The sequence below is a fragment of the Pristis pectinata genome, chromosome 16 (genome assembly GCF_009764475.1).
Source record: "Pristis pectinata isolate sPriPec2 chromosome 16, sPriPec2.1.pri, whole genome shotgun sequence".
NCBI classification, from domain to species: domain Eukaryota; kingdom Metazoa; phylum Chordata; class Chondrichthyes; order Rhinopristiformes; family Pristidae; genus Pristis; species Pristis pectinata.
Window position 1 is genome coordinate 33,841,953 of NC_067420.1, and position 288,358 is coordinate 34,130,310.

At 39.4% G+C, this 288,358-nt stretch overlaps 5 protein-coding genes and 1 long non-coding RNA gene across 18 annotated transcripts; 2 read left to right on the top strand and 4 right to left on the bottom strand.

Annotated features, from left to right (window-relative positions):
• Positions 1–15,199: 15,199 nt before the first annotated feature.
• LOC127579078 (uncharacterized) lies at positions 15,200–17,012 on the bottom strand. Its single transcript, XR_007957635.1, has 3 exons — positions 16,709–17,012; positions 16,465–16,533; positions 15,200–16,218 (listed from the first exon to the last, which is right to left on the bottom strand). It is a non-coding gene; the product is annotated as an uncharacterized LOC127579078 (long non-coding RNA).
• Positions 17,013–17,146: 134 nt separating this feature from the next.
• On the top strand, positions 17,147–83,307 carry taf4a (TAF4A RNA polymerase II, TATA box binding protein (TBP)-associated factor). Its single transcript, XM_052031224.1, has 15 exons — positions 17,147–18,596; positions 48,025–48,179; positions 52,290–52,406; positions 53,284–53,433; positions 62,878–63,000; positions 64,058–64,147; positions 65,673–65,906; positions 66,281–66,419; positions 71,519–71,645; positions 72,421–72,590; positions 73,253–73,383; positions 74,606–74,731; positions 76,007–76,063; positions 76,469–76,594; positions 81,714–83,307. Exons 1-15 carry the CDS (start codon positions 17,180–17,182, stop codon positions 81,876–81,878), a joined length of 3,327 nt encoding a protein of 1,108 aa, XP_051887184.1. The 5' UTR covers positions 17,147–17,179; the 3' UTR covers positions 81,879–83,307.
• A 4,748-nt stretch (positions 83,308–88,055) lies between these two features.
• Positions 88,056–118,900, bottom strand: mybl2b (v-myb avian myeloblastosis viral oncogene homolog-like 2b). Of its 3 annotated transcripts, XM_052031628.1 has the most exons (15): positions 118,669–118,900; positions 116,592–116,688; positions 113,226–113,297; positions 111,298–111,390; positions 107,698–107,918; positions 105,099–105,255; positions 104,110–104,178; positions 102,865–103,095; positions 101,177–101,536; positions 98,843–98,985; positions 97,060–97,162; positions 96,864–96,959; positions 94,781–94,894; positions 93,622–93,762; positions 88,056–93,022 (listed from the first exon to the last, which is right to left on the bottom strand). In XM_052031628.1, exons 1-15 carry the CDS (start codon positions 118,692–118,694, stop codon positions 92,897–92,899), a joined length of 2,049 nt encoding a protein of 682 aa, XP_051887588.1. In that variant the 5' UTR covers positions 118,695–118,900; the 3' UTR covers positions 88,056–92,896. The 3 variants fall into 3 exon arrangements, with proteins under 3 accessions (XP_051887588.1, XP_051887590.1, XP_051887589.1); XM_052031630.1 differs by lacking the exon at positions 113,226–113,297; XM_052031629.1 differs by lacking the exon at positions 104,110–104,178.
• Positions 118,901–137,293: 18,393 nt separating this feature from the next.
• Positions 137,294–160,586, bottom strand: ift52 (intraflagellar transport 52 homolog (Chlamydomonas)). Of its 3 annotated transcripts, XM_052031643.1 has the most exons (15): positions 160,469–160,473; positions 155,308–155,420; positions 154,044–154,168; positions 150,661–150,748; positions 150,295–150,424; positions 150,127–150,202; positions 149,259–149,330; positions 148,119–148,245; positions 146,147–146,233; positions 145,119–145,187; positions 140,842–140,996; positions 140,170–140,257; positions 139,176–139,284; positions 138,475–138,614; positions 137,294–138,311 (listed from the first exon to the last, which is right to left on the bottom strand). In XM_052031643.1, exons 2-15 carry the CDS (start codon positions 155,368–155,370, stop codon positions 138,258–138,260), a joined length of 1,383 nt encoding a protein of 460 aa, XP_051887603.1. In that variant the 5' UTR covers positions 155,371–155,420; positions 160,469–160,473; the 3' UTR covers positions 137,294–138,257. The 3 variants fall into 3 exon arrangements, with proteins under 3 accessions (XP_051887603.1, XP_051887604.1, XP_051887605.1); XM_052031644.1 differs by lacking the exon at positions 155,308–155,420 and having other exon boundaries at positions 160,469–160,586; XM_052031645.1 differs by lacking the exons at positions 155,308–155,420; positions 160,469–160,473 and adding an exon at positions 160,206–160,259.
• Positions 160,587–163,243: 2,657 nt separating this feature from the next.
• Positions 163,244–192,752, bottom strand: LOC127579012 (serine/threonine-protein kinase Sgk2-like). The gene is made up of 17 exons (XM_052031646.1): positions 192,650–192,752; positions 190,490–190,630; positions 187,503–187,606; positions 182,935–183,037; positions 182,797–182,845; positions 176,885–176,954; positions 176,734–176,783; positions 176,598–176,655; positions 175,229–175,312; positions 172,858–172,989; positions 171,295–171,407; positions 171,170–171,206; positions 170,999–171,085; positions 170,355–170,450; positions 169,383–169,538; positions 167,217–167,306; positions 163,244–165,932 (listed from the first exon to the last, which is right to left on the bottom strand). The coding sequence occupies exons 6-17, from the start codon at positions 176,915–176,917 to the stop codon at positions 165,771–165,773; spliced, it is 1,098 nt and encodes a 365-aa protein (XP_051887606.1). The 5' UTR covers positions 176,918–176,954; positions 182,797–182,845; positions 182,935–183,037; positions 187,503–187,606; positions 190,490–190,630; positions 192,650–192,752; the 3' UTR covers positions 163,244–165,770.
• On the top strand, positions 192,128–215,036 carry slc2a10 (solute carrier family 2 member 10). 9 transcript variants are annotated; one of them, XM_052031640.1, is made up of 7 exons: positions 192,128–192,250; positions 192,809–192,869; positions 196,789–196,932; positions 202,011–203,435; positions 205,384–205,506; positions 207,144–207,279; positions 210,318–215,036. In XM_052031640.1, exons 3-7 carry the CDS (start codon positions 196,902–196,904, stop codon positions 210,406–210,408), a joined length of 1,806 nt encoding a protein of 601 aa, XP_051887600.1. In that variant the 5' UTR covers positions 192,128–192,250; positions 192,809–192,869; positions 196,789–196,901; the 3' UTR covers positions 210,409–215,036. The 9 variants fall into 9 exon arrangements, with proteins under 9 accessions (XP_051887600.1, XP_051887591.1, XP_051887598.1 ...); XM_052031632.1 differs by having other exon boundaries at positions 192,206–192,250; positions 196,740–196,932; XM_052031637.1 differs by having other exon boundaries at positions 192,206–192,244; positions 196,740–196,932.
• The last annotated feature ends 73,322 nt before the right edge of the window (positions 215,037–288,358 follow it).

Here is a 288,358-nt window from a genome sequence, read left to right on the forward strand (position 1 = left end):
CTTCAAGCTAAGTGGCATTATTGGTGGATCCCTCTTAAATGTGATTCTGTTATCTCTCCAAGTCCTGTTGGATGTATACCTCCAATGTTCTGTGGCCTTGCAATCCATGAACCAAAATGCAGCTTGTGATATCTTTCCTCACACTCACATTGAGGAATATGGTCTCTACCCCCCTACCCACCATGCATCAATGTTCACCATCTTCTATTTAGAATGTTAGATGGAGAAAAAGGGAATGAATCTGTAGAGAACCTGGATGGCAAGAATTTCAGAATATTGAAGGCATTAGGATGTAAAGTACAGAAATATTAACCATGATTTTTGCAAATAAATACTTGAACACAGGTTAAGGAGACAGTTAAATCTAGAGTCTGTGGATACTAGAATCATACTTTTAAACTGGGGATGTTGGGTTCAAGGAGGTCTCAATGAATTCAAAGGGCCAGAACTCAGCAGCTTAGAAATCTGTTGAGTGGAGTGTAATTTTTCTTAACATATTGGATCAAGGTGCATAATTGTTCACAAAACTGGCACATTTACATTGCATAATGAAATGCTTCTGTACCTATTCATGAATGTAGCAATGAACTTAATCAGCATTCAATGTGCATTTGATGCAATTGCTGCAACATCTTCTGTGACTGGAAAATCTGGCTGACAGCAGGAAACATGCTGATCCAGGGCTCCTTAAGGAGACCAACAATACAAGTCTACAATGGACCAGATTTCTCCAGTTTTCAAGGCAGGCATTTTTTTTTTGATTGGTCCCAAATGATCCAAACCATTCTAGAATGGCACTAAACTACTTTTGAACTAATGGACAGATTAAATATTAACTGAAGTCCCAACAAAACTATTTCTATTATTTTATCTGAAAAATTCTTGGAGTGGGTAAAAAGTTTCAGTACCAGTTATAGGGGAAGTCCTCACTGTCAAGATACTGAACTAAATGCATCAGTTAACACCTAACTAAACTATTAATCATTTATATAACATTCAACCATAAGCTTAGTACAGGTATATTGCTGTAAATACTATCAAGGTATTTAGTGTTGAATGATATTTGCAATTATTCAGCCATGTTAATAAAATCTAGTAATTTTTATAGCACATTTCCTATCTTACATGTACAATTTTATACAATTACTTTTGAAATTTATACCACTCTTTGGATCTTCCTACGTACTGTATAAATGTGCAGTGAATTTTCTGTGATAGTGCCTTAGAGGAATGTTGGCCAAAAATCCTTGCTCTTCACCAGTACTTCTGCAGGTATTTAATACAGTATGTATTTGAACCACAAACTAGTGAGACTTTTATTTCTTAAGTATAGCACTTGGCAGTGTACAACACCCAAGTCAATACATGACACCAGTATAGCATGCATCAACCTATATTTTTTATGAATTTGGTGGATTCAACCTACTGACTCAAGAGATGAGAATGCTCCCAAATGAACCAAGTTGACAAGATTTCACAAGTGGATGCTTGTGAAAATCTAAATAGCTGTTTGCAAACACAAACGCATTGCAATTACAATAATCCAAACAGCATATCATCCTGTTGCTTGCATGCAGTAGTTAAAATTGTTTCTCTAAAAAGGTGATGAAGTACTGTTCATAAAACCAATAGACCTCAATTATATTGCAGCTCAGAATTGTTTTATTTCTGTTTGGCATTGAGGCTCATTTGCTGTACAAAAATCAATGGTCAAACTGGTATTTGAATGGTCTGGCGATATATATTTTTTAAAAATGTTGTATACTGTCATATGAATGAACATTTGAATCCCCATGTATGCAACAATGCATACAGACTGCAATATACTAAATGTTTTGTACTCATGATAAAACTCATTACTTCAGGTATTCCATGCCAGTTATGGTTAATTGTGTCTTCATTGCCAAGATAATTTTTGTTTTATTTTAAATCAGCTAAACTATGATTAGATGAAAATGAGAGATAGAGATTCTCAAATTCATGTCTTAGAAAGTGTCACATCCACTTCTCCCAAAAGCAAAAGAAATGAATTTTAGAATAAAGGAAGAGGGAGAGTTTAGTTTTAGGTAACAATTTAAATTAACCTAGCACCTAAGTCTACAAGTAGCTTTGGGTCTACATTTAAACAAAGATCTGTATATAGCTTACAAATCCAGTAAAAAAAAATCAACTAGTTAGTAGTGATTGCTGTCATCCTTTGCACTTCTGCACTATCTCAAAGTATTGAGATACCACCAATATGGTATTTCCAAAATACTCTACATTGAGTGGAAGGCTAACAAACCAACATCTTTTCCCAGGTCCTAATTACACTCAGTTATGCTAAATGCTAGGCAGACATTTTTCAGATGCTCAACACTAGACTCCTGAAACATTTACTCTATCAGGCTCTGTCATTGCAAACAATTAGTATATAGACAGGAAAGGTTTTGAGAACATTCTCAAAGTCAGCTTGAACCAATTGCATCATCCCCACCAACTCCTGTGAATCCTTGGCCCATGACCATTCAAAGTGGAGCAGCAGCATTTGGGTTGGCACCCAGAATAGAGTCATGCATTGGGGCACACAGAAGGCCAGCATAAACTGTGGAAGCATAGCACCTTAAACCGTACATCTGTGTCCCACAAGGCACCTTCTCAATCACCTCAGAATGAGTATAAGGAAATCAATCCCAAGGAAGTGCCCAAGAACAATTAAATAAGTAAATTCCATTTGGCAAGAATCAAAAGGAAAACTTACTAGTTTAGGTCATATGCAGCTTTAAAAATGGTTATGGTTATTGGAAATCAGTCCTCAGCCAGAGCAGAAGTTGCTTCAAGCATTACAAGCATCTATATCAGTGATCCTACTACATGACAAGGTCAAAAGCAGAAATGTTTACTATGATTGAATCATGTTCAGTCACATTTGTAACTCCAATAGTGGCAAAACAGCAAGTACCTACATTCATTCAGGACCTGGACAAGACAAACACAAGTGAGCAATGATCTACCATGCCTTGGCATTTGGTATTTCTATCCTCCTAGGTTGCGCCAGTGACCAGATATTTAACTTGGTCAGCTTGAATGATTGGCACCCCATCTACCAGTTTAAACATTCATTTCCTCCATAAATGCACCACAACTGCAGTGTGCTCCATCCACAAGATGCATTGCAGCACCTGGCCAAGGCTCCTCAACATGGTCTCAAACTGGCATCATCTACCACCTAGAAGGAAAAAGGACCAACAGATGCATGGAAACAAACCTTGAAGTTGCTTTCCATGTCATGCAACATCTTGACTTGGACATGTACCATAAAAATTCTAACTGCTTGCCCAACAGGATAATGGATGCATCTTCAATCACTGGACTTTAGTTCAAGATGACAGCTCAGTAACTGAGGTCAATTAGAAACAGGCAATAAATATTGGCCTGCCAGCATCTCCCACATCAGACATTAAACAAAGTACATGTGAACAAGTTTTACATTACATTTTCATGTTTGGATAAAGAATCACAAGCAATGGCAGAAAATGTATAGAGCAAAAAATTTGAAAATGGGGATAATTTCCCAATTTAACATGAATACATTTGATTCTTCTGTAATAATTCTAATTTATCCCACTGATGTGAATGCAATTCATCACTTCAGCTCTAAACTCAGATGTTTCAATGTGTGACACCATTATTTGGTGTGTTCACTCTGATTTCTGATCTAGAAGGACAGCACAAATACACATTTTTTCTAACTTTAGAACAAGTGTGCATAGGTGTTCCTTTACCTATATATTTTTATTTCCTTCAATATTTTATCCTGCACAGATGATCCAAACTGTTTCTAGATAACACTTCACACAAAACAATCTGTAACAAGATACAGCACAGGTACTTATCCAATGAAAATGCTCCCATAAGAAATAGACTGCATCAGATCCTAAAGGGACCCTAAATAGGAAAGATGTAATGGTGCTAGAGGTGCAGAGGAGATTCACCAAGATGTTACAGCCAAAAAACAAACTGCTGGAGTAACTCAAAAGGTGAAGCGACATTTATTGGGGGGAGGGAGTAGGCAGTGGCAATATAGAAACATCAATTTCTCTTCCCACCCCCCCCCCCCCCCCCCCCCACTGACACTGCTTGACCTGCTGAGCTCAAGTAATTTGTTACAGATACAGGGCAAGAGATTTAGAGGGGATCTGAGACAGACTATTTTCACTCAGTGGTGAGCACCTGGAATGCACTGCAGGAAGCAGAGTCGACCGCATGTGTCCAGATGAGCACCAAGATCACCTAGGCATAGAAGGCTACAGGAACAGTGCTGGAAGATGGGATTAATACAGATTGTTGCCCACTGAATGGCCCATTTCCATGCTTACATGGTAGAATAGTGATTGCATTACCCAATTAAGAATTCAGAGATCTAGAGTAGTGACTTAGAGACAGTTTGAATCCCAACATGCCATCTGGGGGAATTTAAATTCAGGTAATGGATTAAAATCTAACTGGAAACTACCAGACTGTCAAAAATTGTCCCTTAGGAAAGGAATTCTGCCATTATTAGTATAAAACCATGCAGCTTGCTAATGTTCTTTGGGGGAGGGCATTTCAGACCCAAAATGGTTGAACCCTAATTATCTTCTGCTCCGAATTCAAGGGATAGGCAATAAATTGCTGGCCAACAAAACTACATCTTGTAAACAAATTTTCAAAATTCTTAATTGGTCACAAGATTCAAATTTGATTTTAAACATTAAACACTGAAGCTATAAACAGCAAATGGCTTCAAGAGTTAGAAACACTGAATATATGCAGAATACACAACTCAATATCTGCAATTTCATATGTTTTGCTAGTCCTTCCTCCTGAACTATAATGCATGCTGGTTTGCTGACAATAAACTTGGGTAGGAAAGACAAAAAGATGTCCAAGAAATATGATAGATTAACCAAGTGGTAAAGAAAGTGGCAATTGACTAATGTGGAAAAATGTAATCTTCCCTGGACAGAAGAAAGTTTAAAGATGAACAAGTTAAATGTTAGTGTAGACTGGGATCTACAATATATGCTACTTGACAAATTAAATTTAACATGCACATATAACAGCAATTAAAGACCAACATTCTCCCTGCATACAAACAGAAGCTGAAACAGGAGGATCAGTACAGAAAGTCATACAGTGCTGGCCTGAGGAAATAGATCACAAGATCACAAGATAAGGGAGCAGAAGCAGGCCATTCGGCCCATCGAGTCTGCTCCAAGGAAAAGGGAAAAAGAAATGGGGTGGGAAAAAAAGAGAGAGAAAAAAAAAAATCCCATTTGCCAGCCTTATCCCCATATCCCTTGATACCTTGACTATTTAGATATCTGTCTATCTCCTCCTTGAATACCCCCACTGATCTGGCCTCCACTGCTGTGCGTGGCAAGGAGTTCCACAATTTCACCACCCTCTGGGTAAAGAAACTTCTCCTCATCTCTGTCTTGAAACTGTACCCTCTAATTCTAAGATTGTGCCCTCTGGTCCTGGACACGCCCACCAAGGGAAACAGCCTAGCCACATCTACTCTATCCTTACCTGTCAACATTTTAACTGTCGCTACGAGGTCCCCTCTCATCCTTCTGTACTCCAGCGAGTACAGTCCAAGAGCCGACAAACGCTCATCATACTTAAGCCCTTTCATTCCTGGAATCATTCTCGTAAATCTCCTCTGAACCCTCTCCAACGTCAGTACATCCTTCCTAAGATGCGGGGCCCAAAACTGCGCACAGTATTCCAAATGAGGCCTCACTAGCGCCCCGTAGAGCCTACATGACTGCTTTGAGTCAGTGGAGAGGTCCATGTTCAAAGACTCACCTGCCAGCCTAGATATCCACCATCACAACTTTATCAGCAAGTGTTGAGAACTGTGTACCAAAGAGACAATCAGGGTATTCCCAAACCAGAAACCATGGATGAACTGGGAGATCCACTCCCTGCCAAAGTCCAGGACTGCAGCATTCATATCAGGTGACCTGACCTTTTAGAATAAATCAAGATATGACCTCTAAAGCTATTAGAGGTCAAGAGACAATACCAGTCCAAAATAGACTCCCAGACCAGCCATCAGTTGTGGCAGGGTTTGCATGCTATAAACAGGCTACAAAACCAACTTGGCCAGCATTGTCAACAAAGCACATCTCTTCCTGATAAGCTTAACACATTCTATGCATGTTTTGAACAGGAGGGGACTGGTATGTCACCACCCACCCTGACAGCCTCCAATGAACTTAAACCCATGGTCAGAGAATAAGATCAGTCTTACAGACAGTGAACCTGTGGAAAGCATCTGGCCCAGATGGTGTCCCTTGACATGTCCTCAGATCCTGTGCCAATCAGCTGGCAGGGGTATTGCAGACATTAACCTCTCCCTGTTTCAATGAGGTTCCCACCTGCTTTAAGACCACTATCATCCCAGTACCCAAGAAAAACAGTAATGTTTTAATGACTACTGCCCAGTGGCTTTGACATCCACCATCACGATGTGCTTTGAGAAGCTGATCGTGGCACGCATCAACTCCAGCCTCCCGGAAAACCTCAACCCATTGCAATTTGCCTACTGTCAAAACAGGTCTACAGTGGCCACTGTCTCCCTGGCCCTACACATCTCTGGAGCACCTAGACAGTAAAGACACCTACATTAGACTATTGTTTGACTACAGCTCTGCCTTCAATACTATAATTTCAAGCAAACTCATCACCACCCTTCGAGACCTGGGACTCACCTCCCCCTGCAACTGGATCCTTGACTTCCTGACCAACAGACTAATCAGGTAGTTATCCCTCTAAGCAGAGATTGATTAAGGCCATATTTAGTGGTGCATAATTTTATTTTTGCAAGGACTGACAGATTTACAATCCCACCCACTTGAGTGCCACTAAAGAATTGTTTTAGACTATACATACCATATACTGATTTTTTTTTTGTCAAAGGCACAAATGCTGAAGTTCTCACCACACCACCTGCTCCATTCATTGACCCTGCTGGTCCAGTCACCACAGCTCTGGTGCTCTTTTCACTTGCTAGGAGTCTCCAGACTCCAGTGCCTCATTATTATACAATGGCAGACCTGCACACCAATATAGTGACAGATCTATGCTTAATAGTACAGTATGACTAGGTCTAGAGCTGGACTCCAGTACAGGTCAAATCGGAGCTGACATGGTCCTGGACCTCGATGCTAGAGGCCTAGTATTAAGTGGACACCTCAAGATCAAGGTCGGAAGACTGGCAAGCAAGAGCTGGATGTGGCACACAGGATGAATGTTGTGCAGTATAAAAGGGAATTGCCCAAATTAGATAAAGATTGACTGGATTGATGTTCTTGTAGGTGGAGAATCTAAAACTAGAGCAAGATGTCAGTCATTTAGGACAACAATGAGGAAAAACTTGGACTCTGCTCTCTAGCCTATGGATGCTCAGTTATTAATGTTCAAGATGGAGATTGGATACTGGGAGAAAAATAAAAGGGGATTCAAGGCAAGACGACTTGAGCTGTGATCTTATTGAATGGAGCAGGAATTGGAACTGCTTAAATGAAGCATGAAGTTTGACAATGATAATTGACAGATCAAGTAATAACGTCAAGAAGTTGAATTTTCAAATTTTATTCTCCTTCATAAATTTATCAAGGTAACCATATCACTGTGGTAAAGCATGGCAATTTAAATGGGAAAACAAACAAATCAAGCATGCAGCTGTTAAATCCTTCAGAGATCATTTAATCTCCTTGGAGACTAAATTTTTCTTATTAGTTGATCAAGTGGGATTTGGAATGCCTTGTTTACATTATCCTTCATTTCTGTGCATCAGCATTCAGAAACATCACAATATCCAACAAAACAATTTTACTTGGAAAGAACTAAATTATGAAATTGATGCAAATTGGCAAAACAATAGAATTAGTGGAGAGTTGGGTACCATCAAGGACAAATATCAACATTGAAATTACACTAGGCATTAGTTCAGTATACCAAGGGAAAAAACTTATTGGACATTATGGATAAACTGATTATCGACAAGAAATTTACAAACCAAACTAATACAGCAAAACACCCCAATATGGTGGCTGGATCTGGATATATATTGCTAGCCAGAACCAGAGTTGAAATGCCTCAACTCATTCTATACAGGTCCAATTGAATCCATATTCAATTGGACTTGTATAGAATGAGTTGAGGCATTTCGTGCTCATCTCCAAGCTGCTTGGAGAGGAAAAGCCATATTCAATGAATGAAATCTCATTTAACCAATCTTGACTAACTCAAGTTCTCAGGCATAAATTGTGACCTGTTCTATATAACCACTGCTTTCAATTATTCTGGTAGTTGTTTAACATTAACAAGCAAGGATGCTGGAAGCAAAACTGAAGCTTGAGGGTCTCTGGTCTTGAACCACAAGTAATCTTCCCAGATTGACATTAGTGACATAATTGAGCTGTGCATTACATAGGAGTTCCCAAATCACAATACTGGTGCTTATTGAAAGTTACTGGCTCAGGAATGTTAGTTAATAAATGGAATCACTGCATGAAATACTCCAAAATTAGAACAAAGTTAGATAAATACCTGTAGAACTTGCATTGAAGAATAAATAGAATTAGGTTAAAAGATTAGAACTGCTGCTGAGGAGGAAGATGCTGCTCTTTTGCAGGTCTTAGAACAAGTTTTTTTTAAAATAGTTAATTGTACAGAATGATATGTGCTTCATCACTTAGTGTGAAATCAAGTTAATTACTACTCAACTCACTGCTAATGTAACATCTCTTTCGACTTAGTCCAAATGAAATAGATACTGGAGGATTTGACTTCAATCTTACAGACTCACATCTCAGATGATTAGGAATGATCACACTTCCATTAGGCTGTCAAATGTTCCTGTTTCCTTAGCCTTGAACTTGTAGTTACAACAGTGAAACAGATAGTGTGATTGAATAAAAAGTTCACTCAATTATGAAATCAAAATAGCAGGAACACCCTGCAGGTTAGGCAGAACCTGTGGAGAAAGACAGTAACTTTTCAGGTCAAAGATCTTTGATCAGAACTTCGTGGAAAAAAGTCCAATTAACTTTACTTTCCAGTTCAGATGAAGGGTCTATTTCTCTTCCTATTGATGCTGCCCAGCCTGCTGAGTACATTTCCAGCACCTGCAGTTTGATTTTTCAATTGGGAAATACTGGCGCACCAGAATGTCGTGACAGCAGTCTTTGCAGATGGAATCCAAGTAGTGATTGGTCATGGACTTCATTTTCACTTAGAGAAAAATGATCAGTTTTTAAAACGTGTGATTTAACTTGATCAAATTAGTAAAGGACCTTCAACATGATTGTTTGTAAAATTTATTATTTGGCATGTTAAAGTTATGATTCCAGTTTCTAGAATCCAATATCTTAAATTTGGATCACTAGTAATTTATGCTTTAGTTTTGCTTGGCAAACAATTGTTTGAATGGCATATAGCTTCATTGACAATGGATGCACAATGCTTCTTGGTGCTACATTTGGAAATTATGGTGAGGGTAGGCAAGTGGATCACATTCCCAAGTAAATAATTTGCTAGGACTGTGCAAACTGCTGATAAATGCATAGTTATGAAATGTAAAATATGGAAGTGTACTTTTGATTTTGGCATAGTATTAGAGACCACTTTGCTGTAGAGGTACTGCTATTAGATCTTCCAGCAACTAAAAATTGAAATTATGTTAGAGATTACTGATGGTTTAGCCAGTTCAATATTAAAGTTTATTTAAAAATAGAGTGCAATAAAATTCAAAAATTGTTTTATCAAATACTAGCAGCCCTGCATGTTCGCCCCCAAATTACTTGAGACCAGGTCCAGAAACAGACAGCTATAAACATGCTCACTGCTGGACTTTGTTAGGCTTTATTTTAGATGCTGTTAGAGAATTAGAACAAATTTTAGTTCAAACACCATCAAATATGCATACATCAAAAAAGCAACTGGTTTATTAATGCAATGGAAAGAACACAATTGCATATATAAGCAGACAAACAATTCCACATTATTGACTCCTACTAGCCTCAGGGTAAAGCCAGTATTATTATAGAAAAAAGATTTCTGTAATGAGCAAAGTTTGTTAAAAATTGCTACATGGGTAAAAGGGGTCAGAAATTCATGTGGCATTGTTAAAAAGTCTCATTGATCATGGATACAATTTGAGAAGTTCCTGCATACCACCAATTGATAAAGTTAGTTAAGACAGTGATTAGTTAGTTAACTTATGGATACTATTTCACTGCAAATGTCTTACTTCGTATCACAACTCACTTTGCCCAGGTAACTATGTAAATTTCAGATAAATAGTAAAGAAAAATAGACTATGCTGAACTGGCTTAATTTAGTTATCTAACATTGGAATTAATCTAAGATGGTCACTGGAAGATTTAATGACAGCACTGCCACAGCAAAATAGCCTCAGAATATTGCAGAGGTCAAACTGGAGGACGAAGATTAGTTATTTTGTAAAAGGATGCATTAAAGGAAATAATCAAGTTATTAACACAATTATAAAATTAATAAGCCTTAAATAACAGGTTAGTTCATTCAGCTATCTGTTCCATCAGAACTAGGCTTCCCCCATGAAACAGGAATTCATAGAACCTGCAACAGATGTATGATAAAGCCACAAAAGTTCAATACATTCAAGATGTATATTTGTTTCTGCCACAGGTTGTAAGGCTGATGTTCAATATTCAAGGATTAGAGGTGTCTCAAAGCAGAATTGAATTTGCAGTGATGAAAATTCATTGATGTTTTAAATACAACCTTTAAAGAGGCAAGGCTGCAACCTTAACCTAATTTAAATGCTAATATTCCATAGTTTACCAATTCCTAGATAAGATTTGAACATCAGTGCTCAAAGATCAATACATAAAAGATTCAAGGTTTACTTAAATGAGCTTTTGTTTACAGAAAGAGTGCAAAAAGAAACTAAAAACTGATTGGGTCATGAGGGAAAATCTTTTAATTTTCCCTCAAATACTGAAAGCAAGCTCAAGATGGGTTTTTTTTTGGGGGGGGGAGGGAGGGGTAATGAAGCACAAGAAAAAAATGGAAGCAGAAGGCAGTCAATGCCATATCGTAAAAGGATGAACCGTTATTCCATTTCCCACTAAGTTTTAAGCAGCATACTACACAAGGAACAGATTTAAGATGTGTATCAATTAAAAAGATAGCTTACTTCAATTATGGATTGAAAATTTATTGAAGCAGTTTTTCAGATATGCATTGCAGTTTCCTTAACAATGGAGAAGCTTTAAAGTACTGTGTTAGGAGTGGACAAGTCAATTTTCTAATTAATTCCTTAGTTGGTTTAGCACTTTAATCTCCAATAACTGCACCATTTTCCTGCTCATAGCACAGATTTTTTTCCTGCATTTCAAATGAGACAGTGAACATTACCTGTGCAAAGCAATGTTATTAGATAATTCACTTCAATTAACCCCATACATGTGCCAAAAAGCTGAGGCTTCAGCATCCCCTTAAACATTCTGCTACAAACCTCTCATTGAGCCTAGAGGCAAACGAGACTTGCATTAACTCCATACAGGCCACCTTACTTAGATTAACCAATATCTATGAACATGGCATTTGCTAAACTGCCAAATCTTGAGGAAAATTTAACATTAATCCTTGTTTAACCTGTATATTTATGGGTCCCTAGAAAAATAAATGACAACTTGAAGTAATTAGTTTCTTCTGCTCTAAACATCAAGCTGAAGTGATGAGCAACTTAAGAATCAGTGCTTGTTTCCTTCCCCACCCCACCAGAGTTTAGTATTGTAATTATTAAAAACCCAAGTTGAATTTCAAACCAGTGTTAAATGTAACTTTCACACATATGGGATAAGAAGGGATGATTATTTTATTGTCATATACACCAGGGTGCAATGAAATTCCTTATTTGCATGAATCTCAGTAAACAGTATACATGGTTATAATAAATAGAACAAGTGCAAAACAGTAGAATGGTGCAAAGATTGTAGTGCAATCTGTAGTAGTGCAAAAAGAAATGAAGTGACAATAACAATAACCTAGAGAGGTAGAATCAAGAATACAAGAATGTGGCAGCATCACCAAGAGGTGATTGGTTCAGAAGTCTGATAGCAAATGGGGATGATGTCAAGTCTGAAGGTTAGGAAATAAATTGCAAACTATCCTCCATTAAAGTAAAGACATTAAGAACCAGGTAGATTTTCCTGCACAAATTAAACTGGATTAAAAGAGCGACAGTGGCCTACACTGTTCATACCAGATCTCATTCAACAACTCCTGCATGCTGGCAAGTCATAAGCAAATTTGGGTACTCAGTGCAATCCCTGCAGCACAGCTGTCCCTAATTAATACTAATTTTAGAAGTTAATGGTAAAAAATGTGACACTGCACCCACTAGTTTGGCATCAATGACACAAGCAGACAGACATTTATACAACAGCTAAATGTGCTATATTAGGCCCAAGCAGTGCTGGACAATAGCAGGGTAGGATTAGTTAGGAAGTAGCAAACAAAACAAGAATGCTCACCATTTGGTACAGTGCAAAGTTAGTGTCTATGTTGATGAATATAATGGAAATCAAGAACCAATACCTTTGAAAAAGAATCCTAGATCCAAATTTGCCAATATCAAGTTAGGCAATGTGACAAGTAGCAGGAAATGCAAGAGAGACATTGATGGATTTGAGTGAACAAAACTGGGGCTGATAGGTCAAAGTAGGAATGTAGAAATCACCCACATGGACTTGAGAAAAATCCACAAAGCAAAGCTATAAGATGTTCCAAAAATAAATCTGAATAAAAAGAATGTTAACCTATTTCTCACATGATCAGAAATAGTATTACCTGAAATTTTGCTTCAAACAGTTGTTTGATCAGCCTTTGAGTACTCTTCTGCACATCATCAAGAAAGATGTACTGGCTTTAATATTAGAATGACAATGTTTAAAAGTTGAATTAAAATGAAGATAACTAAAGGATTTCTATTCATCTGACATGCAGGTATATGTTCAGAATTAATAGAAATGGCCATCACTAGATACCAGATGCAAAAATCAAGTAGTGGAACTTGGAGGTATAGATATTGTAGTCCCTTTCAATACTAATTTTGACATTGTGATTAAAGGTACAGTAACTTAAAAGCTTTTGCCTCTACAAGCTGCCACGTCAGGTGTCCATTACTCACTTCAGTTCACTCGAATGGAATTTGGACGGTCATGGATGGATGCAGTGAGAATTACTACGGAGTAGCCTGTATTCTGCATGCAAAAAACTACTTCACACTGCATATAAAACATACAGTCATATTTCCCCAGCTGTTCACATGAAATTGAAATAGAAAAACTTGATGCTTCATCTGAAGATGTACCAAGTCATTTTTTTGCAGGAAAAGTACTTTTTGGAAGTGTAGCTCCTAGTGTAACACAGCAAAAACAAATGCATCAAACTGATAGCAATTGCAAAACCAAATATTATGTGGTCCCCTCTACCACCATTTCAGTCCAACATCTGGGACCTTAAAGGAATCTTACTCCAATTTTGAGAATATAATCATTTCTTTTTTAGAAAACTGTAGAAGGGAACAAGTCTACTAAAAGACCAAAATAAATTTACAGTAACAGCTTTGAAATATTACTTCAATTGTACTATTCAAGATGCTCTTTGCAGCTTTTGATAGGCATAACCAGGTTTAGTCACCTAGCAAAACTTAACATGCTTGACATAGTCATTAAAACCCAGACCATTAGTCAGCAACCTGCTAGAAAGTAGACACAAGGAGAGATTAGTGCATTTCAACCCCACAGCTGAACAGCATGCAACTTTTCAATTCAAGTCCTTCATGTGACTTTTTGAACATGCCTGTGAAACAATGCTTTTCAGCTACAACAGGGAGGCAATGAAAATAAATGTTTTTGTTAAAAACAGTGTTGCTTTAAAGATTTTTGAAAAATGCCATTTCTGAATTTAGATTGATATGCAAGAGGCATTTTATTTCTCATTGCACCTAGCTCCAACCATATGGAAAATTAATTGTTTACTTGCAAGGATTGTGACAAAGTTTTAAAGAGTTCCACAGATAACCAAGTCAAGGGTTTGTTCTGTACAATTTAGAATAGAAAGTACTTTGTTTCTTTCAAATCCAACAGCACCAATTTAATGGATTGACAATTTAAAATATCCTTATGACATTTTTTACAAATGAATGCAAGTCTTTTATTCCTTTTGCCTAATAAAGCACATTTATTCTGGGCAAGATTAAAAATGAACTGGAGGCATTAACAGGAAATTTAAATCTTTAAGGTTATTAAGAACATTTGCATAGTGATTTTATTAAAGGTGCTCCAATTCAAAAAGTACATAGTAAAATATACCCAAGATTACATTAAGCTGAAAGCTACAAGATATTCAACTTTGATTGGTCCATCACAAGACTCTTCCAAATTTACATAGTCAACTGTTATAACTAGTCAAAGATTGTTAGTTGCGTAAACAAAGCATGGTTTACTTTGATAATGAACTTGACATTTAAATGATAGTTCACTTTTCACATGAAGATCTTTCCCACATTTATGAATTGTGCTTAAAGCAAATGTCTGTTCCATGCAGGTTACCATTTTTTGTTACAGAATTTTAACTATGCTAGACTTTTGTGCTTTAAGTGTTCATACAAGTTATAAATTCATCTAAATAGGACCTGCATTTACTTTTGAGTGCCATTTGAGATTACTTTAAACTACATTATAACAGACTCATTCTACAAATACAGATCTACAAAAAAATCTTAACTGAAGTTGTTGACTTTCTCACAAAACAATCTGCACATCAGTATTACCTCCACTGCAGAATACAAATCCAGTTGCTACAAGCTGGTTAAATATACTTCCACAGAAAATATTGTTGTTTGTGCAGGACCAGGCTCAGCACCTGCAATCCTTGCATTTACCTAGGCTAGGTATGGGCACCCATCTCACTGGCCTATCACAGTAGAGTTGTGTGGCTAGGTCTTAATAGCAATTGACCATGGGCAACATTGTTTTAGACCCCATTGCAGCATGTCCCAAATAGAAGGCCAATTCCACCCCCAGTTTTGACTTCTGCCACAGCCATGTTTGAATTTAAAGTTTTAAGTCATTTGGTATTTAAAAGTAAAACAGTGAAGACTATTTACTAACATGCCATGAAAAGCATAGCATAGATTTGTCAAATTCCAAGTTCACTGTGTTACTTCATATACCATAAACATTGTCTCAGCCTTCTTAAAAGAAATACTTCAGTATCATTAACCTCTTACATTTGATAAAAATGCATAGTTTAGAGAAAAGTCTAAAAACCACTTGTTACTAATAATGGATTATCCAGCTTATTTGAAGTGTTGAAAAAGGAAATTGTCTAGGAATAAAACACTAGTTTACTGCTCCTGATAAGTACAGGAATTGGCCAGCAAGTTACTGCACCTGTCAGAAGCTTCAGCCTTCTCCATTCAAGAGGACTAGCAGAAAGGTTACTTGACAAGTCTGTACAGATTATATGCATAATACAAGCAGGCCTCCCACTCAATTTACATGGCACGTAAACATGCAATTTCAGCATATCTAGCATAAGCCAACAGTAGCAGGATGATCAAATCACTGAATTCAACTAGTTTTCCTGAAAGCCTTTACAAGAATCCAATAGGGATACTTTGAAAAAGATACAAACCCACAGTTCAAAAGCAGAGCTCTGCATTAAGGAAGCAACTATCAAGTGATCACCAGCAATAATATGCCATATCATGTGGATTATCTTATTGAAAGGGCAACTTGTTGCCGTTTTAGAAGATCACAACAGGGATAACATCAGTTCCTACATTTCATCAAACTAGCATTCATACTAATCAAAGCACACATTACCATGCACAACATTGTGAAGTGATGCTTTGTTACAACCAATGGTTTGTTGCTTGCAGTACATTAAAATTCAGATATGTATTGAAGCAAATGATCACTAAGAGTGGTAACATACAATATTAGCTTTTGAAATTAAATCAGAGAAGGCAAGTGTCAAATAATTAATTTCACTTTCATTAATGAGCTGGAAAGTTGAAAACAATTAAGATAACTTAGTTTCAACTCAAAATTATAAAGAACATCTAGATTATCCCCAAGATCAATGCAATTGAAGTTGTTTGAAAGGTTAACGGCCTTCAGACAGCTAGAGAGAAAAAAAAACAAGATTACTTATCTTTTATGGATTATAGTGACATACAAACTTCAGGACATTGTCAGGTGCCCAAAAGTTCAATGTTTAGTACAAATAAGCTTGAGAACAGAATTTCCTCCTCTGTGGGGTCCAATTTTTCCCCACCAACAAATACACCTGCTTTCTTTCCCACCCACCCCCATGCAACATCACCCGTACCAGACTTTAAACAAAAAAAGGAATAGTTAACTTATTTACACAGATTCCACAGGAAATCAGAGACTCCACAAATCGTTAGTGTGGCTTTCCAGGAAACCTGGGGTTCTTCTGCAAAAGAAGGATTTGTTAGAGAAAACTTAATCCAAATTACATCCTGAAATAAAGCAATTCAACAACTCTAAAAATTAAAATCAGGTTTACTTTTTTTTTAAAAAAATTATGGTGATAACTAGTTCTCACTTCAGTTACGTACACATCCCCAAAAGAGTTAGGAAATAGAAACCTCAAAGAGTAGATTTAATTTGCCCGCTGAGATAGAGCTGTCAGGATGTGAGACAAGTTGATGTTTCCACACACACACATACACCAGGTGTGGCGCCCTTCAGCATCTGAAGCCAGGGAGCCATCTTGCACACAATAATGTACAAAGATAAATTCGGAAAATCCGTAGAAAACAGTCGCATTTAACGCGATTCTCGTCGAAACCGTTGAGATAATCGGAAACGTGAATCTCCCAGACAAGAAAGTGCGGGATTAAACCATTTCCTTTCGTGTTGTTCCTCCCCAGCGCGTCTCCAGCCCGCTCAGCACAGTCATTCCACAGCCTAATAACGCGCTCCTTCATTCGCCGGCGCTTTAAACCGCGGGCGGACCAATCGCGAAGGGCCGCCGCGCACCCTGTTCTGACGTAACTCCCAACAACACGACTCGGTGCGCATGCGCGCTCCGAGTCAAACAAGAGTTCTGCCTTAAGATGGCGGCGGGGGCTTCAGATCTGTTGGACGATGTGTTCTTCTCAGACGTGGACGAGAAAGTGGTGAGCGACTTAGTGGGGTCCCTGGAGTCCCAGTTGGCGGCTACGGGCCACAACGCGGCGGAACAGGCCGGAATAAGGGCGCAGGTGGTGAATAATCACGTGGAAAACACACCCGGGATGGTGAGCAATAATGTTGAGCTGCAAACAGCAGAGAACAAAATGGGACTGGCAGGAGCAGAGCTTTCCACCGCAGCCAAAATCAAAGTGGAGGAGAGCTCCGAAGGGAAAAACGTACAGATTAATTCTCAGAATGCATTCGGCGGCGGGGTTTTGCCCTGCACGACGGCGGGGAGTGGGGCACAGCAAAGTGCTGTTATCAATAATGCAAGGTCCCAGGCTCCAGGAGTGGAACAAGAGCAGAGTACAGCGGCGGCAACAGTGACAGGATCATCAGCAGAAACATCAGCTTCAGGCAACATCGGTCAAGGGAAATCCGTAGTAATAAGTGCAGTGGCAACCCCAGTGTCCAACCATGTGAAAACTGTCACCTCCAATGTACAAACTCTTAATGGGAATAATGGAATGGTGATAAACTCTCACAATGCAGGAAATGCCACCACTTTCACTTATTCAGCGGCAGCAACTACCTTACCAGCCGTCACGATGGTCAATAATGGACCTGGATCTGTTGTTAAAAACACGATTAATACAGGGTCGCCAGCGGCATCCATGCCGGCCTCTAGTTCTGCTTACACTGTTATCCAGACGTCTTTTGTCAGTACGCAGAATGTTCCTTCAACTGTCGTTTCCTCACAGGCAGCAGGACCCACGGTGACATTGGTGAGACCGCCACCTCACAGTGGCCCAGCTCTGTCAGTTGCATCGACACCGAACGGTAGCAGTACTATTTTGAACTCAACGGTTAGTGTAACTAACTTGCCGGCTCCTGCTGCTACTGGGGCTCCCCATCAGACTTCACTTCTGACTTTAAATAGTCAACCTTCTAGTTTGTCAAGCAACGTTTCTTTGACTGCTGGTGGACAGGTTATCAAATCCGATTTACAGCCCAAAACTATTATACAGCCACCACAGCAGACTCTCACTTCGGGAATATTGACATCAACAACTGGTAGTGCTGCGTCCAGTGTAAACAATCAGTCAAATACAAGTACTATGGTAATAGGTCAGACTATACAAAGTGGGCTTCAGAATGTGGCATCCAATCCTGGTGGAATTTCCACTCAGTCAGCTGGAATGGGCAAAGGAACCATTAATACAGTTGCCCAAACTCTAACAAGGACAGCAGCAGTGAGCACTGGCCCAAGGACAACTATAACACCACAAGTTATAGCTCCCCGGCTCCCTCAGCCCCCACAGCATCAGCCAAACATTCAAAATATTCAAATTCCCCCAGGTGAGAACCAAATTATTTTGGTAATACTTTTGGAAAATTGCTTATTTAGTTTTACAACCAGTGCCATGATGTCAAGGTGTAATTTGCAATGTTGTGATTAAGCCAAAGTAGGAAAACTTGTGCATTGGACTTTCAGTAAGTGGAGTATAGCATTATATTGTTAAGAATGAATGTTTAGTTTTGAATTTTATTGCAGTAGGATCTGATATGATTTTATAAATTAAAAGTTCTGGTTTGCAAATTACATAAGGCTTATGTCATAGAACTACAAAGTTTATAGCATTAGTTATTTACACTAGTTAACTATAAAACAGTTAACTCGAGTAATGTTGTTGCACTTTGCAGTTAAAATAATCCTGATTTCAAGTGAGTTGCACAAATCATTTGCATATCCAGTGTTCTTTCTATTTAAAACATTGATTTTAGGGGTTGACTATAATGGAAACTTGCTCGGTATTTTAAATGGATTGGAACAATTGGTAAAGTTAGAATACTCTTAGAAGGCCAGGTCGTTTTTGTGTAATTTTAAACAATAAGTTTAACTCAAGTTAATATGTAAATATTCATTGGCACCTTCACCTACCCCAGATGTGAATCAAAAGGCACATAAAGTTACTTCATAATAATCCATCCACAAATAATTAAGAAATACATAATAAAGTATAAGTACACTTGCATTTACAAACCATCCTTTACAGCCTCAGTGCTCTAAAGTGGATTATTGCTGGTGAAGCATTTTGTGTTAATATTTTAACATAGTCATAACAACTGCTGTGATAATGACTACAATTTTTATTTAATGATGCTAATTGAGAGAGATGCATATTACATATAGACCAGGAGACTGGAAATAATCCATCCCCACTGGCTCTTCTTTGAAATAGTCATATGGTACTATTGGATCTTTTGCCTTCAATGGCATGACTGGTGGAGCCTCAGTTTAATGGTTCATCCAAAGGACATCACCTCTGCCAGTGCAGCATTCCTTCGTACTGCACAGGAGTGCCGGTGTAGACTTTTATACTCAAACCTCTGGAGTGGATCTTGAATCCATAACATTCCAACTCAGGCAAGTGTGTTAACCCTCATTTGAATGGTATATTATCTGTTAATATATTAAATATTTTACCGATTATAGATGGAGTAAAACACTGATCAGAGCCCATATGCAGTAATGAAACCAGTTGTTAAAATGACTTGTACTTCTGGTATTCTTCTTTCCCTCCTTTAAATCAGAATAGCTGGATATGTAGGCATTTAACCTTAAATATTATTAGCATTCTCCTCAAGTCAAGAGGTGAATGTCTCAACTTTGTACAGAGTAAAGAATTGAAGACCATGAACAATACATAATCAAATTCAACACTTTCAGAGAAAATGACTAACAAATGATCACCCTGTGAAATTGTATCATTTCCTGATTTCAAAAGCACTTATAGCCAGGGCTTTTGGAGGTGCACACTAGTGCAATCCTAACCTTTTTAAGCCTGATGTGTGATGATGTGGACACACATGTACACTAGATATATTTTTGGATGACTTTACAGAAGGTCCATGCCCTTGCTTTTCTCCCCCTCCTCCTGCACAGGCCTTTGGATATGATCAAAAAGATGGTAATGTGTAATTGCTTGAAGAATTAACTTTATGACTATAAAAGATATAAATTGTAATTACTGTGTCATATACCTTCAGTCTCTAAAGTGTGATGGTAGACTCATGAAATTTTCTTCCTATGTCCATTGGAATGGAAGACATCAACCAGGGAAATGTGGTCTAAATTTAGCTGTTCTGAACATTGGGCTAGATTTGGAGTATTTTGAATTACAATGTTGGTTAAATATGTTACAACAAATTTATTAGAAACAATGTAAAATTATGAATTATTTTGTATGAAAATCTCATTAACACAGATAACATTAAAAGGTTGCTGCTGTAAAGGGAAGGAAAAGATTTCTGCATTTTAAGAAAATAAAACATTTTTCATTTAGTTAAAAAGAATTTCTTTTGTATTAGTAAGGAAACCCTTTGGTCAGAATTCCCTCGTTGCTGAACCACTCCAGTGGCACCTCCAGTATGGAACATCCCCATGCATTCCACAAAAAAAAGTAGCAAACTCTCTACATAAACCAAGCTACCTGTAAATGATGCAGAGTAGCATAGATAATAAGTGAGATCTCTGAATATACACTTTGATTAAAGTCACTGCCTGTACCATGCTAGGATAAATGGAAAGGAAAAATCTAAATTATGAAGGATGGAGAGAAGGCAACAAAAATAATTCCAAATGACAGTGTATCTCTAGTCTTAACATTTTTTAAATGAACTAAATTAAGGTTTTATGTTCTCAGCATATGGTGTAACCATTGATTAACATTTAGAATTTTGCATTCTTATGAGTTATCATTTTCTACAGAGTAAACCAATATACTTTTCCAACTTTTTTTCAACAGAGGTATCCAAATGTGATAAATTTTCCTCAGTAGAAAGAAAGAATGAAAGGGATAACATTTACAGGAAAATGTTAGTTTCTTAAATGCAAAATATCAAACACAGTATACACTCTTGCACTTACATTTTTTTGCATTGCAATTTTGTATCCAGAAATTATTTCGCAACATTTGAGATCAAACTTTTCTTAAACCAAACAAAATGTTCCCTTTGTTAGGCAGAGAGCAGTTAATCATTGCATTTGAGGGATTGTTAGCAATCTGAAAACTTCATACATAATGTCAAAATGTATGCAAGTTTTTTTTAATGTTATTTCTGTTTTTTTAAAATGTTAATGTATTGTCAGTTAATATTTCACATTGCTGTCAAATAAACTATGGACACAACTCCTGGATTCACATTTATTACACTTTCAGTACACAGTTTAGACTGAATTAATAACCTACCAAAGCAAGGTTTGTAATGTTCCATGCATGAAATCTGTTTAATTTCTAACAGTTCTGTTAGAATGGTTACACTAATGCTAGTTTTCATTTGGTATGTGTATCTTTAAACATGGTTTCAGAGCTTAAGCATTTGATATAAACAAACTGAAAAGTTGAGGAATTTGAAGGCAGAAATTTAAGTTGAAAAATTAGAGACAAACTTACAATTTTACAGTTGAGTTTAGGACTTGAGTAGAATGGTAATATGTCTAAACTTTGTGGCTGGTTTATGTTGGTAGGCAGTATAAATAGAAAAAAGTGAGTTCTCTGTAACTTAATTAGTAAATTTTCTGTTGTAGTTTCTTCGGTTCTGAAGGTGGGAAAGAGAAAATAAGTGAAGCTGGTCTTGCTACTTCTGCGGTGATTTCTGTTTAAAGAATGTGTTTTTGCACGTGCTGTAATGACAGGATCAAAATCAGTTCCTGTGGCTGAATAAAGTGATGTCAGACTTTGATATAGTAATGGCCAGTTGGGAAAGGTAGTTGAGTGTGACCAGTGACAGTGGAGCTGTGTTGTGTAAAAGAGGACGACAATGAGAGAAGTTGATAAGATTTTAGTTTCAGTTTACGAAAGGTTCAAGTAGAGACTGGGGGTAAAATGATTCTTTGGTTTTTCAGTTGATGCTTTCTCTTCTTAGACATGCCCAAGGATGACATGATTCCACTCCTGTGGGTTTTGAAATTGCTGCTAAGGCTATTGTGGGATCTGTAAACTCTGCCACAGGTGGGACAGGGAGTATTTTGACAGGGTAGGCAGGCAGGCAATTTGAGAAGTGATGCATTCCTACTGTTTAGGCTGAGCTTCTTTGTGCTTCTGATTAATGGACGAGGTTCTCAATGTCATCCTGCATATTCCTCCTGCATTACACACACTCGTGGGCCAGGGATTCCTACAAGTCAACTAGGACGGTGCGCTTCTTCAAGGAGCCTTTGAGAATATCTTTGAATTTTTTCCTCTATTCACCTGGTATTGGTATTTGTTTATTATTGTTACTCGTACCGAGGTACTGTTTAAAAACTTGTCTTGCATACCGATCGTACAGGTCAATTCATTACACAGTGCAGTTACATTGAGTTAATACAGAGTGCATTGTGATATGGCTTGGAATAATACATCTCTTTCAGGCATGCAAATGACATGGTCTGCTAATTGGAGTTGACTGGGTGTAATTTAGAGCCTTGATGTTGCCTGCAAGAGGACATGGGTTCATTTATCTCACTATTAGATTGGGAAGATTTTGCAATCACAACATTGGTAGCTTTGAGATGCTTGCTGTAGTTAGTCAATGGCTGAAATGCATACAGGAGGTCAGATCATTGCTGCCCAGAAGACCATGAGCTTTTGGCTGGGCATGAGGTCTTGATCATGCTTTAACTTAGATGGTCAAAAGCTATGCTAGTGCATTGATGGTAATGGTGAATTATTGTTTGTGCTTTCATTGAAAAGTACCCCCAAGGTTAGGGAAGTGGTTTATCTTTTCAGCATGGTGGACCTCTCTTACAATAAGAGTGTTGTAGAGCAGGGCTAGATTGGCAGAGGTCCTTTACATGTGTAGCCCATTCTTTCCTGAGCCTCAGTGATCAAGCCGATGATGACCTTGAACATGGACATACACGAGTTGTCTGTGTACTGCAGCTCAGTCATTGACGTTGGAGTGTTCTTGGTTCTGGAGTGGGTACAATGGAAGTTGAACAATTTCCCAATCCTATAAATTTAGCTCCACACCAGTGAGAAGATTGGATGTGAAATGCAGAAACTGAGAAAAATATTGAGCTTTGTTTAGCAACTGTCTGCCCTTGGATTTGGTCTCTTGTGGATCTATTGGTTAACTTTACTTGTAAAACAGACACAAATTGGAGAATAACTTCTACAGCAGCTAAATTTAAGAAGGTTGTTTCACAGACCCCCTCAATTGAAGGAGTCAAAGACTTTAAGGTAAAAATAATTACTGCATTTCTGTTAGCGTTAATGCACGGTGAAGATCAAATTGTGATGCAGGGAGCAGATTTTTGTTGACACAATTTGCTTGAAAATCACAGGATCTTTTCAAATTTTCAGTTCCTACTAATCCTGGTTATGGTGAAAATATCATATCAGAGTTAGATGCAGGGAGGTTTGCACTAAGTTTCAGTATTCATGATATTCAGTTCAGATATTCATGGATAAAACAATGCATTTAATAATGACGAATATAGCTGTGTAGCTAAAACTTGTAATCTTGCATAAATTTGCAAAATCCATAACATTTTGTTTGAATGTGAGAATTTCCTTTTCCCATATTAAATTTCACCATAGAATTTGAATTGTCCCTCACAAATTTATTTCTGCTGCAATAATCCAACAAAAGGGCTGCAAGAATGTGAAAAGTGTATAAGCCAAGTTCATACTTTAGTGAATAAATAATTATGTGTGGTAGTTAAGATATCAACTTGTTTTTGTGGGGTTAAGGATTTTGATTTACTTTGTCAATTTTCTTTTAAATTTATTTTGTTCAAGGATCTGTTTTAAATCATGATGATGGTAATGCACGAACAGAGAATGCCATTTTTATTCCCTAGTTTAATGGAAATCGATATAGTCGCTATTGTTGTGGTTTTGTGTATATGTAGAGGAAGTTGTGCTGAATGAAATCCATATTTTGGTTGAAATAATGCAAGGTTTTTAAAAATAACTAAATATGAAATGATTGTTACATCACTAATCCCTGATACCCTACCTTAAAAGTAACTTGAACAATTTAGTTACTTCTCTCCAACCCAAATTATTAATTGTAAATGAGCAGGTCCTAACAAAGCATTTGGCTATAGAGCAGGTAACTTCCAAATTTCACATGTCGCCATAACAAAAATAATATTTAATTTGGGTGTACAATAAACTGTACAACATTTAAGCCATTATTTATCTGGAAATGCCATTCTGCAACTGGGAAATCCTTTGGAAAAAGTTAATAGGTGAACAAAAAATTTTAAATCAATTCAAGAATTAATTATTTCAACTAAAAGCTATTTGTTTATAAAAACAAATGAAGCTGCTTTGAATAAATGTGCATCTTGAATCTCATTATTAAACTGCGGATGCTCTTTTTGTAGTCTTCACTGTAGAATGTAAACCTACATAAATTTAAGTATGAACTACTAGTTCTGATCCTAGTGTTACCTGTTCTTAGAAATGGACCCGAGATTATTCTGTAAATATTCATGTGACAAAACCCAACTGGCCCTTTTTGGTTAATATCTGTTGCTAGTTCAAAGCAATTAACCACTGAAGATTTTTTAAAAAGACATATGTAAGACAACTAACCACATTAAAACTTTATCTCTGTATGAGGGTGTCAGGAATTAAATACTTTATATTCAGAAATTGTATTGTATTATATTTATATTCAGAAATTGTATTGTTCTCATAGTGTGAGTGAACTGTTGAGATAGTGGAGAGAGGGTGAATGAATGTACAGTTAAGAAAATCAATATTGAATGACATGATAGTTTCAAAGTTAATTAAATCAAAATCTGGTAGTTTTTTCCTTTCAAATGCAGAACTTAACATTTAAAAAAAACAATCAATTTATGCACAATGGAAAAGCAGGAACTGATCAGAGATGGTCAGCATGACTTTGTGCAGGGGAAATCCTGTCTTTTGTGAGGAGGTAACTAAGAAGGTTGATGAAGGCAGGAAGGTATATGTGGTATAAATGGACGTTATTAAGGCATTTCTCACTATCCTGCATGGTAGGCTGGTCCAGAGGCTAAGGCACATGGGATCCAAGGCAAGCTGACTAAGTGAATCCAAAATTGCCCTGGTGATAGGAGGCAGAGGGTAATGGTGGAAGGGTGCTTTTCTGATTGGAAGTCTGTGACCGCAGAGATTGGTGCTGGGACTTTGGTTCTTTGTGAGGTATATTAACAACTTGGGAGGTGAATGTCAGAGGTATGTTCAGTAAGTTTGTGGATGACATGAAAATTGATGGTGTTATGGATAGTAAGGAAGGTTGTCTTAAGGCTACAGCAGAATATAGAACAGATGGAAAGGTGGGTGGGGAGCCCCAGATGGGATTTAATCCCAATAAATGCAAGGTAATGCACTTTGGGAAGTCAAATAGGGGCAGGACATATACATTGAATGGTAGGGTACTAAGGCATGTTGATGAACAGAGAGACCTTAGGGTTCAAGCCCATAGTTCCTTGGAAGTGGCGACTCAGATAGGGTGGTGAAGAAGGCATATGGCATGCTTACCTTCATGGATCAGGACATAGAATATAAAAGTTGGGACATTATGTTTCAACTTTACAGATTGCTAGTTAAGCTGCATTTGGAGTATTGTGTTCAGTTTTGGTCTCCACACTACAGGAAAAGTATGGAGGCTTTGGAGAGGGTGCAGAAAGAGGTTCTCTAGGATGCTGCCTGGATTAGAGAGCATTAGCTACAAGGAGAGGTTGAACAAACTTGGATTATTTTTTCTGGACCATTGAAGACTGAAGGGTGACCTGATAGAAGTATATCAAATTATGAGAGAGACAGATAGGGTAGATGGTCTTTTTTTTTCCCCTGGCGGTGATATCAAAAACAAGAGGGCATAGGTTTAAGGTGAGAAGGAGTTTTAAAGGTGATCAGAGGGGGACAGGTTTTTTTTTACACAGAAAGTGGTTGATATCTAGAACTCGCTGCTAGACGAGTGGTGGAATCAAATACAATCACTATGTTTAAGAGGCATTTAGACAGGCACTTGAGTAGGCAGGGCATTGAAGATTACAGTTCTAATGCAGGCAAATGAGATTAGTTTAGATGAGCAAAATGGTCATTATGGACGTGGTGAGCTGAAGAGCCCATTTCTGTAGTGTATGACTATGATTCCATATAAGCAATGCCCAAGTTTTAAGAGCTGGTCATCATTGGTCAGAAACTTAATTAAGGTCCTGTTGTTTATAAATAATGGACATTTGGTGGAGGAGTATAGAGACTAGATTTTGTTGACTAAGAAATTTTAGGATTTTGCAGTGATGGATGGAATCACCAAGGCAACCTATTTTGCTCTAAGCTGTCCAAGTCAGCTGATAAGAACTGTCAAATCGTGTCCTGCTTCCTAGTTCTAGTACCATGACTATGTATGTTTATAAAACAGTAATTGTTCTTCTAAGTAGTTCTTAAAATGTGCTGAGGGCTTCTGATTCTATCACGATTTCAGACAATAAATTTCACTATTTCTGCAATTCCCATCCTTCTAATCTTCCAACCAACTACCTTAAATCTATCCTCCTTTCCCCACTACCACCTCTCTTCCTAGACAGCTAGTGGCCTCTGCTAAGGTCCTATTCACCTTTTATACACCTCCAGGCATTTGCTTTTCCAAAGAAAATAACCACGGCCTAGCCAATCTTTCACAATAACTAAAACTTCTCTTGATTTTATAACATCCTCATAAATCTCCTATTCTCCCCAGTGCTATCATATCCTTGAAGTAATGACTAGAACTGTATGGGGTACTCAAGTTAGCATTTTCTACCGTTCTAGATGACCTTGTGGTTCTCGTATTTTACACCTTGGCAAATATGATATTCTATATGTCACCTTACACGCCTTATCTATCCTATCTGCAAGGATTTATGGACATCACAAAGATCCCCTTCTGCCTCAACACTTCAGTACCCTACACTTATTTGCCTTGTTTGTCCTCCCCAAATAAATTGCCTCACATTTCTGTGGACCAAAATACATTTGTCACTTTTCTGCTCACCTTGAAAAGTTGATTGATATTTTGCTGTAGGCTTTCCTCTTCAGGAAACCAATTTTCGTATCTAAAATGCAAAAGACCGCAGATTCTTGAAGTTGAAAAGAAAAACGTAAAATGCTTAATGCTCCACGTGTCCTGTAAGTTCTGTGGAAGAAGCATTAAAGCACTTGAAATATTAAGTTTTCGTTTTTAATGCTAGACCTGCTAATATTTCCAAGATTTTGTTTTTAATGCCAATTTTAATTTAAGAGCTAATAATAACCAAGTTACTGATATTAACCATAACTAACAAGAATCCAGCACTTGACCTGCAGAACTCCACTACCAGCCCTCCAGACACAAACACCTGTTAACGTTGTCTTTTGCTTCTTGCCACTGAGCCCATTTTGGTTTCAACTTTGGGTTTGGTCCCATGGGCATTGACTTTTCCAATCAGTCTGCTATGTGGTCTTTTGTCAATAGCCTAGCTGAAGTCTACGCAGATCTCGAGAAAGGCGATGCTCCTGTTTGACTCTTCTCACTATCTGCTCAAGCAAAAATGTTTATAATGTGACTGTTAAGTTATTAAAGATCAATATTTGGAAAATTGACATTATTTTACAGTACATATATGAAGGGATTGAACTATTTACCTTTCTGTATCGCTTAAAGAAGTTTTACTCAGTCACTTCATCTCAAAGTAAAGTTTGAGAACTGGGTAACTTTAGGTATTACTATTGTTCAATTTGAAACATCACAGCACTTCTAGAAATCTGATATTTATTCCTCAATTTGTATTTGTAATCATGTGCAAGAAGAGAGAATGTTATTCCTCTTCTCAAATAACCCAGAATTTTGAGCAGCTAAGTGATTTGCTCTTGGGACTGTTGAACAATATTTCTTTTAGGCTGGCCACTAGGATGTTTGCAAATAGCATGGAATGATATCCCTCTGCACACAGTATGGAAAATACTTTCTTTACTATGGTTTCAATAGCATAGCATTTCATTATTGACTTTTGTTTAAGAACATCCTCTTTGCACTGCTTTGGAGCGTTGTAACATTTGCTTAGAATAGTTAAATGTAATTTTCCTTTACATCTGTGACGGTTTAACGGTCTATAAAGCAATCTTGCTCTCCTAAAAGGTGCTGTTTTGTATTCCAATTCAAAATGTGCATCTTGAGAATCTTAATCCTATTTTCAAATCAAAGATTAATCATTTGCACAATGTAAGTGATAGATAACTGAAACTGTTTTTTCAAAGTTTATGAAATTGAGGGGGTTCTTTGAAATATGTCAGAGTATTTTGGATTCATGGGATTTCCCTAATTTTTAAGATAAGATCTTTATTAGTCACATGTACGTCGAAACACACAGTGAAATACATCTTTTGGGTAGTGATTTTGGGGGGCAGCCCGCAAGTGTTGCCACGCTTCTGGCACCAACATAGCATGCCCATAACTTCCTAACCTGTACGTCTTTGGAATGTGGGAGGAAACCAGAGCACCCGGAGGAAACCCACACAGACACGGGGAGAACGTACAAACTCCTTACAGACAGTGGCCGGATTTGAACCTGGGTCACTGGCGCTGTAACTTTTTTGGCGATGTAAAATTTCTGTGCAATTTCAGTTTTTACGCAGTAAATACTACCTTACTAATTAAACTGAGTAATGGAATTTGGCAGTTGTAGATGGATGTTGTCATTTCACTATAACTTTGGAAAACTACTATGGTAAATGGTAGGGTGAGGATTGATGAAAATGAAAAAAGCGCTACACTTAAAATACTAAATGTTCATGTCTATACTTAATGTGAACTCCTGCATTTCTTCCAGCATGAGCAACACACTTTTGCAAATGCCATTTGCTGGATTTTTTTTCTGCCAGTACTTGTATGTATGAACACATTTATTTAGTTTTTTTATTATTGGGGAATATTTTGGAGAAGACTCTGAAGTAGCTCAGAAAAAGAAGAAACTTATTCTTGCAGGTAAGCTTTCCAAGTCAGTAAAAGTACATGTGATTATGCTAGGCTTGAATGCAGACTTGGCACTACAATAGGCAACTCCCAATTATTTTCAAAATGAGTACACATTGAAAATATTTTTATTGACTAAGTTTCTACATGGATTATTTTATCCTCCCTTATTCTGTAGGTCTTGATACTTTGATTAATCCAATGAAATTATATAAATGCATAAAAAGGCAATTTCATAATTAAATTTTATTGAAACTTGTGCCCTTTGGTTTCATACCTGAGAGTTGTGAATCATCAGGCATTAAAAACAAAATAGCAGTATATTTAATTTGAGCTGTTTCTCAAAGATCTAGTGAATGTAGCATTTAGACCTTACTTATTTCGATCAATTATTTACTGTACATTCCCTAATAGTCCCCTGAAGCACCTTGATAGCCCATTACAAAGGGCAGTTAAGGACCAACCATATTCAATTGGTTGAAATCGCATGTAAGCCAAACCAAGTAAGTACAGCATTTTTTTTCTTCCATGAAGGCTATTTGTGAACCAGTTGGATTTTATGATGATTCAGTAGTTTCGTGGTCATGATTTCTGAAACTATCTTTTTTAATTCCACACTTATTAAACAACTTCAGTTTAAATTCCCCACTTGGAAAGCTTGCCTATGAGAATGAGTTTCATTTCTCTCTAAAGTACTTTAGAATCCTCTCCAAGATATTCTCCAGTATTTAGAAATACTAAACAAATGAATACATACAAGTATTGGCATGCTGCAAGCTATTTTAAACTGACATTTGCAACAAATGCTGGTATATGCTCCAAAGTTTTAATAATAAAGGAAAAGAAGTCGTTTTTTTTAACTGGGAGCAAAATCTTTTTTCTATGAGAACACACAAAATAGCAGCAGGAGTGGGCCAGTCAGCCCCTCAAGCCTGTTTCACCATTCAATAAGATCGTATCTGATCTTCTACCTCAACAGTTTCCTGCCTTATCCTCATATCCCTCGATTCTTCCAATATCCAATGAATTTTATCAATCTCAGTTTTAAATAAAATCACTAACCTAAGACTTCATAGACCTCCAGGGTGGAGGATTCAAAAGATATATTACCCTTTGAATGGAAAAAAAAATCTCCTCTTCATTCCTAAGTTGTCTAACCTTTTGCAATTGTGACCCCTGATGCCAGACTCCTTGTACCTCAAATGGTCTGCCAAGCCCTCCAAGAGAGTCAATTGGAAGAACCAAATTAAAAGGACAAAAGAAATGAGGACAAGGTTAGACTGGAGAAAATGTTATTGTACCATAAAGGCAGTGTGCAAGCTGATGATGGAAGAGAAGATTCATAAAAATATGTCCCATTCTCAAATAACTTTGTCAGACAAACTTGCCAGTAGTGTACTGCTGCTGGAAGAAATCTTGGCACCAGAGGAATTTTTTTTAATGTTTCCTCTTCATGCTAGTTTCAGCAAGTAATGTCTAAATTTTTGTGTGAATTTGCATTTTTGTCAAAGGCTTAAAGGGGATCATTTGTGCTGTTATTAGAAATTGACATGGGATTTTTTTCACTTGTTTAATTTACAATTAGGGTAGGTATGATGCAGTATCAGTTAACTTTCCAATTTTGCACAGTACAATTCCTACACAACAAGCATGTGATTTTGAGAGTCTGTTCATAGGATGTAACGACAGCACTAACATTACCTAAGAAGAGGAAGAGAAAATTTTAATGGCCTGGCTATTTGGCTAGAGATAATTTTTCACTTTAAAATTCCCTTCCAGGTGATTCCCTGTAGGCCATAAGTATCCCATTAAAAGGAAAGGAAAATTATGGGTTACTACCCCCAGCCTTTTTCTGCCACTCCAATCATAGGATCTTTTACAGGGCATACGGAAGTCATACTGCCCATTGAGCCCTTGCTGGCTTTATAGTCAGAAATGATCCAGGAACATGTTACTGACAAATAATCTGAGAGGAGGAGAGCTTGCAGAAAAAAATAGTTCAATACTTAATTAGACGTTGTAATATTATAGTTAAACACATGAAATTTGTAATATAGTAATATGTTAGAGCATATAAAGAAAGTCAGATTGGTATATCCCTCGGAGTTTCTAGTTATCAATGAGGTACCTTTGAAGTGTAATTACTATTGTGCCACCAGAAAAATAGCAGGCAGTTTGCATATCCAAGCTGATATGGGCTGGGTCATTTTTTTTATATGCTAACTAAGTGATAAATATTGGCCAGGACACAGGGATAACACCTCTCAAGTTTGAAATGGTGCATTGGGACCTTTGGAGAGAAGATGGGATCTCAGATTAAATTTCATCTGAAAAGTGCCACTACATTTATATTAGATGCCATTGAATTTTTTTTACAATACCCATTATATTTTCATTTTTTTTAAACTTACTTTGCAAGCACCTCAAGAACTGTTTAATCAGAATACACAGTTAAGCAGCTGTGCATTGCAGATTTTTGTGTGGATTTTACAGTGTAATGTGTAAATTGGTTTATTATTGTCACATGTACCAAGGTACAGTGAAAAACTTTGTGCATGCCATCCATATAGATTATTTCATCACATCAGTGCATTGAGGTAGCGCAAGGGAAAACGATAACGGAATGCAGAGTGAAGTGTTACACTGTAACAGTTATAGACTATATTTTGTTTGTGTGGAAAACTATTCCAATTAGTCTACTAAATTTAAACTTTCAAGTTCACAATTTGAAAGAACCTATATTGAAATTAAAGCCATGTGTGGGACTTTAAACCTCAAATGACAGAACCTTGATAAATGGGGCCACCAAAGACCCGAGTTGAGTTCAATCCTATTCACATGGGATCATTTTAAGAGGCTTGATTCCTGAGTTAGAGATTGTGCTACAGGTTTACCATGGCCTTTCAGACTTGTTTTGCTTCATCACTGACCACTGATGTCTACTTCACTGTTGCCTATTACACTTAAAAGTAGCTAGTTTAATTTTTATGCTTGGCAATGTATAGAGATCTGTAATGTGAGCAATTCCCCTTCACTATCAATTCTAATCATGGTAGAATAAATACCATCTATTCTTCCAATTTTACAGTTTCACTACTTTTTAATGTTGTTGAGCAATGCTCGAGGGTCATCTTAATACATTCTATAAAAGTCCCATAAAGGCAAAAAATCTTCAGTTCATAAAATAGTTTTGTCTGATTTCCTATGCAATACCATGCGTACACTATTGATCTGTTTGCAAGTTCTTACAGCTGCCGGCATTTAGCTTCGCAGCTGGAATCTTGAGAGCTAGCTTTTAAAAGGATATTCCACAATAATCTTCCACTTATGGGACGTAAGATAAGATATCTTTATTAGTCACATGTACATTGAAACACACAGTGAAATGCATCTTTTTGCGTAGTGTTCTGGAGGCAGCCCGCAAGTGTCACCGCGCTTTCAGCACCAACGTAGTATGCCCACAACTTCCTAACCCATACATCTTTTGGAATGTGGGAGGAAACCGGAGCACCCGGAGGAAACCCACGTAGACACGGAGAATGTACAAACTCCTTACAGATAGTGGCCGGAATCGAACCTGGGTCGCTAGGGCTGTAAAGTGTTACGCTAACCACTACACTACCGTACTTGCTATTACATAATGAATGAATGCTGAAATAGAGCAAGGTGGGAGAGTGCTCTCAGGGTCAGAGGGACCAAGACAACCTGGTGGAAAAAAAAAGTACCTGCATGACTCGTGTTCCTTGTGTAAAAGATGTCACGGAGATTCTCCATGGTTATTGCTAGGCACTCCAGGAGGCTGATTGTGATGGGTCTTTGTAAGGAGGAATGCTGCATGGGTGTAATCTATGAAAGCCTGCACTTTGGGGAAACTCGCAAAGCAGGCAAATCACTATGACTGCTCTCCCTCTGTCCCTGGGTTGAATGAAAAGTAGATGGAGCCTTCTCTCATTTGGAGTTTGGGTGACCTTGCTTAAGCAGCAGTGAGCTGCAGACTGAGATGTGGCAGGGATTGGCCGCAGCAGAAATGATCTTGAGGCTGGGAAGCTGAAGTGGTTCTGACCTCCACCTCAGCTTTCAAAGGCAAAGCAGTCTGAAGTCATGTGAGGCTGTATTTGAGTTTGAGGACAAAGTATGCAGTTTGAATGTTGGTCCTTTAAATAGCGTGACTTCAGAGGCAGGATTAATAGATGCTGGTTATTCTATGAGTAAATAATGGCTTTAATTTTTCAGTTTAAGTCAGGTTGAAAATCACAATAGAGATAAATTTTGGTCATTGAAGTACCATTGATAGCATTTTTACACTGGAGACAAGGTCTAAAAATCCTGCCAAAAACTTCAGGAGTCTAATTTCCCAGCCAATAGCTAGACCACCCAGAAATGGGCACAGTACTGCTTTGCTCCAGGTTTAGCCAATTTTCAACTGCACAACACTTTTTGCTTAGGGGTTGTATGAAGAAATTTCCAGGCTAAGGTTTTTGAGGAATTCGGGCTGGGAGACCAGTGGCAATTGTGGTATTGGATAGTTTTACAAGTTTTAATTACCATTTGTTGAAGAAGGTTTTGGGGGAATAAAGTTTATTTGTTGTAAATTTTCAAACTACGAGTTTGTCATCGCAGATGATGTTTAAGGTTCTAATGCAAATTGAGTAACAGTGATACTGCTTTCAGTGGAGTATTTGAAGTCAATACACCAACTTTTCAACCTAAAATCGAAAGGAATTTATTAGAATGAACTGACAGATGGTCCTCATTTCCACAGCTATTTGGAAGCCCCAGAAACCACAAATTATACAAATCTGACAAATTTTTGGTTTCAATATAGTGTACATTCCAGGTGTGCATCCCATAGTACAAACATCGGGCCAGATTGAGCAGCAAGAGAATTAACTTTCACTTTAAATTTTAAGAATAATGAGCAAATAATTTCAAAGCATTTCTTAATTAGAATGGGAAAAATAGATGCATGTTAATGTTTTCAGAGATTATTTTTTTACCTGCATTAAGACAAAAGAAAGTTTCTGGAATACTTGCTGTACTGTTAATTCAGAATGAGAAATTAGGGGCAAGAACCAAGTCAGATTGAAAGGAAGAGAAATATCTGGTCACTAAATCACGAATCTGCATAATCTTCAAATCATGGTCTTTCCATTGAGAAAGTCATAGTCAATCGGTATGCTTTATTTTTATGAAAGGTTAAGATATCTGATTATAACATGTGCATTGGGGATTCCAATTGAATCATGCCTCTACCAAATGAGTTTATATGAACTGAGTCAGTCTGTCTCAATACAGTCTCCCATATCAAATCTGCTAGAGAGGCTTAAGGATTGTTGGCATGGGAAACAGAAACATTCAAATTGTGGCTGTGGCAGGTGTTGCAATGTTGAAATCAGTTTATTGTGGGGGGGGGGGGGGGGGGGCAGTAAAGAATGCAAGTTCCAGTTTACACTTGACTTGGAATGGCTTAAAGGTAACTTGTTGCAAATAAGTCTTTTTCTCTCTCTCTGACAACTTTACACTGAGTTGCACCAACATATGAAATTGCAAAAATGGAAACAAGTGGGATCATAGGGATGTTGCTGGTCAGAGTAAGTAAAAGAAGAAAGGAAAGGTTACTGGAGGAATATGGAAACCTCAACAATGCATGCTGTTGTTTATTTTGCGATGCAGTGAATGTTACTGGGATAAATGTAATTTGAAGGTGTGAAATTGAGCAGATAGTTAAAAATACAAGATAATATATGTAATGATGAAGGATAATTACATGCAAGCTCTTGCAAGTCTTCAGAAAAGTCCCCTTGACCCTTTGGTGACCTCCTTGGACTCTGTCTTTACCTCTAGTTGTCTTGGTGAAGCAGCCAGCATAATCAAAGACCCCACTCACCCAGGACATCTTCTCTTCCATCGGGTAGAAGATACAGGAGCCTGAGGGCACGTACCACCAGACTTAAGGACAGCTTCTACCCCACTGTGATAAGACTATTGAATGGTTCCCTTATACAATGAGATGGACTATGACCTCATGATCTACCTTGTTGTGACCTTGCACCTTATTGCACTGCACTTTCTTTGTAGCTGTGACACTTTACTGTTATTGTTTTTACCCGTACTACATCAGTGCACTCTGTACTAACTCAATGTAACTGTACTGTGTAATGAATTGACCTGTACGATCGGTTTGTAAGACAAGCTTTTCACTGTACCTCGGTACAAGTGACAATAATAAACCAATACCAAGAAAATAGGGGCAAAATTGACAAAATGCACTTCTTTGTTTACATTTTTGAACATTATTCACTTCTTTGTTCTTATTTTTGAGCATCTGTTGGCTGTGAACATCTATGGCAATACCCAATCAACATTTGTGGCAGCAAGGCAATATATGTAGTTATGTAAACAGATTGGTCTAGTAGGATGGAATGAAGTGGTTGAAGAGCTGCAAGGACACTAAAGAGAAGAGGACTTAAGCACAGCAAGCAAATAGTATGGGGACTTAGAGTCAAGAATTTTGTGGAGTGTTCAGAAAAAAGTTTGGAAATGCGTAGCATGTCTGTCAACATCCAAGAAGTGAAAAGACCAAGTTAATATTTTGAGTAGAGGTATTTTGTCAGAAGAGTTTACCTTTTTTGTTAATTCTCACAATATATTAATGTATTTTTTCTTCAGTAAACTATTTTGCTTTTTCTGATTTACATTTCCAGTCTTTTCAGTTTTCCCCTATTTTCTCTTTACTATAATGAAAGTGATTGATTGGTGCTTGTATTTATTTACTGACTGCTGTTATGAATGAGATTTCTGAGTAGGTTAGCTCTCTGAATCATTTGATAGTTTTCTGTTTAATTTATCCAAGCACAGACAGTAAGAAATCCAATGAAGTTGCAAGAGGAACATACAAAAGTAACAATTCTTCTAGGGTTGTATTCATTGATGACACATGGGTAAATGGGTAATTGAGTATTACCAGCAGCAGAAGAAAATGTATTGATAGTTGGAGAAGCTGATTTGGAAAATGCAAATTATGTCCAAGGTGCAAAATTGTCGGTGCTGATGTCTTGTAACAGGAGTATTTAAATGAGGAGACTGAACAGTGAAAATAACAAATGACGTAATGCAATTGAGAAATCTAATAAATATGATGTATAATTGGTAATCATTGTATATTATAAATTGTTTTTGTACAGTGAGAAATAGTTTCATTTTTAAAGATGCTTTCACTTCCTTGGGACATCCAAGTTTTATAGCTAACAGTTAAGTAGTGCTCATTATTCAGTCTGTGTAGTCTGTTTGCTCACTAAAACAGACAAACAGCAATGAAATAAATGGTGTTCATCTATTTTGTTGATGTTAACTGAGAGAAACATTGGTGAGAACTTGCCTTTTTTTTGAATAGTGCTTTGGGATTTTTTGCATTTAGTGAAATACATGGATGCAGCCATATTTAATGTCTTTACAGTTGCTAAGCACTTTTGAAGTACTGTGCTGAAAAGTTAGCCTAGATTATTTGTTAAGTTTGTAGGGAAGAGCTTCGAGGTGATGTACATAATAAGGAAAGCAAAAATTAATCAACTGGCAATTTTTTTGTTTTTTTGGATGGAATTTTAATGGAAATTGGGAACATCCTTTGCCAGGACAGAGGATGATCCAATAATGTTCTTAAGTTGGATATATTCCCATCACTAGAAATGGTTATAGTAGTATTATAAGCAGCTTACTATGGAACTGATTGAACACTAGATAGTGAATAATAACAAAAAATGGATGATAACAATGTGCAATTTTAACTTTCCCTCATTTGCTTAACTCCAAATAAAAGTGAAGAATATCTTTTGCCCTACAAATATGGGCAGAGGTTGAGTGCAGAAAGAGTCACCAATGGTGCCCAATCCTAAGCAATTTTCATGCTGCATTTATGTAGTGTTTTAATGTGATGTGAATTCTTTGCTCTCCCTTCTTGGAACCAATCCTACATTGTTTTTTTAACAGCCCTTTTATTTTCTGTGTGTAATCGGATTTTATGTTCTACAATTAAATATAGATTGGTAAAATCAAATGGCTCTATTAAAAGCTTAATAAAAAAGCAACATATTTATATGGTTAGTATCCATTTGCCATGTATCCCAATGCTGACATTGGTTTCTGCATTCTGTTTGTTTGTCTCAGCATTGTCAATCATACCCACTTTCAAAATTTGGAGGTTTCATGGTTTTAAATGACTATTTAAAGTGACTGGATTGTCTAATAACTCTTTTTACCACACACTTATCAAAAACAATTGCTAGGTCCCATTAAAACTTTATTTGAATGACCATTTACTTTGTTCAATGCACCTTAAAAGTATGGTCTCAACAAAAGCGAAATTTAGCATCAAAACTTACGAATTTGAACAAAAATTTGACAGACATTTCCCTCACACCAGTATTTAAACTAATTATAATGTGTTGTATCAGTGCCTTTTGAACTATGATTTATAAACATATAATCGCTCCTGAAATATTGCCTTTTCCCCCCAAAAATAATGGATTAATAGACTGGATCCTATTGCTAAAAGCAAATTGAGAGTCCTTGACATTTGACACGTAGTGGTTTGGAAGTTTCCAACCTGCTGGAAATAGAAGTTTCTGGGACTTTCCACATTTTACACCTGCTTTTATTTTGCATCTACTTGGTTGTTAATTAGTGCTGGTTTTCTGTAACAGGAGTCTAATTGGGTGTTGATTATTCTTTGTGAGGAAAATAAAAACTCTCTGATATTAGTCTTTTTTATAAATTTGAACCTGTTACCATGGTTTTTCCCTGACAATTAGCAAAATTTTCCAGATATCAGACAGCAATTGTTAATGCAGGTTTGGTTATAATCTAATCTGCAGCTAACTGCTAATTTTTTTTGTTAACTTTGTTTAAGTATGTTTCTTTAGCCAACCAAGGTAGACTCAAACACTTCAGAATGCCTGAAATTTGGTAAAGTCCGAAATTTTGCTGTTCATTCACAAAGAAACACCAACTTTGTCAAACTAATGATTGAGGAGTGCTAACTTTCCATTGTCAACTAACAGCAGAAATTAATAATATCAGTTTTTTGTATTGAGTTATAGAATGTCGTCAAGCCTGTTTTAAAGATCAGTACACCCAAGAACTGTGAGCACTTTGCAAGCTTTTATACTTTTTAAAAAAAAATTATGCTGATTTTGGGGAAAAGTAAGGTCCATAAACAGTTTGAATGTCATTGAGGAAAATAAAATAGTTTTAGACCATAAGATACAGGAGCAGAACTAGGTTCTTCAGCCCATCGAGTCTGCTCTGCCATTCGATCATGGCTGAGTTATTTTTCCCTCTCAACCCTATTCTCCTGCCTTCTCCCCATAACCTTTTACGCTCTTACTAATCAAGAACCTGTCAAGCTCTGCTTTAAATACACCCAATGACTTGGCCTCCACAGCCGTCTGTGGCAGTGAATTCCACAGATTCACCACCCTCTGGCTAAAGAAATTCCTCCTCATCTCTGTTCTAAGGGGCTGCCCTTCTATTCTGAGGCTGTGCCCTCTGGTCCTAGACTCTCTCACTATTAGAAACATCCTCTTCATGTCCACTCTATCCAGGCCTTTCAGTATTCGGTAGGTGTCAATGAGATCCCTCCCCCTGCCCCCCCCCCCCCCCCCCCCCCCCCCCCCCATCCTTGTATACTCCAGTGAGTACAGGCCCAGAGCCATCAAACGCTCCTCATATGTTAATCCTTTCATTTCCAGGATCATTCTTATAAACCTCCTCTACCCTCTCCAAAGCCAGCACATCCTACCGTAGATATGGGGCCCAAAACTGCTCATAGTACTCCAAATGTGTTCTGACCAACACCTTATACAGCCTCAGCATTACATCCTTGCTTTTATATTCTAGTCCTCTCAAAATGAATGCTACCATTACATTTGCCTTCCTTACTACTGACTCAACCTGCAAGTTAACCTTTAGGGAATCCTGCGCTAGGACTCCCAAGTCCCTTTGCGCCTCCAATTTCTGAATTTGGTCCCAGTTTAGAAAATAATCTTGGCCTTTATTCCTTCTACCAAAGTGCATGACCATACATTTCCCTACACTGTATTCCATCTGCCACTTCTTTGCCCATTCTCCCAACCTGTCCAAGTCCTTCTGCAGACTCCCTGCTTCCTCAAAACTACCTGCCCCTCCACTTATCTTTGTATCATCCACAAACTTGGTACAAAGCCATCAATTCCGTCATCCAGATCATTGACCTATAATGTGAAAAGTAGCAGACCCAACACCGACCCTGCGGAATACCACTAACCACCGGCAGCCAACCAGAAAAGGCGCCCTTTATTTCCACTCTTTGCCTTCTGCCAGTCAGCCAATCTTCTATCCATGCTAGTACCTTTCCTGTAATACCATGGGCTCCTATCTTGTTTAGCAGCCTCTTGTGCGGCACCTTGTCAAAGGCCTTCTGAAAACCCAAGTAAACAACATCCACTGATTCTCCTTTGTCTATCCTGCCTGTCACTTCCTCAAAGAATTCTAATAGATTTGTCAGGCAAGATTTCCCCTTCAGCCTATTTTATCATGTGCTTCCAAGTACCCTGAAACCTCATCCTTAATAACGGACATCTTACGAACCACTGAAGTCATGCTAACTGGCCTATAATTTCCTGTCTTTTGCTTCCCTCCCTTCTTAGAGTGGAGTGACATTTGTGATTTTCCAGTCCTCTGGAACCATTTCCTGAATCTAGTGATTCTTGAAAGATCACTACTAATGCCTCCACGATCTCTCCAGTTACCTCTTTCAGAACCGTGGGGTGTAGTCCATCCAGTCCAGGTGACTTATCTACCTTCAGACCTTTCAGCTTCTCAAGCACCTTCTGCTTAGTAATAGCAACTACACTCCTGCCCCCTGACTCTAGAATTTCTGGCATGTTGGTGGTGTCTTCCACAGTCTGATGTCCACTCTTGCCTCTGTTTTACTCTTTATATATCTGAAAAAGCTTTTGATATTCTCTTTTATATTATTGGCTAGCTTGCCTTATTGCTTTTGTAGTTGCCTTCTGTTAGTCTTCAAAAGCTTCCCAATCCTCCAGTTTCCCACTAATCTTTACAATATTGTATGCCCTCTTTTGCTTTTATGCTGTCTTTGACTTCCCTCGTCAGCCACAGTTGCCTCATTCTCCATTTAGAATGCTGTTTCTCCTTTGGGAAGCATTCCACCTTCCGAATTACTCCCAGAAACTCCTGCCATTGTTGCTGTACCGTCATCCCTGCTAGGGTCCCCTTCCAATCAACTTTGGCCACCTCCACTCTCATGCTTCTGTAGTTACCTTTACTCAACGGTAATACTGATACATCTGATTTTAGCTTCTCCTTCTCAAGGTGCAGGATGAATTCTATCATGTCATGATCACTACCTCCTAAGGGTTCCTTTACCTTAAGCTCCCTATTCAAATCTGGTTCATTGCACAACACCAAATCCAGAATTGCCTCTTCTCTAGTGCGCTCGACCACAAGCTGCTCTAAAAAGCCATCTCCTAGGCATTCTACAAATTCCCTCTCTTGAGATCCAGTACCAACCTGATTTTCCCAATCTACCTGCAAATCGAAATCCCCCATGACCACCGTAACATTGCCCTTTTCATATGCCTTTGCTATCTCCTGTTGTAATTTGTACCCCACATTCTGGCTACTAATTGGAGGCTTGTGTATAACTCCCATCAGGGTCTTTTTATCCTTGCAGTTTCTTAACACAAGGATTCTACATCTTCTGATCCTATGTCATTTCTTGCTAAGGATTTGATTTAATTTTTTACCAACAGAACCATCCTGCCCCTTCTGCCCACCTGCCTGTCTTTTTGATAGGATGTGTATCCTTGGATGTTTAGCTCCGAGCTGTGATCTTCTTTCAACCACGACTCTGTGATGCCCACTACGTCATTCTTGCCAATTTCTAGCTGCGCTATAAGCTCATCTACATTATTTCGTATATTACATGCATTCAAATATAACACCTTCAATCTTGTATTCATCACCCTTCTTCTCAAATTTGTCTCCATGTTGCCTGAAGTTAAATTCTTATCCCTTTCTAAAGTTTTTGTCTTTTTTTTATTCTGGAGACTGCAGTAACATCTCCTGCATTTTCCTTCCCTTTTACTTTATTCATACTTTTCCAATCTGTTGAACACCCCCCTACTACTTAGTTTAAAGCCCTATCCACAGCCTTATTTATGTGATTTGCCAGGACCCCTGTCCCAGCATGGTTCAGGTGGAACCTGTCCCATCGGAACAGCTCTCTCCTTCCCCAATACTGGTGCCAATGTCCCACGAATTCAAACCTACTTCCCCCACACCAATCTTTGAGCCACACACTCTGATAACTCTCTGATATTATTGATACTGTGCCAATTTGCATGTGGGTCAGGTAGCAATCCCGAGATTTTTACCTTTTTGGTTCTGCTTTTTAATTTAGTCCCTAGCTGCTCAAATTCCCTCAGCAGAACCTCTTTCCTTGTTCTGCCTACATCATTGGTACCCACATGGGCCACAACAACTGGATCTTTCCCCTCCCATTCCAAATTCCTCTGCGGGTCAGATGAGATGTCCTGAACCCGGGCACCAGGCAGGCAACACAGCCTTTGGATCTCTCGATCCTTGCGACAGAGAATTATGTCTATTCCCCTGACTATACTATCCCCAATTACAACTACATTTCTCTTTTCTACCCCCTCTTGAATGGCTTCCTGAACCACAGTACCACAGTTTGGTTTTAATCCATTGTGAGATTGAAAGAAGGCATATTTAAAGTTATTGGATTGGTGAATATCGTGTTGAAGCTAACAAAAAAATTTTAAAAGATAAGCAAAATTAAATCAATCAGCAATAAGTACAATAATCAATGAAAATTCTCCTTGGATAGTTATTTTTACCCTATTCTGAGATTAACAGTGCTAATTGAGCACAGGCTGTCATTCATTTGAGAACTTTGACAAAAGTGCCTCCATTGGTAGAGCCTTTGGAAAGCCCTTAAGGCAGTAGAATTTGAACTCGTCTGAATAAAGAGTTTAAAGGTAAGATACTGATTTTCATATAATACTTTTTAGATTTATTATGTTCAAGAGAGGTGATATAATTCAAAGGACTAACTAAAACATTGATTTAAATTTAATGGACAAATATAATGCACATAAAGACAAATTGGATTAAAGTGTCAACAGAATACAAATTTTAAAGACGTGTACATATAAGGTATGAGGTGATGCCTTTTTGAAGAATCAGGTGGCCTCATACTATCAGGATGATAAAAGTTGAAGGCCTACTAAAGTGCTCCTTTGATGCATTTTGTTTGTGACACTGGCACTTGGAAATCCAATTGCACCTGAGGTCCAGGTCAGAGCAGAGCATGCAAAGAGAATCAGCTACTACTGAGATGAGATCTGACCCTAAAGAGGAAGAGTGGATAGGCAGGAGATGTTGTTTGGGGCAAGGGAGAAGAGTCAGTTGATCAGCACATTGGGTGGAGAGGGATAAAGGCATTTTGAGAGTGAGAGGTGTGCAAAGCAGAGGCTGAAAATAAGTAACAAGGGAGCTCCTAATATCATCCTAAGATCTGCTTGGGGAGGACCCATAGGTCATGCAGAATCAGGCTTCAGGGGTACATTGAAAGCTTACTTTCTTACGAGTGATCTGCAGATACCATGGACCACTGCAGTGTAAAAAAAAAATACCAGAAATGACACCAAGATGTGCATTCTTTCCATTAGATACCATTTGTGTATATTCTCCATGCATTACAGTTTAGATCCCTAGCAAAACCCAAATGAAAATTAAGGACTTAATGATCCATGAGGAAAGCCCCCTATTCTTGTTCACCTTTTATTTTCAAAGATGTTGACACAAAATGAAGTATTACACGATCTATGTTCTAGTCGTAAATAGGATAGAGAAAAAAAGGCATCTGGGGTACAGGCACAAATGATTAATGTTGCAGGTTTATAAAGGCCACAAAAAGAAGAAACCCAGAACTGGCATGCTTTTGTAGAGGATTAGAAGTTAAAAGTAGAGAAACCTAATTAGGTTTGTGCAGGGCCTGGATTAAACCACATTCTAAATTCATTCTATTAAAAAAATATTGGGGCATTGAAGGTGCAAAAATAAAAATTGCCAGAACTGAGAGGTTCTCTGCAACTAAACATTGAACAGATTGGGGTTCTTTTCTCTAAAGAGGCTGAGCAATGTCTTGATATTAGAATTTTAGTAAAGTAATAAAATACTTTGATCAGGCAGAAATTGAGAACTATTATCTATGTGGTAAGAGATTGCAGAAGGCTGAGGTGCTGAGGGATCTGATTGTCCTAGTGCTTGATTCACGAAAGTCTAGTACTGTATGTAAACAGAGCAAATAATTAGAAAAGCTAAAGGTGCTAATGTTTATTATTAGGGGAATTGAATACAAAAATAGGGAGTTGTGCTTCAGCTAGTAATAGCATTGGTGAAACTACATCTCTGTACAGTGTTGGTCGTCTTGTTTAAGGAAGGAGAATGGTTAATTTGTTGGAAGCATTTCAGAAAAGGTTTAGGTGGATGGACTGTTTGTCTTATGAGGAAAGGTTGGACAAGCTAGGATGTGATTGGTGGAATTTAAAGAGTGAGAGGCGATTTGGTTGAAATTTAGAAGAACCTTAGAGATCTTAACAGGGAGGATGTGAAGAAGATGTTTACTCTTGCAGGAGAATCTAGAACTAGGGGTCACTGTTTAAAAATGAGGAGTCACCCATTTAAGAGAGGGAGGGCAAGATTTTCTGAGTTGCAAGTCAGATTTGTACAGCACAGAAACAGGCCTTTTGCTACCACATCTGTGCCAGTATTTTGCCTAAAATAATCCCATTTGCTCGCATTGCATTGTCCTTCTATGCCAATTCAAGTGCCTGTTTAAATGCCTCTTAAACCTAATGATTGTATCTGATTCCAGCACTTCCTCTGGCAGCACATTCCAAACATCAGTCACTCTCTGTATATTTTTTTAATTTCTCTTCAGATCCTCTTTAAACTCCTCCTTCTCACCTTAAACCAATGTCCTCTTGTTTTTAATACTCCATGGGAAAAAGATTCTATCTACCCTATCTAAGCCTATAATAATTTTATACAGGCTGCCCCGGGTTATGAAATGGTTCCATTCCTGAGAACTGTCCATAAGCTATAATTTCATTTCATTGACTAATCACCCTAACACTATCCATAATTAAACTAATGGAATATATATAGTATCCAATCATCAATGAATACCATGAAACATATTATTATTATCACCAGCTGTAATGTATGGGAGAATTTTTATAAAGTCAGATTTTCATAAGTCAGATCATTCAACCCCTGTACACCTCAATAAGATTACTGCTTAGCCACTTCCACTCCAGGGAAAACAAATCCAGGCTATCTAATCTCCCCTCATAACTAAAACCCTCCAATGTGAATGTGCCCTGCACAGTCTCCAGCACAACCACTTCCTTCATCAAAGGATGGTGGAAGCACAATCCTTGGATGTGTTTAAGGCAGGGCTACCTGGGTTCTTGATTAGCAAGATGAAAGGTTACCATAGGTAAGAAGGCAGAGTTGAGGTTACGATCAGATTGTTCCTGATCTTTTTGAATGAAGGAGCAGGCTCACATGGCTTTTTTCTGCACCCTATTTGTATATCTCATATGTTCTTAGTTAATTTATTAAGCATACAGCTAAGTATTTTTAACTTAACATCAACTTTAAAAAATCGTATTAAACTATTTACTGCAGAACCACACTTCTTAGAGACAGTTTCAGTTTCACAAAACTATTTGAAGCATTGAAAAAGGAGATTTGCTGACTCCCTTCTAATCCTTTAGTGACTCCTTTCTACAACTCTGCCTGCCAACCAAAGCAACTCTAGTTCTGCAAGCTGCATGAGAATCAGAATCAGGTTTATTATCACTGACTTGTATGACAATGAAATTTGTTGTTTTGCAGTAGTGGTACAGTGCAAAGACATGAAAATTACTATAAATTACAAAATAAATAGTGCAAAATAAAGGAATAACAAGGTAGTGTTCATGGACTGTTCAAAAATCTGATCGCAGAAAGGAAGAAGCTGTTCCTAAAACATTGAGTGTGGGTCTTCAGGCTTCTATGCCTCGTCCCTGATGGTAGTAACTAGAAGAGTGCATGTCTCGGATGGTGAGGGTCATTGGAGATGGATGCTGCCTTCTTGAGGCACTGCCTCGATTTTGGGGGGGGGGGGGGGGGAGGGTGGTGGGGGGAGCGGTGATTGTACCTGAGATGGAGCTGACTGAGTCTACAACCCTCTGCAGCCTCTTGTGATCCTGTGCATTGGAGCCTCCATACCAGGCTGTGATGCAACCAGTCAGAATGCTCTCCACCATAAATCTATGGAAATTTGCAAGAGTCTTTGGTGACATACCAAATCTCAAATTCCTCTGTACCTTCTTCGTGATTGCATCACTGTGTTGGGCCCGTGATAGATCCTCCAAGATGTTGACGCCCAGGAACTTGAAGCTGCTCACCCTTTCCACTGCTGACCCCTCAATGAGGACTGGTGTGTGTTTTCCCAACTTCCACTTCCTGAAGTCCACAATCAATTCCTTGGTCTTGCTGACGTTGATTGCGAGGCTGTTGTTGAGACACCACCTGACCAGCTGAACTTTCTCACTCCTGTATGCCTCCTTGTCACCATCTGAGATTTTACCAAAAGCAGTGGTGTCAAGTGAAGATGTAGCCCATCCATTCAAACCGGTTGTGTGTTTTTTCTATCAGGAAATGGTTGTAGCCAGGTGATGACCTGGAATCTGTAATGAGAATGTTGGTGAGGCCATCAGCGCTATTAGAAAAACATTAGACTTTGCAGAACACAATTTTAAAATTTGTATACATGATTAAATATTGATTTCTTTTTCCCCTCACCCTCCTGGATGAGAAAATATTTCCATTGATAATGATCAAAATGGAGATAAGGATTTAAATCAGACGAATCTTTTAAAACCTAGCAGACAGTCGGGATCTCAGAAACATGCAGCATCCTTGCTCTCGGAGAGCTGGGCCTTGATAAACTCCTCTGCTTGCTCCACGCGGGTGGCATTGACACTATGCAGAAAGAGTCTTGGGTAGCTCTTAAAGGCAGCCTGGCCAATGAGCCCCAAACAGGACCAAGACTGTCTCCTCCTCTTGTGCTCAGGGTGTGTGACTTGGAAGCAGCTCAAACTGTGTAGTGCAACTTTCCATGCAGTCCTCAAACATTTGCTTGCGAAACTATTACGAGGTACATCTATGATGCACACTGTTGTCACAGAGCACCACTGCCACAAGCAGTCATTTTGAACTGGTTTATTTCTTCTAAAACGAATAGATTAGGTATGATTTATTGATCTGAACTTAACTTGCTTGTATTTTGATGTGATTACAGGCTTTTCATGGTGTATATCTGTCATTGATAGATTCTGTGCCTCCACACCCCTAATTTTGTGCAAGTCTGAAAATTCAGGTCACTTAAAAATAAAAGCGCTTAAAAATTGAGTTTTAATTGAAATTGTTTAATAAAATCTACCATATCTAATAATGGAGAAAACTTGGCAACTACCTCTGAAACTCTCACTACATAGTTAGATGGAGAAATCTAGAGTTGATTTCAAAAGTAACTTGCTCTTCTATAGAGTGCACACTTGTTCTTTCTGATAGATTCTGAATTGAAATAACTGTTGGAGCATGAACTCTATATTTGCCCATTAATTCTGCACTATAAACAGCTGGGGAAATAAAAAGGGCTGGTTAGTTCAGAAATTGCTGTAACTGATCTCGGTGCATTGGCAAGCTGCTTCAATGATGTAGACTGGGGTTCAAAAGTTTCAAATTACTCCTGATGATACCTAGTTGTGCAGGACTTTAGATCTACTCAGGCTTGTTGGTGACTGGAGAAGGGAGACTTTGTCACCAGTATTCGGTGGGAAAAGTCTGATTGGAAAAGGAGGAATCAGAGGCTCACTACCATTGTTGGGGAGGATCCGAGACCCGCAACGTTGTTATTCAAGGCGATTCGGACCAATGGGGAAGTTGCTGCTAGTGACACAGTTAATTGGGAGAGGCGGTGGGTTCTGATAGGATGAGTGCTCAGGCTTTATGTATGTCTCAGGAGTGCTTGACAACAAACAACTGTAGGACAATGTGTACCCCTGCAATGCTCCAAAAGGAATATTGCTCAGGAGATTAAGTTATTTCGCACATGACAAGAAGTTCTGTCAGTCTGAATTATGCAAGATGAACCAGAAATTGTCATTATTATGGAAATAAAACTCCATTTTCAATTGCGTATTGCAGCATTATCCAAGTGAATTTCCTGTGTGTCTACTCGGGTGGATGTAAAAGATCCCACAGGATTTTCTCAAAGAACAATAGGGGATTTGCCCATTAACTTTTGCCAGCTGGTTATTTATCTCATTTGCTATTTGTGAACTTCATATTGTGCAAATTGGTGTCATATTTTTCTATAGTAATTTATGTTTAAGTAATTAACTATCTGTGAAGTACTTGGGAATATCCTAAGAATGTGAAATGGTTGCTTAAATACAAGTTAGACACATTTCAAATACTCTATGAAGGTATTACTTCTAAGTTCCTTTCTTGGGAGTGGTGGAGGGAGGTTTTGATTAATGTCATCTTAAATGAAACTGTACCAGTTCTTCCTTATCAAGATTTGTACGAGGATAGAAAATGGAGGAAAATATCCTTTACCGGAAGCTTAGTGAATTGGAATCCTAAATTAATTTCTTTCTGTGTTCAGGAATGGTCCTTGTGCGTAGCGAGAGCGGGCAGTTGATGCTGATTCCTCAGCAAGCTCTGCAGCAGATGCAGTCACAAGCTCAGTCTCAAGGGGCACTCACTTCCCGATCTGCCACACCTACTAGTGCTCCTCCAGTTCAGATTTCAACTGTACAGGTAAGATGAAGGCACCTCAGCAGTATGCTCAGAAACTGGATTTGCCTAGTTATTTCAAAACAGCTAAGCCTGCTTGGCTTTTGCCATTACATTTTGTTCACTTCTTAATTAAATCCAATTTAAAGCTTGTTTTAGTACAATTTTATCTAAATAATGGAAATTTGTCTGGATTTGAAAAAATATTTTTATTGTCCAGAACATTAAGGTGGTCCAACTCTCAGAATATTCTATAGACCTGCATGGCTAGATGTGATGTACACACAACTGTTAGTATCAGAGCAAAATGTAAGTTGCTTTTAATTATCAAATTTTTTTCCTATCTTACATTATGGATTGAGAGCAGGAAAACTATTTAGAGGTACTATATTACACTTTTTTTTATTACAACCCAGCAACAGACGCCCTTTAGCAAATAAATTCAGTATTGTGAAAGAGTCTAGCCATAAAACTAAATTTTCAAATATTTGCTTTCAAAGTAGTTTTAAACAAGCATCAGATGATAAGTAATTTAGGCACTCAACATTAACTGCAAGAAAATGGAGTTTCCTCACAGTAATTTAGGCACTCAACATTAACTGCAAGAAAATGGAGTTTCCTCACAAAGGATCTTGGTGATTAAATTGTTGTACGAATTGACTTTTTAATAAACTGGAAATTGTTGCTTTTCTCCTCCTCTCTAATTTTCTCTATGTACTTGATGAGAGCATTGCAAATAGAACATGGCAGTGTTGGTAGGCTGCAAAGGAAGATTTGCAGAGATGTATTGCTATAAAGTTAGCAATTTAACCAACCACTTGCATACAGTCTTTCTGATTTTAAGAGCTTTACAGCTTCAGGGGTCCAAGCTCAATCCCAAACTTGGGTAGTGCTAGTGCGGAATTTGCACATTGTCTAAATGACTATGTGGTTTCTTCTGGATGCTCTGGTTTCCTACCACGTTCCAAAAATGTGTTGGTAAGTTATTCCTTCGTGTGAACTAATGACAGTATGAATCAAAGAAGTTAATGAGCATGTGTAAAACAATAGAGTGTGGACTACAAAAGAGAAGGGAATGAGATTAATGGGATTGCACCCTGGGAGCCGGCGTGAACCCAGTGGACCGAATAGCTTCCTTCTATGTTGTTATAAGTACAAGAAAAATCTGCAAAAAGTTTACATAATAGGAAAATAAGAAGTCTGCATCTTGGCATGTGATTCTGGAATAGTATTTTGTGTTAGGAAATGCCAGGAGCTCAAAGTTAGTGCCAGAATGGTAAATAATATTTTCATAATGCAGAACTTTTTAGAAAAATCATCTGATAAGATTTTAGAAACAACTGATTTTTATGATCCTAATTGTCAACCTGCTTGACAGGGCACCTCTCTGAATGGTACATTGCTGTTTGAACAATATCATAAATAATTACAGAAAGCCTTCAGCAGGTCCGGCAAAATCAGTGGAAAGAGACATGGGTCAAAAACATTAACTCTGCTTCTCTTTCCATGGATGTTGCCTGTCCTGCTAAGCCTTTGCAACATTTTCTGTTTTTATTTCCAACATCTGCAGTCTTTGATTTTTGCTGAAAATTTGCAAGTTGTTTAAAATGTGGAGAATGTAAAACACATGCACAGGGTTTCTTTAACACTTTTTTTAAAAAAAATCACAATCTCAGGGTCTCTCTTGCATATTGGTTTCCCAACTTAATCACTGTTGTATCACAATGTTAAAAATAGGCCTCCGTTATCTTCACAAATTCATTTCTTCTCTGAAAAAGGGCTCTTTCTTTGTTCCACTGACATCTCTTTCCCCAGTGTCTTTTATTTGTTTGGATAATTCCATGTCAAATTTTCTTCTGGGCCCTGCAGGATTGTTACAATTTCAAGCTATTATCTTGACATTATCAGTAATACCCAGTGTATTTGATAATTTCCCCAAGTGATCTGCAAATTGACAATATGAATGTCAAGAGGAAAGACTGCAATTTGTGGGATGCTAACTCTGAAGGTTTGGCACTATAATGGAATGGAGTAAAAATGACTAATTTACTGAAGTTATTTTGTAAAGGGATTAGTCATATTTTCAAAACACAGGCTGGGTTCATCATGTCTGTTGTTTTCTGCACCTGCTTATAATGTAATAACTGGTTTAAAATGTCTAGGTTACCAAATTGAAGTGAATTCTTACCAATTTTACATGCCACAGAAGGCTCTCTGATTCTGAAAAAAATGCTTTTAATGACTTGAAAAGCAACCATGCAACTATCTGAAATAATTTTAGCATATTCTAAGAAAGGTACACTGGCTAGTTTTATATATCAATCCTATTGTAACTATACTCACTGTCAGTTAGATATGATCATTACTGCAGGTGTGTGTAATAGGTTTCACTTAAGGCTAATTCTGATAGGGCATATGCTAAACTTGTTCTTTTTCAGGACTGTAGATATAGAAGTTTGTAACATTTCAGTTTACTCATACAAACCTAAACTTAGTGCTTCCATTTAGTTTTTAACCTTGGTAGTGTGATCAGCTGTGTCTCTTCGAGACTTCTCAACAAATAATAAAACCTCTGATAAGGATATATCAAAGTTCATGGCCAGTAATGTCTAAAAGTTCAGAGGTAGCTTTATGGCCCACAATTATATTGCTATAAACATCCTTGAATATAAAAAGGTACAAAAAGCAAGTGATCCCAGTATAGTGGAATCATTTGAAAATTGTGCGGCCATGAGTGGACCCATTAAGCATAATTGCTAAAAGTCTTATTTTCAAGTCTTTTAGTTCTTTTAAAATTTAGTCTTCAAAATTTGTGGCATTAGATTCCCATGTAAATATTATCATATAGATACCACACTTGAACAATTGGATCAGTTGACATAATTCAGTTTTTTGCTGAGATGTCTAACCAGGCAGGTCTGAACCAAAATGTAGAAATGTTTTGAGTTCTGACTTTAGAGCCAGATGTGTTAGGGGGCTCACCCCTGAGAGCTTGTTCAGTTTTTCACTTTGTATTTATCATTAATATTTTATACATTTAGAAACTGATCCTTTCTTTTAAATAAATATTAGTAACTGAATATTAAAAAGTTATTGAAAGTTTATATTCTAGAACATACAACTTTGCAAAATAAGTCTGGCTTTAAAACTAGGAGAAGAGCATCACTTTTGGCAAGTGTTCTTTTTGTTTATATCCCCGTCATCTCAGAAGGGAATGGAAACTATAGTATAGGGACCAGGGGCAAATAAAGGAACAATGCCAGGTCATTTGCTGTTGAAGAAGCAGATATTCAGAAACATAATTACTTGCGTTGTTTTCTTGGCTGATATCATTGTTTACTGTGTGGACTGGAGTTACTTATCCGAGGTCAGGTTGACTTTTGTGCGGACGTTTTGTCAAATCTGTTACTGGCATTAAAATAAAGTTAAAATAGCTCTAGAGAAAACAGTTCTCTCTTGATAGATCTATTTCAATTTTGCTTGTTAACACACCTGTACTCATTAGTACTTCCACAAATATATCCACTCACTTTGTGCATCCAACTTTGGCAGCTATAAAGGAGTTCCCTTGATAATTTTTCCATACTCCTTTTGGTTTTCAAAACAAATCCACCTAGTTCGAATGGAAGCAAATAAATAGAGCCATTTCAGCCGATTGGGAATTTCTCTAATCCAACTTTTTGATCATTTAATATTGACGTGATGTCTGTAGATGAATCTAATGTGAGGTTGTAATACTCAGCAGCTCAGGTGTCATGAATTCAAATTTCACCATTGCAAGGCATAAAATAGAATTCAATAATTTTGTAGGTTAGTGCCCAAAGAAAAGATGACCATCAATGGCCATGAAAACCTAATGTCCTTTAGGAAGGATAACCTACCGCTTATTTTCTCACATCTGTTCACTCTCCGAGGTGCTGAAAGTTAACACTAAATAGTTCCAAACTATCATATATGCATTTCTATTAAGACCCATTTCTTTAAACAATGGATGTTTATTTACTGTTCTGGGTATTTCAATGTTGATTGTAAGAGCAGTTACATTTAAAATCATTCCAGTTTTTATAAAAGTTGGATTCTCGGTGAATGACTGACCTTGATATTTTTTTTTTGCTTTTCCATGATCATCTCTAGGCACCAGGAACACAAATAATTGCACGGCAAGTAACACCTACAATCATCAAACCAGTTTCTCAGACACAGACAGCAGTACAAGTGACAACAGCACTTCAGCGACCTCCAACTGTACAGGTATTGTTCTGAATCAGATTACTCAATTCATACAATAAATTCAATTTCAGTTGAAGGGGGGAAAACAGGCAGCAGTATGCAGGCTTAGACACCACTGGCTGTGGGGAGAGAAGGAACAAAGCAGTAAAACGAACCAAATTAAAACTACATTTTGTTATTGTATTGCACACTATGTTTGGCCAATTGTACCTATAGTTCCAATTCTATAACCCAGGACCAGCTTGTAGTTCGATACTGGTTTGCATAATAAACTGATGCTGATGGGAAGACCACCAACTGCAACTCATTTTGCTCTCCAGGTTATACAAGGAGACAGAGCAAGTGCAGGTGGATGGAGTTAAGATACAGATCCACATGGTCTTGTTGAATGATGAAACAAGCTGGAGGAGCTGAATGACCTACTTCCTTCTCTTGTGTTACTGTCCCAGAACTTGACAGTATATTTTAATTAAATGAAAATACTAATTTTTAACCACTAGAATCAATTTATTAAATTATGCCATGTAAATCTTAATACATCTTAATTAAATAATATACTTTAATTTTTCCATCTATTATTTCTTTCTCTGATCGGTCGTACCACTGAGGTGTAAGATTGTGGTTTTGATCCCTGTTTCAGAGGCACACCTGTAATCTAGGTTGCCACTACAGTGCAGTTCTAAGAGAATACATGCTATCAGATATGCTCTTGATGAGGTCCCTCTCCCCTTTTAGGGTGAACATAAAGAATTTATGGCATCATTCAAGGAAGATAAGTGCCATGCAATATATATTTATCATCCAGGTGTTTTAGTAATTACCTTCCTGTCACTGCATGCAAATTAGCTACCACATTTCACTGCATCACAAAAAATAATCGTATTTTAATTTTTCTTAGTCTCAGATTGTAATAAGTGGAGCAACATCTGCAGCCTCTATAGGGACAGCAACAACAGTCCAACCAGGAACACCACAGAGAACTGTGCAGACATTGACAGCAGCCACAGGTGCTCCGACATCACAGATATTGCAACCCACTGCTTCAGCGGTAAGAATCAATTATTGGTAACCTGTGTAGAAGCAGCCCAGTAAAAATGCGCTTTTCAAAGCTCCATCTGCAAGGATAGAACTTTTTTGAATATGTAAAAAATGAAGTTTTCATAAAACCTTGGTTGAATGCTGAATAAGACATAATACTCAATAGAACATATTAAAAAAGATAGAGGAGCAAAAATAAGAAATTTTCACTTCGGTACTACACTTCAGAAAGTAATTTCAATCCAACAAAACTTCATCTCTCTATAGTTATGCAATAGAACAAACATACATTGTAGCATTTGATATCTTTGCAGTAGTAATAGCTTACTGTAAGATTTTAAGATAATGATTTTTGAAGATTGTGCAGTCATGAATGGTTTGATGATGGATAATATTCAAAGAATGTATATGTTGTAGCATGTATTTTATCAAATAATTGAAAACAATGTGAATTACAAGAACTATTCATTCATTCTTGTCTGGCAAAAAAAAATCAGGGAAGAGAACTCAACCAAGGCTTACGAAGGAAATTGGTGTAGAAATAGATCTAAAAGGGAGGCAAATAAAATTGGAGTGGACCTGAGGATTGGGAGCAATTTAGATTTCGGTAAAGAGGGACAAAAAGATTAAGAGAAGGGAGGTGGAGTTTGAGAATAAGCTCAGGGAACATAAAAGGCAATTGTGAAAATGTTCTATAAATATGTGAAGGGAAAAGTCATGCAAACAAAGTAGGATACAGATATCCTCAGAGATATATTAGGGAAACAAAGTTGTAAAGAGAGGGAGGAATTGAAGGGAATCGTTATTAATAAAGTAATGGTGTGAAGAAAATTAATGCCAACAAATTCCCAGGGGCTGATGGTCTACATCCAGAGTACTAAAGGAAGTGGCTTTGGAAATGGTGGATGCATTGATGGTCATATTCCAAACTTCATTTGACTCTGGACCAATGCCAAATGTAACCCCACCATTTTTTAAAAAAGAAAGGAAAAAATACAGGGAATTACAGACCAATCAGCCCGACATCAGTGGGGAAAATGATAGATCTATATTTTCGAAGATACAATAACAGAACATTTGGAAAGCAATAAAGGGACAGGACAAAGCTAGTATTGGTTCATGAAATGGAAATCGTGCTGAACAAATGTACTGGAAGTAACTATCAGAATACATATGGGAAAACCAGTGTCTGTTGTATTTTGACTTTCAGAAGGTTTTGACAAAGTCACACAATAGAGGCTAGTGTGCAAAACTGAAGCACGTGGGATTGGGGGTAATATATTGGCATGAGTTGAAAATTGGTTTATTGACAGAAAACTAAGTAAGAATAAATGCTATTTTTCCAGATGGCAGGAAGTAATTAGTAGGATGCCACATGGATCAGTGCCTATGCCCTAGATATTCACAAGATGTATTTGGATAATATAACTAAATGTAGCACATCCAAGTTGGCAAATGCCTGCCAGATGCAGTTTAACATAGACAAATGTGAGGTTCCAGAAACAGAAAGACCGACTGTTGGAATGGGGAAAAGGGAAGATGCAGTGAGATCTGAATGTCCTTGAACACCAGTCACTGAAAGCAAGTGTTAAGGTGAAGCAAGCAGTTGGGTGGGCAGATGATATATTTGCCTTCATTGCATGAGGAGTTGAGTATATCTTGCTGCATCTGTACAGCGCCTTGATGAGACCTCGTCTGGAGTTTTGTGTGCAGTTTTGGTCTTGTCTGAGGATGGATGTTCTTAGTGAAAGTCATAGAGCTATACAGCATGGTAACTCATTCACGCCGACCAAATTACTTAACTGAGCTAGTCTCATTTGCCTACATTTGGCCCATATCCCTCAAAACCTTTCATATCCATGTACCTGTCCAAATGTCTTTTAAGCGTAATTGTACCCACCTCTACCACTTCCTTTGGCAACTCATACCATATACCCACCACCCTCTGTGTGGGAAAAATTTGTCCCTTGGGTCCCTGTTAAATCTTTCCCCTCTCACTTTAAACCTATAACCTCTAGTTTTGGATCCCTCTACCTTGGAAAAAGGCTGTGACCATTCACCTTATCTATGCCCCTCATGATTGTATAAACCTCCATGATGTCACCCCTCAGCCTCCTATGCTCCAGGGAGAAAAGTTCTAGCCTCTCCTTATAACTCAAACCCTCCAGTCCTGGTAACATAGTCGTAAATCTTTTTTGTACCCTTTCCAGTTTAGTGACATCAAGGTCATTGAAAGTACAACACCGTTTACTAGACTGATTACAGGGATGGCGGGAATAAAGTATAAAGAGAGATAAGGCAAGTAGAAGTTTGCAGAAGAGAATCACAATAACCTTTTCTATTTACAGCTCATTAACAGAGATGCTAACCCTCTACAAGCTAGGGACTCAAGAAGCCCACACTTCACCATGCATCATTTTATGCTCCTGTAGTACGTTAACTTCCATTTCAAATTGTTTCAACTTTATCACTCTGTCCCATCAAAAAATATTTAATGCTGTGTTTGGATGAGAAACTAAGACCCCATTTGCTCCCCCTGCTGGACACAAGATCCCATGTTACTATTTTGGAGAGCAAATTATTCTATGTTCCACGCAATGCTAAAAACGCAACCAAATCACTGAAGTGTATCAGATAATGATTTCATTACTGTTTGTGGGAATTTTATGCATGTATTTTCCTGTATAACAATCACTATACATCAAAGCAACTAAAATGCTTAGGATATCCCAATGTCATAAAAGGCAGTATGTAATTGCTAGTATTCATTTTTCTTTCTAAAGTTGATTCTGTGTATAAAATATTGGACTGTGTCAGATTGCTGAGTGATGCATTAATTACAAAATCTGGACTATATTTAAAGAAATGCCCATGTTGATAGGAAGGTTTTTAAAACTCTTGCATCCTTCAGGTGTAATTAACAATTTAAGAGATATTGTGGAGGTGGTGGCATGTAATTACTGTAGTCTCTAAATCAATTAATTTTGTAATTAAAGATAAAGTAGTTTTTTATTTACTTCTTGTATTAAAACATTTTGTTGCTCCTTCTACTCAAGCAGTTCCTTTCATAACAAATTCTCGACAAATTGAATAGTAATTTTCAAGTCTACAAGAGAGTTGTTACATATCTGTAAAATTCTATGCTTAAATGGTAGAGTTACGTAGTTAAGGGTACTCTTTCACAATTAATGTAGGTCAGTATGTCAGCCAAGTACTTTCAGCATTGGAAACCTAAAACTGATTTATGGCCAATGAGCTGAAGACATATAGCCATCTGCTGGCAGGCGTTCAAATTGCACGAACAAAAAAAATCTAAAGTTGGATCAGTGGCAATTAAGTACAAGTTGGTCAATTATAAACTCATTCCATTTGCGGAAAAGTTGTTGTACTGAATTTTAGTGGTAGTAGTTAGATAAGGAATACAGTTATGCAAGCCAAACACTTTGAACATTAATACTAACATCTGTGATAGCTGTATAAAGAAGACATACAAATTCACAAGCATGTTAAAATTGGAAGTCTTCCTTGAGATTCTCATTCTGCTGATGCTGACAAGCCACCCATATATTTGATTTAGGGAGTTCTATCCACTAATGGATAACTTGCCATCGGCAGCAGTTTCCTTGTACTTATGGCATCACGTTGCCCTTGGATTGAAATAAACAAATATTTTTGATACAACCTGGTACTATCTTTTTTTCTTTCATTCTCCACCATGGGATTACTTATGAGAGTTGCCTTCCATGCAATGATTTGTTTCCTAGCTACAACTTGAGGAAATGTAGTCTGGTGATTCTGAAGATGTAAGAAGTAGGCTGGTGAAATGAAGTCAAAAGCTGCAAGTCTTCACAGTTAAATCAAAATAGTTCTAGGATTAAATTTTTTACTTTGGTTTGAGAAAACATTTATCTCATTTTTGTAATTTTCCTTAATTTATTGGAAGTCTGATTCTTATTGTGATTTCTGGATGGATTGTCATTAAAAATGGGTAATTAAATTTTCCCAATTTAAAATAAACAAGTGGGTACTACAATTTAGCCAGGTAGTTTTCCTCACATTTGTTTGGATTAAACTCTGTCTTCCATTTTTCAGCCCACATCACCAAAACATTGATACTCCCTGCAGCCTAAGACTACCTTGCACACTACCCATCAGCCTTTCCAACCTTGCCGGTCTCTGTGTCATCTCCAAACTTGCTGATCATGCCTCCCAGATCCACATCCAAGTTGTTCATGTATATTACAAAACAGCAAGGGTCCCAGCACCAATGCTTGTGAGGCACCATTAGTCACGGGCATCCAATTGCAAAAACAGCCCTCTACCGTCACCCTCTGTCCCTGTTTCCTCAGCTAATGAATCACTGTTCATCCATGTTGGACAATCTTTGAAAGTAGCATGGGTTCAGAATGTACTTCTTTGTCCATCACCACTGATCAAGGTGGCTGAGTCTTTGTCTTTCTTGCTTATTGTATGACTGTCACTTCTACCAATCCTGTCATGGTTGGATGCATTTACAACAGGAGACTTGAATACCTGTCGCTACTTATCTATTGTCTTGCCCTCTAATCTATGTGCCCAGTCCACTATAGCCAAGTCTTTACAAATTCCTTTGTAATTCCCCTTATTTAAGTTTACACAGTTGTTTCAGATCCAAACTTTTCACTGTTAAGCTGAATACTGAATTCTTTCATGTTGTGATCACTACTTCCAAGGTGATCATTTATTAAACCTTTTTTTTACACATTACCAGATACAAGTAACCAATACTTCCTGGTTGGCTCCATAATGAATTGCTCTGGGAAACTTTCCTGAATACACTCTATAAATCCATTTTCATGGTTACCATTTCCAATTTAGTTAACCCAATGTACGTGAAGATTAAAGTCACCCATAATTAATGCTCCACTCTTTCTACATGCCCATGTTAATATCTTGATTTATACTCTTCTACCACAGTCTTTATCTTGCTATTTTTACTTCCACACAAATGGATGTGACATCTTCTGAATCTTGATCATCTCTCAAAACTATACTTGCTTCATCTCTTATTTAACAGAGCTTCCCCTTTTTCTTTTACTTTTCATCTGTCCTCCCTGAATATTGAGTTCCCAGTCTTGATATCCTTGAAATCGTGTCTCAGTATCACTATCAGATCATGCTCATTCATCTCCATTGATTTTGTTTTGGATACTGGATGCATTTAGATATAGAGCTCTTAATATGGTTATATTACCACTTTGTCTTTAACCCCATTGGTTGTGTCTATTGTGGTTCTAGCACTAGCAAGCACCCCTGCACAGAAAGTAATCCTGGTCCTGCCTAGGTGTAATGTGCCCATCTCTACAAGTCCCATCTTCCCCAGAACCACTCCCAATACCTTGGGAATCTAAATCCCACTCTCCTACACCAACTCTGTGGTCACATCATATCTGTCCTTCAGGTTCTGCTCCTGCTAGCTTGAGACCATAACATACAAGTCCTGAAGGACATTGTTGCTAGTCTGGGTCTTTGGAAGGTAGTGACTGAACCAACATGAGAGATAACTTGATCTTGTCCTTTCCAATCTTCCTGTTGTAGATGCATCCATGATTGGTAGAAGTGACCATCATGCAGTCCTTGTGGAGACAAAGTCCAGTGTTCATGGCCATTCTCCATCATATTGAATTGCAACATTATTGTGCTGAATGGGAAGGAGCAGTTCCTGCAGCTTCAACTTGGCATCCATGAGGCACTATGGACCATCAGTAACAGCAGAAATATTAACCATCACAACCTTCAGCCTCATAGCCTGGCATATTCCTCATTTTGTCATTATAATCCAACCAGGGGATCAACCCTGAATCAATAGGGAACGCAGAAGGGCATGGCAGGAGCAGGACCAGGCATACTAAAAAATGAGGTGCCAACCTGGCAAAGCTGTATTAGCAGGAAAACCAACAGGCAATGGACAGAGAGCTAAATGATCCCATAACTAAAAGATCAGAACAAAGCTCCACAGTCCTGCAGCACATAGGCACAAATGGTGGTGGAGAATTAAACAGCTGGAAGAGCCGCTCCAAGAATATCCCCTTTCTCAACGATGGCAGGGCCCAGCATGTGAGTGCTGAAGTCAATGCAGAACCATTCATAACTACGTTCAGCCACAAGTACCAAGTGGATGATCCATTTTGGCTTTTTCCTGGGCCCTGCACCAGCTTTAGCCAGTCTTCAGCCAATTTGATTTACTTCAAGTGATGTTGTGAAATGGGTTGAGAGCACCAGATACAGCAAAGGCTATAGGACCAGAGAATGTCCCATCTGTTATACCATTGTACTCCAGTGCTAGCTGTGCCTGTAGCCAAACTGTTCCAATATAGTTACAGCACTGGCATCCAGCTGGCAGTGTAGAAGATTGTCCAGGTATGTTGTGTTTATGAAGAGGAGTACAAATCTAATTTGGCCAAATACCACTGAATCATTAAAGGAAAGTGGTGTTAGTTCTACCGAGTGGCATTTACACTTCAGTGACCTGCTTGCTGATTCCCACTTTGGGTTTTGGCAGGAGTAGTCTGCTTCAGACCTCGGCATAGCCTGGATATAAACGTGGGCCAGTGGGCCAGTGAGCCAGGTTCCAGAGATCAGGTGAGAGTGGCTGCCCTTGACAACTGAGTGTAGCATCAAAAAGCCTAGGTGAAGCTGAAGTCGGTGGGTATCAAACGGAAAAACACTCCGGGGGTCAGAGTCATACTTCACACAGAGGAAGATGGTGACGGCTGTTGGAAGTTAAATTCCTCAAGGCAGTGTCCGAGGCCCAACCATCTTCAGCTGCTGCATCATAGACCATGTTTCCATTGTAAGGTCAGAAACGGGGATGTTCAAGTATTCCTAGCAAAACCTAAATTAGGCATCGATGAGTGGATTAATGAAGAAGACTTGCTTAAAGCTACCATCGATGCCACCTTCCATAACTTTGATTGAAAACAGACTAATTGGGCAGTAACTAGATAACCTAGAAAGCAGTAACCTGCTTTTCATGAGCACAACGTAGCTGGGCATAGCTGAAAACAGACTAATTGAGCAGTAACTAGATAACTAGAAAGCAGTAATCTGCTTTTCATGAGCACAACATAGCTGGGCAATGTTCCACATTGTAAGGTGGGACAACGTTCCATTCCATTCCATTTGCAATTCCTCAGGAAATGAAACGTCCCATGCCTGCATGCTGCAGTGTTCAGGCATAAGCTAATAAGTGGCAAATAGCATGCATGTCACAAAAGTACGAGGTAGTGTGGCATTCCTAAAAAGAGAGTGTCTAACCACCTATCTTTGATGTTCAATTGCATTGCCATTGTCGAGTCCCACACCATCAATGTCTTTAGGGTCAGCACAGACCAGAACACAACTGGACCAATCATATAAATGCTGGATGTCCATTGCTGAGTGACTCACCATTCACTTTGGAAGGCCCTGAACAATTTTACCGTCCATAGCTTTTTCACCATTTATAAGGCACAAATCTGGAGTGTGAAGAAGTGCTCTCCATTTACCTGAATCAGTGCAGCTCCATCATCACGTGTATAGCATGAATATACAGCAGTTAGAGCTGCAATCTTGTGCCTCCAGGGAACCAGGCTCAATCCTGACAATGGGTGCTGTCTGTGCGGAGTTGGCATGTTCTCCCTTTAACTGCATACATTTCTACCAAGTCCTCCAGTTGCCTCCCAGAACTCAAAGATGTGCTGTTAGGTTTTTTGCTTCTGTAAATTACGTCATTTAGTAGATTAATGGCAAAAGAATCAAAGTGGAATTAATAGGCATATGAGGGAGAATAGGTTGCTTGCTCCAGGAAAATAAAGGGGGGTAATAGGACTGTTGGAAGCTGCCCTGGACCCTGTTGGCCATTATTGAAATAAGTAAACACTCAAAAAAACACTTCACCATCCAGGACAGCAGCCTATTTGATTGGCACCCTGTCAACCGCCCTAAACATTTGTTCTTACCGCCTGTCATGTATACCATGCACAAAATGCACTGCAATTACTTCCTCAGGCTACTCTACAAACAAAGAAGGACCAGGCCAGTTAGTACTTGGGACGCTGCCTCCTCCAAGTCACACACCATCTCAATTGGAAATATAACACCATTTCTTTGTAGTTGCTGGGTTCAAAACTTGAAGGCATTCAAAACTCAATTCTTTGAATCCAAATGTACACCATTTCCATTACTCAGTACTGACTGATCTTTATGGGTTCCTGGACAATCAATACCTCAGATTTATTTTCTGAGGTATTGCAAGGGCATCCTCCCTGACCTACATTTCCTTCTCTCTGTATTTAGTTCTAACCTCACAATTACTCCCACCTCAGCCTCCCCCTCACCAACCCCTCCCCCCCCCCCATCTCTGTGAACTCACCGATTCTCACCTGGTGTGCATTTGTCCTTAAACCCACAATTGGGGCTGTTCTTTCAGTTGTCTGAGTATAAAGTTTGGAATTTCATCCCTAAAGCTCCCCCGTTTCTTTCAACTATAAAAATATACTTCTTTCACTAAACATTTAGCTGCATCTTTTAAACAAAATTGTCAATACTTGAAATAAACAGAAAAGAAATTATCAGCAGGTCAGGAAGCATCTGTGGAAAGAGAACCAGAATTACCATTTCAGGATGAAGACCCTTTATCAGGACCCATCTGGGTGTTTCCAGTATTTTCTGTTTTTATTTCAGATTTCCAGCATATGCTTATATGACTACATCTTTGTGGAGAATCTTGGGGTATTTTCCTATGTTAATGCTATGATATTTGTTTAAAACTTGGTGTGGAATAGAAAATTAGACAAGGTACTAAATGACTGCCATCAACTGTACATTTACCTGTATGAATCATTGCTTTCAAAAAAAGAAAATCAGAAAGGATTGATTTGCCCAACAAATTAAAAATGTTTTGATTTTGAAGTAAAATATAAAATATTACATTACACGGTAGTGTAGCGGTTAGCGTAATGCTTTACAGCGCCAGTGACCTGGGTTCAATTCCGGCCGCTGTCTGTAAGGAGTTTGTACATTCTCCCCGTGTCTGCGTGGGTTTCCACCGGGTGCTCCGGTTTCCTCCCACGTTCCAAAGACATACGGGTTAGGAAGTTGTGGGCGTGCTATGTTGGCGTCGGAAGCGTGGTGACACTTGCGGGCTGCCCGCAGAACACTCTATGCAAAAGATGTATTTCACTGTGTGTTTCGATGTACATGTGACTAATAAAGATATCTTATGTGAAAAATATTACTTCATACTGGAGTTTAAGCTTCTTCTTCCCAGAATTGTTTTATAGCAAGACTGACTCGTGTGTGTGTGTGTGTGTGTGTGTGTGTGTGTGTGTGTGTGTGTGTGTGTGTGTGTATAAAATAAACTTGCTTTAGAAAAGGCTTTTTAACTGTATGGTACTGTACCTTTACCACAATTAAATGCTTAAATGTTCCACAGGAAACAATGGAAAATGTGAAGAAATGCAAGAACTTTCTGTCTACATTGATCAAATTAGCTTCAAGCGGGAAACAGTCAACTGAAACAGCTGCCAATGTCAAAGAACTGGTGCAAAATTTATTGGTAAGAAAGCATGTTGCAAATGTTTCTACATTAATTTAATTGAAAACCTAAACTGTATGCATCTTGGAATTAGAGAGTGAGTGGGAAAGAGGAAAATATCTTTTTCATAGAGAATGGAATGTTTTATCATAGTGAGGATTTGAGCAGAGATTCAAGGGAAGGGTAGATTCATTCCCCTGAAACAAAAGGTGATAAAGGACAATGGGAAAAGGACAGAGCATAAGGAATAGTTTAGTTTATTGCTCCAGAGAAGAACAGTGCCAACGTTGTAGGACAGATAAGTTTTTATGCAGTGTGTAAATATTTATGCTTTGTGTTTGAGATGATATACTTGTGAAATATGTTAGGTAAACTAATGCATCATACCCAAGCCATAGATATACCAAACAGTTTACCAAATATTTGAGTGAGGCATTGAAACACTCAAAGCCTGGTTTTGCCTGAAATCCAAAAGCTTCCTCAGCCTTTAAAACCTTTTGAATCCACTTTTAAGCGCTACACAGACAAGTTGTCTGTAATGTGGGCAGAATAAATTTCAGTTTAGAAATGTTTCCAATAGAGAAATAATATAACAGGTCAAAAAAAAACATGCTCAGCAGTGCAGAAAAACTAAATTAATCAAACTTGCAGTTCATATTTATTATTATATGCTCACTGTCCAATTTAGAGAAGGCATTTTGAGTTTCTGATTAAAATCTGACAAAGTTTACTATTTGTCTAACTTGAAAAAAAATGTGATATTATTTTAGATGCCAAAAGCCATTTTTCAGACTGAGGTTTTACAAAAGATTTATGTATTATTTGTGCAAGTGCATACACTGCAGTTAGGTGTGAAGCTGTATTAGCCTTGGAAGAATCAAATGTGCAGAATAGCCAACCAAGGAGGTTCTTACCTTTTATTAAAATACAATAGTTGGTACTTAATGAATACTAAATAAGAACAAATAATTGTGTTCTTGAAGTCTTTTCCCTATAGAGCACCAAATTGTCGGTTGAAATTGGAAAAGTCCTCAACATGTTGAAACCAATTCCAGTTTTACTTTCTTCCTTTTTATAGGATGGGAAAATTGATGCAGAAGACTTTACTAGTCGGTTATATAGAGAGCTCAATTCATCACCTCAACCATATCTTGTGCCTTTCCTGAAGGTAATCTATAGTTTGTCTGATAATGATCCATTGAAATTTTTTATATTTGGAAGAGGTAGTTTTTTGTCTTGCCTGGTAAATTCATTTATGTTTGGGAACAAAATCAGGATTAGCAGTATTTGGAAAGTAGATAAACTTCCAGAATGTTTGGTGATATCAGGCTTACTTAGTGGAGATTCTATTTATTACTGAGAACAAAATCTCTTCTCCTCCCACCCCACCACATCCATTCTCCTGTAGAAAGAGTATGTGCAGTGTATTATATTTATTTTACTTTTTGTTTCGAGTTGGATTTCTTTCAGTAATTTTCAATAAAACCGCTCTGCTAATTTCACTGGGGGAAAAAAAATAGATTTTGCATTGACCGAAGTGCACAGTAAGAAGTAGAAGTAGAAAGAGGCCACAGGTATCTTATAACCTGCTCTTTCATTCATTATTATGGGTAATTTAATGGATGTTCAAATATCATACTTGTACTGTATATATGGCAGAAGGTTTCCTCTAAAAGTTTCCTTCTTGTCCCACCTTCTACAAGGTGTACTTTGTTAAACTAGCACATGAGAAATTGGTTTTAGCCAGTCCTGTTTTTGGAGTATCCAGAGCCCAATGTGAACAGTTAAAAAGCCAAAGAACTTCAGATGCTGAAAATCAGAAATAAAAATTGTAAATGCTGCAAACATTAAGTGGATCAGGTACCACCTGCGGAAGAGAAAGAGAGTTAACATTTCAGGTTGATGGCCCTTTATTGGTGAATAGCTGAATTACTCTGAATTATTCAGAAATTGGTAATGTTTTCAATTTTAAAAAAAATCCAATTAGTGCAAAGAAGAACCAAAGAATAGGAGTAGGAATAGGCTATATGGCCACTGGAACCTGCTACACATTCAGTTAGATCATGTTTGATCCGATCTTGGTCTCTGCTGCAGTTTCCTGCCTGTTTCCTGAAATCCCACAGATCAAAAGTCTGTCCACTTTGGCTTTGAATATATTCAATGATTCAGCCTCCACAGTTCTCTTCAATAGACAATTCTAGAGATTCACAACCCATCTAAGAAATTTTGAGAATGCTATGGTTTGAAATCATGTACCTAGTTCTATATTTCTCCACAAGAGGAAACATTCTTTTCAACTTCTTCCTTGCCAAACCCTTCAGAATCTCTCATATCTTAATAAGATATAAACTTCAATGATTTGGATCTCATCTGCTTAATCTTTCCACTTAAGTCAACTCCTCCATCCCAGAAATCAACTAGTGAACCTTTTCTAAAGAGCCTACATTGCAAATATATCCCTCTCTAAATAAGGAGACCAAAACTGTATGTATTACTTTAAGTGTAGTCTCACCAATATCCTGCACAATTGTAGCAAGACTTACCTACTTTTATACTCCATTCTCTTTTCAATGAAAGACAGCATACTGATAGCCTTCTGAACTACGGGCTGTATCTTGCACATAATGAAAATATTTTTGTTTTAAATTCTACTAGGATTTGTTCAAATGTTTAACCCTTCTGTGCCTTTCTAGCGGAGTTTGCCAGCCTTGCGCCAACTCACTCAAGACTCGCAGGCTTTTATTCAGCAAAGTCAACAACAGTCCTCAACTCAGACCACAACAGCATTGACAGCAGTGGTACTAGGAAACACTGTTCAGCAGCGACCTGTAGTACGGACAACTACTTCTACAGCTACAGTAACTAGCACCCTCCAACATCCGGTGTTAAGTCTAGCACAACCTGGACAGTCAGTGCAAGCTGGCAAGGTAAGTCAAAGGAACACAACCAGTCCATAAAGACAATCTGTGCACTTAGGGTGCCTCAGGCATCCTTACTTCCATATTTTGTTTAGGCCTCTTGACCAGAGGCAGCCTCAGATAGATTTTCTACATAAATTCTCATCTGCTTAAAGTTGAAGTTGAGCAGTCAGATGAACGGTATTGTCAGCAGAAATCAAAAAAGTATTTTGTAACATAGTTTGGAATAAAAGGTGATTGAACAATGCCAGTTACGTAGCATTTCAGATTCTGTTTTATTTAGCTTTGGAACCCAGCAAGATTATGAGCTAAGAAGTTATAAAAATGCTGATCTTGGATGCTAGTTTCATGCTTATATATTTTATATTTGTGTGCCTCTTCAGGTTTTCCAACAGCAGCAAGGAACACTGGCCAGACCACAGGTGACTCTGACACAAACACCCATGGTTACACTTAGACAACCTCAGAATCGCATCATGTTAACTGCACCTTCACAGGTGCAGTTGAAGCAACTTCAGACAGGTAAACCCAAATATTATTAAACCTCCTAAAATAGAAGGTTAAATGTACAAAATAATTACTTGTACAAAATAATTAAATTTGGATTCTGTTGCTCAATACTGTTTTTTGCTGAAGGAAACTCCTTCTGAAGTCAATAATTGAATAAATCTTGTTCTTCAAAGAAACCCTTTCAAATTGGTAAATTCAGTTGTGAAAAGCACTTGCAGACGGATAACTGGTGCAATGTCAAAAAAAAAAATCAATTTGTTTAATGAGTTTCATGTGGAATCAAACTATTGTGTACTCTTCAGGAGAAAGGCTAGCATAAGTTGGACCAAGGCTCCCAGATGTACTTCATTCCCCATTTTAAAATATTGCATTTTGTCGTAAACAAAGAAGAATTTTAGCCAATGTGGGAAGCAGTGAAGTAGAGTTGGTTTCAACATGGAAGTTTCTTTGCAGTATGTGGAGAGGAGATGGGAACTGGTGCCCTACATCAAAAATGTCAGTCTGTTGTAATTATAGTGCAGCCAGTTTGCAGAACCGGTATCTCTTAAAAAATACTGATTTACAGTGAAAACGTATGATACAGGAAGTACCTGCTCTTATAAAGCCTCCAAAATTAATCACTTTAAACTAAGGCCAACACAAGCTGCATGTTGATAGTGCCCAGTCCAACTGTCATTAGGAAAGAAACCTCTCAAACACTTAAGAATACATTAGAAATAAGAGCATGGAGTAGAAAGTTCAGCTCCTTGAGCCTGTTCCCAGCATTCAGTGAAATTGTGGCTCATCTTCAACCTCGATTCCACAATGCTCTTTCTCCCTCAATTCTCTCAAATGTTCAAATATCTGTTCATTTTAGTTTTGAATGTACTTAGAAGTCTGAGCACAACAGCTCTCCAGGTAGAGAGTTTCAGTGATTCACAAACCTAACCTGGCAGAATTACTTAAAAAGGAACAGTTAATTTAGGTAGCTATATTGAACTTGGTAACAAGCAAACTCCTTTTTAGCAAGTCCAGCCCCGGCCTTCAATGATGTCCCCCAGCGTGGGGGAAGATGATTCCTTGCACACTGTAGATGCAACAGTCTTGATTTTACTGAACCCAGAGAATAATTTGATCTTAATAGTAATTTATGTTGCATCCATTTTAAAAAATCTTTTTGGAGGTCGTCAGAAGTCCTCATTGGACAGAAATCAAATACTACAGGAGTTAGAAATCTAAAATGAAAAGACAAATTGCTGGAAAACTCAGCAGGTCATCTAGCATCTTTGTAAAGAGAAACCAGTTTAACATTTCAGGTAGATAATTGACATGAATTGATGACCTGAAAAACATTAGATCTCTCGAGATTCTGCCTGACGAGAGACCAGCAATTTTCCCTTCATAAGATAAATGGTATAATAATCCTGATTTTATTCAATCAAGCCTCAAAGGTTGTTGGCCTTAAAACAATAGTGGTTTCATTAACATAAGACTAGCCTAGATCTTCCAAAATAAAATGACAGAAGCTTCAAAATTACCAAGTAAAAGGAAATCATTCTGATGAATGAAATTGAATTAAAAGATGGTGTTTTCACGTTGTTAATCTCTCTCTCTCTCTCTCTCTCTCTCTCTCTCTCTCTCCCTCTCCCTCTCCCTCTCCCTCTCCCTCTCCCTCTCTCTCTCTCTCTCTCTCTCTCTCTCTCCCTCCCTCTCTCTCTCTCTGAATTCGGGAGTAGTACATAAAAAAGAAATTTGATGTAAATAAAAGTGTGTATAAAGGGACAGTGTCATTTGAAAATTTATCCCAATTTTTGCACAGTATTAACATGTATTCAACGAAAAGTAAAAAAGACGAAGTCAGGAAATACTAAAGATAAAAGACTAATTATACCTCTTTACCTAAACCTGACGGTAGTGTACATAAAAACACAGGAGTAGACCATTCAGCCCCTCGTACCTGCTTTGCCATTTAACAAGATTATGACTGATTTTCTTACCTCAAGCCTTTGTCCTGACCTGTCTCCATATCCCTCGATTCTCGTAAAATCCAAAAATCAGTCCATCTCTATTTTGAATGAAATCATTCATCAAGCCCCCACAGCCCTGCAGGATAGAGAATTCCAAAGATTCACCACCTTTTGAGTAAAGAAACTTCTTCAAATTCCCATACTGAGTGGGCTGCTCTTTATTTTCAAATTGTAACTCCAACTTCTAGACTCCTCAGTGAGGCGGAACATACTCTCTGTATCACTCTGAACCTTCTGAGAATTTCACACAATTCAGAGGTTATCTCTCGTTCTTCTAAGCTCTAAAGGATAGAGGCCTCACCTTCTCACTATCTCCTCATAGACAGACCTGCTATCCCATGAACCAATCTGTGAGTCTTTATTATTTAACAAGGATATCCTTTTTTTAAGGTAAGACCACCATAATTGCACACAGTACCTCAGGTCCAGTCTCACAAAGGCCCTATATAAATTGTAGTAAGACACTTTTTTTTATCCTTGTACTGAAATCCTCTTGCAACAAAGGCCAACTCCCCTATTGCATTCATAACTCTCTGTTGCACCTACATACTTTCAGTGACTTGTGCATAGGTTACCATTTTAAAAATACTTAGCATTTCTGTTTCTGTTACTGAAATGGATAAACTCACATTTTTTTCACACTGTGTGTAGAATGCCATGTGGCTTATCCATATCCTTTTGCAACCTTATCATTTCTCATATTCCACTTAATTAGTGTCATCGGCAACCCAGCAAATGTTACATTCAGTTCACTTGGCCAAATCATTGATGTAGATTACAAAAAGTTGGGACCCAAAGCACCAATCCCTGTGGTCCACCACTGCTCATAGCCTGCCAACAGGAGAAGGACCAATTTATTCCTTTTTACTGTTTAGTAACATAGAAATTATTTTAGCATGATGCTTAGATCATACGTTCTCTACTGAATAAAGTGCCTTATCCACTTCCTTCTGCATTGTCTAATTTTACTTGAAGCAGTTTGTTCCCACACACAATCAACTCACCAAATCCAAGGGTGAGGATCCATCTTTGGCCCTCTCCTCTTCCTCATTTACATGCTGGCCAGTAGTGATTAGAAATGGGATCAGTGCCTATTATCAACCTGGACAACTAGCCTTGGAAAGACCACATAGTTTTCTCCAGCTAAACACTGAGAGGAAATAATGAACAGACGCAAGTGATACTACCCTCCTGACCACCTCAGTCATTTGTTGAACTGCACTGTTGATGGTCTATTCAACGTCATACCTTGTTCATCATAACCAACACTTAGTTCCAAGGCTGTTACATAATAACCTGCCTCCACTGTTCACTAGGTCTCTATACTCTAGATTTCAGAAAAGTGAGAGGTGACGTCATTGAAATGCACAAGGTCCTTGGAGAGCTCACCAAGGCAGATACAGGAAGGATGTTATCTAAGATGAGTGGTCTAGAGCTTGGGGTCGCATTCTCAAAACGAGAAGAAATTTCTTCACATGGAGTGGTCGATCTTTGGAAATCCTACCCTGGAGTTCTATAGAGGGCTATTCATTGTCTGCATTCAAAACAGGGATTAATAGTTTTTTCTGGATATAAGAGGAATTGAGAGATATGGGGGATAGGGGAGGAAATTGTTATTGAAGTAGGTCAGCAAGGATTTGTTGAATGGCAGAGTAGACTCAAGGGGCTGAATGGTCTGTTCCTGCTCTGGTTTATAATGTTTATTTGTTCACAAGCCGTATGTCATGGAACTCATTCACATCATGTTGAGAGTCATTTATTGTAATATTCTTGTCCAGCCTTTCATTTACAATTTTTATCCCATTCCCATGTTGTTCTGCTCTTATTTTACCCTGCTATCCCAGAGTGTGGTACCATTGTGATTAAATTGCAGGACCAGTAATCCATCCTGTTCCAGCATTAAATAATTCAAATGTGATCGTTTACCTCCTTTACTAACCCCACATCACTTGATTTCCTTAACATCTTAAAATCTGAGACTGGATAATCTGAAATGAAAAGCCAGTATCAGAAATGGCGGTTGTGAAAGTAATGAATTAAAACTCATTTCGCCTACTTGAGAAGGAAAACTGTCATTGGTGCTCAGAATGGCCCGTGAGCCTGACCCACAGCAATGTAATGTACTCTTAATTAGCACCTGAAATGGTCTAGCAAGTCACATGGTTCAAAAATAATAAGAAACATCGGCCTTGAAGCAATACCAGAACCTGCAAAATTTAAAAAAAAAAATTTCATCACTGACCCTTGCCCCTAATTCCACATTATCTCAGATTTAAATTTTTGTATGTCACTTCTCCATGGTTTCTCCAAACTCTGACTCCGGCTTCTTGTGATTCACCCTACCTCGTCTTATCCCTCTACCCCACAATTCACAGCCATGATTTCCCCACTGTGGAATTCCCTCCCTAAACCCTTCTGTCTCATCAAGTCTCTATCTTTGAGAATACTTTAAAATCCATCTCCTTGATTGAGATTTTAGTTACTTTTGATATATCAGTGATATTTATTTTGAGATATGGCCCTGTAAACCCTTTTAGCACATATTATTTTACATTAAAGATAATGGAGTGGAAATCACTGTTTTATTGTGTCCTTTAAACATGCACTGCAGGATGTCAGGGGAACTGAATTTCAGATGTGGAGTTGAATGCACTAAATATTACCACACCATATGATACAGAACAGATCTTGACCTCACTAATACAAGTTATTAATTTTGATTGCCAAAGTGACCCTAAGTCATTTTGCACAATCATTCCCCTATTATACAACTGTACATTGCAATGCCTAAATAGGTTCTTTTATAACTGAAGTAATGCTTTGGCATATTGAGGAACTTCTTTTATAAATGCAAGATAATATTTCGAAAATGTACCCAGTTTAATATTGGGTTGAATGATAGAAATGTCCTTTGCTGCCACAATAATGTTGTAGTATTCGTCCTCAAACATCTTACGCATGATAGTTAGTTGAACAAAGTGGTGTGTGCATTTGAATCTATGAATTAGACATACAGCAATTTTTAGCCTATTTAAGTATGTGACCATTGGGGATGTAAAAAGTTGATTAATGAAGTATTTAACTAAGTTCTCCATAATTTTACAGTTCCTGTTATGAAACAGACAGTGGTGCCAGGAAGTAAAGCCGGTTTGACTTATTCTGTCCAGACTTCAGTTGTACAAAAAAACAAGCTTAAAGAAGCAGCAGCAGCAGCGGCAGGTGGTTCTTTCAGGTGAGATGTTTGAGCATAAGCTCACAAAGACAATGATGGTTAAGGATGGAAAACAGTGATACCAAAATCTCTATGTTTATTTTTAAATTAGGCTTGATATGGACACTTAACCAGCTCCAGGTAAATATTTATCAAGACAACAATAATGACAATGTTCCTTTAAAACCAACCTCTGTTCTTTGACATGATTTATTTTAACAAAGTTCTTCTTACTTCAGAATCCTGGACATTCATCAAGTTACCTAATTGGAACTTGAGAGCGCATTGAAACATTGTACCCATTTGCTCAACTTAGGTTGGACTTTGTGGCGGGATAATAGATCATAAATAATGGTCTCTGTTTAACTCTCCTGGGAAGAACTGGGAACACCTTGCACTGAGCACATTGTGAGGCGTTTCCCAATATGAAGAGCAAACAGGCTTCTTCTTTGTTTGTAAGTTGTTGCAATGCTGGCAAGGCCAAATTCATTGCCCCATCCCTAATTGCCTTGAAAAAGCATGTTGGGCCTTTTTGAACTCCTGCAGAGTCTGATGATGGTGCTGGGTAGAGAATTACCTACATGTGCCTTTCACTGACAGTAGACTGATTTTTGTGAACAGGTTGCTTGTGCTATTGACCAAGGACAGTCCAAATAGGCATTTTTTCCTTCTATTCGTAACTATATTTTTGACAAATCTATTTGTCTTGATCCAGTTTTAAATTAGCATTTGAGATTTTGAAAACTGCAGGCTACCTCTAATAATGACATTTATGTATACTTTTGAAATGTTCTAGGGATGATGATGATATTAATGATGTGGCATCCATGGCTGGAGTTAATCTCTCTGAAGAAAGTGCACGAATTTTGGCAACAAATTCAGAATTGGTGGGCACTCTGACAAGATCATGTAAAGATGAAGCATTCCTGTTTGCTGCTCCATTGCACAGAAGAATGTTAGAAATAGGTAAAGAAATACCTAATCATTTTTTTTAGGATGGATGCGTTCTAATGCAAACTTTGAAAGAACCAAATGAACTAGAGAATCTTAAAACATAAGCGCCTGTAAAACTTCTAGAAGTATCTGTAAGCAAAATGCTTGACATGGCATTTAAAAACAAGTGGAAAAATAAAAATACTACTGCCCAGAATTGGAATTGCAGCTGAAGTTGCATCTTTATCAGCTACCGGTGTTGTCCAGTAAGAGTTGCTAACTAAGCACAGGGGTAACTACAGCAACACCATTTTAACCACATACACTAATAGTAGAGAGAATGTCTTGGATACAATCGAAATGAAGGTAGATGTATTTCACATATATATTTACATAACAAACATCTATCATGTTTTAAAGAAAATAAAATATTCAGCCATCTAAAAGTACTGCCTATCATCTTGCATGAACATAAAAGTCTAAAGTATATACATGTGTAGACATAAATATAGCATTGTGATCACATTCCTAATATCATCCATTGCATTTTTTAAAAAAATATACTAATCAGAAATGTAATTAACCATATTTGGACCCAGTTATCTACATGGAACTAGAGATTAATACATTGGACAATACTGATATTAAGAAGATTAACTTTTCTAAAATATCACTTCAATTTTTTTTGGAAACAGGCAAGAAACATGGAATTACCGACGTTCATCCTGATGTAGTAAATTTTGTGTCACATGCCACCCAACAGAGATTACAAACACTTGTAGAAAAGATATCGGAAGTTGCACAACAAAGAAACATCACATATAAGGTGAGTGTAGAATTACTTATGGTTTTGCTTGACCCAGCCTCATTTTTTAAAAAAATGCGAGTCCACTTTTATCAATTCTTACAACTAAAGGTAAATGCACTCGTTCCCTTTTTCACGTTACACCAATGGTAAACAATCTTTTGTTAAAAGAATCCTTACATTGAGCCCTCTGCCTTTTCTGATAATATCAGTAGATGTCAGTAATATTCTGAAACCTCACAAAAGTGGGAAATGAGATAATCAGTGGTGGCAGGAAATTTCACAAAGGAAGTACAGCAAGCCAGATCCTCACTTCACCTAATACCAAAGATGCACATTTTAGCAACCATTACATCCTTGGAGTGAGTAGCAGAAAGTCTAGCTAATCATTTCCACTCCCAACCTCAGACAAAGTGAAGCCACTTTTAGCACTTGACAGTCTATTCAGTACAAATGGAAAACTAAAATTTGTGTGATTGTATTGCAAGTCAATACATTTTGAAAGATTTATTTGGTGGAATGTTCAAACTTTCATTCAAGTTTTTAAGATAAAGTGGTAGGTTGCACTAAACCTAAATGACAAATAATACTATATTTTTAAAAAACGATATGAAAAATGCTAGAAATGCTCTGCAGACCAGGCAACATCTGCTGGGAGAGAAGCAGAAGCGGTGGTTTCAGGTCATTGGCCTTTGATCAGAAGGTTTATCAGCCCAAAATATTACCACTGTCCCTCTCACTTTTGCTGCCTGGCCACATGAGTATTTCCAACAGCTAATTACAAAACTACACAGTCACAAAATGCAAAATATTTTACTTTTGTATAAACCTAGGTTCAATCCACTTAACAAAATGAGGCTGAGAATGAGAAACCAATTAAATATTTGAAGGATTTTGTTGTTAGTAGTCATCATTAATGTGTAAAATACTTTTTTGTGTATTTGGATTAAGTACCGAGTTTATAGCAGTTTTGTTACTTCATTTATTATTAACGAGGAGAGTATTAGTTACTGGGGTAGGAAGGTGATGAACCGAACATTTTACCCCTCACCCAGCACCGCTGGACAAGTTACCTGTAGTTTTGATATGTTAAGTGGTTTAGAATATTGCCGTTCACAAATTTGCATAAAGAAAGAAACTCTCGATGGGACAGACTCTTTTATTTATCAAGGTTTATATGTAGAAGTTTTCTTTTCACCACTACTGCAAACAACAAATAATTTTGATTACCTTTTGACTTCAGGAGGATGACAGGTACGAACAGTTAAGTGATGTAAGGTCACAGCTCAAGTTCTTTGAACAACTGGATCAAATAGAAAAACAGAGAAAAGATGAACAAGAAAGGGAAATTCTAATGCGAGCAGCAAAGGTAGGCCGCAGGTTGTATATTTTAAATTGGTAGTATAGAGTAACGCTATTATAGCGCCAGCAAACCAGGTTCAATTTCACCGCTGTCTGTAAGGAGTTTGTACATTCTCCCTGTGTCTGTGTGGGTTTCCTCCCACATTCCAAAGACGTACAGGTTAGGAGCTGTGGGTTTGCTATGTTGGCGCTGGAAGAGTGACGACACTTGCACATTCTCAGTAACGCAAAAAGGCACATTTCACTGTGTTTCGATGTACATGTGACTAATAGGTATCTTAGAATGTGCTGTAAGTGCAATATAAGTAATATCAAACATCTTATAAATTAAATTAAATTCATGACTAGACGTTTGTTGTTCACGTGTTATAAATGTTCAATATAGTAGCAATCACTTGTACTTTTCAGTTAAACTGAATTTCAGAAGCAATCAATGGAATCATATTTTGGAACTGGTGTGCAATTATACTTTTATTTGGACATTTAGCATGTGCAACAGAGGACAAAATTTTATCCTCCAGCTCCATGAGAAACAGGAATGTGCATTTCTAATATCCAGACTTCTCATTCAATGCTAGAGCAAAGTCACTGCTGATTAAACATCAAATGCATATGCTCACTATAGGACCCATGAGTATTCGTCCACTATATACAATTGTTCTTATTCAATGAGGCTAAACAATTCTGTCACACCCCATCTAAAATTGCAGTTATGGTAAGTGTGCTTTTCAGATGAAATGCACTGCAGCCATGTTGAATTCGTATGGAGCAAGTGAATGTTAAGTGTGGAGGAATGAGTGCCATTCAAGCTGGTTGATTCTTCCTGGGTTAGATCAAGTTTCATAAATTTGATTGACACATTATCATCAACCATCGGTTATACCTCAAGAATGTTTGGGTTCTGGTTCCCTCCATCTCTGTACTGATCAATTATAGAACTGATTCTTATTACTTTTAAACCTTTATTTTTGGTGGATTACTTTGAATTATACATATGGGAAAGAAGTTGAAACCGAACAAAGCAATTCAATATGGTATTAAATAATCACTATAAGTGTCACATCCTTTGAGTCAAATCCACTTTTCAGTAAGTTGTTGCAGCTTAGACTTTAGAGTACAAAATCATTAATGTGAAGGTTGCTTTAAAAGATACAAAAGAATGTTGATTAATTGGACAGTGGTTTTAGAGGAGTTTGTAACATTATCAATCTAAACTCCAGTCTGCCTAGAACCAAATGCTATGTTCCTTTACGTTTATCATCTCCTTCCATTTCATCATCAGTCTCGCTCCAGACAAGAGGACCCTGAACAACTTAGGCTAAAACAAAAGGCCAAAGAGGTAAGAATATTATATTAGAGTAAATGTTGGTGGAGCAGTTCTTTTTATCAGCATTCACCTAAAAAAGAAATTTAAAACCCTGTGGAATATGATTTCAAAAGTGAAGTTTGCATTTCTAGCATTTGACTTAAACAGCCATAACATTACTACCAAGTGACAGTGGTGTGTTCTGATGATAGATCAAAGACATTATTGGTAAAAGTAGTGTTAATATTTGTACAATAAACTTTTTGTTTCGTAACAAATGTGAACAATTTCTAGAAGTTAAATTTCAAACTCAGTAAGACTGTTTGGGCATCTGACAAATTGTTATGATGCATGGAAACTAAGGAAGACCATTGTAATGTGGGGGACTGGAACAGCTGCACTCTTTGGTCTAAATAATTGAATCTTCTTGAATCCTAGATGCAACAACAGGAACTGGCTCAAATGAGACAGAGAGAAGCAAATTTAACTGCTTTAGCTGCCATTGGTCCCAGAAAGAAACGGAAGGTTGATTCACCAGTACCGGGGATTGGCGCTGGGGCAGAGGTATCTGCTATTTATTTATAGAAGTATAATTTGCATTTTAATGCCATTCAAAATTTTAGAATCACGTGAATTTCTCCATTGCAAGTTATGAGGGGAAAGCCTCCTCATTTTTTACAGTCAAGGATTTCGAAAGAACACAAGAAATTAAGAAATGGGAGTAGGTCATATTGAACTGCTTCAACATTCGATCAGATCCTGGCCGATCTTTTCTATAGCACTGCTTTCCTGTACTTTCCTCACCTTGAGGGAATCAAGCAATATCTAATGATGTAAGATAAGATACCCCTATTCGAACTCTCTTGAAATATAATGAATACCTGAGGGATCTTGGGGTCCAAGTTCATAGCTCCCTGAAAGTGGCTACACAGGTTGATAGGGCGGTAAATAATGCATATGGCATGCTTGCCTTCATTAGTCGAGGCACTGACTTCAAGAGTCAGGAAGTTATGCTGCAGCTTTATAAAACTTTATAGTTAGGCCACATCTGGAGTATTGCATTCAGTTCTGGTCGCCCCATTATAGGAAGGATGTCGAGGCTTTGGAGAGGGTGCAGAAGAGGTTTACCAAGAAGCTGCCTGTTTTAGAGGGCATGTGCTTGAGGATAGGTTGGACAAACTTGGGTTGTTCCCTCTGGAGTGGCAGAGGCTGAGGGGAGATCTGATAGAGGTTGATAAGATTATGAGAGGCATAGGTAGAGTAGACAGCAGTATCTTTTTCCCAGGGTTGAAATGTCTAATACCAGAAGGCATGCATTTAAGGTGATAAGGGGCAAGTTCAAAGGAGATGTGCGGGGCAAGTTGTTTTACACAGATAGTGGTGAGTGCCCAGAATGCGCTGCCTGGGGTGGTGGTGGAGGCAAATACAATAGGAGCACTCAAGAATCTCTTAGATAGGCACATGAATGTGAGGGAAATGGTAGGATGTGGACATTGTGTAGGCAGAAGGGATTAGTTGGGCATTTTATTACTAATGTAATTTGTTCGGCACAACATTGTGGGCCGAAGGGCCTGTTCCTGTGCTGTAAAATAAGATCATGGCTGATCTGGTCGTGGACTCAGATCCACCTACCTGCCTTTTCCCCATGACCCTTATTTCCCCTACTATGCAAAAATCTATCTAACTGTGTCTTAAATATACTTAATGAGGTAGTCTCTACTGCTTCCCTGGGCAGAGAATTCCACAAATTCAGTACTCTCTGCAAAAAGCAGTTTCTCCTCATCTCTGTCATAAATCTGTTCCCCCAAATCTTGAGGCTATGTCCCCTAGTTCTCATCTCACCTACCAGTGGAAACAACCTTCCTGCCTCTATCTTATCTGTCCCTTTCATCATTTTATCTGTTTCTATAAGATCCCCTCTCATTCTTCTGAATTCCAGCGACTCAATCTCTCCTCATAGGTTAACCCCCTAGTCTCCAGAATCAACCTGGTGAACCTCCTCTGCACGGCCTCCAAAGCCAGTACACCTTTCCTCAAGTAAGGAGACCAGAACCGCACACAGTACTCCAGGTGTGGTCTCACCAGTACCCTGTACAGTTGCAGCATAACCTCCCTGCTCTTAAATTCAATCCCTCTAGCAATGAAGGCCAACATTTCATTTGCCTCCTTGATAACCTGTTGCGCCTGCAAACCATCCTTTTGCAATTCATGCACAAGCACTCCCAAGTCCCTCTGCACAACAGCATGCTGCAATCTTTCACCATCTAAATAATAATCTGATCTATTTTTCCTTCCAAAGTGGATGACCTCACATTTACCAACATTGTACTCCAGCAGCCAGACCCTTGCCCACTCACTTAACCTATCTATATCTCTCTGCAGACTCTCCACATCTTACGCACAATTTGCTTTTCCACTCAATTTAGTGTCATCAGCAAACTTAGATACCCTACACTTTGTCCCCTCTTCCAAATCGTTAATGTATATCGTGAACATTTGCGTGCCCAGCACCGACCCCCGCGGCACCTCGCTCACCACTGATTGTCAACCAGAGAATCACCCATTTATCCCAACTCTCTGCCTTCTATTGGTTAACCAATCCTCTATCTGTGCTAATACATTACCCCCAACTCCATGCATCCTTATCTTATGGATAAGTCTTTTATGCAGCACCTTATCGAATGCCTTCTGGAAATCCAAGTATGCAACATCCACCTGTTCTCCTTTATCCACTGCGCTCATTATATCCTCAAAGAATTCCAGTAATTTTGTCAAACAGCATCTGCCCTTCCTGAATCCATGCTGTGTCTGCCTGATGGAACCACTTCTATCCAGATGTCTCACTACTTCTTCCTTAATGATGGCTTCAGGCATTTTCCCAAGTACAGACATTAAGCTAACTGGCCTATAGTTACCTGCCTTTTGCCTACATCCTTTTTTGAACAGTGGCGTGACATTTGCTGTCTTCCAGTCTGCCGGGACCTTCCCAGAGTCCAGAGAATTTTGATAGATTATCACAAACGCCTCCACTATAACTTTCGCCATTTCATTCAGTGCCCTGAGATGCATCCAATCAGGACCAGGGGACTTGTCTACCTTTAGACCCACTAGTTTGTTCATCACTACCTCTTTAGTGACAGCATTTGTATCGAGGTCCTCACCTCCCATCGCATCCGTAACATATCTCTTTGGCATGTTAAACGTGTCCTCCACTGAGAAGACCGACTGGAGTATTGCATTCAATCTGGGTGCCCCAATATAGGAAGGACAAGCAGGCTTTGGAGAGGGTGGAGAAGAGGTTTACCAGGATCCTGCCTGGATTAGAGGGCATGTGCTATAAGGAGAGGTTGGAATGCTTTCTATAGAGAGGCGAAGGCTAAGGGTAGACCTGCTGGAAGTTTATAAGATTGCTAAGCATTGAGGGAGAAGACAGCCAGTATCTTTTTCCTGGGGTCGAAATATCTAATACTAGAGGGCATGCATTTAGGGTGAAAGGGAGTAAGTTCAAAGGAGATGTGCGGGGCAAGTTTTTTTTACACAGAGAGTATGTGGAATGTGCTGCCCTGGGATGGCAGTAGAGGCAAATATGAAAAAGGTGTTTAAGAGGCTCTTAGCTGCGCACATGAATATGCAGAGAATGGAGGGATATGGACTTGTGTAGGCAGAAGGGACTATTTTGGTCAGGTGTTAATTCAGCTCAACATTGTGGGCCTAAGGGCCTGTTCCTGTGCTGTACTGTTCTATGTTCCAGCACCCTGAGTAGAGAACTCCAAAGCTTCACTACTCTCTCAATGAAGAAATAACTTGTTGTCTTGGTTCTGAGTGGCCAACCCCTTAGAGACTGTAACACACTGGACAGGGGAAACATCATCCCTACATCTTTCTTGTTGAGCCCCATAAAAAATCTTGTATGCCACAATCAAATCACCTCATGTTCTTCTAAACTCAATAGTATAGGTCTGTTCTTAATCTTTCCCCAAAGGACAATCCCTTCCCCTCGCCCCAGCATCAATCTAGTGAACCTTTGTTGCACTCCTTCCATCACAAGTATATCCTTCCTTGGATATGGAAACCAGATCAATACTAGTATTTCAGGTGCAGTGTCACCAGTGTCACCTCAGAGGTCCATACTCTTGCAGTTAACTCTTACAGTAAAAGCCAGTATTTTGTTTTTCCTCCTAATTGCTTGCTGTATCTGCCTGTTAGCTTTCAGTCATTCAACACTTGGTGACGTTCTTGTTGTACAGTAATGTTTAAGATGACGCTTAAAGTGTTTGTTAGACAGTTTTCCATAAAGGTAGTACCTCTAACCTTCTAAACGTGAACACACATTGATTACGTACAATACATCCAAACTCCAGTTTTGATAGGATTTCAGAATCATGGATAGAACTTCAGAAGCGTGTAAAGCTCAAATTCAATACAAGCTGATTGTAATGGGGAAAACTTCTACTACATAAGAAACAAATCAAATAGCATGATGTACCATGGTCATTTCATGCCTGAAACTCATTTCTAACTCAAATTCCTTACATTGGAAGAAGATGAATATTCTTGTATTTTATATGAATTATTTACTTCTATTAAATGAACCACCAGGTTAGTTAATATGAAGGCATTTACCTATCATGATTTTTCCATTTGTGTTATATAAGCTTTGCTATTTTCAGTGGGTGATTCAGTGCTAATCCTTGGAAGTCATAAGTATAAATCACAGTTAAATTAAAATCCTATAAAGTGAAACAGATATAAAGTTGGTCTTCTATATAAAGACCGTAAAAGAGGGTATTTTTACCTGTGAGATCTGGTTTACAATCCATCTTGTACAATTGCTTTAATGCCTCTTGTTTCATGGTTTCAAATGAGTTTGAGTGGTAGAAATCGTGAAACAACAACTAAATATGATCTTCCATTAATTGATAAATAGTGGCAGAGCAAGTAATGTGTGACCTGGAACCAACAGTTCAAACCAAAAAACAATCTCAGTTCATTTCATGTGGCATTTGAAGTTTCTCTTTTTCCTAATGCTTCACTAGTGTTTGGTACAACACTCTGGAAATCTGCAGGTCATTGAATATCAATGAAGTGCAGGAACATTTTATGATATTTCCCAATCTGGGACTTTTGACTTCCTAGCTGAGACCAACATACCGCATGGCTTAACTTTTCTATTATTGCGCTAATGGGCAAACTTGATTGGAACTTTTGGTAGTGAAGAATATATAATAAAACTCTGATAATACAGCACCCTCAGGACTTTGGTTCTGGACTGGCAGATTTTCTGGACTGTTGGATGTTATTCCTATTAGTACATCGACACACTTAGAATTCACTTTTTTAAAGGTGTTCCAAGTAGCATTGTAAATTTTCCAGTGAAACAAGTGAATTTCAGAGAGCACAGGAAGCAGGGGAGCGCGGGAACAGGGGCCCCAGTGGGTTTCAAGGGAGCGCGGGAACAGGGGCCCAGTGAGCCATGGGGAAATTTGAACCATCAGATCATCAGAATGTTACTGTATCAGCAAAATGAAGCAAAGAAATTGCAATACAAATTTATCATCAGTTCTGAGGGAAGGAAGTTGCTGGATTTTTAATTGTTGCATTTCAGTCCTTGGTATTACTTGCTAACCTTATCAATTCTTTATTTACTATGGAACACAAGACATTATCTTTTCCTTTGCTTCAGGGACCTGGTACGGGCGGGACACCAGGTGGCTCTGGAGTTGGAACAACCAGACAGTTCACACGACAACGAATAACAAGAGTCAACCTCAGGGACCTCATCTTCTGCTTGGAGAATGAGCGTGAGACAAGCCATTCACTAATGCTATACCGTGCATTCCTTAAATAAACATCCTTGGTTGATTAGTTTTTTTGACCGAGACAACCTTCTGCCATTTCTTTTTCTTTGCATTTTTCTGGGAAAGGAGGGGAGGGGGGAAGAGGAAGAGTTGAAGACCAGCTGGAATTCTGCAAGCAGGAGAATGTTTGGAAGTTCAGCTTTACATTATCTCGTATGTTTTTAAAGTTTTGAATCTTATTTAGAAGAAAAGAATACAGTGAGACCTGTGGATACTTTATTTATAAAATAAAAAAATCTTATCACTTCTCGTCTCCTGACTGAGTGGCCTTCTTGCCAAACAAGCCATATTTAAAAACTGATTCTGATTTCACCAGTGTATAATTTGCCACCTTCTTGGCAGATTCGTAGCAACTTGAAACATTTAAGTATTCTGTTTTCGAATCATTTGACTTAGAAGACTTTGAATGATATCAGTCTGAAGCTAATGACCTTGCATTGTTTTACCTTCAAGGGCATGGAGCAAAAAATCATTTTCATATTTTTCTGATTTTCATCATTTGTTCCTTTTGCTGTATTTTTTCCCCTCACATTAGCCTTTGTAAATGTATGGTTTGTGAAGAGTTAGGAGCGTTTGTTCAGTGATAACTCTACAGTTCTCACCATGTGATTTGCATGTCAGAGGGTTTTCTTCAAAGCCTTCAAGAAGGATTTTTTTGTGAATGTTGTTGGGCATTTGTAAAAAGAAAAATGCTTTTTTTATTTGACACAATACATGATGCCGTAAAGGATTTAAAAAATAACTTTTCTGCATAAATATACACTTGCACTGTGTTGGCTATCTAGCTAATGTAAAACTTTAGTTTAAAGAAATTTAAGAAATGGTGAATTGTGAAAAGGATTGTTACCTGGTATGAATCACGTGTAGAAAACAATTTGCTGGTGTCTATCAGTGAGCTAATAATTTGTACATAATTTTGGCACATAACAAATTGCTATGTAAACCGTAATTATTTTGGTAAAAAGACTGTATGCAAGCAATGGGCCTACTTAATGGTAACCAGAGCAATGTCCCTTCTTTGTATCTATTTTTTTATAAAAAAAATACTAAATTTTTCTTTATATTTTCAGAGGTTATTGTATTAAATGATTGTCTATCAATAGGACATTATGATTGTAAATACTTTTGCTTTCTTTGTGTGTAATTTTATGTTGTTAAAAGAAACATTTAAGATGCTATTAAGCTGATGAGTTGTGTGTGTAAACTGAAAACTAATCAGTATTTTTACCAATGCCTGAAAACTGTTACGCCCTTGGTCTTTTACAAATCCCGTCTTTCCATTTTTCATGTAAATTTTGCACAGTTACTTGTTAATATGTAAATATTTTACTTTCAAAAAAAGGAAGTTTTTAATTACTATTGTTTTATATAGGATTGAAAGAGAATTAACTCCTTTATTAAAACAATGAATTTATCTGTATTTTGCTTACTGTCTTTCCTTAACCTTTTAAAATTGGGAGGCATGAAGAAAAAATATGCCAGAAGCTGAAATCTTTTGCCTCAGTTTAAAAAGAGTGAAAACAGGATAGGGGTTCAGCCTTAGCATCTCGCATCATTTAAGGGATTTTCTGTGGCCTTGCCAAGTAAGTAAAGGCCATTTCTTTGTGGATTTTGTACGTACTTAGTCTTAAATTAGGAAAAAAAGATCAGCAGCCCAGTACTTTTTTCTCATATTTAGCCCAAAGCCAGTATTGAAAAGGGGACAAAAGGAATTTGGTCATTAATCTTTCTAACAAACTCTCACTGTGTGGATAGGCCAGTACATAATTAGACTATCTCATTATATTAGAACTGCAGCAAAATTACATTGTTATTTCACTTGGAGGGAATTTTATACAGCCAGTAATTATGTCTTGGTGATTCCAATTTTCTGTACAGTTTATCCAACCAACAATCTGATCTTTGTTTTAGACAGCCAGGTTTTCTTCACAGAATCTAAAGCAAATTGGAACAATCCAAACCCAAAATAAGGCATTTTTACCAAAAACTAAGTATTCAAGTAAAATCCAGTTTCAAAAATGGATTGTAAACTCCATGGACAAATAAAGATGCAGCCGAGTAAATTCTGAATATTTATAACAAAGCATCTTGAGGCAAATTATGTAGTTTGAGCTATTTTTAATGACAAAATTGGAAACACCATTTCTGTACTTGGATTGTTTTTCACCTTCAATCTCAATACAGCCATTCTATAGCAATAACAGTTTATAGCTTTAAGACATGTTCCTATCTTTGACAGCTAGCCAGCTATTTGCCTCCCTAATATGTATCATCTGCACTGAATCATGGTGATTAATTGCAAGATCAGTGGGATTTAGAGCATTTAGTGAGCCGGATTTTTAAAATACCTGGATTTAATTATCTAGTTTGGAAATTCCACATCTCATGATTTAAACTGTTGATCTGGAGATGCACGTTGAAATTCCACCAAGGAATTTAAATTTGGTTAATTAAATATTGGGGGTGGGGAAGAAGAAAATAAGAATTTCAGTAATGGTGACCTTGCAGCTATCAGGCTTCTGCCAAAACCTATCCATTGGCCATGAGGGAAGGGACTTTGCCTCCTTGTTTTTAAGGAAGAACAGATCCACAGCATGACCGTTCTGCTGACCAAACTGTAGCAAATGGCTCTCACCACCACTATGTTCTCACTGCAATTAAGGATGGTGACACCCACCCTGTGTGAATGAACCTTTAAAATACTCTTAGGTTGCCTTCAAGAACCTCAGTGTTCTCTTGTGCCAAACCCTCCTTTCCCCTTAACTTGCAGCTCTAATATTCCAAGATTGTTCCAGACTTCAGTACTGCACGTATACTGCCAGCAGTAAGTCCAGGACGGACTGAGCAATGGGCACCGGCACTCCAGTCACCCCAGCATTGGACCCTGAATTTGCTGGGACTCTACACTCCAACGCCAGCCAAACCTGCTACAGAATTGGAGTTCCCCAGTCACCTGAATGGAGATCCTTCACCAGCAGATTAGGAAGGGTAAGTTATTTATTAAATTTTGCTTTTAATTAATTCCTACTGTTTTCATTCACTTTTAATCATTTTTAAAATTATTTAATTAATTCCATTGGATCAGCAATGTATGTGTGAAAGCCTTTGCAGCCTGGATTTCTGGGGGGGGGGGGGGGGGGGGGGGTCAGGAATCCACCAGCTAAGACCAAGGCACAATTGAGGTCTCTGTAAACCTTGCCACCCAACTCTCAGAACTGGAAATCAGTGCACCCAGCCCAGGGAAGTGCAAGCAGGTAGTGGCTTGCAGTAGCAAGCTGAATCCAAGTCAATTTGGCCAAATGCTTATTGTTCAAACCATCAAATAAAACATTATAAAGAACAGTTTCAGTAATATTAGTCCTTGATATGCCCATTAGTGAGAGTTTGGCTATAGGCCCCATCTGGAATCTTTCTAATAAATTTATCTATAAATGTGAATACATCAAACCATTGTCTATATTGTTACGGACTCAGTGAAAGTCCCTTTAAGATAGAGAGTGTGTGTGTATGTGTGTGTGGGGCGTGCTTACGTCAATAGAAGATAAAGGACGTAATGACGTTGTTGGAGAAGAAGGCAGAAGAAAAAAGAGAGAGAGAGAGAAGGGAGAGAGACACCAGCCTGCTTGTTTTTCTCTATCGATGGATGAGAAACAATAACTGTGTTTGCCACTGAAATCCATGTATGGAAGTTGGAAGTAATCCGGTGGAGTTCACTTTGTTGCTGACCTGTAGAAGGAAACAGGTATTTGTGTGTGGACGACCACGGTTCGGATGCTTTTCGGGGTGAGGAAGTCACTACCGAGTAAACACTGAAGTGTCGTTTGGGTTCCATCGTGGAACATTTGGATTTCGTATGTACTCTCTCTATGTTTTTCTACATCTACATCTTATCTTCAGACAACGGTGGTTGTTGAAGAAGCCCTTGCTCATGTTTCACCTTATGGCTTGCGGAACTGAACTTTAAGAACCATTCCGGAACTGGGAGTTTTGGACTTTGTCACACACACACATGAAGAGTTTAGTTTTGGGGTTAACGTTCGAGGTTTAACATTCTTGAATTCTAACATACTAACATTTTTACTTTTATTTTACGTATTATCAATAGTAGTGATTTATAAAATAGTTTTTAACACTGAATCATGCTCAGTGTGTTTCTTTTGTTGCTGGTTCATGACAATATAAATACTGTGATCAATTTCTAGACAATGTGTCAAGTGGCTCTGTTTGCATTGATGTAATGGAGAACAGCCAAAGTCGAGCTTATTGTCACATGCACAAGGACGTTATGCACAGGAGCAATGAAAAGCTTACCTGCAGCAGCATCACAGACATGTAGCATCATACAAACAGCATTCACAAGAAAAGTATAAATTATACACAATTTTCACAAGAAAAAAAACAATTAGAACAAAGAAGAAAAAAAAAGTCCATTTTAGTGCAAAGTAATCAGAGTACTCAGTGTTGCTAAAGTGTAGTGGTGATTGGAGTTTGGCCAGTTGGTTCAAGAACTGAATGGTTGACGGGAAATAGCTGTTCCTGAACCGAGTGATGTGGGACTTCAGGCTTCTGTACCTCCTGCCCGATGGTAGCTGTGAAAAGATGGCATGATCCGAATCTTTGATGATAGATATTGCCGTCTTGAGGCAGCACCTCCTGTAGATACTACCGATGGTGGGGAGGAGGGATGTGCCCGTGATGTATTGGGCTGAGTCCACTGCTCCCCGCAGTCCTAGTTTACACAGCTGCACCTTGTGATTTCAAATGCTATAATTGCTTGCTCGCTTCAATGGAAATAGTTTGTTAGTTAATATAATTTCCTTTAAGGTATTTAAATGTTTTGGCATGTTTATTGTGTTATAATGTTTTAAGAACTTTAAGGCATATTTATGTTTACTTGGGAGTTGCACTGGGTAGAAAGGAGAGAGCAGCCCGTTCTTTTGTTAACTGCCGGAAGTCATGCCCCATCTTTCACCAATAATGAAGTTAAGGTATTTGAAAAAGGAGAAAATTGCATGGCTTTGGGAATTAATGGGAAAGCAGAGTTAAATGTAGGGCCCCAGTAGACTGACTTTTTTTTTAAATGCTGCATTACTCACACTTGGAAATTTTTTTGCTCCGTTTTTGTTCCCAACAGATTTCAAAATGGGGCAGAGGGGAATAACCAGGTTGATAACAAAAACATGGGGACAGATTATTTATAGAACAGATTTTCACCAGGCATGATTGAGGTTCTTAAAATGATGAGGGATTCAGTTCTGTTATTTGGAAACTGAGTAGAAATCTGAATTGCTAGCAAGAAATACTGAGCCATGCAGGTATCCATGGAGAGAGATGAACTTAAATTCCAATCCATTACTCTCAGAATCATACAGCACAGAAGAGGGGCCCTTTCAGCCCACCTCATCCACAATTCCTGTCTACACTAAGCCCATTTGCTTGTATTAGGCCCATCCAATGTGTAAGTCTCCAACTTGATAGATTATTAAAGTCCAATGGTAATAAATTCTGCCTAATTCTTGCCAATGCAAGTTTCACAGAGGCAGAGTATTAATTGAACCTAGTATGTTTGCTGAGGTATGCATATTTCTAGTCTTCCAATCACTCTTAAAATTCATCTTTACACTTTTACAGAGCTGATCCCTTAAGAGCAACATTTCAGTCTATATGTTGCCACAATAGATAGATTTTCGTGAAAGGTGTAAATGATTACCCTGTAGATCATACACTAGGTGATTAAAATGAATGGTAATATGTTAGTTGAAGCAAAATCTGTGATGCACTGTGTATAATATTTTTGAACATATGAAAATAGGTGACTCAAAAATACCCTGCTCTATTTGAATTTCATTTAAAAGTATCACAGACCAATTTGGCTAATGCAGCTTGCATTCCACATACTATTTAAATAGCTTACAGTGTTCCTTGTGATGATCGAAGCCCAAGCTCTTAAATCAACCAGACTCTTCCAATGTGTTATAAAATACAGCAAACTCTGCTTTCCTTGTATATTCAAGAGTGAATCTCACCACTTTGTCTCCCAAAAACTTAGCACCATTATGAAATGTTAAAGAGAAAATTATACATTACACACCATTTCATAACATTAGTGACTGCTGTAAGCAGTTGTATTTTTAATGTTAAGTCAATTGATTTTCTTCTGTCATGTCTTTACTGCAATTATTAAAGTTCCCACTATATTTTAGCTTGCACAAAAGAAAAGCAAATATCTTTATAAAATTAACTTATTGCAGAATGAAAATAATTATTTTACAATTTACAACAAAAAAATGCTGCAAGTTCAAAACAATAACACATGATGCTGGAAGCACTCAGCAGGTAAAGCAGAGTAGGGAGAGAAACACTGTCAAAACCCCTTCCTCAGAACTGGGAAAGTGAGAAGACAAGTGTTCTAGGTTGCAGAAAGATGGAGAGAACAGAAGAAATGCTTGTGATAGGATGCAGACCAATTACTTAAAAAAAAGTGGGATACTTTTTTAAACCGATGAGTTTGTACCATTGTTATATTCTGTCAATGGGAGTATGTTACAAGTATGGTGTTACAGTTCTGAGTTTCAAAGAAGTCATGGATGTACAACATGGAAACAAGCCTTTGGTTCACCACATCCACACCATCAAGCACCCAGTTTTACCCAACTCATTTTCCATAAATGGACTACCATGTTTATCAGTACTAAGTTTTTATTTAGGATACAAGTTTGCTATTTCTACAAGATCACAATGTAGTCAAGTTCTTACCATAGAACAGTAGAGCTCAAGAATAGGCCCTTCGGCCCACAGTGTCTGAGCTGATCATGATGCCAGTTTAAACTAATTTGCCCTTCATGTTCATGTGCCTGTCTAAATGGTTCTTAAATGTTGTTATCATATCTGCTTTCACCACCTCCCTGGTAGTGTTCCAGCCACCCAAAATACCTACCTCACAAATCTACTTTAGAATTTCCCGCTCCCCTCTCACCTTACATCTATGCCCTCTAGTGTTTGACATTTCCACCCTGTGGAAAAAGACCATCTACCCTATCTAGGACTCTCATTATTTTATAATCTTCTATCAGGTCATCCCTCAGCCTCCAACATCCCACAGAAAACAACCCAAGTTTGTCCAATCTCTCCTTATAGCTCTCTAATCCAGGCAACGTCTTAGTGAACTTCCTCTGCACCCTCTCCAAAGTCTCCACACCCTTCCTGTGATGCAGTGACCAGAACTGCACACAATACTCCAAATGCGGCGGCCTAACCAAAGTTTTACACAGCTGCCAACATGACTTCCTGACATTGATACCCATCACCCTGACCAATTAAGGCAAGTATGCTGTATGCCACCTTTACCATCCTATCTAATTGTGTTGTCACCTTCAGGGAGCTATGGACTTGCACCCCAAAATCCCTCTGTACATCACTGCTGCCATTTACTGCATTATTATACATGCATACATTCCTCGTACATTTTGACCTCCCAAAATGCAACGCCTCACATTGATCCAGATTATACTCTGTTATTTCCAACTGATCTATATCCTCCTATATCCTTTGACCAATTTTCATCTGGCAAACTTACTAATCAGCCCACCTACATCTTGTATTGCAGAATGGCACCAACAGAAGTCCCTGCATTGGTCCCTGCAAAACACCACTGGTCACAGATCTCCAGTCAGAATAACACCCCTCCATCACTACCCTCTGGTTTTTATGGCCAACCCAATCAACCAAGTCTCCATGGATCCTATATGCCTTAATCTTCAGCCTAACATTAGTAAAGCTTTTGACAAAGTCCCTCATGTCCACGTAGACAACATCCACTGCCCTACCCTCATTAAACATCTTCATCACCTCCTCAAAAGAACTCAAGACATGATCTCCCCTGCACAAAGCCATGCTGACTATCCTCAATGAATTTCCAGATGCAAATAAGAATCCCTAAGAATTTTCTCCAATAATTTCCCTGCTACTGATGCAAGGCTCACAAGCTTTTAGTTTCTTGGTTTGTCCCCACCGCTATTCTTAAACAAAGGAACAATAATTGGCTGTTTTCCAGTCCTCTGGAACCTCACCAGTCGGTAAAAAGGATATAAAGATCTCTGTCAAGGCCTCAGCAATCTGCTTTCCTGCCTCTCAATAACCTGGGATAGATCCCATCAGGCCCCGGGGACTTATCCACCTTAAATGTCCTTCAAAAGGCCCAACACCCCCTCCTCAGTATCAACAGGCACCTCACTATTGTCCACGTCCTTCTCCTCACTGAATACCGATGCAAAGTACTCATTTAGTATCTCGCCTACTTCTACTTGCTCCAGGCATAAACTCCCTCCTTTGTCCTCGAGTGGCCCTACCCTCTCCTTAGCTAACCTCTTGTTTATAATACAGGTATAAAATGCCTTGGGATTCTCCTTAATCCAACTCGCCACGGACATTTCATGGCCCCTTTTAGCCCTCTTGATTCCTCATTTAAATTCTTTCAACAAATGATTCCATTTGTTCAATGTATTTAACAATTACTTGTAAAGGATTTTCTTTTAAAATAAATTTGCATTGAGTCAAATTCACAGCACAAAAAAATTAAATATTTTTAACTGTGAGTCACTATTGCGATTGGTTGTGTAGCATTTTGAGACCTCAATATAAAATAAGACACTAATAAAAACATGTTCTTTAAATCACATTTATAAACTTGTTGTAACCACAGATTGTAAAACAATATTCCTGTGTCAATGACTGATATCCATATCTAGCTGCATAATCATATTTTAGATAGAATATTCAATGGGAAGTGCCTTCCCTTACTATTCAAGTGCTTGTAACATTTAATTCCCGAGTTCAGAATCATTACAAGATGTTACTCTGGAGCTGGAACAGCTTGTATGATTTTGGTCTGTGTAAATAGTTAATAATAAAAAATTCCAGTCTTAAGATACCCAAGCCATTAGGTAAACACACAAAGGATTCAACTTAAAGATGGAAGCTCTGTCTGCATAAGGGAAATAATGTGATATGAAATACATTGCTCAAATCACAGTTCATTCAGTCTTTGTTCTGGAATCTAAACTCTGACAATTTAGTAGTTGCAGCATCACCTATGTACACAGCCAGAAAATCTGCTTCCTGCAAAAGTCTTGTGATATAACTTACTGAAAGAGATAATCTACAAAAGGTATTGTAGTCTCTTGTGGCCAGATATTATTTTTAGCATGCTGATTTAGTAACTACTAGGTGCATCATTTGCCTGAGTATTAGTTGGTCTTCATTTTAAAAACATATCTTTAGCCTCTTCTTTGTCTGGCAGATGTTATTTCTCATGTTCCACAAATACTAGGAGAGCATGGTAGGCAATGCACGTCAGATCCAATGACTACAGTGAAACTAGAAGCCACTTACACAAAAAAAGTCCAGCCATGCCAGCAAAGACAACACACAAAGGCACAAATTTTAGGTGAAATCACACTGAGAATTCTTATAGAAATCACCCTTAAGCCAGGGTCATTGTAAAAAGCCCAGACTTTAATGATGCTTTTAACTTCATACTCTGTCCATTATCTTCAACTATTCAAATCTAAACAATCAGGGCAATTCTTTCAGAGTGGTGGGCGTGTGGAATGCACTGCTGGCAGAGGTTGTAGGGGCAGATCCATTAGGAACATTTAAGAGACTCTTAGATAGACACATGAATGATAAAGAAATGGAGGGCTATGTGGGAGGGGTCATGTAGATATTAGAGCAGGATAAAATATTGACACAACATCATGGGCTGAAGGGCCTGTACTGTGCTGTAATGTTCTATGTTCCTTGTAAAGTTGTGATATCAATCAAGCAAAAAAAAAGCCATGTTCCAAGGTGGCTATAAAACCACCGCTCAAGATGCAGAATCAAAAACAGTTCCACTCCGCCCTCACCACGTGGAGCACAAACACCACCATGGAGGAGTTGAGGAAAACAGAACAAAACTTTTACACAAAAGGGCACTGCATGGCTACTGGAAATAAAGAAAATTAAAACAGATGGACTCTTAAATCCCATTGGGATGTTGGCATATTTATGGTTAAGTAAAGCAATGAATATGGGGAGCGTCTGTATGAATCCTGAATTGATTTTAATGGCTGTTGCTCTGTATTAATTTCTTATTTATAAATCATAAAACACTATACACAGTTAATTCTGGAACGGTTCCTGGAACAGAACCTTTCAGAAAGATTCTGTTAGTTGTAAAAACTGCTTTGTTAACATTAAAAAAGCAACAAATGGAAGTTGATAGATATCTACATCTTTGTTATTTGAAAAATCATCACGCATAACAAACCTGGAAGGGTAGGTCAGTGACAATAAAAGCTACACTTTGTAAAAGGACAATTAAGATAATTTGTAAAAAGATTTAGAACTCAAGTGCGAGTTTATATAAGCATAGTACAACTTCTATGCTTTAACACTGCAATGACGAAAAAAATCAGCTATAAAGATGCACACCTTAGCATGAAGGGTTCTGAAATAAGAAATATTATGGAGGGATAACTTCTCAATTCACATTACTATCAGAGAGATGTTCAGCATTTTTAAGTTTGTTCTGATGATAAAATCTTCTGTAAGCAGTCAAGACAATGCACCCTGGAAACAAAGCTGCAACGACCAGCATTAAACCCATCTCAGTCACAACACCACACACACATTATCCTGCACAGTGATTGCTCAGTACTGAAGTCTTCTGGTGAAAGGAGAGTTTGAAGCTAACATTAAATTGTTAATGCAAGATTCTTTTGTTGAAAAGAAGTGTATAAATTTCAAATCATGCTCTTATATTCTGGAACTTACAAACTGATGATATGGAATAGTTGTTTTATGAAATCATCAGTCATTGGAACAATCTCTTTCCTCTACAGGAATAACAAACCACCACTGGAACTTAATGTTTCATGGATGCATTTAAAACATTTTGATAGCTAGCATTCCACCAGATAATCCTTTTGACTAGAATTGTTAGTGCATTAGAGTATTCCGTACAGCATTATAAAATCAAAGTCCTGGAGGTGTGTGTGGATTTGAAGGCATTTAAATACTTCCTGGCTTTCTCAGTCATTATTAGTTGATCCTTTGTTCTTCCACAGGCCACTGCTTCCCAAGCACTAGTCATCTGCAAACATTAAGAGGGCAAACAGATTAGAGATTGCAAATAAGTTTTGTTATTCTAAAGATCCAATATAGTTACACCTCCTGCTAAAAATTAGCCAGAGTTAAATTTTGAACAATGAACTCTGGTGAATAGGCAGACTACAATATTTGGATTTGGTCAATAAAATCTTTCATTTGTTTCATGTACATGTATAAAGTTGCAAATCTGATTAATCTTGATTGCTATAATTTGAGGACAATTCCTTGTGACTGAAATTTCAGAAAAGACAACAGTACTGGCACAGGAGTTGGAGCTGGCTAAAAAACAAATCATATTGAATGCTGCTCATAATAATCACGAGTCCACTTAAAGTAGAATGCTTCAGTCATCTGGTTAAACCAGCAAATTTAGGATGAAACAAAATATGCTACATAAAAAAAGGCAAAAAAAAAATCAAAGGTGCTTATGGGGATTAAAACCCATGGAGAAAAACAGCAAGTCAAAAGGATCCTGTTAAATTACCCACACCACACTTTATAATAATGGAAATTTAGCTGTCAGTTTCTGCCACTTCTAAAAACACAACTAAAGACATACTTCCAATTAATAAAACCACTTACCCATTTTGGTGTTTCTAGATTATAACGTTTGGAAGAAAAACTAGTCTCCTTATTGGGTATAATAAAACCTCTGTCCAGAGTATCATCCTTTTTACTAGAAGAGTTGTTCAAAGTTCTTGATAAGAAGTCTTCTGTTTGCTTCTATGAGAAACAAGTGCATCATAAATCTGGTGTTGGAAAATGTTTTCAATTTGGAAACTCTAATTTAGCTACCAAAATTCAACTGAGACCCAGAAATCATTCTATTACAATGGTTAAGCACTAAGTGTGCGAAAATCAAAACAAAAAGGACTGCACAATTTGAACCTCCAAGCCTACTGCACCATTCAATAAAATCATGACCAACTTTCTGCCGTAACTCCATCTTTGCAAGTTATGGGGGTCGAGGGATACAAGGATGATGTCCAAAAATCCATCAGTTCTGTCTCATCAATGATTCAGCTGAAAACAAGTCTAGTCGTTTTCAAAAGAATCTCCCTAAATGAGGAATCATTTGAAAAGTTTCTCCATCCCCCTTTTATTTTTAAAAGCCCATCTACAACCCTAATTATTTGGTCTTTCAAGACACTGGTCCCAGCCAGTCCCTTCAGAAAAGTTCTCTTTTCTTCCTGGCGCTTGTCCCATAGAAGTGAAACCTGTACTTCCTACACGTGGCTGGGGGGGGGAAAAAAATCAAGGCTTGCTTAAAATCTCTGATTAGGCCAAGAATTGATATGTAGAGAAAAGCTTGCAAGAGGTTCCATGATGAATACTGGAGCTCGGAGTTGAAGATTTTCATTTCATTGTTTCTCCCACCCACCAGAGAAAGGAATAACCATCCACCTATTTTTATTCTGACAATAGTATTAAGTCACTTAGTGGTCTGAATAATTGATCAATTGAGTGCTAACTGGCCAAACATCAAATCTCAAGAGCAAACTTCCTTTGTCCCCCATTCTCAAATCTGTTGTGCAACTGCTTAGAAGAGGACTAAAATAGTACAAGCAACACTATTACTTTAACCAGTTACTGGAGAAAAAACACTGGTTCTGGACGATTACTTCAAACAGATAATTTTAGCAGTCAAAATATTTTTCCAAGTTCAAACTGTCACAAGCTGAAGTTAATAAGATTCTTACTGCCGAGCTCACATCTTGTACGCCTTATGCGTGCAAGTTACCTGTGTGCGCATGCTGACAGTGCTTGGTGTTGCCTTATTTGCACTGCCCCCATCCTTTTCCAAGATGTCCAAAGCAAGCGACTTCCGCACTTTCTTCATAAGTGGCCTGTGTAGCTAGATGATGAATATTGAGCTCTAGTGAGGTTTCATGAACATGTTTCCTTACAGAATTTTAAACCAATCACACAACATTGCACATATTAAACTGAGGCCCTGTTACCCTAAATTGTTCCACTTAAAAAGCAATTTATATATTGTGCTACGAGACAAAGGGCCTTTAACCTGAAACATTAAGTTTGTTTCTCTTTCCACGGATGCTGCCTGACCTAACTTGGATGAGGGGGTGGAAGGGTGGGTTGGCAAGTTTGCAGATAACACGAAGGTCAGTAGTGTTGTGGATAGTGTGGAGGGCTGTCGATGCTTGCAGAGGGATATTGATAGGATGCAGAGCTGGGCTGAGAAGTGGCAGATGGAGTTCAATCCAGAGAAGTGTGAGGTAGTACACTTTGGAAGGACAAACTCCAAGGCGGAGTACAAGGTAAATGGCAGGATTCAGGGGAGTGTGGAGGAGCAGAGGGATCTGGGGGTTCACATCCACAGATCACTGAAAGTTGCCACACAGGTGGATAGGGTAGTTAAGAAAACTTATGGGATGTTAGCCTTCATAAGTCATGGGATCGAGTTTAAGAGTCGCGAAGTAACGATGCAGCTCTGCAAAACTCTGGTTGGACCACACTTAGAGTACTGTGTCCAATTCTGGTCACCTCATTATAGGAAGGATGTGGAAGTGTTAGAAAGGATGCAGAGGAGATTTACCAGGATGCTGCCTGGAATGGAGAGTATGGATTATGAGGAGACACTAAGGGAGCTAGGGCATTACTAATTGGAGAGGAGGAGGATGAGGGGAGACATGATAGAGGTATACAAAATATTACGAGGAATAGGTAGAGTAGACAGCCAGCGCCTCTTTCCCAGGGCACCAATGCTCAATACAAGAGGGCATGGCTTTAAGGTAATGGGTGGAGGGCATAGCTTTAAGGTAATGGGTGGGTGGGGGTGGGGGTGGGGGGGGGGGCAGTTCAAGGGAGATATCAGAGGGAGGTTTATCACCCAGAGAGTGGTTGGTGCATGGAATGCGCTGCCTGGGGTGGTGGCGGGAGGCTGATACGTTGGTCAAGTTCAAGAAATTGTTGGATAAGCATATGGAGGAATTTAAAATAGAGGGATATGTGGGAGGAAGGGGTTAGTCAGTCAGTCTTAGGCATGGTTTAAAGATCGGCACAACATGGTGGGCCGAAGGGCCTGTATTGTGCTGTATTGTTCTATGGTTCCATGGTATTTCCAATATTTTCTGTTTTTAAGGCAAAGGCTAAAACCACTGAGCCAATCCTTTCAAACTTTTCAGAGAAAACCCACAGAAAGGCTTCATACATCCTACAGGACAATTCATCAATTCCATTGTTTTTTTTCTTCTACTCATAAAATAGGAAAAATAAGATGCATGGATAGGTTCATGAAGAGGAAAGGTTTGAGGGACATGGGAATAACTCAGGTAGGCACCTTGGTCGGCATGAACAAGTTGGGCAGAAGGGCCTGTTCTGTGCTTTCTAACGCTATGGCTCTAAGATATCATAATGACTTTCAGAAGACAGGTTAAATTTAAGATAAATAATTTTTTGATGCATCACCACAAGTGTATGCTTACTTAAGCCATAAAGTTTTCAAAAATAGGATATTTTGTTCATCTCACTTATTTACTCATTTGATAACTTTATAGCAAAATAAAAGTGTTTCCTTAACAGTCACTCCTCATCAGTGTTCTAAGGCACAAGCAGGATGATCTTCTGATATTAGTGCCATTTATCAAAAGGGAGCTTTATAAAGAAATTTATTGTTATATTGAATAATTTAAGCTCTTAATACAAGCTACTCTATAAGTAATGGGCAATAAAAAATAGATGTATAACAGCTAAATGTTAACATGTCTTTGAGATTCCAATTAAAATGTGGATTGATGAACAGCACAATTAAATCTAAATAAAATGGGGTGAGCATTATTTGATGACTAAATGCAAGTACTAACCCCATGTTGCTTCCGTTTTACTAACTGGGCTTCATCTTCCTGCAAAATGCTCTTCAAACTCTCTTTTAGATCCTCTTCAAACTGAGGTGCTGGATGCTTAATTAATACCAGGAAAGAGATGGGTAAACGATTAAAACATATGTCATGAACATATAGGCAAATAGAGGCATATTTCCCCAAAATAAACCATACATACATGAGGCTTCACAGCTCCACATTTGTCCAGTCCATTTTTGAACGGTGTGGGTGTTCTCGGTGTACTGTCCAAAAGAGATCTGTGACTTCTGGGTGTTCGAAATCTATAAAAACCAGTAACAGAAATGATACACAGCACTTTTCATATTCCCTCAACTACCAGGATTGAAATCCATTACATGGTTGGAGCATGTCGGAAAACATTTGACGACCAGTATCTCCTCCTTATTGAGGCTAATGAAATTAAACAGCTGGAGCATTTGTTTCCAGAGAAGCTTGATAAAAACCTTTAAATATTGCTTTAAAATTTTGTCATGTTGCACTTAAAAATCTAATATTTCATATGAGAAATATCATTTCCAACAACCTACACTTACAGAAAGTCAGTGCACGAAAATTCGGGAATGGTGCCAAAGAACCAAATATCAAATTTTTTTTAAAATTCTAGAGGCTCTGCACAGGCAGGTTATAAGAACTTTTAATTCACAAGTATAAGCCATTCAACGTGTGTTGAGGTAAACAAGCTTATACTCGTGAACTAAACACTGGTCTACATCTTGCTTAGATATGTGAATTCTAAAGTTGTTTTTATTCAATTATTACTAAATGCAAACAAACATTTTATTGGAACCTTTTATCTATTAAGATGATGTTTTTTGTTATAATAGTATAAAGACCAACAAACTGAAATTGTTTACTGATGATACAGGATAACCAAAGTGTGGACATGACACAGAGAAGGGCCCCTGTGAATGAATCCTCTGTGATTTTTTTTGTTGGGGGTGGGGGGCGGGGGGTAGTTGTCTGCAGATTATGACTTGGTTTATTTAGTTTTATGAAGATCATTACCTGCATTGACCACTTGGAAAGCCCTAAACCACCTCCAATGTCTGCGGGTAGCATCATGTTGGAGGGGCTGGAAATTGCTGAACGTGAAGGCTGGCAAGGTGAAAATGAGGAAAAGGGGGAATTGTATCCTCGAGGGGTGAGAGCAGAAGTGCAGGAAATGGAATGGACATATTAAAGGCCCTGTCAACTACAGTGAGGGAAACCAAGGCAGAAGAAAAAAATTCTGGGATTGTCAGAACAGATGAAAATGAGATGGGGAAACCATGATTATGGAACAGTCCTTACAGGATGCAAGAGGGGAAGTGCAGTCAGCTAAGCCGTGGGAGTTGCCGAATTTAAGTGAATGGTTTTTAAACCTAATTCCAAAAATGGAAGAGAAAAGTTAAGGATAAAAAAATGGACCATGTGAAAGCAAGAGCAGGGTGGAAACTAACAAAGATAATGACATCTTCTATTTCTGGATGAGAGCAGGACGTGACATCAATTTTCTTTAAAAGGAGGTTGGTTTGGAAGTTTAGAAACCAACAGGTAGAGGACAAAGAAAACAAAAAGCTGTAAATCTTCTTCTACAGCCATGAAGAGATAAATTAGTTTATTAAGTCTTAAGTTTTCAGAATCATAAGAAAATTAAATAATGCTCTAACCAAGATTCAGTAAAGTCCTGTGATATAGCATTAGTTGCATATGCAGACATTTTTCACAAAAAGGGAACCTTTAGCAGTCCCAAAAGGGTTTTTCTCAATCAAAGGTTGACTGAGTAAGCAAACAGTTAGTTTCCAACAAGAGTTGATCTTTGTTGGAAGAGAAAATGAAATAAGGCAATTAATGGGATTGTATGTTACATGAGCTGTATACTCCAGAGTAAATAATGAATTAGTTAATTTATTTCATTGCATTATATGTAGAAGAATTTGACAATTAGCTTGGTTACTTACACAGAGTTCTCTTTCTGAACTTTGGGTGTGTAGTCTCGTTGAAGTGGGGCTGTAACGATGATTTTCTGGCTACACACTGGCGTAGAGGTAAGAGATGGGTTCTCTATATCAAGACTGTCTTGTTTGGTCCAGAAATTCAAAAACTACAAAATAAATATTTTGTTTTATTCAACCCAATACTCGTGCCTGAACTTTGAGCTACCTGCACAAGACATCTGTTGATATTAAAGGCATACTTATTCAAAGTAATTGAACTAAGAATAAGAATGCAAAAAATCAAAATTTAGAACAACTTCTTCCTCTAACCATCATGGTCAAACTGATCAGCACCTCTAACTGCTCATCAGTGAGAGACTCCATTGAAGCACAGTACCACAAAAATCAAAACTAAACACAGCAAGTCTAATTGGAGGTGGAACAAATGGCTAGTTTCAGTTTGCTCCATCTTTAAAAGGAACCTATTGTTATTGAACAGGAAGTTTGTACAAATTCTAATAAGGTACGTATTCAAATAATAGACAGTATCAGAACTAATGTGAACCTGCCTTCCAAAACACCAATGAAAAGCCTCCCTGCAGTGACTGTAAATATTCCTTTTGCTTGTATTTAAACCCAAGCTGCCAAAGAAACAAATGTAACAGAGATAAAGTCAGCAAAAATAATGAAGTGCTTAAAGGATTTAAGAGTTTGAACTACACATTTGGGAAATGCAAAGGATCAGAAACAAGTGAGCAACAACTAGTCTGAATGGAAATTGTAAGCAAAACTCCTTAAATTCGCCAAGCATTCTTGTCTGCAATAATCAACGAAATTGGGAGAAGGCATCAAGTTTCTGATCTCAACCTAAGTGCCACAAGGAGGCAATGAATGCAGGAAAAGTGCTTCCCCGAAATTATAAAAAAATGCACAAGCTCTAGTCCTGAGCTGCTGGAATTCTGGCAGAGACCTGGCAGCAGATAATTCTCTCAGCTGCTGGAAAAGTGTAAAAAATCCAAAACAAAAAAATCAAAATTATCGTGTAAGTGTGGCTGTGTCATATTTTTAGTGAATAAGACCACAGGCCACAGAAAGCAGAAATCTTCATTTTGGAGTCTAGTACTAGATTTACTAATTGGTTTGACCACATGGATAGTACTTTTCTGATCATTCACATTACAGACCAGATTACGTTCAATCCTTGTTATCAGTTGAGTACTCATGAGGTTGGCCACAGTTCCATCTCTTATTTTTTCTAACAAACATATGCATAGACATTGAGGAACTAATCACAGTTAGTATAAATATGATAAGTTTTCAGACTATTTGTATCAATGGCTCCTGGCTGTGCACTGTTCAAATAGGGCAGTCTTTGTTTAAACAGCTGCACCTTGTGATTTCAAAATGATCACTGTTTGTAAGTTTCAATGCATTCAGTGCAAGTAGTTTGTCAGCTAATATCATGTCATCTTGGGCATTTAAAATGTTTTAATTTGTTGATTAATGTGTGTTAATTTTATGTTTATTCAGGGATTGTATTGGGTACAAAGGAGAAGGTCTTGGTAATACATGCATTCTTTTTATATATTTGCAGCAAGTCTGTGTCCCTACCCCTCACAGGTAACAAGGACTTAGTGTACACTGGACCCTCCCTATGACATGTGGCCTCTGTCCCCCTGCTCATCCTGCAGCCACTCTAACCTATTGTACCTGCAATGGCCCTCAGTGGTTTTGTAGCAGAGAGAACCATGAGCAGTGACTAGACCTCAGGCAGAGCATGAGAAGGCCTTTTAGCTCCTTCCAAAGGCCCACTGTCAGAGACCTCTATTAATAGCTTTTAACATTTTTCATTCACTTAAGCAAGGTTTTAATACTTTAATTAACTGAAATAAAGGAACACCTTTTTAGTGAACTTTTAACAAATGGGATTAATATGGTTGGCACAAACCATAGGGGTCAAATATGAAGTACATATGGCCTCTCAATTCAGTCATTATGGAATGCCCTCGGGTTCAACGGCAAATCCAGGAGGTCAGCCAAATTCACATCACCAGCACAAAATAAAATGCTGGAAGAACTCAGCGGGTCGAGCAGCATCTGTCGAGGCAAAGGGAAGGTCGACATTTCGGGTTGAGTCCTTGCACTGGGACTGAGCGCGTAGAGGGAAGATGCTACTCGACCCACTGAGTTCTTCCAGCAGGTTATTTTTTGCTCCAGATTCCAGCACCTGCAATCTCTTGTGTCTCATCTTCAGCATATCCCTGCACATTCCAGCTAGCCAGCAGCTCTCAATGGACCCATCAGCAGGATATAGGCCATTCTTATTTTCCTTTGTCAACCATACAATTGCAATATTACCTGCGATGGCGAGAAAGGTAAGGTCTTCACTGGGGTACTTTTCGGAGTCATGCTACTGCTGGTGCTGCTTTCAATGATTGTAAAACTATTATTAGAATTGCCTTCAGTAACCGGTGACAGTGTAATTTTTGTTTTTCTCTTGCGCCGCAGGATTGTTGGAGGAGTACTAAAACTTCCTGCAACTGGGGAGGTGATCATGGGAATGAGTTCACCCTTCTTTGCACTTTTGCTCAGGTCAGAGATGGTATTTGCATCAATGCGATATTCTGTCAAAGTCTGCTGCAAGGTCTCAACTGGTGTCTGCTTGACAAGATCTTCCGGTAAATCAAAGCAAGGTAGATCGGACCACGCATCTTGATCCTTTGATATGGAGAACAGACAAAATTAATGTTTTAATAACAATTAGAGATTTTCTCTGATGTGCTTAAAAATTAGAAGTTGAATAAACCAAATACAAGTCCCTCCCAGCTTACAAATGCCCGATTTGTGTACAGTTTGGGAGACCAGCTGGATGAATTTAGTGGCTATTGTGGGGCGGCAGGCATCTTCTGCCATGTGGGAACTCAGTTCACAGCCGCATTTCCAACTTGTGAACTGTTTGGTTTACAAACAGTTCACATGAACTGAACCCTACTGTAACCTGGGGTCAAACTGTCTTGCCATCAAAATCATTCCTTCACCCATCTACTATTGGAAGCATAATTGTGCATGACCGAGGAGAAAAGCCAACACGCACTTCACAATGCAATTGTGAAGAAGGGAAGGTGAGAAAGTCTCCACTTAATTCAGTGGTGTGTCAACATTTGGGAATTAAACCATCTTCAATCAACTATGCTTATTACTCAAAATTAGATGGAGGGGAAGACATTTCATATTGTCCTGCCTCCTCCTTCCATGCTGCAGATGTCAAATGATGTTTAAACATGTCTAAGTAAGTTAATGGAGTATCTAAGCATTTGATGATTGGCAGATTACATGTTTCAAGTTCAAAATTATGAGTCATTATGAAAACCTTGAACACAAAAGCATGAAATATATTGGGGAGATGATTAGTTATATGCCCAAAATAAAACAACTATAAACATTTTGTAGATAGCCTCTTTAGCTACAAGGCAAAATTGGGTTTGAGATTGTTGAGTTAATTAGTCCATTTTAATGGAATTTTAAGCATATCATTGTGGCACGGTAGTGTAGCAGTTAGCGTAACAGTATTACAGCGCCAGCGACCCGGGTTCAATTCCCGCTGCTGTCTGTAAAGAGTTTCTACGTCCTCCCCTTCGTGGGTTTCCTCCGGGTGCTCCTTTCTCCTCCCACATTCTAAAGGAGCTGTGGACATGCGATATTGGTGCCGGAAGAGTGGCGACACTTGTGGGCTGCCCCCAGTACATTCTCAGTAACGCAAAAAGACGCATTTCACTGTGTGTTTCGATGTACATGTGATTAATAAAGATATCTTAATAATTGGTTGTGTAACTAATAAATAAATATCATATCTAATCGACTTCAGACAATTCATGCAAATAATAGAATTCAGTTCATTATCTAGAAGCCAATGTCATTTGAACAGGTGCTGCAAAAATTAAGAGATTCTGGCAATGATTAGAAGCTTCCTTGTAGTTATAAAGTGAAAAAAATACTAAATAGGCAGAAATGTTTTCAACTTGAAAAGCAACATCCAAAGCACTTACACACTTGATTAGCTCCAAAGGTTCAGAAAATTCAGGGATCGTCTGTGTTGAAAATATTCCCTCACATTCCACAATCACAAATGTACTAGCAGAATCCTCTTCTGTGGAGTGGTTAGGCTCCTGGGATTGATCTGAAGTGGACTGTTCTTGCTGAGTTTCAGAAGTAGCTGATAGTCCATGATCACAATGTAAGGAGTTATCCGTAAGAAGACTGCCCGACCAACTGTCCTCCTGTCATCAATGGGGTCGGCGGTGGGGGGAGGAGAAAACTGCTTTTAGCTAAACTTGAAATAATGTGCAAGTCAACAACTGATTTTGTGGCAAGTGCACAATGAACTTCAAATACAAAAGGATTTTACAGCCAAACAATAAGTAATTTAAACAAGGACTGCTTTGAAAACGTTATGCAAAGTGTATTTCAACTATTTTTCCCCGCATTAAAAACTATCTGTTCATCACAGTTTTTAACATTTTTATTCTCTCTCTCCATTGTTTTCATTCATCTCCTTTCATTTACAACTTCTCCAGACAGATCAACAATTAACATCTCCTCTCAACTGGTCCATCTCCGGCCTGCCAAAGACGTTCCACTCTTCCTCCTCCTCTGCAACTTAAAACGTGCTTGGTTCTGATAAATGGCCATCAACCTGAAACATCGTTAACACAGATACTGCTCCCAAGTATGTCCCAGCACTTTTTTTTATTACTTTAGAACAATGAGTTTTCCTGATTACTTCCAAAAACATAATTACATACAACAGCAACTAAAGCTGAAATTCCGAAAGCTTCAGATAGCCTGCTGGAGCTCCAGAGAATTAAAGAGAACTTTGATTGGAATTTTCAGCTTTATTAAAAAAAACACACATTCTCCTTTTTCCCCTCCCCCTCTACCACTAAAACTTAGTTGCTGGAGAACAGTAATACCAAAGTGATGCAAGCACAAAACTGTTGCTGCTATTATTACCCCAGATCTCGATTAAATCCAGACAACAGGAGACTGTTGCCTATGCATCATTGCACATGGACCCAAGTTTCTATCATTCTCTCCAGTAGGACCTGCTGTCAGATGTAACGCTGTTGTTAATTCAAATTAAGCAAATGGAACATTTGTGTTCAAAGTAGTTACAAAAATGTAGCTGCTAATCTTCCTTAGGAATACAAACAAATCCCTTAGAAAAATAAACTTACATTTAATTGAAACTCTAGTAACTCTTTACATTCCCTACCACCAAAAGATTATCTAACCTGCTTTATTGTAACAGAGGTCGGTTGCGAAATAGCTTCCACGGTGACAGGTTCTTGTTTTAAAGGTGGCTGAAACGGGGGAAAAAAGAACTTTTCAATGTAAGCAAATTATTTCCTACGCCTTAACAACATTCCTCTCAACCAGGAGGTCTGCACCCTATTTCAGACAGAAACTGGAAGGAGATTGGAGGTGAACTGCACAAATTGTACTGTGGGTGTTCAGTCATTCAGCCAGGAAGACAGGCGAAGGAAATCAAATCCATTCTTACTGGAAAAACCATTTGACAGGACATTGCAAATGGAGAAAAAAAATCTCAACTTGCTTCTCCCACACCCCACCCCAAAACAGTATAGAAATCATTGACATTTTGTGCAATAAAAATATAACTAAGGACAGAATGAAAATATAAATTTACTGAAGTATAGAACAGGAAAAAGTAATTTAACACAAAAGAAAAATCAAAACTTTGTTCAATTCCCTCTCAGGAATCGATTGCCACCAAAGAAGCTTTAGCACAGAAGAATCTCAACAATCTAGTGCATTAGTAACACAACAGCAATGTTTTAGTTGAGACCTATAATCACCTTCCCTCTCAAGTGAATACAAAAAGGCATAGCATCATTCATTGGACAAGGAAGTTCTCCCCATTATTTATCCCTCAACCAACATTGTTCAGGCAATAAAACTACCAAGTCCTTTGGGACATTCTATGTTTGTAATAGGGGCTACGTAAAATAAACCTGATACATTGAGTTTCACAATATTTTATAATAATAAAAGGGAAATTTGGGGGGAAAATTATGAAAAAATAGTAAAAGTAATTTTGGTACTTGCCTTCAATTCTGATTTCCTAACATCTAATAAAGAACAATTTTAAAGCTTCCCCATGAAGAAGACTGTCTTAATATCACAGTTAGTAACACTAACAAAAGATAATAAAGCTCGAATCTTGCAAGAATTCCTCACTGAACATTTGAAGAATACAAACCTGTGTCATTGTGGTTCTGAAGCATTGGATTTCACCATCTTCCAAATGAGTAAATAAAAACATAGGCATATTCTGGTTACCATCTTGCAAATAACCTTCCATCTCCACCTTCCTCTTCATTGTAGAGTTCCAATGGTTTTTTACGGCATTGTCTGTCCTATCATTAAAAATATTAATGTCAGTATTCAAGAGTTTGGCTGTATTAAATGGGAAAAGTTAACTAGGATTGCTTCACATTTGATTATACTTGAATGTTTTTGTTTCAAAGTGCTATCCAAGAATTCCCCACAGCATGCTGCTGTCATTTTCTTTTCCAAACACTCTGATGATGTAACTTTGTTTTTGTCCATTTCTGTGCCAACAGAACCATTTATACAAACAAATGCCAACACACAAGGGATTGTGGAAAACAGAAAAGGCTAGTCTCAGTAACAACAGCTATAAAACTACTGGATTGTCATGAAAACCAATCTAGTTTAAAGAGGTCCTTCGGGGAAGAAAATCTGCTATCCTTACCTTGTCTGGTCTCTATCTGACCCCAAATCCACAAACGTGGTTGATTCTTTACAATAGTTTTGATGAACTATTAAGGATTGTTCCTAATTTACCTCGAAGCATAATGTTGTTCATTACTGGCTAGATGACAAGTCACAAGTACTTTGGACAAGAAAGTTTTTGTTTTAAAGCACTGAGCAGCAATTTACAGATGGGTGCACAAACAGAAAAACACCTAATCCAAAGTTTACAAGACTAAGGAGAAGCTAACTAAAGACAGCAAAAACACACCTCACAAATCTGGAAAATAAACTAGTTTGGAACTAAATTAAAACTTTACAACCTCAAAAACAAATTTAACCAAGCATTTCACTTCATGCAGATCCTAAACCCTACATGATCACTAAGAACATAGTAGCACAAAATTTCCCACAGCTTTTGAACGCAAAACAGGGATGCAAGTTACAAGATACGAGGTTGCAGTTTTGGACAGTACTCAGCTTCCCCAAGTCTCTGATCCCTTTTCCAGTCTGTAAAACTTCAGCAGGTGGGTGTGGCATTTATCTCCCACAGCCTCTTCTGGCCATTTAAGACACAAATGTCAAATGTACCAGTTATGTTTTGTTGTACCTGACTAAAAGTATAAATTTCACTAAAAGGTGCACTTAGTGCAAGAATGTGGAAAGTGAATCCCAGTGCTAATTTCTATGGCTATTAAGGTGTTGAACTGCAACCAGAAAGTGTCATTGGAAATATTGCAGCTATTTCTTTTATAAGCCTCATCATAGCTGCCTGCCCTCCATTAATAGCAGACTGCTGCTCCAGTTTTTCTGGATCCCACAGGACAAACACCCAGGCAATGCTATAAATGGTGTGGACATCTGACCCTTTACACTCAGGCCTAGTCTCAACTCCTAGGATAAGCTTGATTCTAAAATTCCTTGTCTGATGCATTTTCAATGGATATTTCCCAAAATAGCAAATTTGCCATCAAGTTTCACAAGCAAAATTCACATTTGTACCTATTCAAATTGAATGAGTATTACATTCCTTACTTTGAAAGTCACACCATCATGTGCTGCAGTTTCAGCTGCTGAAGCCCTAAGCTCTGGAATTCTCCTCCTAAATCAATCACCCTGTGCGCCATCACACTTCCCCCCCCCTCGTTAACATACTCCTTAAAACCTCCCAACCTGATCAGACTTTAGCTACCTGTTCTATTATCTCTCATGTGGTTTAACTATTATATTTTGTTTGATAAAATGCTCCTGTGAAACCTCCTGTGCTGTTAAGGTTCTAAATAAATGCAAGCTGCTACAGTTTTATATAACCGATTTAGCTTTAAATTCAGGATTGATACATTTCCCTCACCTAATGGCTAACAGTGATACAGAGTTAGGTCACAGATTAGCCATGACGTCATTCAACTACAAATCAGTCTTGAAGGCTGAATGGCCTTTTCCTGCTTCTATGATGTCTTTTTATTTTAAATTTTAACAATTTATAGTCCAAAATGTAATTCTTACAGCACCAATGAGATGCAATATTTGTACCTTTGAATAATAATGCTTGCTTCTTTGATCAGTAAGCAATAATACAACTGTATTACTCATTTACACTTCCTTCCCAAATACATGTTTGTGGACAAGTATTTTCCTGTGGAGACACAAGAGACTGCAGATGCTGGAATATGGAGCAATACACAAACTGCTGGAGGAACTCAGGGGGTCAGGTAGCATCAAAAGCATTTTTATTTTCCTACGGTCATTTATGTTCCTTTTCCTTACTCAATGTTTCCTAATGCGCTGCTTTCTTCTGGCCTCCACCATTTTATGATTTTAGGAAGGCTAACAGCCATTCTTCCAAAAGTATTCATCAAATGTTTGTATCAGTGCAACAGTGGCAGCACAACATGTGGGCTAGGCAGTGACATCATACAAATATATCAGAAGTCACATCTGGAAATGTCAAAGAACAGCCCTTGCAGACAATGTGGATCTTTCCGCTCCTGCTAAATTCAAATCCCAACAGAAAACAAACAAAACATAAAGGACCATTGCTAGCACATTACTACAATTTCATGGAGAAGAAATGGAACGCTTGCCTTCCTGGTAGTAGTTTCGCAATCTCTGCCCATCGGTTGCCAAGGACCTTGTGTGCTTCATAAATAACCTTGTCCTCCTCTTCTGTCCAAGATGATTTCTTAACCTCAGGATTGAGGTGATTATGCCAACGCTCACGGCACTGCTTGCCAAGTCTACCTTTTAAATGCCTAGCAATCAACGACCAACGTTTTGGCCCATATTTCTGAACTAATTCAATTACCTAAATAAAACAAAAGGAGTCAACGATCAGTTCATTCATCCTGCTGCTCTTTGCATAAATATTCTACTTAACTCTAACAGATGGACATTTATTTCAGACTTCCCAATACCACATGCTAAAACAAAAACCACAACTACCAAGTCAGCAGCTTGAATCAAGCCCTCCAACAACATTACTGTAGTTAAGTGCACTGATGGTAAAGAATAGTCAGGAGCTGTGCTCTCCAACACTTATGGTCCTCAATCCTAGAGCAAGACATTAGAAATTGGAGCAGGAGTAGATAATTTGGCCTGTTCTGCCATTAGGATCATAACTCATCTTCTAACACAACATCACTGTACCCCTCAATTCTGTTTGCATTCTAAAATATGTCTATCTTGGATATACTGACTGAACATATATTCTCCAGAGGGCTGTGGGTTGCAAAGATTTACAGTTCCGTGAAGAAATTTCTTATCAGTCTGAAATGACCCACTCCTTATTTTGTGACTGTGCCTCCTAATTCTAACTTCTCTCAATGTCTGTTGCTTCAAATCCTGTAAGATCAGCTCTCTTTTTTTTTAATTTCTAGGAATAGAAGCCAAGTATTATCAACCAATTCCTTCAGCCAAGAAACCAGTCTTGTGATCATTCATTACAAACTAAACTCTGTACTTTGGATGAGGTCTCATGAATCCCAAGATCTTTTATGTTTATACAGTCCTTTTTTTTAAGAATGAACACTGACATGTCATTTGGTCTTCTATTTGCTTTCTGTACCTGCATCTATATAAACTACATAAAAAGAACAAAGATCCCGTTCACTCTCTCTGAATTCTGTTACTTCCAGGTTTCTCACTATTTTTAAGATATTCTGCTTGTCCATCTTTTCTACCAAAGTGAATAGCTTCAGATATGGCCATACTCAGACCCTACCAACACATTCTTGCCCAGTCACATAATTGGTTTATATCCCCTTACAACCTTATTGGACTCTCTTCGTGGTTTACTTGCCTACACAGTTTTGTACTGTCAGCAAACACAGATCCATTACAATCAACCCTCTATTCCAAATGATCAATAGAGATTGTAAATCACAAAGACTCAAGCAATGATCCTCCCAGTACTTACAGTATGACAACTCAAAACAGACCCATTTATTCAGTCACTTGTCTGTTAACCAATTCCATTCATTTTGCAGGCAAGGTCAGCATTTATTGCTCTTCCCCAGCAGCTCTCAACAAGGTTGCAGTGAGCCACCTCCTTGAACTCTTCTAGCACATAGGATTTTAACCCAGTGATGATTCAGGAACAGCAATACATTTCAGGGTAAGGATGCTGAGAGACTTAAAGGGCACATTGCAGGCACTAATATATCCACAGCCCTGCTGCCCTTGTCCTTATTGGTACAAGTCATGGGCTTGTTGAGTGCTGTTAGATACCTCATCTCAAGATCAAATATTACCCCTAATCACATTAACCCTAACCTTGTAGGATAACTGAGGCACAATATTGAACGATTTTTGAAAAAAAATAACTTTTTTCACTGGCTTACTTTACCTACCATACTTGTCACAACCTCAATAAACAGATTTTGTTAAACACGATTTTGCTTTCTTAAATCCATGCTGGCTCTTCCCAATCAACCATAATGTTACCACATCCCTGTGGTAAGATGAAAAGTTGCAACAGCTACCAATGGCTGGATTAAAGGGTTAAAAGCATATTTCTCTGTTAGGACTATTTGCTTTTCCCAGGAGTTACTGAAACCATGTGAAACAGCAAGACATCAATGTGGAAAGCAGCCCTAATTGGATGCAGTTAAACCGGCAGCTTTGCAAACAATCAGGGTATGCTTCAGCCAAGCGAGACAATGGGGAGTGTTAATTTGTCCCATCAGACAAGATCCCAGGGCTTTCTTTGAGTTCGGCACAAACCTTTCTCGGCTACACACTCATGGAGCCACCCGCCCTCTGGAAGATCGGAATTTTTATCTGTTCATTAACAGTGGAATTTTTCTGCACTAATGACTGATGAGACTCTCGAAAACAACGAGAAGGTTTAGCAAAGGTGTGGAATCCTTTGTTATGCTAAGACCAAGTGGGGCACAAAGCCCTCCTTGACTATAAAGACGCGCCCACAAGAGAGTCCTTTGGAGCTTCTCCGCGGGTTGATTCGCGGCCAACTCCTGGCAACTGTCAAGCCCTTTCACGTCTTGCTGAAGTACCCCAGGACTCCCCTTCGGTGATAGACTGAGTGGCAGAGAACGCAACGTTGCTAAATACTGGATGCCGATAAATATCACTGAGAACTGCATGCAAATGTGAGCTCGATTATACCAGGGAAGTGTTAAGTGAGAGAGTTTGGGTTTTTGGTTTTACGTCTGTTAATTTGGATTAGATTAGATTTATGGTTAAAGCCATAGTTTCCTTTGTGTTTAGTTGTTTTTAGTGGTGTTAAAATAAAGTTACTCAAACTTTTCATGAAATTGTGGTGTCTTTCATTACTGATTCTGTTGTTCGAAAGGAACCCAAAAGAACCCGAGTCTTATTTTAATACAATCCCCAATGATATAAAATTCTGTCTATCACTCATATCAAGTGAACTGGTCTATGGTTCTATTACTGCCTTTTTAAAATAAATACAATGTACATTTGCTACCTTTCAATTTTCTGGGAGTATTCTAAAACCCAGGGAATTCTAGAATATCAAATATGATGATTCCACTATCTCTGTAAGCACCCGTTTTAAATCTATTTGATTCAGGGAATTTGTTAGTTCCTGATGCTCCAGTTCCTCCACTTACTAGTACTAATTTCTTTATGTTAATCATTTTCACTAGAAACTTGGTTCTTCAATGTTTTTGGAATCTTTATACACCTCTCTTCATGGTTAAAAAAGGTATTTGTTTAATATCTCATTATTTCCCTTTATATTTCTCCCATGTACGCCGTAAGGAATCCACACTTAGACAATTTCATTTTATATTTCTTGATATAGTAAATAGAATGTGATGGGGAACTATACATTTCTTGGTAATTCTTTGCTGAAACCCAAAATCCTCCTTAAATTCAGGCTTACTGCCCTTTTTGTTAATATTATAATCCTTCTACTTCAATCTTTCACTATCTTTGTAGTTAGAGTTACAATGCTTAATTTTTACTTAGCACCTTCCACCAATCACTGAAGGCAGAATGGAGAATACCATCACGTTGGGATTCACTGTTATAAATCCGAGCCCAATGGCACTACTGGATTTATTACCTAGAACTATTTTAACCATTATTTGATATTTTAATTATGCTACAGAAATAAATAACTTTATAGTTATGGAATTACAAAATTTTTGATTTCCAACTCATTATAAGCTTTATAATTTAATGCATTTGCACACCATTACCTTCTGGTCTTCTTCCTTCGTCCATGGACCTTTCACAAGCTCTGGATTCAGAACCTTCAGCCACCGATGTTGGCACTGAGTATCTGTTCGGTTCTGTAAAAAAAAACATGTATAATTAACTTGATCGAAAAGAATAAATTGCAAAAGGGATGAAACAGGTAATTTGGCTTTATTTAATTTCATCTTAACCTCTTGCCATTCTCCATAGACACCACAGGTATGGCAGTCTCTTTCTAACCAGATGTTGATTCAACATCATTAGATAATGTGGGATCAGCCTCCACATGTACTCTGCCTCTTTGCTGATCATTCCCGATTCCATGATCACTAATTCCCTTCTCTAATATCACATTATTCTTGCCTTCGCCTTCCAATGCACCATAGAATACAGCACAGGAACAGGCCCTTAGGCTTACAATGTTGTGCTGAACTACTTAAGCTAATGATGCCTTAAATTAGACTTTGCAACTGACAAATAATCCCAGAAATAGCCATACTAATCCCTCTACTTTCCCAAGATGTGGGTGTAGGATTGTTTCCCTCTTAATACCATTGTTCACCTTTCTATTGATTCTGTTCTAGACAGTCTAGACTACTTCAAGTAAAGGTACCATAATAATGATTTGTATTTCCTCCAATTCAGTACATTGTTTTCCATATTTGCTATCTGTTCATCTAGTCAGAGACCAAAATGACATTAGGTGATCACTTTGCAAACATCTCTATTCTATTTAGAGATATGGTGCTGGTTTTGTTGTGGTTATGTATTTCAAATTCTCCTCCCAATCCAACCTGTTTCCAGTTCTAATGAACTTCAATACATAGTATAGGAATGGTATCTTGCCTCAAGATTTTCTCACATTCAGTCTGAACATCTGACTTTTCTGAACTTCGTAATCTCTTTACTCCTTCCTACCCTCATCTCTTACCTACTTTCCATCCATTTACCTGGTTTAAACTGATGACAGTCAATACCCAAAACTCTCACATATTGACTGGCCTGCAGTAGATGTCTAACATTATTCAGCAGAAAACCTTACTAATAAAATAAACAGGTTAGTAGGGAGCAAGATGTAATTGTGTTTACGAGAACTTGAAAAATTCTAAATGACTTTGAAAAGTATTATAAATGCATTGAGCACTGTTCAGAGAGTAAGCTAAGAAACACGTAATTAGTACAGAAGATTGCTACAAGTTTTCAGATAATAAGCAATGAAGCAATTGGCACTTATTTTTTTTTACAGCTGGGAGTACCATGTGAACATCTGGCATATCAATACTGTATCCAAAAGCTCAGAACAGTATACTTGCATCACCAAAGCTGCACCCACTGTTTCTTGCACCAGCCATTCCTAGAGCCAAAGATCAAGATTGCAAAAGCTCTACAGAACTGTAGATGCCTTCCAAGCAGTAAAGCAAGGCCAACTGAAAATTATCTCAAGACCAAACAAGCTCATTCCGAAGAAAGAAAATTTGCATTTCACCAAATTGGGAAATGAATGAAGACCAAGTTCCAGAGGCAAACACATCTTCCGATGAACCGCATCACTTGACTTAAAGGAAGCTATTCTTCAACAATTGTAGAATTTTGTACTTCATTGTTAGAAAGTGCAGTGCAAAGCAAATCAAAATTGTGCAATCTGTAAAAAGAAAGTTTGGTCCCTGCCTAACGAACAACAGGTCAGACAATTTCTGGAAAACAGCAAAGATTTGATTTTTTTTAAACCTTTCAAACCTCCAGCCTCATCACTGTTTGCTTCAGAGTACTCATACATGTAATTCCAGATAAGTGCAATTAATAAATAAATGTAGTTTTCTGAGATCTACACATATACTAATGGGAGGGTGGTGTGTGAGACCAGTTTTTCTCATGAAGAACTAGGACAAGAGTGACTACCTTTAAAAGTCACAACTACAAAGATACTTACTGAGAAATTACTTGCTATAAGTTTCCAGTCATTTTTGCCAAATTGCTTTATCAGCTTCTTCAACCTTTCATCCTATACAAAAGTAAAAAGTTTAACTTAAACCCCTATAACATGGTAATCATTAATATTCTGTTGGAGACACAGTTAGGTGCCTCTTAAAACCACTAAGATAATATATATGGAACAGGATCCATTAATAGAGCTCTGCAACAAAGATATAAGATGTTCAAGCCCAGAAAAATGGTGGAACCGGCAGAGAAGTGCAATGGGTTCAATTTGGATATACATGGGAAAATGTGGTATTAAACTAGAACTTTGCAATATGTCTGATAAGTAATTTTAAAATGGCAATGCCCTTATTAAAATGTGTACTGTAAACACATTTACAATTGTTTTTACTACAATATTGCATTATTGTACACTATATTATTCAGTCCAGTGGTGTTATTTACAGATCTTTAAAACAAAAAGGGCTAACTTTTAAAATTAACCTTATGGCAAAATTAACCTTACAACTAGGTAAGGATGCCACTAAATCCATTGTCAGCATATTAGAAACAGAATGCTGATAAACATGTGAACTTGTAGCATTCTTAAGCAGATAATACAACAGTGTTGAAAATAATGGCACCAGAGTCCCTATCCTAGCTTTTTTTTAGAAAAAGGAAATAGGCAAGAACAATTCTGAGCCTTAATTATAATTCAGTGTTCGTCTAATTTCAGAACTGGTTCTTTACATTGTGAAATTGTGCAAGTCTCTTGTTTACTTAAGAAAGATGAGGGGAAGAAACAAAGAAATCTGTTTCCAAGAACTTACTGGAGTCTGTAATTAAGGATAAAGTGACTGAAAACCTTTGAAAATGTTTGGTTGATCAGTGAAAGCTAATGTGGATCTGTAAAGTACAACTTATATCCAATGATTTTTCTTTGAGGAGATACTTAAGTAGTGGGCAGGGGAATGTCTATGACGTCACTTAACTGAAGTAACCATTCATAAAATCGCTTGTAAGAAACTGAAAACTGAGGTTGCCCGTGGAACTGAAGGCAATTTATTGGGCTGGCTGGGAAAGTCTAAGCAATTCTATGATTATGTGAAAGGAGACAAGAATAGAGATGATAGAGATACTCAAATTGACAGCACCTGACCTAATAGGATCCCAAAAGGTTCTGTGTTGGGATTGCAATTATTTAACTCATGGGATAGAAATATACTTTTCTAAGTGTATTGAAAGAGAGCACTGTACCAGTGCAGCTGAAAGCATTAAAAAGATTTTATTAAAATGGACAAATGTGCCAAATAATTTTAATGTAGATGGCTGTAAAGTCATCTACTTTGGACCCAAAAAGTACAAATCAAAATATTCCCAATATGGCACAAAGCTAGAAGCAATAAAAATACTACTACATAGGCCATTAAGGTATCATATACAGAAAAAAAGTGCTGAGCTATATATCTCCAGGATAGAAGTTATGCTTCTATCTAAACAAAGCCTTGGTCAGATCACATTGGGACGATTATGAGTACTTGCTGGCAGGAATATATCGAAGAAAGTGCAGTATAGATTTGTGAAAATGATACCCAAAATCTATATGAGAATGCAAACATTAATGGTCACCACACTACAGAAAGGATGTGGTCGCAACAGAGAGAGTGCAGAAGAGATTCATCAAGATGTTGCCTGGAATGGGGGGATGTAATTATAAGGAGAAATTGGATAGGCTGGATTTATTGTCACTGGAACACTAGAGGCTGAGGGTGACCTTATGAAGGTTTACGAAATGATGAGGGGCACAGATAAGATGGTCAGAACTTTTTTCCCTAGGGCAGGGGAGTCTAGAACTACAGGACACAGATTTAAGGTGAGAGAGGAGAAAGGCAGGTTTTTCCCCCACAGAGAGTGGTGAATATCTGGAACAAGCTGCCAGGAGATGATGGTGGCAGATAGTTACAATGTTTAAAAGACATTTGGACAGATACTTGGAAAAGAAAGTTGTAGAGGGATGCAGGCCCCACACGCAGATGGGATTAATGTAGTTATGCTTCATGGTCAGCATGGATAAGGTGGGCTAAATGGGTCTGTTTCTGTGCTAGGACTAAAGTCTCAGGAATTTAAAAAGAGGTGACTTGATTGACATTTTCAAGATGTTGAAAAGAACTGAGATAAAGAGAACCCATTTACACTGGTTAGGCAAGGTCTAGAACCAGAGGTATTCTCTAAAAATGAGTGCCTGCCTCTCAGGAGTGAAGTTGGAAAACACACAGAGCAGGTAGAAATTTGAAGCTCTCTTCCGCATACAGTAATTGACGCTAGGTCAATTGTTAATTTTAAATCCGAGACTGACAGAGTTTTGATAATCAAGGTATTAAATGAAATGGAGAAAAGGCACATATATGGAATAAAAATCACAGATCAGCCAGGATATCAAAGTGCTGAAAGGGTCAAGGGGATAGATGGCTTAATCTTGTGCCAATGTTCTGAGAACAGTAGATGGTATCACAAACCACATAATAACCAAGGACAAAATGCTCTTGTCACACTGCAGCTCTGCACTAATAATATTCAGAACAAACAGGTAAGCAGCTGCAATGGTTAGATTCACTGAACTTTGGTTAATGTGTCAATCTTTGGCAGATCTATGGACTTCACAATCCCTTGAAATTAACAAGGTCACTTCAACCTACTTGATTGGTTGCACAAGGCAGTGACTAAGTCAGTACAATATCTCGTCTGAAAAATAATTGAAGTTCAGCACACATCCAGCTCACCCCTGCCACATCTGCAGAACTTATTATATGGATTCTGTGTCATTACTGTGCACACATTTGATGTCCACATTTTGAAATCCACTGTAAGTGGATTTTTGTCACTGCTTCACCCACTGAAGACAATCCAACCTGGATTTTGTTCCTACAAAAAAAAATGTCCATGTTCTTATAACAAACTAGCATTTAATTTTGACAGCAAAGAAATGTTTCAGGAATATTCCAGTGAGAACTAGAGTGACATGAAGCAACAAGAACTGAAAAGAAAAAGAGGTTTAACCTTCTATTAGAGCATCCCCTTCTGTCCCAGGCAGCATGAACAAAAGTTTGTAGAACAAAATAAGAAATATTTTTTAATTGATTTAATGCTGATCAGATAGCATACAAGTGAAATTTATTTCATAAGCAGGAAGGCTACCAACAAAAAAGTGCTTTCAAGTTCTGCACAACCACTGGATTTCACATACAAATGCCAAATCCTCTTCAAACTATCACAATAATGCTAACACCATTCTGCACGATACCAGACATTAAAATCTTATCCATTTTGCAAACTTAAGTGTATATATTTTAAGCAAACGAACTGGTTTCAGAGCAGATACCTCTTCTGAAGTCCATTTGACTTTGTACAGTTTACTTGCATCTTTGTGGTCTGGAACATCACAATCCAAATCCTGTGAGAGCTCATCCAATTCCTCACTATATTTCACACAAAAAAAAAGAATAGCTCATAATGTAATAGATAACATAGGTCAGCAAGCTTCGTGTTTCTTCTAGGCCACGGCATAGAAGGCTGCAGGCAGAGTGCTAGAAAATAGGATTTGAACAGACAAGACACTTGATGGCTGACAAATAAACCATGGGCAAATGGACTATTTCCATTCTGTATGACTCTACATCTTTCATTTACCAACCCCTTTTCAATCACTGACAAGCTGCCTTGTATCACCATTAGCAAGCAAATGCACTGGGTGAATGTAATTTGCATGAATCTGCGACAAAAGATGCCCATGAAACACTATACATAAATCTCATAACTAAAACCCCGTCGTATTGAAGGCAATAAGAATTTAAAAGTATTTAAACAGAATTAAGCAATGGTAATTTTGTAAACTAGTAATAAATTCTCATCTAAATTTTGGATATTGTATACAATTTTACTTTTTTTTAAATTCAGTGATCAGTCTCCATTCCTGAGAATGCACTTCGTCTTCCATCCTCAGATCTTTCTGCCTTGAAATCTGTCTTTCTGTTACAAAAGTATGAATTAGGAGCAGGTCGCTCAGCCTATCAAGCCTGCTCCACCATTAAATAAGATCATGGGTGATTAGTTTATACTGTTCTCTTCCAGGCACTTTTTTTGTTGTCCTTCTCACACAATTTCCTTTGATTTTTTTTACTTCACCAATTTGGGCATTGTTGGCAAGGTTAGGATTTATTGTCCATCGCTAACCTGTTCTTGGGAAGGTGGTGAGCAAGCTCTCAGATATTGGTATTGGTTCATTATTGTCACTTGTACCGAGGTACAGCGAAAAGCTTGTCTTACAAACTGATCGCATAGGTCAATTCATTACACAGTGCAGTTACATTGAGTTAGTACAGAGTGCATTGATGTAGTACAGGTAAAAACAATAACAGTAGAGTAAAATGTCACAGATAAAAGGTACTCTCACAGTGCCGTTGGATCGGGAGTTCCAGGATTTAAACCCTGCAATGATCAAGCACTTTATTTCAAGTCAACTTGGTGGGCAACTTGAAGGGGAATCTGCAGGAAGTAATAGTCCATGTACCTGCTAGCCCTATACTTGTTGACGCAAATTACAGGTTGGGAGATGCTGTCAGATTAATGTGAGCAAGTAACTGCATTGCATTTTGTAGAAGGTACACACAGCTGCCGTCGGGTTGAATGAATTTTCAGGGTGGTTGATAGGGTGTCCATCAAACAAACTGCTTTGTTCCAACAGAGTCAAGAGCCTTGAGTTGCTGGACTTGAACTCCGGCAGGTCGAGAGTGCAGCTCCAACTACTCTCAAGGATCTACATAGGACCCATTCCTCACTGCTTGTATCAGATTTGTGTGTTGAGATTATGCATTGCTGTTCCAGTAAGATGGTTCCCTTAAACGATGAGATGGACTCTGACCTCACGATCTACCTCGTTGTGACCTTGCACCTTATCACACTGCACTTTCTCTGTAGCTGTGACACTTTACTGTTATTGTTTTTACCAGTACTACTTCAATGCACTCTATACTACCTCAATGTAATTGCACTGTGTAATTAATTGACCTGTACGATAAGTATGCAAGACAAGTTTTTCTACTGTTCCTCGGTACAAGTGACAATAATAAACCAATACCAATGGAGCCAAGAGAGACCCAAATCCCACTGAACTCACTGCTTGGAAATAGTGCCATTCCCAATCCGTTTCCGGCTCCCATCAGGTTGCGAGACAAAAAATGCAAATGTACCAGTTTAGAGGGAGTGTTTTTTTTAAAAAGTTCTCGGACAACCCAAGGATATGATCCAAAGAGCGGTGGGTAGGGATGAGGCCGGGGCAGCTCTTTGGGCTAGCATGAGCACGAAGGGCCGAATAGTAAATTCCTATCAACCGGGCATTCGATGCAGAGACAGAATCAGCCAGTAAAACGAGCGAGGTTTCGGTGTGGCCGCTCACTTACCAGAGGGTCTGCTGCGCCATGGTCATCAACCGGGGGCGAGCTGGCCCGGACTCCTTCAGCCTGCCGCCCCGGCCTCCAGGATAATTAAATAACAATGTAAAAAGCCCGACACCGGTTCTCCCGCTGCTCTTGTGTCCGACGCAGAGCCCCCTTTTTTTTCTCGCTATCTCGGAGCTGGTCTGACTGACTCCCGTCTCTTCCGCCCCGACTCCACTTTCCTAAAACCCGCCAAATCCGCCGCTCGGCGCTGGCTGAAGGGCGCCACCGCCGCGCCTGCGCAGTCGGCACGCCTCCGGCTGCCGTTCCACCCGCCTTGTTAACACAAGCCTGCTTCTGTTTCTTTGTGTTTATTTTTTTCCGTAGGCTGTGATAAAGTATTGCAAATAAAAATGTCAATGGTGCTATGCACAGAAAAAAAGTGCTAACGCTACTATGCAACACTGAATGTATTGACCAAACGACACTAACAATGTAAAGAGCTTTGCACTGTATTCTGTTTTATTATGAATAAATTTTATTTTTTTGAAATAAAACAACGAATACCTCTGCCGTTACTTATTGCAAACTCGACTTTTTGCTGCTACCGCTCTTGGTGCCGCCTACCCCTCCCCCAACAGTTCTTGCTTGTATTATTTCATTGAGAATTTGGAAGTACTCAAAAGTGGCCCCTTGCTTTTTAAGTAGTTGCATTCTACTTTGCTATTTTCATTCTTTCAAAAGGTGGGGTGGATCACCAGGCATGATAGGAGTTATTTGGAGAAGTGCTGGCTAAGTCTACATATCATTCCATTCCCACATTGACAATGCTCATCAGATCCTCCTTAGGCTCCCTCCAGTACATTGACAGCTACTTCTAGCCCTGGTACAGAACTAAGTGATTTTTTTCACTTTTACTCCCAACTTCCACCCTGCGTCACTTCAACATGGTTCCCCCTCCAACTTTCCTTTCTCCACTTCTCTATTTCAGGGGGTAGGTTAGCAAACAGTATGCAGGACCCCACAGAGACTCATGGCTGCCTTGACTACATGTTGTCACGAACCAGCAACAAAAGAAACACACTGAGCATGATTCAGTGTTAAAAACTATTTTATTAATCACTACTTATGATAATACGTAAAATAAAAGTAAAGATGTTAGTATGTTAGAATTCAAAAATGTTAAACCTTGAACGTTAACCCCTGAAACTAAACTCTTTGTGTGTGTGTGTGACAAAGTCCAAAACTCCCAGTTCAGGAATGGTTCTTAAAGTTCAGTTCCGCAAGCCATAAGGTGAAACATGAGCAAGGGCTTCTTCAACAACCACCGTTGTCAGAAGATAAGACGTAGATGTAGGGAAACATAGAGAGTAAATACGAAATCCAAATGTTCCATGATGGAACCCAAACGACACTCCAGTGTTTACTCGGCCGTGACTTCCTCACCCCGAAAAGCATCCGAATCGTGGTCGTCCACACATAAATACCTGTTTCCTTCTACAGGTCAGCAATAAAGTGAACTCCACCGGATTACTTCCAACTTCCATACATGGATTTCAGTGGCAGACACAGTTATAGTTTCTCATCCATCGATAGAGAAAACAAGCAGGCTGGTGTCTCTCTCCCTTCTCTCTCTCTCTCTTCTTCTTCTTTTGACTTCTCCAACAACGTCATTACGCCCTTTATCTTGTATTGACGTAAGCACGCCCCACACACACATACACACACACTCTCTATCTTAAAGGGACTTTCACTGAGTCCGTAACAATGTCCTCCCTGTAAAGACTCCATTCCCAATCTCCCAGTTTCTCCATCTCCTCTAATCTGATGCCAACACCAGTACTTCCAATATGTCTTCCTTTTCCCTCAATCCTGATTTCCCCCCCCACCACTGTTGACAGCATCCTCAACCAGGCCTGTTCCACTTCCTTCACTGATGATCTCATGCTCCCTATCCTCCTATTCCAGAAACAAGGGTTCTCCTTGCCTCACTTCCCACCCCACCCACCTCTACACTATAGGAACATAAGGAAAAGAATCAGGACTAGCCCACACGGCCTCTTGTGCCTGCTTCATCATTGAATTAGACCATGACTGATCTTTTACCTCAGTGTCATTTTCTTACACTGACTCCATCCCTTGATTTCCCTAATTGCCAAGAATCTGTTGTTCTCTGTGCTGAATACAGTGACTGAGTGTCCACAGCCCTCTAGGGTAGAAAATTCCAAAGATTCACTACCTGAATGAAGAAATTTCTTCTCAACTCAGTCCCAAATGGTCAACCCCTTATTCTGAGACCCCTGCTCTGGACACCCTAGCCAGGGAAAATATCATCGCTGTTTTTATCCTGTCAGGTACTGTGAGAATTTTGTATTTCACCTTTCATTCTTCTAAACTCTGGAGTGTATAGGCCCATTCTGTTTAATCTCTCCTCATAGAATAATTCCCCCATTGCAGGAACTAATTTGATGAACCTTCAATGCACCATTGCTAGAATATCTTTCCTTGAGTATGGGGACTGGATCTATAAACCATAGTTCAAAACACTAAACAGATGAAACTTTGGTAATCATTTTTATTTTGCTTTTTAATGATACAATACGACAATACTTATTTTTTGCTCTTTAGGAGGACCTGCCCAATCACCATTGTGCTTTCTGCTGTGCAGTGTTTCCTGTGTGTTGTTTTTCTCGTATGAAGCAATCTTTTGTAAGATCTGATAGTTTTTCTGCAGTTTTTCATGGTTGTCAAAGTTTGCCTGCACAAAGTGAAGAGCCTCCATTGTAGAAACACTGAGATGTGACTTTTCAGGTAACTGGTTATTATTGAACAGGCTCATTCAATAGGGGCAGTGCTGGCAGGAAGACACAATGAGAACTCAATTACCTTTGCTACATCTTTGACAATTGCATTTCTATCCATGACCTGAAAAACATTGCAACACCTTTCAGAAACTGGTCCTTTCTGTGTGTTCCAGTCTGATGTCATTCAGGAGACTATTGATTTAGCTTTTGTCACTAGACAATTCTCATCTATTAAACTTAGGATGGTAATCCTTGTTTAGTAGGTGGCAAGTCTATTTTGTATGTGATTCCACTCTGGCATGTTCCTCAACAATATGCGCTCAAGCTTCCCTGTCCAATCAAAAACTAGTCTCCACGGATCTGGATGAGTCAGCACTGTTGAGAGAAAAAATTCTTGACTGCATTGAAGAATTCAGCTTTACTAATTTCCCCATCCACAACTCTTTTGGTTTATTATTGGTTTATTATTATCACTTGTACCGAGGTACAGTGAAAAACTTGTCTTCCATACCATTCACACAGATCAATTCATTACACAGTGCACTGAGGTAGTACAGGGTAAAGCAATAACAAAATGCAGAGTACAGCTACAGAGAAAGTGCAGCGCAGGTAGGCAATAAGGTGCAAGGTCATAACAAGGGAGATAATGAGGTCAGAAGTCCATCTTATCGTACTAGGGAACCGTTCAATAGTCTTATGACAGCGGATAGAAGCTGTCCTTGAGCTTGGTGGTACGTGCTTTCAGGCTTTTGTATCTTCTGTCTGATGGGAGAAGGGAGAAGAGAGAGTGTTCCAGGTGGGTGGGATCTTTGATTATGCTGGCTGCTTTACCGAGGCAGTGAGAAGTACAGACAGAGCATCTTTGCGTCCAAAGTGACAAATCATACTGAACCTTTCTGTAAATATTCTTGAAGGGAACAGATATACAATGCAACTTCAGTTACCAACAATTCATTTTTTCTCAACAGCCTCTGCCAACTTCTGAAAGGTGGCCATTGTTTACTAATGAAAGCAAGCCACAGTTTAGTGCAAGGATAATTAACGATATTTTTCAACAAAGTTGGCCACTTCTCTTGTGATAGAAAATATATCTTCAGTCCCTCAGCAATAGTGTGAGCATTAGTTCAATAGAGCAACCATATGCTGCCATGTTCTGGCACTTTACAATACAAAAGTCTTGCAAATCAGTCGAAGTTTTTCAGTTCTTCTACACAGTGTAAATTTGAAAATATTTCTAAACTTCCATTGCAAAGCAATTCAAGACAATTGGAAGACAATTGTGCACCACAACCAGGACCAAATAATTCTTTCCCCAGAATGATTTGCAATTTTGCCCATAACATGATTTTTTTCCAACTCATTTTGCACCACAGAAATTTGTCATGGTATTGTCTGTACAGTCCAACAAGCTTATCAATCGATTGATGAAGGAATTCACGTTGCAAGTCAGATGTTTTGCCTGATAGTGCTGAAAATTACACACCAGAACTGGGAACAACTCATAGCAACACACACAATGCTGGAGGAATTCAGCAGGTCAGGGTCAGGCAGCATCTACAGCGGCAAATGAACAGTCGATGTTTCAGGCCAAGACCCTTCACCTGCACTGGGAAGAAAGAGGGCAGAAGGCAGAATAAAAAGGTGGGGGGAGGGGGAGGAGCACAAGCTGGCAGGTGATAGGTGAATCCAGGTGAGAGGGGGAAGATAGGTAGGTGGGGTGGGGTAAGTGGGAATGATGTGAGAAGCTGGCAGGTGATAGGTGGAAGAGGCAAAGGGCTAAAGAAGATGGAATCTGATAGGAGAAGACAGTAGACCATGGAATAAAGGGAGGGAGGTAGAGAACCAGAGGGAGGAAGGTGTGGGTGATGGGCAGGTCATGAGGGTGGGGGAAGGGAAAAGAGAAGGGGTAGAGGGATAAGGGAAAAGAAAGGGAGGGGGGAACAGAGGGGAGTGGTTACTGGAAGTTAGAGAAATTGATGTTGATGCTGTCAGGTTGGAGACTACCAAGATGGAATATGAGGTGCTGTTCCTCTAATCTGCATCTATCCTCAACTTGGCAGTAGAGGAGGCTGTGGACAGACATGTCAGTGTGGGAATGGGAAGTGGAATTAAAATGCTGGCCACTGGGGAATTCTGGCTTTTACTGCAGATGGAGCAAAGGTGCTCGACAAATCGATCCCCCAATCTGTGTCGGGTCTCACCGATGTAAAGGAGGCAGCACCAGGAGCACCAGATGCAATAAATGACACCGATGGATTCACATGTGAAGTGCTGCCTCACCTGGAAGGACTGTTTAGGGCCCTGAATAGTGGTGAGGGAGGAGGCATAGGGGCAGGTGTAACACATAGCACAGTTGCAGGGATAAGTGCCGGGAGGGAGATCGGTGGGGAGGGACAAGCGGACAAGGGAGTTGCAGAGAGAGCGATCCCTGCGGAAAGCAGAGGGGGAGGGAAGGGGAAGATGTGCCTGGTGGTGGGATCCTGTTGGAGATGGCAGAAGTTACCTGTTATTTTTATAAATTTTAAGTAGGATAAAACTAGATAGGGAAAGAATTAGTTCAGATGGAGGAGATGGTGGTGTGCTGCAGCTGATTGATGTGGGAGCTAGTGGACCCTGCTGGGGGTGCACGGTGACCACTTCTGCAGTAAGTGCTGGAGGATGATGGAACCTCAGCTCAGAATTGATGAGCTGGAGTCACAGCTTCAAACACTGTGAAGCATCAGGGAGGGAGAGAGTTATGTAGATACTGTGAATCAGGAGACAGTCACTCCCCTTAGAGCAGGTACTTCTAGGGTCCAGGAGGCAGATAGAAGGGTGATTGTCAGGGGAGAGGAAAGGGAACAGGCAGATAGAGCAGAGGACCCCAGAGGCTGTTCCCCTCAGTAATAGGTTTTCCGCTTTGGAAGCTGTTGAGGGGGATGACCTGCAGGGATCAAGCAGCAGTAGCCAGGTCTCTGGCACTGGGAATGGTCCTGCTGCTCAAGAGGGAAGGGAGGAGAAGAGGAGTGCAGTAGTGATAGGGGACTCGATAGTCAGGGAAACAGATTGGAGGTTCTGTGGAGGTGAGCATGAATCCCGGATGGTATGTTGTTTCCCAGGTGCCAGGGTCCAGGATGTCTCTGATCGGGTCCACAGTATTCTTGAGTGGGAGAGAGAACAGCCAGAAGTCATGGTACATGTTGGTACCAATGACATAGGTAAGAAGAGGGATGAGGTCCTGAAAAGTGAGTTTAGGGAGCTAGGCAGAAGGCTGAAGAACAGGACCTCAAGGGTAGCAATCTCGGGATTGCTGCCAGTGCCATGCGATAGTGAAGGTGGGAATAGGAGGAGATGGCAGATGAATGTGTGGCTGAGGAGTTGGTGCAAGAAGGAAGGTTTTAGATTTTTGGATCATTGGGATCTCTTCAGGGGAAGATGGGACCTGTACAGAGAGGACGGGGCCAATATCCTTGCAGCCAGGTTTGGTAGGGTGGTTCAGGAGGGTTTAAACTAGTTTGTGAGGGGGATGGGAACCAGAGGTGTAGGTCAGAGGAAGAAGTGGATGTGGAAAAGTCAGACCTAACATGTAGAGAGGCTTTGAGGAAGGAGAAGCAGAGTACAGAGTATAAAAGTAGAAAGGTGGATGAGCTAAAGTGCATTTACTTAAATGCAAGAAGCATCAGGAATAGGGGTGATGAACTGAGAGCTTGGATAAGTACATGGGACTATGATATTGTGGATCTTGCAGAGACTTGGCTGTCACCAGGGCAGGAATGGATATTGAATATTCCTGGATTTCAATGTTTTAAAAGGGATGGAGGGTGGGGGGAGAAGAGGAGGAGGGGTGGCATTACTGGTCAGGGATACTATTACAGCTGCAGAAAGGGTGGATAATGTAGAAGGATCCTCTCTGGAGTCAGTATGGGTGGAAATTAGGAACAAGAAAGGAGCAGTTACTTTACTGGGAGTATTCTATAGGCCCCCTGGTAGCAGCAGGGATACTGAGGAGCAGATTGGGAGGCAGATTTTGGAAAGGTGCAAGAAAAACAGGGTTGTTATCATTGGCACCTGCTTAGTGCCAAAGATTTAGATGGGGCAGAGTTTATTAAGTGTGTCCAGGACGGATTCCTGTCACAGTATGTTGACAGGCCTACTAGAGGGAATGCTATATTAGATCTAGTATTAAGTAATGAACCGGGTCAGGTGACAGATCTCTTGGTGGGTGAGCATTTGGAGGACAGTGACCACTGCTCCCTAACCTTTAGCATTATCATGGACAAGGATAGGAGCAAAGAGGACAGGAAGGTATTTAATTGGGGAAGGGCAAATTATGAGGCTTTAAGACTAGAACTTGAGAGTGTAAATTGGGATGACATTTTTGAAGGGAAGTGTACTATCGAGATGTGGTCGTTGTTCGGGGATCTCTTGCAGGATGTTAGGGATAAATTTGTCCCGGTGATGCAGAGAAGGAATGGCAGGGTGAAGGAACCATGGGTGACAAGAGAGGTGGGACAACTAGTTAGGAAGAAGAAGGCAGCATACATAAGGTGTAAGCAACAAGGATCAGATAGGGCTCATGAGAAATATAGAGCAGCAAGGAAGGAACTTAAGAAGGGGCTGAGGAGAGCAAGAAGGGGACATGAAAAGGCTTTGGCGAGTAGGGTTAAGGAGAATCCCAAGGCATTTTTCACGTACATGAAGAGCAGAAGGATGTTAAGGTAGGAGTTAAGGTAGGACCGATTAGGTGGGAAGATGTGCCTGGAAGCTGTGGAAGTGGGTGAGGTTCTCAATGAATACTTCTCTTCAGTATTCACCAAAGATGGGGGCCTTGATGACACTGAGGACAGTGTTGGTAAGGTTAATGTTCTAGAGCATGTAGATATCAAGAGAGAGGATGTGTTAGAGCTGTTAGAAAATATTAGGACAGGTAAGTCACCGGGGCCTGGCGGAATATTCTCCAGGCTGCTCTGCGAGGCGAAGGAGGAGATTGCTGAACCTTTGGCTAGGATCTTTGAGTCCTTGTTGTCCACGGGAATGATACTGGAGGATTGGAGGGTGGCAAGTGTTGTCCCCTTATTCAAAAAAAGGTAGTAGGGATAGTCCAGCGAATTACAGACCACTGAACCTTACATCTGTGGTGGGCAAGCTGTTAGAAAGGATTCTAAGAGATAGGATCTATAAGCATTTAGAGAATCTTAGACTGATTAGGGACAGCCAGCATGTCTCACAAGCCTGCTAGGGTTCTTTGAGGAGGTGACCAGACAGATTGATGAGGGTAGTGCAATAGATGTGGGCTACATGGATTTTAGTAAGGCGTTTGACAAGGTTCCACATGGTAGGCTTCTTCAGAAGGTCAGAGGGCATGGGATGCAGGGAAGCTTGGCCGTGTGGATTCAGAATTGGCTTGCCTGTAGAAAGCAGAGGGTTTTGAAGGAGAGAATGCATTCAGATTGGAGGGCTGTGACTAGTGGTGTCCCACAAGGATTGGTTCTGGGACCTCTACTTTTTGTGATATTTATTAATGACTTGGATGAGGGGGTAGAAGGGTGGGTTAGCAAGTTTGCAGATGACACAAAGGTTGGTGGTGGTGTGGATAGTGTGGAGAACTGTCAAAGCTTGCAGAGGGATATTGATAGGATGCAGAGCTGGGCTGAGAAGTGGTAGATAGAGTTCAATCTGGAGAAGTGTGAGGTGGTATGCTTTGGAAGGACAAACTCCAAGGCGGATTCTGGGTAGTGTGGAGGAGCAGAAGGATCTGGGGGTTCATATACACAGATCACTGAAAGTTGCCTCACAAGTGGACAGGGTAGTTAAGGAAGCTTATGGGATGTTAGCTTTCATAAGTTGTGGGAACGAGTTTAAGCGCCGCGAGGTAATGATGCAGCTCTATAAAACCCTGGTTAGACCACACTTGGAGTACTGTGTCCAATTCTGGTCACCTCATTATAGGAAGGATGTGGAAGCATCGGAAAGGGTGCAGAGGAGATTTACCAGGATGCTGCCTGGATTGGAGAGGATGGATTATGTGGAGAGACTAAGGGAGCTAGGGCTTTACTCTTTGGAGAGAAGGAGGATGAGGGGAGACATGATAGAGGTATACAAAATATTAAGAGGAATAGATAGAGTAGACAGCCAGTGCCTCTTTCCTAGAGCACCAATGCTCAATACAAGAGGCCATGGCTTTGAAGTAATGGGTGTGAAGTTCAAGGGAGATATCAGAGGGAGGTTTTTCACCCAGAGAGTGGTTGGTGCATGGAATGCACTACCTGGGGTAGTGGTGGAAGCAGATATGTTGGTCAAGTTCAAGAGATTGTTAGATTAGCATATGGAGGAATTTAAAATAGAGGGATATGTGGGAGGAAGGGGTTAGATAGTATTAGGCATGGTTTAAAGGTCGGCACAACATGGTGGGCCGAAGGGCCTGTATTGTGCTGTATTGTTCTATGGTTCTAAGGAAGTTGTGCAGTTGGTCTTTTTTGTTTGATACATCCAACCTAACCGAGATAAACAAGCACCACTTTAAATCACAAATCATCGGTTGACAATAATGCTAATATGTCACAAATGATCACCTCAGATTTTGTCCATGTGGACTTAAATTTCAGTTGGTAAAGTTAATCAATTATAATGTTCCATCACTATATCTGAAACTGTGTCCACGGAGCATAGAATGATAAGCAAACATACCCTTCATCGAATAAATGAGATCTTTTGTTGTTTTCTTTAAAAAACAAGCAAAAAAGTTTGGGCAGGTCAGACAAACTACATTGTTGTCAGCAACTGAAGTATTTTTCAAAATCTTAAATTCCTTTTGAAGTTCCTCATTAAAAGAACAGAAATGCTTCTGTGACATAGTGCAATCCACAGTGTGGAAGTTGCCTGTGTGTGATTCCTTTTAAAGAAGCATAGTTGTTATATGCCAGCAACCATTTGGACTTGACAGAGCAAGATCTTCATCCAATGGCAAGGGGATCAAGATAACTGGAGAACAGACTCTACTACGTGGATATTCATGGTGCGATTGGTGTAGGTACCACTTGGCAAGTATGCATTTTGTCTTTCATGCATGCAAGGATTCTGGCACAGATGCCCTTGCCCATTGCCTCCCTCCTTCTCACTCATTCTCCCCATGACTCATCATATCCTTAGTGCTCCCTGATCCTGGATCCCTTCACTTTCTCCCTGCTGTTTGGTCTAATGCCCTCACACAGTCCCCTTCCCTTCAGCCCTTACACCCTTCTCCCTCTTTGGGTGTGGATTCCTAGCCACATTCTAGCCTTGGCTCCCAGCTGCACACCCAACTCTGTCCCTGGCTGCATGTTATTCAGTGAAACAAGATTTTATGAGGCAAATTTTGTTTCAGCAACACAGCCTTTGGCAAAATCAAATTATGTTTTATTGTAAAATGCAATGACATTGAGAGTCAGAAAATATAGACAACTTGCCACTTAAGAAAACGTCAGAATTCCCACGTTATGGCTTAAGTTTGTGATTGTCCTCAATATACAGAATTGTAAGAGTATCTTGGATACAAGCAGAACATACGGTCATTTAGTGTGTGGCCTGCTCCACACTGAGGAAACAAAATACAGGTTGGTGACCTCTTTCAATACATTCGAAACACAAGAATCACTCTAAGCTTCCAGTTGTCTGTCACTTTAACTTTCCATCTTACTTTGGCCTCTGTCATTGGCATGCTACACAGTTCCAATAAAACTCAATGCAAGTTTGAGGAATAGCACCTCACCTTCCAAATTGGCACATTGCAGTCTTCTGGATTCCACATTGAATTCAGAAGTTTCAAATAACTAGCCAGCATTCAGTACTCTTCTTGCCATTAATTTCAGAATTAATTTGTCTCCTCTCATTTACACTTCCCCCATTAATACCTTCTTGTAGCCAGCACCAGCACCATTTCATCATTCACTTGCTCCTGGTCTCCACCTGACCACAGATCTTTCCTTTTGTTCCTTCCGTACAACACCCTTTTCTCAACAACTTAAAAAAATCTAACTTTCCCCAGTTTTGATGGAAAGATCATTGACCTGAAACAACTTGATTTCCCGCTCCACAACTGCAACCTGACTTGCTGACTATCTCCAGCATTTTCTATTTTTATATCTTAAGTTTCTCCACTCAGTTGCAAACGTAAAACCTCATAACTTCCCTTGAGTAGAGTTTGAATATGTGGCCGGGTAATTGCATGTAGGATATTCAATGCTCAAATGTTAACACAAAAAAAGTTTCAAAAATTGCATTGCACTTCTTGCTTCTTTAAAAAAATTCCCTCCGGCCACATTACATCGGTCCCTTCTGCCTGTCACTTCAAGCTGTTCCTTAAATATTTGTTTTAAATTAGCTCCCATTGTCTTCCTGATTTGTCAAGACAGGTCATGCTGTGTACTACTAACAGCTACCACCAATCTTATCCATTTCTGTCTCTGCATCTTTCCCTGCACATTTCCCATGATTTTGCCACACCTTCACCCCAATCATAAAACCTCAGTCTCATCTTTGCCATAATCCTGGATCTTGTGGCAACTTTAGTGGCTCCCATTGAAATATCATCTGCTTGTCCTAACCTTGTCTGTTTTCAGTAACAACCAAGGAAGTGGCTTTTCAGCAGATAGCAAGATTATGAAAACAATTTCACCAACGCTCAAGGCCTGTGCTACTTAAATAAGTTTATTATTGTAGATTCCATCTTAAGTAGCTCAGATTTGCCTGGTTCGCTGATAGAAAACTCTACTTCAACATACAAGGCTCCCCAATGCTCCTTGCCCTTTTCTCATCATCCATCCAATAAATCCGCCCACAGAGGCAGCAGAGTGGTGTAGCTAGCAGAGCTGCTGCCTCACAACTCTAGAAACCAAGGTTTAATCCTGGTCTCCAGTACTATCTGTTTGCACATTCTCTGTGATCACACGGGTTTCCTCCCACATCTCAAAGATGCGTGGGTTTATTGATTAATTGGCCACCATAAATGGCCCATTGCCTGCAGGTGCATTTTAGAATATGGGGGAAGTTGCTGGGAATGAAGAATTAAAATATGATTACTGCAAGATTAATGTAAATGGATGCTTGATGGTTGGTGTAGACATGATGGTCCAAGGGACCTGCTTCCGTGCTCTGTGGCTCATTAAACTTTCCCTCAAGACACTGATAACAAATTACTTTCCCCACCATTCTATAAGCAAATTAGGTTGTTTAAACTCGCACATCTTCCTCATTATTTCTGGGGAAATAAAGACTGGAGACATACGTTTGTTATAGCCTCTTTCATATCCTTGAAAAACATTTCATGTAGATTTACTTTTATTGATTTGCTGTTTGGCTTGCTTTGGGCTTTACCCTTCCAATGTATTGTTTTAGTGTTGTTGTTCTATATATGGATAAATCTATAACTATGGCACTGAGGTCAGTTGGTATAACTAGAAAAATATACTCAAATTAATTGAACATAGATTTTAGTATTCTAAATGATCCCCTGTAAGGTATTGTGACCATAAACACAAAGGATTTCCATGACAAATTATTGTTTGGTAATGAGGACATGAGGAAGATAGCAGGAGGGTCACATGGTGGCCTTATCATTTATGTTCTACTTATAGCTCTGAATAAATGCTGTAAGATAATAACATATGATGGCCAAGGCTAGATGATGGGTATACACCAAGTACCATAGTAATTCAACCATTCTACACCATGGATAACAAGAGAAAAACTTTACTTTATAAAGCCCGTCAGCAAATTGGTCTGTGAGTGTGCACAAAATGCAAAGTAAAAGCTTTGGGGAAAATATATTAATTTCCTTAAAAACCAGCAGTTAGCGATAGAAGAAAAAAATATTAAATGATTCAGTGGCTCCCCAGTGCAGGGGTATAAAACCTATTAAAGAAGTTGTCTAGATGTGTGTACTGTAATCACTCAAAGCAAAATTCTGCTGATATTGAAAATCTGAAATAACAAAAGAAATGACAATACAGAAATTCTCAGCAGGATCCACGGAGCAAGAAGCAGAATTATACAAGACCCTTATCAATGAAACCACTTTTCTCCATGATCACTGACTCAACTCCCAAAGTGAATTCTTGCTCCCTAAACATGATTATGTCCTACCACCTTAAAGCATTATTCATCTTTTATCTTACAGGTGAAACTCTTCTAAATTCAGCAAATCAAGCAGCAAGAATGAGGAGATAAACAGTTACTATCAAGAGGTCAAGAACTCTTCATCAGAGCTGTAAAAATGAGAAGACAAATATGTTTCAGAGGAAGAGGAGTGTGGAAAGAATAGGGAATGTCTGTGAAAGGATGCAGAGACATTCCTTAAAAAATAGAAGATAGAAGAAAAAATAAATTGAAACAGAAAGATACAGGCACATTTGTCGAGAGAAAAATAACAGATGCTTACATTAAATTGTTAAATTCATTATTGAACCCCAAGGTCTGCAATGTGCCCTGGTTGAAGATGAGGTGCTCTTCTTTGAGCTTACATTGAGAATCATTGGTGCAATGTTGGAGGCTGATGGTAGAGAGATCAGAGTAGGAATCCAAAGTCAAAGTTGAGTTTATTGTCATATGCAGAAGTACATGTATGCACAGGTGCAGTGAAAAACTTACTATATTGCAGCAGCATCAAAGGCACACAGCATAAGAGACACAACAGTCACAAGAAAAACATAAATTAAACAAAATTATACAAGAAAGAACACAATTAGCACAAAAAAAGTGTCAGTTTTAGTGCAAAGTGGTCATAATGTTGGCATACTGAGGTACTGATTAGGGTTGTGCATGTTGGTGCAAGAACCAAATGGTTGGAAGAAAGTAGCTGTTCTTGAACCTGGTGGTGTGGGACTTCAGGACGTCCTGCCCAATGGTAGCTTTGAAAAAATGGCATGGCCTGGATGGTGGGGATCTTTAATGATAGATGTGTGGGGAAGGATGTGTCCGTGATGTATTGGGCTGAGTCAATGGAGAAAGAAGACTCAGTAGAGAAAGAGAAGGTAGACTCTGGGGGATGATTAGGTTGAGGAAGAGAATGGGGCAGAAATGTTAAAGGAACAAAGAGTGGAACAAAATACTAGGGAAACAAAATACAAATAGAGGAACAAAATGCAATCTGCTAGAGGAACTCAGCAGGTTGGGCAGCATCTGTGGAGGGAAAGGAATTGCTGACGTTTTGGGTGGAGACCCTGCATCAGGACTCAAGTGGTCTGAGAAGGACGCACGACCACAGCAGTAAATACCAGAACATTGCTCCATAACTAAACAATCTCAGGCAAAATGAGGGATGGCATAGAAGTAGAAGTAACACAAAAGCCAAGAACTGGAGAAATTCTTGGGTTGGATTATGTATGAACTAGAAGAAATGGAAGGAAGGTGAGTATTGAGAGCTGCAGTCAGGGATTGTGAGAAACAGGTGAGAGGACAATTAATGTTACCGGCAACTGGAAGTTTAGGGTGGATAGTCCTTGTGCACCAGCTCTGTTCTCACCACCCACCCCCTCTGCAACTTATAACATGCATGTTTTCTCACTTTTCCAATGTGATGAAGAATCCTTGACCTTAAATATTGACTGTTTCTCTCCCAATTGATGTGGAGCGCGTCCAGTGTTTTCCTCTTTTGTTTTAGACTTCCAGCATCTGTGGTCTTCTGCTCCAAACTTTTGGCCATCACTCTTGGTATCTCTTTTCTAAAAAGATTTGTTTTGCTGGCAAAATGACTTGCTATGTTTTTCTGTTTGAAATCTGTTATACAAGTACTCGCTGTCTTTCTATTTCTTGCATTGATGGGATTTAGTATTTTCGATCTCATTTATTATTTTCTCTCCTCCATATTCCACCATGCTCTCTCTTTCACTTGTCTGTGTTGACTTTCTCTTAACATTTTAAAGTGCTATTCAGAATTGATCCAAGGTGGTCGAGATCCAGGGTCACTAGCAACATCTTTGCAAACAGAACTAAATCTACCCACGAAGGACTGAAACCTCTTCCCTCAAGAACTGATGGGGCGACGCTTGTTGCCTACTGTAATACACCAACCGGTACCGCTGCACTAGAACCAATTAGACGTTGATTGACCTTAATGGTTTGCACTGAAGTTCGATCTCAGGCAACCATAGAAGTACGTGGGTTTCCAATTAATTGGCCGGGATCACAATGGTATAAAACACCAAGGAGCTGCTTTGGGTTTAATTCCGATAAGTATGAATTCGACTTTGAACCAAGGGTTCGTGAACGATAGTTCTGGGGTTGTTGCTTTATCTTCATACGCTCCTGACCAGCGAGCCATTACGGATGAGAGTGCATTTGCAAATACGAAGGTAAATCCTTCAAAGTCTGAGTATGGAGATACCACTAACGATGGTAGTTACCCGGAACCTGAGGAGAACTTTGCTAAACCCAAGGCCTTAACTACACCTTTACATAAAGGGCGCTCCTCACTTGGACCTTGTGATTCCAGTTCAGATTCAGTCTTGCTGTGCCGATCGCCTGTTGCTTCTCTTCCGACCACTGATCTCAGCATCCTAGCTCAAGAACCGCCTCACTGTCCTTCTCCGTCGGCATCCGACGCCTTTTCTATGGATTTACTGGGCACTGCGTCTTCCACTCCGGTCTGGAATGCAAACACTACCGCCGAGAGTTTCCATCAGAGTGCAGACATCCCCAGCGACCTTTCCAGCATTCTTGAGATCGCTGCGACTTCGGAGGAGGTGTGTGGCTCTGTGGTAATGGACAACCTCGAACCCTCCGGCAGGTGAAATCCTCGGTCTCCAGTCACTTTTCAGTTGTACCATGGTCCAGACCCCCGCAAACTATAGACCCCAACCCACCGTAAACGCCCGTGTAACGTGGAATTATCGGGCACAAGGAGTAATTGTACCTTGTGTCGTGTAATTGTCGCTAAGGATATTTGGGTAAATAAAAGTTGAGTTATTCCTGAGTTATCAAAATTGCTGTACGTGAATACGCTCCTTTATTTCCCTTCCTTAAAAAGGAGACGAAGTCTTGCATTTTCTTTAACATTTTTTCTTACCTGTAAGTACCTTTTTTAATTCGACGTTGGTCCCTTAAAGAGCAGCGTGTTAAATTCGAACAGGTGCAGGTACTTTTCTTGAACTTTTCAATTAAGTCCTGGAGGCGCGTACCACTTCTACATGCATGCCACTGTGGGTGGGATAACTAGACGGTTCCCACCTGTATCCTTCACCCAAGTGAAACATTGAACGCTTCCATCTCCACAGATGTTACCCCCACCTGTGTATGTCCAGCGTCATGCTTTCATAATGTTCTGCAAATTTAAGTACAAGAAACTTTGAATGTCAAATTCAGGCCACATTTTCTACAACTATGAAGGGTGAAAAGTTGATTGTTTTCCTTTGCCTTTAAAAACTAGGGCGGCAGGGTACCTTTTAAAGTGAAACAACTGAGTAATTGCTCCACTAGATACTTCCATTTGATATTGGCTGTTGTAAAATTAATACTTCTCTTCCTGGCACCACAAACTTAATTTTCCTTCATTCTCCAATTAACAAACTAACTTCTGAGATTTCTTTTGCCACTGGCTGCCCCAAATACAGTAGCATAACTAATATCAGTGCAGATGACAGTCTCAATGGGGAGGAGGTCATCACGCCTTAGCACCATCTGATTAGCTCTACTGCTTTGCTCATTTGATAATGGCAATTTCCTTTTCAAACATCCAATTTCTTTTTGGAAATTACTGTGAAACTTGCAGTACAATATAAATCATAGGTGGCAGTATAAAACATTTACTGATTTTACTTGTCAAAAAAGCTCTCCTTGTCTAAGAAAAGTATAGTCATTTCAATTAGGTAAGCCTGGGAAGGGAAAATGGGCAAATTGAATTGTGCTCCAGTTTGAATCAAATGAGAACATTGAATTTAATGGATGGTATTTCTAATTGAGTAACCATGTAACAAATTCCACAGTATGAACCTTGCCTTCAATCTAGCTGTGGCAGATTCATCTGTCCAAAAAAGCTTGGTAGAAGTGACCACTACACAGGTCCTGTGTAGACAGTCCCATCTTCACACGTGGGATGCTCTTCACTGTGGTGAGGCTACAACACTTGTGCTAAGTGGGATAGATTCAGAACAGACCTAGCAGCTAAAAATTCATTTCTTAGCACCTTGTGTAACCTCAGTCTAGCATATCCCTCATTTTCCCATTATTATCAAGCCCATGTGATCATCCCTGGTTTGAGTGAAGAATGGATGCTAGGAGCAGCACGGGCACATCTAAATGAGATGTCAGCCAAGTGAAGCTGTACCACAGTACTACCTTCATGATAAATAGCCAGAGATAAACAATCTCACAGTCAATTGATCTAATTGAAACTTAGCAGAGTTTCCACATCTAATTTGGAACAGTGGTAGATCACTGAAAGCTGATGAGAGGAAGTGATTCCAAGAATATCTCCATTCTCAAAGGTGGTAGGGCTCAGCATGTGAGCTAGAGGCATAGCTAAAGTTTTCACAAGTCTTCAGCCAGACGTAGAAAATTATCCTTCTGTGGTAAGATGAAAAAAATCAATGGCTGGATGTAACTAAAGGGTTAGAAGAAATATCTTTCTCTGTTGGGACTATTTGTTTTTCCCAGGAATTACTGAAATAGTGTGAAACAGCAATACATGTGGAAGGAAGTATTAATGGGGTGCAGTTAAATGGGCAGTTTTGCAAAACAATCAGGGTATGCTTCAGCCAAGTGAGACAATGGGGAGTGTTAATTTGTCCCATCAGACAAGATCCCAGGGCTTTGAGTTCGGCACAAACCTTTCTTGGCTGCACGCTAATGGAGCCACCTGCCCTCTGGAAGATTGGAATTTTTATCTGTTCATTAACAGTGGAATTTTTCTGTACTCCTGACTGATGAAATTCTCAAACAACAGGAAGGTTTAGCAAAGGTGTGGAATCCTTTATGCTAGGACCAAATGGGGTACAAAGCCCCCCTACTATAAAGATGCGCCCTGCAAGAGAGTCCTTCAGAGCTTCTCAGCAGGTTGGTTTGCGGCCAACTCCTGGCGATCGTCAAGCCCCTTCATGTCTTGAAGTACCCTAGGACTCCCCTTTGGCAATAGACTGAGTGGCAGAGATGCAACGTTGCTAAGTACTGGATGCCAATAAGTATTACTGAGAACTGCAAGCAAATGTGAGCTTGATTTTTCCAGGGAGGTGTTAAGTAAGAGAGTCTTGTTTTTGGTCTTGTTTCTTTTAATTTGGATTAGATTAGATTTGTGGTTACAGCTGCAGTTTCTGGTCTTGTTTCTTTTAATTTGGATTAGATTAGATTTGTGGTTACAGCTGCAGTTTCCTTTGTGTTTTTGTGTTAAATAAAGTTACTCAAACTTTCCTTGAAATTGTGGTGTCTTTCATTACTGATTTTGTCATTCCAAAGGAACCCAAAAGAACCTGAGTCCTGTTTTAATACACCTTCTCAGCTTCCTCCTGAGAAATCCTGGAACATTATCCAAAAGCACCAGGGGAGAAACTTCACCACAAGGCTGGAAGTGTCTCACCACTACTACCACCACCACCTTCTCAAAGGCAAATAGCAAAGGGCAACAAATGCTGGTCTCATCAGTAACACTCAAATTCAGAAAAGTGAATAAATAATAAAAAGTCATGTACTGATACTTTCAAGAGAAAGTTGGCAAGGAAACAAAATATAAGCTGCTATTTTACATAGTTTGTGGCATTATTTAGTATTTCATTTTACATAATTGTAGAAGTTGGCAGAACCCATGCATTATTGCCCTGCTATTGATGATGCTATTTAAAGCAAGATAAACCTTGCATAATTATAATAAAAATTTATTTACAAATCAAAATACAAACTGGAAACAAGTAGATAAACAGCAATGCTTAAGTACAAGAAAGTAAAGGCCACAGAGAATGTGAGTTGGAACATCATGTTGCGGCTGTGCACGGTGTTGGTAAGACAGCACTTGGAGTAACGTGAGCAATTCAGGTCACCCAGCTGTAGGAAGGGTGCAAACAAGGATGATACCAGGACTGGAAGGCTTGAATTTTAAGGAGAGATGGGATAGGCTGGAAGTTTTTTTTCCCTGGAGCGTAGGAGGTTGAGGGGTGACTTTATTAAGGTTTATGAACTCATGAGGGGCAGAGATAAGGTGGATTGTCACAGTCATTTTGCCAGGGTGGGGGAATGTAAAACTAGAGGGCACAGGTTTAAGGTGAGAGGGGAAAGATTTAATGGGCAGGTTTTTCCACACAGAGTGGTGGGTCTGTGGAACGAGCTGCCAGAGGAGGTAGTGGGATGGACACAATGACAACATTTAAAGGACCCTTGGACAGGTTCATGAAGGGGGAAAGGTTCAGAACGATATGGGCCAAATGCAGGCAAATCCGACAAGCTCAAGTAGGCAATGGATCAGCATGGACAAGTTGGGCCAAAGGGCCTGTTTCTGTACTGTATAACCCCATGACTCAATATAACCCCAAATGTAATATGAAAATAATTCAAAGAACAAGTTACATTCTAAACCAAGACCAATGTTAAGGTGGGCTTTAATCTGAGTCTAAAGCCGAGTACGATTTGATAAATGGAGATATTTACATGTATGGAATTGCTTTAGAGGATATATTGACCATAATCTTAAATGTAAAAGTAGTGTATGAAATATCTTGAAGTTGTAGACAGCCAAAATGATCAACTCTTTCAATACAAAAATATATATTTTGAGTAAGGAATCTAACAATTTGCAAGTTACATGTTGTAAAAGGACCAAGTGCTGCTGAAATCTCCAAGATCCTGCTGAATCAGCTGTAGCACAGCTACTCAGTTTCAGTTATTCTGCAAGGAAATTATTCCAGCTTCATTTGTGTCTATGTCATGATCCTGTAAAGAAACAGAATGTAATTACTAGGGGACTTGAATCAATTAGTTAGGATTCAATAAAACTTATTTTCTTGTATCAGTTTACAATTTTAAAAGGGGATTGATATGTTTTTTTTGTTTATAGCTTCTTTGCTGCACATTTAATGATGCCTTTAAATTTTACCTGATTCAGTTTCTTAAATTCCACCACTTGGAAAAAGATGTGTTCTAAAATTTCTTTTGCATCTTTGTTTTCTTGTCTGTTTGATACACCAAGAATGTCACCACACTTACGAATGTAGAATTCCAGATCATCATCACTACCTGAAAACAAATCAATATAGGTACAATGCCAATTTGTTTTGTCAAATGTATAGTAGGCTCTCGTGAACCCTTCCATTATATAACAACTTGCTAATAAACCAAGCAAGAGTAAGGAATAATAATGTAACAGTTTTCTTAGGTGATGTTAAGCAAAGTCAAGAACTGTGGCTGCTAGTGATAGGTTATCTTTCTGCCAGCCTTGGTAATTGAATGCCTGATTGAAGCTACTCTGACATAGCTCATTCACCATTTAGTCTGGCTCTGAGAGTTTCCCACTAGACTGCAGCTGATCTAAAAAATAAATAAGAAAAGTGCGGGGTTTTCTTGGATTACGTTGGCACATCTGTTGTCAGAATCAATGACGTCGAGCTCAAGAATGTGCCTCCACTGACCTTCCAATTCAGCAAACGTCATTGCAGTCAGTCCTTCACCAAACTGAAATTTATACAATCTGAAAAAGGTTGAAGCCACATAAACTGGCAAATGTTCAAAGAAAAGCAGGTAGTTGAAACAAGGGATGGAAATAAGATAAAGACAGTTTTAAAAAAATTATTTGCTCACATTTGTTAGTCAGCTGAGCAAGTCTCACTTTCTCAGATGAAAATGTTTCATCAAGATCAAAGAGATCCAATGCTGGCGCTGGCAACTCTCGAAAGGAGGGAGGAAAGACCTGATGAACAACAACAAATGCACAATATTCATGCCTCATGCCACTGTGAATGCTCACCTGGGACTATACTTGCCGGAATTCAGAAGAATGAGAGGGGATCTTATAGAAACATATAACATTATGAAAGGATAAGATAGAGGCAGGAAAGTTGTTTCCACTGGTAGGTGAGACTAGAACTAGGGGACATAGCCTCAAGATTCGGGGGAGTAGATTTAGGATGGAGATGAGGAAGAACTGCTTTTCCCCAGAGATTAGTGAATCTGTGGAACTATCTGCCCGGGGAAGCAGTGGAGGCTACCTCATTAAATATAGTTAAGACACAGTTAGATTTTTGCATAATAGGGGAATTAAGGGTTATAGGGAAAAGGCAGGTAAGGTGGAACTGAGTCCATGACCAGATCAGCCGTGATCTTATTGAATGGTGGAGCAGGCTCGATGGGCCAGATGGCCTACTCCTGGTTGTATTTCTTATGTTCACACTGAAAATTTGAATGCATAACTTTGTAACTGGCAATATTTTGTAATTTTGATGGATAAAGCAGTCTTTCCATTCTCAATGTATTGAACTTAACATTACACTCACCACACTATCACCTATTATGGCCTGACTGACAATCAAAGTGCAAATGTCACCAGGACTTATGCAAGATTGCAATTCTCATGAGCCTTATCACTCCAACATTTTCAACATCACTTTGATGATAATAAGATAACATGTAAAGATTTTCTTATCATGCTGATTTAAAAATAAAACAACTGAGAGTTATCATTAAATTACTATAAGAAGAGCATAACGAACATAAAGGTCTTCTGATTTCATTTGTCTTTAATATAGTCATGGCTGGTTTTAATACACTATCTAATAGCTTGCAGATTTGCACTTACGGCTGGCTGCAGTGTAGGGAGTGGGGTTTCAAACTGAGGTTGGATCAGTTGGAGAGATTCATGTTTCACATTCAGTTGTTCATACGCCCTAGAAACACATGAAACAATGAGATCTTGTAAGACTGCAACATTGGCTCAAGCACTGCAGACATAACATGACTCAGCTTTCAACACAGTGTTTAATTATTTACACTTTACTAGGTCCTATTTTCCTCTGATTTGAAAAATTATTCTGTTTTCATCATTAACTTCAATTACCAAAGTGGGTAAAATACTCCATGAGTCATGGTATTTTTTGGCACAGATAATGGGTAGGCAACCATTCAAAGTCTTTGAGAAAGAGTGCTAACCGGGCACCTTGGAAGTTGGACAGAACATAGCTCAGCAATTTGATGTGAGATTCAACCTCTCTCCCCACGTGGGGAATTATGGCCATGTCAAACCTTAATGACTCCATTCTGCAATGTAGCATGCAAATGGTAGACTATCACTCAATCAGTTCAATACAGCTACCAACCTAGAACAAAGTTGTTTCCCTTCTCTCTGTGAGAGAATAATACATGGTTTGAACAAAGATAAAATAGTCATTATTGTTATTTTAAATCCTAGTTTCTTTCGCACTTAAAATCCACCTCTCAGATAAAAAGTAGACTGTTTTGATCTAATACTGACGTGATAACTTTTGGGAGAGCCATTGTGTCCAGTTTAAAGACCGACATGTCAAATAGCGTAGTAAAATCCCGTGGATTTTCATCCCCTTCTTGCAAGCACACCCTCAGTCTGTCAGACAGTTTAGCTGTATCTGGAAGCATGGTATAATCTGAAATCTTAAAATTGAATTTTTCCATTAATAATACAAAAATAATTTTTTTTCTTTTAATTAACCAACTGAGAATTTATATAGTACATTTAATATTGTAAAACAACCCAAAGCACTTCTTAAGAGCATTATCAAGCAAAATTTGATGCCACGTTATATTAAATCGATATGGAGTCAAATCGTGGAGAATTTGGTAATATGAGCAGATTTTAATAGGGAGAAGGAAGGGTGGCGATATTAAGGGAGGGAATTCCAGAGCTTTGGGCATTGACAGTTGAAGGGATAGCTACCAAAAGTAAAGCAATTCAAATCAGGCATGCTAGTACTGAGCATGTACCTCAGAGGCATTTGAAGAATTACAGAGATAGGGTCAAAGCAATGGAGACATTTAAAATGAGGGTTTTGAACCAGATGCATTGCTTAATTGGGAGCCAATGCTGGTGCAAGAAAGGACATAGGAGCAGAATTTTGGTGACCTCAAAGCTATGGAAGGTGGGACATCTGATGCTGGCTAAAGGCTGGAATTGTTAACTCAAGAGCTAACAAAGGTATGGATGAGGGCTTCAAGTGAGCCCAGCAGGAAGAGCAGATGGAAACATGAAAAGGCAAAAAGGTTAAACTGCAGTTAATGCAAGGAGCCTGACGGGTAAGATTGATGAACTTCGAACATTAATCAGCACTTGGAAATATGGTATTATTCAAACACAGAAATAGTTGGAAGGGCGTGATTGGCTGCTCAATGTTTCGAAGTAGAGGTATGATAGGCTGGGAGGTAAAAGAGTACATGACTGCAGTACTCAGGAAGGATGTCATGGAAGCCTCTTTCAATGAGGCAATATAGTAGAACTTAGAAAGAAGAAAGGGATGACCACTTTGCTGGGGTTATATTACAAGCCCAGCTCCCCAAACAGTCAATAGGAGATAGAGGTGCAGATATATTGGTATTGGTTTATTATTGTCACTTGTACTGAGGTACAGTGAAAAACTTGTCTTGCATACCGATCGTACAGGTCAATTCATTACACAGTGCAGTTACATTGGGTTAGTATAGGTAAATTGCAGCAAGGTGCAAGAGCAACATGGTTATAATTGTGGGGGATTTTAGGTCCCAATATTGACTAGGAGTGCCTTAGTACAAGGGGCTTAGATGGGGAGGAATTTGTGAATCAGAGTCAGATTCATTATCGCTGACATATGTCATGAAGTTTCAAACTGAATCAAGGAAAGCTTTTTGAGCCAACACATAGATTGTCCTACAGGAGAAGGGGCTCTCCTGAATTTAATTTTGGGAAATGAAGCAAGGCAAGTGGTGAAAGTGCCGTTGGTGAGCATTTTGGGAACAGTGATCATAATTCTTTAAGTTTCAAGTTACGGAGAGGGATAAGAATGGTCTGCAAGTTAGCGTCCTAAATTGGGAGGGGGCTGATTTTAATAACATAAGGTAGGACCTGAAGAGAGTAGATTTGGAGCAGCCGCTTTTGGGTACAATAACATCCAATAAGTAGGAGACTTTTAAAAGGAAGATAGTGGGAATTCAAGGCCAACATGTTCCTGTGAAGGTGAAAGGTAAGATTAGCAAGATTAGGGCACCCTAGATAATGAGGAATGCTGAGGTGTTAATGAAGGAAAAAATGGAAGGAAATGACACATACAGGCAACTGAAAACAGCAGGTTCTTGTAAGGAATATAGGGATTACAGGAAAATAGTTAAAGAAAATTAGAAGGGCAAAAAGGGGCCATGAAATATCATTGGCAGATTAAGATGAATCCCAAGGCATTCTATAAGTATGTTAGGAGGAAATGAGGGACAGTGTGAGCCCATTTAGAAACCACAGGGGGAATCTGTGCATGCAGCTGGGAGATGTGGGCAATGTCCTAAATGAATACGCCTCATCCGTATTCACTGAGAAGAATGTGCAAAGGTGAGAGTTCAGATGGATGGATAGACACGTTTTGAAGCACGTTAGCTTTAGGAAGGAGGTGCTGAATGTCTAGGGATACAAAAACATGGATAAATCCCAGGGCCTAACGAGATGTGTCCCGGTCTGCATTACGAGGCAAGAGAGAAGATTACTGGGGCTCTAATAGACAGCTTTGCATCATTGATAGCCATGGGTGAAGTACTGGATGACTGAAGGATAGCAAATGCTGTTCCTTGATTGAAGATGGGCGGCAGGGATAAACCAGATAACTACAAGCCAGTGAGTCTTACATCAGTGGTTGGGAAACTATTTAAATAATTCTAAGGGACAATATTTACCTTCACTTGGAAAGACAGTGACTGATTACGGATTGTCAAAATGGCTGTGTTCATGGGAAACCCTGTCTCTCAAATTTGATTGAACTTTTTCAGAAGCTAACTAAGTATACTGATGAGGGGAGTGCAGTAGATATTGTTTACACAGACTTTAGTAAGGTCTTTGTTAAGGTCCCACACAGTAGGCTGGTCAGAAGTTTAGAGCCCATGGGATCCAGGACAGGCTGCAACTTGGATCCAAAATTGGCTTGATAATAGGAGGCAGAGGGTGGTGATTGAGGCTTGCTTTTTCTGGAAGCTGTATCACAAGGATTGGTGATGGGACTATTGATGTTTGTGACATACATCAAGGACTTGGATGTGAATGCACGAGGTACGATAAGCAGGTTTACAGATGATACAAAAATTGGTGCTGTTGTGGATAGTGTTGAAGGTTGCTTAAGTCAAGAGCATGATGCAGATCAACTGAGAAATTGGACGGAGCATTGGCAGATGGAATTTAATCCTGACAAATGCGAGGTGATACATTTAGGTAGGGTAAACAATAGTAGTATAAATACAGCAAATGGTAGGCCCTAAAGCATATTGATAAAGAAAGGGACCTTGCAATACAAGCCCATAGATCCCTGAAAGTGGCAGCACAGGTGAATAAGGCGCTAGGAAGGCATATGGGATAAAAATAGAAAATGCTGGACATACTCACCAGGTCAGGCTGCATCTGTGGGAAGAGAAACAGAGTTAAATGTTAAAGGTCGAAGGCCCTTTGATGTTCCACACGAAGGGTCTTCGATCTGAAACATTAACTCTGTTTCTCTTCCCACAGATGTGGCCTGACCTACTATTTCCAGCATTTCTGATTTTATGTTAAATTTCGAGCATCTGCAGAATTTTTGTTTTGATTTTCACTTACAAGGCATATGGGATTCTTGCCTTCACTAGCACAGAATATAAGAGCTGGGATACAATGTTACAGCTTTATATAACATCGGTCAGGGCATACCCGTGATATTGTGTTTAGTGCTGGTTGCCACACTGTAGGAAGGATATGATTGTGCTGGAGAGGGTATAAAGGAGATTTGCCAGGATGTTGCCTGGATTGGAGCATTACAGCTATAAAAGGAGAGACTGGATAGGCTGGGTTTGTTTTCCCTGGAGCAGAGGAGGCTGAGAAATGACCTGATATAGGTTTATAAATTTATGAGGGGGATCGATAGGCAGGTAATAAAAATATTCTCATGGTGGAGGTGTCAAGGACGTGAGGGCATAGGTTTAAGAGGTGGAAGGTTTTTTTTTAAAGAGGATATGAGGGGGTATTTTTCCACAAGACGGTGTTTGGAGTTTGGAATGTGGAATGTGCTGTCTGAAGAGGTGATGAAGGCAGATGCTCTCATGACATTTAAAAAGCATGTAGACACTTGAATTGCCAAGGCTAAGGACTCAATGCAGGTAAGTAAGATTAATGTAGATAAATGGAATTAATATAGATAGGTACAAAGGATGGCATGGACATGATGGGCCCAAGGGCCTGTTTCTGTGATGGACAACTCGAAGACTCTATGCTTCCATTTTTGCTCTGTGGCTCCTGGAATGTCATGGTGAACAGCGATAATTGACTAGGTTCTGCCTGAACATAATGAAATTAAGCTAGAATTTATGCTGTATATATTGATATCCTCAACAAGTTTAACTAGTGAAGGTGTGAAAAGTGCTTCATAAATGGGAGTCTTTCTCAACTGTTGATTCGCAAAACAGTAAGCCTTTTGGATTTTTGGGACAACTATTGAATTCCCCCTATTGAATCAAGTGCAAAGTTTTCTGTTTTTTTCAAGTAAGAAATGACCAATTTTCTGCCAATTACTCCAAATGATTTACCTCTGGATCCTCGGCATCAATTTGGTTTAACTGGATTTCGTTTGTAGTCAGCCACTGAAAAACAACATCCTGGAACAAAAGGAGTAAAAAAAAGTGAAGGATCAGAAACCACAGAATAAATGGTTAGAAATTATCCACAGATTCCAATGGATGGTCATGGGTTTTCTTTTTTGGATGCATTCAATTAGATACTTTCAAACTCAACAAATGAGATAATAACAAGAATTCAGTGCATATCCCAGGTGGCTGAATTTGCACTGAAGTGCAGCTGCACAATGATGCTGGTTATCCTATTTTGAGAAAAATTCCCCAGGTATTGAAAGATTTCAGTGAAAGGTGACTGAACTGATTACTGTGTTAGATAGCTGAGTTATGAGCAGATATTTACAGTGAAGCAAGCTGTTTCAAGTGATCTTATAGAAGCATTCAGAATTCTAAATGGTAATTCTAAACCCAGGGGTAGATGTTACAATTCAACTCAGCTTTGAAATAATTAGAGTAAAAAGATAGTTTAGACTTAAATGTTTTATGCAATGAGGTGAAATATGGAATAGATTGCCAAGGGAAACTGTGTGGTTGAACACCATCAGCAAATTCAAGAGAGCTGGATAAGGATCAGGTGAAAAATCTGATAGACAAAGTATGACAGATACTGTGAGAGATGAGATTTTCTGGCCATTTATATGAGCCAGAGAATCTACATTGGATAAATCAACAACCCAGTCATGACCAGATGAGGTCACAGAACAGTAGTTTACAAAAGGTTAGAAGAAAATATTTAAATTAGTACAAACTTAAAGAATATGAAGTCACTCCTAAAATCAAGTACATGGCCAAACATTTGTCATTCACAATCCTGAGTAACTATTGGTTGTGTTTCATTTACCTTGTTGGAACATTTTTTCCCACAACAAAACCCCTAGGTGAACCTAACATTTTAAATCAGAGCATAAATGAGAAACACCGTGTGCAGTAAACTTAAAATTTATCAATTAAATAATTAAGTAAATTATCCCAAAGCAACATACCATGATTTTGCCATTTTCTTCTTTGTCAAAGTATTGGTCACTGATCATATGACAAGATCCCAGCACAGCCAATTTTCCACCTTGGAGCTGTTAAAACATTTTATACTTTATGATCACGACAACTGAAGTCTCTGTTCACTATTCTCAGTTATGCTAAGCTTTTAAAGTTCCATGTCTCCTGCCTCACTTAATTACATATGAATATGCTTCAAGTATTTTTCCCTAAAATATCTGGTGCATTCTCTTGGCAAAAAGGACCATGATAAATGCCATACCATAAACACCAGCAGAAAGCTAAATCTCTTACATAAAGTTTAACTGTTTAAGAAAGGTCACTATGATTAATCTATGGTGCAAAACTGCTGCTTTTCTATTCTCTCGGTCAAAACATCTGAAAATTATCATTTTATATCAGTTTCATCTATTTATCACTACTGTACTTATAATCAGGTTCTTTGCAAGCTAGATTACTTTCAAAGGCTCCTGCAGGAAAAAATAACAGTAAGCATTGATCTACCTTTTTGAAGCCTAGAAGAGTATGTGTATGTACAGCCTTCAGGTACATTGGTAATAAACCCCATTATTTAATATTGACAATTTAAATAATTGGTAGAAAACATTGTTTCTTTTTACACAAAATGTCATCTGTTATAGTTTTTTTTATTTTAAAAACTGGCCCATCTCCTAATGGTGTTGCTCACTCTGTAAGTAAAATCGAAGGTTCAAAACAAAACTGGAAGATCATATGAAAGAAGCAAGCTATAAAAAGTGACATGGTTGCCAAGCCTGCCAGTATTGGTTCTGATTTCTAGGTCAGGTCAAATGAACATCATTAGCTTTTTATTGGACTTGGAGATGCTTCAAACTTGTTGTGAGCTTTTGCACTGGAACTAGAAGTAATTAGAAAAAAATCATTAGGGCTCTCAAATGAGGATTAGTAGAAACAAACACATCTACTTATCCAATCAGACTTCAGAATTTTTACTGAGATGTGCAAGGTCTAAATCAGGAACTACCAGTTGCAATACGTAGTTCAATGGTAAATTAAGCATAGAAAGCAAAATAAAGAGACAAAGAAAATGCAGGCAAAATTAAAATATTGTCAATATTAAAATCTGAAGGAAAAAGACTTCCCACTTAAAGCTAATTTTCACTGTCAGGGAATACTTGGCAACTAATAATACACATGACATTAAAAAGTCATCCTTTTCTGACACATTTAGAGAATATCTAGGAGAAATATGGACTGTTTATCAACATTCCTTAATGCCCTACCATTTACTATACATGTCCTCCTCGTTTGACTTCCCAAAATGCACTTTTAGGCCTCTGTCATCCATCAAGGTAATTACTGATCCCATACCTCAGTGCCATTTTCCTGCACTATCCACATATCCCTTGGTTCCCTTAATGTCCAGAAATCTATTAATCTCCATCTTGAATGAACTCAATGACCCAAGTCTCTAATAGCCTTCCAGGCTAAAGAATTTCAAAGATTCACCACCCTCTGCATGAAGAAATCTCTCTTCATTTCAACCCTAAATGGCCAACCCTTCGTTTTGAGACTAAGACCCTCTGGTACTAGACTCTTCAGCCAGGGGAAACATCACCCTTGCATCTGCCCATCAGAACCTTGTAAAAAAAAAAATTTGCATTTCATAGAAAGAGAAAAACTACAGCACAATTCAGGCCCTTCAGCCCACAAAGCTGTGCAATGAGATTGCCTCACATTCTTCTAAACTCTGGAGAATACAGGCCTAATCTAATCAATGTCTCCTCATACAGCAAACCTGACATCCCAGGAACAAATCCAGTGAATCTTGCTGCACTCCCTCTATAGCAATTATCCTTTCTTTGATAAGCAGACCAATCCTGCACCTCATACTCTCAGTAAGAAGTTGACAAAAAACATAATAAGTTGTACCCTAATGCAAGATATTTAAACCTTTGTAGGTATTATCTGAAACAGTACCTTGGAATTGTAGAATGCCAGAATAGGCCTGTTGAGGGGAAAACATACAGAGCCTGTCGACAGCACTGCAATAGCTGGTTTCATTACACTCAGTGTAGCACCAAATGGATAAACAAACGTTAGGGCTCTGTAGTACATAATAACAATGAGGTTAACTAAAAGTACAAGACACACAACTTGTCCACAAACTATCTTTCACAACTTAACAATGAAAATATTTTCTAGGAATTTGTTAACTACATTTTCAAACAAGAAAACAATTGTTTGCAAACTCAGTATAATAGTTACATCTCCATTAGCTTCAAGTGGACTCTGCTATGTTTTTCAGTGGACTACAGATAGGCAGAAGTTCTTTTATTTACCATCCTCACTGGTGTATTTTTTATTGATGAGAAGCATAATGCTTTAACTTTTTGTGAATAGACATCCTTTATCCTACATAACTATGCATTTCAATTGCCATAAAATGTACTTTAAAAAACCTTCTGTTTCACATTTTCTTTCATTTGCACTAGAATAAAGATGAATTAATCAACTTATATTTAATAATTTATGGCACAATACGTTAGAGAACTAATCTACCTTGCCGCATAAAAAGATATTGCAATAGAAGACAGTGCAAGAACAGCGTTACAAGTGACTGAATAAATAATGTTTGAGACATGTAAATTATTCACTGACAGTTTATCATATAATTTAATGAATAACTTATTCATAAAGATATTGACATTTTTATGAAGGTTATCAAATTATGTATTCAAATCACAAAGGTAATCATCAAGAGTACAATTGATGTACTCTTTATGATTAGTACAATTCTATGGGACAGCAACCATGCTTCAAGGACAGCTTCTATCCGGCTGTTATAAGACTACTGAACGGTACAATAAGATGGGCTCTTGACCTCACAATCTACCTTGTTATGGCCTTGCAGCTTATTGTCTACCTGCACTGCACTCTCTCTCTAATTGTAACACTTTATTCTGCATTCTGTTATTGTTTTCTCTTGTACTACCTCAATGCACTGTTGTAATGAAATGATCTGTATGGGCGGCATGCAAGACAAGTTTTTCCACAGTACCTCGGTACATATGACAATAATAAACCAATTTACATTACCAAATTGATACAAAAACATACTGTAAGTTGTTGCCATTGTTTTCTTCATCCATCATTCCAGGCACAGACTTCCCAGCTGCTCGACTAATTTCTCTGTGAATAATAATTTATTTTTCATGATCTATTTGAAGGACAAGTTACAAGTTCTAAAGCAAACCATTTCACATAATCAATATACACAAGATCAAATCCTACTGGAGATAAGTTAATGAGGGCAGTTAATCCTTCATCCTACTCCCATTTGATCTTTCTGTGGCCTGCTGCACTGTTATAATGAGGCCTAATGTAAGCTTGAGGAACAGCATCTCATCTTCCATCTGGGTACGCTGTAGCTTTCTGGATTCAGTGTTGAATTTTACAACTTCAGGTGACTTTCTCTGTATTGCAACTAAACAGTTCTGCTATAGGTCAACCATCAGCAATATCCACTCAATCTTTCTCCATCTGCATGATCTCACCTGCTGGGCATTTCTTACAGCTCTGCATTTACACTTCTTTGTTGATGTTGTCACTTCCTAACCACCTCCATTTCATAGGTTTTTTGTTCTTTGGTTCATGCTTTTTCTCCAACTTTTGTCACTAACCTGTCAAACAGATCACTTCAACAGATCATCATAGTAACCCTGGCCTCCCCCATCTTTGTCCTATCCATCCCTCCCCTACTCTTCTTGAAATGTAAAATTAACCTGTTTTCCCTCTGCCCCCATTCTGATGGGCAATCAGCCTAAAACGTTAACTTTTCTTTTCACAGATATTGCCTGAACTGCTAAGTATTTCCAGCATTAGTTATTTTTAATTCCTATGAGAGATACACTACATAAAATAAAACATTCCATTTTGCTCAGCACACAGGTAAAATGAAAATGATGAGAAGACATGCAAAAACTACCTGTTTAAAATTCCATTTGATATTAAAGCTTCTTTGGGATGGAAGTACTTATAATACATATTTCTTACAACAGCATCTGCAAGCAACAATATTTAAATGATGAGTAAGTGATATAACAGAAATATTAAATGCCAAAAATGAGGTTTAAAGAAAATATACAATGCTCACCATTATTTACCATAATTCCATACTCCTCTAATAAAAAATTTATATTTGTGTCATATTTCGATTCTCCACCTTCTCCCAGCATCACAAGAATACATCCTCCACTTTCTAAGTACTTTTTCAATACATCAAGCTAAAAATATGAAAAAAAATTACAATGAGCAATTCTGAATTCAATAAACGCAGAGTATTCCTCAATTCATAAGCTAAAAGAAAAGTGTACAATAAGTAAATACAAAAATTTGCATAGGCCTGAAAATATCTTTTTAACTAAAAATTGTAGCAAGTCTTTAAATAACAATATACATTTTCAGATGTTTGAGGTTATAAAATAAATGATATTAATCACAGATAAATGTGCTTACGTACTTCAGTAGCGGTGAATTTCTCTCTGGGACCAGCTGTAATCCACAATTTCACACCTATTAGTTTCTCTTCTGTGATTTCATCTTTAAAACTGTGGAGAACAAAACAAACTTTATTCCTGAAATACTTAACCCTAGATCATAACCAATACAAGTTAAAGCACATGAACATATGAATTCCAAATTAGAGACATATCACAGTTGATTAGTTTTTAATAACACAAGCCAGAATATCTGCAGATCGATCTTGTATCAGACTTTAATATATTGTATATTAGTTATTTGGAATTTATAGTTCTCTATTATTAGGGATTTAAAGATGGGGAAGTGAGGGATTTATATCATTCAACTTTCCTGACTGAATTTATCAAATAAACTTTCAAAAAGACAATGGTTCTTTTCTGGCAGCAGTACAAATCTTTGAAATTGTTATGTTAATTAGTTTTCTTCCTCTATTAATTACTAGATTCGATTTTTTGAAGAGTAACAAAGTGTGTTGATGTGGGCAATTCATTACTTGTGGTTTAAATGTACTTCAGTAAGGCCTTTGACAAGGTCCCACATGGGAGATTGGTCCAAACGATTAGGGCTTACGTGATCCCGGACAAGTTGGTAAATTGGACCTAAAATTAGCTCAGTGAAAGAACACAGAGTGTGATGGCAGAGGGTTGCTTTTGTGATTGGGTGCCTGTGACTAGTAGTGTTCCACAGAAATTGGTGCTGGGGCCCTTCCTGTTCACAATATACATAAATAAGTCGGTTGTGGATGTAGGAGGCATGATCAATAAGTTCGCAGATGACAGGAAGATTGGTGGAGATGCCGACAGTGTGGATGGTAGTCTATAGCTATAGGGTGATATCAATGTGTTGGTGAAATGGGCTGAGAAATGACAGATGGAGTTTAATCCAGATAACTGTAAGGTGATAAATCTTAGGAGTACTAACAAAGTTACAACATACACCATTAATGGGAGGGTCCTAGGGAGTATTGAGGAACAGAGGGAACTTGGCAACAATCCAAATATTCTTGCAGGTAGATAATATGGTTAAGAAGGCACATGGGATGCTGGCTTTCACTAGTCAGGGCATTAATACAAGAGCAGGGAGCTTATGTTCCACCTTTATAGAACATTGGTCAGACCTCAGCTGGAGTACTGCATGCAGTTCTGGTCACCACCTTTTAGGAAGGATGTGATAACGCTGGAAAGGGTGCAGAGGAGATTCACCAGGATGTTCCCTGGTTTCAGTTATGAAAGGAGACTGGGTCTGTTTTCACTGGAGCGGAGGAGTTTAAGATGGGACATGATTAAGGTATATAAAATTATGGGGAGTATAATAGATAGGGTACACTGCAGGAAACTTTCCCCCATATCAGAGGTAGATAAAACAAGAGGATTTAGGGTAAGGGGTAATATATTTAGAGGGGATCTGAGGGGGACTTTTTTCACCCAGAGAGTGGTAAGTAACTGGAATGCACTGCCTGAGAGAGTGGTGGAAGCAGAGTCGCTGACAGCATTTAAGAAGTGTCTAGACGAGCTCTTGAATTCCCTAGGCATAGAAGGCTACCTGCTTGTAGGTGGGATTAATATGGGTGGGTCCCCACTGGTTGGCATGGACATGGTGGGCCGAATGGCCTGTTTCTGTGCTGTATGACTCTATAGATGCAGGAGTCACACTATCTGCAAGATGCTGTCTGCCAACTGCTTCATTTGCCAAGCTATCCAGGAACCTCCAAGGCTTATCCAGCCATGCTTCATTACATCATTAATCAAACACAAACAATGGGCAAAGAGTATTCAAGTTAGATGGCAGCAAGAATATTTGTAATTTATTTTTGACTAATATATTTTAACATTTCATTTCAGCACATCAAAGGGAAGCATCTTCTGCTTCTTCTGAACCTTGAATACTGAAATTGTTCAGTTTTGTCTCAACCCACTAATCTGTTTTATATATATACTGGAAGCAAGTAGGATTCTCCATAAGATAACCAGTCTCATATGATGCAGGTATTATCAAAATTTTGAACTAATATCCATTTGATAAATTAGGGATCCAAACTGAATTTCTGAATATTGAATAAAAATTGCTAATAGTCATGGTTACAAGACATGCCAATATTTTGCACAGCATCACACTTTGGCAAAAAAAAAACGCAAGAAATTGCAGAGTTGAGTACGTAGCCCAGCACATCACGAAAGCCAGCCTCCCCTTCACTTTGTCTACACTTCTCGCTGCCTCGGTAATGCAGCCAACATAGTCAAAGACCCCACCCACCCTGGACATTCTCTCTTCTTTCCCCTCCATTCAGGCAGAAGCAGCAAAAGCCTGAAAGTACATTACACCAGGATCAAGGACAGCTTGTATCCTGCTGTTATAGGACTATTGAACGGAGCTTTTGTATGATAAGATGGACTCTTGACCTCGCAATCTACCTCGTCACCTTATTGTCTGCCTGCACTGCACATTGTTCTGCATTCTGTTATTGCTTTTCCCTTGTACCACCTCAATGTACTGTTGTGATGAAATGACCTGTATGGATGGCATGCAAGACAAGGCTTTTCACTGTACCTCAGTACGTGACAATAATAAACCAATTTAATAGCAAGATCAAAAACTGAGAGCACAAATATGTTTTGATCATTGAATTCTTCCTTGGACACTAAGTTGTGGATGATGCTTAAGTAAATGTAAAAATGAAATAAATGTACCAGTTTTGTGAACTTATGCCAGGTAATTTCAACTAAAACTAGTGCATGTGATAAACAGTTTTGACATAAGAACACCAGTGGCAGCAGTAATTTCTACTTATGTAAAGATTCAACATGTATGCACTCTCTAAAGTTATAGAAGAAAATTGTTAAAATATTTAAAACTTTTTTTAATATTAACCATACAAGAATCGTTGTAATTTATTTTTGACTAATATATTTTAACATTTTATTTCAGCACGTCAAAGGGAAGCACCTTCAGCTTCTTCTGATCCTTGAATACTGAAATTGTTCAGTTTTGTCTCAACTCACTCATCTGTTATATATATTGGAAGCAAGCAGGATTCTCCGTAAGATAACTAGACATATGATAATCAAAAATTTGAACTTAGGAAGATCACATGAACAACTTTAATATTTTAAAGCAAGACAAAGTACTGTAATATGGCCAGGTCTGTGATCAAGAGGTATCCTTTTATCTGATTATTGTTTCTTAGTAAGTTTAATTTATTATTTTCAATTTGTCACTAAGCTATCTGCTACCAAGTCCAATAGTCACTGTGTGTTTAAACCAATAATAATAGTCTCTTGGTTTGTGCCTACTTAATGCATGGGATAATTCTAAAATGCCCCTGAAATAAATAGCCAAATTGTACAATCAAAAACAGACACTTGCCTTTGTATCTTCCAGTTGGTGCGAAGTTTCTTCTGCAATGACTTGTACCCACTAGTGGTAGAAAATAGTTCTTTCTTTGATGCATTAAAAACTATAATATTTCGTTGATCCTTCTCCATGTTATCCTAAAAAAGCACAATAGATATATAGGTAACATATTTCTACAAAGTTAAAAATTAGAATAGGACTTCACCCTCCCAAAGATACAGTTGAATGAATTTATATTTTCACAGAATCAAGACATATCTCACCTCTGAACTGGCCTTGATTCAATTTCTACAAAATTATTACTACAACGAAAGATTTAGAAGACTCTACCGATATTCAAATTATTGCAACCTAAAAGGTCAAGAATTAAGTTGATCAATGAATTTAACCATACAGTACAGATTAGGAAGATTACCTGAACAAGAAAGGAGAAAAATCCAATTGTGATAACTACAGGGGGTCTCCCTGCTGTCAATCACAAGGAATGTCATTCCCAGGGTCCTCCTCAGCTCCAAACAGAGTGTAGATTTTGTTAATCAAGAGGCACAGTAGACAATGTCAAAAGAATGCAAGGAGAGCACCAATACAAGGCCCCTTTACACCTTTGCTAAACTTTGACTCAAAGAACCAAGGGGGACTATGGAGCACTTCCCTCAGATTTTGCTGCACATATTCATTTGCTTCACAATGGCACCCAAACCATGATAGTATAGTGCTTAATAGGTCTACAAAAGAGTCAATCTCAAGAAGGCCAGTGTCAAACAAGGCTGTTTCACTGCCAAAACACTTTCTCTTTTCATTCTCACTGCAATGCTGCACTTTGTCTCCAACAAGCTTCCTGCAGGAGAGAAGCGAATCTTCAGAACTAATGGGAAACTATACAACCTACTGCAACTACTCTCCAGAACTGAGGTCAACTCAGCCTCAGTAGTCAGGCTGCAGTATATAGAAGACACTTGTGTTCGCCCAGAGGCCCAAGTCCAAGCTATCAGTACCTTATTGACTGAAGCATAGCAGAGAAGATACTCAACACCTGCAAAATAAAGGTCCTCTACCAACCTGCCCCCACTGTGCTACGTCATCTTCTCACAATAAAGGTTCATGATGTAACCCTGGAGGTCACTGACCACATTTCATATCTCAGGAGCCACCTCTCAGTGAAGGCAGGCATTGAGTGTGAAATTCACCATCTCCTTCAATGCGCTGGCACAGCCTTTAGTCCACTGAGAGACAGAGTGCTTCTAGACCAAGACCTTAAACTTAGCACAAAACTCACTGTATACTTGGCAGCTGTGATCCTTGCCCTTCTATATGCTTCTGAGACTTGGGCTATCAACATCAGGCACCAGAAAGATATCACCAAGGCGGTCTCTGCAAAGTCCTCCAAATCTACTTGAAAGATAAGTGAGATAATGCACTGTCCATTTCCAGGCCAAATTGGTTAACTTTGAGGTCCTAATTAGTCAAATCTGCTGGGCAGGCCATATCAGCACATGCTCAACACTATACCCCCAAAACAGACATTCTACTCCAAACTCTGTCACTGATGGAGATTACCACGCAATCAGAGGAAAAGATTTAAAACTTCTTTGAAAAATATGCAAAATCTCCACTGACCCTTGGGAATTCCTGGCCCACGACCACTAAAAATGGAGAAGGAGCATTTGGGATGGTATTAAGGACCTCAGGTCTATGAACAAGGACACACAGAAGCCTGGAATGGTGGTGGAGCGCACCACCTCACAAACTACCCATCCACCTGCTCCATCAGGCACTTCCTGTGGAAGAGTCTGGAGTTTCTACATTGGACTTGTAAGTGGCCTGATTGAAAGCAAGTCCTGAAGGACTGCCTAAGAAGACTATAATTCAAGATGCTAGATAAGCACAAGAAATGAATATAAAGATATGTTGAAGTGGGTTGATAGGAGGCTAACGTGGAGCATAAACATTGGAATAGACCAAATAGGGCAAATGCCTTGCTTCTGGGCTTTAAAGAGAAACTTGTAAAATGGGTAAGAATATGACAGACTAAATTTAATGCAGAGGAATTTTGAAGTATAGAATTTACTGGAAGGAAAGTGGGCAGGCAATGTAAGTTAATTATGCAAGTTAAAAAAGATACACGAAGATGGACCTAGATTTTTGATGGTTGTCATACATGTAGTAAAATCTTTGAAGGTGGCAGAAAAAATTGGGAAGACTTAAAAAAACATATGGGGCACTTGGTTTAATGGAGACATATAACACTGGTTAGGTCTCAGCTGGAGTATTATGCCCAATCCTAGGCCTTACATTTTACGAATGATATCTAAGCATTTAAGAGCATGCAAAACAATTTACTAAATGGTGTCAGATAAAGGGCATTCCTTTATGTAGAGTGACTAAAGTTTTACTGAGAGGTCATTAGGAAATGTTCCCCAGTGTTTTCTACATGCTGAATTCTACAAATGCAAGATAGAATAATCCTGACATTATATAGGAAACAAGATCTACAACATGAATAGTAATGCATGTTGGAAATTTTCTGTTTATCATAAAACAACAAAAACAGTATTTTAGACAAGAGATAATAAAGACATTCAGAAATATTGTTCATACAAATCAGTATTCTGTTGCGTCAAAATATTCAAAAGATTGAAATAATGCTATTAGAAGTTCAAAAGACCATTTCCCTGAAAATTCCTCAAGTATTGCTTCTAATCAAGATCAAATGATGAATCTGTTTATAGCATAATGTGACGCTCCAATGGACTGAACATACACTGGAGTGTTATTGGTAGTGATTTTTTTTAGATAAAAACTTAGAAATTGTTTGGAGCATCCTAATCCTGTAAAAGTTCTTAAAGTTCTTCCATGCATCATTAAAATAGCCTTTTTTAAAATACTGATGTAGTACTCAATTATTGCCATAAGATGGTGGTACTCAACTAAAATACTTTACATTTATGTTGTCCAATTCCAATGACAGTGTACAGCCATGCAAAAATGCAGATGTCATTCTACGAGCATGATGATTTTATAATGTATATTTTAATATGATCAAAAAAAGAGAGTCCAAAAGAAAAAGTGAAGATAGTGAAATACTGGGATTTGGAGCTGGCACATAATTCAACAATGTGATAAAAATTTCAACAGGTTACTCTGGAGTTTATTCCTTACAGCAGAAAATCATCTTTACAATCTATGAAAATTCACTTGTTTAATTTAAGTGTTAAATCTTGAAAACCTCCACAAATAAGTAAAACAGTTACTCTCAGTCACCAAAAGAGTGAATTACTCTTGGAATGGATGGTCTAAGTGTTGGGATTGATAAGAGCAGAAGTTAGCATTTTGCTCTATCCATCCTAGGTCACTTAGAAAACCAGAGAAACACAGCAACAGCATTTAAATCAAATGCCAAAATTGTATTGATTGATATTTCAAGTAGCAAGGTAACTTCTGAGAGACAGGTGGAATATAGGCAAAATTGCTACTGTGGCAACATGGCTGGTATAGATATCTCCTGATCAGTTAGCAAATTGTCCTTCCACCCTGCTTCCTATAAGGATGCCATCCCTTTTACCCAGTTTCTGCATTTATGCCACATTTGTTCTCAAAATGAGGCCTTCTGCTCCAGGACTTTGAAAAGTCCACCTTTTTCCAGAAACATGGCTTCCCCTCTGCCATCGTCGATAGAGCCCTCACACACATTTCCTCCACTTCCTGTATGTCTGTTCTCACCACCGCACCCTCCCCCCACCCCAGAAAGAACAGAGATAGAGTTCCCTTGGTCCTCACCTTTCACCCCACTAGCCTCCACTTCCAGAATATCATCCTTCACCATTTCTACCAACTCCAATGGGATCGTGTCACCCAGTCACAACTTCCCTTCCCCTCTTCTCCTTTCTGCTTTCCACAGGGATCACTCTTTTCATGAATCCCTGGTCCCTTGCCACCCACCCCTTCACATCTCCTGGCACTTTCATGCACAACTGTAGGAGGTGCAACTCTTGTCACTTCACCTCCTTCCTCACCACCATCCAGAGACCTAAACTGCCCTTCCAGGTGCGGCAGAGATTCAAATGCACCTCCTCCAACCTGGTCTATTGCACTTGGTGCTCGCGGTGGCCTCCATTACATCAGTGAGACCAAGGTTAGACGAGGCGACCGTTTTGCAGAGCACCTGCGCTCTGTCTACAACAACCATCTTGAGCTTCCAGGTGGATGTCCTTTCAACTTCCCTTCCCACATCGACCTGTCTGTCCTTAGCCTTCTCCAAAGCCATACTGAGGGCAAATACATACTAGAAGAACATAGTTCATGGGTTGCTTACAACCCAATGGCTTGAACATTGAATTTTCCATTTTCAGGTAACCCACAGCCCACGTTCTGTTCCTTTCCCACTCCCACCAGACCTCCCAAGTTCTCATTTCCTTTGTTCACCTTTTCCATCCCACCCCTCCCCAAAATGCCTATCATTTAGCCCCCATCTGGTCCCACCGCTCCCCCCACTTCTATAGACTGGCCATCTTTCCTTCCCCCACCTCCCCCCCACCCCCAGTCCCTAGTCCTGATGCACTGACCTGAAATGTTTACATCTCTTATGCCTCCACAGATGTTGCTTGACCTGCTGAGTTCTTCCAGCAGTTTAATTTTTTGCTCCAGATTCCAGCATCTGCAGTCTCTTGCTTCTCCTGCAAATTGTTATTCCTCAGAGCAAGAGAAAGGAGTTTGCTTCTCCATCTTAATTTGCATAACTGGAGTGGAGGGTTCCATGCCAGCCTCATTCAAATACCATTACTCCAAACTTTTTTTTTTGAGTCAAGCTAATTTAGACATTTTCCTTCGAGTATTCCACAGGAATTTGGCATGTGTTAACTTAAAGGTTGGGCCTAAACCAATGAGAAAAGAATTACGGAAGTTTGGATGATATATTGATTGACTATTGCTGGATTCATGAATATATCATCCTATTTGTTAAATTTGGATGATTTGATGGTAATATTTTACAAATGACATCCAGCCACCAGAAAGTAAAAATGGAAACCTTGAAGAGTTTTGAAAAAATGATGGCAACTGATTACTAAAGTACATATCCCGGGAATGTACAATAAATGACTGCTATAGTAAACATACAGTAACATCATAAATTTGTAGTGTCTTTTTTGACATTTTTAGCCTTAACTGCACTACTGCATTCCCATGGGCTTTTCCCAGATAGATTAAAAAAATTACAATATAATTTTGTAGACAGAAGGCTTGTGTTAAGACACAGTTGGAGGGAAGGTAAATGCTCGGAAGTACAAATAATATCCTGGAAATACATATGAATTGTATGAAAGCATGCAGTACTGAGGATTGGAAGTGAGGCCCTGAGACAGAATAGTGAGGACACTTTTCAATATAATCATGTCCCTTTATATCTGTTCATAAGGCTTATGGGATTTGTAGTTTGTTACATAGGAAGTCTTTCACAACTACGCTGCATACTACGAACTGCTAGCTAGATGTTTAGATCATAAGAATGTAGCATTTATTATTCTACGGTAAACTGAATGTTATTGAGTGACTATGGTACTTCGTAAAGGTCATAAAGTTGTCTATTGCTTTAAACTACGACAAAAGTTGCACATGTGATGAAAAGGAAGTAAAAACGAACAAGTAGAAACAGTGCATTCCATTTCCTCCAATTTCTAAACGCTGCTGTGCATTAATTAGAAAACAACTAATTGCAAGTATTTGCATTACTAAGCGCAAATCTGTATGGTTCATACACGGGGAGCCAATATCGACCTCAAAATCAAATTCATAAGTAGATGTTATCTCGTTCTTCACCTTTAGCGATAACTACTGGCCGTGCATACACAAAGAGAAAACTTCTCTTTTAATAGGATGCTGCCAATCCTCTTTCCTTGGAGAGGCAAGAGACTGCAGATGCTGGAATCTGGAGCAACATACAAAGCGCTGGAGAAACTCAGCGGGTCCGGCAGCATCTATGGAGGGTAATGGACAGTCGAAGTTAATGGGTCGAGACCCTTCATCAGTCCAGATGAAGGACCTTGACCCGAAACGACCACTGTCCATGTCCCTCCATAGATGCTCCTTGACCCCCCCCCCCCCCCAGCACCTTCTGTATCTCCCTCCTTAGACGCAGCCTCCATTTAGGGTAAAAGACTCTTCCCCTATAGCACTTACATCTTTTCCCCCAGGCCACCGCCAACATTAAGCGCTAAACATCGGATGAACTGGTAGAAACGACGCCGAAAACGTTCAGTAAATCAACGGTCCCTCAGCAATCGCTATGGTTACTATCCGATAAACACTGGATACGCAACATCGACTGCGAATTCGGAGGAGACAGTTTATTGTTCTATACGGTTTGACAACAGACGGTCATTGCTTTTGATTGCAGAGTTATATAGCACCAGAACAGAACAAACCCCAGGGCAGCTCCTCACCTGAACACCCGCCACCATCCTCCTCCCCTTCATTGGCGCCGCGCTGCATCCTGGGCCGGTAACCAGGCGCCGCGCTGCACCCTGGGCCGGTAACTAGGGCGTTTCTAAGGAGGGAGGAAATGGGTCGGCGCTGCAGGGAGCAAAAGTGAGGACAGCTGAAGTTTTCAGGGTTATTGTTGTCAGTAGACACACATGCACGGTGTAAATGCAATGAAAGTTCGCTTTTTGCAGCAGCAGTGCATTACCTAGCCCAGTACATCACGGGCACATCATTCCCCACCTTCAGAGGTTTCTACATGAGGCGCTGCCTCTAGAAGGCAACATCTACCATCAAAGATCCCCACCGTCCGGATCATGCCATCTTCTCGCAGCTGTCATCGGGCAGGAGGTACAGAAGCCTGAAGTCCCACACCACCAGGTTCAAGAACGGCGACTTCCCTTCAACCATTCGGTTCTTGAACCAACCTGCACAACCCTAATCACTACCTCAGTAGAGCAACACCATGACCACTTTGCACTAAAATGTCGACCTTAATGACGAGATCCAACGTCGTCTTAAATGCGCTGGAACAGCTTTTGGACGTCTCTGAACAAGAGTCTTTCATGATCGTGACATCCGAAGAGACACTAAAATGTTAGTGTACAAAGCAGTGGTGATCCCAACGCTCCTGTATGCATCAGAAACCTGGACAACATACCAATGACATCTGAAGGCACTTGAAAAGTTCCATCAATGCTGTCTTCGAAACATCTTAAGTATCAGCTGGGAAGATAGAAGAACCAATGTCAGTGTGCTAAATGAAGCAAAAACAACAACCATTGAAGCCTATGTTATCAAGAACCAACTAAGATGGAGTGGTCATGTTGTTCGGATGAAAGACGAACATCTGCCGAAACAAATCTTCTAAAGTAGGCAAACATAAAAGAGGCGGACAACAGAGGAGATTCAAAGACGCCTTAAAAGCCAACGTGAAGAAGTGTAACATCGACATCAAGAATTGGGAAACCAATGCCAAGGACAGGAAACTCTGGCAAACCATCATCCGAAAAGGAACAGCAACTTTCGAAGCCAACATATGTGCAAAGTTAGAAAAAAAGAGAAGAAAATGGAAAGCGAGGCAGCAACAACCAAAGCCCGATCTGCCATCTGGAACTACCTGTCCTGAATGCGGAAGAAGATTGGACTCATAAGCCACTTGAGAGCCCATAGGTAGATCAACGGAACGAAGACCATCATCCTCGACCTCGAAGGATAGCCATGACGACGACGACATCACGGGCACCTCCCTTCCCACCTTCAGAGGTTTCTACATGAGGCGCTGCCTCAAGAAGGCAACATCTATCATCAAAGATCCCCACCATCCGGGCCGTGCCATCTTCTCTCAGCTGCCATCAGGCAAGAGGTACAGAAGCCTGAAGTCCTGCACCACCAGGTTCAAGAACAGCTACTTCCCTTCAACCACTTGGTTCTTGAACCAACCTGCACAATCTTAATCACTACCTCAGTAGAGCAACACCATGACCACTTTGCACTAAAAACGGACTTTTTATTCTAAGTGTGTTCTTCCTTGTGGAAAATTGTGTATAATTTATGTTTTTCTTGTGAATGCTGCTTACCGGATGCTATGTGCCTGTGATGCTGCTGCAAGTAAGTTTTTCATTGCACCTGTGCATATGACAATAAACTCGACTCGACTTGAGGGATCCTAGTAGATGACTGGGAGATTATGCCTTTAGTACCATTTTAGTTTGGATTTTTTTTTTGACATTACACAGCAGGCATGTTGAAAGAAGTGATACAATATGCACCACTTTATCTTACAGAACAGAAATATGCAATAGAATAGATTAGGCCAAAATATATAATGGATTCTTTGACATCTGAAATAAGCCATGAGGGGCCCAGACTTTAAAATTAATTTGGTGGGCCCCTTGCGATTGCATGAACACACAAGCTCACACACTTGGCCCCTGGAGTAAAAGTATCCTACACCTCTGGGATTCACATACTTTTAGTCCATTCTTTGACTAGAGGGGATGCATGTAAATTTCTATGGATTTATGTATTAAGGTGGCAAGAGCCTTGTAAAGAATAAGATATCTTCATTAGTCACATGTACATTGAAACACACAGTGAAATGCATCTTTTGCGTAGAGTGTTTGGGGGCAGCCCGCAAGTGTCGCCACGCTTCCTGCGCCAACATAGCATAAACACCATCATAGGTCTTGCAGTCCACATGGGCTATTTCTGTGCTAAAAATTGTATGATCGTGGGGTTATTGAATTTTTGGGAACAGATGGAGACCATTTGGCCCATTAAGACTTAATTCCACTTTGGTCCATAGCAATTCTCCAGTTCTGATGAAGCGTCATAGACCTGAAGTTTTAACTCTATTTCTCTGTCCATAAACTGAATACTGCCTACTCTGATGAATATTTTCAGTACATTCTGTTTTTATTACCGATTTCAGCATATGCAGTTATTTTGGTTTTCAGTATCATCTTTCAATGATAGTCTCACTGTGAAAAACATTTTTAAAGCTAGGGTTCCTGTTTTAAGATATAAACTGTGGTTAAGGGAGACACATTTCCATGTCTAGTGGGAAATTTCACACCTCCGAGTCATAAGAACATAAAAACAGGAGTAAAGGGTTTTGTACCTTGATGCCTATATGCCATTGCATAAGATTGTGGCTTATCTTTTACCTCAGCACAAACCACATATCCCTTGATTCTAAAAATCTGTCAATCTCTGTCTTGCATATACTCAGTGACTGAATCTTCACCACCCTCTGGCTGAAGAAATTCCAAAGATTCATCACCACCTGAGTGAAGAATTTTTTTTGTCATCTCTCTTGAATGGTTGATGCCTTATTCTGAAACTGACCCCTGATTCTAGACACCCCAGCCAGGGGCAACACTAACCTTACACCTAACCCTTAAGAGTTTTTTTTTGTTTTGATGACATCATCTTTCATTCCTTTAAATTCAAGAGCATACAAGCTTAGTCTGCTAAATATCTGACAGCTCTGTCATTCCAGAAAAGGTTTGCCAGCATAAATTCTGGGAGACATTATTTGCTGGAGAATCGAGAACATCTAAGATAGCAAGTCAACCATTTAGGACTGAGATGAGGGGAAATTTCATTCAAAGGGTTGTGGAATTATCTGTTTCAGAGGGCTGTGGGTACTTGTTTGTTGAATATGTCCAAGAAATTGATTGATATGTTTTGGAACTAAGGGTAATGAGTATCTGACTGGTGTAGTAATGTAGATGATCAGAGATTTTGATCACCTAAGGTATCGCTTAGGTTCACTAGGCTGAATTTTGAAATGCAAGGATGTGAGGAGAAATTGAGTTTAATTGATCTATTTTCTCTCAAGTTTGGGAGAACAAGGATGTCACATGAAATGGAAGGGATTGACAGTGTAAATGCTGAGAGGCTGCCATCACAGTCTAACTTGTCTTTGCTCTTTCCTTCTGTTCTTAAGCACATATTATGAGCTCTAGCCAATTAGATGGCTGACAGTGAAAGAGTACCATAGCTTACATTTTGAATACATGTCCAATTAGTTCAACTTGTAAAGCTCAAAATTAGCTGCTTGCTTCTGCAATCTAATAATGGTACATGCAAAATTCTAGTTTCATGATCACATGTTTTAATGATCTTTAGGATAACGAGCATTGCAGGGCTTCACATCAGAGCTTTCAATTTCTGTGTTCATTATGTAATAGATATCCATAATCGATATGGCAGACTGAATCACATTTGACTTTTTACCTTATTCTAAACATGTTGACGTACTGAATGTCAGCTCAATTCAGTGTACATACTAACCCATAACGACCTTTTTGTGTCTGTTTCTTCTCTGAGGAACTTTGGTGAAAAGGAGCATTTGCAATAAAATAGAAACTTCCTCCAGGAAATTTAATGACAAGTCATCCCATGCCATAACATTTCCCCTTATTTCCACAAATCTGCCTTACAGTTTGGTCCAAAATTTCTCATACATGCCAAAAAGAATTTCTCAGCTCACGTGCTTGAAGATTTCAAGCATGGATGGATATATAGAAGTTCTCCCCAGGTTATGGCAGGGTTCCGCTCCTGTGAGTTGTTGGCAACCCGAACAGTTCGCAAGTCGGAAATGTGGTCACAAACCATGTTCCCATATGGCAGCGAAGATGCCTGCAGCAGCCGGCAAATCCATACTGCAATGTCCCAAACACTCATTCATATCTACCGGCTATATATAAGTCGAGCATTTATAGCCAGGGAGGACCTGTACTACAAGTTTAACTTCCAATGGATTTCTTTTCGCCCATTACTTTGAACACAGGGACTATAATATACTGAATATTTCTGAAATCACATGCTTGTCATTCAACTGAATTCCCAGATGCTAATATAATACAATAATTGAGATAGAAGCCCTTTGCATCTTCCTGTCATTAATCTGGAAGTCCTCAAACCTGGCAAAACTATAACACTGCATTTACGTGTACTCAACATATCAAATAAATCCACCTTTCAAAGTGAGGAATAGAAGCACATTAGAATTTCAGGCATATACACGATCATATCATCTGGATAAAGTCGCACAGTAATGTTTCCAAAAGTGTGGAGTGCAAGAAATTGTTTTACATCAAGCATTGATTTCAGGAATTTAAATTTCAACTTGTCAACAAATAGTTGGCATTCAGAAGAAAATAAAGCACAGAATACAGTGTATGTTCCAGATTTCTGGAAGACACCATGTAAGATTTTGTTATAAGAAAATACTATTAAAGAACTGATTATCCGAAGTGAGACAGAGTTCTTAAGTGCAGGAATTAGTGATAGAGATTGTGCATGTCAGGCTTGTTTTAGTATGAAAAGTATGCATTTGAATATATGCAGGCTTATACTGATAGAAACAGGGCCAGCAGGACCAACATTGTACAGCTGGAAAGAAATGAAAAGGGAGAATTTCAAGTGGTGCACAACATTAACACAGTTGACATGCAGAGGGCTGGAACACTGGACCCATATGTCATCAATGAGCCTGATGGAAACTGGGTACACATTTAGAATGGAGGTGCCAAGGCATATTCAAAAACTCATGCATGACTCTGATTGCATGCAATGCTGCAAAAACTAAGAAATTCTCTTCTATTACATTTTTCAGTGAACTGCAAGACTATTATTAGTTCAAAATATGAATCCATTTCTCAGAAACCATTCGGCTGAAGCATTTTAGTTTTAATGACATTATCATCCCTCTGCTAGTAATATCTATTTAGGTAGCTCAATTCAAATATTTAGTTAATTTCTCAAATTATCATCTGTAGTAGCATAGGAAAATCCCAAAAATGCACTTGTTGCAGTTGGGCTGTTAATAGTGGAGTCAGGAATGCGCCCAACAGAATTAGGGACAATTTCTTGTGTGAATTCAGGATCAATGTGCCGTAAGTCACCAGGGCCAGCCTGAAATAAAAAGAGAAATACATCTGTGAAGCTAATTTTACAAATGCACATATCCAAATTAAAAAAAAGGAATAAGGAATGTTCTGAAGTTTATTTACTCAATCCTTGTGTTCTGGGAAAAAAATACCTTAGCAATCTTATGAGTGATGGCAAATCAGGTATTGTGCAGATTGGACATGGACAACATAATACAGTCTGAATTGCACTTTGATTCTTTCTTACTCATGGATGTTTTATTTTCATTCATTTTTAGGATTTTTGGCCCATCCCTAATTGCCCTTCAGAAGGTGCTGAGCCACCTCCTTGAATCACTGCAGTCTTTCTGTTGAAGGTACTTGTACAGTGATATTGGGGTAGAGAGTTTCAGGATTTACAACAAATGACAATCAAGGGCCAGTGATACATTTCCAAGTCAGGATGGTGTGTATCTTGAAGGGGAACCTACAGGTGGTGGTGTTCCCATGCCCCTGCTGCCCTTGTCTTTAATGGCAGAGGTTACAGGTTTGAGAGGTGCTGAAAAAGGAGCCTGATTCTATTCCCAGATTTTAACCTAACCAGGTATGTCATGAAAACCATGGCTGACTCTTTGATCTCTCCAGATCTACTTATGCATCAATAGGAAATTTCCATGGTTGGGTACGAATCCTTGCTATGGAATTTGCATTGTTAAAGGTAGGAAACTACATTCTATTATGTTTGCAAAACATTTCTTTGCCACGAACAAACACTTGGAAAGCACTTAGGAGCACATGCAAGTTTGATCTAGCCCTTACCTAAAAGCTAGGAAGGCAACAAATACTTCCCTCCTGTTTCTAGAGGAGCCTGCCACAATCTTAACCAACACAAACACAAGAAGAGTTCCTTTGTGAGGGATTACCTGACTGGAGATGGACCAAGAATAACAACACAATTTTCACTTTGTACAATATAGATCAGCACCAACTACCTCTATGTCTGGAGCGAGCTCCCAGAGACAGTAGTTGAGGCAGGTACAGTAGCAATACATAAAAGACATTTGGATAAGTACGTGGATAGGAAAGGTTTAGAGGGATATGGGCCAAATGTGGGCAAATGAGACTAGCTTTGTCGTCATGGACGAATTGGGCTGAAGGGCCCGTTTCTGTGCTGTACTATTCTATGACTCAAGGATCCCTACCTTGATCTTCAATTACGTCAGTTAGGGTTTTACAATATGTAGCCAAATTCATTGGAGGATTGTTTTCTCTATAAACTGCCACACAACAATATAAAAATACAAAAACTAACAGAAACCAAAATACCTACCACATTGGGATTGTATGGCGGGGCAATTCTCTTGTGGTAGAGATCCTCCCAGGCAATTGATGAAAAGAATGCATGTTTTTTGACATCAAGCTGTGACAAAAGAATGCATTAACTAATGAAACTTTAACATCTCTTCATGCGTCATGCTTTAGCTTAAATTGTGTCTTTTTGGATTATAGGCCCTGATACATTCAGCACTTTGCATGTGATCAATGTAAAAAGCAGTTTCTATTAGTATAATTAAGCTTTTCATAAATTTAAAGTTAACTTTACATGTGTTGTTAATTAACTGTAGTATGCCACAGAGAAAACAAACTATTTGTTTATGAGGCTCCTACAAAATACTCAGCAAATTAAATGGGTGGTACTTGATTTTATTATTCTAAATGTTTTTATGACAATTTTTTTTCTGGTTCTTAATGACCTGAGTTTTTGCTGAGTTTTCATGGTTGACATTCTGGCTAAAAATTTCTTTATTTTTTGAAGAGTGGCTACGTTGTGGATCAGTATCAGTTTGGTGTGAGACTTAATGTGTGTGATGTCTATTGTGTTCAACACCAAAAGTGCTTGTGCAATGGGATAGGAAATCCCTGTGGCTGATAGAAATTGCAGAAAGGATGAGGAGCAACTTGTGATAGGGAAGGAGACCAAAATGGTTCACAATACCCCAAGTATGGTCTCATGAAGGCCTGAAACAATTGGAGTAAGTTATCTTTGCTCTTGTACTCAAATCCTGTTGCAAACATTTGCTTTCATTAATGCCTGTAGCACCTGTAAGTTAGCTTGCAGAGACTTGTGTACAAGGATACTCATAACCCTTTGAACATTAATGCTTTGCAACCTTTCATCAGTTAAAAAATACTCTGCACTTCTGTATTTTCTTTTGGTGGGTAATCTCAAGTCTTTCCACATCATGAAGGTGAAATATCCTCATAAATCTTCTGCTGCTGGATTACCTGGCAGCAGCTTAGATAGTGACACTGGATCAGGCCTGAATCTCTTGATTAAACATTGTGAAAGTAATGTTCATTTTATTTGTATATCAGTAGATGGATGTGTGCAAGTCCACTAGACTCTGTGCATATGTGCATGTGCTACGTTCATGAAAATATGTGACTGTGTTTCCCGATTGGGTTTCAGATAAAGTTCTATGGCAAATGAATAAAATCGGTGCACTGTGCAATAGAATTTCTAGCTCCCTGTCTAAGTACACTAACCTGGAAATGCTGAACTTGAGACAAACAGCTAAGACTGTTATATTTAAAAAAAAACTAAATTTCATTGCTGTCAATTTGAAGAAGGTAGAGTTGTGGGTTGGGTGGTGGGGTAGGAAGTAGTAAAAGGGTTGATCCTCATAATGGTATTAGGAATGCCTTGTTTCTAATTTACATCAATGCCTTGAGTTTGGAAACTCAGGGATTGCTCAGATTTACAGAAATCACACTAGGAGAGATTATGGAAATTACAGTATGACTCAATTATATTTAAATGGACAGAACAGTACCTAATTGCAGAATTTTATTTCATCCAGAGGGTGACTGAAATCTCAAATATGCTGCCTGAGTAGGTGGTGGAGGTAGATACTCTCACAATATTTAACAAACATCTGAACAATCACTTGAATCGTCAAGGCATAGTGGGCTATGGACCAAATTGTGATAAATGGGATTTGGAAAGATTGGTATTTGCTAGTTGGCATAGACATTGTGGGCTGAAGGGACTTATTCTGTACTGTATGACCTTATAACTCTATGACTCCATTTGAAGAATAACTGAAATTTTAATTGCCTCTTTGCTTTTATACGGCAGAGTTTTAAAGACATTCCTGAAGTCCAAGTAGATGCTATTCATTGTCTTTACTCAAACCTTTCTTCACTTCCATAGGCATAGCTAGTTTGAAATATCCTTTCAAGTGTTTTGATTTTATTAATGCTACAAAATTATTTGAAGCATCAGCCAAATAAACTCCTTGAAACATTACTTCAGCATATTTTGATATATACCAAGTCATTACGTTTCTGAATGTTATCTTTTATCATTTCAAGCATGATCTTGCACATCCAAAACCACATTGCCTGAATCTGATTGGCTCTCTTTCCAGCATTGTAAGGTATTGCCATATTCATTTACACCCAGTGTTCAGTCACATACAAAATGTACACTCACAAAATCAGCTTGAGCTCCTAATCTTCTCTTTTGATCTTTTTGTAAAAGTCCTGTCAAAATATCACGAGCAGCTGTTGATATGCTCATTGGCAAGTGGAGTGGCTTGTGGAGAATATTGTCATACATCTCAGCTACATTCCGACTGTAGAAGGGTGGCTGTCAATGAAAATGAAAAAAAATTCATCTTCTTGATCAAACCTATGAATGCTTCTGTATCATTTTCAAATATATTATTTAGATTTGCCTCAAGAGCATTTTGTACGAAGGAAGAAATAAATAAATAAATAGAGGCCCACTGTTTACTTGTATTTCTTTTTTCAGATTTGTTATGTAGTGGATAAAATTTTAAATTACCAGGACGTGAGGTTTCTTAGCAATTTTCATCATTGTTACCACTATCATAGTAGCAAACAGAGCAGTCAGAAGATTTCAGTTAATTTATGCATTATTTCAAAATACTACAAAGTAAATTAATTTACAACTTTAATAAGGTTTAGCTGAAGAGTAGTTAAAATCATAGAGCCAGATTTAAGGCAGTTGGCAAATGAACCAGATGGGGAATTGCAATGAATTGCAATGAGGGTAACTTTTTTTTACAAGCACTGTTTGATGTGATAGTAGATATAGATTCAATTGCAGCCTTCCAAATAGAATTGTAAAGTACTTTTTTGTACTTTTGTACGAGCTGTCTCAGAATTCCCCTCCCCATTTTGGCTTCATCTGCCTATCATCCCCTACCACAACTGGTTCTACCTATCACCTACAGCCCCTGTCTCATCCCTCCCTCCCACCTCTTTATACTGGCTATCTTCCCCTTCACTCCTAATGCAGGGCCTCGACCAAAATGTTGGCCATCTCTTTACTTCCACAGATGCTGCTTGACCCACTGAGTTCCTCCAGCAGTTTGTTTTTCACTTGATTAGCACAACTTGGATTTAGATTCTGGCTCATAGATTAGAATCCATTACTTACCAATCCAAGCAACATTTCATAGAGGACTGCCCCAAAACACCACCAGTCAACAGTACGATCGTACGGATGTTTTCTTAATACCTCAGGGGCAAGATACTGTTAAAGCAAACTGCATTTAGAATGGGTGCTTATAAATTTTTCTATGAAAAATTCACTTCCTTCAAGTATGAAATGGAACCAATAACTATTTAATAGGATATTAAATCTGTACAAGATCAAAAACAAGTCAACAACTAATTAGAAATCTGATCAACAATCCAAAGTTGACCATCTCTCATAAAAATTTGCAATATCCTTGTGCATTCAGTGAGAAAATGAAATATGCAATCCTATGTGGACATTTCTAGTGTTAAAATTATAACTTGTAATACACACGAGGAATGAAAAACAAGGCGCTTGATAAGATTCAGCTATTGTTTTAAGAGACATGCTTGCAAAGGCTAGATGTCAGATGAGCCACCAAATAATCCTAAAAGAAGAAACAAGAAAAATATCTGATTTATGTTTCTTTGAAAAATACTCTTTACAGGTTGAATTTTCATTCATCATCAAAAAACACTTATAATTTATTCTTCAAGGAGTTGTGTCTCTATTAAACACTTATATGCTAAAACTAAATACGAGTTTGCTAACCACATACTTACCTCAGGAGTCCCACAAAAAGTAGAAGTTGTTCCTGTTGGTTCTATTACCTCTTTACAAAGACCAAAGTCTGTTAGTACGATATGACCCTGAAATATAAAAAAGATCACTGTGAACTGAATGCCATGACTATTCTTTAAATTTGAAAGTACTGGGATATTTGTTAATAATACCTGAGAATCAAGGAGAATGTTTTCAGGCTTTAAATCCCTGGAATACAAAGTAAGATCTAACACAACTGCAGAGCCTTTGAAATGTGGCAAAAAAAAGATATAGAGTTTTTTGCAACAAAACTCACCGATACACAATGTTGAGTGAGTGCAAATATCCTATTGCACTGGCAACCTCTGAGGCATAAAATCTCGCTCTGGGCTCTGGGAAAGTGTGTTCTCGTTGTAAATGGAAGAAGAGCTGCAATTAAAAGTCAGTAGTGAATGGATGTAAAGTGCTAAATCTAGATTCTGGAAGTCAGCTAGAATCAGATTATACTGATGGCTTCTGCATTGTCGTGGACAATCTGATCAGTAGTTATAGTGTATAAATTACGTCTCAAGTAGGAGAATTTCTTTTTAACATGGTCTTCTTCCTAGAGTACTCTGAACTTCAATCAACCAGGTCTATCTCATATTTGAAAAGCATAGTATTGCTCTGTCCCACACACTACATTTTTCTTTTACCTTGATCCTGATTCAAAGGACACAGATACATTATAAATCAGAATTCTCGTTAAAACTGTATTTCAGATGTTCCACTCTGCACATGTACCTGCCCACTAAACCCAGTTTTATCCAGTTTTATGGCTTCCACCCTATCTGCCTGCAAGATCCTCAACCGTGTTTTTGTTAGCTTTAGATTTGATTATTCCAATGTCCTTTTGACAATTCTTCATAACCTCCAGCTCATCAGAAACTCTGTTCTTATAGCCTTATCTGGCATATCTTGCCTATCACCTTCATGCTTATTCCAAATTAGGTCCTAGTTCCTCATAATCTCAGTTTTAAAATTCTCACTCTGTTGCTTTGCTCTTCCCATATCTCTGTAAAGTCCTATACCTTGCAGCCTTTGCTGAACACTCTTCATCCGATTCTGGCCTCTTGTGCTTTTAGTTTAGCCCTGGAATTCCCCGCCTAACTACTTCACCTCTTCATTTTCCTCTCCTCCTTTAATAATCTCGTTAAAACCCGTTCCACGGGTGTATAGTCCTGCTGGGAACTGGGAAAGGCAAACACTCACAGCACCTCTATGACACTACTCACTACGTATTCAACCAGGCACGTAGTTTATAAATGCTTGGGTGTGAATGAGGGATGTTCAGATTCAAATTAGTTTATTGTCATATACACCAGGGTACAAAGAAATTCCTTGCTCGTGTGTCTCTTGAAAACCAGGATGATGAAGTGTAAATTTCATCTCAAAGCTTTTGGAAAAAATGCCAGCATCTAAAGACATTTGCTTTCGTACCAGTGTCTTTCCTCTTCCAGGAATGTCCAACTTGAACAGGGTTTGCTACATGAATGCTCCTTGAACTGTTGACTATATACACCATATTCTACTTTTATTTCAAACTTTCAGATCCACAGAGTTTTATTTTCCTGCCCACTTCAGGGAGTTCCCTACTGACTTTGCCAGTCTAGGAATAAGATAGTCAAAGCAAGTCAGGAAGTTTTCTCCAGGACATTCAAGAAGTCATGGGTAGAAGCATTGTGGTCATAATGTACAAAGCTATTGTGGTTTTTTGCCATGTAGAACAGGGCAAATAATAGAACACAAGGAAACAAAAAGTGAGAAAAAGCAAAGAAATGGATTTATCAGTTAAATATAAATACAATCATACATTTATAAAGGATCACGATCCACTCACCTCACCACCATTTACATAATCCAGGACAAAATAGAGCTTTTCAGTTGTTTGAAAGGAGTAATGGAGTCCAACCAGAAAGGGATGCTTGAGATTTTTCAGTAGCACATTGCGTTCTACCATTATGTTCTTTTGCTAATTTAAAATAGGCAACATTAGATTCCGAGCAAGCAACAGCAGAATAAATTTATACATTCCTTAGTCAATACATTTAAAATAATATACTTTATTTTCATAGATTTTGCAATCATGGGAATTGATACCAAGTTGATTCTAGCTTCAGTGTAATTCACTAGTTGTATTTCTGGTTCTAAATGTATACAGTACTAACTACCAGTTATACTTCCACTTTTGCTGTGATTTTACCCAAACGTATCATTGTGTTGTTAGATCAGTGATAGCTCTTCTGCCTCAGGCAGAAGTTGGTGGACCCCATTCCAGAGATTTGAACTCAAAATCTATGCTTACAATGTAGTAGTGTGCACACAATTTAGGCCTACACCTCGGTGCAGTACTGAGGAAGTGCTCCCCTCCTTCAGCTGGGACTTTAAAGCAATGGTCCATCTACCCTCACAGACAGACACAACACATCACATGGTGCTATTTTGAAGGGGAATAGATATTGAGGTAGAGTCATAGAGTTGTACAGCACCAAAATGCACCTTTCAGCCCAACTTGTCCATGCTGACCCTGATGTCTAAGTTTTCCCACATTAGGTCCCTATCCCTCTACTCCTTTCCTATCCATTCTATATAACCATTAACAGTGGGGGGGGGCACAGGGGAGGAAGAAGAATTTTTTCAATTAGTCACAAAAAAACTGGTGGAATCATGTTGGGCTGAATGTTGTGCTATACCAGTCTGCAATTCTAGGCATTGCTTACCAGTGTCTTGAACAATATAGAACACATAGTATAGCACAGGAACAGGCCCTTCAGCCCACAATGTCTACGCCGAACACAATGCCAAATTAAATTAAATCCCTTCTGCTTGCTCATGATCCATATCCTTCCATTCCCTGCATATTCATGTGTCTATCTAAAAGCCTCTTAAGTGCTGCTGTTGTATCTGCTTCCACCATTACTCCTAGCAGCCTGTTCCAGGCACCTACCACTCTCTGGGTAAAAAAAAAATGCCCTACATGTCTCCTTTAAACTTTCCCCCTCTCACTTTAAATGCATGTCCTCTAGCTTCTACCACTTCTACCTTGGGAATAAGAATCTGACTGTCTACCCTATCAATGCCTTTCATAACTTTATAAAGTTCTGTCAGGTCTCTCAAAACAGATCTGGTCATCATTAGATTACTATTTTGGCATTTTGCTGAGCTCAAATTGGTACTGTTTCTTTCATTATAACATTGACTATATTTTAAAAGTATAGTCACTGTTAGAATGAAGGAAACAGCATTTATTATAAAGCAATGGAACAGCCTGGAGCCGCAAAAGATGCTAAGTAAGTGCACATCTTTCTTTCCTACTAACTTCACCAATTTCCTCAACACAGTGACAAGCCGCCAGAGGCAGGGCCACTTTTAAAAAGGAATCGACCATGGTGGTGTACACTTTTTGTTAATTTTATAAACTAGCTGGTTTAGTGCCTCAAAACACTGAGAAGATTAATATAATCTTTGCTTATTCTTCAATTTCCCTTTCCGTACCAAAGTTCTTAAATATACAGTAAAACTCTGTTTATTTGATATGCTCGGGACTTGGTGGTGCTGGACTAGCAGATTTTCCATGGTATTTAATTCACTTTTGTTTTAGATGTTACACAATAGTATAATAAATTTCCCAGTGAACCTAATAGGTTGAATGGGATTGCAAGAAAAAGAACCCAGTGATTTTAAAGGGAGCATAGAAACTGGGGCCCTGGTGAGTTTAAAGTGATTGCGGGAACTGGGCCCCAGTGCATTAAGGGGAGTGCGGGATCAGCACATGGTGAGCCAAACCATCGGGACTTCCGAACAATCGGATAGTGGATTATGAGACTTTTACTTCACCTTTCAAGCATGTAGCCATCTTTCCCGCTACTCCCGATTTGAATTCCTCAGATTTGGTTTCTGTCCCAATACTGTACCAATTTGGCCCTAACTGAGGACATGATCATTGGATTATTTCTCATCATGGCTTACCAATCACTAAACAGGTTAGTATCCCTGCTATCAACTCGAGTTTTAATTCCCAAGCATTTGCAACACTCCTACTGTTTGATTTAATTAAATAGCACGTGTAATAATGTAAACTGTTACTGAATTTTGATATTTTTCGGAATATCAGGGCACAATAGTACATTAATGAATAGATCCAAAATAAAATTTAATATATTGAAGTATGCACTTCAGGAGAGAGGCATTGAAGATAGCTTAATACATACCTCATTTTCTTTTAGGATCATTTTCTTCTGCAAGACTTTGATGGCATAGAATCTGCCATCAGATTTACGTTTCGCAAGGAGAACCTAAATCAAGTTAACAATTTTGGATTAAAGTTCCAACTCTACATTAAATGCTAACCATAGAATTTAAAAGTTATGCACTTTCCAAGATTATACACTGGGACTTTGCTTGGCACTCAGGATGCTTTCTCAGGAATGGCTGCTCTAGTGGAAATAGCACTAAAAAGTGTCATGAAGCACCTTGCAGTGATGCATTACTGACAGCACTACTTAGTGGGAATCCAGTTGAGAGCATAGCACTCTGTTGGCATTCCCACAGCAATGAAATAGTTAAAGTGATCACATCACTGTGTAGCTTGGCATTGAGTGAGCCACCAGGGCAGTGTATTATCTGTGTGGGCAGGTGTTGACAGAGTTGGGTGAGCAGTGTGGCCATTCAGCACTGGGATGAGGGCACTGGCAGTACCTGCTCCATGTGTTAACAGAGTGCTTGGATCCCATAGCCTCTTTTGTGACCTCCTACTGGTTGTCATGGAAGCTGCCGCCTCCCTCCCTCTTTGTTTTGCTGCACATCTCTTTTGAGTTCAGAGATTTCTCAATGGCAACAATTTCAATGGTAGTCACTGGCCGTTAAACTTACCATAGAGAAATCACCAAACGGGGACAGGCTTGCAGCCAAAGAACAAGAGGGAGGAGACAGTATCTTCCCTCAAACCCAACAGAAGGAGATAAGAGAGATTGTAGGATCTGGTGGTCTGACTACACATGGAGCAACTGCTGCTGGTCCTCAACAATGGCCCACCCTCACTGTGCTAGCCAGAGTATAGCACATCTCAGTGTCGAGTTATCAGACCACTGCCTCGGCTCCACTCCAAACAGATCCATGCGGCAATGAGACCTCCATGTCATTGCCGCAAGGGTTCATGCAAGATTCTCGCCACAGCGGTGCACAGCTGGATTGTATGTCCTTTTTACAGGTACGTTTGTACTCCAGACCAAGAGTGTTATATTAAAAGTGCTCTACAGTTAGAACAAAGCAGGGTACAAGTGTATTGACCACTGTGTTCAAATAAATTTTTGGCTATTTCTTAGCTAACAGATTTGAACGTATATAAAGCCAGGTGCTCATTTATGGAACCTGTCTTTTTTGTCTGATGTGGATTTAGCTGATCTCTCATAATGAAAAATAGTGCACACCTTTTTAAATGTCATTCTATTGAAAGTGGAAATAAAATAGAAATATTTAGTAAAACTGCTTTAAAATTGCTTTTGAAGGAGAAACTTATTGGTAGTATAAATAAAGTAAAGTAGACATGGAAGCAAAATAGTAGTAAAACAATTTACTTACTTTCCCAAAACTCCCTTTTCCAATAACTTTTAGAAAATCAAAGTCTGTTGGTTTGGCACTGCAAACAAATAATCATTTTTAAGTGAAATATTTTCATGTGAAATAGGTTGTTATTCTGGTTTTGAAATAAACTTACAAAGGATTGGCTGATGGGCCCAGGTTGATGTCACTTTGCTTTGACATGCTCTGTAAGAAGAAGTTTGAGTAGCATAAATGATGATAATAAGAACCTGTAGGTTTTGGGTATCAAAATAGCAAAGCAAGGATGAGAAATATTTTCTCCTTACTGGATTTCCCCTGTTGTTGTGAAAATGATCCATTTCAGTTTTTGAAAACTTTATGTTCTCAGGTTTAGTCCTGAAAAGAAAAAAAAGCAGCAGCATTTTGTTGTTTGAAATTTACATCTTTAAACTTTCTCTTGGCCATTACAGTATAACAAAGTATAGTAGCCACTTAAAGCTTTGTTTTGAAGGAAAAGAGACGTGGAGATTTTAGAGGAGGAATGGCTTGCCTTATATTTATGGATGCTGTTCATAAGGAATGTGTTCTAAGAAATTACAATGTTTCTGAACAAAAAAAGTTAACAACTATTCACAAATACAAAATGCTGGAGGAACTCAGCAGGTCAGGCAGCATCTATGGAGGGAAATAAGCAGTCGACATTTCAGGCCGAGACCCTTCATCAGGACTGGAAAGGAAGAGGGCAGAAGCCAGAATAAGAAGGTTGGGGGAGGGGGAGGAGCACAGGCTGGGTGGTGATAGGTGAGTCCAAGTGAGAGGGGGAAGGCAGGTGGGTAGGGGAGGGGGAATGAAATATTACTGTGAGGTTATGCCCTGTGGGATGTGTATCTCTGATGTCACCAGTTGATGGGTATTTTATAAGAACATAAGAAATGGGGCAGGAAGAATCCATACACACTCCTTGAAACTGCTCTGCCATTAAGATAATGGCTAATCTGATTGTTAACATCCACTGCTCTTCTTGATCCCAATAACACTTGATTCCCTTACAATCCAGAAATCTCTCTAAGTCTTGAATATGTTCAATATTCCGCATCCACAGTTTGTTGCCATAGAGAATTCCAAAGATTCACAGCCCTCTGAATATGTCAGTCATATTTGGGTAGCTTTACTCTGAGACTATGCCTCATGTTCTCAATTCCCTCACGAGGGAAAATATCCTCATAGCATCTATCCTGTCATTACCCTTTAGAATTTTTTATGTTACCTGCTTTGTTGATCAAACTTCTGGGCTCCTAATTTTTCCCTTTAGGCTGAGGTTTTGTGTTCCTCTGTGTCTCTGATCAGCTTGCCATGTTAAACAGCTCACAGTCATAGAGTGCACATTTCCACTGGTTGGTGAATTAGTAATCAGAGAGTAAAGATTGTAATTTACTACCAAAGAAAGCAAGCTGAGTTTACAACAGATTTATCTATATATATCTACTTATTATATTTCATTACATAACAGCTTCTTAGGTCATGCACTTCTTGGTGAAAACACATCTCATAATAGTTTTTTAAAAAGTTGTTAGGATTTTGGAAAAGACAAAAGATTAAAAAAACTTAGGAAACTATAAGTGGAATGGGACTTTATCCAAGAGAACCAGCACAGGAATGATGGCCTAAATGGCCTTCTTTATGCAATAACATTTTATGATTTCAGTTGGAAAAATAATAGCAACATTATAATGTTATCATTAATGTGTGCAACTTGGTTACTGAACAAAAGAAGACTGTCAGCAACAGGGACAAGCAAGGGTAAAAATTCTGCTTATATGAGAAATGTGGCTATTAGCTATGTGAAATGTGTTGGTGGTCAAAGGCTGTCATAAAAACAGCTTTGGAATGCTTGTTTTAAATATCTTTTTGTTTATTCACAAGTAGCAGCAATCCACAGATACAAATCTGACATAAAAGGCCGGCCCCAACTCAATATGTTCAACCTGGGCTGAGTTAACAGGCTGGCACACAGGGGACTGCCAGGTGGGTCTGTGGAAATTAGTGGGGCAGGGGAAGGTGCGGTGGTGCCAAGCTCTGCTTTCTCCTCAACGTTGCTCTTGGGGCACCGTTCTTTTTGATAGATTTGATAATTTAGGCCATTGCCCTTCCGTTTTTTTTGGTTGCAATTGTGATGTAGCTGCCGGTTTAAGATTTGTATATCTAGTTACAGTTCAAGGCAGGCACATATACATTGCCTAGTTCCAATATTAGTTTGTTCTTTCAGATGAGAACTCTGCCTATGTGTACTTACGGGCACTCAGAGTTCCCTCGTAAACAAATAAGATTTTGAATATTTTTGCATAGCTGGGTGGATACTCTCATGCCACTGAACATTTAAGCAACTCTGGCTAAGATTAGGAGATCCAAAGGGACTTTAAAAAACAGTATCTGAAACCTATTGATGTGAGGCCTACTCCAAAAACATAAAATGCAAGTTCCAGGGCTGCTTCCTCTGGACTGGGGTTAGAGGGGTGGTGAAGGACTGAGAAAGTTCGTGGTCTCACAGTAATGCCTTCCACAGTCAAGTCAGAACCAGGTTACAGAAACTACTTTGACTTTGTAGTATAAACAGAACTTAATGGTTTTTATATAAACAATATACCATAACATTTAGTTTCAACACAATACTCAACAAGATGATCTGTAGACCTTCTGCTACACATGTACATGTGTCAGCAATTTAGAATTGTATGTATTCTTCATCAGTCTGTTAAAATGTTATTTAATAAAATCTGCATTATGAATGTAAAAATCACAATTAATAAACTTATTACTAAAATAAAAATACTGAAATAGAAATACGATAAACAAAGGCACAAAGAAAACATTTTGATTGCTCAAGTGTGAGAACTCTTACAAGTTTAGATATTCTCAAACAACTGAGTTTAAGTACTGTTTTATTCCCTAATGTCATCTCCGCTAGAGGGGTCGAAATAGGCAGCATTCTTGCATTTTCTGCACAGTGATAGAGATGCCACTACACTGATTCCATACTGATGAAACCTCAGGGCCAGTTTTGTTTGAGGTACCTCTATGAGGATTAATGTTTAGTTGTACTTTTTCCAGTTTCTAGCTTGGAATCTCTGAGGGAACTGATTGTACAGCTACTAACAGAGGTTTAAGCTACTGATATCTGATTGAGAAAAAGTTTATCAGAAGGTAAGTATCTATACTAATTAAGCATTTTAAAAAGATGACACTTTATAGAAAAGTGAACCAAATAGCTTAGTTTAGAATTCCAAAGCCATCCCTGCTTATGCACTGAGTAAAATCAGCAGTTCCATTGCATGGACTTGATCCTCTTTAAAAAGATGAATTAACAACGGCATTTGGTTTCAATCCTCATCAGTCTAAAGTGTTTACTGTTACATCCCCATGAATGTTTGTAGTGGTTGCTAGTCCTGATTTAATTACATGGATTACAGCCAGGAAAAGGAAGACATTGAAGGCACTAGTGTATAAAACGCAGCCCTATATGGTTGCATTCGAGAGGCCTAGAGAGGTAAAATTGATGAAGTTTGGAATTGGCTTGATCAGACTACGTTGCAAACTTCTCAATGCCCAACTCAAAATATCCATCTATGAAATGAGAGTTCAAATTACAGGAAAGGCTGACAATAAAGCAGATCTAAAATTGAAGCAATTGATAAATCAGAAGAACTGTGTATGTCCTTGTGTGAACTCATTTAGAAGAGTTGAAATGTTATCAGCTTCTAAGAAATTTAAAATACCTTTAAATCAATTGCAGAAACCATTTGAAGTTTTAGGATCTCGCATAAAAGTTCATATTAAACCTGTGCCCTCTACTTTTAGACACCACTACTCTGGGAAAAAGACTTTGACCGTCCACCTTACCCTCATGATTTTATGAATCTCTATAAACCTCAGCCTCTTTTTCTCCAGGGAAAACAGTCCCAGCCTATCCAGTCTCTCCTGATAACTCAAGCCCTCCAGTCCCAGCAACACCCTTGTGGATCTTAGGGGGCATGACTAAGAAATACACAAATACAATAGGCTGTTTAACTCCTCAAGACTCTTCTTATCATCCAATGAAATCAAGGCTGATCAGTGACCTAACTTATAAAACACACCCCCAAATTCCATTGGTAGACAAAAAAATCAGTCTCTGATTAAGAGTAACAATTGCAACTAACACCTATTGCTTTTTGTGGAAGGAAAATCCTAATTTCTACCACACCATGTATGTACATAGATGTATTTCCTAACTTCCTGAAATGCCTGCCTTTAAATTTTAGACTGTTCCCACCTGTCCTTGGTCCCCCAAACAGTGGAAATAATTGCACTCAATCAACCCCATTGATTTTTCTTATTCTCTTGAAAACACCAGTCAAAATTAATTTTAAACTTAGAAATTTGAGAGAATATAACCCTGTTTTTCTGATCTCCTCTCATAATTTAATCCTTGGATTCCAGGTACAATTCTGGTAAATGCATGCTGCAGTCCCTCCAAGGCCAATATACATTTGCTATAAAACCCAGATCATAAAACAAGAAAGAAAAATTATCACATTAAATAATGTTATCTTGGGGCCTTGCATTTGTGGACTTAGGTTTGATTGTATCCTCCAGATGGAGCAAATATTGGACCTGAGTGCCAAAGACTAAATTTAGCGTAATTTTGAAGACAGATGTTTTTTTTTACATATTCATTATAAATTGCTACGTTCACATTTTTTACATGCACTGCTTAATTGAACTAGTCAAACTATAATTAGAGCTTCTAACTCATGATCACAGTACAGTTGGAGTCAACAGCAAATTATTCTTGCTTTCTCAACACAGTAGTGGAAGTGATGATGGAGGCTTAACCCCTAAGACTTTGGTTCAGCAGAAAGCAGCTAGCTTAGTACAGTCTGGAAAATAAGATATGATTTTTTTTCTTTACTGTGTGTCTCAATACTAAAGCATTTAATAATTGAACTTAGGGAATGATCCTTTTCTCCCAAGAGATGTGCAAAGATACTAGTATGTCAGTTAAATGTTGAGATACTGTTAGCAGAAGGTTTTATTTTCTCAAAATTTAAAATTAAGTGTAGGCAAGTTTAGTAAGTATCCATTAGGTCTATTGAATTTCTGAGGGACTTTGTATACCTGGTTAGACAATGATCTGAATTTGTTGCAAAACTCCTCAATGGCAGAGCAGGTTTCTCGTTAATGGTGTTATGGTAGAGGGTGGGGTCAGAATGTGAATTTTACTGAAGGGGCCCACAGTTCTCAGAGCAGTCCTATAATTCCAGTCGTATAACCCCAACATTAGTTTTAGAGCCCAGGAATGGTGAGGGTGGGGAAGTGAAACCAACCCTGGCCTTTATGCCCACCAATCTGAATCTGAATTTACCCATTATTAGCATCAGTGTTATTAGTTACTGTGTTATTCTTACACAAAAGGAGAAATCTACCTGTAAAAGCAACTTCTCATTGCCATATAGTTATTCTGGCCGAAGGTCAATAATGGTATTAGTTCCATAGAAAATAATATGCACTTAAACACAGCAGCATTTGGATATTTTACACAAGTGCAAGTCTAATTAGCTTTTTATATATATAATTGCTATCCTTACTTTCAGAGCTCTAAATTTCAATTTACCTCATAATGTTTATACTTTCCCAGTAGTTTCTATTTGTAGACTCCTTCTTTGTGAAAAATGTTGCTAGAAATAAGTATTTCTGAACGCAATATAGAATATAAAAAAAATTGGAGCATGAATAGGTCATTTGGCCCTTTGAGCCTGCTCTGTCGTTCAGCGCTATCATTGCTGCCTCTTTATTACAATACCATATTCCTGCTTTCTCCTCATGATGCCTTTTGTGCCTAGGTAACAAGGACCATTTATCTTAGTATGTATGTGTTACTTTCCATACAGATTTGGAGATTAAGCCTGAGACAGTCAGACCCAATGAAGCATCATTGTACTTAGCAACTAATTTGTGCTGGTGTTTCTCTCAATTGAAGTAATATTTTTGCTGTAAAAAGGAGTATTATTCCATTACATTAACTGTTGGTAGTCACCTCAATGAAATGCTAACTTAGCATATGTATGAACAGTTAAACATGAAGCCAGCAAACAAGTGAAAATTCAATCATTACTAAAGTTCTGCTTCATAACTGCCATTGCAGAGTTGGCAAGAAGCTTCAGTCATCAGGTGACAACAACAGTTTGTATTTATATTATACCTTTAATATGGTAGGACATCTCAGGGTGGTTCACGAGGCCACTGTCATACTAAAATTACAACAGAGAGTCAGCAATTCGATGATGTGGTTTAGACTGAAGGTGACTGAGCATAAAGGATATAATTTAAAGGCATGTACCTTCAATGGGTAAACCTTGTGAAAGTGGCAGTCTTCTGCTTTCTGACAGATGATAATGAGCCGCTCTTAGTCTTGGTGCTGCCAGTCGAAGAATGTGAGAGATCTGTAGGCAAAACAGGCTGTCTGACAAGGACAGGGAACTATTTACATAAACACAAACCAGAGAAAAAAACATTGTTCCACCCTTGCAAAATGCACATTGCAACCTTCAACACTTGTCTCTTTACCCACCCCAATGGAATGTATTAAAAATCCACCCTTTGCTATCTTGTGATTTTATACCTCCAAATACTTAGTGATAATTTCAATGTTAGGATGTAGAAAAAAATTATCAACATGAACTTATTTTATTGCATTTTATAAACCTTTTAAAATCAAATTAAAGATGACACAATTAAGACACTGGTTTGCAGGAATTATTGTATAGGACAATATTAGGCCAATATAGGACATTGTTGTAAGGGAGCTTGGTGGATTAGCATTGAGGAGAGATAGTTATAACTGAGAGCACTTCAACTGTACACAGACAAATGGATGGCTCCAGGAAGAACAATATGGCTCACTGTCTGTAGGAATTCTTCAAGTTCATTGGCTGCTGCACCAACTTGTTGATCAACTCCATCACTTATTGCTGGATGCCATTAATCCCATTGATGCCTGTGACTGGCTCCAAGCATAATGCATAGTGTTTAGGACTCAGATAGATTGTTAGAGCCTAAGTGTTAAGTGTTGCATGATTAACTCTGTGTGTTTGTGTGTTTGTGTGTGTGTGTGTGTGTGTGTGTGTGTGTGTGTGTGTGTGTGTGTGTGTGTGTGTGTGTGTGTGTGTGTGTGTGAGAGAGAGAGAGAGAGAGAGAGAGAGAGAATAAAGCTGCATTTGCATTTGCACTGTGATCTGACATGTGTCCTTCCGTTTGCCTCAAAAATATAAAGCACCTGGGTAAAACACACTTTGAGGGATGGAAACACAAGAGACTGCAGATGCTGGAATCTGGAGCAATAAACAATCTGCTGGAGGAACCAGCAGTCAGCAGCATCTGTGGCAGGGGGAAGAATTGTTGACATTTTGGATCAAAACCCTGCATTGGGACTGGAGGACAGAGCAAGCAAATGGAGATGTTTTCGAACTGACATCTTGTGAAAGGGATAGTCTGATAAATTGCAAAAGCACAAACACTCTGATAACTAAGGAACTGATGGTTGAGGTAATTGTGGGATGGTGGCAGCAGGAGTTTTAAAGGAGATAAAGAAACACATGCTTATATGGATAAGGACTGGACTTATAGCCATATAATTGGTAATAAAGAACAAAGCAATGTCTCTAAGGTATGTGAAGAAAAGTATAAGAGTGTGCTTTATGAGATAACTGACAGCAGTGACTCCGGAGACCAACCACTGAAGAAGACCCTCAGTCAGGGACTCAGAGAAGAACTCGCCAAGGCTGAACTCTGGCCACGTTCATCAAGAATGGGTGATATCTAAACACAGGAAGTTGTAAAAGTAAACTATTGTGTAAGTAAAAGAGTTCTGAAACTAAAGAGTTAATGAGTCTTGTTTGAAACTATGTAGTGAATCTTTGAGTTGTTTGAACTAATCACAATTAATAAAGAAGTATAGTTGTTTGGCAAAGTCATTTCCTGGAGTGTTTTATCATGTGCTTCATTTAATTGGCATCACTATATAAAGACACAGAAAGACAAGGGTTTCAGAGAACCTTACTTGCACAAACTAACCATCAGTGAGATGTTGACCACACAAGTTTTAACACAACCAAGCTGCCTCTGAACCAAAATGTTCAGATGCTCAAGATTATGCTTGTTCCTGCCTGTTTGTAAGGACATTAAACAATCTCATATGACCTGTATTGTATTATTTTTTGTTGCTGTCTATAATTGTACCTGAGTTCAACATTATCAGAATGTATAGTCATTCACACAACCAATTAGCTGTAGCTGGACAACAAACACATATAAGAACATATGAGTAAGAGCATCCTATTCAATCCCTCAAATCTGTTCTGCTATTAAGTAAGATCATGGCCTATTGATGATCTAACTCCACTTAGCTGTCTTGTTTCCATATTCCTTAAAACCTCAGATTTAAAATTGACAATTTATTCGGCATCAATTGCCCATTGGGGAAGAATAATTCAAACATAGTGTTTTCTGCTTATACTTCTGAAAGGTCTAGTTCCAATTTTTGGGTCATGCCTTCTAATCCTACACTCCCCACCCAACAGAATTAGGTTTCCTCCACCTACCATCTCAGTTCCACTTGACATCTAGGAAATTGGAGTCATAAGTCATAGAATCAGGGTTATATAGCAAGAAACAAGCCTCTGGGCCAATGCGTGCACTCCAACCATAAAGAATTTGTCTGCACCAATCCTAATCATTTCATAACTTTGTAAATTCCAAGAAAAATAATCCTCATATTTGTAAGCTTATTTTGGAAATTAACCCATGGAGTTCAGGTAGCTTTCTTGTCAAAGGTGCTGGAGCCTCTGGAAATATGCCTTTCTTACCTGATTTGGCCTATAGGTGACTCCAGATCCACCACGTGGTTGACCTGTAGGGCAGCACAGTGGTACAGCTGGCAGAGCCGCTGCCTCACAGCTCTAGTGACCTGGGTTTAGTCCTGACCTCCAGCATTGTCTGTGTGTAGTTTGCATGTTCTCTCTGTGACTGTAAAGGTTTCCTCCAGGTGCTCTAGTTGCCTCCCATATCCCAAAAATGTGTGGATTGTAGGTTAATTGGCCACTGTAAATTGCCTGTAGTGTATGTGAGTGGTAGAGACTTGGGGGTAGGGGTGGGATGGGGGGGTTCATGGGAATGTGGGGAGAATAAAATGGGTTAGGGTAGGATTAGTGTAAAAATTGATGGTTGGCGTGGACTTGGTGGGCTGAAGAGCCTGTTTCTATGCTAAATCTCTCTATGACTGTAACTCTGACTCCTAACTCCCTTTGAAATGGTTTGGCCAGGCACTCTCAGGGGAGAAATTAGAGGTGGGACTGGGTTCAGTCCTGACCTCTGACATTGTGTGGAGTTTGCATGTTCTCCCTGTGAAATTAGACGTGAAGTAAAAGTGCTGATTTTGCCAGCAATGTTCCCATCCTGTGAATGAATAAGGTAATAATTTTCTGATCTAAGTCAGAATGTGTCATGTGCCTGGTACCAGCAGTGTCTGGGTGTTCTATTGCTCAAGTCAGTGACTTATTTCAGAATTGTACCAAAGCACATCAGACGGTTAAATCCAATTGCTCTTAAGACATAGACAGGGCTTGATGTTTTGGGTTTTGATTTTTGGTTCAGTTGCGCTGCACGAGCCTCACAGGCATCCTCTCCTCACTGAGCCGTGAGCCGACTCATTGCTGGGTTGGCAACAGGTTCCCAACAGTGTAGCACTCAGCAGCAAGGAGGGCAAGGGTATGTACCAGGTCCCAGGAACTTGGGTTCCCTGGGCCGCAGCAGAGACGGCACAGGTTCACGCCAGGTTTTGGGTATGGCAGTGCTGTTGGTAAGGCATCCTCCACATATATTGAAATAACTTATTTCAGTGATGATTCCATTAACACCCTCATTCTTGGGAATACATCCTGAGTTCCAGGCAAGGTGCCGGTGAATGAATATTTTGAAAGTCATGTGTAGTATTTATTGCTGACAGGGAATTTTAAAGATTTAAAAGGTCTATTTCCCAAATAGGCCTTGGGGCCTTTTCTTTTGTCTTTTATTGGCTAAAGCTGAAAGATTCAAGCCATATGTGCAGGCAAATGGCATTTTTGTTCCTCAACGCCACTTCTACCCCACTGTGAGAAGACTATTGAATGGTTCCCTTATATGATGAGATGGACTCTGACCTCACGATCTACTTTGTTGTGACCTTGCACCTTATTGCACTGCACTTTCTCTGTAGCTGTGACATTTTACTCTGTACTGTTATTGTTTTACCTGTACTACATCAATGCACTCTGTACTAACTCAAAGTAACTGCACTGTGTAATGAATTGACCTGTACGATTGGTATGCAAGTCAGGTTTTTCACTGTACCTCGGTACAAGTGACAATAATAAACCAATATCAATACCAATAATCTCTCCAGTCTGGAAAAGAATCAGAACGAATTTAAACTGTGGACTCTGGTCCCTGCAGCTTGTAAATACTTAGCAGCATTATACACAAATCAATGGTCAGTTATTGTTGCCCAAAGCAGCAGGAGATCATATTTTTCTTTGAATAATAATAAAATCATTAATGTTGACTCAAACTAGCAAAACAGGCAGGCAAGAACTGTGTTTCAAAACTAAGGGCTGTGGATAGTTTGCAACGGCAGAGAAGGAAACTGAATGTGGGGGAGGAAGGCCGTGATAAAACCTACTCATTATTCCTTTCCATTTTACAAAATACATCTATCCCGTGGGGACATGAATGAGCAGGAATTTCATAGAATTTCATCTCATGTTGTGGGCAGTACATTAAAGGTTAATTCTGTACAGGAGATCAGTTTTGGCTATGAAAGGAACGTTTTTGATAGTTAAATCATTACACAAACACAAATTGCTCTTGCCGTACATCTTGTGATATATTCAGCAATGTGCCATCATTGCGTCAGAGGCTCCGTGCTGCTGGAGTCCACGTTTTTTTTTCGCCGTGTGAGGCAACGCCTAGTAATTCTTCTGTGAACAGGAATGTATACAGAGACGTACAGTGAGCACCTGAGGGTACAGCAATGGCACAAGGACACATAGACTGTCAACGCAACATGATGTGAAGGGAGGCAACCTATTCATTCAGCTTTGACAACCAAGAACTACAGCGGCCACACACATGTAAGGCTTTGGGGTTAGTTTGTGCTATTATTATTTTACCAGATAGGAAGGATTATTTTATAACTAACCTCGTTGTTTGTCTCCTATTCCAAAGTGTACAACTGCACATTTCTCAACATTGAATCTCATCTGCCATTTCCTTGCCCATTCTCCTAAACTGTCTAGGTCTCTCTGCAACCTTCCTATCTCCTCAATACTCCCTACTCCTCCACCTATCTTGGTGTCATCCGCAAACTTAGCCACGAAACCATTTATTCCATCATCCAAATCGTTAATGTACAAGGTAAAAAGGAGCGGCCCCAACACCGACCCCTGCGGCACACCACTAGTAACCGGTAGCCAACCAGAACGAGATCCTTTTATTTCCACTCTTTGCTTCCTGCCAATCAGCCAATGCTCCACCCATTCTGTTATCCTACCCGTAATTCCATGACCTCTCATCTTATTAATCAGTCTCTTGTGAGGCACCTTATCCAAGGCCTTTTGAAAGTCTAAATACACAACATCTACCGTCTCTCCCTTATCCACCCTACCAGTGATTTCTTCAAAAAACTCCAATAGGTTGGTCAGGCAGGATCTTCCCTTCAAAAAACCATGTTGGCTAGGACCTATCTTCCCTTGTGCCTCTAGGTATTCCGTAACCCCATCCTTGAGGATAGATTCCAATAATTTTCCCACCACTGACATCAGACTAATAGGTCTGTAATTTCCTTTATGCTGCCTCCCACCTTTCTTATACAACGGAACTACATTTGCGACCCTCCAGTCCTCTGGAACCATGCCGGAATCTATCGATTCCTGGAAAATTATCACCAATACCTCCGCTATCTCTAAAGCCACCTCCTTCAGAACCTGGGGATGCACCTCATCCGGTCCGGGAGACTTATCAGTCTTTAGCCCATTTAGTTTTCCTAGCACCTTCTCCCTAGTAATCTTAACTGAACTCATTTCCATTTCGTGAGACTCCTGACTAACCGGCACATTGCTGATGTCCTCCACGGTGAAGACCGATGCAAAATATTCATTCAATTCTTCTGCCATCTCTCTATCATCCATTATAATATCTCCTGCACTGTTATCAATTGGTCCTATATCAACCCGTGGACCTTGGGCAGGCAGAAGGGATTACTTTAATTAGGCATCATGAGTTGAATTAGTTCGACACCACATCGTGGGCTGAAGGGCCTGTTCCTGTGCTGAGTTGTGGACACAGCCCAGTGCGTCACGGAAACCAGCCTCCCCTCCTTGGACTCTGCCTTTATCTCTCACTGCCTTGGCGAAGCAGCCAGTATAATCAAAGACCCCACCCACCCAGGTCACTCTCTCTTCTCTCCTCTCCCATCAGGTAGGAGATACAGGAGCCTGAGGGCACGTACCACCAGGGTATAGGACAGCTTCTATCCCACTGTGATAAGACTATTGAATGGTTCCCTTATACGATGAGATGGACTCTGACCTCACGATCTACCTTGTTGTGACCTTGTATCTTATTGCACTGCACTTTCTCTGTAGCTGTGACACTTTACTCTGTACTGTTATTGTTTTTACCTGTACTACATCAATGCACTCTGTACTAACTCAATGTAACTGCACTGTGTAATGAATTGACCTGTACAATCGGTATGCAAGACAAGTTTTTCACTGCACCTCGGTACAAGTGACAATAATAAACCAATACCAATACTGTTCTGTGTTCTATATCAACATAGCCAGAAAACAAATTATTGAAGCTTTATGTTCCTTCTATTAGCCTGCAGAGGAAAAAGTTCTGGAAAGACTTACGGAGGTGTATAAAATCATCAGGGGCATAGACAGGGTGAATGCACACAGTCTTTTTCCCAATTTTGTTGGGGAATCAAGAACTAGAGGGCATTGGGTTAAGATGAGAGGGGAAAGATTTAATAGGAGCATAAGGGGCAATATTTTCACACAGAGGGTGGTACATATACAGAACGAGCTGCCAGAGGAAGTGGTCGGCATGGACGAGTCTCCGTGCTGTACGACTCTATGACTTTATACATAACTTACATGACAAAATAAATATAGCAACATTAGTCCAAGTTGAGGGAGAGATAAGGAAAATAGTCCGAGGTAGTGTTAGGGTTTTTCAGGTCAGTTCAATAACCTGATGGCAGTGGGGAAGAAGCTGTTCAACCTTGAGGTGTGAGTCTTCAGGCTCCTGATTCTACATCCTTAAATATCACTGGTAAGAGCCACTAACTTTTATTCATGTTGTTCATCAAGGTCCCAGGTCTCTCATTAACAGTTCAGAATTCCAGGGTGAGGGGAAGTTTCTAATTAAGGAGGCATGATGTGAGAGACATTCACAAATTCCAGGTCAGTAATTACAAGTTCTGTGCCACCTTAATGGGCAATTAATGTGCAAGTGCAGCAACTTCATGAAGTTGAGGGAGTGGTTAATGCTGAATGCTATTTTGCAAGGCTAAAGCCAGAGGAGGCAAATCATAAACATGTAGGAAGATACAGGTCCTCCCAAGGTCACAAATGCCTGACTTATGGACACCCTGTACATACAAGCGAGCGTTGGGAGACTGGTGGGATGGATGGGGATGGATTTGCAGGTTGCTGCAGGCATCTTCTGTCAGATGGGAAGGGGGCATTTCTGTGTACCTTCTCTCTTCCCTCCACCCTTCCCCACCTCACCGAGCAGCAAGCATTGGGACTGGGTCAAGCCAAGCAAAGCTGGGAGCGCTGAGCAGACGCACTCACTGAGTCAGTGAGACCGCTGGTGGCCGTTCTTCCCGAGCCTGCTCGCTCTCCTGTTACCGCTGTTTCTGTGATCTTCTCCCACACACGTTTTGTTCAATTCCAATGTACAAACAGTTCTCAGGAACAGAACCCCATCGTAGCCTGTAGGCAATTAGGAAGGAAAATTTTATTTTGATATTTATTGCAAGTGAACTGGAATACAAAATTAAGGCAGTCTTGCTGAGGCTAAAGACATTAGACTATATTTTTTGGGGTTTAGAAGATTGAGGGGTTATTAAAATATACAAGATCCTGAAGGGACATGACAGGGGAGATGTTTCTGCTAGTGGGAGAGTCTTGAAAAAACCAACATGGTTATAAGACAAGGGGGTGGTTATTCAAAACTGTGATGCATAGTGACTTCTTGCAGAGGATGGCGTATCTCTGGGATTCTCTACCCTGGAGGTTTGTGGATCATTGGGGGTACTTAAAGGGAAAGTAGGTAAATTTTTGAAAGATCAGGGAATTGATTTATTGGTTTATTATTATTGTCACATGTACCGAGATACAGTGAAAAAACTGCATGCCATCCATACAAAGGGTCTTGACCTGAAATGTCGACTGTTCATTTCCCTCCTTAGATGCTGCCTGACCTGCTGAGTTCCTCCAGCATTTTGTGCGTGTTGCTCCAGATTTCCAGCATCTGCAGTCTCACTTGTGTATCCACACATATCCTTTCACAACATCAATACATCGAGGTAGTACGAGGGAAAAGCAATAACAGAATGCAGAATACAGTGTTACAGTTACAGCGAAAGTGCAGTGCAGGTACGCAATGAGGTGGAAGGTCATGACAAGGTTGTGAGATCTCCAGGACATTGTAAGATTGCCAGATCTGTAAGTAGATTTAAAGCGAAGGGGAACTGGCATAAGAAGAGTAGTAGAGGCCTGGGGCAGATCAGCCACAGTCATATTGAATGGCAGGGCAGACTTAAGGGGCATACTCCTCTAATCATTTATTATGTTCTTATGAGATCGTTCAGGACTTTGGTGGGTCATCATTTGATGGACATTGTGCAGTTTTGGTCTCGCTGTCCAAAGTTGAATATACTCTGTAGTCAGCACAGCGCAGGTTCACTGGGTTGATTCCTGTTAATGAGGAGGGCTTGTGCAAGTTTGCTTTACACTCAAATGAGAGATGACCTCATGGAGACGTACAAGGGATGGGCATAGTGAATGCTGCGGGGCTGCTTCCTTCAGCAGGAGAGCTGGAACTCGGGGGTAAAACCTCGGCTGGATCAATTAGGACTGAGATGGGAAGTCACTGCAGAATTCTTCTCGAGGGGCAGTGGGTGCTCGGTGGCGGGGAGAACACTCGGGGCTGAGATCGACAGATTTCTGGATATTAAAGGAATTAGAAGATATGGGGACTTGACTTACAGGATCCCAGCGAAAAGTGCAACACGCTGGAGGGGCTGTATAACTCCCCCTCTTCAATTCCGTCCAGTGACTTGTATCCCTTCCTCGCCACAACCTGCTGGCTGACTGCCGGTAAATATTGACACATTTTACATCAGCGGTGACGACGGGACTCAATTTGCGATTCATTTGGGCAAACGGATCCCGGAGAGGTAAAGCCGGCCTCTGTCGCTCTCTCGTGGTCACAGAGCGTAGCTGCACAAACTACTTCTTAAACTCTTGCTTCCAGTTAAACTCTTTGCCACGTCGACTGGCGACGCAGAATCCCCATTTCAAGAGGCTCACATTCAGCGAAATGTAACGGTATCAATTTCCTGTTTTTCATCAAAAGTAGTCTCACGGCTTTTTATTTTGCGTTAAACGGGAGGCAAAAGTAGACAGATGTGCGAAAAAGAGCGTTTGTATTTCAGTCCATGTAACTTACCAAACATGGAAAGAGCAAGAGAGGGAAATAGTTCTTTGGAAAATGCCTTTAGGCCACGAATATTAAACAACGGAAGAAGTTAAGCTAAGAAAACCATAGATTTCGTCTTGATTGAGATTTCTGACTTATTTTAATACAATATTCCTAAAGTTCTGACATGTATGATTCTGAGGATTTGGTTATAAACTTCAGCAAACAAAACTAAATAGAAATGTTATTACTTTGGCGCACATAGCTGAACCGCGGAGGAAGAATGTTAAAAGTTCAATATCTCTCACCTGTAATGTGTGAAATACATCTGTTGCAACTGCTTACTTTCTGGGAAGGAATGGGGTTAGAATGCTGTTTGGACCAACGCAGCAACAATATAGACAAGATAAAATTTTGTGAATGGTTACACTGCATGAGAATTATTTGGTATTACTCCCTGATGTCAGGTGCTTTTGCCGGTCGAATTTGCTTTGGACCAGTGGATGAACATTTAACAAGAAACATCAGGTACGCAGGGGGAATGTACAAATCAGACCACTTCTGATATCCCGCCAGTTTTAATCTTGCTTGAAGTCTATCGGGATTCCCACCCTTGCTCCTGTTACTCAATTATCTCTCAGTTTATTCTGATGGAGCACATTTGCACGAATACCAACTAACGCTTTGACCCAATGGTTTTCCTTGGGTATGAGCCTAGACAGTAAGTGTTAATGGGCTGGTGAACCAAGGAGGGCATCACAGTCAAGCTCAGGCTTGTTATGGTGTTGAATCCTATGACATGGCTGCCACCTCTGCACTGGGCTCCAGGGATCAGATGGAGCTTAATTAACTATTTATCTCAGAGTGAAACATTGTCAGGCTTCAAAATTGGATACACTGGGTTTCTGCAAGCAGAAATGCAAAATTACATTATTTTAATGTACAAGTGCAGGGGAAATCTCCCTGATGCAGTAATGTTCTTTTACTTAGAATGGACAGTGCTAGAAATGGGCGTGAAGATCACAATGCACAATTAAATCACGCTTGTATGATCCAATTCCTACTCCCATCATATTTGTCATGATTGCACTATCCAGTCAAGGCTAAACCCATTATTTATTGTCCTTGGGGCTTAGTACTGCCTGAAGCCATGAACAATGTGCTGCAGTAACTCTGCGGCTTGAGCAGCATCTGTGGGAGGGAAGCAATTGTCGACGTTTTGGGTTGAAACCCTGCATCAGAACGTTCCTCTCCCCCCACAGATGCTGCTCGACCCGCTGAGTTCCTCCAGCAGATTGTTTGTTGCTCCAGATTCCAGCATCTGCAGTCTCTTGTGTGTGCCCTGACTGCACCTGCACCTCTCATTGATTAGGTACTCCTTGCCTCTGGCACTAGTTGCAGTCATTCCAAAGGTTTGGGGAGGTTGCTGGTAGAATAGATGGAGCACAGAAGAAAGTGGGCAATCTTATCTTCTGATGGGATTCTGGAACTTTTGGTGGGCGAGGTTTGAGAGAAGGAGAGAGGACCACGAAGTCATCCAGGTCCATCATCGAGGAACTGTGGGAGCTATGTCAAAGGTCAATGCTAGGAGTGAAATGCCCAGCACTTGGACAAAGTGTGTCAAAAAAAATGAATGACCTCAGAGGCATGGTCAAGGTCAGTGACTGCCTTGTCAAATTCATGTCTGACAACCAGTGGTATAGTCTCACACTTTGCGAAATGCGGTACACCCCCATCTCAATCGCTATCAATCAAGACTCCTATCTAACATTCATAGCCTCTATCATAATCTCTCCACTATTCCAAACCATGTACCAGCATCTCACAGCCTCCATACACTGCCAATTATTCAAACATGACAGGGACATCTTGTAGGAAAATGGCAACATAATAACTGACACACTTTCCTTTCTCGTGTAGGGCAAGGGATGAGACAATTGATGACAATAGCCACAGATAGACAGGAGACATGTGTCCATCAACTCAACAGTCCAGTCTCATAGTTCCCATATTTTGTTAAAGTGTAGAAGGAAGACATCGAGCTCTCATTCCCATTCAGACCCATTCCCCCACACCTTCCTACGACTTATTCTCTCTCCCATGTCCGTCAGCTCTCCTCTTGATCTTCCCGCCACCCACCAACACAATAGGGACATTTACAGTAACTAATTAGCCTACCACTGTGGGATAATGGAGGCTAGAAAATCTCACTCGGTGGGATATTGAAGCTGCAATATTTCATATGTTGAGAGATGAAGGTAGGATAGATTCTACACTTAAGTGATGGAGCTTGTTAAATCTCTAGCTCATTCTCCTTGTTAGGTTTCTACTGCCACAGTAACAGTAGAAATTGAGTAGAAATTGTATTGATTAATGTGAGGAAAGAAAGAGGAAAAACAATTTGAGGTAAAACAACATCGACAATTCTTTTCCTACTACGCTGAGTTCCTCTAGCAGATTGTTTGTTGCTCCAGATATCAGCATCTGCAGTCTCTTGTGTCTCTAGCCTACCACTGTATCTTTGGTATGTTGGAAGAAACAGAAGAAATCCACATAGTTGCTGGAAAATCTGTGCAAACTCCCCACAAACAGTGCCCTAGGTCGGTATCGAACCTGGGCTGCTTGAGCTATGCAGCGGCACCTCTGACTGCTGCACTACTGTGCCACCCTATGTTGGTTCAGCTGCCACAGAACCTGTGACCAGGAGCAGCAGAGGTCATTGAAGGTATAAGTTCACATCAAATCTCCTGTTTTACACATTCCCCTCATCCTGCTGTCTCTCCTGAGGGTTAAAGATGGTGCAAGGAAATGCCTTTTAGTGGTGCAGTTCTGGTCACTTAGCTATAGAAAGGATGTCATTAAGCTTGATAGGGGTGCAGAGAAAAATCGCAAGGATGTTATTGGGTCTGGGGGACTTGAGGAGAGACTGGACAGGCTGGGGCTTTTTTCCCTGGAGCGCAGGAGGCTGAGAGGTGACCTGATAAAATCATGAGCGGCGTAGATAAGGTGAATGGTCACAGTCTTTTTCCCAGGGTAGGGCAGGACTAAAACTAGGGGGCATAGATTTGAGACAGGAAAAATTTAGACCAGAGGGGCAACTTTTTCACACAGAGGATGGTGGGTATGTGGAATGAGCTGCCAGATGAAGCTGTAGATGTGAATCCAATTATAACACGTAAAAGACATTTGGATAGGTTCATGCATAGGAACGGTTTAGGGGGATACAGGCAAATGGGACTAGCTCAGGTAGGTGACTTGGTCGGCATTGATGAGTTGGGCTGAAGGGCCTGTTTCCCTTCTGTAAAATACTATGCAATAAACTAACAATGCTATATAAAAATAACTATGACAATAGGAGGGTTCCAAGTTTCACTCAAATTATTTTATCTCCTTTCCTCACATTAATCAAAACACCTGTGTTACTGTGGCAGTAGGAATTTAACAAGGAGAATGAACTAGAGATTACCAAGCTCCATTACTCAATGTAGGATCTGTCCTACCTCCAACACTCAATGTATGAAATATTGCAGCTTCAGTATCCCACTGTGTGAGATTTTGTAGCCTCCATTATCCCACAGTGTGAGATATTCCAGCTTCAGTGTCCCACCATGAGATATTTTTCAAGCTTTTGCCTCCTACTGTGAGAACCTTCAGCCTCAATTCCTAGCGTTTGAGATACTCCAGGCTCTCAATTTTCCCTCCGTTATTTATGGCTCAGCATGTGTATTATTTCTCATCCACCAAATTTATGAGAAAAGTGATGCTGATTTGTACACTAACAATAACTTTAAAGTAAGAATTCAGTGCTGTTTTACATCAAAATGTTTTACTAACCTCCAGGGAGTTTGCTGTCAATCGTGGACGAAATCAGTATTGATGAATGATCATTATTAGGTATTTTCTCTTTAAAATGAAATGACCAAATAAATCAAACTTTACGCTGGATTGGTCCATGTATTTGCTTTTGGTTTCTATGGAAACTGTACCCTTAGCATCCAGTAAAAGCAGGTGAGGTTGGACACTTTGATGTTACAATGTGTACTGATCCCACTGCCTGTAATGAAGTTCATGCATATCACATTGCTTTAATAATTTGCTGTGCTTTTTTGTCCTCAGTAGGTCTTAATGAAACTCTGATTAATGAATGCGTTAGTTGCCTTGACGACAAATCTCCTTGATGTTCCTCGAGTGGTTTTCTAGTGGTTCACATTATGTCACATGCCAATCTTCATTCTTTCTTCCTGCTGTGGAACAGCTGCTAGTAAGGGCAACATGTTAAGATAATGCAGATTAGTAAGGATTGTCTGTACTTTCAATAGGGCAATCTGCACTGATTCCAAGTACTAGCAATGAAAAAGTCTTCGATTTGAAATGTTAACTCTGTTTCTCTTTCCACAGATGCTGTCTGATCTGTGGAGTGTTTCCAACATTTGCCATTTCTTTTCAGATTTTCATCATTCCAGAGTTTTGATTTTAATTAATGGTATGTGAACAGCTGATCTGTTTGCAGAGAAAGATCAAAGGCTCTGGAGAAACCATGCCGCTTAAATATTTGTTGGGATGAAGTGGTGCTGCTCTCGTCGAGAGATGGGTGAGTGGAGTATTTTTCACTGAGTTGTTTCCCAGTTTGAACATAGAACACTACAGCACAGTACAGGCCCTTTGGCCCACGATGTTGTGCTGACATTTTATCCTGCTCTAAGGTCTATCTAACCCTTCCCTCCCGCATGGCCCTCCATTTCTCTATCATTCATGTGGCTATCTAAGAGTTTCTTAAATGCGCCTAATGTATCTGCCCTCACAACCTCTGCCAGCAGTGTGTTCCATGCACCCACCGCTCTCTGTGTAAAAAAACTTACCCCTGACATCCCCCTTATACCTTCCTCCACTCACCTTAAAATTATATCCCCTCACGTTAGCCATTTTCACCCTTGGAAGAAGTCTCTGACTGTCCACTCGATCTATGCCTCTTATCATCTTGTACACCTCTATCAAGTCACCTCTCATCCTCCTTTTCTCCAAAGAGAAAAGCCTTAGCTCACTCAACCTATCCTCATAAGACATGCATTCCAATCCAGGCAGCATCCTGTTAAGTCTCCTCTGCACCCTCTCTAAAGCTTCCACATCCTTCCTATAATGAGGCGACCAGAACTGAAGACAATGGTTTGATTTTGTTAAATTTCAAGGTATGTTTTGTGTGTACCTAACAATAGATCCATACTTTGCTTTCCTTGTTAGTAAATGAAGAGGAGCAGGTTGTTTATGCTTTTGATTCTTGAGTGTTAGTAAGGTTATTTTAGGGTTTATTACTGCTGATGTGCTTCTTTGGGAAATCTCACCTGTTTTCCACAAGGAGTGAAGGATATGATCTGTCCAATGAAAGAAGCAGAGGAAGAAATACTCAGGACATCAGGCAACATCTGTGTTGAGAGGAAAGGTTAACATTTCACATCAAAGGCCTTTCTGGTCTGGTTCTGGTTGTACTGTGATGTTTGCCTCATCTCCTGACTTTCTCTGTCCACAAGTCACAAGTCAGATCCTCTACTGAAGACACAGGTGCTGGAATCTGGAGTGACAAACAAACTGCTGGAGGAACTCAGTGGGTCAGGCAGGGGGGAAATTGGATAGTCAACGTCCTGGATCGAGACCCTGCATCTGGATTAGGTTTCGTTCCACATTTCAGTCTAGATGAAGGGTCTTGACCCAAAACATCGACTGTCCATTTCCCTCCACGGATGTTGCCGGATCCATGGAGTTGCCCCAACAACACTGAGGATCCTCGACATCATTTGGGACAAAGCAGCCCACTTAATTGGCATCCCATCCATCACTGAACACTTACATTCCTTCCAGCACCAGTGCACCCTGGCTGTAGTGTGCATAATTTACAAAATGAACTGTGCCAGATCATCAAGGTTGTTGAAGCACCTTCCAAATCCTTGACCTCTAAACTTCGAGCATACAAGGACAGTAGGTGCATTGGAACTCCAGTGTGTTTTCTCCAGTTATGGACATTCCTTCATCATTGCCATGTCGGAATACTGGAATACCCTACCTAACAGTGCTATAGGAGTACTTTAACCTCAGCAGTTCAGAAGGACAGCTGTTCACTACCTCCTCAATGGCAGTTAGGAATGAGCAATAAATGCTAGTCATGTCAATGATGTCATAGAGTTATACAGCATGGAGCAGGCCCTTTGGCCCAACTTGTCCATGCTGACAATGGTGCCCACCAAGCTAGTTCCCTTTGCCTGCGTTATTCCCATATCCCTCTAAGCCCCTCCTATCTGTGTACTTATCCAAATGTCTTTTGTATGTTGTGATGTCAAGATCTCTCAATGAAAAAAGAAGTGATGTTTGCACTCTGTACAATTCAAACAAACAGCACCTAACTTAAGTGTGGCAAAATGCCAGTGCCTGTGGCTGTGGCTGGTGTTGTCTCTCCCGGAGCAGAGAGAGTGAACCTTGACAGGTGCTCACATTTGGTTATGGGGACTCCATTGAGAAAGGTGACAGCTGCTCACATTGGTCTCTGGTTTGCTTTAGAGGTGAGGTAGACAGTGACTAATTTTATGCCAACATTGAGTTTTTCAGGAGTGACAGTGAAGCACATGTTGGGTGGCAGCATCTCCTGCTACTGATCCTGTTTCCTTGTGGTTACTGAAATGGAAGGCTTTATGAAGCATGGAGATATTTTTCCATTGGTTCCTCAGGTCTTCCATGCCAAGAACTCCAGCACACGGAACTAGATTAGGGCCCACTGGTTTGAAGGAGAGTAGCCAGAAGCTCACAGTGCAACTTGCCTATGTCCAATAGGTTCTTCAGATTGTGACACCCGTTCCAGTGCAGTAGGTATACATCTTCCTATTACAGACGATCATACAACACAGTTCTGCCCCTGTACTCTGCTGATGTTATGGACTGGGTGCAGGTCAATGGGATTAGCGGAATAAAGTTTCGGCACAGACTAGAAGGGCCGAATGGCCTGTTTTCTGTGCTGTAGTGTTCTATGGTTCTATGTTGCAAATTGGGATCTCATTGTTCTTTGGTATTAAGATGAACTGCTGATCTCTCAATCTACCTCGTCATGGCCCTTGCACTTTATTTGTCTAGCTGCACTATACTTTCTCTGTAACTGTAACACTACATGCTGCATTCTGTGTTTTTTGTACCTTTTGTGCTACCATAATGTACTTGTATATGGAATGATCTGTCTAGATGGCACGCAAACAAAAGCTTTTCACTGTATCTTGGTACATGTGACAATAATAAACCAATTACCAATTTGTCAGTAATTGAGTCAGAGTGAATGGAAAGGATATCATTAGGTACTATTGTCAAGGCCCAGGGGAACTGTGCTCTGGCAGACAGAGCAATGAATGGAAGAAAAGTATCTCGGGAGAAGTTAACCAACTTCCATCAATGATTCCACCACCAGCCCATCCCTAGTTCCAGGTGATGTATGTTACTCCGCACTATCTTTCTGCTTCACTGGGCACTGCCTTTCAGAAATGCCCCACACACAGTTATTTCTGCCAGTATTGTGCAGCACAGTCTGACTGTTGTGGCCAACTTCTCAGAGGGAGGCAGGGAGCAGTCTCGCCACCTGCTTGTGCCTGATGCTAGACTGATTGATGAATGGCTCAGTCTAGGCATAAGTTGCCACCCTGATGCCTGGGTTATACAAGAGCATCATGAGTCACTGTTACAGTCCACAAGACAAAGTCACCCCGCAACCAGCAAATGGAGCAGTCCTGATCTCGGAAAAACTTGGCAAGGTTCAATTGGTTAAGGAATTCATGAATCACAGTGCTCCTGGGAGAGCTGACATTATCATGCAGATTCCTTTATTGGTGGGATTCCAACAATGTTTTGGTTATATGGTCTGATTCATATCAGCTGTGGTGCTCATATGACTGATGTTTTACGACTTTTGTGACTCTTCCCAGTGCTATTCTCTTTAGGCCTGAAAGCTGCCAGTGGCAGAGAAATCTGTTGCTCCCTTGAATGGTAGAGGGTCCCTGATTACTGCCCCATTAACTTGTTGTTCAGGAGTGGCACAAGGTGGGAAGTTCTCTGTGGATCAGGCTCCTGCTCCTAATGTTCTTTTGATCCACCTCAGTCTTTGTTTTTTTAAGGACAGGCAGCTGATTTTTATTTTTGCATTGGTTGCACAGGGGCTAATTGAAGTTAACTGATGGAATGTGCTATGAAACTTTTGCTTTTGTTTCTTCCTCTGCTTCCTTCAATATTGTAGGGCGGCATTCAAAAAGCAGGGATTGCATCTATAAAGCATTCAAGCTTGAAGTTGTCCTGAGTCCCTTTACAGCTGCCGTAGGAAGCATGGTAGCCAATTTTTGCACTGCAAGTTAGTGTCATAGTATCATAGATAATACAGTACAGAAACAGGCCCTTCAGCCCAACTGGTCCATGCTGACCAAGATTCCCACTCCGAATATCAATGAAATAAGGACCACATATTCTGTAGGACAGAACCCTAATGTTGATTGAGGACCAATTTCAGCTAATACATTGGGAATAACTCCCCCTGCTAATCTTCAGTAAAGCATTGGGAACTTTTGTATCCACAGGGGCAGAGGAGGTCTCAGTTTAACATCAGAGCCAAAAGACAACTCCTGCGACAATGCAGCACTCCTTTGGTACAGCCAGGGGTTTTGTAGTCAACCCTTGATTGAACACAAAACCCGCTGACTCAGAAGCCAAGAGCCCTATAATCTGAACCACAGCTGCTGCTTCAGTTTCAACAGTATACTTATAATGTCTACGTATATGCATGGAACTATAACTAGACCTCTGTTACTAGGAGGTCAATCACATGATCCCATGGAAAATGATGACTGTTCGTCATTAAGAATATGGATTAGATCTTAATTTGCATTATTAATGATAAATTATTAGTTAGTTACAAGTAAGCTTATAACATTGATAAATTATTTTTCCATTCTGCGATTGTAGGCAAATGTTTTGGTTTGTTATACCTTGAAGTGTACTTCCACAGTCCTTTGTGGCATTGAAGCAGTTCATGCTCCCTGGCTCTTTCAATGTCCATTTGTTCTTATTTCCTAACATCTAGAAATGATTTAATGGTTTGAGCAGTTTCATTAGGGAAAGGGAATCTCTTGAGTCCAGAGAACCAAAGCACAAAAAGAATCCAGATTCTCTAACAATCAGTGAACCTGTAAACCCAATCTAACCTGAACTGTGCCCTTTAGACATCTAGGTTTGACCCATAATATCAATGGAAAAAGCTTTTGTTCCATGACGATAATGAAAATCATCTCTAATTATGTGTCTTAGTTTCCCAATCTTACTGAAAATTGTATGGCAGTGCACACTGCTACATGGTGATCACTTCCTTCTATTTGAACAGCACTTATCCCTCAACCACTGTTATGTTTGACCTTCATTAGACCATATGCTGGGCTTTGCCCATGAATAATCACTGGAAATCAACCACTTCTCTTATTCTAGTTACTCTGGCAATAGGTTAACATTGGTACTTTAAGTGACCTCCTAAGGTTCTTTGCATCTTCTCAAGGACTGTTGTGATGCAGGTCCAGGCATAACCACATTAATTCTCAGTGACTACCTGTTCATTTCTTTAGACCTGAGGTTGAACATATTGTAAATACTTGTTTTACATTTCAGACCAACTTTCGTCTGTCCTGTTGCTGTCATCAACAGTGGCCTTCCTCGGTGGACTGACTTTTGGGTATGAATTGGGAATCATCTCTGGTGCTTTACTGCAACTCCAGGAGGTCTTCAGCCTTAGTTGTTTGCAGCAAGAAATCCTGGTCAGCGCCCTTCTCTTTGGAGCTCTCTTTGCCTCATTGGTTGGAGGGATAATGATTGATCACTATGGACGGAGAAACTCAATCATTCTGAGCGTGGGATTGGTGTGCATTGGAAGCATTATCCTATTACTGTCCTCTTCATTCACACTGCTAGTGAGTGGTCGGATAGCCATTGGATTTGCCTTATCCATTTCTTCTACTGCGTGTTGTATATTTGTTTCTGAGATGGTCTGGCCCCATCAAAGAGGGATGTTGGTGTCACTTTATGAGGTAGGCATTACAGTTGGCATCTTGAGTGCCTATGCACTAAATTACCTTTGGTCAGATGTACGGAATGGATGGAAGTACATGTTTGGCTTGGCCATTGGCCCGGCAGTTCTGCAGGGAATCTGCATCCTCTTCCTTCCCTCAAGCTATCAGAAGGTCGAAAGCCAAGTTGACGATTCACAGAAAATTCTGTTGCAGCTACACAACGGGGAGCACGACAGTCCTGACTCAGAGGATGTTAGTTCGACTCAGGCATCCCAGCGCCAGTACCGATTCCTTGATTTGTTTCGGGCCAGAGACAACATGAGGGCCCGATTGCTGGTGGCACTGGGTCTAGTGCTCTCTCAGCAGTTGACAGGACAACCCAATGTGCTATACTATGCTTCAACCATTTTTAAATCGGTGGGATTTCAGAGTAATGATTCAGCGGTCCTGGCTTCTGTAGGATTGGGAATAGTAAAGGTCATTACGACGTTGGTAGCCATGGTATGCGCTGACAAAGTTGGGAGGCGAACACTACTCCTTGGTGGCTGCTTAGTAATGTCCATTTCAGTCACTGTGATTGCATTCACCAGCCAGACCATTACAATGGAACTGCACAAGACTTGCAGAATCAAAACTCAGGCCAATGAATCAGACTACCTGGTAAACTCCAGTGGAACTGTCTCCAAGCCAATTATTTGGAAAACAAATCTAACATTCACCAATGAGAGGTTTCTGAACATGAGTCATAATTCATCCTTATCTGTCCAGGACAAACAACATTTAACACTTGATGTGCAGAAGGGTAACACTCTGGTCAGTGAGCAGACAATTCAATTTCCCAGTGTTATGGGCTTACTGAGTACTCCAAGCAATTTGGATAAAGGACTCCATTCAAGGAAAACAAGGAATCATGACATACAAATGCCCAAAAACTCTCTTCAAACCTCCAAACATTTGGCTTTAAATTGGATTACACTGCTTAGCATGATGGCCTTTGTCAGTGCTTATTCAATTGGATTTGGTCCAAGTAAGTATGGTTGTATTTCTGACGTTTTATGGTTAAGAGCCAGTGTTGATAAGTTGCAGTGTACAGCCTACAAAGCAGGGAGAGAATGATTATAACACACATTAGAGATAAGAAGGTTAGAACCAGGAGCCGGAACAGGCCATATGGTATGTGTGCTTTGACATACTTAAAACACACTTCCACTCGACCGCCATATCCTTTCATTCCCTTAGTGTCCAAAAGTCTGTCCATTTCAGCTCTGAGTATACTCAGGGATTAAGTAAGACTGCTTCTGGGGCAGAGAGTTCCAAAGGTTTACAACCCTCAACGCAAAGAAATTTCTCCACATCTCAGTCCTGTGTGGCTAACCCTTTGCCCTGAGACCATGCCCTTTAGCTTCAGACATTACAATCAGAGGAAGTAGTCTCACTTCTGCCAATCCCCTTTGGAATTTTAAATGCTTCAGTATAATCATCTCTCTGTATTTAAATTCCAATTAGTATTGGCCAATGTTAGTCAATCTCTTCAGAAAGGTCATCCCAGAAATTGGTCGAGTAAATCTCTGCTGCATGCTCTTTGGCAAGTATTATTGGGTATAGAGACCAAAACAGCAGGCAGACCTCCAGATGTGGATAACAGGGTCCCTTAAAGTGGAAAATATACAGAAGGACTATTAGCTGATGATGAACTCAAGCAACCTACAGTCTAGTTATACCACTGGCGATTCATAGTATTAATTTAAGATTGAGGGCTCCTGGTGCAACCAGCATTTATTGTCATTTTTAATTGTTTTTTGAATGACTTGCAATGTAATTTCAGTGTATTCAGGAGTGAAGCACATTGCTGTCGAACTGGAATCACATAAAGGCCAGACCAAAAGGGATGGCAGATGTTCCTTAATCATTGAAAGTTTACAACACAGAAGGAGCAATTGACTCATTGAGTCTGTGTTGGGTAAACTAAAACTACCCAAACTAGAACCACCTTCCAGTACTTTGTCAATAGCCCTGTAGGTCACCTTTTCAAACACACTCTTTAAGTGTGATGAGGTTTTCTGCCTCTATCACCCATTAAGGCTAGGAGTTCTAGACCCTTACCAACCTTTGGGTGAAAAAATGTTTCCTCAGCTCTCCTTTAATCCTTTGACTAATTACTCCAAATGTATGTTCCCTGGTTTTTGACTCCTATTAATTCTTTTTTGGCATGTTATACACCTTGGTTAAGACTTCCCTCAGTCTTGTCCAGTACAACAATTGCAGCTTATCCAATTTTACCTTGTAGTTAAAATGCAAAATCTTTGTAAATCTCCTCTAAGATATTAGAAACTCACTTTGAGCTTTGTGTTCACCAGGTAGATCCATAGTCACGTTTACTGATGCTATCTTCTCAATTCATGAGCCCAGATCCCTATATAGGAGGAAGGGAATTTAGGTTCAGTTAATTAAATGAATCTGGAATTTTGGTTGGAAACATAGGCTGGCAATTCTCTACCCCTGGTTCATGAATCCAATTTGTGGACTTGCCCAGGTTTGGAACCCGAAGGTGTTTTGCTCATAACAAGTTGTATGTGTGTTAATGTTGCAAATCAAAACAAAAAGTGGCAAGTGCAATTTATAAGTCGCTGCACTGCTGGTCATTCCCAGATATGGTGTAGATGGGAAAGGGGCAGCAGAAATAAGGGAAAAGGGCACAGATGGAATATCTGAACTGCATTTGGTGGACAGTAGTTTGCTAGTCTCTCCCGAGTCACAACTTCCAAAGCTACAAAAAAAATAAAATGTGAATCTTTTCAAAAATATAAACAGCTTTGCTTTGTCCATTTCAATGACATTTCAATCCACAAACTAACTATAAATAAGTAATTCAAGACTGCTGATCAATTGTTCCTGCATTGCCTGATCATTAACTCTTCATGTCATCTGGTAGCAACAATGCCAAATTCTTAACACAAAATGGTCTAATTTTTTAGTGACTTGGTTGGTTCTGAGTGAGATATTCCCCACTGGAATAAGAGGTCGAGCATTTGCATTCTCAACTAGCTTCAACTGGGCGGCGAACCTAATCGTCACAGTGACGTTCCTGGATGTTATTGGTGAGTGGATTTTAGATTGGGCCTTCCTCTGTCAAAATGTCTCAGAAGTACTTACACAGAGTGGATTGACGAATCTCAGCAACTGCTTAGCAAATCAGTAGTTTAGTGCTTGGTCCAGGTCCATGCTTCAAGGTGGTGATGATGGGTGGATGTGTCCCATTTAGTTGATGCCACTGGTGAAGGTAAGCCATGGGCTCCACAAAGGGCATGCGTGGGTGGGGAGATTTATTATTAGGTATGTTATTATTAGGCATATTAACCTACACATATAAAGGATATGTGTCTTCAAAAATGGCACATGATTCTTACCTCTGTCCTCCTGAATGCCTGTCAAGAATCACTTTCCAATGCTATTCATCTTCACCCATCTTCCTGAAAGCCCTATAATCTCTGGTCAGTGCCAGCCACCGTCTCTGTGCATTTTGAGATATTGTTTGGTGTAAGTGGCACCAACAAAGTGTAAGACGTTGGCATAACTTATAACCTGGCAGTCCATTGACTCATTAAATCAATGCAGAGGAAAGTTTGACTGCTGCTTGTGGATTGCCCTGCCTAACCAATTGCCCCCCCATGTGATGACGCAGCAAATCCAGTACCCCTTGTACATTGCCTTACTGAATCTACTTACCCCTCTGTATAATGCCACACTATTTCATTGCTTTGTTTACAATAGCATGTTAAATCACTACCCCTTATACTCTGCCCCACCAAATCCAGCAGAGTTTGCATGTTGTTCTACTGTCATATGCCTACCTTTCTTGCTGGTACAATTCAATAATTTCAATTCCTCAAAAACTGCTGACAGACAGTAAAACTATTGGGTGTGAAGGCAAAAAAATAGGCTGTTTCTTATTTACAAATATAAATATTAAATGTCATCATTGACAGTGGAGATTCAAGGTGTTTGCAGTCTTGATCTGTTTAGACTGGAGATACCTTGTGTAGGCAAAAGAAGAATCATCGCTTGATAGGGTATTAAGTCATTGGTTTTGTTCAGAGCTTGACAACAGTAAGAAGTCATTGGTGGTAAGTGACCCAAAGGGCAATCTTAATGTTAAAATGTATCAGCTGTGGCCCAGTTGGATGTACTCTTTCCTCTGAGTCAGAAGGTTCCAGAATTAAATCCCCCTCCATGATTTGGGTGCAGAAATCTTGACTGACACTTCAGTTCAACACTGAGGAAGTGCTGCACTGTTGGAGGTGATGACTTTTGTTTGTGATGTTAAACTGAGGACCTGCCTACTTTCTCAGGTGAATGTAAATGAACCCAAGACAATATTCTAGAGAAATGTAGGGGAATTATTCCCTGTGTCTTGGCCAGTACTGACACCTTGACTGGCATTTTTGAAGAATAATTATCCCACATCACTGTTTGTGGGAGCTGCAGTGTCTACAAATTGGCTGCTAAATTTTTTATATTGTAAGTCACTACATTTCAAAAACTGTATCTGTAAAATGCATTGGTGCTATATAAATGTAGGTTTTTTGAAAAATTGGCATCAATGAACATGATTGCAGGAAGTTCCAAAGTGTCTTACAGCTGATGAAGAACTTATTGTTGCAGTGTAATTTAGTTTTGGAAAATAATAAGAACAAATGCCAGTGCTTCACTTGCACCCATCTCTTTCTCTGTTCAGATACCATTGGACTCTCTGGGACATTCCTGTTCTATGGATTGGTGGGATTTGCTTCAGTTGCTTTTATAAGTATTTGCCTTCCTGAGACAAAGGGACAATCGCTGGAAGAAATTGACAGACTGTTCTCTGCTAGAAGGTGAATCTGTTATACATAGAAGTTTCTGTATTAATGCTATTGTGAGTGTGCCTTTAGGTAATAAAGCTATATTGGTCACATCCAGAGGCACTACCCTAGAATGCCTGCATGTTGCTATGTATCTGTCTCTTGCATCATACAGTATATAGGCTCACATTACATTACACTTCCTATATAAGGGCCTTCTGACTTGATGCAGGAGGTAGAAAGTTTTTATCCCCATGTTTCCTATGTATAGGCTCATTGCTAAATTAATCCCATTACTCTCCCTCCCTCCATCTAGGGACTGAGTTTCAAGTACACTTTTATAAACAGTTAAGTTGCTTTTACATTGTGCTAATACCCATTATTGAGATATTGGCTCCCAATGTATGAATCAGTAAAACAGCTTCAAATTGGAAATAAAGTTACTCGGAGTAACTGCTGTGAAGATCCAAGCTATTTATTACCTGGCCCTAGAAAATCACAGCAATTTTACTTGCAATGTAGCTGGCTGCACAAGATCTATGGAGTGGAAGCAAAGAGTTGCAGGCAGGATTAGAGCAGAGTAATTTCATTCCATTTTGATGCACATGGAAGACAGTTGGATGAGTTACCACTATATAACCTCTTTATATGTGCTGTACACTGGGTAAATCTTGAATAAATCTATGTAGTCCCATTATGTTGCATTACCCACACAGGAGGATACAATTTGGGATACGATTATCTAACACAATGACATTTAGTCCTGATACAAAAGCCTAGGGACTGTTATATTCAATACCATCTCCAATATTGGATAAAAGTCCACACTTCCATTGAATTTGGTTCCCCACGGAACACCCGAGGCTAGGGTAGAATTGAGGATGGGAACAATCCCACCTCATTGTATTCCTGTTGTAGGAATGACACTGACCGTTTGACTTGTATTGTTAGCTGGATTAGTTAGTTGCGGTTTTGGGGCCAGTTTTCAGGATTCAGAGGTTTTTCTTCTCATGTTATTTCAGTGGCAGCAATTTGTGGGGCATGATGAAGTTTTCTCCTGCATGATTTGAAGCTCTTAAGTAATAAAAGAAAGGATCCTAAAGCCCAAGAATAATTGGAATTGGTTTATTATTTGTCACATGTACCGAGACACAGTAAAAAGCTTTTGTTTGCGTGCCATCCAGACAGATCACTCAATACATAAGTACATTGAGGTAATAAAAAGGAAAACAGAATGCAGATTATAGTTTTACAGTTACAGAGAAAGTCAGCGCAGGTAAACAAATAAAGTGCAAGGGCCATGCTGAGGTAGAATGGGAGATCAAGAGTTCATCTTTTAGTGTATAAGAGGTCCGTTCAAGAGTCTGATAACAGCAGGATAGAAGCTGTAACTGGGATGCAGGTACATTTGGAGAGAGAGGAGGAGATATTTCTCTCTCAACCAGTTCATAAACACCCTGGAGAGGATGTCCACATCATCTCATCATATTGTTTTGATGTAGTCTCTCAAGGTAGGTGGTGAGGAACCTTAAGTGGGTTTGGACTTGAAACTCTTGATTCTAAGTAACTCATTTATAAACACAAATCTAAGTATTATGTGTAGGAATTTAAAGTTGACCACTTTTGGTGGGGCATTTTAAACTTATGCACATTGTGGATATGTATCCATATCCACATACCTGGCAGATGGAATACAGCATAGGGAAGTGTGGGGTTATGCACTTTGGTAGGATGAATAAAGGTGGAGACTATTTTCTAAATGGGGAGAAAATTCAGAAATCAGAGGTGCAGAGGGATTCGGGATTCCCTCAAGGTTAACTTGTAGGTTGAGTTGGTGGTAAGGAAGGCAAATACAATGTTGCCATTTATTTCTAGAGAATTAGAACATAAAAGCAAGGATGTAATGCTGATGCTTTATAAGGCGTTGGTCAGACCACATTTGGAATATTGTGAGCAATTTTGGGCCCCGTATCTAAGGAAGGATGTGCTGACCCTGGAGAGGGTCCAGAGGAGGTTCACAAGAATGATCCTGGGAATGAAAGGCTTAACATTGAGGAGCTTTTGATGTCCCTGGGCCTGTACTCGATGGGGTTCAGAAGGATCTCATTGAAACCTACCAGATTTTGAAAGGCCTGGCTAGAGTGGATGTGGAGAGGATGTTTCCATTAGCAGGAGAGTCTAGGATCTGAGGGCACAGCCTCAGAATAAAGGGATGTCCCTTCAAAACTGAGATGAGGAGGAATTTCTTCAGCCAGAGGGTGGTGAATCTGTGAATTCGTTGCCACAGATAGACCAAGTCGTTGAGTGTATTTAAGGCAGAGATTGATAGGTTCTTGATTAGTAAGGGGGTTATGGGGAGAAGGTGGGAGACTGGGGTTAAAAGAAAAATCAGCCATGAGTGAATGATGGAGAAGACTTGAAGGGCTGAATGGCCTCATTCTGCTCCTGTATCTTATGATCTTGTGGTCTTATACATACACACACATAGATACTCATGCTTTCATAATTTACAGTGATCATTGGGGAAACTCATACCCCCAGTGGAGCCCTCTGCTCATGCCCCTGAGTAACTTTAAAGGCATGAGGTGATCTACTGGCTGGAGGCAATGCCAAGTGTTTAACTAATCTGCATAGAACAGGTGATCCTGGTTATGATTGCTGAACCATGCTGAATAAGCTGATGTAGTTGGGAGTTGCTACGGTTAATCTCAAGGCTTCTGGGCCAGAGAGAGGTAGAGTCAGCTAGGGTTTTAATCCAGGACATGAGTAGTGAGTCACATTGTGTAGGAATCAGGTGAAGATGTGATTAAGCATAGGTGAGAAAAATAATGTTTCAAACTTGGCGAATAAGGTCACTGAGTGAGTTCCTATTCTACATTGCTCCAATCTGAACAGAGGTTTTGAAGAGAAAAGGGAAAACGTTGGTTATAAAATATTGGGTGGTTGGGATTATTGGTGTTCAGAGACTTTAATCCAGTGTTACATGTTATGTAGGAGAGATTGGAATCAAAAGTAATAATTGTCACTAAAAGCAGCATTTTATCACAAAAATGGATTATTTTGCTTTGCAGATTTTCAGAATTGAGGTGCTGCTACCTGAGTTCTGGCAGAAGAGGAGCATCTATGTGTCGTTATCACCGAGCTGGCAGTTTGCTCTTTTAGACTTCAGAGCTCACAATATTAGTTTACAGATTAAAGTGTGGTAAAGCCAACTCAAACAACTCTTTGAGATGGAATGCTGGAGCTGGATTTCAGCTGAGGGTGTTTGCTGTGATGCAGGGAGCAGCTCCTACGGGGTGGGAGGGGTGGCGGGCAGTTGTAAGGTGAGGAAACCTTAACGGCTGGGATTCCTGAATGTTCTGCAGCATGTAACAGCAGGGCTGCAGTCCACTGGTGCCATGATTGACAGCTTGGAGGCCTTTCAGGTGAGAAGCTTGCTTCATAAGGGGGGGGGGGGGGGGTCCAAGGAGGAGGTTTGTTCCAGAGGAGTGGGTGGTGAATGGCAAGTACAGAAGGGGCATGGGAGGGGTTTCAGTAGTGGGAGGGATTCCACTGCAGGCTTGTGTTCAAAGGGATAAAGTTGGTGATGGTCGTGGTATCTGATGGTGGTCAAATGGGAACGGAAGGAAGTCAGAGGTCTGGTGGTGGTCAAGAGTTGGGCTGTATGGGTGGAGTGTTAGATCCAAATAAGTCCAGGGTCTCTGATGATGGCCCAGGAATGAGAGGGGATACTGCCGGATTGGCTGGGGTGGTATCAGGGGGAGTTCAGTGGTGGGAGATGACATATCGAGGGGTCTGTATGTTTACTGGGTAAGATTTAGAGCATAGAGTAACTGCTCTGTTCCTTCTGCCCTCTAAGAAATGTTATAAAGGCACCTACCTCATGGATTCAGCCCTTTTTACCTCCTTTCAGCTGCCAGGTTTCCTAGGTCCTGGAAAACCCAGCTACTTGTGGTCAATGTCAAATGAGTGTCAAAAGAAGGCAGTTTGCCTCATGATATTTTAATGACCTGCTGGCTTCCCGTGCAAGGATTGGCTACCTATTTCTCATTTCATCTCCATTTAAATAGCAAGTGGGCAGGTTTGATCTGGGTTTGCTGCCTGTTTCAGATTTGTTCCGACCTAATCCCAGCCTCACTTGTTTTGGGAGTTAAGATTCAGCTCTTCACTGAAGCGAACACCTCAGTCCTGGAAGCACGTGCAGAACCTTGAGAGTTTTCACTCCAACTGTCTTCACATTCTAGTGCTTCCAGGATTTTCAATCAGGCACATGGTACATTGACACATGGCTGGATTGTGCTTTGATTTGTTCAGAGAGTAGCAAAGAGAATAGCAAGTATTTAACAGAATAGGTGAAAAGTGGAAGGGAGTCACCTTCCTGAGGATGAGTATTTCTTTACTGAAAAATCAGGAGCACATGCACTGGTTTAGCATTGTTGCTTTTTTGTTCTATGTTTTTTCTCTGTCACAGGTAGGTCAAGCAAAACCACTAAATGAGATTAAATAAATCTTTTCTCAGAAGTTGCTAGAGTCTTATATTTTTTAATGTTTAGTAGGATCTAAGATAGGATCTAATTTAACTTGTATATCCAGGGACCATTGTCTTTGCTTCTTTCACTGTTGTGATAGCTGGAAGTTACATTTGGATCAATTTCTGTTTTTTGTTTGTACAATGCTCCTTTTTAAATGATCTTAACCTGCAGCATTGTCCAATCTACACACATCTTCTAGGCTTTTCCCAAGGTCACTATGAATGAAGTGCGAACAAGTAGCGTGAGTTGATTGTCACTGGTTTGGTCTCCCTTCCTATTAGGAAGCATGTGGCCTCCACTTCTGGTGCCATGTGACAGGCAGGCCTTACTCAGAGCTCCTGCTGTGAGCAGTGATGGTTGTGAGTCTTTACCTCGGTACCCTGGCACAGTGTGTTGGTCCTGCAGTCTATGTATGGTATGTGCCCAGGTCCCAGAAACTGGGTTATAAATTTGCTCATAAATTGTGAAACAAGAAAAATATTAACAAGCAATATTTACTGAATCCTGTGGTTATTGAACAGGACAAGAAAGAGATATGAACTTGGACCCTTTTTTTGTCCTTTTACCACCACGCTGGTATACCTGATGTGAAGTACTGTAAAAATTATTGAATGTTCTGTTATCATGGCTTTTATTTGGGCCATTACCTGTTGATTGTACATGTTCATACCATTGTGAACAAACAAATGTAAACCAGATCCAGGTGGGGTTATTTTGCTACTGGTAATGCATTTTGGTAAATTTTACTACTTTAAAGCAATGTTCAATGGCTAATTACAATGATTTGTATCTAGCGTGATTTCACATTAGAATTATTTTATAAAATTTGTTTCTCTGATGGCAGAGGTTTGTGATGTTTGGGTTACATATTTATGATTTCTGTTTAGGAGCAAGGATTTCACTGTGATTGTTTCTACCCAGGTGAGATATTGGTAATCAAAGGCTAGAAGGGAAAAGATTAATCTATATCAGCCGAATCTATCGAAGGTTTATACATTTGTTCCATTTACAGGGCGGTAGAGTGGTGCAGTTAAGTAGAGCTACTGCCTCATGGAACCAGTAATCTGGTTTCAATCCTGACCCCATGTACTGTCTGTGTGGAGCTTGAATGTCCTCCCTGTGACCATATGGGTTTCCTCTGGGTGCTCTGGTTTCTCCCCTGAAGACATACCAGTTGGTAGGATAATTGACTACTCTAAATTGCCTCTTGTGTGCAGGTGAGTGGTAGAATTGGGGGGAGTTGATGGGAATGTGAGGAGAATAGGTTACATGGAAAATAAGGAGCAAATGGGATTGCTTTATGAGCCAGCATAGACCTGGTGGGCTGACTGGGCTCCTTCCCTGTCCTAAGGAGATGTGGAAAAGAATGGAAATGAACAAACAGGACTTGTACATTCTGCCCAAATGATGGGAGGAAAAGCAAACATACAACAGGGATGGACCTTGCCAATCCTGGATGTCCAGAATTTCTGCCTGCAATCCCCTCACATCTGCACATCTCTGTGTCAGATGCAGAGGGCTGACTTAGCTGACCCTACTCACCCTTAATCTGGGCCTCAGGGTGGAGGCACTCTCCCTGCAACTAAGTTGAGGGCAGAGCATTGTAACTTTCAGAAACATTTGAAGACACTTAAATTTGAAGTAAATAAATAAAAAGTATTAAAATGGTTAAAATAAATAAAGTTAATTCAAAACAAATAAAGCATTTTGAAATAATTATGAACATGAAATTAAAGCAAAATGATTTAGAAAACCTTCCCCTTTGCCTCAAAGTCACTATTGAAATAGGTGCAGTTTTAGACTCCACTCCATGTCAAGTTAAGTCGAGTTTATGGTTGTGTGAGATACAGGTACAGTGAAAAACTTGTAGCAGCATCACAAGCACTTAGGTTCAGACAACACACAAAACATAAATTATACATAAATTGTACAAGTTAGTGCAGAGAAAGGAAAAAAACTGTGCAAAACAAAACATTAGTGCAAAAAAAAAACCCATAATCAGAGACAATAGTAGTGCAAGAGGTGGTCCGTAGTGTTCCATTGCTGAGGTAGGGTTGAGGTTGTGCAGATTGGTTCAAGAAGCTGATGGTCGTAGGAAAGTAGCTGTTCCTGAACCCTGTGGTGTTTAACTTCAGGCTTCTTTACCTCCTGCCTGATGGTAGCAGCGAAACGAGGGCATAACCCATGTGTCTGATTGGCATAGAATTTGAAAGGTGATGGCCCCATGAGAGGAGATTTCCAGCAAGTCTGGGCTGTGCTGTTAGATTCTACGGCAAGACCAGCGATGAAGTATAGTGACAGATTTGGCCCTCAGAATCTATGAGTAAATCTGTGACTCGTAATGCGTGTGCGCAAGCCTGGGACCTAATTTTGTTTGATCAACTGAATCCTGGCAATTAAACTCAGGACTGCCAGCAGCAGCCAGCAAGCCTTGGCTCAATGCAAACATATCAGCATCTGAGAGAAGGCTCGGTGAGTGCTCTGGGTGTAATCTTTGAATAAAAGCCAGAGTTCTCTTGAGGAACTAGAGGGGAAATTTTAACTGATCACTTCAGGTCCTGGTCAATCTACTGACCCTTTTTCAAAATTATTATTTCAGCTTTTCTTTATGCATGTTTTTTCTTTTCAGTTGATAAATACAGGGATCAGAACACATCCTTTGCAACTCAGATCTGTTAGCAAGAGATGTGTTTCAATTTCCTCTAATAAATTGACAGATATCACCCAATACCTGTGTTGACACTGGACATCAATTAACACTGAACATCAGGCATTCTGGAACCTGTGTCTAACTGCCGACAGTCAGATACAGGTTCCAGAATGCCTGATGTCCAGTGTTAATTTTAATCCTAAACTGGTGCGATTTAGATTTGCCTTCATTCTTACCAAAAAAACTCCCAGGGACTTGCATTCCAGTGCAGAGGGCTGAGCCGTGCACACCATCCGCTCACAGCAGTGGAACAATTTTACAGTTCTGTAGGTGCAACTTACAAGCTGCTAAGGATCAATGTACAGAAGTGAGACTGCTTTATAAAAATTAAAAATTAGAATAGCTTGAGTGAAATCTGGCACGGCCCACCACTACATTTTTAAAATGCATCGTGTCCTGTCTGACAGATGGTACCTCCATTAGTTTCAGATTATGTTTAATTGGAACATCTGTTCAAAGCAGTTGGCTGCATATTTTCAATGATTTCTTATGGGTGGTCTCCTTATGGAGGAGGTGACGGGGAGTTGGGGGGAGGGTGTGAGGAGACATAAAAGGCCACTGTGATAGCACTGCAATTACGTATCATTTCGGGTTGGCTGAAAATCTTTTGCAAATATATATGCTTGTGCTGTGTAATAAAGGACTGCAAATCTGAGTGTTAAGGTGTTCTTTTAAAATATATTTAAGACTGGCCCAAGTGGCTGATCCATTTCCACAGCCATGAAGAGAGGAAAGTGACTTGATTTGGTTTAAGATCCTATTTCAGTTTTCTTCTGGGTGATGACTCCTCTACTGCAAATTTCTCTGTACAAAAATGTTCATTACCTCCTACCACCATTACTGAGTAATAAGTGACAGATTGCTTTCTAAGGGCCCAAAATATAGTTACAAAATATAAATGTTCTTTATTTTGGTGTTGCTTATTGTCCATGTAAATTATCTGTTTTCAAGACTGTTTCCACCCCCCCCCCCCCCCCCGTTCCTCCCCATCTGTGTAACCTTCTCCCACCCTATACTGCTCCATAAATCTCCACACTTCTCCTGTTCTAGCCTCACTGGTGACTGCCTTGCTCCCAAAGATTGTGATGGATTCCTTTAAATTTTGTCACCTCATCCACCTCTGATGCACCTTAATACCTGTCCAAGCTTTTGGTCGCATGGCTTTGTGTCAAATTTTATTAAAGCACCTTTGGTGTTTTACTTTGCCAAAATCAATATGTAAGTGCAAGTCCTGACCAGCCCTGACGAAGGGTCTCGACCCGAAATGTTGACTGTCTGTTTCCCTCCATAGATGCTGCCTGACCTGCTGAGTTCCTCCAGCTGCTTTGTGTGTTGCTATAAATGCAAGTTGTTATTGTTGTTGTAAGATTATGAGTTTGACATGGACTCCTTACTTTTGGAGGGTCAAAGCCTCTTAATGGTGAGAGAGGAAAATTGACAAGTTCATCACTGACTTGAGCCACTTTTTGTTACGTTCTGCATGTCAGTACCAACAATATTGCTGTTTTCAGCTCATGAATAAGAATTCAAAATCTTTGGAATGAGGAATGGCCAGCCAACCAGTCAAGACCTTTCCTTCCAAAGCCACTGTATAATATACCTTCAAACTAATCTATTTAGTCTTTCAGAATAGCTTTTTCAATATATTCCTGAACCCTGAATGGCAAATCAAATTAAACTTTCGAATAATTATCTAGTCTCTATCCTTGAACACTTGATTTCCTTGTAGAACATTTCCATGGATCCTGCATGGAATTATATAACACAGAAGGAGGCCATTTGACCCACTGTGTTTGCGCCAATAGAAAGACCAATCCAGTTAATCTTTAACCATTAGCCCGGTGAATGTTTCCTTTGAGTATTTTTCCAATTCCCTTTTGAAAGTTGCTATTGAATCCACTTCCATCACCTTTAGCAGCAGTGCGTTCCAGATCATTGACAACTCTGCATAATGCCTGCTTTAAAAAAAAACATTTTTCTCACCACTTCCCTGTGGCTTTGCTTAGCAATTTACCCATCAACTTGAATACACTTCCTTTATCAAATGTTAAGCATTTTTTAAAAATCTCCTCCTTAACCTTAGCCCCTGTAAGTCAAAGAATCCCATCTTCTAGTCTCACTGTCTAGAGTAACTTTATCCAAAACAAATAAACAGTATCTGTATTTTTGCACATCCGAAACAAAAAAATCTAACCGGCCATAAATGGAACTGAAGGCAAAATCTCAGGTCATCTTCTGGGATGCCTCATAATCATTAAATATGTTAAGGACATACTTGCAAGTGGTTACGTTTACAAAATACCTACATTTATTTTCAGTTCCTATGTGATAAAAATCAAAAGACTGCAGATGCTGGAAATCTGAAATAAAATCAGAAATAGCTGGAAGTACTCAGCAGGTCAGGCAGAATCTGTTAACTCTGTTTTTCATACAACAGATGCTGCCTGACCTGCTGAGTATTTCCAACATTTTCTGCTTTTAGCACTGTGTAAAATGTGTATGTTCAATATGTCCTTTGAAAAGCCATCAGGTTTAAATTTCTTATCAGTTCCGATGGAGGGTCTTCAACCTGAAACATCTACTGTTTCTCTTTCAGCAGATGCTCACTGACCGGCCGAGTGCTTTGAGCATTTTCTGTTTTTGTTTCAGATTTCCAGTATCTGCAATTTTTTTCATTTTCATTGAATTCCATATCCACACACTCGCAACTGTCTGTCAGTGGATATGTTCTCCAGTCATTGGCGATCAAGTGAGCATGTGTTTGATATTTTTAACTTTCAATAGAGTAGGGGCTCTGTATTCTCTGCCACTCTACCTTCCCTCTGGTGGTTTAGTGCCAGTGTGTGTGATTATCCATTTCTTTCTGGCTTTAAAGCTTTGTCACGACTTGAAGGCTTCTGAACCCCTGGAGTGAATAAACCTGATGTCACCAGCAATTTTCTTATTGAAGAGAAAAACAATGACTTGTTGAATATGACTTTTCACATTAGATGCCAAGAAAATAATCTTAGGTTAAACATGTACAGTGAATTGAGTCAACAATCTCCAGCATGCCTTAAGAATAATTCCCCAGTTTGACTTCATAATTAAATGAAGGAAGAATGTTCAAATGTTGCTCAGATTGTTTGGAACTTTGAGCAGCTTACGTTTGTTTTTTCTAGAGCTTGACTAATGAATTATTGCTGGTGCTCTTTCAATATTGTATAAAGGTCAGTGTTACGTTTGATTGAATGCACTACTTAAGTAATCACGATTCAGACTAATTTCATCCATTATAAGTAGCAGAAAGCATTTATAGCCACTATTTCCACAAGTACATGCAAACTACAAATCAGTGGTCTGTGATTTTCAAGTACTTTTTATTTATTTTTTCAGCAGTTCCATGCCCAGGGTAATTAACTCTGGGCATGCAGCCTCACCAGTCTGAAGTAGGGACACTGGAATAATATTATGACACAATGTTGGAACTCTGAAATAATATTTTTGCATTATTTGCATCAACAAACTTCTGCAGATCAGAGCTAGCAGTTCTCTAATTGGTCTAAAAGCTGAAATGTTGCCTCTTAGATTGCGTGAGAGCTTGGCCGCTTGGTTTATGCCTGATTTATGTGTTCCATGAGGCCTAATATGCTGACCTGCAGAACTGTGGGTTTATTTAGGCTGTCCCCTGGCAAGGAAGGCTTCCTTCTTCTTCTAATCCGTCCCCAAGGAGAGGTGAATGAGGAAAGAGTCTGATACTCATGCGGTGAAAAAGAAACACTCAGTCCAAATGTTGGTGCAGTGGGTCAAACCTAAGGAACATCTGTGTTAAATGAAGCCCTGAGAGAAAAATAAGGCCATACTGCTGTTCTAAACAGCATGCTGCAAAAGCCACAGTGATTTACAATGCAGTGAGCTGCCCTAAACCCTACTGATCTGAAACACAGCACGTTGTGTGAATCCACTCTAATCTACTGCAAATACCTCTTCCATTTACAATATTGTTCACTCAGCACCTCACTGATCTACCACAGGACACACCATTATAATGGATTGTAAAATGGAAAGTGAACATTCACACAACATTTTGCAAAATGCACACGGCTGTGTCACAGATTATGCTCAAAGGCCTGTAGTCTATAATTGAGCATAGTGCGCCAACTCGTAAGTGACCATTATGGACATAATATCACAAATTTACAATATATGCAGCAGAAACCCATGCAATAACTAAGCTGGTAATTGCATGTAGTTATGAAGAAAGTCCGTCAGTAAGCTGGCTCACATGTCAAACGGGCACTTTTGAGGAGCTATGGGCTGCCTTTTGGTTTGGATCTAAGGATTAGGTCAAAAGGGATGGGTTGGATTCAGGTGGGCAGTTAGACTTTTAAGTCCACCAAAGTGAAAATTGTGAAAATTCCTCTGGAAGCTACAGCCACAGCTCTCATTGGAAGCAGCAGGCTGGTCTTAAGCTGAATTTTAAAGATGTGCAGCTGGGGCTTCTTGGAAGTTTTACAAATCTGCTTTTAATGATAGGAAAACATGAATATTCTTGCCTGTACTCTCAAAACATTAAAATAAGTAGCTGCCAAAGTGGCAGATACTTGCACATGGGGCCAAACTTGTACACACAGTTATGATACAGCAATGCTCTCTAAAAGTTTAATTGATACCTCACTGAGCGGAGCACTCTTCAAATACTAATTTGATAACAATAACTCTTTCTCATCTAAGTAGACAAATAACAAATGTCCAAATAACATTTCTCTCCCTCCCCTTCTATTTTAACAGAAGTATTAATCTATTTACCATGAATTAAGAGCTCAATTAAGATACAAGTGTCCCACTCAAAAATATAAAACATTTTGTTGTTTAGCATTGTTGTTTAATAGCATAGCCTAATATCTGCTGTGTAACTGCAGCCTACAAAAAAAAACCCAGAAAGAATGAGGGAGACTACAGCAGTACAATTTTCTGAAGGTTGCAACTGTCTAGAAATCATACAGGGGAAGACTATTCATATTCAAGAAGCTACATTTTTTAAAGAATATTATTCTTTATGGTCACTGAAGTGTTCCAATGAATAATATTGTTGAAAACAACTTAGTCCTGTTACAGAAACACAGCTGCAAACTAATTCTGAAGTCTTGGACTTGATGCTGTTTTCAGAACTGGAGACTTCTAACAATTGTACACTGAACTAAACCCACGCCGAAATATGTGAAAAAATTACCTCAGCAAGTGCAAATTACAGACACATCTGAGCGTTAAAGCCGTTATGTCTGCAAAATTGTTTGGGATTGCGAGCATGCGCACAGAACATCTGAAGCCGATCTTCTAATTTAAATTTAAGAAAACAGGATGTTATCCTCTGGATCTTGTGAGTTTATGATGGTTTGCGCACTGTTTTCTGTTGTTAATTAATAAGTGGAGCTTTGTGTAATGCAGTGTTGCAGGTCAGGATAGATTTCTGCAGACTCTCAGTTTTACTCAACACTGATGCTGAAATGCTCCCTTTTGGTTTAGTATTCTGCTTTCACAGCTGTTCTTGGTTTTGTTAAATTGTTGCAATTTCATTAAAAAAATCCCACAGTACAGCAATAAGGGCAAAAGAACTACCATATAGGCATGAAAAAGAAAAATGTGTAACAGTGCGGGCCATTTAGATCATCGGACCCGAACTACCAATAGACCATGTACAATTTGAAAGGAATGGGCTTTTACTATCTTAGTTGATTGAATTGAATAAATAATTAGATAAACCTACAGCAATATAAACAATAAGATTTCTTCCCAAACCCAAAATACAGTTGAGTGAAATAATAGATTAGTCTAAGATTATATTCCAAATCATTTTATTGATTATGGTTATTCTGTTTTATAGTGAATATTTAGAATGTTGACATGGTATCACAAGGAACATACCAGGAAAGGTAGAGGCGTGTCTGCGTGGGTTTCCTCCCACATTCCAAAGACGTAAGGTTCAGGAAGTTGTGGGCATGCTATGTTGGTGCCGGAAGCGTGGCGACACTTGCGGGCTGCCCCCAGAACACTCTACGCAAAAGATGCATTTCACTGTGTGTTTCGATGTACATGTGACTAATAAAGAAATCTAATCTAATTTAATCAATATGGCCCAATAATTTAATCAAAATGAATCCAATTTGCAAAAAAACAACTTCTAATGAACTGATAGGAAGAAGTACCCAAAGCATGCCATCAAGGAGTATCATATAAATTTAATACCCCATATAAATGGACATGGGGATCATGATGTGGAATTAACTTGTGCCCATTGCTTCCAATGTAAGCATCATGCCAACATCATGCTGCCTGGTAATTAACATGATTGAGATACGCAGCCAACTGCACTACTGTGCGGCTGCGCAGCCCAGACAGCTGCCCAAAGTTCTGAGTGGCTAGCGTCACATAAGGCTAGTCAGGTCTACTTAAAAGGCAAGTTATGCTACTTTAGAAGGAAATGTATGGATCCTGTAGATTTCACTAAGGAAAGACTGATTGAAACAACGACTCTTCGCACATTCTTTCTTACAGAGGTTCAGTAGGAGATGTGCTCCAGTAGTCTGGGCTGTTATGGCCTTTTCCTGCTTCTTCTCCTCCCTCTCCAGCACCTTGTCCTATTGTGCATTCATTGTGTTCATTCTTCAGTCATCCCGTAATCCAAGGGGAGTAACCATGAGTGAACCCATTCCTAGGAGGAACAGGTTTGTGCAGAAGCCTTGAAGTCAAGACTAGTCCTTTTATTATCCGATGTAATTTTCTTGCAGACTTTAGCACCTTTGAAGAACTGTAGAAAATATTAAGCTCTTGCACAATTGCAGCAACAGCTGATAGAAATCCATCAGCAGCCAGCCCAAAATTAGTTGAAGATCTGCTTAGACAATGAGGGAGGAGGTGGAGGTGGGGATAATTGGTCGTTCCTGCTTCTGAACACGTATTCAGCCATATGTGGTGAAGGGAGGGAATTGGCTGGGGTAGCATTGAATTCCAAAATTCAGTGATGGCTCTAAAACTTAAGCAAGGTCAAATTTGCCTGCTCTGCAGATTTCTGGCACACATGCATTAATGCCCTTACTATTATGGTGGCTACAATGGCAGCTGCCTCCCTGGATCGACTCCTCAAAATATTTGTGTGCATTGAACATCATTTTGGAACTGAAATGACACCCATAGTAACCAAACACTGACTTAGTTGGATTATATTGATCCCATTTTGTCTGTGCCAGTTCTTTGTCCTACTCCCTTGCTCTTTCCCCATAGTCCTGTAAATTTTACTCTTTATACCATTTGCTCAGTTTCTTTCTTAAAGTTATAATGGAGTCTGTTTCCACTGCCCATTCAGAGGTTGAATTCCAGAACAATTCGCTGCATTAAAATGTTTTCCTTAGTTCTTTTGTGAATGTCCAATGTGAGTGTTCATGGTCAATGCAATATGGGAAGAAATCTTGTCTGGTGGTCTGAGCACCCTGATTCATTGAATTTCAGTCCTGTCTAAGACCAGGAGCAAACCCACTGAACTATTTGAATGAGACAACAAAACAGGTTTATGAAAAGCCAATCCAAGAATCTAAATGTAACAGACCCTACCCTCCATTAATGAAGAAGCATTACAGATGGAACTTGGAACATGAATGGAACTGACAAGGCTGAGGAGATGAAGGAGGAATCTGCATAATATTCACAACTTCCAAGTTTTCTGAAGAGACCTGATATGGATTCTTCTATTAGTGATGCAAGCCTGCTGACGATGGCAATGGCTGGTTCTGGAAAACATCCTATTCAGAGAATAAATGTATGGTAGTGTAGTGGTTAGCTTAACGCTTTTACAGCGCCAGCGACCCCGGATCAATTCTGGCTGCTGTCTGTAAGGAGTTTGTACGTTCTCCCCGTGACTCCGTGGGTTTCCTCCGGGTGCCCCAGTTTCCTCCCACGTTCCAAAGACTTGCGGGTTAGGAAGTTGTGGGCATGCTATGTTGGTGCCGGAAGCGTGGCGACACTTGAGGGCTGCCCCCAGAACATTACGCAAAGATGCATTTCACTGTGTGTTTCGATGTACATGTGACTAATAAAGATATCTTAATAATTGGTTGTGTGGTTCTTGTTGTGTGATTGGTGTCACAGCAGTTAAGTGTAACCTCATAGGAATATGATAACGTGCCTCCCTTAAAGAGACAACAGCTTGCCTAACTCATGTCATTTTCTTTGTCAATCAAAAATATGCTAAATAATAAAATTGGTATCAAACAAAATGAAACAAAAATTCCATCTGTTGTCCACCGATCCCAGAGGTATCCAGCTAACCAGCAGACCTGATGCTATGTACGTCCTTTACCTAAAGTAGCAAAGCCAAACGACTTAGATTACAATTCATTGGAAATGTTATCAAGATATTATTAACGCTAATCAAGTGGTTGAAGATATGTCAAGGAAACCAGATTATATATTGGGAAACTGAGGGAAGCAGTTGGGGGAGGGAGCACAGAGGCATGGAGAATGAGGATGTCCACTTGTGTGCTAATTCTGTGCATCAGATCCCAATCTCTATTCACTTGGATCTCCTAGTCAAGGAACCAAGACCCTGCTCTGTCAACAGCCACTCCATATTCAAAGAATTCATGCCCAGGCCTCTTCCACTCCTCGGAACTGGAACGGAAGCAAGTCACCCTCAGCCCTGAGGAACTGCCTTAGAAGAAGATATTAAAACATACACTGTCTTCAGCTTCTTAGTAATTTGGAATAACATGTATAATTTTAAGACCTCCACCTTCAAAATTATATCGAGAAAGGAGAAAAACATCTAAAAAGGATCTTGATAAGACTCAGAGCTCCTTAAAGGGAGATTTAAGAGAAACTTTTCAGTGGATGAGTAAATCGGATGCAGATTGCTAATGCCCCCATTATGGAAGGGTAATATGCTGATTTTGAGAAATTCACCACCTTTACTGACAGCAGAACTGCATTGCATTACAAATGTGGTGAGCTACATCTACAAGGTCCATTTTAAGGATACTTTTACATTTAATACTCAGTAATTGAAATGGAAGGAACATGTCTCTATGCTGGCTCCATAGGTTCACATCTTATGTTCATTCTAAAGTCACATACACATAAAAATGTGTATTGTTTGGAGAAGGGAGGTGGTTTTAGCTGTAGAACTGTGCACAGCCTTGACTGCTGTACATTTCCAGCAACAGGAAAGGGAAATGTACAAAAACTTTACACAGGTAGCCTCTTAGTGGAGGATGCTTTTGTCACTTCCATTTTAACAAAGGGAGCCCTCATAGTACTCCTAAAGCTACTGCAGTTTATTGGGCTAATCTATCTACTGGAGTCAATCTGACTATGCAATGCTCCTCACCTTGGTAGATCTATATCTGAATTGTACTTGGCTGAGTGAAGCAGTCAACAAACACTGGACACTTTGGCTTTCTCCAGAACTTGAAATGATGCTGTACCTCTCCAAACCCTGATCATGATGCAAGCCATTAAAGCAACTTATAGGGATGTATGAGGTTCCTCCAGAAAAAAAACTGGAATGTTACTAATCACCAGTCTCTTTAATCCTTGGGGTTAAGACAGAGCTGTAATGCTTAATCTTGCTCTGTTGTACTCACTTTGTCAAAATGTAAGCTTCTCAAAAAGTTCAGTAATAGATAAAGCTCGAAAACAAGCACATGCATTCATCTTTCTAATATATTCTATTCTTCTGCATAAAAAAGCTCTTAGTTTGCATTATTTTCTGTATTTCCTCTTTAACATTATGGATATTCAACAGAAGACTAAACATTACAGAATATGCCCAGAAACGAACAGGAAGGAATTTAGAAAATTACAAATGTTAAAAAAACTTTAAATGATTCAATTTGCCTTGATTACCATGATTACTCCAGTGAGTCTCTGATACTTTCACTGTAAATATGTTAAATTAAAAATTCCAGCTGAATTATTTTGAAATGATATACACTGCCTCTAAAATCAGCAATGGGAAGCTATTGCTTTGATTCTTGGGCTTTCTACATTAATGTGACAGGAACTCATTAAAAATATGAATAGGTTTCTTCTTCTGTTAGTTTGTCACAATCAGTAGTGAAGCATTTTAACTGATGATTAAGGTATACTTCAAAGGATTATTACTCTTTTTAGTGCTTAAAAACAGTTCTTGTCCAAGTCATTTTGGCTTGTTTACAAGTGGCTGTTTCCACTCACTTTGGAATGACTTACGGAGTCTGGCCTTCTGAACTACATCAGAAACTGTGATGGACACAGTAATGAAACATGCTTAGCTTTGTATGATCTTTAAAATTGAATGAGAACATACCCCCATCTAGAGCAGCCTTAACAGCAATAGAAAACAATGATGTCACAGGTTCTCCACTTCTGAAGAAAAATCATCAGTCTAAAACATTATTCTTTCTCTCTCTGGTCTGCCAAATATTTCCTGTTATTTCAGATTGTCAGTATCCCTGATATTTTGTTCTTGGTCTACCCCTATTACTGAGTGTGGGTCTTCAGGCTCCTGTACCTCCTCCCCGATGGTAGTAACGAGAAGAGGGCATGTCCTGGATGGTGAGGGTCCTTGGTGATGGATGCCGCCTTCTTGAAGCACCGCATCTTGAAGGTGTCCTCAATGGTGGGGAGAGTTGTGCCTGTGATGGAGCTGTCTGAATCTACAACTCTCTGTAGCTTCTTGTGATCCTGTGAGCCTTGGGAGCCTCCATACCAGCCTGCGATGTAACTAATCAGAATGCTCTCCACCATACATCTATAGAAATTTACAAGAGTCTTTGGTGACGTACCAAATCTCTTCAAACTCCTAACGAAGTAGAGCTGCTGGTGTGCCTTCTTCGTGATTGCATTAATGTGTTGGGCCCGGGATAGATCTTCTGAGATGTTGATGCCCAGGAACTTGAAGCTGCTCACCCTTTCCACTGCTGACCCCTCAGTGAGGACTGGTGTGTGTTCTCCTGACTTCCCCTTCCTAAAGTCCACAATCAATTCCTTGGTCTTGCTGACATTGGGTGCAAGTTTGTTATTGTGACACCACTCAACCAGCCGATCTAGCACACTCCTGCAGTTCATAATGAACAGAGTGATGTGCTGTGTGATGGTATTTCATCAGGAATGAAACACATTGAAGGACAAGCAGGCAGGTAGGAAAAATCTTTCATTTACATCGTGCCTTTCAAACTCTAGGAACCTGGATTACTGTGTACAGTTTTGGTCACCCTATTGTAGGAAAGACGTGGTTAAACTGGAAGGAGTGCAGAAAAGATTTACGAGGATGTTGCCAGGACCAGAGGGCCTGAGTTATAGGGAGAGGTTGGCCAGGCTAGGTCTTTATTCTTGGAATGTAGGAAATGAGAAGCAACCTTATAGAAATGTTTAACATTATGAGAGGCTTAGATAAGGTGGATGGTTACAGTCTTTTCCTCAGGGTAGGGGAGTCCAAAACTAAGGGGCATAGATTTAAAGTGAGAGGGGAAAGATTTAAAAGGGAACTGAGGGGCAACTTTTTCATGCAGAGGGCAGTGAGTATATGGAATGAGCTGCCAGAGGAAGTGGTTGAGGCAGGTACAATAGTATCATTTAAGAAGCCCTTGGAGGGGTGGGGCTTAGAGGGATATGGGCCGAACACAGGAAATCGGGACTAGCTGAGTGGACACTGTGGTTAGCATGGACTTGTTGGGCCGAAGGGCCTGGAGCTGTGCTGTATTGCTCTATGACTCTATGACTCTAACATCAGAAAGTGCATAACACTGTTGATTTACCTTTGGAGTATTCTGCCCCACATGTGGCAGCTTATCTGTGTGCACCCAGGAGGTCTGAAATGCAAGTACCCTCCATCTGTACTTGTTTGAAGGCCACACTGAGACCAGATTTTCAGGAGTAGTGAACAGAAAACCATTCTTCCTTTGTTTTATGGCAATTTTTTTTGAGTGTTTTGGAAGGAAGTGATCCTGACTGAACAATGCCCTATATTTCTTGCTTGGAATATAGAACATAGAACAGTACAGCACAGGAACAGGCCCTTCAGCCATGGTGTCTGCACCGAACGTGATGCCAAACTAAGCTAAATCTCTTCTGCCTGTACGTGATCCATATCCCTCCAACCCTGCATGTTCATGTGTCTACTTAAAAGACTCTTAAAGGCCATCTATCTGCTATCGTATCTGCACCACCACTGCCCCGGAAGCCTGTTCCAGGCACCTACCACTCTCTGTGTAAAAAGCTTGCCTCACACACCTCCTTTAAGTTTTCCCCCTCTCATCTTGGAAGCATGTCCTTTGAATGTTTCTTTGAATGCATTATTATAACTTAAGTACATGATATTTTAAAATGAGAAAACTTTCCCAATTGCAGGTTCCTAACACTTGTGTCTGATGTGCATGAATGAAGGTCAATCTTGTCACAGTAAAAGCTTTTATCACAAATCAAGTTACTGACCCAGCTAAGTTAGCTAAAAAAATACTGCAGGTGTGAAGACAATAAATAAAAAGGAAAGTGCCCTTCCCATTTCTTCAACAGCTTTGTACCTGCTTAAAAGCTGCTGCATCTCCACCTTTCCGAGTGAAGGTCACTGATCTGGAGCATGAGCTCTCCATTCTCATCTCAGTTATGGTTTGATTGCTCCATATTCCCAGCATTTATTCCCAGATTATATTGCCTCATTTAACTGTGGTGCCCACCTAAAACTGTTACACATCAATAAAAGTGTACAATATACCAAAAGTAAATCTTGACAATTTTCATTGTATCTCTGATAAATAAGGACAAAAGTAAACTTGAATTTATGTACCTCCTTTTCATGATATCGTAAGTGTAGCCACCGTTTTGATGCTGAAAACCTGGTAGCCAATTCATGTACAACAGCCTCCCACACATACCAATGAAATAACAACCTGTTAACCTGTTTTTGTGATACTGGTGGAGGAAGGAATATTGGCAGGACAATGGGGATAAATTGGTCACTCTTTTTGGGGAAAATGTGCCAAGGATCTTTTACACTCTGTGTGTGTATGTGTGTGTGTATGTAGAAGCATAGGAATTATCTACTCTTTCTACACTTAGAATACATTTTACAGTCTGTGTGTGTTTGTGTGATATGTAGAAGCATAGAAAGTATCTACTCTTTCTACACTAACAGAGAATACGTTTACAGTCTGTGTGTGTGTGTGTTTGTGTGATATGTAGAAGCATAGAAAGTACCTACTCTTTCTACACTAACAGAGAATACGTTTACAGTTTGTGTGTGTGTGTGCATGTAGCAACACAGTGACATAAAAAATGTCCAACTCAGAGGTAATTTGGCTCATTATTTCTGTGTCAGACTAAACATAGCTACCTATCCTAATCCTTGGTCTCCAGTCCCGCAGTTCAGGGCTCTTCAAGTGCATTTCTCTGCACATTTTACGTGTGATGAGGGGTTCTATCTCTACCACTCTTCTGGCCCTGGGTGATTTTTCACCTCCCATTTCCGGTCCAACTCCTCTACTAAATTATTTTAAATCTATATCCCCACGTTTTTCACCCCTGTGTTAAGGGGAAATAGATCTTTCCTAGCTACTAAGGCCATCATAATCTTATACGTCTCCTTCCTCAAATGATTACATGTATATGAATCTATTTCTGAATTAGGTTTTTGCTTACAAGGTTATTTTTAATTTAAGTGAATTATATGCACTTGGATTTCCCATTCTTCCAAGGCATGAATAAGAATTTCTCGTGATCCAAATTATACATTTTTTGACTTACAAGTACACATATTTTCCTATCCATGCGAACTAGATACATTGCGACATCCAACACATAAGAACGAAATCTAGGAGTTCAGCTTTAATTTTATTATAGCTCTTCTCCATCCACACGGATTTATGAAACGAATCTCATTAAAAAAAAATGTGAACAATTTTACCGACCAATAAACCCATTAGCTTTGCAACCATTTATTGCATAACCGTCTCAGGATTGGGATTGCTGACCATAGATAAATCTAGCGGATCGTTTGAATGGGAACGTTAATTCAACTGCGCCACCAGTCCAAAAATTCGCTCTGATCCCTAATTGACGCAAAATATTTCGACAACTTGCTCTTATAATTTTGACCTGTAGGTGTCGTACACTTAACACAAGCTGGACTTATCCAGCCGCTCCTGCCCGTAGCAACCCCACAGCCCCCACTCCGAAAAGTCCCCAAATTTAGAAGTCTTGAGGCTTATGTTGCCTTGATAAGAACACCAACTGCCAGCTTCTCCCCATTTCTGATCTCATTATGAAATATTAAATGCAATTTTAATTTGTAAAAGGGATTTCACTTATTCTGGAGATAGATTTCGTATAGTTTAAGAACTTTTACTGTCTTTTGGGAGTAGTTCCAACAACCAGCAGAACTCTCTCGCATGTTATCCGAGACTTGACTGATCGATGCGACTCCCAGTTACTCTAGAGAGAGAAAGCACGGAGAACGTCACATTTCAATTTTATTAAATTGTAGACTGGGGAAAAAAAACTAAAAAGAATTTCAAATTCCCGAAAAGCAAGGAAATCGAGGCAGAAATGCAGTATATATATTTCTTTATTGAAACGTGCACACTGATAATATCGAAAATAGTTACACTTAAGCGAAATGTATATAAGGTGCAACTGAAAACCACTTTTCCTACATTAGATGAGGCTTTGCAGTTTAACTTCCAGGAGCAAACATTTTTGAAAGTTGCATTTCGGTTTAAATATTGTTCTCAATCGTGAATTTTGGCAGTATACTTGAATAGTTTAAAATACCGCGCTGGAACATGTGGCTGAAAACATTTTCGTAAACCTTAATGTATTAAAATATTCCGTTCATAACATGTCCAACAGAAACGTGCTTTTAAAGAATTTTAAAACCCTATTTAGTTAAATGTGATTAAAATCTTTTCGCCGCGCTCGCATATTTTGGAAATGATTCCTTCCATTCGTGACATTGGTATTGATATATTCCGCAATGTGGACAAAATACTTCTTTGACGCACGGGGAATTACATTTTGCACACCGGGATAAACATCTTTCAGATAGTTAATTATGATAGCAAGCCTCGGAATGTACTGAGAGAGTTCCCGCGAGTACCAATGGCCCCAGGGTCTAGGGTTTAGAAATACTTGTAGTAATAGTAAGCGCAAGTTTATAATTTTAAACTTTAACCGTTGAATATGCCGCTTGAGAAATTAACCATACATATCGACATCAACATGGTAGAGCAGACACTCAGTTTATGTCTGCATGCAAAATGTGTGATTTACATGCATGCATTTTGACATCTGCTCAAACATTAATCTTCCGAGTTTGATCATTTCGTGGTATTTTGCAAGTTCAAGATCCAGTAGATCTCAGAGTGTTCCGAGAGACGGATCATTCTGCGGAACCGGCCGTTGGAAATAAATCAGAACGAGTTGCCGTCTTTTTCTCGGCCAGCCACTCGAGTGACAGGTTCGGGTGAGAAGCCCGCCGGGCGATCCCGGCTAAAGCTGGTCGCACTGGTGAGGAAATGTGATTGAAACGGGAGGGCAGTGAAATTGCCAATCCTACCCATGGTATAGACAAACCCGGAGAAGCCATTGCTCGTTCAAAGAAAAGAAAACAGGACATTTTAGATCAAACATCGCCCGGTTTGTTTTAATTCGAAACAGCTTTTGTTATGTTGAAGAGTTGGTCTGTTATCGATCTGTAACCGCTTCTTCAGATCGAGATATTCTGTAGAATCAGGAGGTGTCTCTAAAAGAGACAGGGACCAGGGCAGATTTAGCTGCATTAAAAGTATTTATCTTCTGTGTAGCCGGCAGCTCGGAGTGATGCAACTTGCCAAATCCATGAAATACTGGTTCTCCGTCACAATACAGAGAACATTTGCGTTTGTGCTGATCCACTTGCTTCATTTTAAGGGGAGTTGAGAGTTAAATACAAATGGCCAATATTCAGGCCATTTTTAAACGCTTAGGAGCCACGGCACTTAAGAAAAACATTTATTTAATAGGTGTTATATATCCTGCCTCACCAGTCAAACATCAAATGAACCGAGGCATTCCTTTCAGAACGAAAGGATTCAAACTATGGACATTTTTTCTCTCTCTCTGGGAGTTGCAGTCAGCAGTAGTGTTATATCAGTCCAGTGATTCACACGATAAACAGAATTCAGGTTATTAAGCGGAGTGGATTTGAATGTGAGTAATGTGTTATAACATCGAGTGTCTGAAGTTAATAGTAATTACCCCACCCCCCACACACCTCTTCTCCCCGTGGTACGGAACAGCTTCCTTAACCAATGTTTTCTCATTGTTGCTGAGCAGACATGGGAGAAAATCTGGTTAGGTAAAGGGCTAGGATTCCGGACATCGCCCATCCTCGCTTACCCGAGCGGGGGAGAAATTCCTACACAGGACCATGCTCGACCCTTCGTTAGTAGGCCGCCATAAGCTTATGTCATCACCTTCCAAACCACTTAGACTTGTTCTGTGGGGAAAATAATTCAGGAGGCGGGTGGACAGTGGCCGGGGTGTGGGTTTCCTACTGGAATGCTCTCTATCTACTGGCGTTTTCTGAAGCCTCTTCATAATGAGTGCGAACTCAATCGGGTTCACAACCCCGACGTGTTAGCAACAGACCAGTGTAACTGTAATTATATCTGATCAATGAAGAAATTAAAAGCATCTAATGAAAATTCCATAAATTTACACGAACAGATCGTCCGTCTGTATACATAAACCACCAACTGCACTGTGCAATGAATTGACCTGTACGATCGGTATGCAAGACAAGTTTTTCACTGTACCTCGGTACAAGTGACAATAATAAACCAATCCCAATACCAGTGTGTGTTTGAGAGCATTTCTCGCACACAGGTTGAGTTGTGTAGCGTGTCTTGCCTGATGTTTTCATCAATTATTCTCATCCTGAATGTAATTCCAATAGAATTCTTTTTAAAGTTATTTAAAAAAAAATCAAATTGCAGTGTTTCTGCACACAGTCGTGCACATATCCATCTGCAGACAGCGGATCAACTAATTTTACCATTTTCCAACTGACGTTTACTGAAGCCAAAACCTCTCTGGTTTCGGGATGGAGATTCTTCCTCATGGACAGACGATCAGATTCAGGCCAGCGCTATGGGGTTTCAAATTAATTACGCCAAACATGCGTCAACTTTTGAAAAATGTTCTTGGCAGTGACTATTTATAAATACCGCATATTTTTTTTAAAAATAGTAATCCTGTAGTTTGATGTTTGCTTCTTGTTACTTGGAACGAGTTTGAGGCACAGCCTGCCTCAGATGTTGAAGAGTTTTGGTGGCCGAGATAAGAGAGAATTGGTTCGTTAAACTGGGAAAGTGCGGAAATAACGCACTTTGATCAATCCTTAAATAGAGACAATCCTCGCCTCACCGCAAGATTGTGTGGTAAATGAGCTAGTTTTCACAGATTACCTTCAATGGCACATTGACAGTAAATATAATATAATTACAACTGGCATCGCTGACACTGGAAAATGTGCCAGCGCCGGGCACGTCTTCGAAACATTTAGGGGCCACGATTCTTCTGCCTTTGCGAACATCCGCGGAAACAAAAGCAGACACGAAATAACGAGAAGTACATTAGCAGAGGATTCATTTTGTTTAGGCAGCTCTGAATATCCCTGCATCGATGGTATTAACTGATTTTCGCTGCACGTTGATTGTTAAGACCTTTCTTATGACTTTCTCATAAAGCTCAGTGAAATCGACAGATTATTTTTTGCTGTAGGTAAGAGCTGGTGAACAAAATAAAGGGGGGAAATGTTGATTAGTGCCAGCGCACAGAGACGAAGCATACTGCAGCTCACGCCATCGCCTGGAGCAAGTAAAAACCAGGACAATCTCCCAACAAAAAGCAAAAACCATTGATTAAGATTTTCTAAAAAAATTCATTATTTTATTGCATGTTAATTATAACTAGGGCCGCAATTCAGACATTTCTATAGGGCGTTATGATTATTGAAAAATGAAATTTCTTTGAAAGCATCTGTTAGCAGATTGATGGTGGGATTTTTTTCCTCTTCACCCAATTAATTCTGTTCCAGTTATACGAGTTAAGGTCAATCCGCAAATGTTCCCATAATATCCCAAAGATTTTAAAAACATTTCTAAGCAGGATTTTCCCTAAACGGTCAATTATTCAGTTATGCAGAGAATCATCGAATAATATGCTGTTTCTGCTTTGTTCCTCCTTGTACAGATCTAATTTGCCTTTGTATTGTATAGGTATACAAATACCTATACTTAGTATAGCTATACAAATATCTATACTTGTATAGGTATTCAAATCTGTATATCAAGACTTCACACCTGTTGCAAAAAAAAGCTATGTATGTTTGTTTATCTGGTGCCAATAATGAAATGTGACTTACTCAGAATACAGGTATAAAGCTTAATACTTTACTATTACAGTAATGACTTAATTTTATCCATGATGATGATTGGTCTGTTATTTCTAACGTAGGTTAAATCTCACAGTTTTATGGCGATGCATTCATTCCATTAAAATACTTGACATTAATTCCATATTTGAAATTAGGTTTGTGCAGTGTCTAACATGTATCGTTGGATCATAATGATGTACAAATTACATTCCTTTGCTTCAAACGTTTGATGAATTAGTTTCAGCTTTGCCCTGTCTATATCTTGTTAAAGGATTCTATGTCAGTACATTATGTTTTAATGAGAGAGAGAGAGAGAGAGAGAGAGGTGTACATTTAACTGTTCAGGTCTGGTTTTTTGAACTTGGCTTTAACATCAATCATAAATGCATAATTTTCACTTTATTCTCTTTGTAGAACCATTTCCCTGCTTCCTCTCGACGTGCTGAGATCCTCTGTCAAAAGTCATTATTTTATCTCCCAAGGAAATTAACACAAGTGCTATTAGTTTAATTTCTTGTTGGAGCAAACAGGTTGTGCAATCTCATCTGCCAGTTGATTGAGATTCTGATGGTTCTCACAGCTGAGATGAGAAGGATCAGTGCAATGTAGTGGTTTCTTCTAATAATTGTAGGAGTACCTGTGAGATATACCAGATAGCCACATTATACTAAGGCACATACAATTGAAATAATATTGTACTGAGATGTCAAATATACAAAACTACTTAAGTATTTTGGAGAAGACTAAACAATGCGATACCTTGTCCTGATGTCACTCCGGATATTTCACCTCCATTTTGTGTTCACTCTAGATATGTTCAACACAAGGGAAGGCTTAGTATGGTTGTTAGTCATGCCAGAAATTTGATCTCATATCCTTACTCATTCTTTATCCTTTCACGATGCTTTGACTGCTTTGCTTCAATGCTAAAAGTTTTAAAATAAACATAGGTAATCAGTGGAGTTTGAAATATTTTCAGTAATAATCCCCATTTTAGTCTTTTTAGTAGAGAATTGGTATGTGTTTGGGAGAGCTGGTACCACCTTCCATCCAGGACATCTGGATGCCTTGAGCTGTTCTCTTTTCTTACATGGATTCTTGCTTGTATCCTGAAAGGAATACGTGGCAGGAGCCCGAGCCGCAGTCAAGGCTATGGGAGACTCATGCCAACTACAAATGTTTTATCTCAATGTTGATACAGACTGGATAAGAATGTGGAAAGAAAGTGTTATTGGGCTGTTTATGTCTTCTGACTGTTGGACGATATGCCTAACGTACATAAACACTCCAGGATTTCAGGCATTCTTTTGTAGGAACAAGATGTTCCTCCCTTGATCCTTCAAAGATTTGATGCTGCTGGTGATTTGGGAGCTTTCATTAGTCAGATGCCTTTGCATAAGTGGCTCGTTTGTCCAACAACTTGATGTCTCTTTTTGTTGTCCAAAAATAAGATGATTCTAGTGTCTGGTTTAGAACAGACCACTCCTCTCCCTAGCCACGTTTCAGATCACATACTGCTCTGAAGACCAGAGTGGGTCATCTAATAGACTCTGAAAATATTTGCAGCTAACTCAAAACTATTTCTACATATTTTTCCCATACAGAAGACTTGAATTACTGGTTGCTTTTGTTTTCATACTTAATTTAGTTATAAAGCCTGAAAGGAATAGTTATGACTTTGCATGACCTAAGTGGTGCATTTGTAGACCTATTAGATAGATTTTTGATTTTAGCATAGCAGAATATTAAATATAGTGTTATGTTCCAGGGTTCGTTTGCCAGGAGCAGTCTGCCACATACGCTTATTATCATTTTATTTGCTCTGTGATGGTAAACCAATTTCTTAGCGCTGATGATGGGTCCCTGGTGTCAAACAGGAAGTCATGATGATAGACAACTTCTGGTGTTAGCAAGATTTTAAGACCTGCTGCCATTGGTTGTACAAGGCTGTACTGAATTGTCCTTGGATAGGGTAACAGCTCATTTAATAGGAAACCTTCTGCTTATTGAAAAAGCATTCACTGTCAAAGTGAATGAAGTGTAAAATAAAATGGGACGACTGAGTACACCGTCAACTTCACTCACGATTTGAGTTGTTGGGTAGTAGAATCCAATGGTCCAAACTGGGATGAGGTATGCTGTCTTTCAGCCAGGGCAGAATGGCTAGGAAGTAAACACCTGTTACCAGGTTACCCATTACCAATTACAGGGGAATATTCACAGCATCTATGAGCCAGTTGACTGCTCAGTAATGCTGAATGTAATACAGATTATAAGCTTGAAGCACAGTCTGCAAGATGGGCAAAATGAACAGGCCAGATTGGGGCCAGTTTTTTGTTACTCATTCATTCACTAGATGTGGGTATCACTGATATTCACAGCATTTCTTACTCATCTCTAAGTGCCCCAGTGACTTGTTGGCTATTCCAGGGCAGTTAGGAATCACACACTGGTCAGCCTGCATTGGGATGGCAGATGCATTGAATCAGAAGGCATCTTAACAATAGTTATGCAACTAGCTTTTTATTCTAGATTTATATAATTACTTGAATTTAATTTCCCCAAGCTGCATTGTGGGATCTGAATGCATATCCACAGATCAATAGTTAGGTAACTTAATCACTATGCTGCGTACCTACCTATGTATCACATCAGTAGCAAATACAGATTGCCCTTACTAAATATTAGGATGTGTATTCTGATACTCAGAACCCTGATCTGCCTCAGCAGTATTATAATGTTTTTTTAATGTGTTCTCAGTTAAGCTGATAGGATGTTAGAGAAGAACTGTGAGTGGGGGTAGATTTCCAAATCAGAATCAGAATCAGGTTTATTATCACTGACGTATGTCGGGAACTTTGTTGTTTGCGGCAGCGGTACAGTGTAAGACATAAAATTACTATAAGTTACGAAAATAAATAAATAGAGCAAAAGAGGAATAACGAGGTAGTGTTCATGGGTTCATGGACCGTTCAGAAATCTGATGACGGAGGAGAAGATTTGTGGACATCTGCGGCTATCACTTCCGTGTCTTCTTACCAGCAGACATAGGATATGTTCAGAGCAACAACTCACATGTTGAGATTGCCTCAAGATATATTTACATAAGATTTAGAGGAATGCTGATTAATTTTTCACCTGAGCTTTCTGAAGGCTGGTTTTACCCAGCCCAAATTTCCATTGGGTTTGTGGCAACAAGTATTCCCAGTGTTAGGAACATTGGAGCTAGCACTGCATTAAAGTTGATGCAAAAACTTCCCTACCTCATTTATATTGTGTTTTGTTTGAACCTCTGCCATTGACAGCAAATTTGTAAAATAGACAGAAAGTAATAATATTGAACATAGTCGCAGAGAGCATCATCAAATCTGCTGATTTTTCATCATGCCTGTGTGAGCAATATAGATGTGAACCAATGGGGCTCCATAGGCAAACAAAAAGGCCATTGCTTGGCTGAGCAGTTCAAGTGGACCTTGTACAACCTGGCATCAGTGTTAGCATCTTTGTCTCTGATGGACATAGATTAAAGCCACACTTTAGAGCCTTGACATAATCTTAGTTGGTAGATTGGTGCACCATTGGAGGATGGCCACATTATTGAAATGCAATGTTAAGCTTAGACTTTCAGGGGGATGTTTTGTATCTCATGGAACCACTCAGAGAACAACAGGGGGGTCCTGCTTGTGATTTGCCCAACAGTTATCCTTCAGTCAATACCACGGAAAAGATGTGATATATTTCATTACTGTTGTAGAACCTTGCTGTGAGTAAATTAGCTGCTGTATTACAACAGTGATTACACGTCAATGGCACTTAATTGGCTTTGAAGTATTTTGGAACATCCTGAGGTCATGAAAGGTGCAAAGTAAATCTTTCCTTTTAGTGTAAATATTAAAGAGGTTTTATCACCATCACATGTAAAATGATTCTTCAGCTTTTTCTTTGAATGAAAAAATAGTTTAAAAATATTTTTAAGATTGTTGCCTACATGTAAAGGATTTAAACGCACAAACTATTGTTTTTGAACTTTGCTAATTTCCTGAATACCCATGTAAGTTGTATACGGGTGAAAGCAGTCACTTTTTTATATATAATCCTAGCTGCAGTATAAACTAACATAAGCAGATCAGGTTAACAGCAACAGGATTGGAATTTGAATCAACACAGCGACTTCCTACAGAGGTTGTGTATTATATAAAAGGACTATTAATTTAGATCCATGCACCTGGAAATGGCATTTTAAGCTCAGTGAGATGCAAGGACTGAGTTCTAGTTTGCAAATTTGTGCAACTGGCAAATATTTCAGGATAAACATCTTAGATCAGCTGAGGCTAATGACCAGGAAGATGTGATTTAAAAAAATAAGCAATGAGGGGCCCTCAGCCCAACATAACACTTTGCCTTGGATTAAAACCAGGTCTTAAATGATGAAGGAGAGTACTGGTAGAATTGATGAGGAAGATACACAAATCTACCAAGAGAAATATTGTAATGCTGTTTGTCCGGGGTGATGTCATTTTTCTTATCGCCTCACCTATGAGTTGCTTAAACCCAGTTAAACCAAATACTATGGACTAAGCTTCAACATGTGATTACCATTTTCAATTGATTGAGATGTTACTGACTTTATTGAATATATTTCAAAATTACAATGCAAAGGGCTGATGCCTGTTGTTTATGATAATGTTCAACTTGAGCAACTTGTGGGAAGAAAATAGTGTTTTATTTGATTTAATAAAGATTACTCCTTAAAAAAAGGACTGGTGAATGCAAATTGTTTGGGTGCAAAGTTAAGCAAAGGAGAAAAGTTCTGGTTTAAAGAGTACAAAACTTCACCAACACCTTAAGTTCCATGCTTTCTTGATGAGTATTGTGTTTCTGCATACTTAGCCCATTCTTATGACCATTGTGTTTTACCAGCCGCACAATATACAAATTTGACCATCATTCTATCAGCAACATAATATTTTGAATTGTTAGAAGGGTTGTCAGTACTTTCAATGCAATGAGATTTTGTTTTCCAGTTTGAGCGGAAATATTGAAGGAAGTTATCGACAGCTGGAAGTATAACTCTATAAAAAGTGCTAGAATCCATGAACATCATGTGGACTGTTCAACTGCACTGATAATTTTTCTAATAAATAACCCTACAACCAGGAATGAGAAAATCTGAGCAGAAATCCTGTAAACCAGTGAGTTGACTCTTGTAAGTCAAAAGTATTGGCAATTGCTAGAATTTTATAAAAATCCTACAGGTTCATTAATGCTGCAGAAAAAAGAATTTGCCTTAATGCCCATATATCCCTGTCTCCACTGCATTTGATCTGGTTTATATGTGACTCTAGCTTACATTATTTGAGTTTTTGCTGGTTCTAGTGTATTGCTATCAATCCTATTCCTCCATCTACCTCCCTATAACTTACTGTCTCTCACATGCCCACCAACTCTCCCCTAATTCCCCTGCCACCTGCCCACATTAGGGATAAGTTACAGTGGCCAGTTGACCTACCTGCCAGCATATCTTTGGCATGTGGCAGGAAACTAGAGCACATGGCTACAGGGAGAATGTTCAGGATCCACACAGACAGCAGCCAAAGTGAGGAATGAACCCCAATCACTGGAGCTGTGTGGCAGATACACTAACTGCCTTCTGAAATAACTATACAGTTGTATGTGCAACCACATTCAAGGAAAAGGCACGTTGCCATTCTAGGCAATGAACAATGCATTTAATAACTGGAGCTAATTTTTTTTTCCAAAAAAGAACCACAGACATAATCGTGGTGTGAGTGAGTTCAAGTTTTCATATGGAAAAGGCAGAAATAGGAACCAAAGCATTCCAAGACCAGTCAATTTGAATAAATTCTTCAAAATCCATTCACAAAATGCTGACAGAGGGGGAATTGAACCAGCAAATCTTAAAGGGAAGCAAGATCACTTAAAGGGCTGCTGCTCACATTTTAAAGAGGAATTGGGAACAACAGGTGTGTTTCTGATGCGGGACAAGAGTGGGGGTCAGAACAGCAAAGATATCTGCTGGAGAAACTTCACTAAAAACAGTTCATCTGATTTTTATTACGACGCTGTATGTGTGAGTTTGCTCTGCACAAATTGGCTGCTGTCTTTGCTACAGTGTGTACACTTGCTGGATATTGGTTTGAGATGTCTTGAGAGAGAATTGAAAGGCGTCATAGAAATGCAATTTTTTTAACTTGGTTGCCACTCTTTCAATGGATAGTATGGGGATTTGTCTGGAAAAGCTAGTTAAATACATATATTAAACATCTCTTTCAACTCTTGGGCACCTGCTGCTGAGCTTGTTGTAATCCACCAGGAAAAGGTTGTGGAATTAGTATGTGACATAATTGAGATCTTTGGTATTGGTATTGGTTCATTATTGTCACTTGTACCGAGGTACAGTGAAAAACTTGTCTTGCATACTGATCGTACAGGTCAATTCATTACACAGTGCAGTTACATAGAGTTAGTACAGAGTACATTGATGTAGTACAGGTTAAAAGCAATAATAGTACAGAGTAAAGTGTCACAGCTACAGAGAAAGTGCAGTGCAATAAGGTGCAAGATCACAACAAGGTAGATCAAGAGCTCATAGTCCATCTCACTGTATAAGGGAACCATTCAATAGTCTTATCACAGTGGGGTAGAAGCTGTCCTTAAGTCTGGTGGTACGTGCTCTCAGGCTCCTGTATCTTCTACCCGGATCACCTACCCCTCCCTCCACCACCTTCCATGCACCTGCATGTTAATTATTTATGAACAAGTTTGCAGAAACCTATAAGCTTTTAACAGAATGGCTCAATTTTGGCTATTTTATCTTTAAAGCACAGTCAATTCCAAGAAAACATTGGTGCTCCACAAGGTAAACAAATTTTAGCGACTGATAGAAGATGAAACAAGACTTTTTTGACCTTTTTCATTAGTGTCGTGCGAGTAGAGAAGGAGAAGACAGGGTTTGATACCACAGTACTACAGATACTCTCATGATGGTGTTGGATTCGACTGTTTTAAGTAGTTTTTTTAACATGTATAGTGTTTAATACACCTCAAGTGGCTGCACAAGGAATGGCCACTTGTTAGCTTATTGGTTTGTCCATCAGGGGAATGTGTGTTTTCTCATTGGTTGGTTTTGCCACCAATATCCAATAGGTTTTCTGATTGGACCATTGTTAGCTAAGGATTACCTCTTATGTCATGTATAAAAGGTGTCATTTTTTGTTAATCACTCTTGCTCACTTCCCCTCCTGGCCCCTAGCTTGTTTTTAGTTCCCTTGTCTTGGCTCATCTCCTAGTAGTAAAGCAAGTGCCATGTGCTCTGTGACTATTTCTTGTTTGAAACTTTTCCAATAAAACTTTGTGAAGCAACAAGCGGCTTTTAACTCCTGAAAGAACCCGCGGATTTGAAAATAACCTGATCCGACAATGGGTACAAGTGAGTGCACACAGTAATTTATTAGGAAGCCATCTCACAGGTAGAAAACTGTTTTCTCTTGAAGGATCTTATATTTAGGATTTACACAGTTAGTTTTTCTGAGTACTATCTACAATGTAAATAATGGGCCCAGTCGTGCTAGCACTCAGCCCCACCCCATTCCATTGCTGAACTTACTATTTGTGGTTCTGTGGTTTCATTTGAGCTCCAGACCCTGCTGCTCTGTCTGTCCTGTGAAATGGATGGGTCAGTGAGTGGTGATTAGGCCTCAGGTCTTGGACATTGAAGCCCTGCCTCAGGCCCACTGAGGACCTTTTGACATCTCACTGCTGTCAGAAACCTTTTTAACAGCTTCTAAGTATCTCTGATGATAGTGAACGACAAAGAATTGTTTAATGCAGCTTTAGAAGACTGATATAGCATGTAGATGAATGTGTTTGTCCAATTAGGAATTCTATTTCCAATATAATTTGTAGCCTATTTAAAAGTTATTCAGACTTCTGTTAAACATTCTTTACAAGCTCTGTCTTATACTGGCACTGTGTAAATTCAGATCCTTAGGAGACTGTGGTTTATACAACTAAATCTCATTCCCTTCTGGTGAGAGACTCAAATTTTTTCATGGGATTATAGGATTGCAGCCATGGTAAAGGAGTTGGCCTTTGAGTATCTGTCTTTTGGAATCTGAACTGAGCAATAGCAATTTAGAAGTGCCCAGTGGTGCCTTTTTATGAATCCTCTTACATAGCATTCAGGTGGGTGTGTAAGTGGCTTCTTTTGCATTATGTTTTAAGAGGCTCCTTATATTATCATTCAGGCTTGTGTGAAAGACTCCCTTCACACAAGCACATAGAAGAGGTTCTTTACATAAAATTTAAATTTTGGGAAGAGACCCCCTCTTAAATTCCAGTGGACGCCTGCACTGTTTCTAATCTTGGGAGAGTTCTGTGTTTGGTTCCTACTTGGGGATTGTGTGAGCTGGCCACTGTCTGACAAAGTGTTGAGGTTAGATTTCCCAGTATTTTCCATTTTTTGTTTTTATATCAAAGTCAGGCAGGTCCTCCCATTAACAACACATTACACAGACCAAGCAGCTTCATATGTTAGTAACTGTCACCATTATGCTGTTTCAACTCATCCTATCATAGACATTCCCTTCGTTCGACACATTCCTCCCTATCTTCTGTCCTACTGAAAACTAATTTACATCTCTTTCCCAGTTCTGATGAAGGATGGTTGACCCAAAGTGTTCATTGTTTCCCTTTTCACAGATGCTGCCTGATCTGCTGAATTTTTATATTTTTTTAATATTTTGTTTACAGCATGGTAACAGGCCCTTCTGGCCCAACGAGTCCGCACAGCCCATTTTAAACCCATATTAACGTACCCGTACATCTTTGGAATGTGGGAGGAAACCAGAACACCCGGAGAAAACCCACGCAGACACGGGAGAACATACAAACTCCTTACAGACAGCGACGGGAATCGAACCCCGATTGCTGGCGCTGTAATAGCGTTGCGCTAACCGCTACGCTACCGTGCTGCCTTTTCCAACATTTTTTTCTATTTCAGATTTCCAGTATCTGCAGTTTTTGTTTTCAATTTTCATTTACTGTTGAGGTTATTAAGTTTGCATCTTTAGCTAATGAAAAGCAAGGCAGGTTTCTCTCACTCGTTCACTATCTAACACCTGTGTACGGTCGTTGAAAGAGGCCACGATGGTCACTTCCATGATTCAATAACTGTCTGATACCTAAGTTTTCAGCCACATGCTAAGAATGGATGATTGGGCAGAGGCAGTGGAGAGCAGGTAGTTACCAATGACCTGTCTCAGGTAGCAGGCAAGTGGGAATTGGGGAAAAGAAGTTCAAGATTTACCTAAGACATATTACTTATCACTCAGATTTAGATATGAATATCGAAAAGAAAATCTAGATTTGCTTGCATCCTTTAAAGAGAGACGTTATGATGCAGAACCAAAGTGCAGACTACTTCTGTTGCTTGGCACTCAATGCTCATTTAACAGTATGCTTCAGATGCAATTGGGGGTTGAAAACCTTGAGTGCTCCCCTACCCTTTTATTGCTGAATTCTTCAATGCCGGTGAAACAGCTGATGAAACAATAGAAGTGGTCCAGATCAGACATCAAAGACTCCTATAAATCATTAATGAACCCTAACGTTTTGAATTGCTTTTTGTAAGTGGCAACCACATAGTGTTTTTAAAACGGTGGAATATGATCGGAGAAATAGGGAAAAATTACCTGTTACTGCATAAAAAGGTCATTTAAATGTAATGCCATAAAACCAGTAACAAACCTCAAATGAACACAGCTAAAACACTTAACAAAAAAAGATATTAGTGTGTTCTTACTTTTAGCACCAGCCTGGAGTCTCTATGAAAGTAAATCTGACTTACAATTTCTGATAACTTTTTATTGCAGGCTTTTGCATGGTAGTTAAAATCACTCAAAGGAAGATGCAAGAAAAAGGAATGGTCTCTTATTCTATTGTGTGACTTCGGTGGTCAAAAATGTGCATAGTTAAGACAAGAAAGAAATCATTTACTTCAGACATTGTATGTTTTGTAGAAGCCCGCAGTGTCAGTTCCTGTAAATGCACATCAGAACATGTGTATCAGCATAAAATTCCACTGTTTGCTATTTTAAAAATTTTCCTGTTGGTTCAAAGACAATAACCTGAGCAGTTTCAGTCTCTTTCACTCAGTATCAGCATTAATTCTAAAATCTGGGTGTGGATATTAAAGTGAGGTTTCTGGAAATGAAAATCTGAAGCTGGACTTGTCGTACCCTGGGCTCATTTGGGTGAATGGAGGCAAGTCTGACCATAGGACATAAAATGGACACATTCTCTTAATCAATAAACTTGAGTCATATCTTCCTTTTGTAATTAGTTTAACCAAAGTCAAAGTTTATTGTCATATGCACAAGTACATGTATGTACATGCACAATTAAAAATTCGTAAGCTGCATTCACAAGAAATCATAGCTTAGGCATAAATTTTACAACATTTTTATAAGAAAGCATGCAATTAGAACAAAACATAAACAAAGTCCATTTTAGTGCAAAGTGAACCAAAGAGAGTTAACAAGAGGAAATCATTGAAAAAAAAGTGCAGAAAGGATTAACTAGCTGTTTTATCCATTACAACAAAACATATTTTATAAAATATTAAGTATTTTCCATGTGATTAAAATCACATGAAAGGTAATTACTGCTCCAGCAAGAAACAGTCTTTCCCTCTCTTCTTGACATCAGGGACGTTACAATTGTGAGTCTTCTACCTTCGACATTTTGGAAATCACAACAAATCAAATATTTAATCAAACCAATCACACAATATTATAACTACAAGAGAAGGTCAAAGGCTGGATATTCTGTGCCAACTGACTTATTTTCTGGCTCCTAAGAAATTTCCATGATCTGAAGTACTCAGGTCAGGAGTATAATGAAATATTCCTCATTTTCCAAGCTGAGTAGTTATTCAACAACACTATCCAGGATAAACCAGCCTACTTGATTGGCAACTTAACCACTACCTTAAACATGCCCTCCTCCACTTTCAGTGTATTGTACCATCTACAAAATGCACTGCATCAACTCAACAACACTTCTTTGACAAAATCTTCCCCTGTGGTCAACCTGAGTTTACATGAGTTAGTTGCATTTGCTCAGCACATGAGTGTTAGGCTCTTTTTAACTATCCGTGGCCCAGAGAATGTTGCTTGTTCTCAAATGCTAGGATCTGTAGTCATGGAGTTATAGAGTTGTACAGCACAGAAGTAGCCCCTTTGACCCAACTTGTCCATGCTAGCCGTGATGCCTTTCTACAAATGGGCTTAGCCTGCATTAGACCCATATCCCTCTGCTCTTTTTCTACTCAAGTACCTGTCCAAATGCCTTTTAAACATTGTAATTGTAACTGCCTCCACCACTTCCTCTGGCAGCTTGTTCCATTTAACCATCTCTATGAAAAACTTACTCCTCAGATCTCCTTTAAATTTCTCTGCCCTCACCTTAAACCTCTAGTTTTAGACTTCACACCCTAGGTAAAAGACTCTGACTATCTACCCTAACTGTGCCCTTCATAATTTTATAAACCTTTGAAGGTCACCCCTCAGCCTCCCACATTCCAGTGAGAATAAACCCAGTCTATCCAACCTCTCCCTATAACTACTGCAATCTATTCCAGGCAACATCCCAGTGAATCTCTTCTGCACTCTTTCTATGCTACCACATCTTTCTTGTAGAGTGACAACCAAAAATGTACTCCAAGTGTGGCCTGACCCAGTGTTTTACACAACTGCAACATGATATCCCAACTCTTAGACAGTGCTTTGGTATATAATCGCAAGCTTGCCGAATACTTCATCCACTATCCCATCCAAATGTGTCACCATTTTCAGAGAACTATTAACTTATACCCAAGGTCCATCTATACGTCAACACTCCTGAGGTCCTTGCCATTTTCTCCAAATATTCTATTAGTATTTGATGTCCCAAAATGCATTACCTGACACTTGTCTGGATTAAATTCCATCCACCAGTGCTCCACCCAACTTTCCAGCTGATCTCTGTCTCTCTATCGTTTCTCAATCTTCTTCTCTATCAGCTTCTCCACCAACTTTAGCATCATCAGCAAACTTACCAATTAGTCCATCTACATTCTCATCCAAGTCATTTATGTATACGCCAAACAATAGTCCCAGCACCGATCCCTGCATTACACCACTACTCTCTGCCTCCTATCACGACCCAATTTTGTATCCAGTTTGCCACCACACCTGCTGGACCAGCCTACCAAGCAGAACTTTGTCAAATGCCTTGCTAAAGTTCATGTAAATCATGTCTATTGCCCTGCCTCATCAATTTTCTTAGTTACCTTCCTAAAAAACTCAATTAGATTTGTGAGACAGGATTTCCCCTGCAGCAAACCACTGTAAGTCCTCCTAATCAGTCCCTCCAAGTAAACATAAATCCTGTCCCTGAGAATTTTATCCGATAATTTTCCTACTACTGATGTAAGACTCACTCGTCTGTAGTTTCTTGGCTTAAACCTACTGCTCTTTTTGAAATACATGCACAACATTTGCTATCCTAAATGGTACAAAAATACAAAAATCTCCCAGCAATCTCCTCCCTTCTTTCCCATAGCATCCTGGGATAAATCCTGTCAGGCCCTGGGGATTTATCCTCCCAAATGTCTGCCAACATCTTTAACACTTCCTCCCTCCTGACACAATGACAATTGACACACTATTAGTTAATATTTCCAAGGAATTACAGTTTCATGTACATTGTTAATCTGTTCTGGTCATATCCCTTCTTTTACAATGAACATCATGAATTCCTCTTGGGAACTGACAGCTGCTGATTTGTCCCTGCTTAACTTCTTCCCTTGGATTCAGATCTCATTGATGTCGTGTCATTTTTTAATCTGAATCAGCCATCCAGTTGAACGGCTTTCCCTACAGTCCCAGAACATCAAAGAAAGACTTTGCCTATTTGCCCTATCCGGACACTGGTACACCTTCAATTCTTTATTGATTCCAGCATCACTTTGGTCAAATATTCCTATGTTGCCTTCTTCATGGATTTTCTATCATACACAACTCAAAAATGGACACAAGAGATCAGCTGCATATAGTTAATTTTTAAAAAATTGGATTTTTTTTTTCACTTATTCTGTATTCTATTGAGAGCTTTATTTTACAATGGCACATTCTTTATTTTACAATGGCACTCCAATTACATTTTAGTGGTCAAACTACATATTTCTGTTTCCAGACATATTTATTGTACACTATAGCTCTCTAGGAACCCGCTATTGTGTAAATAAGCTTCAATAAGGTTGAAGGTTTAATCACATTTTAGTACGACTGTAGTGAATGTGCTATTACTGCATTCTTTTTATAGTTACTGTACTCATGCTTTATTCTCTGGAGGCTCTTTGGAAGTGGGCATTTAAGCCTGGAAATGTAGGCTTTTAAAATCTAAAAGTGCAGGTTTTGCACAGACAGCGGGGATTTCTTTAAACTGAGAGCAGGCTGACCTGTAAGATTCCTCTGAAACTCCAAGTTCTGCCCAGTCACACAGCATTCCGACTTAGAAATGTACTGTATTGTTATTCCTTTATGATTGCTAGATCAAAATTCTGGAACTCCCTACTTACCAGTATTGTGGAAGTATCTTAATTCCAGAGATTGACTACCCTGTGAGAGAAGAAATTTCTATGCACCTCATGTTTAAATGACCTGCCTCTTATTTTGTAGCAATATTTCTGTGTGTGACTTTCCCGCTGGTGAAAGCATCTCAACTTCTACCCAGACAAGCCCCCTTAGGATTCCACATGTTTGAATAAAGTCATCCTTCATTCTCCTAAACTGCAAGGAATACAGACCCAAATTACCTGGCCTCTTTTGATAGTAGAACACCCTCATCCCAGGAATTAGCCTGACAAATCTCTTTTGGACTTTCTTCAACACCACTATGTCCTTGTTTAGGTAAGGGACAAGAACTGTGCATGGTATTCCATGTGTGGACACACCGACACGCTGTACAACTGTAACCAAACCTCCCTATTCTTAAACTCCAACCCCTTCGCAATAAATGTCAATATGCTGTTTGTCTGCTTAAGTACTTGTTGGACCTGGCCTGCTAACTTATTGAGATTCCTGCGTTAGAATACCTAGATCCCTCTGAACTTCACTATTTTGCGGTCTCCCTCCATTTAGGTGATAATCCACCTTTTGATTCCTCTTACCAAAGTGCATGACCTCATAATTCCCTACATTAAACTCCGTTGGCTAGGTTTTCACTCATTCACTCTATCTATGTCCTGTTGCAGAATCACAATGTTCCTCATCAAATTGGTATTGGTTTATTATTGTCACTTGTACCGAGATACAATGAAAAACTTGTCTTGCATACCGATTGTACAGATCAATTCATTACACAGTGGATTGAGGTAATACAGAGTGCATTGAGGTAGTAAAGGGTAAAAAACAATAACAGAATACAGAGTAGTGTCACAGTTACATGAAAGTGCATTGCAGGTAGACAATAAGGTGCAAGGCCAAACAAGGTAGATTGTGAGGTCAAGAGGCCATCTCATGTATAAGGGAACTGTTCAATAGTCTTATCATCATGGGATAGAAGCTGTCCTTGAGCCTGGTGGTATGTGCCCTCAGGCTCCTGCATCTTCTGCCTGATGGGAGAGGAGAGAAGAGAGAATGACCTGGGTGGGTGGGGTCTTTGATTATGCTGGCTGCTTCACCAAGGCAGCGAGAGGTACAGACAGAGTCCATGGAGGGGAGGCTGGTTTCCATGACACGCTGGGCTGTGTCCACAACTATCATCACGCCCTTGCACGTATTTTCGTGTCATCAGCAAACTCAGAAACCTTACAGTTTGTTCCCACCTCCAGGTCGTTAATGTAAATAGTAAACAATTGAAGGCCAAGGACTGATCCCTGGGGTACTCCACTAGTTATATCCCTCAAACCTGAAAAGGATAGATTCATTTCAGTTCTTTGTTTTCTATGTGACAGCCAGTTTTTTAGTCCATGCTAACGCACTTTCTCCAGTACCAATGGGGAAAAGTGGACTAATGTCATGGATTTTGAAGAAGGGTAGTGAGGTATAGGGCCAGGTAAAGACCTAGCCACTGCGATATGGAGCAGCAAGAGACTGAAGAGGGAGGAAGAGAGGGGCAAGGTTTATAGCCCCAAATTTATTTTGAATTTGTCTGAGAGACAGAGACCCTTTAGGAGTTGAAGAAGACAACTGTGGTGTGGACATTCAAATGAATTGCAGCTTATATAGATGGTTGGTCATTAATAAATATCACATCATTATGTGTACAACAATAGTGATCCATTTGGGTATTAAGTTTAAAACCCGACCACGACTAATCTGAACCCAACTTTATCCCGAGGACTTTCTCCACACCTGATCTGCCATGGCTGATCTTTGCTGTCACTTCAGGCAAATGGGATGTCTACTCTACTCTGCCTTGGAGGCAGGGGAAGGATGTGTTAAAATGTGAAAAATGCACTTCACGGTGGTAAATTACCTGACCCAACCATACTCTACATACAGACTCATAGACTAATACAGAATGGAAACAGGCCTTCGGCCCAACTCGTCCATGCTGACCATGGTGTCCACCAAGCTAGTCCCATTTGCCTGTGTTTGGCCCAATTCTCTCTAAACACCTCCTATCCATTTCCTTATCCAAATTTCTTTTAAATGTTGTTATCTAGCTGGGGTCCTGCTGGACTTGGGTCCAATATACCACATACCATTACACTGTGCAATATGATGATGGATTTAAATGTGGTGAATAGTCAGAAATTATTCCCATCAAGAACTGGGGACATATATTAAATGCAATGATGAAAACTCACATTGGGGATATGAGGAAAAACTTTTTCATGCACAGAGGGGTTATGATTTGGAATTCACTGTCGGTAAGGGTGGTGGAAGAGAGTCAATTAGGATCTTCAAACGGAGACCTGAGAGGCATCTGGGGGAGAATAATTTTCAGATCTGAGAGCCAGAATAGGTGAATGGGAATGATGGGAATACTCTACAAGTTCCTGTAACAGATAGATTCAATAATTCCTAGATTCTATGATTCTATAAATTAATTGACTTTGCCAGTCTGTGTCAAATTTAATGAACAATGAATGTACAAATGCGGCAATTTCTTGAAATACGTGAGATGCTTAAAGCAAGATGCTGTTTTTGAAACTAAAGGTGGAATGGTACAAAAAGCAAAAATAAAAAAGAAATGCAGATGCTGCAATCTGCAATAAAAATGGAAAAATGCTGGAAATACTCTGCTGGTCAGGCTGCACCTGTGCGAAGAGAAACTAAATTAATGTTTCAAGTTGAAGACCCTTTGTCAGAATGGTATGAATTGTCCAGCAACTTGAGGCAATTTGCAATCCATGGGGCACCTCTTCCACACCTTAAGTTGCTACCTGCTTCACACAATTTTCTTTTCAGTCAATTCCAGGTTAGCTTGAACAAGTTGCCTGGGAAGAGGATGGAGCCGAGGGTCTGATTGCTGAGTTTTTGGCAGAAACTTAGTAGGAAAATTCAGATCCTGCTGGAATTAAATTTAAGGTTTTATCTATGCTCCATTACTCAGTCATGGAGCATATTTTTGGTCATGGAGCCAATAGGGTTTAAGATTCAGCAGAGCTGGGTTTCATCAGCTCACATGCGGAGGTCGACTTTGTGCCGATGAATTATGCTACCAAGGAAAGCACTTAGATGAGAAAACAAAGGAAGCAATGATCCTGAGGTAGGTGTATGGTAGTGAGAAGAGGTGCCATTACAGGAAATGTCTTATTACTAGAGAGGCTAGCAACAAAACCAGCCAAGGGCAGTTTTATGGAAGCAATGCACTGTTAAGAAGGGTGTTGACAGCTGTTCTGAAGGGTAAAAGAATGAATATTAGAAAATGGAACAATCAGTGATGTTTATAAGTGTCAAATCCATGAAAAAAAGTTGTTGACAGGAGCCAGGCCAAAATGATCAAGAATGCAGAAAGAGAAGGTATGCTCTATTCAAATTTGCTTCCAATTCAAAATGGCTACAAGGAATTTGTGAAAAGAATTCTGCTCATTAAAGTCATGTCATAAAATTGTACAGAATGGTGTGTGTGTGTGTGTGCGTGTGGTAAGGGAATGTGAAAATTGGGTCTCGAGCTCATGTTCTGAATTGACATCAGTTCAAGAATCACAAGAGTTCTAGGTACTTCACTGTCAATCAATAAGGTAGTCGGACTGGTGCGTTTAGTCCGCTCCTCTGTCATTGGCATGTGGAGACATTCCGTGAAAGGGGTGTACTAGCGATTGTCACGCTACTCTTCCTAGAAGCAGCCAGAGCACAAATGATGCTCTGTGATGTGCCCTTTACAGTGTCCATCACACTGGCTTTCCTCCAATCAGGATTTCAGCAGGTTAGATGATAATTACACTGCGATAGATGTGCTTCTTCCTCTGCTAGTGTTCTGTACATTATTATTATTTCATCCTTTTGTGTTGTTTTCATTCCTAAAAGTAAATTATTATTTTAAAAGCACACAAAGCAGATTGACTAGCTGGTTTGCTGCACTGACTGTATTTTGAAATGCTAGTGAATTCACAGGGACAAAATGTAGCACAAGTCCTCAAAACACATATTCTCTGCCCTGTGTCTTCCCACTTTGTTCCAGAGGTTTTAAGATGCAGAAGCAGCTTCCAGCCACATGTACTGCTTAATACTGAAGCACAGTAGATATTTCCATATTTTCCCCATTTTCTTACAACATAGAATGAGGCCATTCAAATCCATGCCAGTTCACAGATCAATCCTGTTCCCCACTAATTTGCCCAATAACCAACTTTCCTTACATTCTCATTAACTCCACCCTCCCCTGAGATACTACCACTTTGCTATGTACTGGGACAATTTAGGGAGTTAATTTACTGACCAATCAGTTGTCCTTTGGCATGTGGGAGGAATGTCAAAGGACTGCTGATTTGTCAGTAAATTAACTGACCAATGTACTGACCAATCAGCAGTCCTTTGACAGGGTGATCATGCAAACTCCACACAGACAGCACAGGAGGTCAGGATTGAACTTGGATCATAGTACCTCTGAGGCAGTATCTCTACTAGCTGTACCATTATGATGCCCACATTAGAAGGTAACTTGATGCTGAGCCAGTCATAAATGCTGGAAAGTCTTGAAGGTACTGAAATATGAATTGAAATTTATGAAAGATGTATTTTGCTGCCTATATGAGCACTAAAGACCTCTTGGCCAAGTAAGCAAGGAGGATGGGTATAGGGGCATTGAGTATAAGAGTCAGGAAGTCATGTTGCAGCTATATAAAACTTTGGTTGGGTTGCACTTGGAGTAGTGTGTGCAGTTCTGGTTGCCCCATTACAGGGAGGATGTGGAGGCTTTGGAACTGGTACAGAAGAGGTTTTACCAGGATGCTGCCTGGGTCAGAGGGTCTGAGCTATAAGGAGAAGTTGGACAAACTTGCATTGTTTTCTCTGGAGTGTCAGAGGCTGAAGGGAGACCCAATAGAAGTGTATAAAATTATGAGAGGCATAGATGGGTAGAGAGTCAGCATCCTTTTCCCAGGGTAGAAATGTGAAGTACTAGAGGACACGCATTTCAGGTGAGAAGGGGAAAGTTTATGGGAGATGTGCAGAACAATTTTTTTTTACATAGATGGTAAGTTCCTGGAATGGGCAGCCAGGGGTAGGTTGCATATTCTCCGTGACCACATGTGTTCTGCCAGGTGCAATGGTTACCTCCGATGTTCCAAAGACAAGGTTGGCAATTACCCCCTGGTAAAGGTCCGTGGCAAAATGAATCAAAGGTGCATTTGTGAGAGAGAATAAGTTGCAGAGGTACAGGGAAATAAAGAGGGGAAATGAGACTTAAGGGATCGTTCTCCTAAGCACCAGCATGGACATGATGGACCAAACGGCCTTCTTCTGTAGTACATATTCTTAGGGATTGATATCAAATGTTTTATTTGGATCCAACAAAGCTGAATGCTTAAATGCATTAAATAATGATTTTTTTAGTGCATTTTAATTGTGTTAGGTCCTAAATATTATCTCCCGACTATTTAGAAGTGCATCTATTGAGAAAACATTCAAAGGTGAATGGGGTTGTACATTTGGCCTGTAGTAAAATGGTGGGTCCTGGCCTTGAATTCAGATTAAAGAACAGTCAATATTAGGTGACATCTCAAATCTCCTCTCAATTAAAATGTGGTAATCTCATCAATAGAGGTTTTCTGATTTTCACCTACTTGGAGCCAACAAATCAAGTATTGAGTAGTCTAAAGTAACTGACACAGTCTGAATTCAATAATGTAGGAACATAAGAAAATAGGAACCTGCCCCGGACCCTGAATCCTACTCTGCCATTTCATATGATCATGCCTAATCTGCCAAGGATTTACATCCTCTCTGCACCAGTTCCCTAGAGCCCTCCATTCTCTGATCTTCTAAAGATGTATTTGCTTCTTTTTTAAATAATCCTAATGATCTGCTCTCCACAAATTCCCAGAGTAGAGAATTCTAGAGATTCACCACCCTCTGTGAGAAGTTCCTACACAGCTCAGTTTTAAATTACCACCCTCTAATTTTGTAACCTCGTTGATATTCTCCCACCAGTGGAAGCACCTCCTCGTCTATCCTGTTGTGCCCCCTCAGGATCTTGTATGCTTCAATAAGATCACCCTCAATCTTCGAAAATCCAATAACTGTCAATCTGGATGGAAACAAACCTGCTGAGTTTGTAATGGTAGCTTCTCAGAAAAAAGTTGATTGTCACTTGAAAAACAGAGAAAACTGTATTAAATAGGATGGAAATATGAACCAAGTTCAAGCTTCTTGTCATGGGCATACATACCCAGGGTATAAATGTCATGAAAGTTAGCTTTTTACAGCAGTAGCACAGTAGATTATGAACATGACAACAGAAATTACATAAACTTAAATTAACATAAATTATATATAACTTACAGGACAGAACAAACAAAAGTAAACGTAACAACATCAGTGTAAGTTGAGGGAAATATAGTTTGAGGTAGAATTAGCGTTTTTCAGGAGGGTTCAAGAACCTGATGGCAGTGGGGAAGACGCTGTTGTTGAACATTGAGGTGTGGGTCTTCAGGCTCCTGTACCCCCTGCAGGATGGCAGCCAAAGGGGCAGATCAAGAATTCAGCAAAGTGTGTACACCAAGAGAGACACATACCAAGTAGGACAAAAGTTCAACAAGGAGAAAACAGAATTTGGGGCCGTACTCCTGGTAATTCCTAATGAAGCATTGCTCCGGACTCCTAATAAATGTTAAATCGATGAACTGTATGAATTGAAGCTAAATTTGCTCATGGAGCAATAATTTGAGTTATGGAATAGAAATTATACCGCTGCATCTCTGTCCAGCTGCTGATCAGAAATCTCATATTGCACATCAATGATTAATCAGAATCAGGTTTATTATCACTGATGTATGTTGTGAAATTTGTTGTTTTGCAGCAGCAGTACAGTGCAAGACATAAGCATTACTATAAGTTACAAAAATAAATAAATAGTGCAAAAGGGAAATAATGAGGCAATGTTCCAAGGGTTCATGGACTGTTCAGAAATCTGATGGCAGAGGGGAAGAAGCTGTTCCTAAATCATTGAGTGTGGGTCTTCAGGCTCCTGTACCTCCTCCCCGATGGTAGTAATGCAAAGAGGGCATATCCCAGGTGGTTTAAGGTCCTTAATGATGGATGCTGCCTTCTTGAGGCATCACCTCTTGAAGATATCCTTGATGGTGGGGAGGGTTGTGCCCGTGATGGAGCTGGCTGGGTCTTCAACCATCTGCAGCCTCTCTTGATCCTGCACATTGGATCCTCCATACCAGGTGGTGATGCAACCAGTCAGAATGCTCTCCACTGTACATCTGTAGAAATTTACAAGAAACATGAGCTTTCAGATACAAAAATGATTTTGAGGCTGGCTGAAGTTTATTTTGACTTTGTAGCAGAGTGACTGGATTTTTCTCTGTGCTGTTGCAGAGGACATGATGTAGATATGGTGGTGATATTTTTTCCAACTGAATTAGTCAGTATTCTCACCATGTAACTCATTTTAATTTTTCTTTGCCTTGACTTAATAGAATAAATTGCTCATGGAATGATGAAAAAAATACAATTTAGCTGGATTTACAACCTCCAAACAACAAAGCAAAAGACTAGGCTGGAATAAATAACTGTGAAATCTAAACTTTTTGAATAAAGAATACTTTCCACAAGAGGCAATTTAAGAACTTTGTAATATTGTATTTTTGGTAGCAAGGAATCCATTTTAATAGCATCGTTCTCATTTAAATTCAATTTTAAATTGATTGTTAATTGTGATATAACCAGTAACTAGAGCAGATGACTGATAAATAGTTGATGCAATTTCCTTTTTTAAATTCAGGAACTTGGTGACTTGCTTACTGAAGATTTTATATGCACCATTTCACAGTGTCAGTGCTCTGTGATGCATGGTTGCCATATGTTGGAGACCTAATGCAAAAGGATGAAATCCAAGGGATTAGTCTGTCAATAGACCCTCCTAGCAAAAAACAGCACACATTGAGAGCACAAGTTGCTCACTCACAGACCATAGTTTTCATTATTCAGTGGGTGGCCAACTGTGGGTTGTGGTTCCATGGTTTCCTGATCTACATTCCTCACTGGGAACACTTGATCACGCACTAATGTTATCATCCCAAGCAGCAAGTCATTGTTTAACAAAGCTGAACTATTAGGATATACCATACAGAAATCGGCCACTTGGTCCAAACAGACAATGCCTGCGTTTATACTTCAATCTAGCTTCCACACATCTTTCCTCATCTAAATTTACCTATGTAACCTTCTATTCCCTTCTCCCTTATATGCTTGTCTAATGTTGCATGATTGCGATCTGCACTGGGATTGGGAATGAAGTGCTGACATGTGTGTGGCAGATATAGAACGGAGACAATTTTTTCCTTGTGGTAGCTAGTTGCACTTTCATACCACTTTTTGGATAATGAAGTTTCTTTCGAATTCCCATTTGGTTTTATTATTGATCATCTTATATTGATGGCCTCTAGTTATGATATTCCCCACAAGTGGAGACATTCTTTCTCAATCTACACTATCAAAACCGAATAATTGTCAGACTTCTATTACACTGTCCCTCAGTTTTATTTTCTTATGAGAAAAGTCAGCTAATCTGTTCCTCCTTTCCTGATATGCTAATAGCTTCCTTGTAAATATTCCCTGAATCCTCTTCAGTGCCTTTATATCTTTTCTATCCTAGATGTGACTCTTTTTTTTCTTTAAAGGTATTCCATTATTTTGTCTACTACCAAAGCTGAGCTGATTGACCTATAGTTCCCTGGAATTGACCTCCCTCTCTTTGTTAAACATTGGATTTACATTAGCTCTCAGCCAGTCCTCTGGCACTGGATTTTTTCCCAATGAATCATTAAATATGTGTGGTAATGCCTCTGTTATCTCTTTCCTGAATTCCCTTAAAATGCAATCCATATGGATTTCTGACCTTCTGATGCCCCTACCTCACCATTATTCACCTTCTTGATTCGCCACTGATGGTTTGATGATGATGATATTTTTAAGGGTATCAAACAATGTGGATTTTCTAATTTTGTAGCTTTTTTTACAATAAGGGAAAGGATGTTACTAAGTAATGCATTAACATGATCATTCTCATAGCAAGAAATGCAGAAATCTGAACGTATTTATGATGAAGTTGACATGATTTATAATTTGTTTTTGGAGAGGGGTTGGCTGTAGAGTTATTATTGGCCAAACAATACACTGTAGGTCAATCTGAAGAATAGCTTAACTACTAGTTTTCCCATATAAATTTTTTGTATACAAGCTGTATTGTTATGTATCTGTGATATTGGCCACGTTCCAAGTCACTGCATATTCTTTTAAGAACATAAAAAAATGGCCCGTCATGTCTGCATTGCCTTCCAAAAATATCATGCTGACTCTCCACCTTCCTGTCCAATCACAATATCTGTTGATACATTAGTATCTGGTCCACTGATTTCATGTTTGAATATTTACAGCCCTCTGGAGATAAGATATCTTTATTAGTCACATGTACATCAAAACACACAGTGAAATGCATCCTTTGTGTAGAGTGTTCTGGGGGCAGCCCCCAAGTGTCACCACGCTTCCAGTGCCAACATAACATGCCCACAACTTCCTAACCCGTACATCTTTGGAACATGGGAGGAAACCGGAGCACCCGGAGGAAACCCACGCAGACACAGGGAGAATGTACAAACTCCTTACAGACAGTGGCCAGAATTGAACCTCAGTTGCTGGCGCTGTAATAGCGTTACGCTAACCGCTACACTACTATGCCTGCCCTAAGACAAGAAAACAATCCTGGAAGAACTTGAACGAACATTTTGAGTGCATTTGCACTATGGGAGGAAACCGGAGCACCCAGAGGAAACCCATGCAGACACGGGGAGAATGTACAAACTCCTTACAGACAGTGGCCAGGGTTGAACCTGGGTCATTGGCGCTGTAAAGCATTACGCTAACTGTTACACTACCATGCCTGCCCCCTACACTACCGTGCCTGAGTAGAGAGTTCTGAAGATTCACAACACAACTTCATCTTATATCGGTTGTAAGTGGCTGACCAATGTTGTGTGAATATAGACCCCAGATCTAGGCTCTTTAGCATGAGGACACAGTCATTCAGCATCTCCCAAGTCAGTCCCTCTCAGAATTAAATGTGTTTCATTGAGATCATTCCCATTCTTAGAAACTCTGGTGAATGCAGGCCAAGCATGTTCAATCTCCCCTCATAATTCAACTACTCATTACAACATGTGCCACGTACTAGTGAGTGTAGAATTAAAAAAACAGGACAGATGAATGCGTGACTAAAGAGCTGGTGCAGTAGGGAGGGCTTCAGCTTTCTTTTCTGGGGCAGGGGTGACCTGTACAAGTAGGACGGTGTGACAGATGGGGGTACAAAAGGGGAGCGGGTGTTGCACTGATCAGAGAGAGCATTATGGCAGCACTGGAGGGATCAGCTAGTGGAAAGTTGGCCAGAGCAGTGGCAGATGGAATTTTGGGAAGTCAAATCATGGTAGGACATATAGAGTAAGTGGTAAGGACTTTAGGGCCACTAATGTATAGTGAGATCGTGGGGTGCAAGCCCATAGCTCCCTGAAAGTGGTGACACAGGTGGATAGGTTAGTGAAAAAGGCATTTCGTATGTTTGCCTTCATAGGCTGAGGAATTGAGTATAAGTGATAGGACGTCATGTTGCAGCCGTACAAAACTTTGGTTAGACTGTACATAGAGTATTGTGTATAGTTTTGGTTGCCACACTACAGGAAGGATGCGGTAGCAATGGAGAGAGTGCCAGAACCGATTCACCAGAATGTTGCCTGGAATGGAGAGCTGTAGTTATAGGGAGACTTGGATAGGCCGGTGTTATTCTCATTGAAACGTAAGAGGCTGAGGGATGACCTTATAGAGCTTTATAAAATGATGAGGGGCTTGGATAGGATAGTCAGAATCTTTTTGCCCAGGGCAGGGGAGTCTAGAACTAGAGGGCACAGGTTTAAGGTGAGAGGGGAGAAATTTAAAGGAGATCTGAGGAGAGAATTTTTCACAGAGAGGGTAGCGAATATGTTGAATGAGCTGCCAGAGCAGATGGTGGAGGCAGATACATTTACAAGGTTTAAAAGGTGTTGGAACAGCTACTTGGATAGGAAGGGCAGATCTAATGGGGCAAATGGGATTAGTGTGCATAGACATCATGGTCAGCATGGAAGATATGGGCCAGAAGGGCCTGTTTCTGTGCTGTATGATTCAATAATGACCAAAAAAAAAATGCATTTCTGTCAGGGAGAAATGTAATTTGAAGAAATACCACTACTCATTTTGTTTCTGTGACCCATGAAGTCTTTGTTACTGGAGAAACTGCGTATCCAGAGAACCAGTACAGATGTAAACCATCTACTTTTTGCAACTGCCAATTACTCTGAATTTAGTTGTGTTGTACAAATTGATTTAAAATTTTACAATCTCTTTCTCTGAAAGCTCCCGCAGTACTTTAAAATATTTCCATTGTTCAGACAGACGTGACTTCAAGTTCATGACGCACTTTTCTGTCGTTACTTTTAATTTTCTCTCCTGAATATACTTGTTAATGGCTTTCGATTTGGCACTGATAAACAAAAAACTACATTGGTCTTGTACATCCTTTGGCTGACATTTCTTGGGATGTGGGCAGTAGTGGAATAAACAATGAAGAACATTAAGGCCTTCTATCAGCTGTAAACTTCCATTTACACACATCCACTTGGCCGTAAAAATGAGTAGGCAGCGGGAAAGGCATAGAGTCATACAGCATTGAAACAGGTCATCGCCCAATGGGTCCACACTGGCATCAAGCATCCATTTATACTTATCAGATTCTTTATTCACCCCACAGTCACATCATTGTCTCCCAGATTCTACCACTCACCTACACACTAGGATCAATTAACAAGGGCCAATTAACCTACCAACCAGTACATCACTGGGATGCAGGAGGAAGCCAGACAACCCGGAGGAAACCAATGCAGTCACAGGGAGAACATGCAAACTCCACACAGATCCACAGGAGGTCAGGATTGAATCTGTTTCACCGCGGCTTGCGGTGCCACTGTGGCACCTATTTCCATCTTTTCAATGAGCTATATTAGCTTGAGAAATCGATTGCACTGTAACGTGCTGGAATTTCATGGTGTTGAAGAGATCTTGTCACTTTAACCAAGGGCAGGTGAAGCTGAAATCCATGTGGAAACTTCATTATCATCATTACAGCTTGTAGCTGGCGCTGACTGCACTGTTTAGTGCTATAGTACATAATGACAATGTGCAATCTTGTGAGTCATTAGCACTGACTGACTCTGACTGAAACCTTTCAAGGGCAGGTACTTATTTTCTCCAGATGCTGCTTGGAGTCATTACCCAGCTTTGGAAATCTCATGGCATCAGATCAGTCATGGGAGAGGGAACTTGCTCCTGATTACCACCTGTTCTTCTCCCTCAGCTGCTGAATCAGTGTTCCTCCACTGAAAGTAGCAAGGGCACAGAATGCACTTCAAGATTCACCAAGAGTGGCTTGGTTGTAGAACCACCACTGACAGAGCTGCCTGAATCCTAAAGGCATGGCTGCTGGACTGGGTTCTGAGGCAAGTAACAAGGGAGCCAGTGTGAGGGATAAACCTGTTATTTCATTCTCACCAGTCTACGTACTGGAGATGCAGGATTGGTAGAAGTGAGCACTGCACAATCCTTGTGGAGGACAATGTTCTGCCTTCACACTGAGGACACCCTCCATCATATTGTATGTTACTACAATGTGCTAAATGGTACAGACTCAGGGACAGGTCTGAAATGTCAAAATCAGGCATGCATGAGGTGCTATGAACCATTCAAACATTGATTTATTATTGTCAAGTGTACCGAGATGCAATGAAAAGCTTTTGTTGCGTGCCATCCAGGACAGATCGTGCCATACATAATTACATTGAGGTAGTAAATAGAAAACGACGCAGAATACAGTGTTGCAATTACAGAGAAAGTGCAGTGCAGGTAGACAAATAAAATGCAAGGGCCACAACGAGGTAGATTGGATTTAGAATTGAGATTTAATAGAGTAGTAATGAATGGATATGCTGAAGCCATCTCGCAAAGAGTTGCCATGCTCCAGGTCCACCTTATTTGGACATCTCAACTCACTCATTGATTCACGGTCCTTTTTGGAGCAACTTTTTTTCATTTCAGATATCCAGCATCTGCAGTTTTTGATTTTCAATTCTAGTTCTCACTTACTGCCTCTGGCTCCTGCCTCCAATGCATCAGCAGCAATGGAAATCTATTCCTGCACAATGTGTAAACTCTGCATCTTCCTCACTCTACCCTTAGAGTCAAACCAAGGGATCATCTCTGCTTCAATGAGGAGTACAGATGGGCATGCCTGCAGGTGCACCTCTTGAAACCCTAACACAGGGCTACCTGCTTGCTAGAAAGCAAAAACAGTATGTCATAGAGGTAAGTGCTCCACAGCCAACAGATCAGATCACTTGTCTGTAGTCGCAACACCTTTAGTTGTGAATGGTGGTGGACAGCTCATGGGAGGGGGACACTCCTAGAACAACTGTATCCTCAGGGATGACAGTATCCAGCATGCAGGTGGTATAGTCAAGGCATTTGTAATTATATTTAGTCAGAAATGCAGAGTGAATGATTCATCCCAGTTCAGATCCCTCCCGAGATCCCTCCTATCACAGAAGCGAATTTTATTCACTCTTTGTGATATCAATAAATAGCTGAGAGCATTGGATACAGCAAAGCCTACGAGACTAGATAACATCCTGGCTATGTATGGAAGACTTTTGCTCCAGAAATTGTTTAGACTACTGCAAGCCCACAACCTCAACCTCTAAGTAGGATTGGAAATATACTGCTGTTCCCTCATTGTCACTGAGTTTAAATCCTGGAAGTCACCCCCCCATATCCAACAGCACAGTGGGAGATTCTTCACTGGAAGGACTGCAGTGGTTCACCAGTACTTCTTCAGAGGCAATTAATGTTGGACAATAAATGCTGGCCCTGAAAGCAATGCACACATCCCCCAAAAAAGAATAAATTAAACAAAAACTGCCCATGTTGCTTACTTATTGTGTGTGCCTATACACTCAGTCTGATATGTACTACAATTTGCTGCAATGTTTCAACTGTAACTTGTGGTTGAAAATCCAACTAAATTGACACCTGTAGTGCAAAAAAGAATGACGCTTCACGATTGAAATTGGGATTTGCAGTTGATTTAGTTGTAATCCAGGCCCTGTCTGAATCAATCCAGGCCCTGCTTGTCAGTTTTCTGTGCTGCTGTCAAGGACTTCAAACAACACTTTTTTAAGAAATGCAGTTTCACTTCTGCCAATACTTTGCTCTTCCATCTAGGATTTTAAGATATCTTGAAAGGTAATTTTAATTCCTTTTATAGATGAATCTGCAACAGTGACTATTGCTGACCTCAGCCATTTAACTCCTGTACCATTTTAGGCTTCAAAGCATTTACAAGACAGAATGAGGTCATTTGCCCCAATAGGTCCATACGAGAATTTATAGTCCAAATGACCCTCTTCCCATCTAACTCTGTCACCATATCCTTTCCTTTCTCCATATTGTGCTTATCTAGCTTCTGAAATATGTTGCCCCAACTACTCCCTGTTGCAGTGAGCTTTACATCCTAACCACTTGCTGGGTAAAGAAGTCTCCCATGAATTCCTTATTCAATTTATCAGTGGCTTTCTTATAATTCTATAAAGTTCTATGGAGTTTAATGGAACTAAATTTCAGAAGTAGAGGTCAATGCAAGCTAGTAACTAAATTGTGCACTGACTGCTTAAGGAAAATATCTACCTTCTAGACTGAATCATAATGGTTCTGTTTTGTTTTTTGTTCCTGTCCTGAAGTGCAGCATACAAATAAACCAAGCTAACACAGACTTCCACCAAACCACACATTGCTTTTTCCCACTGTCTATTAGTAGGTTGATAATCTCCATTGGTAGTGTGATAGTTTCTGCATTGTAATTTTAAAAAGATAAAATGTTCATGTTCACTCTTATTGCTTTCATCAATTCTGCAATAGATCGTTAACAGTGGTAAATTGGTAAATTGGTAAATTGGTCTATTATTGTCATGTGTACTGAGGTACAGTGAAAAACTTTGTTTTGTATGCCATCCATACAGATCATTTCATTACAGCATTGAGGTAGTACAAGGGAAAACAATAACAGAATGTAGAATAAAGTGTTACGGTTACAGAGAAAGTGCAGGCAGACAATAAGGTGCAAGGCCATAACGAAGTAGATTGTGAGGTCAAGAGTCCATTTTATTGTACTAGGGGACCGTTCAATGGTCTTATAACAGTGGAACAGAAGCTGTCCTTGAGTCTGGTGGTATGTGCTTTCAGGCTTTTGTATCTTCTGCCCAATGGGAAGGGGGGAGAAGAGAGAATGACCGGGGTGGGTGGGGTCTTTGATTATGTTGGCTGCTTTACCGAGGCAGCAAGAAGAGTAGACAGAAGTGCAGCATTGCTCCACATTGCTGAACTAAATTTAAAGTTTCCATAGGTAATGACACTGCCTTTAAGTTCTTACAACAAAGAGCAACAGTTCTTCCACCTTTAAATAATGATGTTTTCGAAACTTGCGAAGGACGTATTATACAGGACTTCAAGCAAGTTATTGTTCCCTTGGTAGATTTCTGTGGAGTGCATTATATTGTGTGCTGAACCTCAGCATGGTACTTTTTCCTGCAGTGAGGACTTAGTATTTTGCTTTCTACCAATCTGTGGCAAACCATACTTGAGTGCTCCTTCAACATACTGGACCAGTGTGCCATTCCTACTTACTGTTAGATTTTTTAATAGCCACTCATTACTTACCAAATTTATGGTAAAATATTAACTTTGGTATACTGCTGGCTACTGTAAGTGTTGTCAAAAGATTCTGGAGCCGATAATACAAAGAAAGTACTATTCACACTCTATAATATAGTTGAAATGAATGAATGCAATCACACGAGGAACCAATCAGCATCATGATACTCTTGTTTTGTGGTTACCTATTTATTACTTTCAAATGTGGGAGAGAATGTAATACAAAAGGTGGTGGTGCAACACAAGAGCACCCATTTTCAGGCTGAGAGTCTTTGCCCAAGGAATTCAATATTCACAAGTTCAGTTAACACCTAATTGCACATCAAGCTGGTTCTCACACCTAGACTGTTTGGTTCTCGTAACATTATTTCAGAAACTTTTTCCCAGGATAGAAACGTCAAATACTAGAGGACATGCATTTAAGTAGAGAGGGGGCAAGTTTAAAGGAAATATGCAGGGCAGGTTTTTTTCACAGAGATTGGTATGTGCCTGGAGCAGGCTGCCAGGGGTATGTGGTGGAAACAAATATGATGAGGCTTTTAAGATGCTTTTATATAGGCACATGAATATATATGGTTTAGAGGGATATGGATCATGTGCAGGCAGAGGAGATTTGGTTTAATTTGGCATCATGTTCAGCACACGTTCCTGTGCTGTTCTGTTCTATGTTCCGTGTTGTTCCCTCTTTAGCATTGATAGAGCACATCCCACTGACTTGTGACATTGCACCGGATTTAAAGTAATATGAATTGGTTCTGACTCTGTGCTGATTATCCAAAGCATGGAAGATTTTAGATAGTAACATGCATATTGCAGGGTAAAACTCACAGATTTGGCCAAGCTCACTTTGAGCATCCATATTTGTTAACTTTGGCGAGTGGTTTTCCTTGTCTGTACAAATTTTTTGCCTTGGGCAGTCAGTGTTTTGAAACAAGAATTTGTTGGGTTTTTTTTTGCCTTGCTAATCTTTCTGCTGCCTCAGCAGTCAGATAAAATAAAGCTGACCAACTTCTTGGCTGAAGTTACTGCTGCTCTACAATGAACTGGGAAAAAAAAATCAAACTTGTGGAGTGAAAGCTGTGCTGTAGCTCACATCTGCTTCAGATGAAGTCTTTATTTACACCAGTCTTTTATTTCTTCCTCAGAATGAGCAGAGATGTTTTAGATTATCTGAAGCTCAATCTGTTGGCTTGTGATTCTATTCCAAGAATATGACCGCAGTGCTGGATTTGGTGTCATTTTTCTTGTTTAATTTAACTGATTAATGAATATTATAAATTCATAAGGAATAGAGTTTTCTGAATGTAGAAATCATATTGTCATGGATGGTTTCTCAATGTGGCTTCTGAAACAAGCTCATTGGTAATCATGGAACCACGGCAATGAAAAGAAAGTTGTCCCTCCTAGCAGAACAGAATGTATTTTAGAGTGGATTGTTCATTACTTCATAGATCTGTTGGATTTGCCCTAAATTCACTTGTTCTGAGAGAGAGTGTCTCAATTGGCAAATGCACTCAAAATGTTCGTTCAAGTTCTTCCAGGATTGTTCTCATTGTCTTAGGGCAGGCACGGTAGTGTAGCGGTTAGCGTAACGCTATTACAGCGCCAGCAACCGAGATTCAATTCTGGCCACTGTCTGTAAGGAGTTTGTACGTTCTCCCCGTGTCTGCATGGGTTTCCTCTGGGTGCTCCGGTTCCTCCCACATTCCAAAGACGTACAGGTTAGGAAGTTGTGGGCATGCCATGTTGGTGCTGGCAGTGTGACCACACTTGCGGACTGCCCCCAGAACACTCTATGCGATAGATGTATTTCACTGTGTGTTTCGATGTACATGTGACTAATAAAGAAATCTTATCTTGGTTGTTAAATACGTTGTAGAGCATAATCTGGGCCCTGGAGAACTGTTTGCGTTGATTTACGAAACCTATGATTGATTCCAATTTCCACAGAGGTCATAAGGGGACAAAGTAGCAAATGTTCCTAGTCTCATTACTATGAACTAATTCTCTGATGTATGCTCCACCTTTCTGTAGGGTGTAAGCAGAACTCAGTCTACTGTGGATGGCCTCATTCTAGAAAAAACTGGATATATCTTTAATGATGAGAGACCAGGAGATGTGGAGGAACAGAAGGGTCAAGATGGCTATTTACATAAATTGTTAAAAGTTAGTTCTCAATAAAGGTAATCAAGGAAGGCTAAATGGTTTTGAGTATAATAATGAGGATGTGATGCTTTAACTATACAGCATCTGGATTACATCCTATTTGTAGCAGCCCATCAGTGTTGATCAGTGGACATCAGGAATTATTTACTGAACTTGGATGGGAAAATCTAAGACATGTAAGGACTGCATGCACAAACTTGATTTGCATTCCCCTGAATTTACAAGGCTGAAGAGTAATCTAGCTGAGCTTTTAAAAAAAACACAGTAGATGGAGAAGCTGCCTCTATGAACTAACTGAACGTGGAACAATCGCGAGGAGTTGAACAGCATCCTGTATTGGATGGGGTACAGATACCCCCTATCTAGCCTTACAGATGAGTGCCACATTGGAGACAAATCAGTGGATTGATGGGAACCAGAGAACTGTGTCCCTACCAGAGTCAGTACCTTCAGGAGAAGAAAGGATGAAAAAATTTAGAAGACAATGGTAGTGTTAATTTTCTGCAAGTCAATGTAATTTAAGAAGAACTGAGAGTTAACTGTAGATAAGTTCTCTAGAGCAAGTTGTCGGAGGTACCCGCTTATAGGCTTATTAGGGTGAGGTAAAAGAGTGAGCCTCAGCCAAGGAACTACACCTTTCTCTGTATCAGCATTCTTTTTCATAAAATTATGTTGCTGTGAAACTTAATTATACTTTTGATACAAATAGCAGTTGCATACATTATAGGGAGGAACTGCAGAGGGTGTAATGTGCAGTGACATTCCATCAGTGATGCTGATCATAGCTTCAAGTTCATTAAGTCATGAAATATCAGGGTTATGACTAGCAGTAGTTATTGTGGTTGCCACGATCCATTATACCATGTTCAATTATAATAATAAATGGCATTAGTCATAATAGCCAAATGCTCTTCTCTGTTAGACACATCAAAACTATGAATGTTATCCACATTAGTCATGTTTTCATCACAATAGTGTGCTTGCTTTGATTATGAATAGAAGTAAACAGAGGAGCTGTATTTGTAGGTTTGATCTGATGTTTTTGATCTCCCGCACACTATGGGAGAGTTGCAGGCATGTGTGTGAAAGAATAACGGATTTCTACTATTCTAATCCAATTTTATACATTCTCTTCAATTGTGATATACACTTCAATGTCTACTTTCTTCCAAAGTCCCTTGATCTGTATATTCAAATGTTTAACCTTTGATTTGTCCTCATGTTAGGATGCATCAATGATGCGATCTTGTATCTTTACCACTTGCCGAATGCTTTTAATTGTTTGCTACTATAGTATAAATCTGGAAGACTTCTAGGCTGCCATGAAGAATTTGGGAGGTTTCAGGGTTATAGAATAAATTAACAATGGACAAATTTGAATTTTGACTAACTTCCAGTGATGTTTTTCATCTCCCCTTTTAAGTGGTCAGCCAGAGGCAATGAATACTTGGATGTCAAGGGGTTCACAGTCTTAGACTGAGTAGCGAGTGATAACATCTCTCCAGCAGCAGGATCTCTTGTTGCCAGTTTTTCTCTCCTAAAGGCTTTGCCTCTTGCTGTAGTACAGTTCAGTGGATGTGTATCCCTTTGGTACCTTGGCCCAATGACCTTTCTTTATATGTGAGCCTAAGTTGTGTTGACAGACTATTTACGTATGGGGCCATCACAGATAAAATCAGATAAATTCATACTTAATCCCACATATATGCACACTTGAGGAAGTTTCACTGTATGGAGAGAAAAAAAAACAGGCTTTTCCTTTTGTTAGGCAAAGAGCATTGAAACCATATTTGATAACTAGATCAGTATGGATTGGAAAATCAATCTGGGATCTCTGGGTCTCAATGAGTCTGTCACACACTACCTTTACTAATGAAGCCATTACAGTAAGGTTCCCTGAGATGGTAGGAAGATCTGTTTATTGCTATGTAGATGGATAACACTAGCAGCAGTTTGGCTATCCAACACTGGTCCTTATAATGTCTACAAACTGTCTTGAGATTCAATTAATTTTTAAGAAACTGAATCTGATATTGCCATAGATTTTATTACAGGAATATTGAGGACCCAGAATGAACTTACGTATTTTACATTGGAGGCACAGATAGAGATTGGGTATCCCTTTTTCACTTCAGTACTACACAGTTACCATTTAAAGGTCCTAATATATTAACCTATTCATTCACCCATGACCAATTGGAGCCACTCTCCGTACCAAAGAGCTGATGAGTGTCAGTGCATCCACTGTTTGAAAGCAATACACTGAAATCTAAAATATGGGAGAAAAATGGTCGATTAATATGAATGTGCAAAGAACATTGATAATAAGATGATGAGATCTTTATTAGTCACATGTACATCGAAACACACAGTGAAAAGCATCTTTTGCGTAGAGTGTTCTGGAGGCAGCCCACGAGTGTCGCCATGCTTCCGGCGCTAACATATCATGCCCACAACTTCTAACCCATACGTTTTGGAATGTGGGAGGAAACTGGAGCACCCGGAAGAAACCCACGCAGACACGGAGAACGTACAAACTCCTTACAGACAGTGGCTGGAATTGAACCCGGGTCGCTGGTGCTGTAATATGTAATTACAATAATGATAATAATTCTTAATTGAAATGATATATAAATCCCCAATCAGATTTGATTTGTTAACTGTAGAACGTAAAATTATCAAGCACATTAATGCTTCATGGTTTCTTTTTATTTGGATCTATTGCCAGAGGAACTGTGTGAATACGTTAAGCATGTTTTCATATCGTATAATATTTGCAGTTTGAATGTTAGCAGTAGTGTTTATTTATGGTCAGCAAATGTGAGAAATGATTGACGTACAGGTTGGATCTGTAGGCTGTTCATGGAGAAATATTGTGTATGGAAGGAATTTAAATGGTGACATTTGAACTTCCAATCTCATTGCTTCTGTTGCAGTCATAAGGACTTACAACTTTTTTTTAAAGAAAGCTGAATGGTGAATGTTACAAGGGAGAAAAGTTAGACTCTCACTGGAGTTTCATGCTGGTAATCAAATTTTTAAAATTTCAATATTCTATTTGGCCCATATTCTGTTACTTCTTCACAGAAAAGCCAAGATGACAGGGTACAATTGGTCTGAGCTGCATGAATTGAAAATTTAATGTACAAATGCCAGGCTGCCTTTAAATGGATAAAGCAGTAATAAAGGAATGCAATACTGACATTTCAGTCTATAGATTAATTAGTTATGGTTTAAAAGTCAAATGTTGCTCATTTCTCCCATGTGTATAAATAACATTGTGCACACATAGCAGAGGTTCAAATTCATGGTACCTCTGTAGCCCAAAGCTACCAAAATATCAGCTGTGTCACTATCTTAACCTTTTCAGCACAGGCATTTTCAGTGTCTGCATACATTTCTTTTCCTTCATATATTTCCACATTCCTCTTAATCTTAAATTTTTTATTGGTGAATATTTTAAAAGGAAACTAAAATATGGAGAGAACTGCAAGATAAAGTTCTTCTTTCATTTGAATCCAGAATAATCCAAAAATAGTAGTCTTCTACAGGCTTTGGATCTTTGCAGAATACTTAAGGGTTAAAAGGCAGATATTCAAAAATAGTATAAGGAGATAGTGTTGAAACACTCATTGCCTGTATCCAAGGTGGAAATTAAAATGTAGTCTTGCATTTACATGGTGATTTTAACCATCACAGAATGGTCCAAAGTACTTCACAGCAAATAAAGTACTTTTTGAAGTCTTGACTTTGTTATTGAAAATGAAACTACCAATTTGCTAAAGCAAGCTACCACAAAGAGTAAAATAAAATTATCTGTTTTAGTCGAGCTATTTGAGCGATAAGTATTGGCCAAGATACCAGGGATAGTGTAGCGGTTAATGTAACACTATTACAGTGCCAGCGACCTGGGTTCAATTCTGGCCACTGTCTGTAAGGAGTGTATATGTTCTCCCTGTGTACGCGTGGGTTTCCTCTGGGTGCTCCGGTTTCCTCCCACATTGCAAAGACGTACAGGTTAGGAGCTGTGGGCATGCTATATTGGCGCTGGAAGCTTGACAACACTTGTGGCTGCCCCTGGAACATTCCATGCAAAGGTGCATTTTACTGTGTGTTTCGATGTACATGTGACTAACAAAGAAATAAAAAAATCTTATCTTATAACTCCCCTGCTCTTCTTTGAAATTGTGCTTTGTGACCTTTTATATCTATCCAAGAGAACAGATGATGTTCTGGTTTGTCATTTCATCCAAAAGATCACACCACTGACAATGTAGCATTCCCTCAGTATGGCCTTTGGATTTGCTTGGAATAGAAACCTTCCACATCAGAGATGAGAATACTACCAGATGAGCAAGAGTGCACCCTATCGCAATGGTGTCAATTCAGTAAAGCCAACCAGGGACATTTTTTATCCCTGACTTAAATGCAGGGTTTGTTCTGGTTGCAGTACTGTGGTAATTTCTGCCTCTCCTTTGGTAGGACATGAAGTATAATGTGCAGATGAGATTTTACAGTTGGTAGAAAGTGGGTCTGTCTTAAAACTGCTTTGGCACTTTTGAAAATAGGATAATAGGCTAAATTACAGCCTGAACTGTAATCTGGCCTAGAGGATTGCCCTCCCATTGTTTACAGTGGAATTGAAATCGGGTGCAGATGATCCACTCTATTAGATTACTACCCTGAGGGTAAAGATGAAAATCCATCCAGTGAGTTTGATACAAATATCACCAATGAGAACTGGGAGCCCGGGAGCTGAAAGATGGTATTCACATTCAGAATTGCCTCCTTTTATGGAAACGTTCCTTGTGCATGTGCAATATTGGCCTCTGCAGCAAGAGTAGCTTCTGTAAATTGAATTAGAAGTCTCAACCCATCATTATTGAACTGGTGTCAGCAAACTGCATTTTTTATTGCATTTTATTGCTATTTCATTCGTCATGTGTTGAATTTCTATGATGTAGTTTATTTACTCATGTTCCCTGATGTGTCTACTTTTCAAAAGGTTAGTAAGAGAATTGCGTCCAGTTCTCAATTGTCTTTGCCAAGGGATGTAGCTAATCTTAATAGTGGTTAAGTGGAAAGGTATGCCCAGTTTCCCTAGTAGGATAAGATTTTAAATTACCTGAAATGTCTGATGTTCCATAGGGCAACCCTGACTACTGAGCTGGGTTATTATTACTTGTGGGTTCATTAGGAAGGTGATAAGGCATAATCTTCTAGGCCTGATTTCCTTAATATTCTAGGACTCTTCCTTTGTAATTGTTTCACTTTTGGACATTAGATTCCAACTTTTGTAATTAATTCAATTATTTGTTCCAGAGGTTCATTACATTGTTAGCCAAAAATGCATTAGAGTGATTGCTAAAACAGAATGTGGATGACAAATATGATCGATAAACTGAATGATCTCCTCAAATTCCTTAACAAAAATGAATGTTCTGAGAACTCACAGATTTTTCTGCTGTTGATAATGCTAATTAAACATTCAACATTGAACTTGTGTCATTGGTACATTATGCTTATTTTCAATGGAAAAGAGTCATCATTTCTGATAAGTTGGTAAATATGTATCACCTCATAACAATTATTTCGATTAACTACCTGTTCCTGAAGTTTATTAGGCAGTCTAATTTAAACAAAATCATACCGAAACGTGCTTGGAATTAATGTCGCTTGTCTCTCTGAAGTCAATGAATCTTTGGAAGCAAAGCACAATGTACTGCTGCTGCTATATGGCACATTTAGCACTAATCACAGACAATGAAGTCCACAGGACTCAGGAAGTCTGGACTTGAAAGTCAGATTTATGAAATGCACTTCTATGGTACACATTTTGAGTTTTGAAGTCCCTTGAGCGTGCCTAAGTAACAACAAATTCCTTCTTAAGATTATAGAGGGGCAAATTCATCTTTGAACATCAATGCCAAAGGTATGCAAAAGTTGTACTCACCTCCACACATTTGATTCCATTGTCTTCAATAGGGCAAATGCAGGTGACTGAAGTTGATTACAGGTGATACTTTCGGATGAATTTGGTGCTAGAGATCAAAAACAAATTTCTCCCCTCTATTTCTTTTGTTGTGGTGTCCACAAGTATCTTTGACACATTAACTGTTGGTGGAGGTACTATTTTAACTTTGAACTATGGTCGTAAATATTCCTAATAAAAAAAGAAAATGCTAGAAATACTTAGCAGGTCAGCCATCATCTGAGAAATGATAAACTGAGTTAACATTTCAGCCTGAAAATGCTTTGTCAGACATTAAGCCTCTTTATTTTTTCACAGGTGCTGCTTAACCTGATGACGTTTCCAGCACTTTCTGCTTTTATTTCAGATTTCCAGCATCTGCAGTTTTTATTTTGACGCTCAGTACTATTCGGATGCTATTCAGCTTGGGAAGAGAAGATTTATCACAATTGATATGATGGTGATAAGAGATTCCATAGTAACTTTGATTAAGCTCAATTCTCAAGAGGAAAGCAATTGTGATGCTCTGGGGGTGCAGGGTGAAAGTAATCACAGAACTCCTTCAGTTATAGTGTATGACATAGACAGAGTTGGCTCCTGTGCATTATCATTCTTTGACACTGTGTTCCTCATTGGGACCTACTCATTTTCTTCTCATGTGTGCTTGTAGTAAGGGTAGTTGGATAATAGTTAAGAACAGAGACATTAGTCCATTTTTCTTATCTAATCCAGGAGTGTTTAGGCAAATTATATCATCCTATTAGCTAACTCAGTGCAGAAATCATGGAGTCAAACTGAAACTGCCTTGGTTTGTGCTGTTCAGCTAACAATTAGAGGAACTCATGAAGCATTGAGGGAGTCAAACGGCAAAAAAACTTATCAACAATCTTTGGAAGTATTTTAGTTGTTGTGGTTCCATCTCTTAAAATGTTAGATTAATTTGTTATGTATATAAACGACATTAAACTGCAGATTCAATCAGAGAAGGCAAAATGATTTTTATAGTGGCTTTACTTGGAAAATTATGATACAATCTGTCCTTTATCCCCGTCTTGAGTGCTTAAATCCCTCTCTTACTTTTCAATAGCTGACACAAAATCAAAGCTTTGAAAAATCAGTTTCTGCTTTCATCTAAATATGCTGTTTAAACTAATCACTTTGTTGAACACAAACCGTAAAAAGTCAGTGTAGTTTCAGTGCCTTCAAATCAGTCTAGACTGGGCAGCCTGCATAACCTGCTGATTAAATGCTGGATCTTTTAAAAGTCAGTTAGACTCCAGCAATTATGCTATCCAGACAAATCAGACAAATCAAATGAAACTGATCCCGTAACAGGCTAAATGTTCAAAGCGTCTTTCTCTTGAGCATGAGATGTGTTACTGACCTACATTGAGAACTCCTAATGAAAGCACAGCTTTCATTGACCCACGTTGTTATAAAACTTATATTTGGTTACTAATTTAAAATGAATTTTAGAAGTAGTGATGACATTGGGAGAGCTGTTCTTGAGAAACCATGTAACAGGCAGGCAGTGAATGTCTGGCTTGAGAGAATATTTTTTAACTCTTTCCCTGCAAAAGTTTGACAATTACTTCAAGTTGAGCGGTAATCAAAGATAAATCTCTAAAATATCAGAGAATATAAATGAGTTTTTCAACTTTTAAAGCATGCTTGTTGGGACTATAATTCAGCTTTAGGAACTCATGATTCTCTACTCTGAATATCCTTATTAGTACACTCAGTATTCCGCTATACAGTTCAAACCCAGGTTACAGCAGGGTTCTATTCATGTGAACTGTTTATAACTCGAACAGTTAGCAAGTCAGAAATGCAGCACCGAACCAAGTTCCCAGGTGGCGGAAGATGCCTGCAGTCCTACATCCCACTGGTCTCTCAAATGCTTGCTCATTTGTACGGGCTGTACGTAAGTCAGGTGTTCTTAAGCTAGGGGGACCTGTAATCTTTTCTGATATATCTTTAATGGACAAATGAAACTTCGTGGCTCTCAATACGTTTTAAATCTTCTTATCATTTGTATTCCATAATGAACACAGGGAACTCTAGAAACAAAGTGGCCCAGAAGTTGTGCAGTGTCTAAAAGCACGTGCTGAAATGTGTAACAGAAACAGAAAATGCTGGAAACACTCAGCAGGTCAGACAGCATCTGTGGAAGGAAAAACAGGTAATGTTTCTGGTCCAGGGCTTTTTGTCAGATCTGTGAAAGAGGGAAGTGCAAATTAGTTTTCAGGAGAAGGTGGTGAGGGATGTGTAGAACAAAGGGAAAGGGTGAATCCAAATGGTTTAAAGGGTGCAGTAATCAGCACATTAAGATCCCTTATCTGTGTCATGTGTTGTAAATAGTGAGGCTGTGGGGCATGCCTAGCAGGACTGATTACACAAATAGAATAGAAACTGAGCCAACACAATGATAGGCAGAAATGGCCAGTTCTGAGACAGACAGAAAGAAAGAGTGAAAAAAATTATGAGCTCTGGGGAAGACAACATTGAGTCCAGAAGGCTGCAATGTGCCTAGGCAGAAGATGGGGTGCTGTTCTTCAGGCTTGCGTTGGGCCTCATTGTAGGAGGCCACAGACAGAAAGGTAAGAGTGGGTGAAAATAATAAAAACTGCAAAATGCTGGAAATCTGAAACAGAAACGGAAAATGCTGGAAATACTCTTCAGCGTAGGTAGCATCTGTGGAAAGAGAAACAGTCAACGCCCTGGGTCTGCAACCCTTCACCCGAAGTGAGAAATAGAGAGTTGCAAGTAGGTTATTAGTGGGAGGGAAGGTGGGGGAGAGAAGTGTAGAACAAAGGGAATGTTTGTGATAGGATGGCTTAATGGGAGCAGTTATCAGCACTTTAAGATACTAGGCCTGTGTAATTGTTAATGGTAGGTGGTGGGACTTGCCTGGCAGTCTGGATTTATGTGTGTGGGATGGAAAATGCTTGAACAACTAGGCAGGCCAGGCAGCATCTGAGGAAAGAGAAATAGTTAAAATTGCAGATGAGGGAGACTTCATCAGACCTGAGAAAAGGTCGGAGTGAGAGTGGGGTGGTGAATTAAAGTGGCAGGCAACCGGAAACTCCTGTGGACTGAACATGTGTGCTAAGATATGTGTTCTGAAGGAGATCCGACCAATCTTCTCCAGGACTGCATACGTATTCTGTGTGTGCATTGGCTCAATTCCTGGACTTCAGACCATAAGACATAGTTGCAGAATTAGGCCATTTGGCCCATTGAATCTGCTCCGCCATTCGATCGTGGCTGATTTATTTTTCCCTCTCGACCCCATTCTCCTGCCTTCTCCCCCTAACCTTTGACACCCTTACTACTCAAGAACCTATCAACCTCCACTTTAAATATACTCAATGGCTTGGCCTCCAAAGCCATCTATGGCAAAGAATTCCACAGATTCACCACCCTCTGGCTAAAGAAATTCCTCCTTTAAATGTGGTTGCATATATTTATTGCAGGTAACTTTGGGAATTGTATGCAAAGGGCAAACATCTTGCTGTGGTTGGAGTCCCTAAAGTTGCATACTCTACTGGAACCACTGCAGGAGCCAAGGGGAATCTTAGGGTTCTAAAATGGACTAATTAGCATATCCAAATTAGAGAATCAAGCTCCCAATGTCATCACTACAAAAATTAATTCTAAATTAATTATCAAATACAAGTTTTATAATGATTGAGTCACAGAGGTATACAGCACAGACATAGGCTCTTTGGTCTATCAAGTCTGGCCAACCATCGAGCACCAATTTTTACACTAATCCTACCCAAATACACATTATTCTCCCCACATTCCCATCAACCCTCCCCTTCAATCACTCACCTACACACTACGGGCAACTTACAGTGGCCAATTAACCTACCAACCTGCATGTCTTTGGGATGTGGGAGGAAATTGGGGGAACCACACGTGGTCACAGGGAGAATGTGCAAACTCCACACTGAGAGCATCTGAGGTCAGGATTGAACCTGGGTTTCTGGAGCTGTGAGGCAGTGGCTCTGCCAACTGCACCACTGTGCTGCCCCAAATATGGGTCAGCAAAAGCTGCATTTTCATGATGAGTTCCAAATGCAGGTCAGTAACACAGCTCATGCTCAGGATGCTTTGAATGTTTGGCCTGTTATGAGATCCGTTTCATTTGATTTGTCAGCTTTGCCCCACTTTGCTGATGCTTGTGAATGCGGAAACCTGGAGAGAGGACTGGTTGAGGAACACCCCTCACCAACACTTCAAGAAAATGGAATGACTTATAGAAACATCTGGCCAAACTCTGCATTGGAAAATAATTCATTACTACCTCTTTTTTTGTGAGCTCCCCAAACACAATGGCGGCCCTTTAATGAGGACTTGATTAGGCTTTATTTCTTTGGTTAGGGCTGTTCTCCTATCAAATCCTGAAATAAAAATAGAAAATGCTGGAAACACTTGACAGGTCAGGCAGCATCTGTGGAAAGAGTTAACAGGAAAAAAGAAACAGAGTCAACATTTCAGGTCGAAAACTGTTCGTCAGAATTCTTTGATTTTCCTTTCAGAGGAAACTCTTTGATTCCTGCTCCAATGTTGCATCAGTAACATCAAGTATATGTTGCTTGCCAATTGAAGACAATTGCATGCCAAATGTGATCCTGCAGGAATGAATCACATGCATCAAAGCATATGATGCAAAGTTGTATTATGCACTTTGAGTGCTAGGAAGCATTGGTTGTTTTTTGCAAACCATCCTTCACCCGATTGATTTTCCAGGCTACTATATTTGACTATTTTCCAGGAGTAGGGTGCAAGGTATTTTTTAATTGAATATTGCCATAATTTAATGGCATGCTCAGTCCCAGATAGTGGGACTGTGGACAGAATAATACTGCACAAACTAATTGTGGAAGTTCTTTCTTGAAAAACTTTCAAATTCACATTTATAAGAAGCAACATAATTCTAAAATATTTTTACAACATTGAATAAATAAATTAGAAATATATGTTCAATGTTATTAAAAATGTAACTGCTAACTTCTGAGGTGTATTAGTCCAGAATTAAAGTCTGTTTCAGGTTTCTAGACATGACTAGAATCCAGAAGAATGAGAGGTGATCTAATAGAAACATAAAATTATGAAAGGGTTAGATAAGGTAGAGGCAGGAAGGTCGTTTCCATTGGTAGGTGAGACTAAAACTAGGGGACATAGCCTCAAGATTCAGGGGAATAGATTTAGGACAGAGATGAGGAGAAACTGCTTTTCCCAGAGAGTAGAGAATCTGTGGAATTCTCTGCCCACGGAAACAGTAGAAGCCACCTCATGAAATATATTTAAGGCACAGTTAGATAGATTTTTGCATAGTAGGGGAATTAAGGGTTATGGGGAAAAGGCAGTTAGGTGGATCTGAGTTCACGGCCAGATCAGCCATGATCTTATTGGATGGTGGAGCAGGCTCGACGGGCCAGATGGCCTACTCCTCCTATTTCTTATGTTCTTATATGAAACTCTCTTACAAGAGAAGTTGACTGTAGAAGGCTGGCTTTGAGTCACCTCAAACATTGTTATGATAAAAAATAACTTGGCTTCATTAAAAAAAAATCCAGAAATATTTTTAGGGGGAATCCTGCAAAACTCTCTTGAAGCAATTCAGATATTCCTGGAGAAGCCGTCATCTATCTAAAAGGGAGGTATGATGTAAGCTAGTACTACGTAGAATCATGCACCATATTATTTTCATTCCAACAACATTGAAAATTACAGGGTTCTTAATAATGGATGATTATGATAGTTTAAACAAAACAAAGGCAATTTTTGCATAATTTGACAATACTGCCCCCAGCTGTGCAATGTCTAGAAAGCTTTCTTGGATGAGGTCCTGGCTGTTTCTGAATTTAAAATAGATGAGCTATAGTAAGATATATTTGACTTATTCCAATTTCCATTAGCGAAAAAGCAGAACAAGATCTTGAGCTTTACTGGTTAATAAATGAGTACCACCAACTGAAGGATGATGCCTATCATTGTTCTTAAGTGACAACAATTTTCCTATTTATAATGCAATTAATACCACAGAAAAGCATTTTGGTGAATTTTAATGCATTTGATGCAGATGATTGTTCTGGGGAAGGAACTGTTGTGGCAGTAGTGAATGGCAACATCATAATGATTTTTCCCAGGCCATATTTTACAATTCTCTTTCAAGTTTACACACCCCATGGTGTCTTGACTTTCTCTATTGCTGTAATCTCCTCCAATCCTAAATTCCTCTAAGATACAAAAGTCCCTCCAACTCTGGCCTCTTGGTTGTTCTTGAATTAAATAGACCATAAGACCATAAGATATAGGAGCAGAATTAGGCCATTCAGCCCATCAAGTGTGCTCCACTATTCAATCATGGCTGACTTTTTTCAACCCCATTGTCCCATCTTCTCCCCATAACACTTAACCCCTTTACTAATCAAAAACCTATCAATCTCTGTCTTAAATAGGCCCAATGACTTGGCCTCCACAGCGCTCTGTGGTGATGAATTCCACAGATTCACCGCCCTTTGGCTGAAGATATTCCTCCTCATCTCAGTTTTAAAGGGATGTCCACTATAAAATGGCTCCACTATTAGTAGCGGTGATTTCATCATCCTTAAGCACTGTAATGCCCTACCTAAATCTCCACACTTCTCTACCTCTTGTTCCTCTCTTCTGTACTTAAAAGTTCTTTGATCAATCATTTTGTCATTTACCCCAATTAGTTGGTCCAGTGTGAGTGTTTGTTTGACAGTGGTTCCACAAAATGCCTTGGCTTGTCTGATCATGTTTAACTTATAATTTAAGTACAGGTTGTCGATGTCAGAAAAAAGACAATAGCTATTATTTACTTAATTTACCGTATCTTCACCCAGTTGCTGTAGGAAAATTTTAATTCATTTGTCTAAGTCACTGAACTCCTAATGCAGTAACTTAACTAAGTGTCACAACATGCCACGTTCTATCTTACCTCATAGTGCAGATGTTGTTCTATGTTAGTGATTGATTAACTCTGCATATTAACAATTAAACTTTATTGGTTGCTGTGCATGATGGTAAACATAAATAAAATGAAAACAGAATTAATCTTTCCATGTAATTGCTGCTGACATATTACGCCATGAATCTCTGGTAATCAATAATGCTTCACAGCTCAGATTCTCTACCCGGGCAGCACTGAACTATTTTGAAATGCTATTCCAAAATGCCAGTTAATGCCATTTTGAGTAACACCATTTTCTAAATGATGTCCAAAATATCTGATGGTTGTATAACAGCGTTTTGCATTTATATAGCATATTTAAGGTAATCCAAGCCTTTTTTGCTTCTGCATATGTCTATTCCAATACATTCCTGGTTAACCTCTCTCACTCTATGCTCTTAGAATTTCAGATCATTCAAAGCAATGCCTAAATCCCACCAAACCCTATTCACCCATCAGCCCTAATCTTGCTGACCCACAATAGCTTTTGGTCAAGCAAGGGCTCAGGCTTTAGCATTTGTTTTGTTTTCAGCTTCCACCATTTTCCCTTACTCCAGCCTAGATACTTGCTTTTCTTCAATTCTGTCCCAAAATTTCAGCTGTCCACCATTGGTGGGTGCAACTTCACCTGCCAAAACTATAGGATGTGGAATTCCTCCCCTAAACCTGTTCACAACTATAGCTCTTTTTTCTCTTTAAGACTGTCCATTATGCCTGTGTCCATGACCAAGCTTTGGATTCAGTGGGAGTACCATCATCAGAGGGACTGCAGCATTTCAAGAAGGTGGCTTCTCAAGGACAGTTAGCTATGTGCAATAAATGTTCACCTTGCCAGCGATGCTCATATCCCAAAATATGATTCAAAGATCCCCCAATGTCCTCTTTAATCTTTCGATAAAGCATAGTGTTGACATATTAATCTTTTTTAAACAATGCTACACAAATGAAAGTTATTGTTGTAACAACTGTCATGATACAATCATGTGATTGATTATCAAACAACATTTGGCACCCAACCTCAAAGGGGGTATCAGGAAGGGTGACCAAAATCTTTGTCTGAAAGATGGTGAGTTCAAAATCGTCCTTTTGTTTATTAGCCAAAGTTGAGGTGGCCTTTTATCAGTTGGTGAAACTGAATTAGTTAGCTTATCTTTGGGAAATTTGTTACTTGTTTTGATTGTATTCTAAAGACATTTTTCAGAAGAAAGGAAATGAAATGCAATGATTACTTTCCTTTCTCTTTGTTTTGTTTGGTGTGACATGCAAAATGAAAACATTTTGTAGCCTTGCCTCGTCTTGAATACTACAGCTCCTACAAATACTTAAGCACATTTTATTTGAGTTCATGTGCACAGCTACCTCATCTTTAGATTTGAATATATTCAGTCTGGTTGCTAAATGTTAAGGTGAACAAGAATTCCCGACAGGTCCTAAGAACAAAAATATGTGGAAATTTATTTTGTGGAGCTTTCCCCAGACTAATGGTCATTAATAAGTTTTTAGCAATCTGCTGAAATGCTGCGAAAAAGAGATTAGCTCATAATTGAGGTCAGCAAACATTTCCCGATGTATGACCACAGAATAGAAGAATACTTACAGTACATAGAATACATTCTGAAGTCTCCTGTTTGCTGCTGAATATGTGGAACTAATTCAGAATCCATCTTAAATATTGCTGTTCAATACAGGTCATACCTTAAACCCTCTGTTGGCCCTTCTTTACATTCATATATGTTTTTGGATGTCACTATATTGTTGCAATTTGGATCAAATATCCAAATCTACTATAAATAGTGAAATTCAATGTTTTGAGTCCAATATTCCTTGAGGTCACTGAGACTGTTGGGGGAATTGTAGATATTGCAATGATCTTCTTCCATAAGGATGCAGTTGTTGTTGACCCAGAACTCAATCTAGAATGAAGTTGGCTGCTCTTCTTTGCAAATGATTATTTGGATGGAATGACGATGCGATCCAAATTCTCTCCATAAGATCACTCTTTGATAGGTGTTTTTGGTCCTTTTGGGTGTCCACAGATTCTCTTCACCCAGGCAGAGAGTCTCAAGTGGTATCGCAGGTTAGATCACCAACAATACGACAATGAAACAGGCTTATGTAGTGGTAGATAGCAGACCAATGGAGACCTGGACTGACCACCCAGTATTTTGAGGGTAACACGAGGCAGTACAGTGGTGGACCCAGTAGAGCTGTTACCTCACACCGCCAATGACCCAGGTTCAATCCTGAACTCCAGTGTGGAATTTGAATGTTCTCCCTGTGACTGCATTGGTTTCCTCAGGGTGCTCCAGTTTCCTCCCTCATCCCAAAAACATGTTGAGTTGGTAAATTAATTGGTCACTATGAATTACTCCTGGTATGTAGGTGAGCGGCAGAATCTGCAGGGAGTTGACGGGAATTATAACATGGGATTAGTGTAGGTTGAATATAAATGGGTCCTTGATGGTCAGCATGTTTCCATGCTGTATGATTCTACAACATTATTACCACAATAAGAGCTTTTATACAGTTTGGTCCCTGGACTAACACATTTCTATTAGTTAGTAGCTGCACTTCCTAATCTGACTAATCTCCCATTAATAATACTACTTCACTTATGATAATTCTGCCCCAAGTTTACACAGTTTAATAGCTACAAATGTCCTATTTTCAATAGTCTTCATTTAAGATTTCTACATCAAATCTCCTTATTTTGAATTAAATTGTCACTTATACATTATATAATTTACCCATATAATTGAGCTCCCCTCCTAGAAGCCTTTTGCGAGGGAAACCAAAGAAGCCGTAGGCCATTACTTCAAGATAAGTTTGAACTTTGCTGAAAATAGCTTCTTCCTTTCTACTAGGATGCTAAGGAAATGGTATTTCCCATGGACTGAACTTTTTTTCTTTGTAATTCATCATATTTACTTCACCATTTGATGGTTTCTCAACTCTGGTTCCTTTGTTCCCTCATATGTTCAAAAGCAGGCAGACTCAATTCTGTTTTTAGCCTATATCACATGTTGACATGCTTTGCTATTCTGCCTTCAACGCAAATTCTAAGATGAAGGTTTACCACCTCACCACTTCAAAACTGACAGAATACCTAGAGAATGAGATCAAACTTTACACTGAATTTACTGCTTCCTTTCTCCTAATCCTGCTGTGCTTTGGGAGGCTGAGAAAATTACTGACAAGGAAGTACCATTAACTTTGCTTCAGCAGAGTTGAAATGGGCTAGAGGGGAACAATGAGCAAGAGAAAAAGCCCCAGTGACCATACAGAGAGCTTTTGCTTCCTTGGAAAACCTAAATTTAAATGACATGTTTGAAACTTCTTTAAAAAAAAGTTCATTATTGTGAAAATAATGATGGCCATTTGCCACCATTTTAAACATCCTTGAAATGACCTTGTCTTAATATACAAAAAATTTTGTCTTGTAAACCAGAAATTCCTGGAACAACATTACCTTCCTTGAAGTCTGACAGTGACAGAAATTTGAAATTAGCCTTCAGGCTGTGTTGCTTTGGTTTGAAACATCAAAATCTTAGGCAGTTTTTTTATGGACACTTATGAATTGTATTTATTGTTAGAGAAATATGATAAAGTAATTTATTTCCAAAGTAACATTTGGAAACCTTAATGAACTTATCAACATGAATGTTCCATATTTATAGGAAATTGATGTGAGTAGGGCATTACTAATATTAATTGAAACAGTAGGTGTAGTCATTTAAGTATCTAGAAAGATGTTTGGAGCGGTTGATTTTTCAGTTAAGATATACTAGATCTGATTTTTTTCAACCACATAAAGGAATAGGGGAGAGTTCACATGATAAGTGGTTCAAAGTTGTGAGATGTCTTAGGACACAAATGAATAATCTGGAGCAGAAGAGGACGGTTTCATGAGAAATAAGGGAGCAGTGGAGATAATGAATGTGTGGTGGGTATATCATTCAGGAAAGATGGTCAGTTTCTTAATAGTTTGGAAATAGCACATAGTTATTTCTTTTTGTGATGTCAATAAGACTTAAAGTTGAGTGGTCCAGACTTTGGTGTTGGAAAATGACATGGATTTTCTCACTGGAAAATAAAAATTAGATTGAAATGCATCTTTGAAAGCCACAATAAAACAGATCAGAGAGACTCCTATTCTTAATAACTTGAAGGTGATTTTGTTCTGCCAGGGGTCTGGGATCAGAAAAGTACTTCACGCCACAGATATAAACATACACATTTTTACCTTGTATCTTAGGGTCACTTTGTTACTAATTTGCCTTGATTGCTTTCACTGAATTAGTTGGTGGCCTGAACACTGAGTCTTGGTCCTTCACCTTAATGTCCTTTCTCACCAGAAATAATTCATCAGCTTCTAGACCCCGTTTAAATCCTTGACTATAACAATTATATTTGAGGTATAAGAGGAGCACTTAGTTGTTCCTTGACACTTTCAGTTTGTCTACACTTTCTAAGTCCAATAAAAACATTTCTATCCATACAATGTGTGTTTCAATCTGATCAAAGTATATCTTTTCAAGTTCAGCATGGTTTGTATCAGTGGCATTGTGGAGCATATGGTAAGCATAGTACATCATTTTACTTGAGACTCTTTTATTTTGTTAAATATTGAGACTCAACTGATTTATTTCCCATATTGGTTTTCATTCTCTGTCTAGCAGATCTTAGGCTTTTTTTATTTTACTTTGCCTTGAGAGTCTCGGTGTCTCTGTGACAAAAATGACATCATTAAACATTTGTGGACTTGTGTCTAGTTTATGGACTGTAAAGGCACACTTCAAAGCGAGCAAATATTCCTTCAAGCCAAGGAGTGATAGTCTAGCTTGTAAACGAATGCCTGCTCTGAAAGTGTTTGACAATACCCAGATGGCCACTGTGAAACTCATCACTAGAACGTTTCAATTGTCCTGTTCAGAAACTTTCTATGAGTTATTTGTTACGTTTTATGTTAACTATAGCTGATAAAGAATTGGGTATCATGCTTTTTGGTAAATAGGAGGAGACTTTCCCAAATATATCACAAAAAAATACTTACTGGTATCATTGCAGATTACTGAGTTAAAATTTTGATTCAGATTGTACTTGGCCACATGATCTTATAGTTCCTTGCGGTACCAAGTTCAAGAATCAAAACACCACAGAATGTCCATTTGATGCAATAAACCTACAAGAGTATTTTGACAGTAGGGGATAGCATTCAAGAAGGAATGAGTCTGGGAAATGGGAAGGGACAGGATGACTGAAACATTGATTTTTGATAATGGCACAGAGGGGTGTGGAACAAATAGTAATCCAGATACAGGGAAATGATCAGGCAGGGAAATGATCAGGCAGAGTAGCTGGGAAAGCAGTTCAAAAATATGTTGGGGCAAAGTCATTGAAGGAGATTGAAATTATTGATTTAATGGGGCATGTGGTTCCAGTGACACTTGGTACTTCAATGCAGGCTACTAATCAGAGGGCATTAGTGCTTAATAGAGTTATCCTTAGACTAATCATATTGTTGTTAACTCAGATGGACTCGGGAGAACATCACTGATTTGGGAGTGGGCATTGCAGATGATATATGGTTGACAAATTAAGGAAGGATATTAATTTAAAGTTAACACAAAAATTATATAGACACGAGAAATACTGCAGATGCTGGAAATCTGGAGCAACACACAAAATGCTGTGTAAACAATTATATAGCATGTTCAGCCTAAGAAAAACATGTCTTCACAGCAGCATTAACACATAAGGTTGGTCATGGCTGGAATTAACTCCTGGCTGGGCAAGGACATGGACACACTGCAATTTGCCTACTGCCACAATAGGTCCATAGCGGAAGCAAACTCACTGGCTCTCCACTTGACTTTGGAGCACCTAGACAACAGAAAACATACGTCAGGCTGCTGTTTATCAGTTACAATTCGGTGTTCAACAGCATCATCCCTGCAGTACTAATCAACAAGCTTCAAAACCTGGGCCTCTGTACCTCCCTCTGCAACTGGATCCTCGACTTCCTTATCGGGAGACCACAGTCGATGAGGATTGGTGGTAACGTCTCCTCCTCGTTGACAATCAACACAAGCATACCTCAAGGATGCGTGATTAGCCCACTGCTATATTCTCTCTACACATATAACTGTGTGGCTAGGCACAGCTCAAACACCATCTATAAATTCACTGATGACACCATTGTTGTTGGTAGAAGCTTAGATGGCAACAAGGTGGTGTACAGCAATGAGATAGATTGGCTGTTTGAGTGGAATTGCAACAACCTCACACTCAACGTCAGCAAGACCAAGGAATTGATTGTGGACTTCAGGAAGGGGAAGTCGGGAGAACACACACCAGTCCTCATTAAGGGGTCAGTGGTGGAAAGGGTGAGCAGCTTCAAGTTCCTGGGCATCAACATCTCAGAGGATCTATCTTGGGCCCAACACATTGATGCAATCATGAAGAAGGCACGCCAGTGGCTCTACTTCATTAGGAGTTTGAGGAGATTTGGTATGTCACCAAAGACTCTTGTAAATTTCTACAGATGTACAGTGAGGAGCATTCTGACTGGTTGCATCACCACCTGGTATGGAGGCTCCAATGTGCAGGATCAAAGGAGGCTGCAGAGGGTTGTAGACTCTGCCAGCTCCATCATGGACACAACCCTCCCCGCTACTGAGGACATCTTCAAGAGGCAGTGCCTCAAGAATGCAGCATCCATGTCACGGCAGAGGGCCTTATCAATTAGGATCAGGTAGGTCTTGGGCAGTAAGTCATTACCGGTGGATAAGTCAGCAGCAAAGCTTGGTGGCTTACTGCTGCCAGCAAGTTCAGGCTCATTAGGGAAGTTGACCAAAAGGTTGATTAAAGAGAACAGACGCAGAGCCTGGGCTGCTGAATGAACATCTACCAAAGGTGGAGTTGATTAAATCTGGAGATGGTTAACAGGTGAGAATTAGAGGAGTGCAGATATCTTGGAGGGCTTTGGGGCTGGATGAAATTATACAGTTAAAGAGGGACAGCACCATGGACAGATTTGTGCTTCAAGTGATCAATCTTAAAATCAAGGCATTTCTTAATTTGGAACTGCTTAATGCAAATTAGTGTGCAGGCTGCATTGCTTTGCATGACCTCATATTTAGAGGCAATGGAATGAGGGAGGCTGGTCAAGAGTGGATTGGGATCATCAAGTCTACAGGTAACAAGGCATGTATGTGAATTGCTGCAGTGGAATGATGAGGCATGAACAGTGATTGATGTTAAGAAGGTAGGAAGTCTTAGTGAAGCCATGGATACATAGTCTAAAACTTAGTTGGGGGTCAAATATGATGTCAATGTTGCAAAAAGCCTGGCTGAATGTTAAACACCTAAAGCAGACTATGTAGGTTGAGACCCTATTTCTTTTCAAGTGCTTGTTTTCAGCATTTAGTGACGATTCCAACCACAGTAGCATTTAGAAGGGGACATCAGGCCCATCAAGTCTATGCTTACTCTCATTAATCCCATTCCTCTATTCATTTTCTCGATAACCTATTTGCCATGTATTCTCAGCAACTACTTCAGATTCTACCACATACGGAAATTCTAGGGACAGATTAGAGTGGCTAACTTACCTACCAACCTGCACATCTTTGGTATGTGGGAGGAAACAGACAGTAACATGGAGAATGTGCAGACTCCAAATATTCAGAACCTGAGGTCAGGATTGAACCTGGGCTGGTGGAGCTGAGAAGCAGCAGCAATACCTGCTGCACCATGGTGCTGGAGCCTTGGCCTTCTTGACACATACTTGATTACCTTCTGATCCATAGGTATTCGGTTGCAGCAATGTTGTATCAGGGTGAAAACATGCACAGTTAACCTGGAACAAAGTTTGCAGGAGATCTTATTTTCCTTAAAAAGAGCTGTTCTGTAGTATCTGCATGCAATATTTACAGCAAGGGGAAGGCTTCTACTTTGTGCAGGCTGGTATTGATGGTTGCACAGCTTTCTGTGAGGAGTTAGAAGAGATTATACTTCATCTCCTGCTTTAATAAGAGCAGAAAACTTGAGGAAAGGGTGCAATCTTCATTCATGGTATCTTCTAGTGATTTTCTACTGAATCTGTAGTAGGATCAATAGAACATAACAAAATAGGACAGGCGTAGGCCACTAGGCTCACGGTAGCGTAGCAGTTAGTGCGACGCTATTACAGTGCCAGCGATCGGGTTTCGATTCCCGTCGCTGTCTGTAAGGAGTTTGTACATTCTCCCGTGTCTGTGTGGGTTTCTGCCGGGTGCTCTGGTTTCTTCCCACATTCTAAAGACGTACGGGTAGGTTAACTTGGGGTTTAAAATGGGCGGCACGGACTCGTTGGGCCGGAAGGGCCTGTTACCACGCTGTAAATAAAATTATAATTATAAAATTATAGGATCCTCAAGCCTCTGCCATTCAAGATGATCATGACGGATCTGTCTCAGGCTTCATCTCCTCTTCCCTGCCAGCTCCATGTCACCCTCAAATCCCCAATCTTTCAAAAATATATCATCTTTAAAAATCAAGCCAATGATCTAGCCTCAATAATCCTCCAGCATAGAGTTTTCCATCCTGCGCAAGAAGGGATAATGAAGCTCCTGTGGTTAGCTCCATAAGTATCCTTGCCTATTACTTCCTTGACATAGCCTTTTACTATCACCAAAGGTCTAAATCTACTCCAAACGTCAGACAGAAAATCTTGTAAATAGTTTGCCCACTAGGAAGCAAGTGTGGAAGGAGAAACAGTTATTATTTCAGATCAATGATTTTTCATGAGGTGTCTGTAATTATGGGTGCATTCAAAATGTGAATTTCAATTGGAAGCCTAGAGCCAGAAATGTTTGCTTAAGAAGGGGATGTCGGCAGGAAAGCAAATGATACCTGATCAAAGATGAGTAGGGAGTCAAAATACAGTGAAGGTGAATGTGACATAAGAGGTAAAGGAATCCTGTTGGAAAGAAGAGCAGATCTTCTTCAAGGAAAACATTCCTGGAAGAGATGAAGCATTGAATTAAACAAAGCTTCAAAAATACAGTTCTGCTGATGCTAGGAAGCCTGAAATAAAAACAGAAAATGCTGGAAGTACTCAAAGGTCGGATAGAATCTGCAGAGGAAGAAACAGACTGAAGATGTCAGGTCAATAACCTTTCATCAAAAACTAAATCTATGTTTATTCCTTATTTCCAGTCCTGTAAATTACTCTACACCAGACACCACAGTGGTGCAGCTCACCACAGTGGTGCAGCAAATTGAGCTTGAGCCTCACAGTTCTGGTTCGATTTCCCCCTGTGACCATGTGGGTTTCCTCCATGTGCTCCAGTTTCTTCCCATGTCACAAAATTGTGCAGGTTGCTGGGTTAATTGGCCACTGTAAATTGCCCCTTGTGTATAGATGAGTGGCAGAATCTACAGGGAGTTAATGGGAATGTGGGGGGAGTAAAATGGATTAGGGTAGGATTAGTATAACAATGGGTGCTTGTTGGTCAGCATGGACTTGTTGGGCCGAAGGGCCTGTTTCCCTGCTGTATCTTTCTACGACTCTCTGACTATGTTTTGCTCTTTCTATTAATTTATCCCATTTCCCGTCACCATGCCAGCCTCCCTCTCTCTGCCTATTGGTCATTTTTCCATTGCTAATGTGACAGCGAATGCTGTCAGCGCTTGATTTATTTCTCCACTTCTCATTGTGAATAAAGGACGTCCTGATACATGAAAAATGAACAGTAACAGTGCATTAATTTCTCTGCATAAGGTGCTGACAGAAAACATGTATGAACATTCAACAATCTTCATAGATTTGAGTAATTATTGCTTCTACCATTACTCAAATTATATAATCAAGCTTCCTGCCCAAGTGACAGCTTGACTCCATTTTCCAGCAAGTAATGAGAAGCTGATGGGTTCAGTGTCAATCTGTTGCCTCCAGCAGGCAGGGGACAAATTCTCCATAGGATTTCTACTATAAGACTAAATTCAATTGGGAACAAAAATTTATAGCTTTGTTTTTAATCACCCCTCACCCCCAATCTGTGTGAAAGGGTGGACGTTAAAATATCAGAAACAGACAACCCGACCCCAGCCTGACCCCGCTCTTGCCCCATTAAATTTTAAAGTGCAAAGATCAGGGTTTAACACAAGACAGGCCAGGCCCTAATGAACATACCAAAATTGTAGTCTGAGGACATCAACAATGTTGTGACTTATTTTTAATTGTACTTGATAGGGAAATCTGACCTGTGGGATTTGCAGTTGTTGCTTCAGTGAGGCAGCTGCTGACTCCCATCGTAAGTGGCTCTTTAAACGTTTCATTTGTGTAGGACTATGGACCTAGAGCTGGGAGGTGGGATTCCACTGGGTACTTTTTCAACTTTCAAAAGACACAATAGGCTGAATGACTTCTTTCCATGATGCAAATCTCCTGTGATTCCAGTGGCAGATCCTGTGGGTTGTTCCATTAGTGCTGCCTCATGTTTGAAAGCTGCACTATCCATTTAGCTGGCAATGGGACCAGGGTGGCGGTCTCACCTGTTAATGAGTCCCTGCCTTGGAGGTTGGCTCAGCCTCCACCTTCCTCTCCTTGTGGGTGTTTCGACTGTTTTTGCTTCATGTCTGCACATGCTCTGTTCATATTGGAGCTGATGCACAAAATGTTGCAAACAATGTTGTCGATGGAAATGCTCCTCAAATAGAGCTCAAGAAGGAGAAAAGACAATGTTTCCTTCCTTTGTCTGCAGTCAGGGAGGACATCTCTTCCATGAGATGTGGAGATACCAAATTTC

Coding starts and splice junctions, on each gene's coding strand:
- taf4a (XM_052031224.1), top strand. CDS start 17,180: ATGGCGGCGGGGGCTTCAGATCTGTTGGACGATGTGTTCTTCTCAGAC. Junction 66,420..71,518: donor GTTGAAGCAACTTCAGACAG/GTAAACCCAAAT, acceptor ATAATTTTACAG/TTCCTGTTATGAAACAGACA. Junction 74,732..76,006: donor TTCTAATGCGAGCAGCAAAG/GTAGGCCGCAGG, acceptor TTTCATCATCAG/TCTCGCTCCAGACAAGAGGA.
- mybl2b (XM_052031628.1), bottom strand. CDS start 118,694: ATGACCATGGCGCAGCAGACCCTCTG. Junction 111,391..113,225: donor TTATAGCAAGTAATTTCTCA/GTAAGTATCTTT, acceptor TTTTTTTTACAG/AACCGAACAGATACTCAGTG. Junction 98,986..101,176: donor TACCTTTCTCGCCATCGCAG/GTAATATTGCAA, acceptor TTTATTTTGTAG/TTTTTGAATTTCTGGACCAA.
- ift52 (XM_052031643.1), bottom strand. CDS start 155,370: ATGTTGATAGCCCAAGTCTCAGAAGCATATAGAAGGGCAAGGATCACA. Junction 150,749..154,043: donor ACCAACTGGAAGATACAAAG/GCAAGTGTCTGT, acceptor TGTTCTCCACAG/TTTTAAAGATGAAATCACAG. Junction 150,425..150,660: donor AGAAATTCACCGCTACTGAA/GTACGTAAGCAC, acceptor TCATATTTTTAG/CTTGATGTATTGAAAAAGTA.
- LOC127579012 (XM_052031646.1), bottom strand. CDS start 176,917: ATGGATCATTTTCACAACAACAGGGGAAATCCA. Junction 171,408..172,857: donor ATTATGTAAATGGTGGTGAG/GTGAGTGGATCG, acceptor TTTTAATTGCAG/CTCTTCTTCCATTTACAACG. Junction 169,539..170,354: donor ATGAAATGTTGCTTGGATTG/GTAAGTAATGGA, acceptor TTTCATTGACAG/CCACCCTTCTACAGTCGGAA.
- slc2a10 (XM_052031640.1), top strand. CDS start 196,902: ATGAAGTGGTGCTGCTCTCGTCGAGAGATGG. Junction 196,933..202,010: donor CTGCTCTCGTCGAGAGATGG/GTGAGTGGAGTA, acceptor TTTACATTTCAG/ACCAACTTTCGTCTGTCCTG. Junction 205,507..207,143: donor GACGTTCCTGGATGTTATTG/GTGAGTGGATTT, acceptor TTCTCTGTTCAG/ATACCATTGGACTCTCTGGG.